The 239,306-nt window shown below is 37.8% G+C and overlaps 5 protein-coding genes across 8 annotated transcripts; 3 read left to right on the top strand and 2 right to left on the bottom strand.

The window, feature by feature from the left end:
* Window positions 1-16,812: 16,812 nt before the first annotated feature.
* On the top strand, window positions 16,813-24,361 carry UCP1 (uncoupling protein 1). The gene is given in 10 exon segments (XM_036853167.1): window positions 16,813-17,216; window positions 17,880-18,078; window positions 19,952-20,137; window positions 20,238-20,293; window positions 20,295-20,335; window positions 21,454-21,512; window positions 21,515-21,604; window positions 21,607-21,637; window positions 23,878-23,922; window positions 23,924-24,361. Coding segments are annotated over 10 exon segments (900 nt in total). The 5' UTR covers window positions 16,813-17,090; the 3' UTR covers window positions 23,991-24,361.
* Window positions 24,362-27,529: 3,168 nt separating this feature from the next.
* Window positions 27,530-55,861, bottom strand: ELMOD2 (ELMO domain containing 2). Of its 3 annotated transcripts, XM_036853724.1 has the most exons (10): window positions 55,635-55,856; window positions 54,766-54,848; window positions 54,358-54,505; window positions 52,400-52,428; window positions 43,697-43,794; window positions 41,971-42,100; window positions 39,407-39,540; window positions 36,118-36,186; window positions 35,237-35,370; window positions 27,531-31,097 (listed from the first exon to the last, which is right to left on the bottom strand). In XM_036853724.1, exons 3-10 carry the CDS (start codon window positions 54,497-54,499, stop codon window positions 30,952-30,954), a joined length of 882 nt encoding a protein of 293 aa, XP_036709619.1. In that variant the 5' UTR covers window positions 54,500-54,505; window positions 54,766-54,848; window positions 55,635-55,856; the 3' UTR covers window positions 27,531-30,951. The 3 variants fall into 3 exon arrangements, with proteins under 3 accessions (XP_036709620.1, XP_036709619.1, XP_036709618.1); XM_036853725.1 differs by lacking the exon at window positions 54,766-54,848 and having other exon boundaries at window positions 27,530-29,124; window positions 55,635-55,861; XM_036853723.1 differs by lacking the exon at window positions 54,766-54,848 and having other exon boundaries at window positions 55,635-55,852.
* Window positions 55,862-77,285: 21,424 nt separating this feature from the next.
* On the top strand, window positions 77,286-127,311 carry MGAT4D (MGAT4 family member D). Its single transcript, XM_036852563.1, has 11 exons — window positions 77,286-77,397; window positions 91,921-92,079; window positions 94,274-94,411; window positions 99,000-99,133; window positions 101,597-101,643; window positions 108,177-108,290; window positions 109,795-109,870; window positions 111,178-111,292; window positions 113,844-113,974; window positions 117,358-117,465; window positions 126,619-127,311. The coding sequence occupies exons 1-11, from the start codon at window positions 77,304-77,306 to the stop codon at window positions 126,625-126,627; spliced, it is 1,125 nt and encodes a 374-aa protein (XP_036708458.1). The 5' UTR covers window positions 77,286-77,303; the 3' UTR covers window positions 126,628-127,311.
* A 4,152-nt stretch (window positions 127,312-131,463) lies between these two features.
* CLGN (calmegin) lies at window positions 131,464-175,652 on the top strand. Its single transcript, XM_036852560.1, has 15 exons — window positions 131,464-131,639; window positions 144,483-144,635; window positions 147,163-147,236; window positions 147,910-147,968; window positions 151,158-151,299; window positions 154,830-154,911; window positions 156,321-156,513; window positions 159,783-159,972; window positions 167,701-167,814; window positions 167,939-168,089; window positions 169,666-169,881; window positions 171,034-171,159; window positions 171,374-171,533; window positions 172,571-172,671; window positions 174,488-175,652. Exons 2-15 carry the CDS (start codon window positions 144,492-144,494, stop codon window positions 174,566-174,568), a joined length of 1,833 nt encoding a protein of 610 aa, XP_036708455.1. The 5' UTR covers window positions 131,464-131,639; window positions 144,483-144,491; the 3' UTR covers window positions 174,569-175,652.
* A 5,655-nt stretch (window positions 175,653-181,307) lies between these two features.
* SCOC (short coiled-coil protein) lies at window positions 181,308-223,684 on the bottom strand. Of its 2 annotated transcripts, none has more exons than XM_036852561.1 (4): window positions 223,592-223,684; window positions 184,811-184,882; window positions 184,357-184,440; window positions 181,308-182,909 (listed from the first exon to the last, which is right to left on the bottom strand). In XM_036852561.1, the coding sequence occupies exons 1-4, from the start codon at window positions 223,659-223,661 to the stop codon at window positions 182,767-182,769; spliced, it is 369 nt and encodes a 122-aa protein (XP_036708456.1). In that variant the 5' UTR covers window positions 223,662-223,684; the 3' UTR covers window positions 181,308-182,766. The 2 variants fall into 2 exon arrangements, with proteins under 2 accessions (XP_036708456.1, XP_036708457.1); XM_036852562.1 differs by lacking the exon at window positions 223,592-223,684 and adding an exon at window positions 190,899-191,027.
* Window positions 223,685-239,306: the final 15,622 nt, after the last annotated feature.

Raw genomic sequence — 239,306 nt, 5'->3', positions numbered from 1 at the left:
CTAGATTTTCAGCTTCTTGTTACTATTTGCAAATGAAGCAAAAAGTAAAAGAATAAACTTTACCATTTCCATACTCTCCATAGGTTCAAGAAATTATACCATGTATCACATAGGACCATCTTTCCAGTTAAATCCATGTAAAGTAGAGATAATGTAAATTGAAAAAACAACCTGCAAGATAACGTAACTGAACGTTTAAAGCGGAACTTGTCACTTTATATAAAAGAATAGTATGCTCTATTTCCTGAATGGACTTGGAAATGAAAACTATCGCACCTGCACTTTGTATTGTTGCTTCTTTTTTATTCCTATTATAGTTTTGTCTTTTACAGATGTTGGAGTTTTTTTCTCTTATTGTTGAATTCATAATCATGGTCACGTTTTCTTTGCTTATGCAGAATATTCCTTCCAATGCATTCCTTTATTTTAGTATCCATTGTGTCTTTATTATAGCTGTTGCTGCTCTTTTTTATTTTGTTTACAGAATGATTTTTTAAACTGTCCAATGAAGTAGTGTTAACCTCAAGTAGGATAAATGTGAACAAATAAAATACATCCAATACTCAGATGTGGCTTTTATCTCAGTGCTTGAGTTCCTGTCTAAGGTGATGATAACATTATTCTTTTGACAATTTTGCAGGGGAAATTATGTTAGGCAACCATTTTGACTTAGGTAACAAATTTTTGTAGGCAAATATTTTGAGATAAGAAATACAGTATGGGGAATTCCCCGGGCGGTCCAGTGGTTAGGATTCGGCGCTCTCACTGCTGGGGGCCCAGGTTCAATCCCTGGTCAGGGAACTAAGATCCCGAAAGCCTGCAGCATAGCCAAAAAAGAAAAAAGAAAAGAAAAGAAAAGAAATACAGAAATACACTACATAGTGATGTGCATATGAATGTAAAATAAGGAAGAGAATCATTGTCAGTCATCTAATTATTTCACTTATCCTACATAAGTGATAAAGGGTGAAAATCCCTCTGTTTAACCCTGATTAGTACACTGTAACACCATGTGGTATGTATTTAATTGAGTAGTTATTCATCTGATTCGACTCTTAGATGGTTATACATTATTCCGTTATTCTATCACTTAAAGATGCCTCAAGAAATAACTCTATACAGTCTGATACTCTCTCTCACCTCCAGAATTAAAGATGGGTTTGGGAGGGGAATGAGCATGTATTTAAATGTGTAGCCCTAGATAAATGAGAGGAGCCAGAATTTTCCATTATCACTGAGAACGGTATTATAACTGAACAGTGCATCACCCTGAAAGTGTATGTTCCTATTGACACTCTGTCATAATACTGTCCTTATTTGTTCAAGCACCTCCTAGTGTTTTTATCACGTGTCAGTATACTATATAACAGCAGGTGCTAGTCTGTTTGCTTCTAAAGGCTACCTATGGAGGAGCCGTGAGCCTTTGAGTTCATTCTTTCCAGCTCAATCTCTGAGACCGTCTTGTCAGTGCCTTCCTCCTCAGCCTCCAGAGGCAGACAGGGCATTTCAAAGAGCATTAAACTTCCTGTCTAGTTTTTAATGGTTGTGTGTATGTCTTTTTAGTATCTTCATGGATTATTCTCTTTGATTTCAGTGTATTGTGATTGACCATCTTCTCTGAATGGCCACTTTCCATCTAGTTCTGTGATGCTAATAATCATTACACCAGCACAGATGATGGGCTCAATGTCTATATCCTAATAGACTTGATCTGGCATCCCAGGGAGCTTCTAGCTCCAGAGCCCTGGGCACTGGCCTCAGTGGAGCTTTCATATATGAAAACTCAAAAGAGAAAGCTACTGCTGGGGGAAAAGGGAGAAACCATTTGGAGCCTGGATGCTTGGGAAGTGAGTACTCCAGAGAAAACACAGATCTAGCCACATCATCCATCCTGCGTTACTTCAAGTCTGATTCTGGGTAGGAGGGGGATAAGCTTTGTGCAAGTGTCACCAAGGGAGCCACGGACAATGAGAAGGTTCACTGCCAACAGCGTCTTCATCCCCCACCAAGGATGCAGGCTGGGAACCTTGGCGGCCAGGCAGAGGGGAGCCCTTTCCTGTCCCCAGAGATAGAGTAGCTTTCCAGTCCTGGTAGAGTGACCTTGACCTGGTCTCCGATGGAAGCTTTGTAGAGGGGACCTCGACTCAGCTACTTAGTTCATGAATCTAACAGTGAAACTCATGAGGTGTCCTGGCCGATGCCTCATTCTCCTGTACATCCGGTTACGGGCTCCTCTGCGTATTCTTCACGACTCGTCCTGTAAGGCGGCTCTTTTGTTACAGCATCAGCTTCTAACCTGAAAAGAACAGCAACTGATGTGGTGAGTACAACATTTCACGCTGTTTTCTGTTTTAAAATAACTCTTTTACTTAATGTTTAGGGCCCTGTGCCTTTTAACATATTCGTGACAGTCTAATTCTTTAAAAAGAAATCTTAGGCAGCCAGACAAAGGAATTTATAGAGAGACACAGAGTGAGGAGAAAAGGCAGGGCCTGGGATGCCCTCCCTGTGGGCTTTGGTAATAGGACTGTCTGCCGGGAGACGGGTCTGCACATGGGCTCGGAGTAGACGGCTGAGGGCCAAGCTGTGGATTATTTGGGCTTCCTGGATTCACAACTACTTCCCCTCACCCTCACGGAGAGGCCAGGACTCTGCAGACGTAAATCCTGTAGCTGTTCTTAGAATACCTCAAGGGCAAAATATCAGCTAGACGGATGCCACATCCTAAGGACTAGGTTGGAGATAATCTATTGTCTAGTGAATTCCCTTATTTCATGACTATCCACCACCTACCGTGTTTCAGATACTGTCATGCACTTCAAAAACTGAATGATTTTGTCCCCATAACCTGTTTCAGTTTGTTATTCCTTAACTTGATTAACAATACCAATATCCATCCAGTACCTGACGCCAGAAATGTGAGAGTCACCCTTGATTCCTCCTGCTTGCCTATGTCCCACCTCCAGTTACTGAGACCAATCCATTATTTCTTGTGTGCCTCTTAATCTCCGTTCCTCTGTCTATTCTCAATTATACTGTCTTACTCCAGCCTTGTATTTGTCTGTATGTCCAAGAGGGTTTTATTAGACTCATATATTAATATTTGTTCTATCCACTGCAGACTGTACTTAAATTAAAAAAAATAGATTATCCTTAAACAAAAGTAGCAATCTCAACTACCTGCCACATAACAGGAGATCAATTGCCTTTTACTTAAAAGAACAAAGCATGCCTCAACCTTGGGTGGATCAAGCAGGTTCTCAGCAGTTAGTCTCTTCTTGACACCTCTGCGTAATATCTGATGGTCCAACCCTTATGCCCCAAAGTGTGACCCAAAATGAGACTCATAAGTTTATGCTCTGATGGAAGATTATATGTAGATTTATAGTCCCTGACTCTGGCGACTCCAAGGCAACTTTCCTTAATTGGGTCTGTTTTTTAACAATAGGAAGGCACTCATTCAGAATAGCCCTCTGGCTATCGGTTAGTCTGAGTGGGATATAGTTACTCTTCCATCCACTGGCAAGCAAGAAAGAAATGGTCAATTTTGCCACTGCATGATGCCACGCTTTCCTATGTGTGTATAAATGTTTGCGGCAAGTGTTTGAAAAGAACAAAGATTTGATTACAACAAAGATTGCTGGATTGTAGCCACTTTGTCTGCCCCTAGGCAACACCCTTACACCCTCCAGTTACTCTCTTAAGCTGCTGCTTACAGGATCTTTCTAAAACTTCAGTGTAATCATGTTTTCCTCTGCTTCAAACCTCTTCAGTTTCCTACAGGATAATAAACAAGCATATAAGAATGTTTATAATCAGTTACTGCTTGTTTCTCCATAGAAATTTATCTTCACTTATTGGTATTCTAAGGGCCAAGGAACCTAAAATGTATGAGGTTTTACAGTTTATTTATTTTTCCCACTTGCTGGTTTTGGTACATAATTTACAGCATCCTTTGTCATACTGTCAAAATCTATGAACCACGTGCAATATTTCAATCCCTCCAACAACTCCTGTCCCAAATTTAGACGTAAGAGTGAGAAATAGAGGACAGTGTTGACATTTGAAGTTTTGGAAGTGAACGAAATCTTGGTATGAAATGATATATGATCAATATGACATTTCATCAAAAGCCAAAAAGGAGGGTTTAGCATCACATATTTGGACAATATTCCTCTGTAATTTGTATTGAAATATCAGCTATTTCCAGTGTAATGCAACACAATATCTCTTCTCACTGTGAGAAAGAACTGTATGTCAGAATAAGGAAAAAAATAAGGGAGTAACATTTGAATTCACTGGGTCCTTCTTGGAGAAATCAATCAAAGAGATGCTCATATAAGCTGAGAAGACCTTTGAGAGAGTCCATGAAAAAAATAAAAGCACAAAATATTTTGGGGTGAGGCCCTGGGTTATTTCTTCAAGAGCTGCTCTCATAAAGAAGAAGATGCAGCATGCAATAAGGGAATTTGTGAATGCCTGCTGAGGTGAAGTTAACCCGGGCATACTGACTTCCTAAAAGACTTCAGCAACATATGAAACGCCTTTGAAAATGAAATGTAAGATGGAGTAGCTTTAATAATACACACAAGTTGACATGGAGTTTTCAGAATCTCCTTTGGAATTCCATTTTCTTTCTAAATGGGAGGGGGAAAGGACAATTTTAGAGCAAATTGTCTCCTCAGTGGCTTGACCAGGTTCAGGGGTGTTTGCTGGGAAGAGACGTGATGGTTGGAGTCTCCAAGGTGGCCCTCATCACTCCCCCAGCTCTGCTGCCACCTCGTCCATCCTAGCCCACTCCAGAGCCCCAAGTAAACAGCGCTGACTCGGGCAGTGATGAAGCCAGGAAAAGATTCGGACTATCTGGAAGATTACAGATCCACTCATTTCTCCAGCAAAATGTTTACCCAGTGTGCTGGGATTTCTTGAAAAATGACACTTGGTAGAAAGACGTCACTGGGTTTAGCCTTGCTACTATGCTAAATTTATACTTTCTACACCCCACAGTAGTGAAGTCTCCAATCAACATCAGTATATCCACAAAAACACCACATAATTATATCTAATTATTTTTGTTTACTTTTTACGCACAAGAAATACACAGATGCAACAATCAAAAAAGAATACCCATATCGAACACTAGAAAATTATCTAGAAAGTCTTCCTTTATTAACGAACTCCTATTTCCCTCATGGTAATGTTATCGAGAGATTGAAGCTCATTGGTTCCACAAATTTATATACACATCTATGTACATACACACATAGGTGTTTTTTTCTCTTTCAAATTCTTTTCCCACTTAAGTTATTACAGACTATTGAGCAGAGTTCCTTGTGCTTGCTATACGGTAGGTCTTGGTTGATTATCTATTACATACACACATTTTAAAAAATAGATCAAACTAAAAGTATTCTCTGATTTCATTTTTTCACCTAAGTGTCAGAGAGATCGTTCCATGTCAGTATAGATAGATCCACCTCATTTGTTTTAATGGCAGCACAGTTTGCCGTAGAAAGGGAATGTTCCATGTTTTATTTAACCACACACCAATCCCCCCTCCCAGGTGATGGACTTTCGCTATGGTAGACTCTTCTAATTATAAACCTTGTGGCACTGAATATCACTGTAAAGAGATTTGGGTCATATGTAAGAATATTTCTCTGGGACAAAATTGAAGGAGTAAAATTATGGGATCAATGCATACACCCGTTAACACGGTCGCGCACCCCGCCTAATGGGCTTTCAAAATAATTCACTTTGTTCACGTTCCCAACAACAGCCATATGCATTCACCGACATTTGAAGTTAACCATCTTTCGATATAAACTAATCTGATAGGTGAAAGATGATATTTCATCTCAGTTTGAATTTCTCTCATAGTAGGGAGGTTGAATATTCTTTGAAATGTTTACTGGTCCTTCCAGCTTCTTTTGGATTTGTCTTCTACCATTGGATGTCACGTGTTCTACAGTAGTGTGTAAATTTTCATAAGAGCCAATCTGTTACCCGTTTTAAATCTGGCTTCTGGTTTTTGTTTCTCTAGTTCTAAATGCCATACACTGTGGCAACAAAGAGAGAATAAAATGAAAGAAAATAAGGAGGTTATTAAGCATGATGAATTGCTCCACCCTCACCAAAGGCTAGTGACTTTCCAAACGTGAGATGTATTTTTAAATTTTCTTCTTTCTCGTCTGCTTCTTTCTTTAGTCTTAATAGCCACTTGTATTTGTCACAGAGCCGACCTGACACAAAATCTCCAGTTATACCTGTTCAGCTGCATCCTACAACCTAATTAATATCCATTCTATTGTATCCCACTAGAGGGTAATGTTGGGCTAAAGACCATTCTCTGTGACTAAATTTGAGGCCCACATTCAATATATTCCGGTTACAGTTTTACATCTCTGGTAAAAAATAAAAGGACATGTTGCCCCTTAATGCTCAATACAAATCGGGCAGAAAAGGAGGGCAGAGCTGTGAATTCAAGTGTAACTCAAAGGATATCAGGAAGAACTTGACAGATGCATCTGCTTCAGGTCACACAGAGCAGAGACAGTGCACTTTATTCTATTTTGAACACAGGAAGCCAAAGGATCAAAGGACAAAAAGATTACAAGGAGGAGAGATGATGTCCTACATGATGCAAACATTACCTAATGTGCAATATTTCCACAGGATCTTCTTTCTGTTTAAAATGTAATTTCCTCTTGGGTTCATGGCCTTAAACTGGCAACATTTCCTTATAGGCCATGCCAGGGCCAAGCGGTCCCCAGAGGCACAGAGCCCTCAGCTGGCACCTCCCATCAGGTGCCTGGATCACAGATGACTTCTGGTGGCCTCCCCTGACAGTCATAAGTTCAAGAAAAGCATGTACAAAAATCACGTCCAAAAGCACGGGTCTAGGTCAGACCCCTTCATCCTCCGAAAGGTCCTCCTCCTCTCCAAAGGCACTTCAATCTACTGCACTTAGTATTTTCTCCGCAAAAGAGGCAACCTCAGTTGCTCTTTCAAAAGCTCCTTTTAAAACATGAGAGGTCTGAATGAAGAAACAAAGGTCACAATGATCCACATTCAATGAGACAACCATCTAAAAATTCAAGGGTGCTACTTTTAAAATAATAAAGCCTTAACTTTGACAGAGGGCTCAATGTTGAGTGGACCTTCCACCAGGAAATCTCCCAGACAGCAGCACCAGCAGACAAAGCTGGGTAATGTTCTTTCTCAGTTTGGCAAAGGGGAAACAGGGTGGCAGGTGAGGGGGCCCGGGGGAGAGAAAGAACACAGGAGAGAAGGACATATGGGCTCACTGTGTGAAACAGCTAGACCAAGATTCAAAATCGTTCGGTCTAGTCCCCTTGAAATGTCCACGTCCTATTTCTGATTGGCACCTCTGGCTGTGATGGGCAGGGATGGGGCAGCGCTGAGTCAGGACCAGCAGGTGAGACAGCCACGTGCTTACCCTCCCTCATAGGTTTTCTACGGCTTTCCCTCCCCCATCTACAGATCGAGCCTTTGAAACGGGAAGGGATACCCTACACCAGTTTAAAGTCTCTAACCTGAGAACTTAGAGGAAAAAAGAGTCAACAAAGCAGAAGGCAGATCACTGGAGCCACCTCTTATGGGAAGAAGCATCCTTCCTGCACACAAACTTCTGCCCTTTCCAACTGACTCCTGACTGAAGAAAACAAACCTGGAGAGTTTAGTGACCCCCCTCCTCCTAAGACGAGGAAAGGAGGAAATTCAGTAAAACTGCTCCATGAAGCTAAGCTTGTGGGCAGACTTGACCCCAGATATCTGTCCTTCCCTTTGCCTGTATTTTAAAATATGTATTACATATTTAATATAATACAACCCGAAATGCCATGAATCAGCGAGCCACTTGGGTTCAGTCCTGTCCTCAGACATGAGCACTTGGTATCCTGTCTTGGGCCCCATCCTTTAGTGGGCCCTGCCTTGTCCACCCAGTTGGGTCATACAGCTCGCTACACACCACACCGGAAGGACCACGGAGACTGTGGTGTGGGGAGCTGCGTCATCCTTACCATCTAGACCACACTCCAGACCCTGGACCCCATTATTCCCCACCGAGTCCTCTTCCCATCCTGCTGAGATGTGGGCACCCTAGGGCACAAAGGTGCCTGCGAGCTGCCTGTTGGGAAGACTGTTTACAGAGCTACGATGTAGGAGCTGGGGTGTTGCACCATAGACACAAGGCCCCTCCCAGGGAGATATGGAGGGGGTGATAAGAGAAGGGGGCGGGCCTAAGGTCGCCATGTGTGCTCTTCCCCCACCCAAAAATGCTTTGGACTGGGCCTGCTTGGGTTAACGATCTTTCTTCAAAAGAAGACCACAGTTACGCATTAGTACGAAATCAGTTTATATTGGATAAAGAAGATGTGGCACATATATACAATGGAATATTACTCAGCCATAAAAAGAAACGAAATTGCATTATTTGTAGTGAGGTGGATGGACCTAGAGTCTGTCATACAGAGTGAAGGAAGTCAGAAAGAGAAAAACGAATACTGTATGCTAACACATATATATGGAATCTAAAAAAAAAAATGTTTCTGAAGAGCCTAGGGGCAGGACAGGAATCAAGATGCAGACACAGAGAATGGACTTGAGGACACGGGGAGGGGGAAGGGTAAGCTGGGACGAAGTGAGAGAGTGGCATGGACATATATACACTACCAAATGTAAAACAGATAGCTAGTGGGAAGCAGCCGCATAGCACAGGGAGATCAGCTCGGTGCTTTGTGACCACCTAGAGGGGATGGGATAGGGAGGGTGGGAGGGAAATGCAAGAGGGAGGAGATATGGGGATATATGTATACGTGCAGCTGATTCACTTTGTTATACAGCAGCAACTAACACAATATTGTAAAGCAATTATACTCCAATAAAGATGTTAAAAAAAATCAGTTTATAAAGGATTCGTTAGACCATAACACTATGCATAAGTAGGGTCAGGGCAAGGATGGAGGGCAATCCAGCTGTAAGACTGGATCCTGCACTAATGCTGTTTACCATCCAATGTCTAATGATTCTAACCTCTGGGGTGAAACCCTTCTGGGTATTATTCACCTTGTGGAAAGTGGTGACCGGATTTCAAGCCTAATGCCTAAGATGGGCATGGTTGACAGGTTTTATCCTGTAAGCCAGGTCCTGGCTTGTGTATTACATGTGTAAGGATTCTGAGACATTCTCTAGACTCACGAAAAAGAGTGCCATGATCAGTTCACTAGCTCCACCATCGGTGCAGGATGGCGAAATAGCAGCACACGTGCCAAGTATTTGCTACCACTAGTCAAAGAGGAAACATTTTAAAACTTGCTGAGGATGTGCTCTTTAGACTTAATCCTATTTTAGACTGGAAACAGCCTAAGGAGCCTAGAATAGTTGAAGACTGGACTCCCATCCAGAGCATTTGGGTTTTATTTTCTGGAAACCAGAGACACTTCCCTTCTACTAACCCAAAGTTGAGCAGATTTTGGTCATGCATTCATTGTCTTATCCTGAACCCCTCCTTATACTAGTAGAAGCCTGCCTCCCTGTCCTCATCGTGTGCCATTCACATGGCACCTCTTGCTGCCACAATCATGCCATTTTTCCTGTATGAGTGGCCTCAGGCTCTTGAGAAATACAGGCGGATGACAAAGCGTTCTCCAAATTCCAGACTATCCTACTTCAGCCCAAATGGCTGGAATAAGATCAAAACGGCCAGGGTGCCAAGCTGTCAATGGTTTATGTAGTAACAGTGGCAAAAGTTTCTTCTACCCACAGTCCAGCAAAATCCATAGGGATGGAATAATATTTTAATATTTAAAAGGATCGCAAAGATTAACCAGTTCAAACTCCCCAATTCCCTTTACTCAGTTTGATGTTGTAAAAACGGATCTGGCCATCTTCAGTTTCAAGCTTGTCTGATTTCCAGACAAGAAACTCTGAGAGTTTTGGACCTTTTGTGATATGTCAAAACATGTGTTTGGCATAAATATTAATAGTCAAGTTTTCCCTTTGAGAATTGCTAGTATTTCACAGTGCTTTTCTCTACATCCCCCAGGCAGCCTTCCCCCCGAGCTGCTTATGTCCTGAGTATTTTTCCTTAGTACACACTCGACAGATGGGAGGGGAGTATCCTCCTATTATCTTCTCTGTGACCACAGGCCACTTCACCCCCAAGAAACATCAGAGTTCATTTAAAAATGGAAATGTATTTTTTTTTAATTTATTTTATTGAAGTATAGTTGATTTACAATGTTGTGTTAGCTTCTGGTGTACAGCAAAGTGATTCAGTTATACATATATATATATACATATTCTTTTTCATATTCTTTTCCATTATGGTTTATTGCAGGCTATTGAATATAGTTCCCTGTGCTATACAGTAGGACTTTGTTGCATCAGCTAATCCCAAACTCCCAATCCATCCCTCCCCCCACCCCCCAATCTGGAGATTATCATACTAAACCTATGAAAATTTTTAAAACATAAAATTAATAAGTAGCAAAAAACTAATGGAAAAGTGGATGTTAAGTAGAATAAGAATGTGAAACCATTAAAAACCATAAACTTGAATATAATATTTTAAAACAATGCTAATACCCAGAAAGTTAAACATTTAAAAGTAAAATAAATATGCCCTTACTAACAAAATCCAAAAACAAAATACAAATAAAAATGAAATTTTATAAAGCAAGCAATTAATCCTTAAAGATGAGGGGAAAATATCAATAACATAATCAAAAACACTAAAGTTTCTCAATGATCAAATTGTAAAATATTAATAGCAATATAAACCTTTACCCTCTTACACTCATTAAAGCTGCTCAAAATAGAGACAAATTTTAAAAATGGAAATTTAAACTTCTCTGCTGCTTCTCACTATTTACAGTAAGAAGAATCCCTTTTGTTTTTAACTGGCAGTAAAAATGGCTCAATTTGTACCAATGGCATTGAAATATAAGCTTATGGCTGCAGAGTACAGTGCAGACTAATTGGTTTCATATAGATTTTGATTTAGAATGCCTCATATATGCAAACCAAAAACTCAGAGAATGTATGTAAAGGAGATGCTTTACTTGTTTCAGATCATTTGGTATTCTTAAGGATTTCTAGTACAAATCAATTTTCATAATCCAGATAAACTAATTTATGTTTAAAGGTATGAGTCTATTTTAATTTTTCTAGTTAAATAATAACTTCTAATACCATAAAGATCAAGCATCTGCTCACCTTTATTAACCTCCTTAAAAAATATGTTGCTGAGTACTTCGGCTTCTAGGTACAATAGACTACCTGTGTCAGACTGACTCTACTACAAGAACAACTAGAAAAGCTGCATAAAATACCAAAAACAAAAATAAAAACAAAACAAAACAAAGAATCTATTTGAAATAAGACATAAAGAAGCTATCGAGGCAGCTAAGACTTCAGGGACTAAGGTCCTGGAAAGAAGAAATATGCGTGGAGGTGATCCCAATATGCATGGAGCTGCTTAGCTTTTCTCCTTAGAATTTGTCAACTATTTATCAGTGCAGGGTCAAGAGGCTGAGAAGCTGAGCAAAAACTGGTGGTAAAGAGGCAAAGTGCTGAGCAGAGCTTTTAGTAACCTCTCAGGCTGGAGAGACAAAAATTGGAGTGCAGGAATGACACGGCAGCAAGGCCTTGAGGAGCCCAGATCCTGGAGAGGATATCAGCAAAGAGAAGTAAACTCTACCCTGGGTGCTCCTTTCCCTTCAAGGCTTCTTCTGATTCCCAAGCAGCAAGTGGGTAAGGTAATTCAGACAGAGAGATAAATATCATATGATATCACTTATATGTTGAATCTAAAAAAAATGATAAAAATGAACTTATTTACAAAACAGAAATAGACTCACAGACATACAAAACAAACCTATGGTTACCAAAGGTGAAAGGTGGGGGGGAGAGGGAAGGATAAATTAGGAGTTTGGGATGAACAGATACACGCTACTACATATGAAATGGTTAAACAAAGACCTACTATATAGTGCAGGGAACTATAGTCAATATCTTGTAATAACCTATAATGGAAAGGAATCTGAAAAAGATTTTGTATATATATACTTGAGTCACTTTGCTGTACACCTGAAACATTGTAAATCAACTATACTTCAGTTAAAAAAGAAAAAAAGAAATGCTGAACAAGAGAGTTTAGGGAAGGATTTAAACAAAGAGGGCACATCTCAAAAGGGCAAAGAACCAGAAACATGGAGTAGAGCATACAAAGGACAGCTTCTGAGTAAACTAACCTCCACGTGAGCTATTTCATTATGAAATCAAGCAGGGCAAAGAAAGCTCCCCTGGAAAGCCATCAAAAGGTCATTCTAGAAACCACTGGAAAACAATGGAAAGGAAGCTTTAGTCTCTTGTCTGTGAGATTTGGGCATCTTAAAATTAGTCACATATGTGTTTCCAAATAATCATTTTAACCACACAGATAAAATGTAAAAGAGAGTGCTTTTATGGAATTTTGAGCGCACAAATATATGTGCACATTATAAACAGTGCATGTACCCTGTCTTTTCCCTTCAGACACAGCACCTTCAGAGGAAAGAGATACTGAATTCCCCTGGGGAGTTTCCTCATTACCTGCCCCCTTAGCATTTTACGTTCCACACTTACACAACAAGGTGAGAATACTTAGAGGCAGTACTTTATTTTGCCCTTCTGCATCAAGCTGTGGATGAAATAAAATCCACCTTTTTCTTAGTGTCTTTCCCAGATACTCGGGATCAGCAACTCGTCACAGCTTGTCACACAGGCCTGCAGTGGCTCTGTTCACAGGCAGCGCAAGGCTGAGGGGCTTCCTGGCCCGTGTCTGATACCCGAGCCACTGCCATGCTGGAAACTGGCAAACTGTGTTTGAAGCAACGGCCTCAGACATCACAAAGAATGCTTCCAGCATGGATGCAGCTAGAGATGATCATATATCATGTATGTAAAGGAGGTGCTTTACTTGTTTCCTTTCCTATCCTCTCCCTACTGTCTCCCTGTTCCTAAGGGCAGATTCTTTCCCCACTCACATATCAGTGCACACCAGTAGACACTTACAGACACTAACATACACGGCCCTTTAGACAAAGCCAGACATGCAGACCTGGATCCCAACTGAGGCTGGTACTGCCACTAATTTGCTGTGATAAATATTAGACTGAAATAATCATCCTACGTATGACTTTTTCATATTTTGTCTAATGATTTTAGGGTAGATACCCAGAAGCAGAATTATTGGAGCAAAGGATATGGACATTTTCTTGGCTCAATGCATACTGTCAAGTTGTTTTCCAAAAGAATCATGCAAATTTATAATGCCATCATTTATATCATGTGATATTATAATTACCATATTTTAAATATTCATAATTTATAATTCATAATTTATATTTATAAAAGTAAATAAAAAATGTACATGTAAATGTTAAAATAATAATTTTGGTAGAGATGAGGTATTAATTTACTAGGTGAAAGAAGTACATTTTTTATTAGTGATAGTAAATATATCGCCCATTTTAAAGGTTGTATTTCTTCTTTTATAAATTGTCTCTTCTGTCATTTGCATGTTTATCTATATAACTACAACACGATATTTCCTACTGGTAGTTAATGAGAAAATTACGGAAACTGTAGAATATTTTTCAAATGCACAGCATTGTTATCCTTATTTTTTTTTAACACAAAGACGTTTTGTTCAGAGATTCCTGGTTGACCACAGTTTGTTGTTCTAAATTTTAAAAGAGGGAAATAGGAATTTAGTACAGTAGGAACCTGCTGCCACCCCTTAGCTACATCATAAAATGTCTGCTGCCCTTACTCACACTGACCTATTCTTTACCTCTTTACTTCTTTATTCCGGAAGAGCAGACGTCTGACCCTTTGGGGACACCACCCTCTCCCCTACTGTTCTCTCCAACCTGAGGCAAACTTTCTCCTACTTCCCAGAGCCTCCCAGAAGGGGTGAGGTAGCTGGTCCTTGGAATCCAGAACCATTTTCTGAATCTTGAACTCCCGTGACCTGTTCAAGGGTCCCCTGCTTCTTCTGGACCCTTAGTACTGGCATCGTGCCTAGCCCACCTCAGATGCTCAGCTGCGATTGAATAAACCATACTACCTCCTGGAGAAGTCTCTTAACTGACCACGCCTACCCAGCCAGATGTTAATATCCCAGAGCTCATGCTGTCATTGAGCTCACAGCCTCAGATCAATCAGCCTCTTTATCCTGTCACAAGCCCCCTCTCACTACCTGTCTTTACCTCATTGGGACTACAACATTTCCTGTTTTCTAACAGATCCTTTTCTCACATTCCCTTCCCTTCTAATAGCTTTCATTTCACCCTCTCCTCTAGCTGTCATACTCTGCCCTTTTAAAACATGTCCCTTGGACTTCCCTTGGTCCAATGGTTAAGACTCCGTGCTTCCACTGCAGGGGGGGCACAGGTTCGATCCCTGGTCAGGGAAGGTCTGCATGCATCAAGGTGCGGCCAAAAAAAAAAAAAAAAAACAAAAGGACATCATCAGTTATGGGACAAAAAAATAAAATAAAACATGTGCCTAAAGGAAACAAAACATCTTTTAGTTTACCCTGCTTCTCCTTCAAAAAGTTACTGTGACTTCTTTTTATAGTCCAAATCCAAAAATTCTACACCCACCCACTGCATCCAACTCCTCATCATGAAGCTAGTGTTGGAGGAAAGGGCAAAGAGTCTATGTCACTCCCAATTTCTCAAAAAAGAAAAGGCGGTTCCAGCTTAAAATCACAACCAATGCATTGTATCTCACAATTTCATGGGTCGGGAATTTGGGCAGGGCTCAGCTGGATGATTCTTCTGTCCTACTGCATTGATGGAGATCACTTGGTGTATTTACCTGACAGGTGGGTTTATCTGAAGAGTCCAAGACGGCTGCATTCTCACGTCCGGTGCCTGGTGGGGAGGGCGAGAAGCGCCTGCCTGGGGCCTCTCCAGCATAACAGCCTCAGAGAAGTTGAATTTCTTACATAATGACCCAGGACTCCAAATGTGCCAGTGAATAAGACGGGAGCTGAAAAGACTTTACGATCCAGCCTCAGAAACCACAGAGCACCAGTTATGTCTTATTCTACTGGTAAAGCATGCACAAGCCTGCCCAGATGCAAGGGGAAGGGACATGGACTATCTATCGCCTTTTGATGGGAGGAATTTGCAATTATGCTTTAAGACCACTACCGACGGAACCACTGCGAAGGACAGTGGGTAGGGTTGGTAGAGTTGGGTTGTGGGTTGGGGATTGACCAGTTGATAGCAGTTCACTAGAGTTAGTAAGGAGTAATGCCCCCTCTTATACATTTAGTCACATTATACCGAACGTTCTCCATCTGCTTAGCCATCAGTCTCTCAACCTAATAACTCCACCGCAGTTGCACCCCCTAAGATGACCAGTTATGTTAGAGCCAAATCCAATAATCTTTTCTTTGTTTTTATTCTCTTTTGACATTTTTTTCTAAACATTACACTAGTCGAGACCCAACACTTTGTTAATTATATTCTCAAATGCCATAGTTCTGTGACTGGGTTCACTATTTCTTTCCTAACTTTACCTTTGACAAGGCCATTCTTCCTCGGTCGTAACTCTGGGGACCCCTATGACTTGGCCCTTGACCCCTTTCCCTAGTCCCATTATACTTACCCCCATGTAAAGTGTGGACCCTCCTTTATCACACTCATATTGCTGACTCTCAAATACCTCCCAGCTCTGATCTCTCACTCTCTTTGTATGTTGTATACAGTTTCCTGCCGTAGCTCTCAACTATGAGAAACACCCTTCTCTTCAAATAATTCCACAACTTTTAAAAGCTGATCTTGTTTCCTTTCCCCTAAGTTCACCTCCCCTTACCAACTGCCTCATGACAATCCGCTGGCACCATCACTGAGCCTACTACCCATGTTCTTAATCATCTCCAAAAAACCTTTGACTTCATACCCAGTCATTCATAAAGCTGTATTGTCTACCAGATGACATGTGACATTTACGTGAGGACACGTTACAATCTGTAAAATAGTACACAGGCATGAGGTGATAACATGCGTTCACGTTCAGATGACTTGACCAGGGTCACAGAGAAGGTAAGAGCTGCACGTCGAGCCAAGCGACCTGCCATTGCCCTTTCCACTGCACTCCACTAAGCATGAAAGTAAAAGGAGCCAGTGATATCTCACTTTATATAGTGCTTTAGCAATTTACTACCGATTTGCTTTCTAGTATGTCTGTTATCTCATTTGACATCCTCCTTCAAAAAGTGTTCAAATGAAACACTTTAAAAGTTCAGAGTCTTCTTGGTTTCTGCCTGGGATTTTTTCGAGGCTGCATTTGGTGGTTGGAAAGGAGTCAAGAGGATGAGAAATTAAAAAGAGAGGAAAGGGAAGCCGAGCAAAGAAGGTACCTGCAAGGCTCCTGGGGAGTCGGAGGAATAAGGGGAGCCTCACTCTTGCCTTGGAGAGCTCCGGCTGGGCGGGACTTTCTACCAGGATCACTGAGATGGCACTTGTTTCGGGATCCGCCCCCCGCCCCCCAAGCCCGCCCAAGGCGCGCACCTGAAGACGCCAGAGGCCTGGGGAGATGCGCGCCAGCTGAGCGCGGGTGGGGCGCGGTTGCGCGCCCTTCCCTACGCGTCGAGGGCAGGGCTCAGACGGCCAGGTGCGCGGCCAGGACTTTTGGGGCGGAGGGCGGCTCCCCAGGGGCCGAGCCAGGATGGGGCGGTGGGAGGGACCTGGCTCCCCAGGGCACACCCCTGCCAGTGCCAGGAGACCTGGAGCGGCTCAGCCCCCGATCGCCGGCGACGTCAAGTCACCCGCGGAGGGCAGAGGGCACCGCGTGGCCGGCCCAGGCGCGGGGGGAGGGCAGGCACACGCCGCCGATTGGATTCCGCCCCCCCCCCCGCCCGCGGCAGCCCACTGCCCCCACGGCCCGGACGTCGGAGAGGGCGGGTTTGCTGCCCGGGCGGCGCAGGAGCGAGGAGCCAGGGAGAGCTTCCAGCTTCGGGGCCGGAGCCCTGCTCCCCTTGCAAGCGCCTGGCTCCGCGCTGAGTCAGGATGCTGGGACTCACAGCCTCAGACGCGCCCCCGACCATGGCGGTCACGATCCTCTCGGCTGGAGTGGCGGCCGGCGTGGCGGATGTGATCACCTTCCCGCTGGACACGGCCAAAGTCCGGCTACAGGTAGGGAGCGCGATGGGGAAGGGGAGGTGTCTGGGGCAGAGAAGGGACCCCTACTGGGTGCGCCCCTTTGATTCCGGCTTTGGTTTAACTATTCTTTCTCACTTTAGGTAGAGCAGGTGGCCACGTTAGAAAAGTTTGACCTGTCACAGGACGGATGCTTTAGGGTAGGAAACTGGAACTTCTCCGGGATTAACTAAAGAAGCAGGGGGGTCATGGAGGCTGGATTGACCAGGACTATTGCCAAACCCTGCCGTAGTTAGGGAGCACTCGGTGTTCTAAGAGCTAAGAATATCAGCTTCTCCCGAGTTTCCAAGCCGGGCTCTTTCTCCTTGCTCCTCTGCTTAGACAGGCGCCTCTTCCCGTCCTACTGCCTTAGGGGTTCTGAAGAGTTCATGAGGGTGGGACAGTGGGGTGGGGATGCAGGGAAATGTTCAAAGTAGGCATAGCAGCCAGATTCTCTCCCCTCCCCCTTTCTGTACATAGATAGATAAGGAGGGATGTTGCTGAGAAGGGAAAAGGAATTGAAAATAGAACACGATGCAAAAAAAATCTTGGCTTAAGATTTCTCCATAGCCTGATGCCAATCCTTGTTTTTTCCTCACTAGGTAGGACTCCCCTACTCAATTTTTACTTCCCTCTGACCTGTACCTTTCTCATTTCCAGATCCAATGCGAATGCCAGACCTCCAGTGCTGTTAGGTATAAAAGTGTCCTGGGAACCATCACCACTCTGGCAAAAACAAGAGGGCCAATGAAACTCTACAGTGGGCTGCCAGCTGGCTTCCAGAGACAAATAAGCTCTGCCTCTCTTAGGATCAGCCTCTATGAAAGCATCCAGGAGTTCTTCACCACAGGGAAAGAAAGTAAGTAGGGAGCGTTCCCGGGAGGGGAAAAAGCCAGAGAGAGACATGTCCTGGGCCCAGCTCTGGCCAAAAAAAGGTTACACACAGGGTGGTGGTCTTCGTAACACATTGGCAAGCAAACATCAAGGTGTGAACACACGGGGCAGAGAGGGAAGACGTGTTGGTGAGGAGGAAGCGGTGAAGCCAGAAAGGCAGGAAAGGGCCAGGTCACAAGAGACCTTGCAGGCCACGCTAAGGAGCTTGGGTTTTGCCTTTAAAGTGATGGGAAGTCATGGAAAAATGATAAGCAAGGGAGTAACACACACAATTTATGTTTTCAAAAGATCACTTTGGCAGCAGTATAAAAGATATATAGGAAAAGGGGAAGAAAGGGGTAAATTAGAAAGTAAGACATAATAGGGGTATGATAAAGCAACCGTCAATCAGAAGAGAGGTCAATCAGAAAGAGTTTGGAAGTGTAATTGACAACTTGGTGGAAAACTGGAAGTAAGGTGCAAAGGAAAGGAGGGAATGTAAGATGACTTCCAAGTTTCCAGCTGAAGATACCATTCATTGAAGGAGGGAATATAGAAACCGCCTTAAGGGGGAAGGTAAGAAATTCAGGTTAGGATGTGTCGACAGGTAATGGCCAGTCTGCACAAGAGCTTAGGAGAAACACCTGGGTTACATTTCACAGAGTCACGGGAGAAAGTATCAGTAGGGCCAAACAGAGCAGAGAGATCTAGTGTGGGAAGGAGTGATCAATGTACCTAACAATAGAAGCTCATGGGTTTCCTTGGCAAAACCATCATGAGCAGAGTAGTGGAGGTGGTAGCTAGATTGCAGAGGACTGAGAAGATGGGCCGTAAGCGAAGACAAAGAATATGGCCTCGCTCCCAAGGAGCTTGATGGGGAAATGAAAAAGGGTTAGGAGCATAGGATGAGTGCATTAAAATAAGATTATAAATGTGGGCCAAAAGTGAAGGGAATTGTAATCATATGATCTTGCCACTTAAAAGATGGTTATTAGTAAATGCTCAGCTCCTAGCCAAGCATAATGAAAAAGGAGTACAACCATACAGTAATGAAAAGAATTGCTGTATTTTCCATATGCAAGACACTGGGTTAAGTGCTGTATTGATATTATTTTAACTCACACAATGACTCTTTGAGGTAGATACTATTACCTCTATACAGATTAGGAAACAGAATTAGAGACTGAGAAAGTCCTTGATGAATAAATGTGATTGATGCATACTTTATATTTAATTATAGGAATAGGCATGAGGCTCTAAGACTATTTGTAGTTTTATTAAATGATATCTGTCTTGAGTAACCTAATTTTTCAAAATTTCCAATTAAAAATCACTTTATCAGCTACTTTCTTCTTATCTTTGTCCCTTTTGTAGTCTGTTGTAGTCTGACACCACTTGATGTCCCAAACTGGGGCAGTTTGTCCACTGGGCTTTTCCTAAGATCCCTAAGTCCAATAATTAACATTCTCATTGATGGAAGGAAGACTAAGCATCACTGGTGACTGGTCCCCCCATCCAGTTGGGAAATACTGAAAAATAGAACTAAATATAGGAAAGAACTAAGCAAAATACAGGAAGGAACTAAGCTACTGTTTAAATAGGCATTGTGTTCTTTTTCCTTGAAATTTTAAAAAAATTTCAGTCAACTTTGAAGTCCTCTAGCCCTACTATGATTTAGTACATACTTAGTACATGATCAACACATGCACAAGCATTAGGGAAGTACAAAAGATATAATGACACAATAGTATTAACCATTAAAAATTAAAAAGACATATAGATGCATTCTGGGTCTTGATTTTTTTTCTTTCTTTCTTGACACATCTTTTTTTTCCTCTGGATAACAACGGCTAGTTTAGGAAGCAGGGTCTCAGCGGGCCTAACGAATGGCAGCGTGGCCATGTTCATTGGGCAACCCACAGAGGTAGTGAAGGTCAGACTTCAAGCGCCAAGTGGTCTACATGGTCCCAAACCTCGCTACACTGGGGCTTACAATGCTTACAGAATTATAGCAACAACAGAAGGCTTGACGGGGCTTTGGAAAGGTAACTCACTTCAAGGTGGATTTTGTCATCATTAAAACATATATATCCAATTAGCACCTTATCATATAATGGAGCTATTCAATACTTTCTTCTCCTCCAGGTTCTACTCCGAATCTGACAAGAATTGTCATCATCAGCTGTACAGAGCTAGTAACTAACGTATGACCTAATGAAGGAGGCCCTTGTGAAAAACAATTAACAGGTAACTTTCTTTTTTACATGTCAGGTCTGCACATTTATAATTTCATCTTGGAGTTTCTCCAGCCATATTATACTGAATCCCTTAATTGTAATAATTTTCTCTCTAAAAAAAATAAGCACTTTTGAACAATAGATATACTATAACCAAAACCCTAAGTTTTAGAAGTTTTGTTGCAACATTTTTTTTTTTTTGCAACAAAACTAAGATGCAACTGTCTTCTTACATCGGCATTATTCTTATTTAATACTAATATATGGACTTCTGTTAGCATCTTATTCTTATAAAGCAGAATTCAGGAAGTGAGGCATCCTCCACTATATCCAGATGAGCTAGTGAAATAAGGAGCTTCTTGGTGGTTTCATCCAAAAAGTAGAACCATTGGATAGGTTCCTAAAAATTTTATTCTAACAGGTTCTGGAGACATTGAAATCCTCCTTGGACAATGACTTTAATTCAATAAAAAAGTACTAGATGCCTATATATCAGGCATTATGCCATACCTTAAGGACACAGAGAAAGGTGGCAGGTTATTTTCCTAAAGCACTTACAATCCACTATGCCATGTACTATTTGCCAACTTTTTCTAATGTGAGTATAACCTTCCTTACTGTATTTTATTTATTTATTTATTTATTTATTTATTTATTTATTTATTTATTTATTTTTAATGCTCTCTCTTTTTAAAAAATTAATTAATTAATTTATTTATTTATTTATTTTTGGCTGTGTTGGGTCTTCATTGCTGTGCGTGGGCTTTCTCTAGTTGCAGCGATCGGGGGCTATTCTTCATTGCGATGTGCGGGCTTCTCACTGCGGTGGCTTCTCTTGTTGCGGAGCACGGGCTCTAGGCACGCAGGCTTCAGTAGTCGTGGCATGTGGGCTCAGTTGTTGTGGCTCGTGGGCTTAGTTGCTCCGTGGCATGTGGGATCTTCCTGGACCAGGGCTTGAACCTGTGTCCCCTGCCTTGGCAGGCGGATCTTAATCACTGCACCACCAGGGAAGTCCACTGTTTTTTATTTATTTATAAGAAATCCACATTGACCTCCTGCTATCAACAGGTTTACAAGGATCTGATAGATAACTAAAAGCCTGGGGTTGACCTGTCTCACTGACCCATTTCAGATGATGTGCCCTGTCACTTTGTGTCCGCTGTTATCACTGGATTTTGCACAACGGTCTGTCCTCTCTAGTGGATGTGGTGAAAACCAGATTTGTTAACTGTCTACCAGGACAGTACACAAGTGTGTCCGACTGCGCAATGTTGGTGCTAAGGAAGGACCATCGGCTTTTTTCAAAGGGTAGGATGTGGTCTTCTGTACCTGTAATGTTGTGTTCAGGGTATCTGTGTGCTATGGAACGCTATCTCATCTAAACGACTGATAGCTGACCAGCCTTAGAATGTGCAGTATACTTCGTGTCTACTTTTCTTTGCCATAAATGTCTCCAATCCACCAATTCCACTGTGCCAGAAAATTTAAATCTGTGATAGTAAAATTTTCTCAAGCTTGATCAGAGGCTCATTCAAAACCAGCAACCTCTCCCTTGGTCTCGATCTATTGGAAATGTAGACAGTATTTTGCCTTCTCTGGGCAGAAGAACTATAAAATGGAGGGAAAGCATAATAGAGGGCTATGAGAAAGTAAGATTTGATTTTTACTATTTTAATTTAGTGGACTCCGTTTTTTAGATTGTATTAAAGCAAAACTAGAGAAAAATCATTCTCATTGATCGAGAAAAGTGATATAGAAAATGATGTAGTTTAATGATTACACTCACCTAGAAACTAGCATTGTTTCTAGTGAATCATATTTTCCCATAAAGCTATCTTTTGTATTATATTATATTGTATTATAAATTACCTTCTTAAGAAAATATAGTATGAACTAATTTATGGATATACTCAATAAGGATTATACTAGTGGTAAAATAACAAGATTCCACAACCTTTAAAAGTTGTAAAGCAATGCCTCAAACCTTATGAAATAAGCATAAATGCACCATACACGTTATACAAAAGGTTCTAATTCACCATAATCTGTATTTATGACATATTAATACAAATGGAATATATTGTAAAATTAATTTAACATAGATATATCAGTTATCAACCAGTAAATATTTAACAATTTTACTTTTTTCAAATTTAAAACCTTTTGGGGGGATACATGCTACAACAAGGATGAACCCTGAAAACATTATGCTAAATAAAATGAGCCAGCTACAGAAGGACAAATATTGTATGACTCTACTTATATGAGGTACCTATAGTAGTCAGAATCATAGAAACAGAAAGTGTAATGGTGGTTACCAAGGGCTGAGGGGAGGGGGGAGTGGGGAGTTATTTTTTAATAGGTACAGAGATTCAGTTTGGGATGACCAAAGCTTCTGGAGATGGAGGGTGGTGATGATTGCTCACAATGAGAATATATTTAATGCTACTGAATTATACTATTTAAACAAATATATAAACATATACATATATATGGCTAAAATGATAAATTGATGTATATTTTACCACAATAAAAACACACAACACACACATATCCAGGAGTCAGGAGAAATATGTTAAGAGACCCCACAAAATATTTGAGGGTGACTTTTATAGGCCAGATCTCTAAAATATCTATCCAAGGCAGATTTAACTATGACATCTTTTTCTCTGGGAACATTTCATTGCTGCAGATAGGCATTCAAAAATCAATTATTTGGGGGCTTCCCTGGTGGCTCAGTGGTTGAGAGTCTGCCTGCCAATGCAGGGCACACGGGTTCGAGCCCTGGTCTGGGAAGATCCCACATGCCGCGGAGCAACTAGGCCCGTGAGCCACAACTGCTGAGCCTGCGCGTCTGGAGCCTGTGCTCCACAACAAGAGAGGCCGCGATAGTGAGAGGCCCACCCACCGCCATGAAGAGTGGCCCCCGCATGCCGCAACTAGAGAAAGCCCTCGCACAGAAACAAAGACCCAACACAGCTATAAATAAATTAATTAATTTAAAAAAAATCAGTTATTTGGTCTGCACAGTTTGGCAGAATTCTTAAAAAATAACAAGAGCAACAGCAACAGCAAAATGCAATTAGATCCTTGACAATCCCTCTTAGGACAAGAATTGCCAAGATCTAGACAGCACTCATTTCTTGACCCTGGAAAATGGTCTAATTACTCATCACTTTGCTTTCTCCACTTACTTCCTCTTTTAAACTATTAGTTTTAACTATTAGTTTCCTACTTCCCATTCAGAAAGCAAAGCAAAACAAAAGTTCCTCTCCCTTCAAAAAAGAAAAGATGATAAGGAGGAGACAAGCTTCGGTTTGGTTTGGTGGGATCATATTTGTATAGGTGTGATCATTTGGGTTTTGTTGTTTTGAAGGATAGGGCACCTGGATGAAACTTTAGGCAGAGGAGGGAAAGATGAAGACTAGGTACTTTCAAGCATCTGCATTTGAGGAGAGTGGCACCATGAGAAGCATAAACTTGCCTGTGCTATAATAGCTTTAAGAATTTCGAGCAAACTAACAGAATGGTGACATGCATTTTTCTAGATTTGTACCTTCCTTCTTGTGACTGGGATCCTGGAACATCATCGTGTGTGTGCTTTGAACAGCTGCAGCGAGAATTGATGAAGTCGAGGCAGACCATGCACTGTGCTACCTAATCATCTTCAGGGAAAGGATGGAACAGACCAGTGGGAATCTTTGCTAACTGGATAATTTTAAAAAAGCAAACAAACCTATTCACTTTATTTCACACTAAAAAGATAAGAAACTCCGGACTATTTTTTTCAAAGGAAAACTAATACCTATTTCTTGTGACTTTTATTCTCAGTGTTTTAAGGAAGGGAAAGCAAAACATTCAGTATACACCCTGGCAAATGTAATGTCCAGATAAGTTACTACATTTGATTGACCATTTAATGGGAGAGGGAGTTGTTTATGATTGAGTATGAAGATCTTTAACAGGTTTTAATTATTAATTCAAACTGATGGAAAACTGAGTGAAATGCACTTTATAAATACTTAAAAATGAAGTTATCAAAGAAAATACTACTGTTTCCTTTTTATTTATTAACCCAGTTGTCAGTTAATACATTCAGTAAAGAATTGCTAATAGCTTTTAAAGTTTGCCTTTTTGGATCTATATCTAATGTAAGAGTTGAAGTTCGCCTAGATTACAACATTGCCCAAATAGCAAGGGGAGGTCTTTAGAATCAATAAACTCACTTTAAATAGTATTAGTAGAGATTTTTAATTTTTAGAGTCCATATTTTATGGCATCTATAACAACTTCTAAGATACAATATTCATTTGGGCATTGTTAGAATCGTAGTATCTATTCTAGAATCACAGAATTTTAGAGCTAGAAGGTACCTCTGATAAGACAGAGGAACAAACTGAGATGAAAATTAATCTTCACAGCATCTTTCTAGCAAAGCCAGATTCATCATTCACATCCGTAGTAACTTTTGTCATGTCTACAAACTGAGTGCAGAAGAAATAGGGAAAGAATAAACAAGGACTTAAAAGAAGTGTCAAGACAAGGCTCAGCCTTGTCTTAAGCCAAAAACAAGGAGAGGCTGCAAAAGGGCCAACAAGCCCACAGGCATCAAAATCAGCTCCACATTACATTTACTGTTGTGTTTCTCCCCCCGTTGACTTCTGAGGTTTCCCTCCTGCTTATTTCCCCCCAGTTGTTAACTGTAAAGTGTCTTGTAGCAGATGCCCTAATCTCCAGCACGGCTCACTCGGCTCTGACCACTTTAGTGATGCTGGCCTGACTTCCTATCGTCATGTCAGCACCTGTACTTCTTAGGGTCTTCTTCTGGCCACCAGAGACATATCTGCCCACCTGTGCATGGCACACTAGAAGAACAGGGAAAATAACACACCCCCGAGAGCAGCCCTGGACCAATAACTGATGGGAGTTGGCAGTGAATATCTCAGGTCCCTCATCGTCAGGTGGAATACCTCTGAGCGGTCAAAATCCAGTTACACACAGAGCTATTTTGCTTACCTCTAAAACCATTTATGGGATGACTTCAAGTCCCTCTCTCTGTTCCCCACTCTCTGACCCATATTTCCTGGGATCACTTCCTGAATGAATTACAAATCTTTGTCTCAAGGCCTGACTCTGGGAGAATCCAAACTAAGTCAAAGCACGACCTTAGAGTAGCATGTTTCTTTCAAGAAACATAAAACCTCACTTACTGGGATCCTGGTCGGGCAATGGGCAGTAGTGACAAGTCGCTACCAAACTTTAGTCAGGCTCCTCTGAGTTTTTTCTACTAGGTCCTGTTCTTGGGCATTTCCTCAAGAGCCCAGTTTTAGCCAGAATCCTGCTAAATTGGTTTAGCCAGAATCCCTCACCCTCAACATGTGACCACTATTGACACCAAATTCCTCATACCTGCCCTTAATACCCAACCACCAATTCTTTCAGATGTTCTATGTACACTCATATCATTTATAGGCAATAACTTTTCTTTCCATCCACTTGTTTTCCTGCAGTAGGTGGGACCTCTAGCACAGTTCTGAATTTATTTGCTGTAACAACTTGAATGATTTGCTCCTTATCCCTTCTTAATAGAGTACATTTCCCCGCTCTATTGATGTTGGACTTGACCATGTGACCTGCCACAACTAAGGGAATGCTAGTATACATGATGTGAGCAAAGGCTTGAATGTGTTTGAGCAATTGGGTTTATTCTTGTGTTTCTGCCACACCATGAAAAGAGCATGCCTCACGTAGCCCACTGACCTCAGATGAATTAGTCACACGGAGCTGACCGGAACTGAAACCATGGCCCCAATTTAAGGCCAGCTGAATCCAGCTGAGATTAGCAAAACTGCTTGGCTAGCCTACCCATGTGTGAGGAGGAAATGTTTTTTTGTATGCCACTGAGATTTTTTTTGTGGCTAGCTGTTGTACGTTGTTATTGTGGTAATAATTAACCGATACAAGTGGTGACAGAGGACATCCCTTCTTAATTCTGATCCCAATGTTTTACAATTAAGTATACTTGCTATAGTTTATTTTATAAAGATGCATTTTATAAAATTAAGGTAATCCCTTTCTATTTCTCATTTGGTAAACGTTTTTAACATGAATGGATGTTGAATTTTTATCAAATGCTTTTTCTACATCTATTAAGATCATCACATGATAGTCTGATGAATTGCAGAGTGTACACTTTAAATTATCTGGATGAGTTTGTGAAAACTAACATTATTTTATTTTTAATGTGTTAACTCACTGGTGAAAGCCATATAAAACTGCAGGTTTTTTAGTGGAAAGGTTTTTAGCTGCTGAATCCATTTAATAGCTCTAGGATTTTTGCTTCCCTATTTCTTCTTGGATAGTTTTGTTTTGGTAAGTTGTATATTTCTAGAAATTGTTATATTTCATCTAATTTTCATAATTTTGACAAGGTTACTCAATATATTTTCTTTTCAGTATCTGTAGGATCTGTAGTGATGTTTCATATTTCATTCTTGACAGCATTTATTATTTGCTTTCTTTTTTATTGTTTATTTGCCTCACCAAGGTTTATCAATATTGTTCTTTTCAAACATTTTATTTTTGTTGATCCTATCGTATGCATGTTTTCTTTTCTATGCATCTAAGCTCTTGTCTTTAATATTTCCTTCTCTATTTTCTTTAGGTTTGTTTTGTACTTCTTCATCAAACTCCTTGAGATGATTGTCTTGTCTTTAATTTTTAAGCACTTCTTTTCTAATATATACATTTAAAGCTATAATTAGTACTAACTTTAATGAGCACGCACACACACACACACACACACACACACAAACACACACAGAGGAATGATTTGCAGCTGTAAAAAAAATACGGAAGCTATGTATTAATATAAAAATAGATCTATGATACATTGTGAAGTTAAGAAAAACATATTACAGTACAGTATGAATTATTCCTATCCTTTCTAAGAACGGAGGTGGGGTGGGGATGGTAGCTTCTTTTCTGGCCTCATAATCAATTGTTCTTAGCCAATAACATCTTAAATAGGTAATTAGTGGATGAGTTAAAGTCACAAAAACAAAAAAAATTTCTGTATATTCTGATTTACTCTATAGGAACATGATTAAATAAGAAAAGTATTATTTCATGAACATAAATGACTTAAATAAGGGATAAGGAAGATGGGAAGCGAGCAGAAGTATTAACAGAAAAGCTTATAACAATTTCAACACATTTTTATTTGCTCACAACATTCCAAACAAAATGACATCACATTTCAACTATTGCTTTTACGTAAGAAGTTAATTGCTTTATCCAAAGTAGACAAAAATCTATTTCTTTAAGTTGCCAACCAGCACTCTTTCCCCCAGGGAAAGCTAGTGCTTAAATATTTTTTGAATACTTTGTTTAACAAAAACATAGACTCGCCCTATAACAGTAATGCAGTAGTTGGGTCTTACCTGCACTACATTTAACATTTTTCTTAACGAAAGCTGAAGCCAGGAAAAAAAAAACAAAAACAACTCTCATGATTTTTCTCAGATTTTTACCAATTCCCTTAATCTTCATCAAAAAAAAATTACTCTGTGGAGAGGTTCATAAATATGAAATGGAAATTAAGCCTCCCCAGAAGTTGGGTGGACCATTTATCCTGAGAAAATAGCTGCTGGTCCCCAATCATTAATTCAAGAAGGATAATAAACATTATTGCCCTCCAAGCCAAATTTCTTCTCTTCTGTGCCAAGATAACATGTAATCTCTTCTGCTCTGGCAATGAGCACTCCACTTTCACACTCATCTAATGCTTCTCTCCTTAGCAAATCTTTGACCAAGTTCTATTTCACTGAATGCAAAGGGGAGAAACAGCACATAAACAATTATGAACACTGGAATAAAAATGAAGAGTACATGTATTTCGCATAGAAAAATACATACAAATCCAAGTTGCTCTTAAAATAGAAAAAAATCAGGACGGGCATTTTTAAGAAAAAGATTCTACTTTCTAAATTGTAAATGGTGCCAGTAAGACACTGATTTTTATATCTAACTATATCACCATATTTATATATAAAAAGGGGTTGGTCTAGGTTCACTAATATCCCCTGATTTCTTTCTCTCAATTCTTTAAAGATTGTCTTTCAGAACATATTTAAACTGCAACCATTGTAATTATATTTTTAGACTATTCTTATCACTGGTTCACTCTTCAATCTGGCACATACAAAAATTCATTTCAGCACTGATTCACTTTTTTGACGCTAAAACAAACAATTTTCCTGCTACTTCAATTCTATCACTACTTTGGTATTTTATTATTATAGAAACAGGTAAGATTCTAAATATGGATTTTCAGACTACCAAAAATTCTAACATACATATGTTGAAAGCAAGGAAAAGTAGGAAGGCAGAAACAATTATCATATTTTTCTTTTCATGTATGTCATTATCACATGAAAGTCAGAAGGCTCATGTTACATTCTAATTTACAGCTGGTGACACTTAGCTTGGCTTTCAAACTATCAAACCTCAGAATCTGTTGGTGGCTTTTAGACCAATTTGCTATAGAATTATCTGAAATGGTTACAGATTATTTTAAGCAAAAACAGAACAACACATTATACAAACAGAGGTGGACTTAAATAATATATTATTGAACAAAATTTCTAATAACATTTTAAAAACATTATTAAAAAGTTTTTTTTTACTCCCTAGAAGGGGAAAAACTTAATTACTCGAAAAGTTTCCTCTTCCGTACTTGAATCATTCTTTTATTAAGCATACAGACAAAGGTTTCAATCAGTTCAAGACCTCATCTGTTAAAAGATTAAAATAGAAAGGTAAACATTTTCTAAAACTAAAAGACTAACAATTGCTTTCCATGTAATGGTAAACACCTTGATAAAATGAACTTTAATGGTTAATACCTGATCCTTATCTCATAGAACTCTGGCTGGATCATAAAGCATAGAAAACATTTAAAGAAGTTAAGATGGTCCCAAGGTTGAGAAGTCTCCTATAAGAAACCAGTTTTAAAATTCCTGTAATACTGAAAAGCGTTTCGCCACTATTATAATAAAATGAGCCCAATTTTTAAGTTTCATCTTGTTGAGAAAAGAATTTTAATGCATGCACTTTTAATGTATGTGCTAGACAACACTGCATCTGTTATTTTCCAATTGGATATTTTTTTTAACCACTCTTCTCTTTGGCAAGTTTAAAGAGAGAGGTTTGTCAATAGGCATAAACAAATACTCGAAAGTTTCAGGTCTTGCTATATCACATAAAAGCCAGTCCTTAAACACTTGATACATACCATTTTAAAGGTGTGCTAACTATCCTCATGTTTTAGATTAAATTATGTGTTTAATAGGCTGCATTCCGTAGGATTTAGGGAGAATTTGGTAATCAGATGAACCTATCTTTAAACTTTTAGTTTTGCCATGAGTACAAATGTCTAAAACAGACAAAGAAGAAATCGTTCCTGTTAGAATCTCATCACTATGTAATCCTTGACAGCACTTGCTGCTCTCCTGAGATTTTCGGAGAATAAAGCTATACAAAAAGCACAGTCATCATGCTTAGGCTACTTTAGAAGCCCACAGACTGTTAACTCAAAGAACACACACGAAGTCCATACATCGTTATCTAGAAACACAGTGGAGTCAAAGCAAAGGCAAGCAAGACTTAACAGCAAGTAAAATAAACCAACGATGTTTAACTGAGATGTTTAAAAGCTTTGTTTTCCTCTTGTTAAAACTCAAAGACAGCTTTATTGAAATAGCACCTGCTCTTTGAGTATAATCAAGATTTTCTTAGCAAATGCATCTCTTTTCATAAACATACATCCATAGAGAAGCTTCATGAAAGGCCCTCATACCAAGCACTAACTAAAAGTTCTTCTCTCTAACTGATAAAAAGCAAATACTGAAGATGAGAAAATGTCTTTAAGATTTAAAATTCCACTGTGATATTTCAGTGTGGTATTTAAAAACCAAAAAGCTAATCACTAATACTGTCATTCCCTCATTACCTATTACATGACATAATCAGAGAAACCGAAAAGAAGGCCATAATTCTTTGTCTTCTCTGACTTATCTATATGCTCCTTTTGCTCCTATGAGGCAACGGTATGACGTGTGATTGAAATGCAAACAAAGAAAACCATGAAGAACTAACCTCTCTGTTAATTAACCTACAAATAAAATAAGGCAAAGAAAATTAAAAAACAATCATTTCCAGACTAAAACACAAAAAATCTTAGGAGCTCTGAAAAGATACCAACTTGATAGCTACAATACATAAACATGAAAGCTGATTTTTACACATTTTAATCAATCAATTTAATAAAAATACCTGATTTGTACTTTTACACTAAATGGGTTAAGTCCCAAGTTCCAAACTGTAGTTCACGTGACTCTACAGAGGGGATCTTTGGAAGGATAAGGTACCTTTGGAGGACAGTGTATAAACAAGTGTAAACATACACTGATTGTCTACTAGCTTTCTTAAATAGAATTTCTGAAACATTTTTGTAGGAAATTATATATAAGGAGTGTAATTGATCAGATAATTTCTATTACAACTTATAAATTCTGCTGTGTGTGCAAAATGTGGTAGAAATAGAAGATACTACAGATGATTCATATTTGTAAAGTAAGTGATACATTACAATCCAGTAAGAGTCCCTTAATCTTTTCATGAAACTTCTCTCTGTACACGTTGAAATACATAATACTTTCTGGCTTTTCTTCAAACCAAAACTTGTCAAATTCATACACAAGATAACCTGCAGTTAAAAAGAAACCATAAATACAGTGCTCAATAGTGAAATCACATCCAACCGTCTCATTTTAAAAGTATATCCTAATCCATATTAGGATTCAATGATCAGAAACCATCTTAAACTACTAGAAACCTGAGGAACTTTATAAGAAATATTTTTGTATGTTCAAAATAAATATCAATTTCAATAAGATATTTAGAGTACATATACTCTGTCTCAAAAAAAATCAACAAAATGCCTCAAATTTAAGAGAGACTGTCAAAAGATACCTTGAGAATAGGAAAAAAAGGTTATCCCCAGAGACCCCTGAAACAGAAAAATGAAAGTACAAGAAAATGGATAAAGTATAGAAAAGCTGTTTTCTACTTGATTTATAAATCTAAGTTATTTCTGCTTTTTTCAATGAACTATCATATCAGCACCTTCCCTTTTAGAAAAGAATACATGAACTCGAAATAGGCTTAATATTTTTGTTTTTCAATATCCTTATTACAGTAGCCAAATTAACTCTCAAAATGTTAAAAGTATTTCAGATAAATATGTAAACAGACATATTTACAACAACAAAAAAATGCGAATTTAAAACCGCTCCTAAACCCTATTTGGATTCAACCAAATGTATCTATTTAATTATTTAACAAATGCTTCTATAGCCCTCGCCATGTGCTCATTCACTCTCATAGCAATCCTATGATGCAGTACTGTTATTCCCATTTTTCTGTAGAGGAAATAGAAGTGCAGAGAAGTTAAATGACTTGCCCAAATCACATAGTTTGCAGGTGGTCTCTATTATGTTGTAAATTAGACTTCGTTTCCACCAGAATCTCATTTCCCCTTCTGAAAAGCTATTCAAGAAGGGACAGAAGTGACTTATATCAGATAAATGGGGGGGATAAAGCCAGTGACTTTACATAAACGGGTGGCTAGGCTATCATAATTGCCTAGTGTGAAATAAACGTAAATTCAACTTTAAAACATTAGTCATAAAGCAAACATTAACAGGTAAGAACCATGACATTTCAACATTGAAACAGCACTTCGTAAGAAGGTCCACTGAAGAAAGATTTCAGATTAATCCCTTCATATATGATAAAACAGATTTTTGTCAACCAGGATATGTGACAAAATCAAAGAATAAGGCCTCTTTGAGCAGACAGACACCATCTGCTTCCTGTTCCCAAAAGACAAGCTGAGAATGGTAATCTTGTAACTATTTTTAACTAATATTTTGTCTTTCTTTCATTCAAAATTTATTTTGTGTATACATTAGCACAATAGTACATCTACAGAAATTACTCATCCATACATAAACTGAGTCTGTGTTCTCCAGCACCCTACCCCCAGTATCCTGATAGGGGTGTGCAATCAAAAACTTTGGAGATTAATGTTCTAGGTAGTACGAAAAGTCAGACATCCATCTAAATTTTATAGACTACAACTTGTTTTAGTATTTCTGGCTATCAGGTTTTAGCTGTTTATCATTCCTTTAAATTGCTTTCATTACCTATTCAAATGACTATATAGTCTAGAACAAACTGCTCAAGAGTAAAATACTAGAAATTTCTTGCTTCAGAGTGAGGTTGTTATAATGTAAACTGGTGTCAGAAAAAGACTGACTCAAAAAACTGAGACTGTAATGGCTAAGTTGATTTAATGAGACATGAGGAAACTGCAAGATACCAAAATTCTAGGATGCTGGCAGGGCCATACATGGCATAAGACTCCTAAAGCTTGCCATGAAGTGATGGAAAAGAGTTGTTTCCATAAAGCACCCCTATTGCCCTTTTGACTCTAGGAGTTTAAAACACCAGACTCAAGAGAAACACCATAAAAAATTTCTAAACTTACAATTCCCTGTATGCTTCTACCGCCCCTAACCAAAGCTGCAGGGACGCTTGAGGTTTTCCCACAGGGATTAAAAACAGGAGAACCACAGGAACAGGGATTGACTGTAAACTGGTATGAGGGATCTTACTGGGGTGACAAAAATGTTCTACAACTGGATTATGGTGATGGTTGTACAACTCAGTAAATTTACTAAAACTCATTGCATTGTACACTTAAAATAGGTGAATTTTATGGTATATAAATTATACCTCAATGAAGCTGTTACTAGTCATAACTTTTTGGTTGTAAATTTGAGGACTTATTTTTCTGGAACCACCAAACCAGTGGTCAGTGACTTCCCAGGATGACAGCGACTATGTGCTTACACGTTAGACGTACAAAAGGTGACAACGGAGCTAAGGAGCTCAATTACCACTCACTGCTTCCAGCCTTGCCCACGGAGAACAACAACAACAGAACAGCAGGAGAGACAAGGGGGAAAGGGGAGATGGACACAGATCACAGGGAAATAAAAAATGTGAAACCTAATCTCTTTATATAGTTCTTTCTCTTAGATAGAAACTACTATCTTGGAACTGATTCGTAAGAATGAATTGGGCTCAGTCCCTCAACCAAAAAAGGTAGATATGTTTAAAAGATAAGGTTTCACATTATTTTCTAGTCAGAATACGCCCCTTCCTAGAAAAGCAGAACCTTAATTAAGACATGAAACTTTATTGGTAAAGGGTATGAAAATCAATTTTGAGAGGGAAACTTCTGCGTAAAAGATGGACGTATGTACGTGTGTGTGTGTGTTTGCTTTAAATGTTTCAAGAAATTTGAAAAACATAAGCTTCATTGTTTTCCTGATAATCCACAGCTCTTATGGATATGACTGATAGAAACAAGGCAACTAAGAAGGTCCTATAACGACTTTTCCACCTCACATATTACTTTGATGCTCTTCCTGGTCAGGAGCCAATCAAGATGCTGGTGTTGAGGGCACTGGAAGCAACAGTATCCAAAGATGCTCCAGTTACCCCTCTGCAGGGGAAAACAATACTGCACAGAGGTCATTTCGTACTGCTTTCCTACCTGTCACTCTCCTGTTTTTATTTAAATATCGTAAAATGCTTGATTGGGGGGGAGGGAGTTTTTTGGTTGTTTCTTTTTATATTTGTTTTATGTTCAACAGGCAGCACTATACAAGCATCTATTTCATACAGAAAACAAATATCTGGAGGCAGTTAGCAAAGTCCCAGGAGTTTAGGCACTATGCTCAAAGTCAATGAGAGATTTAGGAGAGAAAATCAAATAAGATTGGTGGGGGGGAAAAAACAGTTCCCCAGCAACAAAATGAAAGAAAATGACTAGATTTTCATTTTAAATAATTATACCTTCAATGTGGAGATTTGGAAGAGGGTCACCACTGAAAAACTAGGGAAAAGGCTATTACAGTAACGTAGTAAAACAAAGGACTGATGTCATGCAGTTACAATGGGATAGGAAAAAGTAGACAAGTGCAAGAGAAATTTAAGAAGTAGACAAACCTGGAATTAGGGATTAAGTAAACACAGGGGAGGTTGTGGGAAAGAGAGACCTGGATGACTCCTTCAAGAATGGAGTTGAAGAAGTTATGATTTGGACACTTATTATCTAAGTAGTTTCCTATATGCTAGTTTCCTATGTCCTATCTAAAGACACAAAAAGATCAAGAAAAAATAGAGTATGAAGCCAAGCTAGAGTTGAATTCTTTGCTTCTGAGCAATATCTTCAGAAGATGGGTTCATTCAATTAAACCTTCAGGGTTCAACTACCATCACAATAAAAGTTAATGGAACAGCGGTGATATGACTGCTTTAGGAACAGTTATTAAATACCCCCAACCTAACACAAGAAAACCTGGCCTTGAAATAAAAGGGGTGTGTGTGAAAGGTTCCTTTAAATTTCCTTACAAGAGCAACCCAATGATCTGTCCTTGACTCAACAGCATTCATTAACCAGCATACAAGAAGAAAAATTCATTTTATAGTTGACTGGAAAACAAATGTCTACAGAAAAACTGTATAAATCCTACATTTGCATACATGTCAAAAATTGCCTCACTGAATTTTTTAAATCAGCAAATATATAAACTGAAGTACAAGATACTCTCGGATACCCATCTTCCATTATCTTCCTGTTTTTGAAAGATCCTAAATAGTAAAATGACAAGTATAAGTTATATATTTGATAAAGGTATTACATATAATACTTTCCTAAGGATTAAAAAATTCTCTTACAAATTTCTACTTTTAACTTATTTCAGTACTCACAATAAAACTGGTGAAAGTGTTCCATTGTTGGTATACCAGGAACAAAGTTGTAGAGGTGAAACTTCAAAGCTTCACTCTTCAGCAAGCTATAAGCCATCTCTGTAAGATTGATTCCAACTATTGCATAAGAATACCTATGTCAGAAACATTACCAGTTATCCCAGCTAGCCAAAATAGCTCATAAAGTAAATTTTAAATTATGCAAGGAATTAGTAAAAAGTAACTTTGATCCATTTCTAACACTGTATTGATTTTACAAAAATTTCTACATATTAATTTTTGTTCTTTAGAGGCTGTTGATTTTCTGGATATTATCTAAGATATGAAAACAAAGCTCTGGCCACATGAATATCTAAAACCAAAATCATTTAAAAAAAAATTAGAAAGAGTACTATATACACCCTCATTGATTTCTAAAATATACTGAGTAATCTGATATTTTCTCCTCCATTATCAGGGTATTTATTTTTATGATGTAATAGTGTTATAATGCTTTTTCAAAGATAGGTATCATTGGAATATAAAAATAATGATAAAGCTAATAATATGATGTCAATTTGCATTTCACTTCACAAGTTTCAAAGCTATTTCTCATTTTCTTATTCCCATTTCAAAGCCATTTCCTATTCCTATTTTCAAATCTATGTCTCAGAAAATTTTTATAAGGTCCTTATCTCCATTTTATAGATAAATTATACCTTGTGATAAAAATATATTAAATTACATACAAAATTGGTTTATGATCTCATTTAGCCATAAAATAATATATCATGCAATATTCTTTATGAAGTTCTTATTAACTAGAATAGTCTAATTTTTAAAAATACCTGGAAATACTTTCAATTCAAGAGCTTATGGTTTCTTTAACATATCCAGCTTACCCTAACTTTGGATGATTTGAACGGGAAAGAATCTGATGAGCTTCACTGGTATAATGTTCACTGAAATACCTGAAAAAGTTTAAGAAAAATAATGAAATTAACATGTCATTCAAATTGAAGATATCCAGAAGCAATTTTAAAAGCTACTGTCAAAGTGACAGTCTTACTGCCAAAAGCATCCCAATCTCCATCTCAAGTCACTTCAGTGACTCCGAGATGCTTCTGAATCAAAACTTAATTCTGAGCTATCAGGTCTATCTAGTACAGGACATGGGCCCTTCGCTAGACTTTGAAGTATTTTGACAAATAAATGATTTAACAAGAGACTTTTATCTATTTTAAAAGAAAATCTAGAGTTCTGTTTATTTGTTTGTTCTAAATTTTCTATAAAGTAGTAGTTGTGTACCTGTTAGGACACTTCCTTTCACCTGAGCTCATTCCTTCTGTTGCAACTTGAGTCTATATTGCTTAATGCCACTGTCAATGCAATCAGAAGAAAGTCAATAGCCTTCCTTTTGCACTAAAAAAACCCACTCCTTGATCAGTGGTGTAACTAAAATACTGGCCACAAAACAGAAGTATTAGCAGGTACAACAGAGAAATATATAAAGGTTCATACATACTGTTGGCTTATACTAATGCAACCTCTTCGAGTTCTTAAAGATAGGGACCAAATCTATTCAAACTTTGGATCACCCCATAATGCACTGATACTCATACACATATGATGACTGGCTGGATGTTTATGTAAGGATAAGAAGTAGAAGAAAAAATGGATTTCCATGGTTTATTTAAATTTTAGAAGGCACAGTCATTGACATTTTCATAAAGCATAGAAATTTCTAACTAAATGTCCCTCTATTTTTCCTTCTGTAAATTAATACTACAGACTTCCATTTTTCTTCATTGGCTCTAATTTTCAACCCATTTAAACAGGGATTGTTAACTTAGAAGTTCATGAATGAATGATCATTCATGAATGAAGGGGGATCCATGAATCACTTTAAATTATTCATACATTTTCTGTGTGTACATTTTCTGGGGAGAGAATATACAAAACTTTCATTTGATTCTCAAAGGGATCTGTAAATCCCCAAACAGAAAAAAGTCCTGTTTTAGTGCAATGCTTTCTTTACATGTTCTAATTTTCTACTTTATCTGGAGGCTGGCTCTAAAATGCCCTTAGTAGACTATTTATATTTCATTTTTTTTGCATGATACTCAATACAGTTCAGTATTATATTAGTATTTCAATAATCAAGCTACTTTTAAAATATTCAATCTGTAACACAGAGAAACTTTAAATTTCCTTGCTGAACTTACCTAGGAAACCCCTATGTAAACAGTATCTAAGGAAAATAAACATCTATGTAATAAGGAGACCTATTCCTTACAATAATCTGCACTAACTTCCCTTCTTTCCTTCCTTCCTTCTCCTTTCTTCCTTCCTGCCTCCTCTCCCTTCCTACATACATTTTTGGCCTTAGCTTGTATATTTTACCTTTCTGCTTCTATTTCCTCATTTATTCAGATTTTTTCAGTCTCTCTTCAATCATTTTCTGTAAAATATCCTTTTTATTTTATACCTGCCTGAGCATTCATTTACCTAAAACATCGTTATCTATCAAACTACCAGCTGTCCTTCAAAGCAACAAAATATTTCAAGAGATTTGATGACAAAGGCCAAGAAATTTTTAAAATTCATTACATAAAGGTATTTGAACAGCTTGCCTGCTTCTTGACTGTATCTTTATTTTGATCCTGAAGAGTTATAGCTCCATACACAGGACAACAAATATAATTATAGAGAAATTAGAGCTAATTTTATGTTTTCAAGCATCTCTAGTACATCAATGGCAATCAAATAATTAATATATCTGAATCTTGGTCATTTTTCAAATTAGTAGATACTAGCTCTAAATAGAGTAAAAATATCTGCAAATCATTTAAAGGTCTATCAGAACTCCTTACCACAGTCTTGAATCAAATTCTATTAAATTATTTAAATTTTAAGCTAAATTAAATTATCTTCTGGCAAATGCTGAAAAATCTTGATTTCTGAGGAAATGAACCAAAAGAAAGGTTACTCGGCAAAAGTTAAGAAAGGAAACATCAGAAGAACGTGTGTGTGTCTAACTGAGTTTCAATTATCTGTGTAGTTTACAAGTACCAAGAAAAAAGATGGTCTTTAAACGCTAAAAACAAAAGATCCATGCGTTCTGAACAATAATGAATTTTAAAATATTTCATAATTTTTCCAAGTGAAAACAAACTGCATTTATTCTAATTAAATTCCCCAAATGGACGTTTCTGTTTATCAAAGTGGAAAACTGACAATCTCATTTTCTGTAATTATTATTATTATTCAGACAACTGTGTTTTATCTTTGAAAAGTAGGTGCATGGAAAACTTTCATGCTCATACAATTTAGGTATTACAGAAAATGAAATACTTTTGTAACTGGAAAAAATTGTAGATATTGAAGCCCTACTGTTATCTTCTATTTTCCCCCCAAACGGCCTTATCCATATTGACCTAGATATCTTTTCTGAATATTAACATAAATTAGCTCAGTTTCAGGACTAATTTTTCACAGTAACAATTATCCAAACTTTGTTAATGGTTAGCGTTCCCATTCTAGGCATTTTATAGTCTATAAATCACAATTCAAGGACAGACCCAAACACTAGACTATCTTCATTTGCATATTCATATCCATATTAATCTTCCAGTTTACTTTCTAAAATAGTTTTGGCTATCAATTCTGATTTTAGTTACATATTTTGAGATTTCATACATGTGCCCAAGCATAAATATTAAAGAAGAAAAACAAGAGACAGTTCATATAGGCTCTGAAAAGTCAGGGATTTAAATTACTTGTCACAGATGGCAAAGAAGTGTGAAGAGGCTTTATTATTATCTTATCTGGTTATACCTCCTAAAATGAAGTCAGAGAGCCAAGAGAGAAGAGGCAAGAGGATAAAGAGAGTAAGAAAAGAGTACACACAATTCCTTAAAAGGTAGCAGAAAGGCAGTCAGGAAGAGAAAGAAAGAGGCAAAGTACTGGTAAGTAAAGAAATCACACACACGCACGCGTGCGCACACACACACACAGTATATGGCTTATGTATTCATATTGTTGCCAGCACATTAGTAAATACCTTTAGCACAGCAGTTATTAAAATTCAGAGATAGTATAAAACTAGATTGATTCTTACTAAAATTTAACAAGATTAGAGATTACATGTAATTTCATTTAGAGAATTAAAGAAAGTTTGTTTTCACTTACACAAGATTGATTAATCCAAGTATTCCCATGCCTCTGAAGTCTGTTTTGGGATCGTCACCCTGGAAACCAATGTCAGCCCACTGCTTGGAGATTCTAGCCTTCAGTTTTTTCGTGGGCATTAGAAGATTCCAAAGCTGTACAAACATGCTTCCATATTACAAATAACAGTGATGCTCTTAATTTACCAAGACATTTTCCTTCTCATAGCTGATATACTGGTAAGTCGAATGCTTTTAATTAAACAACTTTTGTATACAAATCATAGGCTCAACAAAGACTATATTTAGAGAACTTTTCAATTAGCCTAAAAAATGTAGCATACTTATTCCAATTTAAAAGACATACAAAGAACAGCAGACTTTGAAAAGGTAACAAATACACAGAAATCGAAAACAATGAGATGTCTTTACTTACTAAGTAATACATATATACCAGAATTAGTAAACTGCTTCCTTGAGAAGAACACAGTGCCAGGCACTTGGCCCTTGCCTCAAACACTATATACTTAAGTAGGCTCTATTCTAATGGCGGGTGATTATCCTTAATCAGAAGGAAAATAAGTCTGAGATAGGGAGGGGATCATGGAGAAATAACACTGATAGTATTAAAACCTGTATGATCATTATTTTACAAATTTTCATAGTTTTAAAAGAAAAAGAATATGACTTGGTTGTAAGTAAATATATTCCTTAAGACTGAGGATTTAAGAACAGCTATCAAATATTGGATAGCAACAAACCAATTAGTGCAAAATAAAGTTTAAAAAATGTAATCAGTCATTTTCTAAATTCAACACCACAAGTCATCAGACAAAAGAGACTTACAAAAGTTGATAAGAAAGTTTGTGAAAATTTGCAAAACAGAAATACTTGCATTTTTTTTTTTTTCCCATTTCACTACCATTTCAGGCACTGCTGAGTAAAGGACTCCTAATGAAAGGAGTATCCTGTCACCTCAAATGAAATGTGAAGACTTTGCGACCTTACTGTAAGACAGGGTCAGCACTCTGGCCCTGAAGCTAATCCAATCATCACACTGGGTTTTATCTGGTCCCTTCTCTCATTACTCACACATGCACCTGCTCACCTTAGCGTCTCTCCATGAGCTCAGCAAGGGTTTGATTATGCCAAGGATGAGGCCTCAGTGATGTGGTGAGAGACAAGGTAAGACCACTAAAACTCAAAATTCAGCATGCGTAAATGTCAAATTTCGGGGTTCCAGCCCTGAAGATTCTGATTTCATAGGCAAAGGTGGAACCTTGGATTCTGAATATTAAACACTGGTTAACTTTAGTGAAGGTGGCTCTTGGACTGTACTTAAAGAAACACAGCTCTCCTTAGCCCCTTACCCTGCTGAGCATGCATGAGGCTGGGTGATTCACTGCCAGCAACTGGCTCTTCACCTCTGAATGAGTTTCATGATGAATCACCGAGATGAAAATTCCCTTGACTCAAATGCTAGGACTTGGGTCTTACCCCTTCTCTAAAGGGAAGGTATTGTGTAGAGAGCGTCTGAAGTTAAGGGAATAATGATGAGGAGGAGGCTATAAAGAGGTCAAGCCTTAGTGAGTGCCAGGCACTATGCTAACACTTGAAACATAAAAATTCAATCCGCAGCAACAGTCCTTTGAGTAGTTTTATTATCCTCACGGACAAAATCAAGTTTTATTTTTAATTTTAAAATTAGGTGAAGTGTATATTTATCTCCTCCTGAAAACAAGTTCTGTTGTTTTTAAACTTGTCTCTTACTGTTACTTGAATACTCTCAATATCTGTTTCTTTCCACAGCACTTTTAGTTTATAACAAACTCCTAACACCAGGTGCCATGTGCTATTTTCCCTAACTATAACCATTTAAAAATATAATTAGAATAGGTGAAGTGGATGGGCAAGCTGATTCAGCTCTATTTCAGAACTGACCTTTCTAAAGCAAATGACTTCATCTCCTCTAGGCCTTAGAACTAACCTCATACCTACAATAAAGGTACTAGATCGGATGATCTGGAAAGCTTACTCCAGGCCTGATATTCTCGAATTTCAGCATCTCACTGGCCTCATGCATTTTTACTTCAGAAATAAGAAATAGGAAGGTTCTAAGTAAATTTCTTTACTCTCTTAATTTTTAAATCTATTGTGGCAATATTTGGCACATTTCATAAATCCCAAAAGATCTGACATAATAATCTGAAAAGGGACATCTATGTTCATAATTCAAGAGTAAGCTGAAAAAAGGCCTAATTTATGTGAGGATTTATATAAAAAGTAGGGGGAAAAAATCTGAAGCTTGTGGACTCATACTTCTCAGTTGAAAAGATCTCCCTTTATAAGTTTATAATTTATTTCAGAATTAAAAGCATTAAAATAAATTTGAATCTATCTCATTGATGCTTATCAGGAAATTATAAAAATAGTTAACTAAAAATCTTTCACCAATATAATAAAATTCTCTGAGAGGCAAAGAAATCAGATGGCTGTGTAAACCTCCAGATTCTCCACACAGGCCTTACTAGCTCAAGCCTGATTTATTTTCCAGTGTAACTCCAAATACAGAACACCAAAACTTACCTTGAGAAGCAGCTTTTCATGTTGCAGGTTATCAGAATCATATGGTTTTTTTCTCACACTTTCTACATCCAAATAGAGCTGTTTATAACCAGATATCTGTAGTAAGCATGCCTTCATACAGATTTTAAAACTGAAAATGATAAAAGTTATTATTTTAAAAAAATCGTACCTTCTTATTACAATAAAGTAATGCCTTCCATAGCTTGTGGTTCATATGTCTATTTAGAAAGCATTCCCTAGCTTTTGGTTTAATACAATAAGCATCAAGAGCCTCTGTAAACACAAAACATTATACAAAGTATCATGCAAGATGTGATAGAACAGGGCCTAAACAGAGGGCAAGACACGTAGGAAAGGCAAACTTCCAAAACTGCAAACTTTGTAAATCCTTGATTCGGTCACTTCTTTTCATGTTTTCTCTGGGCAATCTCATGTGTTCCCAAATCTTTATTGTGAGACACTACCAGCAGACCTAATTTTCCAAGGATATAGCAACACACAATGCCATGACAGGTTCTCCCAGTTCTTCCAAACACAACAGCTTATCTTCCCTGAAGAAGCATGCTCTTTCTCAACTCTAAATCCATTAATGGAATCACTAAGCACTAGTTCCCCAAGCTAGAACGCTCCGAGTTCTGACCTTCCTCTCCATCAACAATACATCAAAAGGTCCCTGAGCCCTTATCCTTTCTAGCTCTGAAAAGTCCCTCAAAGCCCTCATCATATATATCCATTTACCCTGGTGTATTTAGGGCTTCATCATCTCTTGCCTGAATGACTCAGTTTGCTGACTGTTCTGTCTTTATTCCTTCTACCAGCCTCCCACTTCTTCAAATTTACCCTTCATCTTCCTAAAATACATACCTTATAATGTAGCTTGTTTGCTTAAAAAAAAAAAAAAGAATCAGAGGACAACATCTAAATCTCTCAGTGTGGCATGCGAGCCTCCTTGCAATATATCTCTGATCTTGCACTCCACTCACTTCTCCAACCTCTGCTCTGTGCCTATTCAACGCTCCGGCTACAAAGGACTCCCTGTCATTCCCAGATACTCTAGGACTCTGTGTCTTGTTGGCACCTTCCTCTGCACGGAATGTCCTCCCCTACCCATTCAACAAGGTCCAGCTCAAACGTCACCTCTTTTGTGGAATTATCGTCACACTTCTCTCCTGTACCCTCCCCTGTTTCAGCCCAAATAAATTACTCCTTCCTCAATATTTACAAAGAAAATACCAAATGCAGAAAAGATTGCTAAATATTTACTATCTCAATATACTTGTGCTGGGAACACAGAAATGTAATAAGTCAAGTCCTCTTATGGAACTCAGAATTTATTTGGGGAAGAACAAGAGCGAATCAATGACTACAGTACAATGGGTTAAATGTATGATACAGGACCTTCCTGGAGGACAGAGGAACTGAATTTTGAAGAACAAGAAGGACACAGGAGTCATTATTTAAGCTTGGGAAAGTAATGGTAAGTTACCTTCGAGAAGGCAGATGATAAACTGGCAATAGTACTGGACTGGGAACCCAGAGATATAGGCTTTAGTCCTGCTTCCATCACTCACCTCTCTGGACCTCACTTCCTCATCTAGTGAAGTGAAAGGGCTGAATTAGATGATCTCCACAAACCCTTCAGCTCTAACGTTTCACAACTGTGTGAGATCTCCAGCCTCACAGGATGTAAGCATACGATAAATGAGAACACCGTCAGAACACATACCTGGCATCCTTCTCAGGGTTAATATTCTTTTCCTTCATTATATCTACTACACATCTGTCCACTTCACTCTGAACAACAAGTGTCGCTTTCTGTAAGACCTATTTGTGTGAAACAAAGCTGAATGAGAAAAATCCCCTATTGCTGAAAAAGAACAGTATGTTTTGAGGTATTTAGTCAACTTCATAACGCGTGTATTAAAATGCAAAACCAAATGAAACCGAATTTGTTTCAAATTTTCAGTAGGGCTAAAATCATACATACATAAAATAGAAGAGAAGCAGCATGATGTATTAGATGAAGTCTTCCTTAACTGAGAATCAAGAGGTTCTAAGCCAATGAGTTCTTAGCAAATAAGCTCCCACCATAGTATGCTTATGAAGCAAATACTTTTTATAAAATTCTAAAATTACATAATAAAAATATATGTACAAAAATTTTAATGCAGAAGGAAAAAAATTTAAATTTTAAATGCAGAAGAGCAAAAAGAAGAAAAGTCAAATAATCTTGTCAATCCTACCACCAGAGATAGCCACTGGTAACAGATGAGCAGATATCCTTCCAGTCTTTTTTTCTATGCATATAAAACAGATTTCTTAAATAATATGTTTTATAAATGTCCACTGGATCCTTCCTCTCAAGAAATAAGCAAGTTCAGGCCTTCTTTACCCTTAAAAGGTTTCTTTAACTATTATCCCTCTTTAAGCTACTATCAAAATTCCATCTGATATTCCCTATACTCCAGACAAAATAATCTAATCATACTTGGACTTATGCTTCTGCATATCCTGGGCCTTTCTTCTGGAATGACCCTTTTCCCAATCTCTAGACATATCAATTCTTCCCATTGCTAAGCTAGCTCACATACCAGATCCAGGAAGCTTTCCCTGATTCTATTCAAGTGGAAGTAACCTCTCCTCTCTTGGAATCTGCATAATAATGTACCTGTAACCTTTCTGTGACTCTTATCATTTTCTATAGTATAGTTATTTTTATATATTAAGTGGAAAATTCTCTGAGGACAGACTGTATCTAACTCATTTTTTCATATCCTGTATAGAAGAGATAACAGACATATAATTATCGAACGGAGATATTTGACAGATGAAAACCTTAAGAAAGGCAACTGTTTCAGTAAAAGTCATGTACAGCTATTCCATTACTTTTCTTTAAATTGAGGTTAATTTAAATACAATGAAAGGAATGGATGTTACATATTCAGTTTGACCAGTTTTGACAAATGCACATACCCAAATAATCCACATCCTTATCAAAATATAGAACATTTCCATTACTGCAGAAAGTTCCCTCATGCCCCTTCCCAATCAATCCCTCCCCCAACAAGCACCCACTGTTCTGCTTTCTATCACCATAACTTTGTGGTGTGCATATAAATGGAATCATAAAGTATGTACTCTTCTGTGTCTGCCTTCTTTTGCTCAACATAACGTTTCTAGAATTCATCCACATTCTTGCTTTCATCAGTAATTTGTTCCTTCCAATTGTTGAGTAGTATTCCGTTGTATGAATACACCTCAATTTGCTTACTCATTCTCCCGGTGATGGGTATTTGCATTGCTTCCAATTTTAGACTACTATGAATATTTTTTGTCTTTGTGAAGTGACTATCCGAGGCTCTTGTCCTTTTAAAAATTGTGTTGTCTTTTTATTACTGAGTTCTAAAAGTTCTTTGCACGATATAAGTCCCTAATCAGATATATGTGCCGCAAATATTTTGTCTTGCCAATTCATTTCTTAAAGGTGTCTCTGATAAGTAGTTTTTATTTTGATGCAGTCTAATTTTTCTATTTTTTATTTAAATGGTAACGCTGTGTCTTCTCTAAAAGACATTTTTGCTTAACCCATGGTAGATGTATATTCTCCTATGCTATCTTTGAGAAGCCTTAAAGTTTTGGTTTAAACATAGGTCTAAAGTCCATATCAAATTAATTTTCACGTGTAGAGGGAGATAGGAGCCTCCCCTCCCCCAATTTGGATATCCAGTTGTTCCAGCACTATTTATTGGTTTTCCAATACTTGCCTGTCCTCACTGAATTGCTTTAGCATCCTTGTTAAAAATTATATATGGTCTATTTCTGTTCTCTCATCTGTTATATTTATCTATTTGCCTAGAAAGTCTTGAAGTCAGTATAATCTTCTAACTTTGTTCTTTTAGAAGATTATTTGGGCTATACTAGTTTCCTTAAAATTCTGTATAAACTTTAAATGAGCTTGCCACTCCCTTCAAAAATAGCTTGCTGGGATTTTGACTGGAATTGCGCTGAATCCATAGGTCTCTGTGGGGATCAGCATCTTAAGAATACTGACTCTCCCAAGTGATGAACACAGCGTATCTTTCCATTTTAAGTTTTCTCAGGAAAAGGAGTTGTAATGCAGACGTCTCGCATAGCTTTCGTTACATTTATCCCTGAGTATTTTACTTTTCTGGATGCTACTGTAAGTGGCACTGTTCTTTTTTTGTTTTCCAAAAGTTTGCTCTTAACATACGGGGACATACTGTGTCCTACGACATTGCTAAATTCATTTATCAATAATGCTGGTAATTTTTATAGATTTCTTAGGATTTTCTATACTCACAAACTATGTCATCTGTTAACAAAGACAGTTTATTTCTTTCTTTTCAATCATTGTCTTAGATTTCTTTTCCTTCCCTTACTACACTGCCTAGGACCTCTAGCACAATGCCGAATAAAAGGAGAGTAAACACCCTCGCCTTGTTCCCAACTGAGTGTGGAGAGCGTTCAATATTTCAGTGTTGTATACCTATCATGCTAGCTACAGGGTTTTCATAGATGGCCTTTAATAGGAGGAGGAAGTTCCTTTTACTCCTAGTTAGTTGAGTGTTTTTGACCATGGGTATTGAGTTCTGCCAAAACAGTTTTTCAGTATCTACTCAAATGATCTTATTTTTCTAATTTACTTTGTTAATGTGGTAAGTTACACTCATTGATTTTGAAAATGTAGTCATGACATATTTTTTTTTTATATATTACTGGGATCAATTTGCTAATGAAGAATTTTTGTATCTATATTCAGGAAGGATATTGATTTGTAATTTTCATTTATTACAGTGTCCTTGTCTGGTTTTAATATCAGGATTATACTGGCCTCATAAAATATGTTTCTTTCTACTCGATTTTCTAGGAGCTTATGTAATAGCAGTATTATTTTTTCTTCTTAAATGTTTGATAAGAGTTTGCTAGTGAAGCTAATATTGGAAGATTTTTTTGTGCAAAATGTTTAAATTACAGATTCCATTTATTAGGTATATGGCTATTTCAATTGTTTTATTTCTTTGTGTTAGTTTTGCTAAACTGTGTTTTTCAAGCACTTTGTCTCTTTCATCTAAGCTATAGACTTCATTGGCATCAAGTTGTCCATAGCACCTCCTTATACTTTAGTGACTACAGGCTGTGGTGATGCCCCCTCTATCATTCCTGATATGGGCAATTTGGATTTTCTCTCTTTCTTGATCAGCGTTCTTAGAGGGCTATTAATATTACTAATTTTTTCAAAGAATCAACTTTTGAGCTTGGTGATATTTCCTATTTTTATCTGTTTGCTATTTTGCTAATTTTTTCTTATTTTCATTATATCCTTTCTTTTATTTACTTTGGGTTTAATTTTCTCTCTTCTAGTTTCTTAAGGTATAAGCATAGCTCACTGATTTCAGGCCTTTAAAAACTGCTTTGGGTGTACTCCACAAATTCTGATATGTTGTGTTTTCATTACCATTCACTTCAATTCTCTTTTTAAATTTCCCTTGCGAGTACTTCTGTGATCCATGGGTTACTCAGATTCTTAATTTCCAGATATTTGGGGATTTTCTAGATGTTATATTTTTCTTATTTCTTTTTTTAAAAATTAATTTATTTTATCTATTTATTTTTTTGGCTGCATTGGGTCTTCATTGCTGTGTGCGGGCTTTCTCTAGTTGCGGCAAGTGGGGGCTACTCTTCGTTGTGGTGCATGGGCTTCTCATTGCAGTGGCTTCTCTTGTTGCAGAGCACAGACTCTAGGCGCGTGGGATTCAGGAGTTGTGGCACGTGGGCTACAGGAGCTGTGGCACGTGGGATTCAGTAGTTGTGGCATGTGGGCTCCAGTAGCTGTGGCACGTGGGCTCAGTAGTTGTGGCTCGCGGGCTCTAGAGCGCAGGCTCAGTAGTTGTGGCACACGGGCTTAGCTGCTCCGTGGCATGTGAGATCTTCCCGGACCAGAGACCGAACCTGTGTCTCCTGCATTGGCGGGCGGATTCTTAACCACTGCACCACCAGGGAAGTCCTCTTATTTCTAACTTAATGCTGTTGGAGACAGAAAACAAACTCTGTATGCATTCAGTCCTCTGAAACTTACTGAGACTTAAAAGAAACCAGTATATGATATATCTATATGACTGTTCCATGTGTACTTGGGAATATGTATTTTGCATTTGTTGGGTGTAGCACTCTATAAATGTCAATTAGGTCAAGATGGTTAATCGTATTGTTCAAATTGTATAGAGCCTTCTGATTTTTTTTTTCTTGTTGTACTATCATTTATTGAGAGAATGCAGTAAAGTTTCCAGCTACAATTGTGGGTTCATATATTTCTCTGTCTAGCTGTGTCTATTTTGGCTTCAAGTATTTGGCAGCTTTGTTAATAAGTGTATACACATTTAATACTGTTATGTTTTCTTGATAAATTAGCCATTTTATCATTACCAAAAAAAAAAAAAAGATTTAGTCTCCAGTAACACTCCAGGTTTATATTTTCTACAAGAAAGCCACAAAAGCTTTGTTATGCTTATTGTTTGCACGGTATATGCTTTTACTTTCTATTTGTTTGTGACTTTATGTTTAGAGTATGCTTCTTGAAATAACATTCAGTTAGTTGGGTCTTGCTTTTTTATCCATCTGTCAATCTCTGGCTTATTCTCTAACCTTTTGGTAGATCTTTGGTTCCTAATCAAAAACAAAATAACAGCTGGATGGAGGAGAAATATAACCCATTACATTTTCTAAGTTCTCGTGTATCCCAACATTGTCTAAGTTCTCATGGAGCTCATGAAGGTATATTCAATACTGGAATATACAGGACTTAAAGAATTTCTTAGGTCAGCAATTCTAAAACTTTCTCTTTTAACCTAAAACTATGTAAGTATCCAAAGACCCTTTTCCCAATGATGTTTACTTTAGAGCTAAAGAAAAAGTAGGTGATAATAAACAAGAAAGCAACATATACAAATCACTTATCATATATTTTGTAAGAAAATAATATATGCTTATGCATATTTTATTACAGAATAACATTCAATAAACATAAAAGTAATCTAGTCTTTTTTATTACACCTACCTTGATGGTAAGTTACAAATTATATGACTAGCCAAATTATATTTATAGCCAACAAACATCAACAGTGAGTTTCACCATGCAAGCAAATCTGGGGAAATTATATATACATTTGTGTTAGTGTAACCACAGAGTGTGAATGTTTCATTTTTGAACCACAATGCCTATGTAGTTATATACTTAAAGGTTAGGTAGTTAAAGTCTAATTTTGGAAAATTAGAGACCAAAAAATATGCAAATGTGCATTACTATACCATCAATGCACAGACAAGTAAACTGATGCTATAAAACTAATTTATCATTCAATAGCTATAATGTTATCATTACTATTTAAGAGCTAAGACAGCAGCTCTAACCAAACAACAGCCAATCAAAAACACGACTGGACTGACAAAGTGTTCTTTCCCTAAATTTCAAATTTTTCAAATACTCATACATGCATAAGTACAGTGGAGCTCTGCAACATTACCATACATTGAATAGCAGCCAGACCTCTTAGCAGAATACTGAACTAGACTCAAGTTCTAAAAAGGTTTTCATTTTCATTTATAAATCCCAAAGTTTTAGTAATCCTTAATATATAATTGATAAGTGGTTGGTCCTAATGTAAAATACAAGCAAATGAGACTCAATTTTTAACAATCAAGGAAAGAATTTCCACTACAGAACAATTCACAACCCAATAGGACCACACTATCACTGCTTTAGGGAACTGGCCTTAATAGATTAAAATCACTTTTATTCACAGCAATCATTGGTAATGTTAAGTATTTAAATAACTAAGAGGTTTTCATGCATATTTTAAACTTCTAAAAATTTTGTAGTGTATGTTGGTTTAATCCCATCATCACTAACATAATATTAGTGATACCTATCAGGTACTGGGTATTCTCTTAGGCTGCTTTCATTATAACAATATTTCTAATCCTGAAACAACCATGTGGATATTAATACCTCCTTTGACAATGAGAAAATGAGTAACTTGCACAAACAACTAGAAAGTGATACAATCAGAATCTGAACTCAGATTTTTTTCATAGGAATATAAAAGTAGAGCGGGTTAATAGAAATATCACAAAATCAGAATTCAATTTCACTCTACAAAGTAAATGAAATATACAAATGAGACACAATACACACCATAAATTGTATATTTAAACTGATGAGACTTCCTCCATTAGCTTATTGACAAGTTTACCTTAGATTTAAAACCGCAAGAAAGCAAAGCTCCTGTGATTTAATTCAGTAAGTATTTAACTACCCATTTGTTGACTATTCCTTTTTAGTATGCCCTCCAAAACACAATTAGCAACTTATATTTTTAAATAATAAAATCATAAGAATACAATTTTAATGTTTACTTTTCAAGTGAACTTTGCCAGTAAATGAGATAAAAGAATGAACATTTTATTTTCTTTAACTTGTAACCACTACCTTAAAGCCTCCAAACACTTCAGCCCACATTTACCTCTTCCATCTCTAAATGCCTGTTTTTAATTACATTAGATTTCAGTCTTTTTTTTTTTTTTTTTATGTCCCAAAGACCCTGGTGGAATGTTGAACATATGGCAACCATTCAAATCTTCGGTCAAGGATTTGACCAAGGCACTAGAGTTCTTAAAAAGTATCATCTTGTGTGCAGTCCCACTTAAGTTTGGGGTAATTTTACCACATATAAAATCCCATTAGTAAATTTTACGACCAAAAATGTCATTACAATCCATTTTGGTAATGATGGTTACACAGATAGATGTGAAAGTGAGTTCCCAGTTCCAGAACCCCACCAGAGGTTCATCTACAATTTATGATATTGCTACTTTGTGAAACTGCATCCTAAGTTTCAATTAATGGAACTGTACGGGTGGATAGGTATAAACAAATTTTTAGAACAAGCAACTTGTTAACTTTCTAGATCCCTACAGTCTCATTTAAAAAAAAAGAAAATTAATCACTTTATAGTATTCTAAACAAAGGGGTAGGACTCTAGACTCTTCTCCCCTCCCCGGTATTCATTCACGTATATGAGTTATTCCCATTATGACCACTCATAACTAAATCAGTAAAGCACCTATTTTATAGGTCACTCTCCAAAACTTAACAGATATGCTTGCAATATTCAGCAGTGCCCATTTTCTTTCCAGCATGAATCAGTAACTCATATCAATATCACTAGACAGTAGCAAATCAACAATTTTTGACCCTATATTCTCGATCCACATCGTACATCATGACCAAATACAAACATATATACGGATATCTAAAACAGATATAGATGCACACACAGATAACTAAAAGTAAATTTTCATGAAACCATATTTAACCTTACTACGACCACTGTTTTCTAATTATTTTCTATTCCATTCCTTTTGTTGTTGTTGTTGTTTAATGTTGGCTGTGATCTACCACGGGATTTCAAACAATGGTCTACATGTTCCATACTCTAACTTTGCCACACCAAATAATCTATATATAGAGAAAAAAAATTGGGAAACACTATAGGGAAGCATATGGTAGACTATATTATTGGTCCCTGTTTTTCACTCCTGTGTAATTGAATTATATACCCACATGCCTAACATGGCCTCATGGTGGGCATAATGTATTTTTCCACCCCTTGACTTGGGCTTGGCCATGTAACTTACTTTAAGGATATTAATGGACACGACACAAAAAACTTAAAATACGCCTCTGTAACAGGACGTTCAACGATCAACTGTGAGAAGAATATTTCCCAGGTACCTTTTCAACCTAGGTCCCACAATGAGACAACTGCAACAGACCTGAACTTGGCACCAGCTTGAAGAAGAGCCTTTCCAGTTGGCCCACAGACACATGAGCAAGAAATAAATAATGCATTTATTTATAATGCATTTATATAATAAATCTATGCCCTGAGATTTTAAAAGTTTGTTACACAGCAGCAGCTGACTAATAAACAGTATGAGGTATGACTTATTTTGGATCAAAAGGTACATGACCCAGATTTTCTATAACTATCCAAACCTATCCTAAGGGCACAGTCTATGAGAAAGTTTTCCCCCTAAGACCCTGCTTTCCCAAAAGTTATCAAGTTTTGAGGTAAAATAAACAAGCAAAACCTCAGAACAGAAAAAATTATTCAAATACCTTCTTTGTGCACGAGTAGTGCACACAAACATACACACACACAGAGAAAAAAAGGTTTTAAAAAATAGAATATTCCTTCTAAGGTGGGAAAATTTCACTCAATACTCTTTACAGCAAAGACTCTGCTAGTAGGACATTAAAAATAATTCACTCTAAAATTGAGGCATTCTTTTAAAGAAAAAGTATCCCCTAGTTAAGTTGTCTAGAATTATCACCTTGATATGATCCTACCTTATTCTTGGAGTATGTCAAGGAATTTTCTAAAATGAAAAAAAAAAAAAAAGAATATTATTACTTAAATGCTGTTTGTGAATTACTCCGCACACAAATAGTATAAATATCAAGCCAGTAATAAATTACTTTAATAGTTCCAGAAGATATAATTTCTACATGAATAACACAGCAAACATTTAAAAATTTTATCCTTACAGTATGATTCCAAAATTCTCAACCCAACACACATACCAGAGCCAAAGAGGTTAAGACCAACCTAACTTCCCCAGAATCATCTGTTTCTGTGCGGATCTCCAAGTGTCTACTAACTGCTGCAAATTCATCCACGGCTGCCTCAGAATAGCTTGGGTTCCAGAAACTCATCTTAAGAATACAGTGAGACTCATCTTAAGAATACAGTGCGAGTGCTCTAAACTACCTTTTCATGTGTTAGCCTTATGAAGTAAGCGTTTAGATTTGAAGAGCTAGCAAACAAAACATACAACAAAGGGGCAAAAAGGAAGACTTTAGATTATCTGGACAACCATTCTCTAACCAGACGAAAAGCAAAACAGCTTTTTCGTTCTTGCTTTCTGCTTCAAGAATCACAAGAACGTTTTTTACTGGTCTATTTACAAATTTTTCTGGCAAATAGTGAACAGTCTCCTTTTCTCAGCAATTTGAAAACTTCAAGAAAAATGTTCTTGCTGCAAAATAAAGTCTTGAAATGTTCTTCCCCCATAATATAAAAAACCAATCAATACTACTAAGAGTTCTTATCAAGAGGTACTTTGCTCTTCTCAGAGCAGTCAAAAGGGCAAATCAAAAGAGCAGGCAATAATTTAAGTCAGCTACAAAGTTGTGAAAAATCTAGGGAAGTAATTAAACTTCCATCATCTAGCTGCCCTGAGGCTCACTCTCTCCTTACTCTGCCATTCTTCCCCTGTTGTCTTGGCTAACAACACCCACTCCTCAAATCTTACAGGGGTGGATTTCTTGGTTGAAGCACACTTGTTCAACACAAAAGACGTTGTGGTTAAGTCATGATTTTCCATCTGACACAGTGAACATGAACTGCAGCCCATCCCTGGTCTGCCTCACTCTGGCCAAAGAGAAATGACCTCGATCGTATTTCTCACTCATCTGTGTTCTAATTTAAAGCCATATTTTCAAGTAAGTATTGAAGGCTGATCAATTTTAGAAGGTACTAGAGCAGCACTGTTCAATAGAAATATAATGCAAGCCCAAATGCGAACCACATATGTACCTTAACATTTTCTAGTAGCCATATTAGAGTAAAAGAAACAGATAAAAGTAATGTTAATATATTTTAACCCAATAGATCCAAAATATTATCATTTCAACATACAATGAATATAAACAATTATTAATGAGACACCTTTACATTCATATAAAGCCTTTGAAATCCAGAGTATATTTTCTAGTTCTGCACATTCAATTCAGACTAATCATATTTCAAGTGTTCAATACCCACATGTGGCTATTGGCTACAGTATGGGACAGTGCAGATTTTTAATCTAATAATCTTTCCTAGGGATCACTAGATACCTGTTATTATTCTTTCATGAACTGCATAAGAGATTAAAAGATTGAAGGATGCTGAATATAAAAATGGATCTCCTTCACTGAAGTGAAAATTTCAAAGGGCTTATAGAATAGAGATTTTTCTCTAGAAAGTAGGCTGCAACCATAATCTAAGATAAAACTGATGAATTTCAGGAGCCAGAGAAGGTAATTCTTTGCACAGATGCAGAATTAAATAATAGTTTCTTTTTCTATAGAATCAGTTTTAGCGCTGGAAGGATTCAAAGTGAGATTTCAAAGATCATGAAACTGAGATTAAGTGACTTGATCGTGATACGCAAGCGCTATTGTCACTATCGGTACTGAGAAAAATATTCATGCAGAGTTAAATTTTTATTCGTTTTTAATTACCCTTTTTCGAAAAACATTACCTATCCTGTGTGTCCTTTGTGCACCTACATAGGTATCAAAAATTCGCTGCAATTCACATTTTCCAGTCATCTGTCGTAAGAGCCATTTCATCCAAAATCGAAAGAAGTGCCCATAGAAGAACTCCCACAAAGAAATAAACATTTTTTCCTGGAGAAGGAAATATATGACAGGTTTAACGGCCTTAAATTGGATTTAGAAAAAGAGAAAAAATTAGTTTATCCAACTCATCAAATCCCAAATTATATTAATAGATATGTTGTTCCATTGTGTCTATTTTGTAGTAGTGTTTAGGCATCTAAGAAAACAATGCCAGGTGTAATATATACCACTTAGATTAACTAAATGATGCTGGCCAAATGGTTAATTTATCATTTTAAACAATTAACTGTAAAAATCAAACTACTTACTTAGATTCAAGCTCTCACTTCACTATTTAATTTCTTACTCTTTGAGAACAGGGCTCAACAGTTCAAGAACAAAAGGACCCCACCTAAAGCAACAATTAAATCAAATATACCATATATCAGAATTGTTTGTATAAGGAATGTCTTCTTAACCCCTGTGGATAATCTCAGTTACAGCTGTCCCCCAGTCAGGTGATGGCAGCAAATAAAAACACTACATATGGCTTACAAATGAAGTACACAAACTGAACACGGAGTAGATCACACCCTGGCTAATTGCTGATTTTCCATTCAACAGGTGAAGGGCAGAAATACTAAGAAGAGTAATAGACTACACCCTCGATAAAACTGAATCTTTATGCCATAAGAAAAATCTTCGGCTCCTAAATGAAGCGGGGTCGGGGAAATGAAAGTCAGGAGGAGTTACTTAAAAACAAAAATGCTCATCTCTTTCCTGCCTTAAACATTCCCACAGATAGATCATCTCCCGAGGGACTGTCAAATTCGAGATCCCCGCAGGTCAGTGCAGAATCAGTGCACAGAGACGGGCTGAACTGTGATTTTAAAATGAATCCATCTGGTCCGCGCTCATCAGGACAAAAGAAGCCGAACTGCCAAGCGGAGGGACCGCCAGCCTCACGGCGCCTGAGCTCCCCAGCCCTCGGGGAGCCGCTGCGCCGCCGAGCCCCCCTCCCGGAGCCTGGCTGAGCCCAGCTCGCGCCCTGCCCGCGAGTGGGAGGGAACCGCTCGCACAAAGCCCCGCCGGCCCGGCAGCCCCGCGGGACTTTCCGTAGGACACCGCGGGGCTCGCGCGCCTTCAGCGCAGCCGCACCCAAGCTGCACCAGGCGAGAGGAAAAGAAACAGCAGCCACCTCACGGGAACGGCAAGAACTAGGAGGAGCAGGAGCTGCCTCGGTTTCCCCGACTGCAAACTGCCGGCAACGGAAACGACGCTACTCGCGGTACGCTCCCTGCAAACACCGCGACCCGGAAGTCAGGGAGCGAAGCGGCGGGAACGCCTTCCCCGGCACACTGCCCGGCCCCGCCCCGCCGCCTTCTCCGATTGGCCCGAGCTCCACCAATCGCTATCTCTGAAAGGATGTCAAGCTGGGCTGCCCCGCCGCGCGTGCTCGGATTCTAGGGACGCCCGACGGTTTCCCTGGCAACCACTACCTTGAGGCACGCCCCGCGCCAAAGATCGGTCTTTGGCGGAGCGGCTCCGTAGATTTTTCTCGCCTTAAATTTCAGGTCTTTTGCGCAAGCTGAAACGGTGTACTACTCCTAGATTCTAAGCACGGGAGAAGCGATGTGCTTTGTGTAACTATCATACCGCCAAGGTTACAAAAGCGCTTTCGCCTGCATTTAATCTTAATTCTGTGAAGTAATTAGTAACAGTCCCACTTTATGGATGAGGAAACAGAATTTACGTTGAATGACTTGCCCATGGCTACTACGTGGCAGATACGGAGAGCCCTCTGTACGTTGAGTAAAGAAGTTTAGACTTTGTCCAGTAATGATAAACATCTAATAGTACATGGAACATTTATTCCTTAGTTGGTTTTTTCTTGAAAAAGTAACTTATGCACATGATTTTTTAAAAAAATCCAACCTCAAACAGTACATTCATTAATTCAAGTATCTGTTGATTGGCCGTTGATGCACCAGGCAGTGTTCTAAGAGGGAGTCATACATTAAATAAATGCAAATATTTAGTATGTCAAGTGGTACTAAAGGGGTATTAGGGAAGGGAGGGAGAGTTTCTACATACAGTGTAGACAGGGGAGTCTCCGTGTTAAGGTGACATTTGACCAGCGTTCGGAATGAAGTAAGGGAGTGAGAGTATCTGGAGGAAGAGTATTCCAGACACTAGAAAGGCAAGTGCAAAGACATACTTCATAAGGTGGAGGAATAGCAAGAAGGGCAGTATGCCTGGAGGAGAAAGAACAAGGGGAGAGTAAAATACAAGTACAAAGGACAATTTACACTAAAAAATAACTTCCACCCACTCATGCACAACTCCTGGTCCCTCAGCCCCGTTTCTCGAAAGCAACTAGTATTAGTTGCTTGTTTGTACCTTCAGGGACATTCTATGCAAATATATATATATATACCCCCTCCATCCCCTTGTTAGCACAAACTGAAGAAGCAGTACACACGTTTCCACACCTCAACCAACATTTTTTTAAAAGGTGCTAATTGTAAAACGCTAGACACGTGAAGGGTTCATAAGCCATCATCCCTGCCCCATAGAAGCAACTAACTTGGTAATGAAATCTGGACATATACTATAATAATAAAACAGACTCGTATCTTGAAAGGAACTTAAAGATCATCTCAATGAATATTTTTTGTTGTACATGAAAAGATTCAGAAAGGCAAATTACACAGCCAAATTGGCAAATTAAGAACTAGAAACAAACCTATATTTCAGGTGTCTATTACTACACAAAACCTTCATAGAATAGAAAGTGAGATGATTCTGTAGTACAATTATAAAATCCTTTTACCTTTTCAATGTGCTACACTGACAGCTGGGGGTGGTGGTGCAGAGAGGAACCCTTCTGCTGGTCTCCATGCTGCCTGTTGGCCCACTTCTATCCATGTTTTTCTCCAAGAGAGGAGAATGCTCACCTGTTTGGTCAGAACCTGAGAAGTTGGTTGAACTGCATTTACTGGAAGCAGGATCACTGTCTATTAAAATGCCATGTGCATATGATTTCCTCTCCTCTCTTCCACGAATTCATTTGCATATAACTAGCAGATACAATAAACCAGTCCTGTGCCTCAGGGAAGATTGGCCTTCTATCTTTCTCATTTTATTGGCTTTCTTCTTTGTGGCTGGCTAAATGGTGGTTAGATCCTAAGATTAGAATTCTGGCTTCAAGGAAAAAGTGGGACCTACTTAGGTCTCTGAACTAAATTGTGTGCTTCTACCAGGCCTTATCAGTTACACCTACATGGAAGAAAGAGGCTATGGTGTAATGGAGTTTGGTTATATTTTTATGTAGTACTGAGGAATCTCTGCTTTTCTTGGATTCTCAGACTAAACAACAAAGGCTCTGTTGATTTTAGAAACTGCTTAATGGAAAGAGTTGTTTGGTATGACTGTTAATCAACAATTTGTTACAGTGTTTGGGGTTTGATCCATGGAGGACCCAAGTAAAATATCAAGCCCTCTTTTGGAGTGTGTGAAGTCTGGAATGCAGCGAGTTTATACTGAGAAGGAAAACTGTATACTCCTTTCACTAACAGTGAAATGGATTACTTCTGCGGAAGCATTAAAAATGTTATGGGCAGTGGCAACCCTGACTGGTATTATGATGATTTGTGTTGCACTTTCCTGAAACTAAGTTAGACACTGTGCTTAGGGGGAACCCCTCGTGTATGGATTCCCCATATAATTTTTTTTAATGGAAGGACAAGGAAATACACAGAATGCCAAGGCAAATTTGTTCTCACAGCTACTAGTAACGGGGTTTACCAATGAAAAGAAAATTTAAGCTATGCAAAATTAAGCTAATGGGTTGGTGGGAAGATATTAACCAGAACAAAGGAAATAACCATTGAATCAGGTAGAACTATTTATATGATTGTTTTTAAAAAACAAAGGGTGAGGGGGAGTAAGGAAGCAAGAATTTTGACAGATTCCCTACAGAGGGTTTGGTGGCACATAAACAATAGTTGGGAGCAGGGAAAACTATTCAGGCTCCTGTGTCGGCCTCACCTAAGTTAATCTATCAGATCTGTTCCAATTATCCCAGCCTGGATGAGTTTAGGGCTAAGGATGCTGAAATAGGGTAATAAGGTGGATTTAGCACAGGGGAGTTATTTAAATTCATCATTAGGGTTGTGGTAGAAAAGGACAACTAACTTGAGGGTCAAGAAATCGTCAATTGACCCGTTAGGAGGTCCAAGATTGTATGATATAGTTTATGTTGAGCGGCAGAGGACAGTGGAAAACCTCTGGGGGATTATCTAACGATGATGCAAAATGTACCATAATATCATCAGGGGGATGGAAGGGCAATATTAAGGTATGAAAATTGAAGTTTGGAGCAAATGAAAATGTTATGGTAGGCAGCACCAGAATCATGAAGAAGCTGAAGCTGGAGAAATAAGAAAGTAGGAATTACCCAGTGCCTCCTTCTATCTGAATCTGTAATTACAGTGGATGTGATGAAGTTCCTTGTCACTACCAGCTTAAAGCCAAATGTCTTTTAAGAGACAGAGAAGTCTGCCCTTTATGGATTTTTAATTAGACACGCAAAATGGGAGCCCTGAAAATTGCTCAGACCTTCCTTTGGAGTAAATATCAGGCAGTGTCAGATTGGGGAAGGACACAGGAAATCTCACCTCGCATTAGGAAACAATCGGAGCAGAATCTCCACTAATGCTTTCTATTAATCCTCTGTGGCCCAGGAGAAAAGACCCATGGGAGTAACTGTTAGCCATCATGATTTGAACAAGGTAGTTACCATGACTTAAATTAGTGTCTGTTCTGCCAAGCACTGTAGAAACTGCCTAAGACGTTCAACAAGCTAACGTTCAACAAGCTAAACAAGCTGCTTTTGTGATAGATTCACCTATGCTACCTCCTTCTTTTTTTTAAATTTACTTAACTATAGTTGATTTACAATATGGTGTTAGTTTCAGGTGTACAGCTTCAGAGTCTTTTCCATTATAGGTTATTATTCAATATGGTTCCATGGGCTATACAGTAAATCCTTGTTGCTTATCTATTTTATATATAGTGGTATGTATCTATTAATCCCAGACTCCTCATTTATTCCCCCTCCCCTTTTCCCTTTGGTAAACATAAATTTGTCTTCTATGTCTGTGAGTCTGTTTCTGTTTTGCAACTAAGTTGATTTGTATTTTTTTTTTAGATTCCACATATAAGTGATATCATATGATATTTGTCTTTCTCTGTCTGATTTACTTCACTTAGTGTGATCATCTCTAGGTCCATCCATGTTGCTGCAGATGGCATTAGTTCATTCTTTTTTATGGCTGAGTCATATTCCATTGTCTATATGTGCCATATCTTCTTTATCCATTCATCTGTCGTTGGACATTAGGTTACTTCCATGTCTTGATAATTGTAAATAGTGCTGCTATGAACATTGGGGTGCATGTAACTTTTTTTTCCTGACTTTGCTGGATATATGTCCAGGAGTGGAATTGCTGGATCATATGGTACTATATTTAGTTTTTTAAGGTACTTCCAGACTGTTTTGCATAGTGGCTGCACCAATTAACATTTCCACCAACAGTGTGGGAGGGTTCCTTTTTCAGCTATGCTATCTTCTTGATCTCACTCTCAGAGTGAGATCGGTTTGCTTGTGCATGAGAAGGAATGTGTAATATATTTATGGTCCTTCTCCAAGGACATCTGACCTCTCCAGCTCACTGCTACAATTTGGTGAGAGTGGACTTAGACATGATCACCATCAAAATTAATTCATTATACTGATTACATTATGATCATTCCCCACCTTGGAAGGAGAAACTCAGGAGATTTGAGAGCTGTCATGGCACGTATGACTAGCTGAATCAATCTAGTTAAGATTTAAAGCTTATTTTTTAGACCTCCTTCCCATTTAGGTCACCACAGAGCATTGAGTAGAGTTCCCTGTGCTATAGAGTAGGTTCCCATTAGTTACCTATTTTATACATAGTAGTGTATATATGAAGGGATATCTGTATACGTATAACTGATTCACTATGCTGTACAGCACGAACTAACACAACATTGTAAAGCAATTATACTCCAATAAAAATTAATAAAAAAATAGGACACACACACATTGGTAAGCAAAACAATGCTTGGAAAATAAAGAAGATGGTAGATTAAATAAAAAAGATTTAGAGCTTAGTGAAATCAGTGAAATTTCTAAAAATAACTTTGGGCCACCAGAGGTGTTTTATAAATGGTAAACAATAAATTACTCTCCCTCCAGGACTCTGTCAATAAAAAGGAGACACAACACCTTACAGGAATATTTGTCAAGCTATGAAAAATATGTAATGGGTAGTGGCCCAAGGATGCTGCTGAGACCCTACGATTCTCACACATTCATACATAATTTTACAAGTTTCTGACACCACAATACATGCAAATTGGAGGCTTTGAATGAAATATAACACTGCCACCTCGTGGCGACCACTGGGATTTTGGGACTCAAAAGGTTCCTGATGAGAGGCGAAGTCAAGATGGCTGTGTGGAAAGACACGGAGTTAGCATCTCCCCACAACTAGGGTGCCTGATGGCCGCTGGTGGGAGACTCTGAAGCCCAAGGAGAGGGGAGGAACCCCAAAGTGAATCGGCGGCTTGCGGGACCTTGGTTCACGAACCCAGGGTCGGGCCGAAGATCCTGCGGTGGGAGCTCTGAGTCCAAACCACTGGATTAACAGAGAACCTCAGACCCCAGGGAATATTCATTGGAGTGAGGTCTCACAGAGTTCCTCATCTCAGCACCAAAACCCAGCTCTACCCAACAGCCTACAAACCCCAGTGTTGGAAGCCTCAGGCCAAACAACTGGTAAGACAGGAACACAATCCCACTCATTAAAAGAAAAAAAAAATGAGACGGCAAAAAAATATGTCACAGATGAAGGAGAAAGGTAAAAACCTACAAGACCAAATAAATGAAGAGGAAATAGGCAATCTACCTGAAAAAGAATTCAGAGTAACAATAGTAAAGATGATCCAGAATCTCGGAAATAAAGTGGAGGCATGGATTGAGAAAATACAAGAAATGTTTAACAAAGATCTAGAAGAACAAAAGAAGAAACAGATGAACAACACAATAAATGAAATAAAAAATACACTAGAAGGAATCAATAGCAGAATAACTGAGGCAGAAGAACAAATAAGTGAGCTGGAAGACAAAATGGTGGAAATAACTGCGGAGGAGCAGAATAAAGTGAAAAGAATTGAAGACAATCTCAGAGACCACTGGGACAACACTAAATGCACCAACATTCGAATTATAGGGGTCCCAGAAAAAGAAGACAAAAAGAAAGGGTCTGAGAAAATATTTGAAGAGATTATAGTTGAAAACTTCCTTAAAATGGGAACGGAAATAGTCACCCAAGTCCAGGAAGCACAGAGAGTCCCATACAGGATAAACCCTAGGAAAAACACAGCAAGACACATATTAATCAAACTAACAAAAATTAAATTCAAAGAAAAAATATTAAAATCAGGAAGGGAAAAAAAAAAATAACATACAAAGGATTACCCATAAGGTTATCAGCTGATTTTGTAGCGGAAACTCTGCAGGCCAGAAGGGAGTGGCAGGATATACTTAAAGTGATGAAAGAGATAAACCTACAACCAAGATTACTCTACCCAGCAAAGATCTCATTCAATGGAGAAGTCAAAAGCTTTTCAGACAAGCAAAAGCTAAGAGAATTCAGCACCACCAAACCAGCTTTACAACAAATGCTAAAGAAACTTCTCTAAGTGGGAAACACAAGAGAAGAAAAAGACCCACAAAACAAATCCAAAACAATTAAGAAAATGGTAATAGGAACATACATATCAATAATAACCTTGAATGTAAATGGATTAAATGCCCCAACCAAAACACACAGACTGGCTGAATAGACAAAGAAACAAGACCCATATATATGCTGTCTACAAGAGACCCACTTCAGGCCTAGGGACACATACAGACTGAAAGTGAGGGGATGGAAAAAGATATTCCATGCAAATGGAAATCAAAAGAAAGCTGGAGTAGCAATACTCATATCAGATAAAATAGACTTTAAAATAAAGAATGTTACAAGAGACAAGGAAGGACACTACATAATGATCAACGGATCAATCCAAGAAGAAGATGTAACAGTTATAAACATATGCATCCAACATAGGAGCACCTCAATACACAAGGCAACTGCTAACAGCTATAAAAGAGGAAATCGACAGTAACACAATCATAGTGGGGGACTTTAACACCTCACTTACACCAATGGACAGATCATCCAAACAGAAAATTACTAAGGAAACACAAGCTTTAAATGACACAATAGACCAGATAGATTTAATTGATATTTATAGGACATTCCATCCAAAACCAGCAGATTACACTTTCTTCTCAAGTGCACACAGAACATTCTCCAGGATAGATCACATCTTGGGTCACAAATCAAGCCTCAGTAAATTTAAGAAAATTGAAATCATATCAAGCATCTTTTCTGACCACAGTGCTATGAGATTAGAAATCAATTACAGGGAAAAAAACATAAAAAACACAAACACATGGAGGCTAGACAATACGTTACTAAATAACCAAGAGATCACTAAGGAAATCAAAGAGGAAATAAAAAAATACCTAGAGACAAATGACAATGAAAACACGACTATCCAAAACCTATGGGATGCAGCAAAAGCAGTTCTAAGAGGGAAGTTTATAGCTATACAAGCCTACCTCAAGAAACAACAAACATGTCAAATAAACAATCTAACCTTACACCTAAAGGAACTAGAGAAAGAAGAATAAACAAAACCTAAAGTTAGTAGAAGGAAAGAAATCATAAAAATCAGAGCAGAAATAAACAGAAACAAAGAAAACAATAGCAAAGATCAATAAAACTAAAAGCTGGTTCTTTGAGAAGATAAACAAAATTGATAAACCATTAGCCAGACTCATCAAGAGGGAGAGGACTCAAATCAATAAAATTAGAAATGAAAAAGGAGAAGTTACAACAGACACTGCAGAAATACAAAGCATCCTAAGAGACTACTACAAGCAACTCTATGCCAATAAAATGGACAACCTGGAAGAAATGGACAAATTCTTAGAAAGGTATAACTGAGACCGAACCAGGAAGAAATAGAAAGTATGAACAGACCAATCACAAGTAATGAAATTGAAACTGTGATTAAAAATCTTCCAACAAACAAAAGTCCAGGACCAGATGGCTTCACAGGTGAATTCTATCAAACATTTAGAGAAGAGCTAACACCCATCCTTCTCAAACTCTTCCAAAAAATTGCAGAGGAAGGAACACTCCCAAACTCATTCTATGAGGCCACCATCACCCTGATACCAAAACCAGACAAAGATACTACAAAAAAAGAAAATTACAGACCAATATCACTCATGAATATAGGGGGGAAAATCCTCAACAAAATACTAGCAAACAGAATCCAACAACACATTAAATGGATCATACACTATGATCAAGTTGGATTTACTCCAGGGATGCAAGGATTCTTCAATATACGCAAATCAATCAATGTGATACACCATATTAACAAATTGAAGAATAAAAACCATATGATCATCTCAATAGATGCAGAAAAAGCTTTTGACAAAATTCAACACCCATTTATGATAAAAACTCTCCAGAAACTGGGCCATATATGACATAATAATAAAGGCCATATACGACAAACCCACAGCAAACATCATTCTCAATGGTGAAAAACTGAAAGCATTTCCTCTAAGATCAGGAACAAGACAAGGATGTCCACTCTCACCACTATTATTCAACATAGTTTTGGAAGTCCTAGCCATGGCAATCAGAGAAGAAAAAGAAATAAAAGGAATCCAAATTGGAAAAGAAGAAGTAAAACTGTCACTGTTTGCAGATGACATGATACTATACATAGAGAATCCTAAAGATGCCACCAGAAAACTACTAGAGCTAATCAATGAATTTGGTAAAGTTGCGGGATACAAAATTAATGCACAGAAATCTCTTGCATTCCTATACACTAATGATGAAAAATCTGAAAGAGAAATTAAGGAAACACTCCCATTTACCATTGCAACAAAAGAATAAAATACCTAGGAATAAACCTACCTAGGGAGACAAAAGACCTGTATGCAGGAAACTATAAGACACTGATGAAAGAAATTAAAGATGATATCAACAGATGGAGAGATATACCATGTTCTTGGATTGGAAGAATCAACACTGTGAAAATGACTATACTACCCAAAGCAATCTACAGATTCAATGTAATCCCTATCAAATTAACAAAGGCATTTTTTACAGAACTAGAACAAAAAAATCTTAAAATTTGTATGGAGACACAAAAGACCCCAAATAGACAAAGCAGTCTTGAAGGAAAAAAATGGAGCTGGAGGAATCAGACTCCCTGACTTCAGACTATACTACAAAGCTACAGTAATCAAGACAATATGGTACTGGCACAAAAACAGAAATATAGATCAATGGAACAGGATAGAAAGTCCAGAGATAAACCCAGGCACCTATGGTCAGCTAATCTATGACAAAGGAGGCAAGGATATACAAAGGAGAAAAGACAGTCTCTTCAATAAGTGGTGCTGGGAAAACTGGACAGCTACATGTAAAAGAATGAAATTAGAACACTCCTTAACACCATACACAAAAATAAACTCAAAATGGATTCGAGACCTAAATGTAAGACTGGACACTATAAAACTCTTAGAGGAAAACATAGGAAGAACACTCTTTGACATAAATCACAGCAAGATCTTTTTTGATCCACCTCCTAGAGTAATGGAAATAAAAACAAAAATAAACAAATGGGACCTAATGAAACTTCAAAGCTTTTGCACAGCAAAGGAAACTACAAACAAGACGAAAAGACAACCCTCCGAATGGGAGAAAATATTTGCAGACGAATCAACGGACAAAGGATTAATATCCAAAATATATAAACAGCTCATGCAGCTCAATATTAAAAAAACAAACAAGCCAATCCAAAAATGGGCAGAAGACCTAAATAGACATTTCTCCAAAGAAGACATACAGATGGCCAAGAAGCACATGAAAAGCTGCTCAACATCACTAATTATTAGAGAAATGCAAATGAAAACTACAATGAGGTATCACTTCACACCAGTTAGAATGGGCATCATCAGAAAATCTACAAACAACAAATGCTGGAGAGGGTGTGGAGAAAAGGGAACCCTCTTGCACTGTTGGTGGGAATGTAAATTGATACAGCCACTATGGAGAACAGTATGGAGGTTCCTTAAAAAAGTAAAAATAGAACTACCATATGACCCAGCAATCCCACTACTGGGCATATACCCAGAGAAAGCCATAATTCAGAAAGACACATGCACCCCAATGTTCATTGCAGCACTATTTACAATAGCCAGGTCATGGAAGCAACCTAAATGCCCATCGACAGACGAATGGATAAATAAGATGTGGTACATATATATATACAATGGAATATTACTCAGCCATAAAAAGGAAAGAAATTGGGTCATTTGTAGAGACGTGGATGGACCTAGAGACTGTCATACAGAGTGAAGTAAGTCAGAAAGAGAGAAACAAACATCATATATTAACGCATATATGTGGAACCTAGAAAAATGGTACAGATGAATCGGTTTGCAGAGCAGAAATAGAGACACAGATGTAGAGAACAAACGTATGGACACCAAGGGGGGAAAGTGGCGGGGGGGTGGGAGTGGGGGTGTGCCAAATTGGGAGATTGGGATTGACATGTACACACTGATGTGTATAAAATAGATAGCTAATAAGAACCTGCTGTATAAAAAAATAAATTAAATTAAATTTAAAAAAAAAATGGCATTCGGGAAAATCTCCTGGGAACAGGGATCCAAGCATATAAGCCAGTGAGCTGTGTAGGATTACTATTCACAGCCCCTAGGGGATTGAGTTTGACATTTATTCTCTCTTGGGCTAAAGCCCAAACACTGTCAAAGGCTATTTGGTTCCCTATCATATAACTTTTTGGACCAAAGAATGCATTCTACATTCCAGTGTGCAAAAATGGCCCCTCACATCCTAACATAATATGGATATATCATATTCCTCACCATCTATAAAGTAGTTGTTAAAGTGACACCAGAACTGGTAATTGAAACATTATTGAAAGTACAGTGTAAAGATGTGGAGGGCTGGCTGGATCAGTTAGGTGAATGGGTGCTTTGTCCAAATAGGAGGAACTGTAAAGGGGAAACAGTTAAAAAGGGTTTTGGGTGCTGGAGATGTGTACGGTTCTGGCCATCAGTTCCACCAAGCAATTCTCAGACACAGCTGGGTGACCTCTAATTCAACTCAGTTCTGACACTGTCCACCTGGAGGTAGCATCAGATCCTAAAAGACTGACACCCTCCCACCACACACACACACTTCACAAGTCCCAGTCACAAGTCCAGGTTGTCACCTGTGCTTCTTACCCACCAGCATTGATCGGAGGTTCTAACGACCCCCTCCCTGGGTTTGATTAATTTGCTAGAGCGGCTCACAGAATTCAGAGAAAAATTTTACTTTCTAGATTACCAGTTTGTAATAAAAGGATATAACTCAGGAACAGCCGGATGGGAGAGATGCATAGGTCAAGGCATGGGGAAAGGGCTGGGAGCTTCCACGCCCCTCCCTGGGCACACCACTCTCCTAGAATCTCTACCTGTTCACCAGCCTGGAGGCTCTGCCTACCCTGTCCTTGTTGGGTTTTATGGAGGTTTCATTGCATAGGCACAGTTGAGTAAGTAATTGTCCATTGGTGACTGAACTCAGTCTTCAGCCCCTCTCCCATCCCTGGAGGTTGAGGGGCGGGACTGAAAGTTCCAACCCTCTAATCACATGGTTGGGTCCTCTGACAACCTGCCAATAATTGGAACATTACCCAATTCCTTTGCTTCCAAAAGCGGATTCCTTTCCCACCCCATCTTGCTGATTTTACTACTCCCCTGAATTATGTGCTTATTGTTCCTTTGCTTTTTAGGATACAGTTTTTTATCAATTTATATACGTCCCTTACAATATGCTGTTTCGTTTGCCTTGTTCCTGGACTTTCTAAAATTCCTATCTGCTGACACTCAGTCTTTATATGCCCTTCTGAACTCTCTTTGGTGTGATCAAAGCCAGAAGTCTGTTACTTGTCCCAGACACCCTGGCCAGCTGTGTTCTCATTACATTTTGCCAGTGGGAGGCAGCTGTGCCAGATTAGAGGGCGCGGAAAGGATCCGGTGCTGACTCCAGGTACCTAGGTTAATTTTTCTGCTTCTTTTCTAGGTACCCTCTGTGGTCACCTACGTTGCTTCCTAGTTTTCAATGGGACTTGTCCTGGTCCCACTGCTTCCAGGGCTGGTGAGACTCAGCCAGCCTACATGATGCTTTTGTCTGATTTAGTATAAGATGGCTTCCTTGCTCTGAACAGACACAGTCCTGCACCAGAGTGCACCTGGGGCAAGTGCTGATTTCAGCCCTCACCTCGGCAGGGCCTCTCTTATAGGACACAGCCGGCACGCCCATACTCAGCGATCCTGGGGCCTGGAATCTGATTTCAGAATACCAGCCTTGCTGGTAGTTATTTTCTGGAGCTGACTGCACCTGTCTGAACCTTCAGGTTGTCTATTTCTAGACCCCCTATTACCGTTCTCTACTCGTCTGCTAGCATCCCTGTATTAGTTAAAACTCTTTCAGTTACAAGTGATAGGAACCCCAGCACAAACTAACTTAATGAAAGAAATGAATTGGCTCATGCAACTAAAATGACCAGAGATAAACATAGATCTAGGCATGACTGGATCAGACAGAAAATCAGATGAAATCCTCTTAGCTCTGCTCTCATTTGCATTGGCTTTATTCTCAGGCAGTTGCCTTCCTAATGGCAAGATGGCCCTAGAAGCTCTAGACCTATATTAGAAAGTCTCATAATTGAGTCTCATTGACCATCTTGAGCCAAGTGCTGAACTAAACTCTGTGTGCAGAGTCACAAAATATGATGATTGGGGCACATGTTGTCAATGGCTGGAACACAAGCCATTCCTAATTTTGTGGCTTAAAACAATAATTTTTTATATCTTATGATTCTGGGTGTCGGCTCCCTTCAGCTGGTAAGTTCTGCTGGTTTCCTGTGGGGTCCCCCAACCAGATGCATTCTGTTGGAGCGTGGCCAGCCCTCTCATCCTCAAGCTCCTCTCCACAGAGCCTCTAAGCATTCAGTAATCTGGCTTGGGCTTCCTTACAGCATGGCAGTTGGGCTCCAAGAGGGAGAAGACAAAAGTCACCAGTCCTCATAAAGCCTGGCTCATGTGCCCCAGAACATCCCTTGTGCTAATTTCTATTGATGAGAAGGAGTTATAAGGTGGGCCCAGAAGCTCCACTCTGCATGAGAGGAGCTGCAAGCATAGATGAATGTTCCCCTAAGGAAAATCAAAGCACTGTTACCATGGGAGGGGCAGTTTTTAAAAAAAAGACCACCTCAGTCCTTGTTGGCCCATGTTGGGCCATCTGATGCTTACTACTTCTCTGTACCATATACCTGATTGTGTTCATCTTGTTGGATCACGAGCTTTGCTTGCTGGAAGTGACAAACCCCATTTGCCTGCAGCTGGGCCTCTCAATTTAGGGAACAATCCTAGAAGCTTGATAGCTCTTTTTCCCCTAATCAGGCTAGTCTTGGTATATTCAGGGATATAAGAGACAAACTTTTGTAAATACTGTTAACTTCTAGAATATAATGGCCAAGGGACATAATGGAATCCCCCTCACGGGTGGCAGAGGATGTGGTGTCTTTATTAAATAGGGGTCTTGGGATGGTTTAAGCAAAGAGGATAAACTAGGTCATCTATATGTTTTTCTAAGTCTAACCCATGATTCTGTGGAATGCTATCACATAGTGATTCCCAAAGTATAGGTCCTTGCAGCAGCAGCGGGAGTATCACCTGGGACTTGTTAGAAACGCAAATTTTGGGATCCTACCCTTAACCTACTGAATCAGAAACTCTGAAAGTGGGCCCAGCAATCTGTATTTACAGGGTTTCCAGGTGATTCTTGTGCATGCTACTGTTTCAGAAGAACGTCTGTCATAGATGATGCATTAAAGTCCCTTACTGCAGCAGTCCCCAACCTTTTGGGCACCAGGGACCTGTTTCGTGGAAGACAGTTTTTCCACAGACGGGGTCGGGGTCGGGGCGGGGATGGTTCAGGTGGTAATGTGAGCGGTGGGGAGCGATGGGGAGCGGTGGGGGGTGGCAGATGAAGCTTCGCTCACTTGCCCGCCGCTCACCTCCTGCCATGCGGCCTGGTTCCTAACAGGCCACAGACCGGTAGTGGTCCGCGGCCCAGGGGTTGCGGACCCCTGCCTTACAGTACTGTCATTTTCCCGAATTGTGCTGAACAGATGACACTCACCCTGGGTTCATATGACTTATTCCTAAGTAACCTGAAACAGAAAATAGGGGCCAGGACAACCGGCATTTTACCGACAGCCATTATCTGTCAGATTGTTTCCACCTTCAGAATCTTACACAGATATGAGACTAGAAACATCTGTCCCTACTAAGTTTACTTTACTGTGCTAATAGCAGTCGTGAGACCACCATTTAGACTGAGGTTAACTAAAGAGGCCTTGATGGCTGGAATGCTGGCAGTACCCCTAGAGGATACTCTTCCCACTCCTATTATTGTAGCACATATTCCTCTTTAGCCTGGCAATTCTCTACTTCCCATGGCCTGAGTGTGACACTAATTTTAGAAAACAAACCATAAAAGGGAAGTCTGAATGCTCCTGCATTCTTTATCTACTGGATTTCCTGGAGTGGTGTGTATTGTTGGCTTAAATGGTAGCAGGTAGTGGTTAGTTGTGATTATAGCTCAGTTGTACCACAGGGTTGTGTTTCAATCAATACCTTTGATCTGTAAACCACCCTGAAATGCACAGTGGGGAAAATGATATGAAAATGTGTAAGACATGATCATTAAAGTCCACAAACAAGAATTGCTAGACAGGGTGTGGAGAAAAGGGAACCCTCCTACACTTTTGGTGGGAATGTAAATTGGTGCAGCTGCTATGGAAAACAGCATGGAGGTTCCTCAAAAAACTAAAAATTGAGCTACGATATGATCCAGCAATCCCACTTCTGGGCATATATCCAGAGAAAACTCTAATTCGAAAAGGTATATGCACCCCAATGTTCACAGCAGCACTATTTTCAACAGCCAAGACATGGAAGCAACCTAAATGTCCATCAACAGATGAATAGATAAAGAAGATGTGGTATATATATATATATATATATATATATATATATGAAATGGAATATTACTCAGCCATAAAAAAGAATGAAGTAATGCCATTTGCAGCAACATGGATGGACATAGAGATTATCATACTAAGTGAAGTAAGTCAAAGAGAGAAAGACAAATATCATATGATATCACTTATAATGTGGAATCTAAAACATGATACAAATGAACTTATTTACAAAAAAGAAACAGACTCACAGACATAGAAAACAAACTTATGGTTACCAAAGAGGATGGGGGAGGGGGAAGGGATAAATTAGGAATTTGGGATTAGCAGATACAAACTACTATATATAAAATAGATAAACAACAAGGACCTACTCTATAGCATAGGGAACTATATTCAATATCTTATAATAACCTATAGTGAAAAAGAATATGAAAAAAATATGTATACATATAACTGAATCACTTTGCTGTACACCAGAAACTAACACAACATTGTAAATCAACTGTATTTCAAGAAAAAGTTTTTAATAAAAAGTAAGTGGCAGTCACATTTAAAATAAAATGCAGCTGACCCTCAAACAACATGGGTTTGAACTGCACAGATCCACTTACATGTGGATTTTTTTCAATAAATATGTACTACAGTAGTACATCATCCAAGATTTGTTGAACCCACAAATGTGGGACTGAGGCTACAGAGGAATGGAGGCTACACAGGGCCAACTGTGAAGTTATCTCCAACTGCCCAAACGGTTGATGCCCCTAACCCCCATGTTGTTCAGGGATCAACTGTATGTGCATAACAATTAAACAGAATGCAGACTGGGTCCTGAGAGAAGACCCAAGTGCTGCAAGAGTTCAAAGATGATAGAGATTCCTTTATACAGGTAATCAATGAAGGCTTCATGGAGGAAGTGGCATTTCAGCTGAGTCTTGAATACTTTTGATGGGTAGGAGTATGAATGTGTGTGGGGGGTGTAGCCCATGTTTGCTCATGAAGAAGGTGGAGCCAAGAACCTTCTGGTGACTACTTGTATCTCCAGCACCTGGATCAGTGACTGGCACAGAGTAGGTGCCCAACAAATATCCCATGTTCTGACTCACTGACAAACCATCGAGTGACCAGTAGGTTTTCGTTTTTTCTTTTCTTTGGAAAAGGACAAAAGAAGACATAACTATACAAGATGTAAAGATCGACTGGAGAGCACATGCTGATTTCAAAAACATTAAGATGGGAGAGCAAAGTGCTTTTTTGAATCTTGAAAACATGGTATTTGGTGAATTTGAGTGGAGTGACCTTTTGAGTACGATATCAGAGGCATATACGTGGCTGGAATAGGTAGATGGACCCAGACTGCATAAGGCCCTGGATTCCAGGCTAACACTCTTGACTTTTAACAGGGAGTCGCTGAAGGATTCTTGAGCATAGTCTGCTGTGGAAAAAGTAATAATTGGAGTCAGTGAGAAAATTAGCACTGCTTCTGGTGAATGCCAATAGAGAACTAAAATGCAGTAAGCACTTACATTATGACAGGAAATACGCAAACTGCTTTTGAATGCTATTCTATTTAACTCAGCAATCTTGTACAGATACTATTCATCCCATCTTCCTATAGAGGAACCCAAGCTTAGAGAGGATTAAAAAACTATCCCAACATGATATTGCTGGTGAATGGGCATTGTTTACCTGCCAACACTGTAAAAAGTTCCATATTTAACATGGATAGTCTATTTTCCTTTCTAATAATACCATACTCCTTCTTAGTTATACTGATTTCTTGAACCCAGAAACTAGTACTTGACTTATTTGGGGGGTTTCAATGTTTTGAGAAACATTTAATTTTGATTTTGGGGAAACTGATGTGGCAGAGATGGATAGCGGGCCACTGAAGACTTGTAATCTCTTTGCAGGCAAAAGTGTTGATGGGAAGCAGCTGCCCAGCCAGCGACTACCTTACCCAGTTCTTTTGTATCTAGTTCTCACCAATAAAATTTGAGCAAAATTTAAAAAATACAACAAACTAGTGAATATAACAAAAAAGAAGCAGACTCTGAGATATAGAGACCAAACAAGTGGTTACCAGTGGGGAGAGGGGCAAAATAGGCGTAGGAGATTAAGAGGTACAAACTATTAGGTATAAAATAAGCTAGAAAGATAATATTGTACATGGGGAATATAGTCAATATTTTATAATAGCTATAAATAGAGTGTAACCTTTAAAAATTGTGACTCACTATATTGTACAACTGTAAGTTATATAATACTGTACATCAACTGTACTTCAATTTAAAAAAAATAAGGGGGGGTGAATTATGGTCTGAGTCTCTTCTCCATATACTTTCCCTCGACCCCCCAGTGGAACGGAAAGGGTTCCAAAACCCGAGAGGAGAGGGGAGCCACACAATGGAAGGGCCTGGGACTCTGAGGGATCACGTGGAAAGTTGTTGGTCAATCGGACGTGACTTGAGCAAGAACAAAATCTCTCTTGTATTAAGCCCTGGGGGTTAGGAGTTCATTTGTTCCTGGAGCTGGTCATATTTTAATTAATCAGTTGTTAATATGTTTAAATCATCAGTATGAAGTAAATAAATAGTGAATATGAAGAAAATGTGTTTCTTTGGATTTGTGACTTGGATTATATAAAGATTTGACTTATAATGGCATACAGTTTATAGCAAAATGTATAGAAATAAGAAAAGCAGTAAGCTTGCCTTTTCACCATTTGGATCTAAGACTCTTGATGCAATTACAAAGTGTTTCTATGACCAAGGAGTTTGTCACACAAAGCCTGGGTGTTTTGAATAAATTAATCATTCTTCTGTGCTTAGCATCATGGCCTCCTTGGGTTTTCCAACAGAGATCAACTATGTGGATAAACTAAAGCACTAGCTGTTCTTCCATTAGACCTCCTGGTTTTCTCCCTCTGATACCAATGAAAATCTAGTGATATTCAGAAGCAGTTAGAGACAAATTTAGAAAGATTTAACAATTGGAAACTCTTGGTCATTAAATTACTTTCCTTCACTTTAGCAGTATGGAAAATCATCCCAGGACTTTTTTCTGGGCAAATATATTTGTTCAATTAGACCTGTTTACACTGAGGTTTTTCTTTATATATACAGAGTTGGCCTTGTAAATTATCAACGTAACGAAGCCTACCAAAATTTTGTTTGGCTCTCATTGCACTGACCCTTACGCACAAGGTTTATGTATACAGACTTGTTTCAATGAATTTATTGTTTATTTGGGGGGGGGGGTAGTTAGGCTCTTAAGCAGTTTTTCCTCCTCTGTTTCCCATGATCCCTGTGGAAACAGGCCTCCAGCTTCTGCCCACAGCCAGCTCTTTTTTCCCCAGAGCTTGTCTACATGGCATGGCAAAGTAAGGAGACTTTTTTTTCCCCAGGCATCCATGCACAAATCTCTTCTCTAGACCGTTAACCTCCTTAACCATTGACACAAATTCTGGAATTAACATTTCTTAGGACAATCACCAATTACTCAATCTGCTTTGAACATATTTCTCTCTCAACTGTGGATGTAACTTAAGCTCATCTTGGGGACCTCCACCCCTAAGCACATAAGGATATAGAGCCAAATGAAAGGTAGATACCTGACATACTAAAGGAATTCAGAGAAGTGGTCTGCTGTGGTCAGGTTTTGATTCATGAAACAGATAAAATGTGAGTGAGACCTTGAGAGGCAGAAAAGAATTGAATGGTCAGGGAGGAGGCTGGGCATCCTGGGCAGAGGGTAAACATCAAGAGAAAAGGCACGGAAAGAGAAGAGTGAACATGACATGTTCAGGGTAGAATAAAGAAGAGCCTGGCAGGTCCTTAAGGCATATAAGGGAATATTGGGAAATAATCTTGAGAAACCAGAGAGCAGCCTGAGGGACTGAACTTTACCACCAAGGAAGAGTGGAGCTACTTAAACAAGAGCAACAGCTGACACTAGTGAACTGGGAAGATTACCCGGTCATCTACTGGAGTAAAGAGTGGACTGCAGAGAGCAGATACTATAGACAGTGCGGCCAGTTTGAGTATCATTGTAAGACTGTGGGTATTGGGGTGGTAGATAGCAATAGAAACGCAAGTCTGGAAAATGAGACATTTCAGAGGAGGGCTCTAAAGATTTATCAATGATGGGATATAATGAAAAAAAGTAAATTGCTCAGAAGAACTATGGCACCATTGATAAAAGCCGAAGGACTCTGGGAAGATAGCTAGCTTGGTGAGGAAGTCTGAACATCTTCTTGTGGGACATCCAAGAAGTGCTGAGAAGGCAGCTGAAAATGAGAAACTGGAGTTCAAGTAAGAGAACAATGAAATACTGATTTGGAGATACCTTTGTGCTGGATATCTTCCTTCTCTCACTTCAATCTACTCTACATCTTTCTCCACCCTGCTTCAAATGGCCAGGAGGAAGGTTCGTATAATTTAGCATTTAGTACATCAAGCTGAAATTCCTTTTCTTCTGGCTTCCGGTAGAGCTTAGCCAATGGGAAGCACTGGCAAGAGGCTGAAGGGATGGAGGAGAATAAAGTGTCATCCTCCTTTGGGATCTGGCTGAATCACTGCTTAACTGAAGGCCACAACTCTTAGCCATTCACTCATGAGAAAACACAGCTTATTATAACTGCATCCTCAGGCTGGCATGTGTCAAATCTTTCTGCTCTCATGGGGCCAGAAACTAGCCCAGCCAGTGGCGCAGTGCTGCTGTGAAGTAGAATGCTTGCTACCAGACACTGCCAGGGAATCCCAAATAAGAAGAATGATCATTTCTTTTTATGGCTGAGTAATATTCCATTGTATATATGTGCCACATCTTCTTTATCCATTCATCCGATGATGGACACTTAGGTTGCTTCCATGTCCTGGCTATTGTAAATAGAGCTGCAATGAACATTTTGGTACATGACTCTTTTTGAATTATGGTTTTCTCAGGGTATATGCCCAGTAGTGGGATGGACTTGAGGATATGGGGAGGGGGAGGGGTGAGATGTGACAGGGTGAGAGAGTGGCATGGACATATATACACTACCAAATGTAAAATAGATAGCTAGTGGGAAGCAGCCGCATAGCACAGGGAGATCAGCTCGGTGCTATGTGACCACCTAGAGGGGTGGGATAGGGAGGGTGGGAGGAAGATGCAAGAGGGAGCAGATATGGGGATATATGTTTATGTATAGCTGATTCACTTTGTTATACAGCAGAAACTAACACACCATTGTAAAGCAATTATACTCCAATAAAGATGTTAAAAAAAAAAAAAAAAAAAAAAAGAAGAGTGATCAGAGCGGAGAACCCAAATAGCAAACCATGTTCAAGCTGCCCAGAGAGTATCGCCCTACTGACGTTCTCCTAGTGTTTCCCAGTCGCGGGTAAAGGTCTGATAAATTGACACCTTGAACTTGGCAGAGCCCAGCCAATCTCCCTTGAGCTGCTGCTCTCTATATTTACAAGTTTTTTCTTTCACAAAAGTTCACTCCTTGCTTCTTTCTTGAGGGAGGGGGTACAAAAATTAGAAAATAAAGGTAAGGAGATTAAGCTGAAGGTCTGGGCTTGGTCACTCCCCACACAAGCATCTAAGCCTCCTAAGTCATTTGGGCACTTGATAGCTACTATTTAAGGCTAGTAAACTCTAAGTAAAGACACATATTTTCAGTCGGAACTTCTTATCCATGTACAAGGTTTGTACAGGAAACACGTCCAGCTGTGCAACCTGCAGCAAGTTGCTCAATGTTACTGTGGCTCCATTTTTTTTTAAGTATAAAATGAAGATAATCATAGCATATTAGGTAGATGTTATTGGTATCTTCATTTTATACCTTTAAAAAAAGACTGAGGGCTTCCCTGGTGTTGCAGTGGTTGAGAATCCGCCTGCCAATGCAGGGGACACGGGTTCGAGTCCTGGTCTGGGAAAATCCCACATGCCGCGGAGCAACTAGGCCCGTGAGCCACAACTCCTGAGCCTGCGCGTCTGGAGCCTGTGTGCCGCAACAAGAGAGGCCGCGATAGTGAGAGGCCCGCGCACCGCGATGAAGAGTGGCCCCCGCTTGCCGCAACTAGAGAAAGCCCTCGCACAGAAACGAAGACCCAACACAACCATAAATAAATAAATAAATAATAATAATAAATTAATTTAAAAAAAAAGACTGAGATGTTGTGAGGACTTAACGAGATCATATATGCAAACTGTTTAGCCCAGAGTCTGGCACAAATGTCACTTCCTACTACAGGACAATAAAGTTATTGAGCACTCACCTCGAGCCCGGCAGTGGGGAGCTTTCCCATAGTTTCTCTCTTCTAATAACCAGCAGCCCTGGCAAGCGGTTCAGGACTCGGAAGGGCCGAGCCGTAGGGTAGGAGGCAAAAGGTGCGGTTCGGTGAAGCGAGCTCCCAGAGGGCGGGTGTGCAGAGTGGCGGGGAGGGAGGGGGGAGGGAGGGGGTCCTCCCCCGCGACGCCGGGGAGCGGGGCGCAGGCGCCGTGCGTGTCCATCCTCGGCGGGCAGCGTGGGCGCAGCCGCTCTGCTCTTCGCGTCGCGCTGTCGGTTGCCGCCCGTCGAGTCAGCTCCATGAGGACCAGGCATGTGAACTTGCTGGTCGCGCTCGTCGCCGTCTTGCTCTTCAGTTTCTCCTGCTTCTGCATCTCGAGGATGACTCACACCGGTAAGCGGCGGCGGGCTTCTCTCGCTTCCTTCTCGCCTCCCGGGCTTCGGGGCTCCGGGATGACTGGGGAGGCCGGGTCGGAGAGAAGGGGAGAGACGTACTAGGAGCTTTCAGATGTAGGGCGCCCCCCCACACACACCACGCCCTAGTCCGCCGGCGGTTAAACTGTAACGGGCGTCCCTGGTCTACCGGGTGGCCGTGACCCGCGCCGGGCGCGCGCGCTAACGGTTGGTGTGCGCGGCTGCCCGGTCCTCTCTTGCCTCTGCGGGGTTCAGGGGCCCCTTCTGTGCCCAGCTTTCCCCACACTTCGTCGTTTTCTTCCCCATCGTTTTCAGGGAAATGTGAATGCCTGACTTCAGGAACTCCTCTTACACAGCCAGCAAATCTCTCCTCTTTCGCGTCCTACGTTATAGTTTTGAGCCACACCTGGAAGGCTACCTAAAGTATTTGTTTTGCGAAGCTGAAAAGGGATGAGATGACGGAGACGTGATCAACAATTTAGAGCGCTGGTTTAGCCCCTGAACTTTCTCCAATGGACCGTGCGCGTTACCACTTTGAAACGCACCGAGGTTTTTAGTTTATTGCTGTCTGTAGGGTTGCCAATTTAGCCAATAAAAAGAGAGGTTGACCAGTTAAGTTTGAATTTCAGATGAACAGTGCATAAGTTTGAAGTATAAAAACTGCATGGGATATATTTATACTGAAAACATTATTGTTTCTCTGAAATTCAAAGTTAACTAGGTTTCCTGTATTTTCTCTTTCAACTCTAGTCCGTAGTGCACATTTTAGCGTTCATATGGTTGAATTTTGAATTTAAGACGTAGGAACCCTGCAAATATATTAACTCAGCCTTCCAAGATTATTCTTAGGTTGTTTTCGGTTAAATTTTCATTCTTCTTGTTCAACACGTTTATGTATGACTCGGTGCACACAGAGTAATCTTGGTAGTAGCGTGGACGGTCAAGTTTAGAAGTGGCTTTAATCCTCTAATGTTTATGTCGTCCCTCTTATTAATGTTAAAATTGTTTTAGTCCCCTACTACTAAATTTTGTCATGTACACACAATATCAACATTTTACCCCATTTGTTTGGAAGATCAGAAATGTATATTAATTTATCTGATTTATACTACTAATCTTCAATCATTTATACACTTTTATTCTTCTTCATTTTCTGTAAAGAATATTATCCAAATGTGTTTTTATTTATTTTAGAACAATTAACAACGTGCACTCTTATAACAAAAAATAAACCGTTACTCGTATTTAGAAAGCAAAAATGGAAACTTTTTCTTACAGTAATTTTGGAAGGCAATTTAGATTGGTAACCTCAGAAGGCATTTTAACAGTTTGTATTCTTATAATGAAAGGGTAGACTTTGCGATACATACAGTCATTTTGATGTGTTTTTCAGTTATGACCAGGATAAAGAAGTTTGGTTCTTCCCAGTGTTTATATTCCCATTATTTGTATGTTCAAGTTCAGAAAATGAGATATTGTTCCTTAAAATACACTACTCTTAAAAGAGCAGATAAAACAGGTTTTTCATTTTCTATGTATGTGTTTCTGTGGAAACTAGTTCTAAAATAATTAGGAAATCAATTTTAGTACTGTAATGAGATGTTCTTAAATCAACAAAACACAGATTTCATTGAGTTTCTGAAGTAGTGATTTTTTTTATTCTTTAACATCTTTATTGGAGTATAATTACTTTACAATGGTGTGTTAGTTTCTGCTGTATAACAAAGTGAATCAGCTATACATATACATACATCCCCATATCTCCTCCCTCTTGCATTTCCCTCCCACCCTCCCTATCCCACCCCTCTAGGTGGTCACAAAGCACCGAGCTGATCTCCCTGTGCTATGCAGCTGCTTCCCACTAACTATCTATTTTACATTTGGTAGTGTATATATGTCCATGCCACTCTCACTTCATCCCAGCTTACCCTTCCCCCTTCCCGTGTCCTCAAGTCCATTCTCTACGTCTGCGTCTTTATTCCTGTCCTGCCCCTACGTTCTTCAGAACCATTTTTTTGTTTTAGATTCCATATATATGTATTAGCCTGCGGTATTTCTTTTTCTCTTTCTGACTTATGAAGTAGTGATTTTTATAAAACACCAAAATAATCCCAATGTTTTAAAAATTTGATCTCTAGTTATAATTCTTATCAATGAAAATTTGGGAATGTTTATTAGAAAGATAGCCACCACCTAGTGCTTTATTCTTTTCCTACTTTAAAATTAATTTTTACGTGTAGATAAATAATTTTTAATCTTTTAATTTCTTTTTGTAAGCTCAATAGTATTAATAATTTGTTCAACAAATATGTAAGCTTCATGAGGTGAGGAATTTTTTTTCCTGTTTGATTCACTACTGTGTCCTCAGAATCTTGAAAAATGTCTGACATATAATACGTATGCTAAATATTTGTTGAGTGAATGAATTTAAAAAGTACCTATTCATGTTGTAGGAACTATGCAAATAAATTTTTTTTAAACCCTTGCTTTCATGGGGCTTACATTCTGGTTAGGGGAAATAAACAACAAACATGAGTGATGTAATTGCTGTATGATGTCAGGTGTTGGCAGGGGCAGGAGAGAGAAAGTGCTATTTTTGATAGGGTTGTCAGAGAAGGATTCTCTGAGAAAAGCATGTTCGAGTAGATTCCTGAATGAAGTGAGGAAGCATTTTATGTGGATAGCTGCGGGAAGAGTTTTCCAGGCAACAAGAAAAGCAAGTGCAAAGGCCCTGTGGTGGGATCATCTTGATATGTTTGAGAAAAAGCCAGGAGGACAACACGAACAGGAAGGGAGTTGTAGGAGGATGAGATCATGGAGACCATAGTAAGAGTTATGACTTTTATTCTGAGTAAGATAGGAAGCCATCTAAACAAGTGCTGGTGAGGATGTGGAGAAAAGGCAACCCTTGTGCACTATTGGTGGGAACGTAAGTTGGTGCAGCCGCTATGGAAAACAGTATGGAAGGTCTTCAAAATATTGAAAATAGAACTACCATGTGATGCAGTAATTCCACTTCTGGGTACCTATCTGAAGGAAAGAAAAACTAGAACGTTACTCAATGCCTTTGCTTCCAACAGTGGATTCCTTTCCTACCCTATCTCATTGATGTTACTGCTCTCCTGAATTATGTGCTTATTAGAATACAGTTTTTATCAATTTATATATGTCCCTTATAATACGCTGCTTAGTTTGCCTTGTTCCTGGACTTTCTAAAACGCTGCTGACAGTCTTTATATGCCCTTCTAAATTCTCTTTGTCGTGATCAAAACCAGAAGTCTGTTACTTGTCCCAGATGCCCTGGCCAGCTGTGCTCTCATTACGTTTTGCCAGTGGGAGGCAATTGTGCCAGATGAGAGGGTGCAAAAAGGTAGTAGTTATTCTGCTTTCGGTGGTTCTTCCACCAAACTACTAGCCCTCACTGGAGTGTCAGGTGTTCAGGCAGCAGCAGCAGGTCCGGTATTGTCAGTGGTGGCAGGTGTGGGAGGTAGCTAGCAGATGGCTAGGAGCCCCTGGGGTGGCTGCATCACCCAGGAAACATTCTCGGGGAAGAGAATCTGGAATTGCTTATTTGCCCTACTTGCGGTTAAACACAGTGATAACCTACCACACTGCCGGTGGGATACCTTCTCGGTGGTGGGTGGGTGGGGGGAATACTGGAAGTCTCCAGCTGATAGGCATTGGCAGAAGTTCTCTCAGTTATCACCTGTTGTTGACTGGGATGAAGTACCTACTGGAATCAAGGCCCTGGAGATCAAGCGGCTGCTGCTTTCACCAATACTGTGTGATGACTTTAAGGATTATGGGTGCGATGGCTTTTTATTACTACGCTGAAGAGCTTTATCTATCTGCTTTTTCTGTCACTGTCACACTCTCCTTCTTGAAATATGTTCTTAGCTTAGCTCTCTCGGTTTCCTAGTTTCTCCTTGAGTTTGAAATATTGGAATTCCCCAGGGCTCACTCCTTGGAACTTTTCACTGTCTACACCCACTCCCAACGTGATCCCATCCAATCACATGGCTTTAAATACTAAGTTCTGACAGCTCTCAAATTTATATATCTAGTCCTGACCCAGAATGATATATTCAACCGCCTAGTCAACACTTTCACTGGGATGTCAGTAATACTCTTAACAGAAACACTGATTCCCCACCCCCTAATCTGCTCCTCTCCTCTTCACCATTCCAGGACGTGGCAACTCCATTTCTCCATTGTATGCATTTCACATTATGCTGCAGAGCTTACCTATGTACTACATGTTTTTCTTTTGTATGTATAACATTTTTAAAAATTGAAAGAATTTGTACCGTGGGAATACAAAAGTAAGAAAACTGAAATGGTAGGAAGCATACAGTACTCAGTTCAGTTGAGAATATAGAAACGATCAATTCCTTTTTCAAAAAAGTTTTAAAGACGAATACTTTTTTATACACACGTGTAACTGATTTACTGAAGCAGTTCAACTTGCTGGGATGTAAATATGAACAACTTTTTATTTTTCCAATTATTGCCTATACGTGTTCTATCGGAACCCTTTTCTGATAACCACAGAGGTTCATAGTAATATTGAAGACTTACTCTAAGTATCTTTTGGTCACTTTTGGTTATTCAACAAGTCTTATTCCTGTTTTTAAATACCTATTCTGTTCTTCTAAAAAAATTTAATCTCATAGTGAATTAAAAGCTTTCTCATCATTTCCCTACTGGACAGGGACAGACTAGACTTGTGGTTCTAGGAAATGCAAAGGCAGGAGAAGAAAATGATCTGTTTTCAGACATTTTTCCCCTTGTTTGGTGTAAAACTTCCTCAACCTTAGTGGCTTAAAAAATCACTTTGTTTAACTGTCAGTTTAGTAATCAAATTCAGAAAGGGCTCTGCTGGGCAGTTTGTGATCTGCGTGGTGTCAGCTGGGGTGCTCGGGGCTGGAGGAGCTCCCGAGAGGTCCTCCTTACCCTGGCGTCTCTCTCATCTCCCACGTGGTGGCTCATCCTCCGAGGCCTCCCCAGGTGGTTTGGGCTTCTCACAGCATCGTGAACTTAGCAAAGGTGTGCTTTTTTACAAGGCAACTACCTTTCAAAAGGCAGAAAGTGGAAGCTGCCAGGCCACTTAAGACGCCAGCCCAAACTGCTACTGCATTACTTCTGCTGTAGCCTACTGGTCACAGCAGTCACAGGGCTCACCCAGACACCGGGGAGTTGAGAAATTGACTTTCCCGGTTGACGAGTGACTGACAGGGTCGTGTTGTAGAAGAGCATTTGCTATGGGAGATGCTGTTGAAGTCATCTTTGGAAAATCTGCTGCACCCCTCCTCGGTCCTTGGTCTATACCCCTATGGTACTGGGATGAGAAGGAGTTGGAGAGGCAGAGGTTTCCTTGTGTGATGGCAGCATGATGGTTTCAGTTTCTCTGGAAGATGCTTCTGTGTGGCAGACATCCAAGGCTGGGTCTTTCATGGCTGCTTCTGAGGGTCTATTGGGATCTCCCTACTTCCCATTCCCTGCTACCTGAGCCTCTCCCCCACCCCGCCTCTGCCCTCGACACAGCCTCTAGTTGCTAGGATTCTCTTGCCTTGCAGGTGACCCTCTTCAGGTGACCTTCAGTATTCACTCTAGCCACAGCAGGCTCAGGTGTCTTTGCCACTTCTAGCTGTGTGCCTTCAGGCTACTTCACAGATGTTCCCTCTTCGCTTAGCAATTTCTCTCTCTCTCTCTCCTGCCCCTTTTCATCTGGCAGGGTATTTTTTTTTAGCTGCATAAGTTATTTTAATTGTAAGTTCATAAAAGTCTACATTAAATGTATCATCTTACAAAATAATAACCTATGATATAAAAAATGACTGAGCCAACATTATTTGGTACTTTTGATACTTCCATTAACTTCAACTTAACTATTCCCTTTCCAAATATGAAATTTAAAATTGGCAAGCTATTTACAAAAAGATGTGTAATTTATTTCCAAAAAAGATGTGTAATCTTTTACAGACATTTTGTTGGTCCAGCACTTCAGCAATTTTCAGGTAGAGATGCTCCCCAGCCATTGACTTAGTGGAGAGAGGGATCATTGTGGAGCACCCAGATTTTATGAGTGAATTTCTTGGGGTCTCTCTTTCTAATCTTGTTGGAAGGAAAGCACCCTTATCCCCAACCAAGTGAGAGAGTGTATGTGTGCATATATGCATAGAAAGCCTTGTGGGAGTATGCCTGCAAAAGAGCATGGCGCCTCTAAGTCAGCAGAGTCCAGGATCCAAGTGTGGGCTGTTCAAGACAATAATTGAAATGTCTTGTGGAATTTAAAATATGTAGAACAAAATGCATGACAACAATTACAAGATAAGGTAGGAGAGGGGGTAAATGGAGTTAAGTGGTACTCAACTTGTAGCACTATTGAGAAGTGAGGATGTAAGAATTTGTATTAAGCTGTAATAAGCCAAGGATTCATGTTGAAATCTCTAACTACTAAAATAATAGTCAAATAATGCATAATGATATCACTAATTATAGTAAATGCTCCAAAAAGGAAATTAAAATATTTCCTGACTGGATATAAAAACAAAACCCTGTTTGATGATGTTTACAAGAGACACACTTAAAATTTTTTAAAGACATAGAAATGTTGGAAGGAAAAGGATGGAAAAATATATACCAGCAACCCAAACCAAAAGAAAGTTGGTGTAGCTATATAAATATCAGCAAAGTAGACTCTAAGACCAAACACAGCATAAGTGTTGAACAAGCATAGAAGAACTTCATGAGCAATCAAGGAAATGCAAATTAAAAACACAAGATACCGTTTCATACCATTCAGATATTTTAAATTAGGAAATCAGACATTTGGTGAGGATGTGGAGCTGTAGGAATTAACACACACTTCCCTTTGGGGGGATGTGAAGTATACATTCAATCACTTTCATGATGAAACCTATGCCTTTCCTACGTCCTAGCAACTCTCCTACTAGTCAGGGCTGAAACTGGTGTGCAGCCTTATCAACGGCTTATGGCCAGCTTCTCTTCTCACTGATGAATACCCATGCCTTAGAGCTTGTTAAATATTTAAAATAACATCCCTACCACCATCTATATCCTAGGGAAACGTTTGAACATGTTTACTAGGAAACATGTACCAGAATATATTCTTGATAGCATTTAAAAATAATTTTTCAGCAGTAGAAGAGGTAAAAATGTTGTATATTCAAAAGAGTGGGACATTTTACAGTAATAATAATGAATGAACTAGAGCTTGACTTACTGATATGGATGAATTTCAAAACATAAATTGAGCAAAAGAAGCAAGTACAGGAAAAGACATATTTTATTTATTAATGTCTAATAACCAAATGTGCATCAGCTTGCAAAAGTGGTAAAACCTTAAAGAAAAGCAACAATTAATACAAAATTCAAAACGGGAGGGAGGGGAATTTGATCTTGGAAGGAAACAGCATATCTAAGGCTAAGGTAGTAGCGGGTTCATGGATGTTCGTTTTTATTATTGTCTTTCAAACTTTTACATATTTTAAAAAAAATTTAATAAACAGAAACCTCAATCAAACAGAAGTGACCAGAAGGGGGAGCTCTCATGCCCTGAGATGCTGGCAGAGCCCAACAGGAAAAAGAAAGACTCCTCTTCTTTAATGTCAAGGACTCAGCCAATGAAAAGCCATGGACTCTTTGTTTACTGTAGCCCTCCCAACTTCCTTTTCCCCTCTGTAAAAGACAGCTCCTTCCTTTGCTGTGTAGTGACTTGCAGTGAGTTGCCATGGTATGGACTCCGAATTGCAGTTCTCTGCTGATACCAAATAAACTCATTTTTTTTTTTTTTGTGGAGATATAACTGACAGTCTATTTGTTTTAGGTCATCAATACTCTTTGTAATGTTAAAATATTTCACCATAAAACTAAGGAGTAGAGGAACCACTCATAGGGAGTTTAAAGGGCATGGTACATAGTGTAATTTGATTATTGCAAAGCATACATGGAGGGGTGTAATCTGAAATGTACTTACCTTTTTAGCTTCATCTCCTACCAACTGCTTCAAATATTCTTTCTTTGGAACCACACTGGGTATACAAATAAGTGAATAATACGTTTAAAGTGGGCCAGTACTTAAACACAATGCTTTTTCCCCTTCTTTCTACCCCCTGAGTGAATCACTTGCTTTCCCCTCACTACGCCATACCAGTTTATACTTATGCATTTATGCTGTAGTTTTCTTAGTCTGGAATACCCTTCCCTGCCCTCTGCTGTATGCAAAATTCTATACCTTCTTCAAGTTTTCAAATATTCCCTCTTCTCTGAAACCTTTCCTACTTCCCTCTCCCACACTTCAATCTTCCGTAAGAATTAATAATTCAAAAAAAAAAGAATCATTCCTGCCTCCCTTTGCCTGTGGCACTTAAGGATAATTCCAGTTTAACAATTATTTTATAATTAGTTGTTTTTTTAACTGATTTTTTTACATAAATTTATTTATTTTATTTATTTATTTTTGGCTGCGTTGGGTCTTTGTTGCTGCGCGCGGACTTTCTCTAGTTGCGGCGAGCGGGGGCTACTCTTCGTTGTGGTGCGCGGGCTTCCCATTGCAGTGGCTTCTCCTGTTGTGGAGCATGGGCTCTAGGCGTGTGGGCTCAATAGTTGTGGCATGTGGGCTTCAGTAGTTGTGACTCACGGGCTCTAGAGCACAGGCTCAATAGTTGTGGTGCACGGGCTTAGTTGCTCCGCAGCATGTGGGATCTTCCCAGACCAGGGCTGGAACCCATGTCCCCTGCATTGGCAGGCGGATTCTTAACCACTGCGCCACCAGGGAAGCCCCTAGTTGTTTAAATATATGCTCCTTTCCCCTATACCTTGCATCCCGATTGTCAGTTATTTAGAGCAGGGATCTGGCTTTATCTGTGTTTGTTTACCTATCACACAGCACAGTGAGTGACACATGGTAAGTATTAAATGTAAGAAAGTATGACTCTCTCAGCTTGCTTCTCATTACCAGAGGTGTTTAGTGAATGAAATAAGGTGGAAAAGTCAGGCCGCGGCCATATTGTATCGGATCTCCTATATTAAGGCAAGTGTTTAGACTTTATTCAGTGAGCATCCCGGGAATCATTTAAAGTCTCTGAGCAGTGTTTCCAGACAATTAAACATAGATTGGAGGTGAGGGACTATTTAAGAGACAATTATAACAGTGCATCTAGAGGCAATAAAGACTTGAACTATAGTAAAGTCAATGCTGAGAAAGATAAAACAATTAAAAGGGTCTATGATGGTGCTTCTCATATTTTAACATGCATACCAATCACCTGTGAATCTTATTAAAGTACAAATTCTGACTCAGTAGGTCTGGGGGAGTCCTGGGATCCTGCGTTTCTAATAAGCTCATAGCTGGTGCTGTAGACCCATGCTGTCCAATATGGTAGCCCTCAGCCAGGTGGCTGTCAAGCACTTGAAATGTAGTTAGTGCAACTGAGGAACTGAATATTTTATTTTATTTTAAGTAATTTAAATTTAAATTTAAAAATGGAAACAGTGCAAAATATTTCTCCATTAAGCAAAATTTTGTTGTTTTGGTGAGACTGCACTTTACTGTAACTTATCAAAAGTTAGCATCTGAGTTAAGATGTACTGTAAAAGTATAAAATATACACAGGGTTTAGAATACTTAGCACAAAAAAATGCAAACTATTCCATTAATTATTTTCATGTTGATTACATGCTGAAAAGTATTTTAGATATATTGGATTACATCATCTATACTGTTTACAATTACTTTTACTTGTTTCTTTTTATTTGTTTTTAATGTGGCTATTAGAAAATTTTAAATTACAAATGTGACTTGCATTTTACTTATACTGGGGAGCAGTGCGTTGAACCTCTGCTGTGAGAAAGCAAAGTCAGTTTTACTTAGGATCTTACCTGGACCCTTTTTTATGGGTGGAAGTCACATTGTACACAGGGACTGGTGTTTGTTTTCACAATTTCACCTCAGTTGACTCAAAACATCAAATTATTCAAACTTTTGCAAAATAATTTTGTAACATTTCATCCTCTAAAATACCTGAGTGAAAAGGCAAGTAATATAAATATTTTAAATAGAACATTGATGAACTGAATTATCAGGTAAAAATATACAAGAAGCAGATCCAAGAGTAGAGATTATGTCCTTTAATATTTCTGTATGATTGTTTCTGAAAATATTACTTCCTCTAGAGAAAATTCTTTTCATGTTTACCAAATTGATCCCTCAAGGACTGACTTACATTGTGGAAGTCCAGAAATGTTGCATCGTCCATGATATATGGACTCCAAACACATGATCCATTTTGCAAAGAGAATATTACCCTGGAAACCCCATTAACAGGGTTATACTGGTTAAACCACACCCACTGTAAATATTTTAAGCATCCTCAAATAGTACCCGCTGTATGAATACTCAAGATTCATCTGGATAGTTGCAGTTCTCTTGATGAAAGCATGATTCAGTCTTGGAATCACTCACATCAGTTCCTACGCTGACAAAGCCATTTATCCATTAATTTGTGTATTCGTTCATTCAGCGTATATTTGTGTAGGAGCTGTATGGCAGTCACTGTTTCAGGCGTAGGGAATTTAATACTAAACAAACCAAAGTTCTTGCTATTCTCAAGCTTACATTCTAGAGAGCTCTGGAGAGAGACATAAAAACAGTGAATAACAACAGTAATAGGAATAATAAACAGTAATAGGAGGTTGGGTAGTGATAAGGGATTTGAAAAAAAAAAGGATGGGGGAGAGAGGGGGTGTGCTATTTCATAAAGGATGGTAAGATAAGCTTCTCTGAGGAGGTAATGTTTTAGCAGAAAACCAAATGAAACTAGGGAGCTCTGGCCACATCAGTATCTGGGGGATGAGCTGAGAAAATTTCAAGAGCCAAAGTGCTAAGGTGGGAGAGTGGCTGGCGTGAGGAATAGCACAGAGGCAAGTGTGTCTGGAGCTGCTCCCCAGAGTGAGGGAAGAGGGGCGGGAATGAGGCCAGAGAGGGACCCGAGGCCCGGTCAGGTAGGGCTCTGTCCTGGTGAGGGCTTTGGCCCCTTTTCTGAGTGGGATGAGGAATCTCTGAAGGGTTAGAGCAGGGGAATGGCATTATCCAGTGTTCGCCACAGGCTACACATACGTGTGCTCGTGTTCATAAAAGGCAGAGGAGTGAAAAGATATTAGATGTTTCAACCCAGAAGGATCACCATTATTTTTACATTTTTGTATTTTACCTTAATTAAAAAAAATCCATCTGGAATGTATTGTCTTAAAGGTGGTGAATTTATCTTTTATTCCATCCCAAATTGACAGCAAATCTCTATGCTTTCCTTGCTAATTGAAATATATTTTTCCATATTCTCATGGCGCTAATAGTTTTCTCTGTGTATTTTGATATTTAGCTATATAACATATAAAGAATTAATTTGTTTTCATCGATAGAGTATGCCTTTTTCAGTGTAAAATGAACCACTTTATCTAACTTAATGCATTTTTCCCCCGCATGATTGTATTTGACATTTATATACTGAAGCGAGGGGAAAAAAGTAAGCACGGGTCTAGAACTATGTAAAGCTAAACAGTAATAGTGGTTCTCTTTAAGCAGTGGGATTACAATGGATTTTGTTCTTTTCTGTGCCTTTTTCTAAAATTTTAGCTTGTGTATTGCTTCTCTAATCAGATGTTTCCATATTTTAACAAAGCAACCAAGGTCGGAAGCTGCTTTGCGCCCTCATTTTCTCTGGGCCGTGTGTTTTGCCACGCATTTGGATGCCTCATAAGCATTATGACTACCTCTGGCCCTGCTCCTTTTCCTGTTTCCCAGTCCAGAATGAATACCAGGTTAGAAATCTAGAGTCATGTTGGAAACCTAAGAGGGATTCTTTTCTCTCTCTCAATCAGTTAAGTCTTCCCAATAAAAGGTCTCAGATATTTCTCATATTCATCTCCTACTTCCTAACCCTTTCTGCCCTGGTTTGTTCCTTATCATCTCTTCACTTGAAACTAATACCACTGTAGATTCCTAACTGGTGTTTTCTCCGGCTTTAGTTTTGCCTTCCTGAAAAAATCTTCTATGTGGTCACCAGAATGATCTTTCTAGAACATGTGTTCTACCTAATAGTCTTCAGCTATGCTTCTCAGTTGAGATAGTTGTTCCCATGATAGTCTGTAGTGGTGTCCCAAGATGTATAAAGTCACCTGCAAAAAATGAGTGACTCCATTATCTTTATACTAAAACAAATATGTACTGTGGAAAAGGCTACAAAATTTGTCCACATTTTATAGAAACTTTACAGAAATTCCATGAATGTGGTGGGCTACTTCAAGTTATGCCTCTGCCCGTGTCCCTTTTATTCAGATTCACTGCCATTAGAGGTTTTTATAAGAATTGTTTGAGAAACACTGGTTTATAAGAAAAAGTTCAAGCTCCTCATCATAGCCTATCAAAAAGATCAGCATAACCAGATGCCTCTTTTAACCTCACACTGAATTTTTCCCACGTTGCCCTGAAATAATGAACAGCTTCTGGGTCTTTAGAGACCATGTTTTTGAATGCCTCTTTGCCTTTCCACACTGCATTCCAAGAGAATACCTTTCTCATTTCCCTCGACTAATAACTCGAGCTCCTTCAAGAGTCCGTGCAGGCCTCACATCCTCTAGAATCCTTCTCCAGCTTTCTCTCCCCTCCCCTCCCAAACCGTCTCAATTCTGCCCTCTGTGAGTACTGTTACCACTACTCGCCAGGGGTTGAAACCTTGTTCTGCGGTGCCCATATTTCCTTCAAGGGGATATCTTTCATTTCACCCTCCTAGAGAGGACATTTCAAAGTGAACACTTGGAACTTCTCCCAGTAGCTCATTACCTTTCTCACAAGACCGAGGGATTCATCTGAATGGTGAGATTGGTCAGACTTGACTTCTATGGTCCAAATTAACAAGGCGGCAGAATTGCTTCCTTAAAAAGGCAACTTAGGCCATCTCTGGCTTTTCCTCGTATAATAACTGTCTTATGTACTCTCTGAAAGAAGGGCTGGGCTCCCTCTCTACTTTTTCCTCCTAAGTAGTAAGCATAGGCGGCAAGTCACCTCCTTTGTGGGTGGCCCTGCTGTTGTCCAGCTCCTCTTTCAATAATGGGGTGGGAGTAGGGGTAAATTAACTTGGGTAGAGAAGTAGGACATCCCAGTACACTCTGCAATATGCCCACTGTCAGAGAGCCCTAAATAAGGTCGATAGTCCCTATTTGGGGCTGGTGTTATCAATGTGTGTGCTTAATTAGTTAAAACCCGAGGAGAAGGGAATCTATAACATCAGAAATATCACACTGATTTCCGTCATCCATTTAGTTCTACCAGTTAGCCAGTAAACTTCCTGAAGGCAAGAACTGAGCATATCTTTTTTATTTTTGTATTTCCATTGACACAGAGTACTTGGCAAATAAAAGATGTTTAATTTTTTATTTATTAATTTTTTTCTGATTACAGAAGCAATGCAACATGATTTTAGGAACAAAAGAATTTTGTGAAAATATATAGGAAATAAAAAGTGATTCAACAAACCAAAGATTATATATCAACAAAATATAAACTTGTACACTTACTCTTTTTTCCTATATTAATGTACTTTCTTTGCAAAAAAGGAAATTATATGGTTTTGTTTTTGTGTTTTTACAACATTAAATATTCTTCTAAAAGGTGATTTTCATAGCTACATAGTATTTAATTGATAAATGAAGAAAGTAGCCCATTGATAAATAATATTTATTAGACATTTGTCAAAGCATTTTTTTTGTGTATGCTTTGCTACATGGTTTACATGCATAATAGCATTACGACTTCTCAACAGCTCTGCAGCAGGGATTTTTATATATCCATTTACACCTAAAGGAACAGAGGCTAACAGAAATTAAGTAGCTTGCCCAAGGTCACACAAATATTAAGCGGCAAAACTGGGAGTCAGTTCTATGTGATTTGACATGAGAGCCACCAGAACTCTTAAAAGGATATACTGTAATTTATTTAGGATAGTTACATCCCACATCCCTGGGCATTATGGTTGTTTTCAACTTCCTTACAATGATAAATAATGCTGCCTGTGTTGAACATCCTTAGAGCCAAATCTGTGTACATATTTCTAGTCATTTTCTTCAGAAAAATTCTTAGAAGTGAATTTTTTGGCTCAACTGGTTTTTCCCTCTAATTACAAATCTAATACATGCACAAAATGGAAAATTTGGAAAACATAGAAAAGCACAAAATAATGAAGCAAAAACCATTGATAATCTCACCTTCCAAATATTACTATTTTTAACATTTCATTCTTTTTTCAGTCTTTTATGTATATACATATTATATGTATATAGCACTATATATACATATAAGTGTAGTGTTTTATATAGCTATATTGAAGCATATACTTTATATCTTGTTATATATTATGAAAAATTGTATGATACCATTGCTACCTGTATATATATATACACATATACACATATGTTTTCTTTGTAGGTAATCAATTAACTAATTGTAGAAACCAAATTTCGGAGTTTAAGGAAACTATACTACGTTTAAAAAACAAAACGGAAATAAATCGCCAAGAGCTGATTAAAGCCTTCAATCAAATGAAGTATAAACTTGCAGAGAGAGAAGATGCATTGCTAAACTCAGGTTTGGGTGGTTTTTGTTTTTGTGTATGGTGGTTTGTTTTTTAATGTTTTGTGTTTAGAAATTTAAATTTTATGCTTTCTGACTTTAGGGCATTTCTTCCCAATAAATATAACTAAATCAGTATTCATTCTTTTATTGTGAGACATCCAAAAATCAGGTAAGAGACATCACTGATAGACTTCCTCTCATCTCTACCTCGAAAATGGTCTTCCTCTGTTTTCTGTCTCTGTGAATTGCACCACCATCCGTGATCCACCTGAGAGAAGCAGCCAGTATCCTGAACATCCTCTCTGAATCCTTTCTCTCCCTCTAGCATACTTCTTCCATGGCAGTTAGTAAGCAGTCCTGTTGATTCATAATCCTATATAGCTCACAAATCTGTTCTATCACCATCTCTACTACCCTAGTCAGGCCACCTTCATGCTTCATCTGAAGGACTGCTAACATACTTCTTTTTTTTTCTCTCTCTCTCCAGTCTTGCCCCACCTATTTATTCTCACTTTAGCCAAAGTGAAGGCTACACTGTCCTGTATATCAACCTTCAGTGGCTCCCCACTTCTCCAGGGTAAAAAGTCCTGCCTCCTGCTTCCCCCTCTGTATTCAGATACCCCCTCGGAACTCTTAACCCCTGGCAACCACTAATCAGTTCTCTGTTCCTATAGTTATCCATTTTCCAGTATGCCATACAAATGGAAGCACACAGTGTGTGTAACCCTTTGAGGCTGGCTTCTCTCACTTAGTATAGATTCATCCAGGTTGTCATGTGACCAATTGTTTGTTGCCGAATAGCGTTCCATTGTGTAGATGTGCAATGGAGAGTTTGTTTCACTAATTGAGAGACATTTGGATTGTTTTCAGGTTTGTGTGTTTTTTGGTGATTACAAATACCTGTTGCCATAAGCATTCGTGTACAGATTTTTTTTACATGAAGGGAATTTTAATTTCTTTAGGATAAATATCTAGGATTGATGAGCATATGGTAGGTGTATGTTTAACATTATAAGAAACTGCCAAGATGTTTTCCAGAGTGGCTGTACCGCTTGCAGCAATGTATGAGAGTTACAGTCACTCCGTTTAATTATAGCCATTCCAATGCCATGGTCTCTCCTAGTTTTAAGTTGTATTTCTCTGGTGACTAATGATGTTGAACATTTTTTAATGTGCTTATGTGCCCTCCATATATCTTCTTTGGTGAGATGCCTGTTCAAATATTTTACACATTTTTTAATTGGGTGGGTTTTTTTCTTGTTGTTAAGTTTTGAGAGTTCTGTATATATCCTGGATACATATCAGATGGATGTGTGATTTGGAAATATGTTCTCCAAGTCTGTGGCTTTTCTTCTCATTCTCCTTATGGTGTCCTTCAAAAAGCAGACGTTTTAAATTTTGATGAGGTTCAGTTTACCAGTTTTCCTTTTTATGTATTATGCTTTTGACATTGTACCTAAGAACACTTTACCTAGCTCAGGGTCATAAAGATTTTCTTTTAATTTTATAGTTTTAGGTTTTACATTTAAGTCTATGAAACTTTTGAGTTTATTTTTATAAATGGCATGAAGTATAGGTCAAGTTTCAGTCTTTTTCATGTGGATGCCCAAGTGTTTTAGCACCATTTGTCAAAAAGGTCATCCTTTCTGCACTGAATTACCTTTGCACCTTTTTCAAAAATCAATTGACCCCACTGTCTTGATTACTATATTATGTATTATGAGTTAAATTGGGTAGTGGGAGTCCTCCAACTTTGTTCTTCTTTTTCAAAACTATGGGGGCAAATTCAGATGAATGGTACAGATGGAGTCATTAAACGCTGAGAGCCTAGAAAACAAAGTTATAAAGATACAAGCTTTAATGATGTGATATTAATCAAAGTTGCAGAGCAGGCCAATTAGAGCATGTTTTAGTTCTGCTTCCTGCATTTGGAACTGTCAGTTCTGTTAGCCTCTGGTTGTGTCACTCATAGTGTTAGACTTAAATTAAATACTACCTTTAAAATAAACATGAATCAGTAGTCTTTGAGCTATATTTTATAGCCTTATGATTTGATAATTCACATTTAATAGTATGTATCATATATACTGAATACTAAATTAATCTGTGAATTAACTTATTAAGGCTCATTTAAAAAAATTGTACTGGAAGGAGAAGAATCCCTGTAAGTCATGAACTCAGAAACCCTATCTTTTCTCTCTTTCAGTTAAGAAGAAAGTGAATGCATTGAATAAGAATGAAACAGTATCTAATGCATTTGAAGTCTTAAGGTTCTTTTTCCCCCATCTAAGGAAAGTAGACAGAATTTATCCTGATGTAATCATTGGCAAAGAGAAAACAGGCGGTAAGAAAACTTAGAATTGGAAAATCAAATACATTTTGCTCGTTGGGGACATCCTTTTAAGTTTTAAAATGTAATCCATTAATATGATACTCAGATTGATATATAGACCACCAGCCTATCTGGCATTCATTTGGATTACCGGAAATCAGTGTATTGTCTGACAGAAAAAATTGTTCAACAAATATTTGGAGACTTGAATTCAAATTCAATTTCAATACAGATGCTTTGAAAATAAGTCAATATAAGCCAAACATCATTAAGCATATGCTAAGTGCTTGGCAACTCTTTTCTCCCTTGGGTTTTTTTTTTTTTTTTTTTTTTATAAATTTATTTATTTATTTATATTTATTTTTGGCTGTGTTGGGTCTTCGTTTCTGTGCGGGGACTTCCTCCAGTTGCGGAGAGCGGGGGCCACTCTTCATCGCGGTGCGCGGGCCTCTCACCGTCGCGGCCTCTCTTGTTGCGGAGCACAGGCTCCAGACGCGCAGGCTCAGTTATTGTGGCTCACGGGCTTAGTCGCTCCGCGGCATGTGGGATCTTCCCAGACCAGAGCTCGAACCCGTGTCCCCTGCATTGGCAGGCAGATTCTTAACCACTGCGCCACCAGGGAAGCCCTTCTCCCTTGGTTTTGATAAATCTGTTTCTTGTCTGGTTATCTTCCTATTTCCCCATCTTTCTGGGGACCAAAGTCAACAAAAGCTTTACAGAAGAGACAATGTTTGAGCTAAGCCTTGAAGAATGAGTTCAAGTTCACCAGGTATAGGAGAAAAGGAAAAGCATTTGCATTAGAAGCAGGGATACTAGGCTAAGTCTCAAAACATCTGCCATTGCCACCAACCTCGTTCATTCCAATGGGTGAGTCACCCTAGGCCAGAGGTCAGCAAACCAGAGCCTGCAGGCCAAATCTGCCTGTTTTTAAATAGTTTTATTGGACCATAGCCATACTCGTTGTTGTCTGTGGCTGCTTTCATGCTACATCAGGAGAGATGAGTCGTTGCAACAGAGATGATATGGCCCAAGCACTGAAAATGTTTACTATCTGGCCCTTCATCGAAAAAGTGTGCTGACCTCTGCTCTAGGCAGTTCCTTGGGAATAAGTAGTGTTGGTCTAGGTCACATGCCTCTGACAAGCCTATTGTGTTGAGATGGGGGTGCCAGATGACATTGTTTACCATCTACTGAATTCTCACTGTGTTTCATATACTAAGTTAGATGTTTTCTTTCATTATCTCATTTAATAATTCTCACAACCCAATGCAGTAGGCCTGTGATTACCTCTATTTTAAACCTGAGAAAATGAGGCTTGGAGAGGTGATGGAACTCTTTGAGATCACGCTTGTAAAAGTTTTTACCTGCATCAGATTCCTTCTTAGGAGTATTTTGATTGTGTCATGTAAATATGTACATATACATGCATACACACGCGTGTGAATGTGTGAGAGAGTGCATGCCAGACAAAGCTACAGCGTACAGAAGAGGTGGAGTCGAAAGACACAGGAACAACAAAGTCAGTACATGGAAACTCTAAGCTGCTAGACGCCAGGGAGAAGCACAGGCTTGGATAAGCATCAGCAAAGATAAGCAGAAGCCCATGATACAGAGTGAAAGGAAGGAGAGACAGAGGGATGGGTAATCGGGAAGAGCAATGGAATTCCTTGTGTGGGAGCTTGGGGTGTTGAAATAACCCAGTTATGAGCGCTGTGTTGGGAGGACAGGCTTCCATATAAACCTTCATCGGCAGAGGTAATTTAAAGGGAGATTTTAGTTACTTTAAAGGTGACATAAAACATTTGCAAAAGTATTGAAGCCTGGAGCATGGCCTACTGGGGAACCTGTCATCAGTCTTGTATGTTCTACTTTCTGATACATCTCAGATAATTTCTACTCTCTATAGCCCCTCTATAACTATTTTTTGTTGAGCCCTCATTTCTTGTCTGGTCTATTGAAATAGACTTGTAATTTTTCTCATGGCTTTAGTTTTGTCGAAGTCAATTCACTCTGTGCACTTTCCTCAGAGATACATACTCAAATACATGCTCAGCTCTTCCTTAAGATCCTTCAGTGGATCCTCAGTGCATGAAGGGTGAAGTTAGCTCCTTGACATGGTATATGCACAACAAGCTGTATTTTTCAAATCTCAGTTTCCACCGCTTCCTTTTTTTTCCAGCAACCCCAAACCACTTAACGTCCCCCCAGAATAGGCCAAGCGGTCAGTGTGCACTGACCGCTGCCTGTAAGGAGCACACCGCCTCCCACAACCCACAGCTAACTTGCCACATGAGTCTCTGATCCACTGTGACTTTTCAGCTTGACTGACAGCTTCCGTGTGAAGTCTTCCACGTCCCCTCACTTAACAGACTTCCACCCAGTACCAGCTGCTTGCTAGGCTCTGGGGAACTAGTGGTGAACAGATGCGGACCTCATCCTCGTAGAGACAAATGGGCAAACAATTAAAGTAGAAAGTAATCAGTGCTCCGATAAGGCAAGTACAAGGGTGGAGCGAGTACTCTGTACTCAGGGAAGTAGGGAATGCTTTCTGGAGGAAGTGACATCTAAACTGAGACATGGAGGGTGAAAAGAATCGGAATAGGGTAAGCAGGGAAAAGGCAGATGGTGGAGAGTGGAAAGGGAGCGGAAAGAAGTGTGAAAGGTCTAACGGCAAGAGGGCCTGGAAAAAAAGATGGGGCTTGTGTGCACAATTGGGGCTGGAGCCTATCGACAGTAAAACATGGGGCAGAGGCCACATGGTAAAGGAGTTTGGCCATTTGTTTATCCACTCCAGAGTTTTGGACATTATTATGTGGCAGTCATTATATTAGTGCCGGGTTCACAGTAATGGTGAGCAAGAGAAGCAGAGTCTCCCCTCACTCGGCTTGCATTCTCACCTGGAAGACAAATGGGTAACAGCAAAAAGGGCGATAAGTCTCATGAGAGATGAGGTAAGAATACAGAGCTGGTGCTCCCAGCCTAATTTACAGAGCGTGAGGAGAACTGGCCCAAGGAGCCGGAGAAGAGTGTTCTCGGCACCAAGGAACGCACGCGCAGACTCCTGCAGAGGGGCGGGGCCTGTCTGGTCAGTTTGAGAAGCTGAAAGACACGAAGGAAGACTGGTTTGGAGGGAGGGTAGTTGAAACAGAAGAGGTAGGTCAGACCGGGTCACTAAGGGAAGGGCCCTGGAAACTTTTGTCAATGTATGCCTTATCCTAAGTCATGGGAAGCAATTCCAGGAATTACATTTGAAAGTGGATCCCCAAGCTTGCAACTTAACTCCTGCTTACCTTAACTCCATTTGTAAAAATGGAGTTTAAAAACTTAATTCCATTTGTAAAAATCAATTCCAGGTGGAGTGTAGCTCTAAATATAACAGGCAAACAATAAATGATCTAGAAGATAATCAGGAAAGCATCCTTATGACTTGAAGATAAGCAAAGACTTCTCAACAGGAATCAAAAAGCACTGACTATAAAGGAGATGATCGATAAATTGCACAATATTAAAATTAAGAATGTCTCTTCTTAATTTTAAGAGGTAAAACATTGAAAAGCGAACCCATGGTGGGATATGGTATTTGTAATATATATATATAACTGACAAAGGGTTCATATTCAGAAGGTATAAAGAGCATCAGTAAATCAGTAAGAAAACTAGAGACAACTTAATAGAGAAATGGACGAGATCTTAAACAGGATTCCACAAAAGAATATCCAAAGGTCAGCATACATATGAAAGTATGTTCAAACACAATAGTAATCAGGGAAATACTGATTCTTACTGCTCTCACTGAAGTTCAGTAATTTTTCTTAAATAAATGCCTCTCATTTTTTTGTATACCAGGGCTCCAATGGTTTCAACAAGTTTTTTTTCCAGTTTTATTATTGCTTTTTTAGGGAGAGGATTTTTCTGAGTTCCTCACTTAGCCATTCTGGAAGTACTTATCCCCATCTTAAAGTGGGGAAATTAAGACTGGAGAGGCTGTATATCTGACCAAACTCAAACAGCCAAGCACTGGTACAGCCAAGATTGAGTCTGGGTAGACTTCACTGATAGAAGCTTAATAGCTACTGGAATAACTTGGGGTCTGTTCTCCCAGTGCTTCAGTCATTAATACGCAGTAAAAGTTACTTAGAGGCGTGGATTCATTCCATCAATCATTTGGAAATTACTTCATACAGTTTTTTCACAGGTGAAAATATTTCACAGTATTTTTCCTATTTTAAGTTCTAGCATCTCCTTAGGAAGAAGAGTAGAAAGTCAGCCAATGTGTGATGTTTTGTACCCAGTTAGATGAAAGCTATAGTAAATGGAGAGTGGCTAGTTTTATTTTTCAGTACATTGAAACTCTCCAAAATGAGAACATCTTGGAGTCTAATGCATTTACTAACAATCCACGGCAAATTGGAATTTCCTCAAACAGAAAATGAAATATGTGATAAAAGTTAACAGCAGTTTGGATTATTTTTGCAGTAGAGTTTCAAACACTTTTTTGATGACCACACAACCCAAACATAGAAAGAAGCATAGATATTAATGCTAAATTATGTTTTTCTCTGTGCTTTGAAATGATGATGCCATACTCCTGTGTCTGCAGTTTCTTTTGCACTGGGTATCTCCACTGTTAACGGAGGGAATCATAGTTACCTGAAGCGAACGCTGACCTCTGTCATCTCCAGGATGACTCTTTCAGAAGAGAAGGACTCTGTCGTGATTGTCTCTGTTGCAGATGTACGTATGAAAAATAAGTAGCTCCCCTCACTCCCAACCTGTAGTCTCTAAACACCCTTCCTCCATGGTAATCACTGTATCATTCTGAATTTTTTCTTAAATTTAAAACAGCAATTCCTAGATGCCTTTTTTGAGTAACAGTGTATTTAATACTTGTTTGATACCACCAAGAAGGAATTAAATATGTCAATCTGAAAAGAAAATGAAATAGTTCCATGTGGAGAAATGTGGTTGTATTGTTAAATATGTTACCAGGAGCCCTGTATACTCTATGGTACAGAAATTATATTTACAAACAGGACATTAAAATTGATGCTGTAGTAATAAAGCCCGCCCAGCCCAATAAAAGGTTGGTATATGAATCAAGAGATAATTTATATTAAGTCACAATAGCCATCATTAATTGAGGGACTCCTTTGTATATCTGAAGGACTGTGGACAATTTTTATATACGTTATTTATAACCTGCATTACATCCCTGTAAAGTAGGTATCCATATGAAGAACCTGTAGCTTAAAGAAAGTAAATAGTTTGCCCAGCAATTCATAGAGCAGATTCAAATCTGTGTCTCTCTAATGGTCCCAAAGTTTTCTGTCTTGCCTCTAATGCCACATAAAATTATAAAGTATGGTATAAATATTAACAGCATAAGACCTTTCAGAGGGGAATTTGGCAAAATGTGTCAGATTTTAAATGCGTATATCCTTTGAATCAGAAATGTCAATTCTTGGGAGTTATCCTAAAGAGATAATCAGGTCAGAATTTAAAAATAATAAAAATATGACAGTATAGTACAGTAGTTGAGAACACAGACTGGATCTAGACTGCCAAGGTTCAAAGGCCAGCTCTTCCACTTCCTGGCTTGTAAGCTTGAGCAAGTTCCTTAACTTCTCTATGCTTCACTTTCCTTATTTGTAAAATAATGATGATATTGCCTATAGTATAGGGTTGTTTGGGCCATTAAATTAGCTGATAGAGTATTTACAGTGACACATACTAAGTGTTCAGTATGGTGCATGACACATACTAAGTGTTCAATAAGTGATAAGTTCAAAGCTGTTCAGTGCACTATTGTTTTATAATAGCGTAATATTAGAAACAACCAAAATATCTACCAATAAGAGACTAAGTACTTATGTCTACATTGCAATAATCTGTAACCACTGAAAGGAGAATGAATATCCACATTCACTGATATAGAACGATGTCCATATCATACTGTTGACTGAAAAAAGTTGTGAAGTATCATGTTTAACATTATGTTGTCTATGGAAAATGTGATAGAAAAAAGGAAGGAAGGAAAGAAAGAGGAAAAAATAGACAGATGATAGAATATGTAAAGAAAAAAAGAGAGTGGGCAAACCTTAGAATGATGGTCTCCAAAATATAAATAATGGTTGTCTCTTGATATTGGGAGTTAAAGGGATCTTTGCTGTCCTATAAAATTTTTTTCTCTGTTGTTTGAATTTTCTAGAAAAAACATGTCTTAGAATGCAGAAAAACTCTAAACAAAGCAAGCAATAGAAGAATTAATAGGAAAATAGAAATAAGAGGTTAAACATTCTCTCCAAGTTTATTTTCTTAATATTGGAAGCATATACATAATCTCCAAAATGTTTTATGACACCACCATGTGTTGCATATTACAGTACTATGTTTAAAATATGTTTCAGTGTGCTTCGTGTTTAGTGCTTCTAAAATATGTTTCAGAAATAGCTGGTGATTCAATTTTTGGCTATCTTAAGAAACTTAAGTACTGTAATAGAGTTGCCTGCATCATGGCTGATATTTTTAAACAAGCAGTCTAACTATATACATTCAAAATTGCCTTTCAGACTACTCAGATTTGACAGTAGAACTATAAGTATTCAAAATATTTTCAGAATTTTGTACTGGGAATTCTTGTGGGCCCTGAGGCTGCATCTTGTAAATGCCATAGATTATGTAAAAAAAAATTACCTGAAAGTATAAACCACCGAAAGCTACTTACAAATGAGTCTGTCATCTAATCTAGCAGAGTAAATACACAAAGTTTGTTGATGGAAGAAAATTGGGGAATCAAGCCGAGAAATACTGCCTGGAAAAATGTGGTATAATTGTGAAGTAAGCTTGCTGTTATATAATACTCATAAAATGAAGACACTTTCAAAGAAGAGCAGTTCTTTGAAATAAGCCATCCTATTTTTAGGACAAAACTGTTCTAGATACATAAGCTTTATATACTAATTTTTAAGTGTAAATAATGTGTAGTGATATTTCATATTGTGACAAAGAGAAAATAAAGTATTTTCAGTATTCCAGTCAGATCTTTTAGACGCATGGATATTTTAAATCCTTTCATAGAAAGTAAAAATGCTAGAAATTATTAAGACATAATAACATTTCACAATAAACTAGATTAGCATGTATTAGTAGAACTATAGGTCATGCTTAGTTTCAGTAAAATATTTCTCTCATTTTTAGAGTAACGAAGATTATTTAAAATCTGTGGTTGACATGATTACAAAAAAGTAAGTACTTTGTGATAAATTTAAAAATAACTGTTCTTTCATTTTTCTATCCTGTTTTTTTCTGTCCAATTACATGATTTTATTAGTGATCATATTCTTTTTAATAAGTGTAGCTGTACAGAAAAAAACCTGCAGTTCTATCAATGCTGTGATGAAGTGTAGCTTATAATTTCCCCCTAATTTTGTACCTATTAAAATCCATATTTGTCATGTTATTATTGTTATAATAGCTATTCCCCATGAAATCCATGGCCTCTGAGAGAAACCTACTAGATTATTTTTAAAATATTCTTGCGTTTCTTACTGTATGAGGTTAGTTTCACTGCTTCTGCTTACAACCTCCTGCTGTATGCAGCCCGGGAGATGCAAGCACATGCTGATGAATCAATATGAAGTTATTTATCAAGCAAGGTGCTGTGGAATGGACCCAGCCTCCCAAATCCTTATGTTTAAGCGGGCGATACAACTGGTAAAAAGCAAATCACAGCCAGGAAGCTAGTGTTATAGTGGCATGGGGAAGGCATTGTGAGAACATATAGAGGAGGAAGTATTTCACTTTACCTGCAGATACCAAGGACTTTCCTGAGAAGATAATAACTGAACTGAGTCCACGTGTAAGTAGACATGCTTCGGGCAGATAGAAGGAGGAGGGAATGCCTGGCAAATAGAATTGCTTGAGAAGGCAGAAGGGCCAGAAAGGAGCATGCTACTTTATGGGAAATATAAGTATATCCTGAATGTAGTAGGTGTTTGGAATTGAGGAAAGATTGGTGGGAGATAAGGCAGGTCATGATGAGATCATGAAAGGCCTTACGTATGACGCTAAAGATATGTGCTTTTTTTTTTTAATAAATTTATTTTATTTATTTAGTTTTGGCTGCATTGGGTCTTCGTTGTTGCGCGTGGGCTTTCTGTAGTTGTGGTGAGCGGGGGCTACTCTTCGTTATGGTGCGTGGGCTTCTCCTTGCAGTGGCTTCTCTTGTTGCAGAGCATGGGCTCTAGGCACACGGGCTCAGTAGTTGTGGCGCACAGGCTCAGTAGTTGTGGCTCGTGGGCTCTAGAGCGCAGGCTCAGTAGTTGTGGCGCACGGGCTTAGTTGCTCCGCGGCATGTGGGATCCTCCCGGACCAGGGCTCGAACTCGTGTCTCCTGCATTGGCAGGCGGATTCTTTTTGTGTTTTTGGCAGGCGGATTCTTAACCACTGCGCCACCAGGGAAGCCCAGGATGTGTGCTATTTGTGCTACAGGCTAGGGTTGCACACACGGCCTTCAAGCTGAATCTGGCTAACAGGCTTGTTTGCTTCAGCCAGCAGTGTTTTGCTTTGTTTGTTTTTCCTCACCAAATAGCTCTAGCAGATGAAGCAAAGTTATTCTAGTCAAAAGAATTCCAGCCAGTGACTGTAGAATAAATAGAATTAGAAGATCACCATTTTGAAAAGTAACTGATTCAGGCATATCATGAAGTGACAGGTGGATGAGGAGCTTTGCAAGGAAGGTGTACCAGTCAGCATCCAAGCAGGAAACTCTTGGTAGTTGAGAGGGAATAGAGAAAATTTAATACAAAAAATTGGCCAAAAAAGTTTACAAGAGCTGAGAGAAGAAAAAGGAGAAGAAAGGAAACAGGAGAAGCATAAAGGGAGATGAGATCGTACCCTGAGGTCTGAGGTTGGGCGCACGGTCTGCTGCACCGTGGTCAGTGCCGGGACAGAAGGTCCTAGCCGGGCAGCCTCCATCAGAGCTGGTGCCCCCATGGACCGTGTCGCTCCTGCAGTGCTGTCACCGTGCTCCGTGCCGCCGTGGGAGACTTCACCAGAAACCGACCTTAGGGAGAACGTCCGCCTTTTCTACTGCTTTCCAGTCTCTTGTTACTTACTGCCAGGAGGGCCTACCTGAAGGAGCTAGCAAGGGGCCTGCAGACCCCTGCCCTGTAATACACGGCACAGCAGAAGTGCAAGACTGTGGGCTGAGAGCAGACGGGTAATTAGCAAAAAGGGATTGAGTTCCCCCACCTGAACCTCTGACGAGTCTCAGTATCACTGCACCGTAGAGAGTCAGGGGGTTTGACTCCTGTTGTGACGCACATGAAATACACCAAGAAGTACCTGTAGGGAGTTATTGCCTACCACCCTCCAAAAATAAAACAAAACGACCTTGAATCTGTCAACGAAAATTCAGTTAACAATCGAGTTAAGAAAAAAAGGAATTTGAGTCAAGCCAAATTGAGGATTAAAACCCTGGAGACAGACTCTCAGAAGCTCTGAGGACTGTTCCCCCTGGTAGAAGTCAAAGGCACAGTCAGGTACATGCTTGAGACAAAGGATCGTATATCAAAATGATGTACTGATATTCTACATAAAATTCACCAAAGATACCTAGTCCAGGTAAGCACATACAAAGTGAGCAGTAAGTCACTACAGCCCCTTACAGAGTTGAGAAAGAATGCTAATCTTTTAAGAAGTTACATCAGGAGAAAGGGGAAAAAAATTGACCTTTACGGACTAGCTGGCATTCCCATCTTTGAGGAGGTTAATGTGTGATGCAAATGCACATTGTACACTGCGGGGGAGTGTTGGGACAAAGGCAATTTTATGCTTAAATTTGTCCTTGTCCTGCCTTAAAATATAAATTTTATCTCACCAAATTGAACCAAGCCTTTAAAGCTAAACTGCAGTTTAAAGTACATACAGTGAATAGAGGAAGCAATCTGGAGCGAATCCCCAAGATGTGGGACATTCTTTAGGACAACTGACCCACTTCTTTCAAAAAGACAGTTGCATAGGGAAAAAGAAAGAAAAACTAAAGTGACTGGTCTAGATAATAAGCTTAAAAAAAATATATCAGATGACCTATTACAATGAGAGGATCTTAAGTGGATACTCATTTTGAACATCCTACCCCCGGCCCCCGCCATTAGATCCTGTAGTTAGACTACTAGGGACGTGTGAATATCAACTGAGTATTATGTGATGTTAAGTAATTATTCTTAATTTTGTGAGATGTGATACTGTCAGGTCGTTATGTAAATAAATGTCCTATTTAAATTTTCACACTGAAGAATTTAAGGGTGAAATACAACATCCAGAATTTGTTTTAAAACATTACTTCAGCAAAAAATATGGGCTGCATAGATGAACAAGTAAAAAATTAATGGTTGTTGAAATCAGGCGAGTTGGGACTTGTTGTATTTCTACTTTCGTGTATTTTGGGTAATTTCATAATAAAAATGGAAGGAATTAGACTATTCTCAATGAGCTTAACTGATGGGGAGAAAAGTTAAAACACACTAGCTCGAAGAGAGACATGTTTGGGGATTTTTGAGATGGGAGCATCTTGAGTGTTTTTCTGTGTGTTCAGGTGAAGAGGGAGGAAGCTGATAAAGCCAGGGCTATGGGGGATTGGATGCAAGGTGCACATGGAAGGAGATTCAGGCAGGACTAAGACTGAAGAAAAAAAGGGATGAGAATGGGTGAAAGAGTAGAAAAAAAGTAGTTTGGGGAAGGAAGGTGAGATGAAAGAATTCCCTCCTTAAAGGTCTCTCTTTTCTCTGTGAAGGAGATAAAGATCATTCGTTGAGAATGAGGGATTGATTGGCAGTATATGAACTTGAGAACAGTATTGAAGGCTTGAAATAGCTGATGTGTATAAAGGAGATGGAGTTGAACAAGATTAAGTAAAACACCATGGATGTCTAGTTCTCCCCAAAGAAGATTCCCCAGGAGAAAAGTTGCCTTATGCTTGAATCCTTGAAGTGTTCTCGTATTCCATGCTATCATCTCAGTTGCTTTATTCTGAATAATAACCCACTGTTTGGAGAAGACACATTAGCCTGAAGTGACTTCAATCTATGCTAGTTTGGTATCCTTATAAGGGATTCTTGAATCAGTTAAAAGGAAGGCAGAGGTTTACAAACAATTCCTGTGGATATGACTACATAATTGCAAGCAGTTGTTTCATGACCTTTAAACATTCGTCAAAACATTTACTACTCTCTGTCAACTATAAATGTATGGAAAAATGAAAAATATAGTAAAGCTAATATTCATTTAGTACACTGTAATGTAAAACATGGAGGCACATGAAAAAATGCTAAAAACTTCTAATCATCAGAGATAATGCAAATCAGAACCACAATGAGATATCACCTCATACCTGTCAAAATGGCTATCATCAAAAAGTCTACAAATAATAAATGTTAGTGAGGGTGTGGAGAAAAGGGAACCCTTGTGCACTATTGGTGGGACTGTAAGTTGGTGCAGCCACTATGGAAAACAGTATGGAGGTTCCTCAAAAAACTAAAAATAGAACTACTGTATGATCCAGCAATTCCATTGCTGGGTATATATCTAAAGAAAATGAAAACACTAATTCGAAGAGATACATGCACCCCAGTGTTCATTATTTACAATCGCCAAGATATGGAAGCAACCTAAGTGCCCATTAACAGATGAATGGATGAAGAAGATGTGAGATATATGTACATAATGGAATATTACTCAGCTGTAAAAAAGAATGAAATTCTGCCATTTGCAACAACATGGATGGATTAGAGCAGGGGTTCCCAACCCTGGGGCCGAGGACCGGTGCTGGTCTGCAGCCTGTTAGGAGCCGGGCCGCACAGCAGGAGGTGAGTGGTGAGAAAGCGAAGCTTCATCTGCTGCTCCTCATCGCTCCCCATCACTCCCAACACCGCCTGAACCATCACCCCATGTCCATGGAAAAATTGTCTTTCACGAAACCGGTCCATGGTGCCAAAAAGGTTGGGGACTGCTGGATTAGAGAGTATTACGCTCAGTGAAGTAAGTCAGAGAAAGACAAATGCTCTATGTTATCACTTATATGTGGAATCTAAAAAAACAAACATGCAGATAACAAAACAGAAACAGACTCACAGATACAGTGGGAAGAGGAAGAGGGGGAGGGGCGAGATAGAGACACAGACAACTGTGTATAAAATAAATAAGCAACAAGGATATATTGTACAGCACAGGGAAATATAGCCATTATTTTGTAATAACTTTAAATGGAGTATAATCTATAAAAATATTGAATCACTACGTTGTATACTTGAAACTAGTATAATATTGTAAACCAACTGCAATTAAAAAAAAAATAAGTAAAACATGGAAATCATTGAGAATAAAGTATTTTATTTCTTTTAGAAAATTTATCAAGAGTAGTTTAAGCAGTATTTGCCTTCTTCTTGTCATATAACTTAAAATTCAGAGGGAACGTTTTTTTTATGCTTTGGCAAATTGTCATACTCCTTTCTGAGTTTAGATCAGGCTCCTACATTTTATCATTTGCATTTTCAATGTCATGAAACATCTCTGAGAGTTCCTTTAATGCGAAGTTCTTTGCCAGCATCACATCCTATGGGACATCCTTTTCCTTACAGCCATTTTCCTCATTTATGTCAGGTAAGTTCACCCTCACTAAGCGCCTGTGGCCGCACGTCAAGAGTCTCTGGAGAGGGAGGTGGCAACGTTCCCAGGGTCAGCGGTCTTCGAGTCACATCCAGAGTCAGTTCCAGCATTATCACCTACTGCACTTTCATCTATTGGCCAATTCCCTCTTTTGATTATTTTTGTTCAGTGTCACGTGGGACTGTTTATCACTGGCAGACAAGGAGGCAACACAATTGCATGTTTTGCTGCCTGTCAGTGAACTGAATAATAGATGCACATAATTGAAATCATGCATATAAACTCTGTCTTGTTTCCATATAAATAAATAATATAAAGCCTAAATTTAAATCTCATTTAAAGTCATTTATCTCTAAAGGAAAACCATTTAAAATGCTGTACCTGGTCTCTCATTCTTTACCTTGATGGTACGAGATTTATATTACAGCTTTTGTGAGCAATACTTTATGCATTTAAATGATGTCCTTGTTGGTCTATAAATATTAACTTTTAAAACTTTTAAAATATTAACTCTTTAAAATAAAGAGTCTAAAAAATATACATACTCCTTGGGAATAGTGGTTGGGACTCCGTACTTTCACTGCAGAGGGTCCGGGTTCGGTCCCTGGTTGGGGAACTAGGATCCCACAAGCTTTGAGGTGTGGCCAAAAAAAATTTATATATATATATATATATATATATATATATATATATTTGTGTGTGTGTGTGTATACACACACACACACACTCCTCCAAAGAGTTATGGACAAGAGTCACACTTAAATATTCTAATGTTCTTGCTCTTTTACAGTTACTGTATTATGCTAACTAGTCCATTAACTTCAATCTGTCAGAGTGCATATCTGACTGAAAACTTGAAAAAGTCAAAGTACCTATAATTTTTATGAGGAAATTAATTTTATATTGTACATTTTTATTTTTTATAAGGGTCACTAACTTATGAAAGAAATATTTTGGCTAAAAAGTATTAGCTTTATGATGTTGATATCAGGTATATCATGAAGTCATTCAAATCAAAATATGTGGACATACATAAGGAAATTCTTTTTAAGTATTTATGTTATTTTGGTAAGTCAAATATTCAATTATAAGCTTCCACTTCTATTTATAGATTCAAAAGGCAACTGATGTCTGGGTCCTTAGAAGTCATTTCAATACCTGCTTATTTTTATCCAAACATATCACATGCCAAGCAATCAACTGATGACTCAGAAAAATTAGAGAGGTATGATATATTAGAAAATAGTATCCTTAAATAACTAACTTCATCTGATGAAATGTTGGAATCAGCATCTAGTAGTTAGTATTTCAAGCACAATGGTGTCCTGGAGCCAGTTCCTGTTGGCTGGCACCTAGATTCTACTCCCAGCTTTTCTGTTTGCTGATCACCCTAGGCAGGTAATTTAGCCTTTTTTTTTTTTTTTTTTTTTTTTTTTAGCTTCCTCAACTTTGTAGTGTGTATAATAAAATCCACATTACATATATGGAGAAGTCATTGTGAAAATAAAATATGGTAGTATTTATGAAAGAATTCTGAAAAATTCAAAGCTCTATACATATATAAAGGATTGCTATTGTTCAGTTATAAATGTGGTATGTATTACAAGTATAATAATTTGGTTCCTCAAAACTCAGTAGGGCAAAAGATGTCAAGTTTCAGAAAAAGGTCTTATCCCAATAAGTTTATTGGCACTGGCTTTTTAAAAAAAAATAATAAATGGTACGTCAGAATCTAGAAATCTTTGAAGATTTTGTTTTGCTTTTAATTAATGACCTACATTTTACCCAATTTTTAGAGTCATAAAGCTGGGAGACATTCTAGATCCTCATTTTTCCTTCTGCCCTTTATGTCTCCGTCATCATTTCATTTTTAGAATCTCTCTCTACATCATCCCTCTCACCCCCAGTCCTCTGCCTTGGACTTAGTTCAGACCATTAGAGGTCTATTGGCTTTCCTTAATCCTAACCTAGCCTCTCCTCCAGTTCATTCTCCATACTGTAGCCAGAAGAATCCTTTTTCATATGAGATCAAGTCCACAGTTTCCTGCAAGTCATCAAAGGCCCTTCATGACCTGGTTTCTGCCAACCTTACCGTCCTCAGCTTCCTTTCCATCAGCTCTCGGTGCGCTAACTCTGAGGTGACGCGCTCCTTCCCACGTTTGTGCCTTTGCAATACTGCTCTTCTACACTGAATGCCCTACTTCCTTCTGCTCTGCCCTCCCCATCTTATTATAAGTCATCATTGTCCATATCTTTATATAGCACTTGTCTAATTGCTCTAATTTTATGGTTTTTCTATCTTTCATGCTAGATTATGAGACCCAGAAGGACACGAACTGCACTGTGTGTTGCTCTCTGAATCTTCAGGACCTGGCCTAGCATCTAGCTTAGTATTAAATTAGAATGACAGTTCTTTATACTTTTATTTGAACAAGACCTAAGATCAGGAAGAATATTAACTTTATTATATAGATGATAATTTGACTAACCAAAACATAAAATAAATAGGCTATGCTTACCCTAGTTTAGCAATGGCAGACACTGTCCCCTGAATACAACTGGGAAACCTTTTAGTATAACTTATAAGGTATTCAGTTTCGCTTAATGTAGATAGTACTTTCTGTGAGTAAAGTGTAAAAAGAAGTTTGTTTTTAATTACTAAAATGTGCTTATAAATAAAAACTAAACAATATTGAAAAATATTAACAGATTTTATTACTTATCTCTAGTTGGCGAATCAAACAAGTATTAGATTTTTGTTTTTTGATGCTGTATGCCCAACCCAAAGCTATGTATTACTTACAGGTAAGTCCTTGTTATAAATATATAATTTAAAGTGGAAGTATTATATTCTTCTTCTTTCCTTCGATTCCTTCCTTCCTCACTGTATCCCTCCACTTTACTCTGTACTTAGAAAGTAGAAAATGTCCATTATATTAAAATGCCAAAAGGAAGCTTAAAATTGGTTCTATATTAGTCTTCTTGCTGGGTCACTATTAACAGAGGAAATTATAGTTACCTGAAGCAAACTGAAAAGAAATTCTCAAATTAGAAAAAAACAGAAATTGTACTGCTTACATGTTTCTGCCCACAGGTACATTAGATTAAACAAACATATTTTGAGCACTTATGTTAGACAGTGTATATGCTCAGCATTGCTACCCTACATTGCCACATTTTATGAGTAACACAGTTCTACAGTGCCTTACTGTGTTTGTGAAATAAATCAATTATATATAATTTGTACCTCCTAAGTTCCCACATATCGTTAAATAATAATACCACATTTCCCAACAGTTAGTATATACCTCACTATATGAGACAGTGTTCAGTTGTGAGAGGAGTTTACAGAATGTCATTGGAGAATAGAGAGAGGGAATTAGAAAAAGGCCTGAAGCCAGTTCTTCTCTTTTACTGGAAAAACCAAAATCCCTTTCGATCCCTAGTCAGTGGTAATATAATAGAAATATGAGATCCAGCCAATGTACTCGTCCCATTTTGGAACAACACAATTCTGTTTTGTGCCCTGGTATTGTGCCTGAGGACTTGCACATCTTCCGAACCATTTAGGAGGTTCTCTTCATCTATAGATTCCACATAATATGTATTAAACTTAAAAAGAAAATTCTAGTTTCCTTTCGACCCCTTCCCCCCTCTTACGGAGAACTATTTCTAGGCTTACTGGCACCATCCTTCTAACCAGCTAGTTGGGGATGGGAGGGCCAGCTCCCTTTTGTTATCTCTTTGCCAAACACAATTATCTGGCGCTAGAACATGAGACCTATCACCTAAACAAAAAGCCAGTTAGTCTTAACCTAGAAACTGAAGTAGTTGTCAGAGTGAAAATGGATTCAGATAAGTAGATGCTTCCAAAGAGGATTTAGATTGAATGTTCCTTTTAGTATTTAGGAAAGAAACTGATAATATCTGGTCTCAGAATCAGAAAATGAAAATTGACTAACAGGAAATACCCTCAATGAATTGAACTAAAAATCAATCTACTACCTCATAAAAACATTTTTTCAGTGTATTATAAGTATTTTCAGTTTTCAAGCTAATATAATTTGTTCCATGGAAGCATCAAAGGTACTAATGCCTTTTTTTTTTTTTAGCTAGAAGATGATATCTTAGCTAACAAGATGTACCTTACAAAAATCACAGATTTTATACATAACATCACTTCAAATAATTGGTTTTATATTGAGTTTTCCGTACTTGGATTTATAGGTAAGCAATGGATCTGTTTTGTGGGATCAAGATTTTTAGTACACAATAATCTGAAAAGTTTTTAAGAACTTATCAGAGTCTGTTACTAAATGGAAAGGAATGGTATGATTTCTATAAAGATACTATGAGTTTAATAGTAAAATCAGATTCAAGGATCTGAATTTCAGAAAATGTATTTTTAAACCAAATTTTTTTGTAGATGACAGTATAAAGAAACAGATTTACGTATTCACATTTTATAAAAACATAAGGCAGCTACCACTTAATTAATGCTAGCTACTGTGAGTCTGGCACACTTGTTAGCACAGTAACTAAGATGTACTTCTCTCTATTTTACGTAGAAAAATACTGAACTTCAAAGAATTAAAGTTGTAGAGGAAGAAATTTTAACAGAACTATTGTACTCTGAAGTCCTTTCAATTTCCAGTATGCCGAAGCTGACATGCTTAAAAAATATAAAAACATACGAATTATACCCACCACAGAAAAGTTCCTAAAATTGTGCCCATGATGTGATTGTTTTTACAGTTCTTCTGTAGACTTCCCTTTTGCTTCCTTCCCTTCGTTCCTCTCTTTCTTCTAGCCCTTTTTCTTTGATTTGACCCTCATGGCAGCAAGCCAAGTTACCTAATTCATTTCATATCACATGTCATCGTTGTTTCAAGCAGGATCCCTGTCTTATTTTATTCTTTTGTTTAATGCCCAACCCCTACCTCCACTTCTTCCCACGCCCATGATAGGTTTTGCACTCAGTATATTTCATTCAGAATATATATATATCACATACCATGTAAAATATTTGGTGTTTATCATGTTTGTACCTGTTTGAAAGTTACATAAATGGTGATGTGATAAGCCTATTCCTGTACCTTACATTTTTGTCCTCAAAACTAGATTTTATAACTGTCAATATATTGCTTTTATGTTCAGTTCATTTTTCTTACTGCTGCCTAAGTGCTACATAATAATCCGTTTGACTTACCCATTCCCAGATTAGTGGACCTTGGCTGCTTCCAACTGTCTGCTACCACAGAGAAATGGAGTGACATATATGTCCCCTGGGATGGGATCACTGAGGGCAAACATAGCTGGGTCTCTTAAGTACTGCCAGATTGCTTTGCAGGTTGGCTGTACAGTTTATACTCCCATAAGCAGTGCATCTGAGTTCCTGCTTCCCAGTATGCTTGATAACATTTGATTTTATCCATTAAAATTTTTATTTGCCAACGGGAGGAGTATAAAGCATTTCTCTGATTGCTAGTAAAATCCATCTGTTCTTCATACACTTACTTGACCACTTTTTTCCCAAACTTTCTGTAAAGTGGTGTGGAATCCAATTTTAAGGCCCCGAAGGTTTTTTTCTCAGCTTTGGTTACAATAAGAAGAAAAACTGTAGGTAACAGTAATACCTGCTGAAAAGCTTGGAGAGGTAATAATTTTGTTGGTTTATTACTTTGAGAATTTTAAATTCTTTTTTGTCTTTCTCAGTAAAGTCAGGTACCAGAAGGATAGAGAATATTCACATTCTGATCATCACAAGAGCACACTGAACAAGGAACACTGTATATGTGATACTGAATTCTTATTTAAGCTTAAATCTACAAAGGCTTTATTTTTTTGTTACCATAATAACAGTTCCATTATTAGTAGTTTCCAAAAACATGAGCTTGCTAAATAGAATTTTCAGAATGCTGACAGCAGATAAGGAAAACAAAAATATTAAATCAACCGTTTCTATCATTAAATCACTTGTTTTGGCTACTGTATAAATAGGTGCCAAAAAATTCAGATACAACCATATACTTAATCAGGTGACCCATATAGACGCAAGTCTTAGTGAAAAACTGAAACATTCCTACATCCTACTATCATGTTTATTAAATGGCTAAATGTGTCTTACACTGTTTAAAGTGAACATTTACCTGACTCTTATACCTTCAACTTTATTTTAAAATTAAAGATGCAGTGTATTAGAAATAATTGGATGTAATGAAATCATACTTTAAAATATAGTAAATCTTTGAGTCATAAATACAAAAGAAAAATAACATTCTTATAAAATAATGCTCAAATATTGAAATAATACTGTATTTTAATCAAAATTAAGTATTAAAAGTAAAAACTGTGGTAGATTGATAAAGTTCTACATAAGTCAGTTTACAAATCACAGTTTCTGAAAAATTAAGTGAAATTAAGAGTACAAGTCCTATACTTTCCATTTAATTTATATGTCTTACACGTGATTTAGACAGTTGATCCTCATGAGTTATCAATTTCCTAAGAGTATTCACTATTCTAAGCTTGTTTCATACTTTTCCCCCCAGAAGTGGTAGTTCTTAACACTGAAGCAGATATATTATTTTACTTCATTATCCTCCAACTTCATTAATGCTTTATACTTTATTTGTAAGGAATAGGATATATTTAATTTTTACTAATTTGTGCTCTTTTCCCATGTTAATGGAATGAACAACTCTATATAAGGGTTATGTTATGATACATAGTATAAACACTCAAGGGTTATTGGGATTTGTTTACTTTTCCTCCATAGGGAAGCTATTTAAATCTGAGGACTTAATTGACTTCGTACATTTCTTTTTAATGTTCTACAAAGATAAACCCATAGACTTGCTCTTGGGGGACATTTTTCAGGTAAAGATGTGTAACCCAGGAGAAACTCTTGTGAGTATTTCTTTACTTTGTATTTTTAGGAAAATACTATCTGTCTAATGTAGTTACATAAATTTTGTTTGCAAATTTAGTGCATCAATTTTTTAACTTCCCGTATCCTAAATTTTTACGGACACACCTACTAAATGAAGTAATGAGAGGTCAAAAATGCAGTGAAAAGTGGAAACAAAGGGACAAATAGTGAACAAATAGAAAAAATGATAGACATAAATCCAAACAAGTCAATATTTACATCAAATATAAATGGCCAAAATACACCAATTAAGAGACAGTTCATCAGAATGGATTGAATAACACTGTGCAATTAATTGCTGGCTATACTCAGTTCAAATATAATACTATAGATAGGTTAAAAGTAAAATATCGAAAAAGATATACCATGCAGACACTAATCAAAGGTAGCTTGATTATTATATTGCTTGTGGTAGCTACATTAATATCATAGTAGACTTCAGAGGAAAAAAATTGACAAGGGATCAAGAAAGATACTATATACTGATAAGAGAGTCAAATCACCAAGAAACATATAACAGTCCTGAAAGTACATGCATGTAGCAACAGAGCCTCACAATACATGAAACAAAATATGACAGAACTGAAAGGAGAAATAGATGAGTCCACAATGATAGTTGGAGACTTCAGCACTCCTCTCTCAGTAAGCCACAGAACTAGTAGGCAGAAAACAACAAGGTGATAAAAGAACTGAACAACACCATCTACCATCTGGATTTAACTGATATTTGAAAAAACACTACAGTACATCCAACAACAGTAGAAAAGACATTCTTTTCAAATACACTTAGAAGAGTAACCAAAATAGACATGTATCATAAAACAAAGCTTAACAAATTTAAATTGAAATTGTGAAAATTATATTCTCTGACAACAGTGGAATCAAGATAGAAATTAATATCAGAAAGATAACTGAAACATCTACAAATACTTGGAAATTAAACAACACGTTGTTTTTAAACAACACATTTTTAAATAAACCATGGTGAAAGAGGGAGTCTCAAGGGAAATTAGAAAATACTTTGAACTGAATGAAAATGAAAATACAAGGTATCAAAATTTGTGGGATGCAGCTAAAGCACCGCTTAAAGAGAAATTTGTAACATGAAATCTTTATCTTAGAAGAGAAGAAAGATCTCACGTTAATAATCTCAGCTTCCACCTTAAGAAACTAGAAAAAGAAGAGCAGAATAAACCCAAATCAAACAGAGAGAGAAAATAATAACTATAAGAGCAGAAAGCAACAAATCGAAAATGTGAAAGTGGTAGAGAAAAATCAATGAAACCAAACGCTGGTTCTTTCAAAAGAGCGATAAAACTGACAAATCTCTAACAAGACAACAAGGAAAACCCAAAGACATAAATTACCAATATTAAAATGAAAGAATATCATGATATACAATGTATTGATAAATTAGACTTCATCAAAATTAAAACCTTTCATGCTGCAAAATTTACTGTTAAGAGCGTGAGATGCCACAAACTAGGAAAAAATATTTCTAAATTCCATATATATGTTTGTATGTACATAATTCTAATAAAATATGTACTTTATATGTTAAAAACTTCAAAATGCTGATGAAAGAAATAGACATATCATGATCATGGATTGGGAGACCCAACATAGTAAATATGCGAATGCCCCCCCAGTTGATCGATGGATTTAACATAATTCCAATCAAAATCCCAGCAGGATTTTCTTTGATGGATACAGACAAGCTGATTTTAACATTTAACCTTTTTAAGAAAAAGCAAAGGCAAAGATTAGCTAAAATGATTTTGAGAAAGAAGAATGAAATTGGAGGCATCATCACACTACTTGATTTTAAGTCTTACTATAAAGCTACAGTAATCATGATGAGTCTTCAGAGGCAAAGGGATAAACATATAGACCCATGGAACAGAATAGTCCAGAAATAGGTCCACAAAAATATGGCCAATTGATATTTGACAAAGGAGCATACCCAATTCAATGGAGAAAGACTTTTCAACAAATGTGTATTGGATCTGTTAGATATCTGTCTATCTATCAATCTATTTAAAAAAAGAATCTCAACCTAAACATCACACCTGATACAAACATTATTTCAAAATAGATCATCTATCTAAATATAAAACATAAAACTATAAAACATTTAGAAGAAAATATAGGAAAAATATCTTCAGGACCCAGGACTAGGTGAAGAACTGTTAGACACTAAACACTTGATCCATTTTTTAAAAGTTGGTAAGTTGGACTTCATCAAAATTAAAACCTTTTGTGTTGCAAAAGTTACTGTTAAGAAGACGCCACAGACTAAGAAAAGATATTTGTAAATCCCATATACAACAAGGATTTGTGTCCAGAATATATAGAAAATTTTCAAAACTCAACAGCAGGGTAACAACCCAATTGAAAAATAGGCACGAGACTTGAACAGACTCTATCTAGGTGGTTTCTCCCTTATTACCATAAGCAATGAACTCAGCTTTGCCTTGTCAACAGGTTATTTGGTGGGTATTTTGGGGGAGCCAGCATTTGATAATACCCTCCCACTGGAACTTCTATTAAAAGATCTGAAAATATTACCATATTTGCTAAATTTTAACTCCTCAACTAATCTTATCTGACCTTAATTTAGTTTCACATTAACTCTAGATTCTTTAATTACTTTACAGTTATAAACACAATTCTTTAATATTTCCTACATTAATATTGAGTAGAAATGAATTTAAATAAACTTGCTATTTAAAAATTATTGTGTACATAAATTTGAGATGTATTTTTATGAATTTTCTATGTATACATTACCTAAAATAATTCTCAGATAGCAATCATAATCATTTCAAATGTTTGTTTTTAACAGGAGTGATTTCACAGGTCACTTTCTTATTTTTATTTTTAAGGAGATTATCCAAGCCTTTTCCATGCAGTATAATATTGGCTCTTTGTTTTAGTCATACACTTTTTAAGAAGAAATTGAGGAGGGTTAGGAATTAATCAATGATTAGGGAGAGAATAATGTAGTCTGAGAGAAATGGATAGACAGGAAAATACCAAAAACTTTATGTTATTGGAATAAAGAGAAAGGAGAGGAAAATTATAGTTGGTACAACAGTAGCCTGATTTCCTAATGAACTAACAGAGTTCATGAAAATACATGTATTTATATCTTAACTTTTTTGTTCCATAATTCTTATGAAGAAAAAGCTTAGGATTAAATGTTTTGTTTAAATTTTAAAATAGCAATATAGAACTACTTAGGCCAAAAAAAAACTAGGCAAAAACTAATATAATAAAAAGTTCTGCCATCAGTAAATGCAATAAAAAGGAGTATTTGGGTTTTTACATAAGATGGTTGTTTCTCTTACTTTTCCTCCAGGAGAAATGTACAGAACGAAATAAGCATATTCGCATTCGATATAAACCTTCTCTTTTCCAGCATGTGGGTATACAGTCATCATTCCCTGGAAGAGAACAATATTTCAAAGTAAGTAATTTGAAATGTAGTTGAGTAATGTACAATGTTTCATGAACTTATAAAATATTTAGAAAAGGAGTGATGAGAATATGAGAGAAAATTGTTTGAACACAATTCATCTCATGCAGAAGTATTTGTTATGAAGAGCAATCATCTTTACAAGACCCAAGTTACCTGACATGGTTAGAAAAATCCAGCCTATGTAAACTTCTATGACTTATTGTTCCCAGCTGTACAATTCAAATAATGAGACTAAAAAAAGAGTTTTGAAAATTATAATAAAATTCACTATTTTAGTCTAATATTCAAAATTATAAAAGAATATTTCAAAAATAAAATGCCTCTATTATTGAATTTAAATGTATCAACATTCTTATTTCAGACCGCTGTTTACCAAATGAACAAAAATTCAGCATTATTTGGTTTTTAATCTTTTCTAAGTTTTTCATCATTTTTGAAAACAATGTTATTTATAATTGATCTAGCATCTTGGTGGGGTAGAAAAAGCAAGGACTTCAGAGTCAAAACACCTAGTTTTTAGTTGTGGTGACCTATGTACATGATACTGGGCAAGCCCTACCACACTCTTCAGAGCTTTCTTCATCTATAAAATGAGGAGTTTAAGTTAAATGAGCCTTAAGATATTGACCTCTCTATCCTTCTTAGTTTCCTCACACAACAAAGCAAATGACTCTTTAATCCTCTGTCAGTTGAAATGAGAGAAATGCACATAAACATCCTCCCATTATTTCATCCATTGTGTATCACCTGCCCTCTTTCCACCTTTTCTACTCTATCTCTGTGTATTTATTGTATTTCACTCTTTGGGACAGTGCCTCAGAGTGTGAACTCAGTAAACATTAGCTGTTAGCTATCAGGCAAGGTGGAATTCAAGATTAAAAGTGGTTGTCGAACAAGACAAAGAAGTGTCTGGAATAATGAAAACTTAACTGTTATGAATCTTTATGCAAAAAGTAATACCATCAAAATACATAAAATATAGCCACAGGTGATGCAGAAAGAAATTGGTCTATACCATTCTACTAGGGATTCTTTTTTTCCATTATATTTTTTTGCCAGATAAGATATTTTAACCTCATCATTGTAAATTTGAGACAGATTAAGGAGAATGTACATCTAATCACTCATACTTTGATGTTATAATCTTAGCATTTTTTTTTATTCTTCATACAACATAAAACAGAAAGAAATAGCAATCTAATGATGTGTCAAATGTGATTATATTAAATTATTTTTAAAATTTCTAACAGGATATCTATTATTAGGAATTTCATAATTTTAACACCTTCTTTAAAAATGATCAGAATCATTCTTTGGAAAAAATGGCATATCAAGGGCTTCCCTGGTGGCGCAGTGGTTGAGAATCTGCCTGCCAATGCAGGGGACACGGGTTCGAGCCCTGGTCTGGGAAGATCCCACATGCTGCGGAGCAACTAGGCCCGTAAGCCACAACTACTGAGCCTGCGCGTCTGGAGCCTGTGCTCCACAACGAGAGAGGCCGCGACAGTGAGAGGCCCACGCACCGCGATGAAGAGTGGCCCCTGCTCGCCGCAACTAGAGAAAGCCCTCGCACAGAAACGAAGACCCAACACAGCCAAAAATAAATAAATAAATAAATAAATTTATTAAAAAAAAAAAAAAAGATCACTGATCACAGACCACCATAACAAATATACTAATAATTTTTTTAAAAATGGCATATCAAGGATTAGACTATTTCTCAACTTTCTTCAGAGTGGATAAGAGATTATATCATATTAAACAAAGTTAAACTTCAATAATAAAGCGGTAAGTGTAAAAATTGATATAAATATATAGAAAATTATCAGATATTTATTAATATTATGTTATTTTATATTCTTATTTGTGTATTTTTAAAATTTTATGCATGTAACTTTCTGATACATTCGCTAATACTGTTTCAGAAGGACCAATTTCCTTTTCCCTTTTTATCATATACTGTGGATGTACAATGAATTTGGAGACAACAGATCTGAGTTTGAAGCCTCATTCTTATCAATAGATGCAACAATATGGATAAATTGCTAAAACACTATGCTAAATGAAAAAAGCCAGGTGCAGAAGACTACGTACTGTACAATTTTATTTATATAAAATTCTAAAATAGGCAGATTCTGATATCTCATTATGATTTTAATTTACATTTCTTTAATGACCAGTGATGTTGAGCATCTTTTCATGTGCTTTATGTGTTTTTTATATATTTGTATACATATATACATGTATAATGAAATATATTTTTAGGGTATATATTTTTTATGAAATATGTATATTTTTATGAAAAGTCTATTCAAATATTTGCCCATTTAAAAAATTGGGTTGTTTGCCTTTTTATTTTTGAATTGTAATAATTCTCTATGTAGTCTGACCACAGGTCTCAGCTATGCCTTGCCCTTTCATTTTCTTAACAGTGTCTTTCAGTGAACAAAATTTCAAGGAACAATTTTAATTTTGATAGAGTTCACTCCACTCAAACCTTTACTCCCTCAATATAGTTATATCATTGGTTAGCTCAGTATTCAATGATTTTATAATTATGAGACTATGAATATTATTTACACTAAAACTACATAGTGTAATCTTTCTACTCATCCTTTATACACAACTTCTTTTCTTTCGAGTTTTCAGTTTGCTTTATTTCAATGTACTTATCACTAATTCAGCCTCAGATTCTCAGTGAATTACCTAAATCTTTTCTTGATATATTCGAACATTAAAAAAATCATGAACGAATATTGAATATTATCAAATGCTTTTCTGCATTTATGTCACTTTCTAATCTTGACAGATCTGTCTCCTGAAGCCTTCTGACCAGTTCTGGCAGATATCTCAGGAACCTCCTGGGGCTTCCTTTGTCTCTTGAGTTGATTCCCCTATTTTCTGGATCCTGATCTAAATACATCATTTACATCATTCATTTCCTTGTTTGCTTTTGTGAAGTGCACCCACCAGTAATTTCTTGAGAAAGATGGTGTGAGATGTAAAGTCTTGGAGAAATAAAACATCTTAAAATGACTTCAGTCTATTACACTTAACTGTTAAATTGGCTGAGCAAACAACTCTGAATTGGAAATGATTCCCCCCATTTTTGAAGGTATTCAAGAGTGCAGCTGTTGAAAAGTAGTTAAAGCCATTCTAATTCCTGTTTCTTTGTATAAGACCAATTTTCCCATCTCTAAACCTTTAAAAATGTTCTTGTGACTGGGTTCTACAGTGTCATGATGATGGTATGGATCTATTTTTATCTATGGTGCTTGATATTTGGTGGGGCTTTTTAATCTTTAAACTCATGCTTCGATTCTGGAAAATATTCAAAAATTACTTTGTTGATGAATTTTTCCCCTTTCTATGCTCTTTTTAAGGAACCCTTTCTCAAATGCTAGATTTCTTGGATTGATGTTCTCTCTTGCTCTCTCCTTCCTATTATCTATCTATTTGCATTACTTTCTGGGAATTTTTCTAAATTTTGTCTTACATTCTTTGTATTAGTGCTTCTTCTTTGTTTTTTTGTTTTGCAGGGGAGGGCAGTTTTCATTGTCTGGTTGATTTGGTTGTTTTTTTTGTTTGTTTTGCTTAGTTTTAATTTCTAAGAACCCTTTCTGTTCTCCTAATGTCACTGCCTCTTTTTATAACATTTGGTTGTTATTTTATGATTGAAATAATTCCACTTACCCTCTGATGATTTTAATAGTTTTTAAAAAGATTTCTTCTTCCTGCATAGTTTCTCTTTCCTCTAAGTTTTTTTTTTTTTAATTGGTCCCTGTTTTTCACGTTAGAGGGTTTCCTCATATACGTAGTGATGGTAGGTTGTCTGTTCAAATGGAGAGAAAGCTGATTAGAGGATGCTGCACATGGCTGGATCTGTCCCTTTCACTGTATGGGGAGGAGTGGCTAGGTTCCTCCCTTGGGGAGTCCCCTATGTTAGTATCTTTAAGTCTTGCTTAAATTGCTAGAGAATCTGGGAGCCGAGTGGGCAAAGATAGATGGAGCTTTCAGTGTTCACTTTGTCAATATTCACTTATTTGTCCTGTTTTTCATTATTATCCCTACCCTGGTTTGAGTCTAGATACCCTCTGTTTTCCTTTTCAGAGAATTATCCTTCCGGAGTGGAGAAAAGATAGTCACCTGGATTCATGGGGCCGGAAAGGGTCTCTAGAGCTTTAAGACAGACTTACAAGCCATCCTCATAGCTTTGCCCCACCTTCTCCTCCATTTCTAGCAGTACTGGGGTGTTTTTGCCCTGCAGATTGCTTCTGCGTTCCTCACTGGCAGCTTGAGATACAGCTGTCTCAGACATCCTTCATTTTGTTACCTTTGTCTTCTTTCCCATTCTGTTTGTAAGATCATGTGTTTTTAAATGGCCCTCAATGTTATGTTCAGTGTGAGTTCAAGAAACAGTGAAGGTAGATACTTGCATCTCATTCACTATCTTATTAGGCAGACTACTAGTTCATTCTTGAACTTTTACTTTTCAGTCTACTTGTTTTTAAACTTCAGAAAGCAAAATTTTAATTTCCAGGACTTCTAGTTGATTCTTTTTATGTATACAGTATCCTCTCTCTGTGATAAAATTAATTACACTTAAACATTAGTACCTTAGTATAAGTGTAATTCGTTATTTGAACTGCTTCCTATGCGTACTGTCTGTTGTAAATTCTGCATCATTGCCATCCTCCTCTCCATTCTCCTCTGCTTCTCAGGGGAAAAACAGGGAAGTACAGCTCATAGAATGTCTTTACCGAAAAAGTTACACTTTAGATTCTGTGAGCGTGAGATACTCTCATAGACACAGAGGAAGGCTGAGAAGGACAGGAATTGAGGTCACACTAGCTGCCAGGCAGCTGAGATTACTGGTGGCCTCTGGCCTCCAGAGTTCTTCCCCAAATGGCCTACCGTTCTGCTGAGACAGCTGAGATCATCTGCTGTGGCTTCTTTGTGACCCTTGTACTTCCAGATTTCCTGAAAGTGGCTTCCTGTCCCTTGCTCCCCGATCTTTCTGAGAGTTGAGATCACCTCTACTTTATTCTTTCTGCAGTAAATCTATTTCTTTATTCAAATTACCTCAAGTGGCTTCTGTTTCCTTGACTCACCTCAGTTTGATTTGCTTCTTGTGTTTCAAGCTCCCCAAAGTGAAAACTTGTTTCTTACTTGTCTTTGAGACTGTCTGCTATTTAGTCTGTGATTGCTGAATCTGTTTTTTGTAGCCTTCCTGCAGAAGAAGGAAGGGAGAGGGCAAGGGATGGGGCATTCTACTGCTCAGTGTATGGTAGCTCTTCTTCGGCATAGGGAAGACCACATTCTTCTTGGGTATTGCTTTTCTTCTCCACATTGCACCCACACTCACTACTTCTGCCGGGAAACAGTCATTTCTGATGTCTGCTGCTTGGCACAAGCATGGATATTCCAACTGCGGCTCTGCAGTCAACCCCAAAGCCCCTGCCTGTTCCCACTCATTGAGCTTAGGTCATCCTTAGAGCTGCTCCCATCTGCTTAGTAGCTGGCTCCTGTGTGTTTTGAAATGTGAATTTCTTCCCTTCTAATCCAGTCTCATTCACTTTCCACCTAATACTGCCTTCCGTATGATATCTGTGGGTGGAACTGTGTTCATACAAAATTACCTTTTCACATTTTAACAGTAAAAAAGGCACATAATATACAACCAAAAGTATGCTTTATTTATACACATACCACTTCACCATGGAAAAGGTGCATTTCCATGAAGGTAACCCTGCACTCTGAGCTTCAGTTAGACTTGCATCATGATGAAGGGTTTTTCAGTTCTTTTAGTGGAACTGAGATCAGCAAAAGCTTGAAGCAAAGAGGAGACATGGCAAAGCATGTGTTGAGTTTTCAAGATTGTAATGTTCAAAGATATCCAAACATACTATAGCTCAAAATATGATCGATGCCCAGCTGCTCTGTGGAAATAAAGTAGCTCAGGTATCAAATTGCCCAGGCACCTTCATCCATTATCCTGTCAGTCAAGTGTCTCTTTCCACAGCTCTTTTCGTAATGTTTCCCTTCTTTCGTACAAGGACAAAAAGCAGACCACTACTACCCCTTTTTCCCTCCCAACTTAGGAATTTGAAGTACTTTCAGCATCCTTTAATGAAACCACATTTCCCTATCAAAAACAACTTCAGGGAAATAATGAACTGTCCATTTGCTAAGACTTTAAATATTTAAAATTAGATGTTTCCAAACTGATAAAAGGGTTGCAGAATGGATTATCCCTTCCATTTTCCAAACAGGGCATTTCAAAATGGAATAAAATTCAGTTATATAAGATTCTTAGCTTTGTTTATATTTATCAAGTAATACACACACACATATAGTTAAAAGTTAAGAAAAAGAAGAACTCATAATAAAAGGCATCAACCCCCTGCATTTCTCCCGCGCTATCTGACTCACCAGAGGCAACAACATTTAATCATTCCTGGTTTAAATTCTTCTAGTAGTTACCTTTATACCGCTAAATAATATGCCTATGGTGCTAATTTTTATTTCTCCACATTATTATTTTTCCTGCAGGATAGATGAATATTTAGCTCAGACTCTTATTCATTTTTATTGTCTTAGTCTTTTGGGGCTGCTATAACAAAAATACCACAGACTGAGTGACTTAAACAACAGCAATTTCTCACCATTGTGGAAGCTGGGAAGTCCAGGATCAGGGTGCCAGCATAGAAAATTATGGTGAGGGCCCTCTTCCTGGTTTGCAGGCAGCCGTCTTCTGGTTATATTGTCACATGGCCAAGAGCGGAGAAAGCTCTGGTCTCATTATCCCCTTAAAAAGGCGCTAATCCCATTCATGAGCATTCCACCCTCATGACCTAATTATCTCCTAAAGGCCCCACTTCCAAATACATTGGGGATTTAAACTTCAAACATACGAATTTGAGTCAGGGTGACACAAATATTTAGTCCAAGGCATATTATCACTTTGATTGTTTTGCCCCTCTTTTTTCTAAGTTTCTTTTCTGAAAGTCTTAATAATCAGGCATTAAACTTACTGAGCCAATCCTTAATATGTCATAGCTTCTACTTACTATTTTATGTCCCTTGTTTTCCTATGTACTAGGTGGGTTCCTTGACTAACTTTTCTATTGAATTTTTAAAAAAATTTGTTCCTTTTTTCCTAGCACCTACTTGTTTTGAGGATACAATTTTTCTCAAATCTCTGAGTTTATTAGTTAGATCTTTTCAGTACACATTTTTAAGGTTCTCTTCTGCATTCTAAATGAGCTGTTTTTTTTCTGTGATCAGATCAATCTGTCTGCTTATTTTGATCTTTTTCTATTATGCTGCATGCTTTCTCAAATATTTGGTGATTCCTGGCTGTCTGGTGGCGATATGGGTAAATTTTATTTCCTCTCCCTCACCCCCACCCTGGCCCTGCATTTTTCTTCATCTTCCTTTGTAAAATTGAAAGGGATGATGCTTCCTGGGAGTTTTTGGTACATGGGAAGAATTTGTTGGTTTGCAAACTATGTTTTAGAGTATATGAAAGGCTAGATTGTGATTGTTTTCTGTTGGAGGTTTGGTTGTGTGTGTGTGTGTGTGTGTGTGTGTGTGTGTGTGTTTTCCTAGTGGTTGGAGAGAAGGGCGCCAATTTGCCAGAATATAGTGAGCTTTGTTCTGGGGCACCGGTACACACACTGCCTATGCTAGTTATATCCAGATGGTGCATTCAGCTTTTGTTAAGAAGACTGTGTGTGCACGTTGCCAACGTTGCCTGGGACATAAGTCCTGGCTGCTCAGGTGTGCACTGTGGGTGCTCCTGACACACACTCTTACTTCAATCTCCAGGTTTCGCCCCCGTTCAGCTCCCATCTTCCATCAAATCGTCCATCTCCGTTGTAGCCCTGGTCCTGTGTGTCTGGGTCACAGATTCCTCACCTCCGCTCTGGCAGTCCCCACTCCCCCATCAGATTTCTATGTCTCATGTCATTAATGTCTCCTAGGCTGAAAGCCCCCCTCCATTCTTATATTGTTTGGAGTTACTGCCTTTTCTGTTCATTTACTCTCATTTCAGTAGGGTCTAGCCGTCCACCACCTTAAACCGAGACTTTGGATATTTTATGTCAATTCTTTTCAACTTTTAATTTTATTAAGTAAAATGAGATTTATGTATGTGGCCCCAGAGAGATAAATGTCACCCTCTTTTCTTTAATCAGGACCAACATAGCAACACTTTTCATTGCTGTGTTTTCCTTAATAGTCACTCCTTTAAGTCCTTTAAAATACCTTTATGTAAAATTTGTTCCTTAACCAGTTAAATAATTTCTTACACTTCTCATAAAACTTTCTTTTTTTATAAGATAAATTATCTATAGTTTATTAAGCAGAAAAATAATTTAGCTTATCTCTATTCATCTAGCTTATAGTTCAAAAATAATAATTTAATAAAATAAAAAATTCATCTTAGTGATGAATTGGCTTAGTTTTACAAATTTTACAATTTTACCTATGTCTTCAATTTAAATGTTCTTTATCATTTCATGTTCTAAATCTATAATAAAGATGAAGAATTTCAATTAAAACATTAATAACTTCTGAAAACTCAAATAAAATACTTAAAGATTTTCTGTTAGTTGATAAGCCAGAGAATAGTGTGTTTTATAATTTGCTAGTGCTTAATCCTACATGAAAAGTCATCTTCCTTTTACTGCAGTGCACTGGGCATAGGGCAAAGTGTCTCAATGTGTTGGAGGGAGGGTTGCCAGATAAACGACAGGACACAGGACGTCCAATTAACTTTGAATTTCAGTTAAACAGTGACTTTGTGTGTGTGACCCATTTGTTTTGTTGTTTTTGCTAAATCTGGTAAGCCTGGTTGGAGGTGATGGAAGAATACTTCGCATCAAAATGCATTAACTGAATTATTTTATTAAATACTTTTATTAAAGAATGATACACAGCATGTTTGTATTTTCTTCAAAATTATTACATAAAGTTTTATGTGTCTCTTTTATGTAAAGAGACCTCAGAGGGAGGTGGTATCAAAAGGACAGAATAAGGAAAGAGTATTGTCAAGAAGTTGTCATGAAAATAATTACATCCTTATGAATTAATAATATGTAACTTCTAGATGTTACAGATTTCTTATTTTTATTACAGGAAATATGAAGAAATAAAGCATAACAATAGAAGAAAACCTTGGAAAGAAAACCTCTGTAAACCTTGGAACCTTAAATCACCATGATTTCTAATGGCATCTTTCAGAAATTGTAATAATAAAAACACAGTTATATAGACGAGGAGAAAACAGTGAACAAACTAGTAAACTTGAAAGTATTAAACTACCTCTTATGTCAAGGAAAATTAGAACATTTATTTATGATGCTTGTACTTTTACTATTACAATTTATTATAAAAGTAAAGACAGGGAAGTTTTTAAAAATTAAGAACTGTATTTTGTTGACTTAGTGATGTTATCAAATTCTCTCAATAAATAGCTAAAAGTTCAGAAACTTGCTATTGTCATGGACAGGTTCTGTGTGAACTGGTATATATGCTCTTATTCATTTTGTTAAGACATCTAAAGTAGAAGGCACAAGTTTAAGCAACTCTGGGGGTGGCAGTGCCGCAGTATCTTCTTGTCTTTTTAATATATGCATTTAAAACTCTAAACTTACTCGTAAGTGCCATTTGAGCTGATTACCAAACCTCTTGATGTGTATATATTCTGATAGTCATTCGGTTCTAAAGATTTCATATTTTCTCTTAGTATTGCCTTCTTAACTCTTGGGTTATTTGGGAGTATGTATTTTTTTGATATATTGGTTTTGCTATCTTTTATTGTTGATTTATAATTTAATTACATTGTTGTTAGAGAACTTTGTGTGATGGAATTTGAGAATTGTTGTGAATTCTTATGTTTCATATGAATTTGAGAAGAATGTATAGTTTTTGTATGCTTCCTTTAAAATATGAGTCATTCATTTGCTTTTTTTAATTGAAGTATATAGTTGATTTACTTTTTTTCATTTGTTTTAAAATGAAAAAGGAATACTTAAAGAAGACATTAAAAATGTCTTCTTTAAATATTCCTTTTTCATTGGGTGCAGGGTTCTCTTATATCAGGCTTTTTATTTGTTAAACTCTTTTAAATCTTTACTAATTCATCAGTTTCTTATAGGAATCTATTAAAATCTACAATTCTTCCTCTTGTTATTCTATTGAGTTTTACTTTATTTATTTTGAGAAATAATAAGAGATATTCTTTCTTTCTTATCTTTCATAAAATATGAAAATCTTAATTCATACTGCTGTATTATCCTTGACTGCCAAACTCTGCCCATTTACCTCAATATGAACTGTATCACATACCAAAGTATAAAGAGAATATGATAGATGACCTGTTCATATGTGTCCATTTCACTTTTTCCTTTTAGAGAAAGAAACTCTATGTCAACTATATCTCAATAAAGCTGGGGAGAAAAATAAGAAACACATGTATGTTACAAAAATTTTTAATTTGATGTCAGTTTTGAGCTTTTAAAATTAAATCTGCCAGATCATATTCCAGGCTAATATGAAAAATTAAAACTAATTCCAGGTAGAGCATTCCTCAAAAATAAGGCAAGATTCCTTGAAAAGGTACTTACTAGGACTTCTTAGCCCACCATCCAAGACTGGAACAAAATACCTGAAGGGTTGGAACCGTAAACTGGAATAATGCTAAAGGAGGCTGTCCAACATACGACTGACAGTTGTTGAGAAGCTCAGATGATTCCAGAAGATTCCAAGGGAACCCTGCGGTGGCACTCAGAAAGAGGCATTTGAACACTGACTGAAATACCCTGGGAGTGGCAGATGCTAGAAGGATAAAGAGAAGGAAGTTGAAAGACAGCCTTAACGATTCAACCCAATGACTGCTGTCCTTAATGAAATGATCGTAGAACAAGAGTGTTTCGGTGGTCAGCACAAAGCATTTCTAGAAAATGTTTCTAATGTAGCCAGGAGAGATGCCCCCAGCTTCCATTCCCATCCCCACTGCTCCCAAATGGTAGATGTTTGGAGGGTCTCACTTACCACGCATGGCCTCTGGTCTGAGATGTATGAGGAAGGGGAGATTTGGAGAACCCCAGACACCTATCTGAGGTACAGCAGAGCAAATAGGGCTCATTGGTTGGTTTGGGCATTTATTTTATAGCATTCATACTGATTGTGCTTTTTAAAAATCACTTTTCTTTAAACATATGTATGAAGGCAAACGATGTATTTAAGTGCCTGACACAATGTATCAGATAAGTTTGTAGAAAACACATGCAGACCAGACTCTTTTTTTCTTAAACATTACTTTTAAAGTGAATAGCTCTGTAAACACTGAAGGTGAAATTCTCTGTTGCCAAAGTGTCTCTCAAGTATTGACATTAGCCACCATCATCCGTACCATTTACTGTTGAAGTAAGTGGTAAGATGGTAATACTACTAATAGTAGTAGTAACAGTAAATGTGGCTATACTCCTGGTAAAAGGGAAAGAGAGAACCTCTTCTAACATAGGTGTGTAAAAGTATCTGGGGATTTGTTGTGTACTATATGGATCTTCCACCCTGTGGCAGAATTGCAACAATTATGAACAAATAATGGGAGCTATATCTGGGCAGGCATTTTCCCATGGAGACCATCATCTTACTTTTTTTCCTTACTTACCTTAGCATGTATTTTTAGATGCTGTGTTGATATTAATAGCCACTGATAGGCAATGAATCATGAGCTGAAAGGTTTCTTTTTTACTGATATTAATTTTCTTTTTGAAACCTTAGATATAATGAGTGATTTCTTAGGAAAATACAGTTTACCAAAATTGATGCAAGTAGAGACAAAGCTTAAACCATGAAACCAAGAATGCCCATAGGATGGAGCTAATAGTATTAAATACTTCTTTGATGAAGATTTCTTTCATTTAGGAGGAATGACTGGCAAAATAGTCTGTCACAGCATTTTGTCCATTCTATTATGTAACATATATTAATGGATATTTGATTTGATGACAAATTACAATTATAAGAGAGTAATCATGGTTCAGGCATACAAAAATGGAGTTGGGCGGCCATTGAGGACCTGGTCTCAGACAAGTCTCTGCACCACTGAGAACCTGAACTTTCTTTGAGCTGTACCAGACCCAAGAACACCACCAGCTGTATTCAAAATGACACCTGCCAGCTGCAACCTTATGGTCTCAAGTTCTCCCCTTGTCACTATGCAACCATTTGGGATCCCAACCAATCCTTACTTAACAAGCACCCTCACTTCTTGCCAGGTCCAATTATAATTCTTGATAACAACTCATGTAACTAATTATAACCTTTCGGTCTTTGCCTTTATAAGCCTCCCTCATTCTGTAGTCCAGCAAAACACAATTCAAATGTTTAGTTTGTTAGGAGTCCTAACAAACCCCAAATAAACACCTTTTTATTTCAGTCAGGTCTCTTTCTAAAATGTTGGTTAGCAGATTATATGTCTATTTTTCTAACTATATTATTAGCTATTTGAAAGCAGGGCTCATGTAGTTGTCATCTTTGCATTCCCAATATTTTCACACACAGCATACAGAAGATAAATTGCTCAATAAATGTTTCATAAGACTCACAGTAAGAAATACATGAAAACACTTGAGCTTTCCATTCTGAATTCCTGTGAAAATATCAAAATAGATAAATAGGTAGTCCCTCAAACAACATTCTAAGCTGAGAATAAGAATTAAGCATGTATCAGAATCTTGGAGTTTTAACAAATCTTCACATCAATGGGTCAGGTTAATGGCCCATTTAGCTTAGAGTCTCTGTTCCCAAATTTTTGGCTTTCAGCTTCCTCATTGCAAACTTTGAGTGGATCCTTCAGAAGTTTTTTTCTAACAAGTCAAATGTGTTTTGAGCCACAGAATTATGTTGAATAACAGAAGTTGGAAAGCCTAAAAAAGGAAATTAAGAGGATAATACTGTTACAAAGTACCTCAAATAACTTTGTCCTTTTTAACCCATAAATTAAATGCTATCCAAACACGCTCCAGAAGATGACAGCGTCAAAAGTCTAGAAATGGTGGCCTTATCACGGATGCAATGTGAAAAATGTTCAATGATCTTGACACCTAGCCAACAATCACATCTTATGCATGAAGCACCATCAATTCCCTTAAACTGAGGCTCTTTAACGGAGGTATCACAAGTCAAATATTTTATTTTACCAATAAAATTGAAAGCGTGATAATGCCAAAATCAAAGTCAAGATTTACTATCAAATATAAGTAGTAAGAGCTGCATGACCGAGACCTGTGGGGCAAAGAAACGTGATTCAATACTACGTTTATGCTGTTATTTTTATTTTTAGTGTGAATTAAAATGACAGGCTCTGAGAGAGACAGACCTGGATTTGAACTCTATTTCCACCATTTACTAGTCAAAGGCAAGTAATTACCTTCGGTTTCTTCACCTGGGTTGTTGGGACAGTTCGATGAGATAAGGAATGTAAAGCCCTTAGAGCAGAGTGAGCACAGTAGAAGATGAACAATTCTTACCAGTAGCATTTCGAAAAGAAATCATATAGTACATTTATTACGTTAACATTTAACATATCTATATCATACACTGTCACGAAATAGTAAGCCTCCCTGCCCGTCACAATGACGTCTCATCAGAACATCCAGAACTCTACGAAAGGCCTGGGGTACTAACTGGACGCTGCTCAAATGTGATTTACTCAAAATTCAGGACCTAATTATGTGCATTAGGAAGCAGAACCTCACAGTTTGCAGAGGGCAGGCGCTCTGCGGGAGGGAAAAGTCTTCGGAGGGGTAACGGTAAGGATAAGGAGGAATTCCAGGACAGCTCCGGAGCCGGATCCACGGAATGATTGGCCGGCTGCGGCGGCGCGGAGCGTGGTCGGGAGGGTGCGTCCGACCGCGCCTGCCTCGCCCAGCGGCGCCCCTCTGCGGCCGTTGAGCCCCTCGGTGCAGGTGCGCGCGGCACTCGCCTCGGGCCGCCGCCTTCTCTCCGCCCACGGCCGCACGCGCATGCGCAGTTAGCAGTCGCTACTGGGCGGCCGCCGGCGGGATTGCTCTAGGGAGACGCGGGGACCAAGTGGCAGCGACTCGGACATCTGAGCTGCCACTGCCGAAAACGGGCCCGCAAGACAGGTGCGTGGGCAGTAAGCCACTTTCCCGCGTCCCTTTGCCCACGGGCTGGGGTGAGGAATCCGCGTCCTGGCTTCTTCCCTCGGGGCGGGGGTTCCTGGGCCGCACCCCTTTCTCTGGCGAGCCGCCAGAAGGAACCGGTAGGGGCCGGTGAGGGGGTGGGTGTTGAGTTCGGGGATGGGGATGCAGCCAGCGAGGTTCTTGGGCGGGCTCTCCCGGCCTCGGGAGTGGGAAGGCCGGCCCGGGCGGCGGGCGCTGAGGCCACCTCCGCGTCCGTTGGGTCCTCCGGAACTGCTGTGTCCACCGCCTCGCTGGGGCTGGCGCGGGGAAGGCCAGGTGTCCCCCTCAGCCCGGCCTGTCCCCGACGGTTAAGGGGCCCCAGGGAGCCGAGTCCGTTATTCCAGCGGTTGCCATTTCAGCCCCGTTCCACGCTCGGTCCCCGGTGCGCGCTCCCGAGGGATGGAGAGGGGGCCCGGTAGCCTCTCGGCGCTGCTCCCTCCGCCGGCTACTTCTCACAGAAACGCGAACCAAACCAAAACAGGCTCAGCTTACGCCCTCCCCGCCGCTGTAAAGGCGAAGGGACCTAACCCTCACAGCGGCGTGTCCGGTGACTCCCGGCCGCTCCCTCGAGGCGCTGCCTGGAGCCCGGTGCGCGCGGATGGGGAGGGACCTAGAGGGTTGTGTTGAATCCCACGAAGCCCTAATGACTCGAGACTCATTATCGCCGAAAGCCTGTTTACAATGATCAGATACTTGAGCTGATTTTATTTATAGCATCTGCCTGAGAGACAAAGAGGATGGAATCTAAAAAAAAAAAAAAAAAAAGGTCGTGAAGAACCTAGGGGCAAGACGGGAATAAAGACGCAGACCTACTAGAGAATGGACTTGAGGACACGGGGAGGGGAGGGGGAAGGGTAAGCTGGGACAAAGTGAGAGAGTGGTAGTGTATATATGGACATATATACACTACCAAGTGTAAAATAGATAGTGGGAAGCAGCCGCATAGCACAGGGAGATCAGCTCGGTGCTTTGTGACCACCTAGAGGGGTGGGATGGGGGGGGAGACGCAAGAGATATGGGGATATATGTATATGTATAACTGATTCACTTTGTTATAAAGCAGAAACTAACACCATTGTAAAGCAATTATACTCCAATAAAAATGTTTTTTAAAAAATCACTGTAGAATTAAAAAAAAAAAAAAGCAAATGACAACAAAGCTCAGAAGGGAGAAAGTAAGTCGAGTGGCCATGGGAAGACCTCTAATTAGAAGAGAGTTATTTTATACTGAAAATTTTTGATGCATAAAAGTCATCAAAGCCCTGATCTAGCCTTCTGAATTTGCTTGCTTTAAAATTTTTACGTCACTCTAGGTCTTTTAATCACTCTTGGTAGCCCTCCTTTTGGTAATTGTTTGACTTCTTTTCAGTTTACAGTTTTGTCTTTATATCTAATTGGTTTGATCTTCCAGTCACCTTTAGACCTTATCTCTAAATCCTTCGAAGATAGTCTTTATCTAGTTAATAAAGTTAATTATTGTGTGTGAATGATGTATGTTAATGGATCCGTAGAAGCTGAACAGTGCTATAAATTAACCTTATTGCTTGTTTTCAGTACCTAATAAGTTTTAGTGCTCTTAACTACAAAGCTAGAATTGCTAACTTTAATGGACCTTTAGATCATCCAGATTAACCCTTAAACTTGACAAATGAAAAAAAAGGTTTAGAACAGTTTGAAGCCCTTCCCTTTTTAATAACAGAACAGTAAACTTGGTGCCATGTTGCAAAGCTCAGTGTACTTTCTATTATGTTATTTTGTAGTTGAGCTCCTGAAGCTGCATGACAATTAAAACTTTAAATAGTGATTTTTCAAACACTACTTTTGAGGCATAGTGGTGTTGGTGAGTACTCAGTCAGCCATTAAAACTGAATAGCAGAAAGGCATTTCAGTTATAAGAAATAGTATATAGAAAGCGTGAATGTGTTAGTAGGTGAGTGTTAAGAGTAAGAAATGAGTCTTAAAAGGGCAGAATTTATACTGAGAACTACAGACAACTATTGAACATTTTAATAAATAGGTAGTAAAGTAAGACTTGTTCTTTTTTAGAAAATTCATGCTGGAGAGAAGGTGGCAGATAGATTGATTGGGAAGGGTGGAAGTGAAAAAGCAAAGTGGAAGTTTACTGATCCTTTTCTGAAACCATGGATTTCCACATTAGGCTGTGGCATGGATATAGAAAGATGCATTCAAGAAATATCCAAATGCACTTAGTTACCAATGATGCAGGATATCAGTGAGAAAGAATAGTCTTAAGACAGTGGCAAAGCAACTTGGCTGATTTGGTTGACTGGAGGTGAAGTTAATGGGAGAAGGGAATTGAGATAGAGAACAGGTTTGGGAGGAAAGACCAGCCTCAAATTAATGGAGGCTTTGGTACATCCTTGAAGATGGATAGTGATTTGAAACTAAAGAGTGGCCTCTGTGCTGTGGAGATAACATTTGGGAGTTTTTAGCTAGCTTTTATAAGTAGAAGTCAAGAGTATATGAAATGTAAGGAGAAAGCCTGGGGACAGAACCCTAACGAACAGCAACATTTACAGGAGATTAGAGAAGGAGCCCGTGAAGGTGGCAGAGCAAATGAAGAGAATCAAGAATCAGGAATGGCATCATAGAAACCATGGGAGGAGAGGGCTTCAAGGAAGCAGTAGCAAGGTCAAAAGAGAGCAGTAGGCAATAGGACTGAAAAATGCTATCGCATTTACCAGCTGAGACGTGGTTGGTAGAACTGTTTCAAAGAAGCTAGAATCAAGTACAAGAATGATAAAAGTATTAGTTTTTCATTGTTGCCATACCAAACTTAGCAGCTAAATGCAGCACAAATTTATTTTCTCACAGTTCTATAGGTCAGAAGTCTGACACAGGTCTCACCGAGCTAACATCAAGGTGTTGGCAAGGCATCATTCCTTACTAGAAGCTCTGGGGAGATTCTGCTTCCTTACTCATTCAGGTTGGTTGCAGAATTCAGTTCCTTTTGGTTGTAGGACTGAGGTTCCTGTTTCCTTGTTGACTGTCAGCTGAGAGTTGTTTTCAGCTTCTAGAGACCACCTACATTCCTTGGCTCATGCCCCCCCTTCCTCCATCTTCAAGATCTCTATGGTGGGCAGAGTCCCTCTCACTCTCCATATCTCTTCTGCCCTCTCTCACTGACTTCCTCTTCCACTTTTAAGGGCCCATGTGATTATGTTGGGCCCACTTGCATAATCCAGAATACTGTCCCTATTTTAGAGTCAGCTAATTAACAACCTTAATTCCACTAAAAAGCCCCCTTTGCTCTGTGAGGTCATGCTTACAGGACCCAATGAATAGGGTGTGGACATCTTTGGGGGGTCATTGTTGTAGCTACCATAGGAAGTTAAAAGTACTAACAGTTCATGGGTACATTCTTTCTAGATGCTTTTGTTGAGGAAAGGTGATACCTAGAAACATTTACATTACCTAGCATGTGATAATTATGGTCAATAGTAAGCCTTACTGTTTATCCTTGAGTTTTGTAACTAAGAAATGCAAGTATCTTCTTAAATACCCTGAAATTTGTGTGAACACTATAAAATTTTAGAGTCTCATAGGAATATAAGGTAATACTATGAAGTTGTTAGTTTTTATATTTTTATGTAGCCTTAAGCTGCTTTAAAATCTTTGCTGGAAAGATTTTAAAGGCCATTTAACCAGCTAACTAGATATATGTGCATAAAATATAATTTGGATACACATCAAAATATGGCTTTTAAAATATAAAGCCCACAGAAACTGGAATGGATGTCTGAAGGATGGAACATACTAACAAAATATTTAACCTTGTATTTTATAGGCCTAGAACCTCACTGCCATTTAGTGAGTTAAATTGTTAAACCTTCTAACCTTAGAGCCTTAATGAAAGGAATGTAGAGTTTGAATAGACCTAACTTTGAGTCTTGCCTTTGTTGTCTAGTAGCATTCTGTATTCTTGAGTAAGTTACTTAACCTCCCTGAGCCTTGCTTTCCTTATGTATAATGGGGTACTAATACCTTCACTGCAGAGTAGCTGTAAGGATTGGAATTAACATGTCTGAAACACAGTAAATACTTGAAACAGCACTTCCTGTTCTCCTTGTTCCATTCCTCCCTTTTCAGTTCCTTTCTCAAGTGCAGCTTCCTTTGCCCTTGGCCTAGGGGAATCAGTCCTTTGTATCCTTTACACCTCATTTTGAATGTAACTTTCTCAAGGAGGCTTTCTCTGCCCCTTCCCCTACCGTGTAAATTCAGTTCCCCAATTACCAACTCTTACAACTTCCTTACTAGTCTGTCACTTGTTACAGTTTACGTGATATACCTGGGTTATTTGTTTAATGTCTGCTTTCCATCCCAGACTATAAGCTCTTTGGGATCAGGGGCCATGTGTGTTTTGCTAATTACTGTAAATTCAGTGTCTAACATCATGCCTGGCACATAATTGACAACCATAGGTATTTGTCAAATGAATTTGTGAATGATGAATTTTATTATCTACTGGCTAACCTCTCTTGAATTTCTGGAAACATTAGCCACCACAAAATTAATAAATCCCTGGTGCAGCTTATTCTGAAGGATGCTCGTTTCTTCTGTGAGAAAGTACCTGCATTTCGAACGGAGTCTTGCAGCTTCTTTGGAAGAAGGCTGCCTCTTTAAGATGCCACTATTACCTACCTCTCCACCTTATTTCTGATCCTTCAAAGTGAACTTTCTATGTGCTGCATAGCCTACATAGCCAGATAATTCCAAGAATACGCTTTAATTTTGGTGAAAATTTGTCCAGTTTTATTTTTCTGATGTGGTAACCCAAAATTTTTTCATCTAATTTTTTTGTTTACTGTCTTTTCTAGTAAATTATGAATTGAGTTGTTAAAATGCAGCATGTCTACAGCAAGATTCTGAAGTAACTCACAATGAGATGTTTCTTCATAGATGTAGAGTAAAAATGAAAAATGTGTTTAATTCCCCCATATTAAATTAGAACATAAAACTGCAAACTTTCTAGATTATTATCTCCTTATCTATAGGAAAGCTTTAACTATGTTAAGTTTTAACAATGTTCTAAAAAACTTTAGAGGGCCATTGTTGGAAGCATTGACATACCCATTTCTCTGTCATAAAACCATAGTTAAAGACATCTATTATATAAGGATTCAGTCCATGAATTTTTCTAGGAGTTAAATTCTAAAAAAGGATTTTTTCCTCCAAGGATCTTGTAGACTTTTATAGACAGTGAAAACTCCTTCATTTTATTTCTGACCTTCCCCTAATTGCCTGGAAACCCTTTTGCCAAATTTATTGTTGCAGTGCTGCCACAACAATAAAGTCATTCTAGTTTGTTGCTTAGTAACATCTATTTCTGTCCACCCATAACCTTTTATTCTTGTCATTTATGCATTCATTCATTCTGTGAACATATATCTTTCTCTATTTATCATGTATGAGCACTCTTTGGCTAGCACTGTGAATACCGAATCCTTATCTCTGGCTCTCAGTGGGCTTATATTTTTGTCTGTTTTCTGCTGCAAGTTTCCTCAAGCAATTCTTTTGGAACTATGTAGAAGTAGTATAAATCCTAAATAAATAAATGTATCATTATAATGTTTATATAACCATTATTTTGAAAATGATGCTATTTAGTCCATTTTAACTTTAGTGTGTAGCTATGTTTTTAAAACCCAGTGCAGAGTTAGTTTATTCTTTCTGTAATTACTATGACCAAATACTATCCCCATATCCTGGATTTCAGCTCTGATCACTTCACTAATCTCAGACCTTCAGTAGTTTCTGAATTTTATAGGATCAGATCCAGAATCTTTGCAACACTTTGTAGGTCTTTGCCTAAATCACCAGAAAGTTGTATTTTCAACTATTATTTCTGCTGTTATGGTTCTTTCCCCACTTTTTACTGTATTTCTTGAGATATTTTCATTGTTTCTAAGTCCTTCTGATTTAGGAAAAAAATACCCAGTTTTAGTTAACAGTATATATTAGATAAGATAATGCTCACATAGAAAATTTAAAAATCCCAGATGCCTAACATAATTTCTGGTTGCTGGTGTCCTGAGGAGTAGATAGCTGTGATGGTTAATTGTATCTGTCTACCTGATGGAACCACAGGGTGCCCAGATATTTGGTCAGACATTATCTTGGGTGTGTCTGTGAGGGTGTTTTTGGATGAGATTAACATTTGAATGGTAGGCTGAGTAAAGCAGATTGTCCTCCCCTAGGTGGGTGGCCTTCATCCAAACAGTTGGAGGCCTGAATAGAACAATAAAGCTGATACTCCAGTGAGGAAGAGGGAACTCTTCCTGCCTGACTGTCTGAGCTGGGACTTCAGTTTTTTTCCTGCCCTTGGATTTGAACTGAAACATTGGCTCTTCTTGGTTCTTGAGCCTGCTGGCTTTCAGACTGGAGCTTATAGCATTGGCTCTCCTGGCTTCCAGGCCTTTAAACTGAGACTAGCACTACATCATTGGCTTTCCTGGGTCTCATTTAACTCCATTCACCTGAGTCATGCTTAACTCCAAGAAAAATATAGTCTAGTCATGTCTCCTGACAAAAGAGAAAATAGCTTGGTGATCAGCCAGCAATCTCTCCCAAGTGTCTCATACTTGGCCAGAGTTACTTATATTTCACTTTGTTATTGAACCAGCCCAGAGGCAGTGCAGAGAACATACATGAGATCAAAGATATATGCAAATGGATGTGCTTCTCCAGTGCCTCCTTTCTTCTTCATGAAGGCACAAATATTTTGTGCTTTCAGCAACCTGTATCGAGTGAGGAATACACAGGACGCTTAGAGCCATGGGCTTGCTATCTTTTATACATTTGTAAGGAGCCAAGGAGGTGGTGTCAGCACTAAAAGTTCTGTATTATACCATATAAACAAATTCTTGCTGCACTAAAACTGTATAACTTAGGACAACCATATAGCTCAATAAGGAATTAGAGGACTTGAACAACACTATAAAGCAATTGGACTTAATACACATACACAGAACACTTCACCTAACAATAGCGGAAAGAAAAATTAATGCCAGTCTTCCTCAAACTCTTCTAACAAGTTGAAGAGGAGGGAATACTTACAAACTCAGTCTATGAGGGCAGCATTACCCTGATACGAAAGCCAGACAAAGACACTGTAAGAAAACTACAGACCAATATCCCTGATGAATATTGATGAAAATACATATTTTTCTTAAGTGCACATGGAATATTCTCTAGGATAGACCATATGTTAGGCCACAAAACAAGTCTTAACAAATTTTTAAAAGTTGAAGTCATTCAGAGTATCTTTTCCAGTTACAGTGTAATGAAACTAGAAATCAGTAGCAGAAGGAAAGCAGGAAAATCCACAAATATGTGAAAATTAAAAAACACACTTTTAAACAACCAAATGGGTCAAAAAAGAAATCACAAGGAAATTAGAAAATATCTTGAGATAAATGAAAAAAAAAAATCCCACAAGAGACCAAAACTTATGGTATAGAGTGAAAGCACTGCTAAGAGGGAAATTTATGGCTGTAAACACTTACAGTAAAAAAGACAGATCTTAAATTAACAACCTAACTTTACAACTTAAGGAACTAGAAAAACCCAAAGCTAGAAGAAGGAAGGAAATAATAAAGATTAGATAAGAGATAAATGAAATAGAGAATAGATAAACAACAGAAAATGTCAGTGAAACCAAGAGTTGGTTCTTTGAAAAGATCAACAAAATTGATAAACCTTTAACTAGATTGAATTAAAAAAAGAAGACTCAAATAATTAAAATCAGAGACGAATGAGGGGACATTACAACTGATTCTATAGATATAAAAATATAAGGGAATGCTATCAACAATCATATGCCAACAAAATGGATAACCTAGATGAAATGGACAAATTCCTAGAAACATACAACCTATTAAGACTAAATCATGATGTTGTAGGAAATCTGAACAGACCTGTAACTAGTAAGGGAATTGAATCAGTAATCAAAAACCTCTCAACAAATAAAAGCCCAGGAGTAGATGGCTTAACTGGTGAGTTCTACCAAACACTGAAAGAAAAATACCAGCTCTCCTCAAGCTCATCCAAAGCACTGAAGAGAAGGGAACCCTTCCAAACTCATTCTGTGAGGGCAGTATTACCCTGATACCAAAACCAGACAAAGAAATGACAAGAAAACTACAAACCAATATCCCTGATGAATTGTTGCAAAAATCCTTACCAAAATATTAGCAAACAAAAATCAAAAGCACATTAGAAGATTGGGACTTCCCTGACAGTCCGGTGGTTAAGACTCTGCGCTCCTACTGCAGAGGGCGCAAGTTTGATCCCTGGTTGGGGAAGTAAGATCCCACATGCCATGTGGTGCGGCCAAAAAATTAAAAAACTTAAAAAAAATACAAAATACATGACTATAGGCTTTAAAAAAAAAAAAGATTTATACACCATGACCAAGTGGGATTTATTCCTGGAATGCAAAGATGGTTCAACGTATGAAAACCAATTGGTGTAATGCATCACATTGTCAATGGAGGGGAAAGAAACCATATGATCATCTCAACTGATGCATAAACAGCATCTGACGAGTTCCAACACCCTTTTATGATAAACACTCAACAAAATATGAATAGAAAGAAATTACCTCAATGTAATAAAGGCCATATCTGAAAAATCAACAGCTAACACCATACTCAACGGTGAAAGACTGAAAGCTTTTCCTCTAAGATCTGGAACAAGACAAGGATGCCTGCTTTTGTCACTTCTATTCAACATAGTACTGGAAGCCCTAGGCAGAGCAGTTAGGCAAGAAGAAGACATCCAAATTGAAAAGGAAGAAGTAAAATTATCTCTGTTCACAGACAACATTATCTTATATGTAGAAAACCTAAAAATTCCACCAAAAAAATTGTTAGAACTAACAGAAGAATGGTGGTTGCCTGGGGCTTGGGAGAAGGGGATATGGAGGAGTTGTTGTTTAAGGGGTATAGGATTTTAGTGTTGTAAGATGGAAAAAGAGATGTGGAGATAAGATGTACAGCAGTGTGAATGTTCTTAACACTCCTGAACTGAACAGTTAAAATTCGTTCAAATGATAACTTTTATGTGTATTCTACCACAATTAAAAAATTTTAAACTGCACAAGTTAGTTACTTCAGTGTTTTGTAAATTACCCCATTTGTCAGGCCTCTCAAAGCTCCAGTGCAGGCCTAGCAGTATCTTACCTCTCTTCTTAAGAAATGATGTGTGACAAACCTCACAGTTTTGTTTGGAGCTTGATTACATGTTGGCACCATAGCGTGGTAGACCTCCAAGTAATACTGAAAACTTCATGATGTAATTCTCAATTGTCAGTTGGTGCATCACTGAATAATGATAGAATACTGCAGAATTAAGCAGAAACTGTTAGGTCTATATTTCTGATTTTTTAAGAAAGGAATAAATAGCAAAAACAACCTTGGACTATATCATTTTCTTAATGGAGACTATTATCCTGTAGAACTGCATTGTCTGCAGAATGGTTAATGACCACTTACAATTTATTTTTAAGTATTCCACTTGTATAGTAAGGTTGATATGACCATTTCTGGATGAATATCTTCATAGCTTAATACTAATAGTCATCTAAATTTTGGACATTTCCAGGAGGTTTGAAATGTGTTATGTTACGATTTTTGCAATTTCTTTCCATTGCTTTATCAATAAACATATAATCAGTGGGGTAATATTAAAATAAGAAGTAGCATGGTATATTGATGTAAAGTTTTGGATTCTCATCTTGTCTCACATTTCCAATCATGAGAATTTGATCAGGTTTTTGAATCCTTCTGCTTTCAGTTTGTAGATTGGGAGTAATAATCGCTATCCTGGGTTGCAAAGATTAAAGTAGCTAGTTCCTTTATGCAAATGAATGATTATAGTCATAGAACTTTAGAGAAGAAACAAACTTTCCAGATAAAGGGTTTTCTAAACTTTTTTCTGAAGCTTTGGCAACTGTTTCTGAAAGAAAGTTAGGAAGAACCTAATATAGAAAACAAATAATATACATTGCTGTATTTAAAGTAGATAACCAACAAGAACCTACTGTATAACACAGGATACTCTGCTCAATACTCTGTAATAACCTAAGTGGGAAAAGAATTTTTAAAAGAATAGATACATGTATATGTATAACTGAATAACTTTGCTGTACACCTGAAACTAACACAACATTGTTAATAAACTGTACTCCAATATGAAATAAAAAATTTTAAAAATAAAAAAATAAAAAATTATATAAAGCAAAAAATAAAAAAAAAAGAAAGAAAGAAAACAAATAAAATTGGCTGAAGTAAGAGTAGGGTTCCAGAGAGGACACTGCCTGCTTGGTTTCCCCTTAGTTCTTCTCTGGCAGCCCAATCCACCAGAGCTCAAAGCACTTAGAACATGTTTTTTCAACAAGTTTAATTATTAAGAAACTAAACTGTGCGTTCATTTTGAAGGAGAAGATATGGGGCTAAAGTGATATTAATGTTCATTATTACTGCTATTATTATTTTATGCATTTCTATTTTACTCAAATGTTATTGATAGCAAGTCAAGAAAAACACCTTTTGCATTGTTATATGTCATGGAAGGCTCTTAAACTTTTAGAATTAATGAAGCTTTTAGGGTCATTAACAGTTAATAAGCAATGTGTAAATGTACTCATATCTGTGCCAATAAGTGAAAATTTTAAAAACGCCTACCTTACTGTTATTAAGTCAAAGTGATCCCTTTATATTTACTTTCTATCCCAGTTAACCTCTTTTTCATGACTCGAGAGATTAAACTCTTCTAATTAAATTATGATTAGTATGCATCATTTTTTGTGTTGTCTTTGTGTAAAAATGGTGGTATTAACACACCTTTTAATATAGAATGTTCATATTATGGTAGAATAGTGTTGATTTTTTTAAACCTGCATTTTCAAAGTAAACTTTAAAGTTGTACCCAGTGGCCTTTAGAAGAAATTAAAGCTAACTGGCCCATACATTCATGTAGAGTTTTGATCTCATTAAAAAGGGTTAGTTGAGCTAACCAAATGGAAAAATGCTTTTTATAGTCTGATGCTTCTTTTTTGAAAATAGCTTAATTGATATATTTTTTGCATACCTACAAGTTGACCTGTTTAATGAGGGTAGTTCAGTGGGTTTTAACATATTTAACATATTTACAGTTATGCAGCCATTACCATATTCCCATTTTAGAATATTTTCATTACTCTCAAAAGAAACCCTGTGCACATTAACCCTTTCTTCCCACTTCTTTCCTTTCCTTTCCTTAGGCAATCACTTATCTATTTTCCGATTCTGTGGATTTGCCTATTTAAATGGGGTCATACAATATGTGGTCTTTTTATGACTGCCTTCTTTCACTCAGCATAATGTTTTTGAGATTCATCTGTCTTGTAACACATCAGTACTCCGTTCTATTTTATTGCTAAACAATATTCCAGTGTATGAATATTCCACATTTTGTTTATCCATTCATCAGTTGATGAACATTTGGGTTGTTCACACTTTTTTGGCTATTATTAACAATTTTTTTTAAACATTTACATTCCAAGTTTTTGTTTGGACATCTGTTTTCATTTCTCTTGGGTAGATACTTAGGAGTGGAATTGCTGAATCATAAGGTAATTCTATTTTTAACATTTTGAAAAACTGCCACACTGTTTTCCAAAGCTCATTTTGTATTCCTGCCAGCAATGTATGAGGATTCCAGTTTCTCCACAGCCTCCCAAAACTTGTTATTATTATCTCTCTTTGATTATAGCCATTCTGGTGAGTGTAGAGTGCTATCTCATAAATTCAGTGTTTCTTAGGCAGACCCATATAGGTCTGTAGATATGTTCTGCAGAATCTAAGAGTTCTAAGAATATACTTTTTTAAAAAAAATTTTCATGTTGATGGTAACATAGCTATACTCTGGATCATCTGAATGACTGACCACCTAATAACCAAGACTGCCACACTATTTCAGTATTCATATTTACTTGTTTAAAAGTCCACTGGCACCAAGAAATAAAACTTTCATTTTTAACATGCTAATGGGAATAGAGGGGGCTGTAATTATATAAATTATGTATTTCTGCCAAGAGGCAGCCAAATAATATTGGCTTCTACTCATCTCAATTAATGCTATAAGGAACAGAGGTTTTGCAGTATTTGAATAGAGAAATGGTTATACAATTGACTCATCATAGTATTATGGGGATGATAAATGCAAAAGAACTTTATTCATAGCACTCAACCTGGTTGCAATAAATCCTGTATTTGTTTGAATTTCCAGCTGTGATTTGATTTCAGTAAAATACTATCACATTCAATTGTGATAAAATTATTTTTCTTTTTTTGGTGTTTACATATAAATATATTTTGTTTTTATAATTGTAAAATTTCCACTTGTATGGTTATATACACTTAAGCAACATTATAATAAAAAAGTAACTCGAGCGAACATTTAGGAATCACGATCCTCTTTTCTTTTTTTTTAGAGGGGCCCACATATTATGAGTTCATTGGTCACTGTTATCTATATCTTTAGGTTTGTGCCTTTGGCTCTTTGCTTTTAGAGGCAGGTCTTCAGCTGTAGACTCCTGTGAGATTTTGAAGTTTGTGTTATCACTTGTTCAAAGCATAATTTAAGTAAGTTTGGTAATGATTTGTTTTAAAAGCCATCCGAGAAAAAAAGAGGTATTAAGGAGAAATTCTTTCTTTGTAAATATACTTACACATATTTTTCACAACTTTGTTTTGTTTTTACTGATTACTGTCAATTTCACAGATAATCAATATGCGTTTCCAAGGCTTTTGGCTATGTTTGGGTCTTCTTTTCATCTCAATTAACGCAGAATTTATGGATGATAGTGTTGAGATGGAAGACTTTGATGAAAATTCAGAAGAGATTGATGCTAATGAAAATGAATTCTCCTCAGAGGTAAGGTTATTGAGAAACAAGCTATAAATTATTCTTTTGGGGACTTCCCTGGCGGTCCAGTGGTTAAGACTTCACCTTCCAGTGGAGGGGGTGCGGGTTCCATCCCTGGCTGGCGGGGCGCTGCTAAGATCCCACATGCCTCGCAGCCAAAAAACCAAAACATAAAACAGCAGCAATATTGTAACAAATTCAATAAAGACTTAAAAATTAGGTCCACATCAAAAAAAATCTTTAAAAAAAGTAATAAAATATTCTTTTACATGATACATAGGGGTGACTAATTTCTTAAGATTCATTTCTATTCAAATTGTCTTTAGTTTCAATATAAATAGAAAAAACATTGCCTTTTTCCAACTATTTGTTGCTGTGTTTTTAATTTGTGCATGGCTCCTAGCACAGTTTTATTACCAAATAAATATGGGGAAGATCTTTACTATCAAACTAGGAGTTCATCACTGGCTAAAGAGGACTAAATACTTTAGCTAAGGGAAAGGTTTTTAGTCTTATTTCTGACACTGCCAGCCCTTTTCAGATAAAAGAAAAGGTAGTATAATTTTCTCCTAGAAGTAAGGAAAGTAGTGTTTATTTCTCTGAGGAAAGAAAATGCTAAATAAGATGAATTAGAAAGGGGAGTGAAGATGAGGTAGGCATTTAGTAAGGCTCACAGTGTTTCTGTCTCAGCATTAAGATGTGTGTCTTGAGGTAGTGACTGATAGGAGTCTGGAAAACAGGAGTCTGGAGGTTTTTGTACACTTTGACAATCCATAAGAGCTTTCACATTGAGAATATTCATATCTAATATTGAGACAATCAGAAAATTTTTTCAGAAATATTTTTGGTGAGGAAATATCAATTATATTGTGCTAGCCACTGTTTAAAGGGCCAAGGAGGATAATATATAGTTGTTACAGACTTCCTTTTAGAGTTTTTTATTTGCAAATGCAAGTGTTGTTTAGCTGCTTAAGGTGAATATTCTTTCTCCTGTTAAGTTTTAAGCTCCACAAGGACATTTCTTTTAAAACCTGGTTCTGTGATCCACAGAAACTAAGTAGTAATCAAAGTGTTTATGGCTGACTTAGATACAGCTACTACGAGGGTTTTGGAGGTTAATACTTCAAAGAAATTTCAGATATCTACGACTCTTAACTATATTTGATGATAACTTGAGAAGATGATTAGAAATGGGAGGAACAATTTTTGATGCTTCTAATTTTATAGCATGAGTAATCTAGGTATGGTAAAGTACAAGTAAAGTATAATTAAAGCGCAAAATAAATTGCTGGTGATTTAAAGGGTCGTCTAACAGAAGGAAGCCTCTTGTAACACCATTGCCCATTTTTGCCAATCCATAAAAATATAGAGAACAGTAAAGTTGTAAGTTGTAATTCTGAAAACTTCATAGGAGATTGGCAATTTGGGTAGCAGAATATTGACCTGTTAGTAAGTGTGTGGGATTTTGTTTAATTACTGATTTTCCTCCCTTAGACAGGAAATGTACTATTAGGGAAGGGTAGGGACAGTGAAAATAGTAAAAGTACTTCTGCATCCTTTTCTCTTAAGGCTGAGAGAAGAAATCTCATAATTAATCATATAGGTAAAATCATAAAGGCTGATTAAGAAAGGACCAAGATTTATCTATTACTGTAAGCAAAATTTTATTTATTCATCAGCAGTTCAAATTATCTTTTGACAATTTGTCGATAAATTTAATTTAAATTATTTTATTGGTGCATTTGGTATAGTGTAGTGGTTAAGTGTATAACCTTTAGAACCTAGGCTCATATCTTTTAAGTCCTGCAAGTGTCTAACTGTATGAGAGTGGGCAAATTATTTTGCCTGTCTCCCACAGTTTCATCATACGTAAAATGGGAACAATAAAGTACTTCCTGCGTAGAAATATTATGAGGATTAAAAGAGCCATCAAATCACACCCCCGCCCCCACCATCATTATCATCGTAGCAGCTAACACTTACATGGCACTTGAAACAATGCTTTGAGCTAATTGCTTTTCAGTCCTTTCTCTTTTGAATCTTATTTTTCCTCTGGGTTTCTAGTTTCTCAGAATGTTGTCATCATCCTCTAGTCACATAACAGTGAAATTTAAGAGTCAATTTTAAACTAACCTATGTGCTTACTAAGTTTTTCATCTTATATGTTTTTCATCTTACATCTTTTGCTTCTAATGATTTTTTATCCTCAAATATTGTCACCTGTTAGAATCCTTTCAAAGCCACATCCACTGCATCATGAGACCTTTGCTAATTACTTCCTCCCATCCCTCCTGTGTTAGAAGGAGTCAGTGTATTCTGTGTGCACATAGAGTTTTTTTCCATCATGTATCTCTTATTTTCTTCTGTATTTTCTTATCAGTAGAATACAAAGTTTTGAGGCCAGAGACCATGTCACCTACCATCTATCTATATTACCTATATGTGCATTCCATACTAGGTTCTTAATTAGTGAGATTATTTAATTAAAATATTTGTGAAGGTGAATAACTTTAGATTTTTAAAATCTGTTTTCTAGATTAAATATAAGACACCTCAACCTATAGGAGAAGTATATTTTACGGAAACTTTTGATAGTGAAAGGTTGGCTGGGTGAGTATTCATTCAGGAGAATTTCTTCCTTGATTTGATTAGCTTTTTGGGAGTTATTGGTTGTTAGCCTATGAAAATTGCCTCTACCACAGTACCTTAAAAAAGGGTTAAAATACTTTATTTCACGGTGTAAACCAATACCTTAACACATTTTTATTATTGATAGAAGTGTTTAATTTGAATTGTTATAATTTATACAAAGAAAATATACAAATGAATCATGAATGTACAGTGAAAACTTACAACATTTCTTCATTCCTTAGGACAGATATTAATAATGTAATTTCAGATGACAAATTCAAGTTAATGTTTTATCCTAAATAATGGTAAAAAAACAATAAAAGTTATTATTTATTGATCATTATATGCCAAATACTGTCCTAAGTAGGTGGGTAAGAACTATCTTTATCTGCCTTTTACCAGTGAGGAAACTGAGGCTTAGTGTACCTTAGCTATGATCATACAGCTAGTAAATTGCAGATTCTAAATTTAATTTAACTCTAGCTTTACAGGATTATGTGTAGATATCCTTCTTTAGCCTCTAAGTATTCATTTATCTTAGAAGGAAAAGCGACTATTGGGTAATCTTATGTTGTATTTCTGATATGCATTGTATCTATAAATTGTTAGTTTTATTTTTAATGATATACATTTCTTTCAACTTTATTTATAGGTGGGTCTTATCAAAAGCAAAAAAAGATGATACAGATGCGGAGATTTCTATATATGATGGTAAAATATTTATTTAAATATTCAACATAACCAGTATGACCCAGAGTTCACTAGCTTTTGAGATTATATTTTTATTAAATATACCTGAGGCCCCATCCTGCTTCACAACAGAATCTTGTCAAAAGACGAATAGAGTCTTTTGTCTCCTTTCCAATATTTCTGGAAGTCTAGGTAATCCATACTTAAGCCACCATCCAGTTTTCTAACTCTGAACAGTTAAATTTTCACTCCACTGCAGTTAGTCTCTTGCAGGATTTCCCAGGCTACTGCTGTTCTCTACCGTTTTATCTCAAGCATGGGCCGCCTAGATCGAGTTATAACTTTCGGCAGGGTCCTCCTAGAGGACATTTATGAGAGCTATGGGAAATGTGGCTGCTCCTGGAGCTCACACCTCCAAGCCCACAACCATTATCACCGGGTCTCTGATAGGTTATCTTCAGGCTTCACCGTGAAGGAAAAGTCCTGTATGCAAGGGTCATCTTTTCTTCCCCAACAGGACTCTCCTGGAGTGTGACGGAAGAATTTCTTCCTCTTCTTAGTCTAAAACCAGCCTCCTCAGTTGTTACATCCTAAAGCAGGATCAGCCTCAGTCAAGGTGACAGATAGTGGGAATTTCCTCTCTCTCAGAGGACCTCAGACCCATAAGGATGTGACCTCACACTGAGACTCCAACAGGCGTTACATGAGAATAACAACAGAACAACTAACAGCATGTATAGGATGGCAGCTGTCTACTTCCGTTTCATAGTGTCTGTTTTAGTGTGAGATAAAGATCATGCCTGCATGTCTTCCTTTGTAGTGTTCTCCATCCCAGTGTATATGCTTATGTACTCCAAAAAGAACTCTACCATATGCCCAGAACAAGCAATACTGCATTCAGTCTAAATCCGTTTAGAGAAAAGAATAATTTCCCTCGAAGAAGCAGCAAGTCTGCAGAGATAGAATGCTACCTAAAATAATACCCACGGAAATACCCACCATTGAACAGAATGCTTGACTTAAAACATCTATGTTTAGCTTACTTTACAGTTTTTTTAGAACAGTATTGGGTAGATCTTTGCTTTATGTTTGTGTTTTAGAAGTATCTGTTGATGGAGTTTTCCTAAAATTAGGATATGGTCTATTTTAGGAGTGAGTTTGTCTCTATTTCTTGCTGGACAAAAGTGACTTAGTGTTTAAATGAGTTTTTTTCCCCCCAGCTTAAAATTAGAACTCAAGCAAGCAGAAAACAAGCTTCTTAACACCTAAGTTTGGTCTATAGTCTTATTAAAGAAAATTATCCACGAAAATAATTTTTTAGCATATTAGATTTGGTATGTTTGGTTGACTTTTTTCAATTTCTTGAAAGCAACTTTGAAAAATACAGAATCTCTTAAAGTTCCAGGTCCTGAAAATGGCATTTTGTATATAAATATTTGCAATGTTGTTTATATAGTGGTTAGTTGAGACCAATATCAGTTTCTTTGCAGGAATATTTAGTATTTCTAGTCGTTAATCACAGCTTCTGTCAAGTGCCACTTGAGTAAAACTAATTCCTATATTTTCAGGAGTAAGCAAATCTGTGTGAAACATTATGTGCTGGGTAACAGGGTTTGCATTTGGAGAAGACTTATTTAAATTTTTCAGATTAAGTTATTAATAAAAGTATAGCTGTTTAAAAAATCACCAATTCCTTAAGTGACCAAGTTTCAGGATATCTTATAAAATTTTGTGAATTCTTTTTGAAATTATAGTTACATCAGAGTTCATATTACCTGGCACTGTATAGAATTTGAATAAATGATTGGTTAATGAAAAGTTATTGTTGATTTGAAGTTGGGAAAAACCTCTTGTCCTTGAAAAATAATCACCTTGTCACAGTTTTTCTAAAATTAAAGTAGTACTTTTAGATAGTACCTTTTCATAGCGGATAAATGTATGCATGTAATTACAAAAGAAGGCAACATAGTTTAAAAAATCCTTTACTATCAGTATCCTAAAATCCCTAAGATAAAGTTGTTACTTCTTAAAAGAAGACCTTTATGATTTGGTCAAGCCACAGGTTAGTAGTGATAATACAGTTGCTCATCAGTGTGAGAGAAGAAAAACCAAATGAATTCACTTTTTTTAGAAAAGTATACTATAGCCAAATTAGGGGACAAAAAGGAAAAGAAACTTGAAAACTTTAAAAAATGAATTCTTAAAAACCCAATAGTGTGTGCACAATGATAGACCAAAATATACCCCTCTCTGGTTCATGAGACTGTCAGGTTCTTGCACTGTTGTTTTTTTAGAAAGAAAAGAACGTATATAAAGTACATTAGTAATTCAAAAGTGCCCATTAATATTTCAAGTTGGCACAATACTAGAAAATAGCCAGTTTTCACTAAATTGAGTTTTCTTGGAATAGGCGATACCTCTAATTTTCAAAACTAGAACATTTTATACAAATTAATATAAATTAGTTATTTTCTGTTTTAAAAAGAGTAAAGGAGGAAAGTCCAATCCATAACTTTGGGGCTGCAGCTGACCCGTCTAGCTTTGCATTATATGCTGCCTGTGATCTAATTGCAGGAGCTTCCTGATCTTAAACATGGGAAATTCCAGCCCAGAGAGGACCTAACTCAGCTTTGCTGTGCTACAGCCTAGCGCTTATCTAGTATGTATGACTTCCTTGGCCAAAAGTTCTGAGAACTGATTGGCTTAGCTTAGGAAGTGTTAACTTTAGTTTGTGTTCTTTGGGCATAACAATTTTCAAATTAAAATTTAAATCCCTACAATAACTTCTGCAAAGTAAGCAAAGTAGCTGATGATACCATAAATTTCAAAAAAATAGACTGAGGCAAACTCATTTTGTGTTAAGGATGTACTTTGTCTCCTGTGTAATTTAAAAATACAATGTTGATAGACCGTATGAGACAAACCACATTTTGTAATTTCATTGATTACAGTCTTTCAGAGAAATCCGAACTAAGCCAGCTTTAGAGGTGCTTTAATTAAATAATGTAGGGTCTGTTATTTATTAGTTTCCACAATTTTAAGAGAACATACATACATACAGGTGCACATATTATTTTCTGATTTAAAATGTGATTTTATTTTTCCCAAAGTAGCCTTCATGGAAGAATCTTATTGGTCACCACTTCTGATAAATAATTCTTAAGTCAGTGTTTTTGGTTTTAGTTTAACTTGCTTTGTTTTGTATTTTAGGAAGATGGGAAATAGAAGAATTGAAAGAAAATCCAGTACCTGGTGACCGAGGACTGGTGTTGAAATCTAGAGCAAAGCATCATGCAATATCTGCTGTATTAGCAAAACCTTTCATCTTTGCTGATAAACCTCTGATAGTACAGTAAGTTTTATTATGTTTTTAATACTTTTTCTGACATTTATATTCGTTTTGTATTATTTGGCTTCTGAATATAGGTATAATGGGTATAAAATCGGCATAAAAAACCAGATTTTCCTTTTCCATTTCATTTGCTTAAATACACAATGCATGTATACACACAGACACCCTGAGGTTTCGAGTGAAAAGCAGGTTAGTTGAAAAATTATATAATATATGCTGTAATATGCAACATTCCACCACCATAAACTATATAGTGCATACTAAAATCACCATTTTTATTTTAACTCTTTACTTAAAATGACTTGCTATTAAGATATATTAACCTCAGTATATTCAGAATGGAACCATAAATATTGCTGGTAAACCAGTGATAAGATTCAAAGGCAGCAAATTCATTTTAAAGAGGAAGTGCCCTTTTAAAGGGCACATGTTCTCACAGACAGTCACCCCTTCCCTCCCCTGCAATATGACATAAACTAGTTTTATTGTCATGTTGTTTGCATGTGTAACTGTCGTAAAATCAAGTGTAAATTCCTCAAGCTTGTTTCACCTATACTGGTATAAAACCAGAATAGATGTGTACAAATACAATTACAAAACCAATGAAATTCATATTAAAAACAAAGAAAAGGAAATGTAGAAATGTTACTTTCTACCTTATATCAGAAGATTGGGCTGTCCGAAGTTAATTACAGTGTAAGGAAATACCATTAACTGTAAACTTAACACTCCAGAACCCCTTCAGTTTTTTGTTAACGCGTTAAATATATTCCTATGTGGTGTAACTAAAATGCCATTTTGTATTTAAGAAATTTAAAACAATATGGCATTTGGTATAATTGGCCTAATTTTTCAGCTGTGATGCTTTGGCTTAGTTGCACTGTTATTTCAATAAATTTAAAATATCAAATAATGTCAAAGAGTATACAACCATTTAAACAAATGAAAAATATTGTTATAAGTACTTATTGGGATTAATATTTGAGCTTGATATATGTCATTATTCAGAGTTTGGGGTTTCTTTTTTCTTGAAAATTTGAAAGTAATCTTATTCTGTTGAAGTTAGGTGAGTATAATATCATTTTCTATTTTAATCCTTTGTGGCTTAAATGAAAGGGTAACGGAAAATAATATAAAGTTTAACTTCTCCAGAGTAAAATGAATCAAATTTGGTATTTTCAGAAAGTATAAATCACTGCTAGGCAAGTAAGTGAAAGATAGCTTGCAAGATTAGAAGCAAAGATAATGAGTCTAAAAAAATTATTAAAGTAGTTGTGAAATTATTATTCTGAAAAAAGAAAAGGAGAATCAAGAAGAATGGAATAGCAGTGTTTGATATGCTTGAAAACAGTTCAAAGAAGGATAGTGAATATTTGTTATTCTTAATTTTGATGAAATGAGATAAATAAAAAGAAATTTTATATTAACTACTATAAATACTATAGATTTATGACATAACTTTACTCTAAAGCTGCTTTTTCCAAATTGTGTACATATTAATATGCATTACGTGGTCATATAAGTTTTAGAAACTAAGAATATCTGAACCTTAAAGATAAGGAAGCATATTTGCCCATTAAAGACTTTGAGAAGTTCTCTGTATGAAAACCTGTTTTTAACTTGAATATTGTGTTTCCCAAACATAATTGACCACAGAAGTTTTTTTCCCCCCTAGCAATAATTACTATTTCATGGGACAGTTTAGAAAATGCTACTCTAAAGAAAATAGGGTTAACATATATTCTGCATTTGTCCTCATTTTTCCTATGATTTAAGATTAGCAGCAGTGAAGCTCTATGACATACATTTCACTGATCCTCGAATCCATTGTGAACTGTTTATACTAGGCACAAGTTAATGATTTGAAAAAGCTGGAAGTTTGCAGCGTATGAAATAGACATAGTGATCGAGTCCAGGCATATTAAGACAGCAGAGCTGTCTTACATTTATAGAGACAATTTACACAGTTGTTCTCTCTAGTTCTTTTCACAGAACCCTTTCTCCTTGGATCACCTATACTAAAATTATATCTCATTTTATTTTACTTAGAGTAGCAAATATTTACCTTTAGTTCACATTATGCACCATTTCTTTTACTTTGTACTCTTCAAAGACATGTCCCATGAAAAAAAAGTTTATCAGCTACTGCTTAAAAGTATTGATAAGGCTTTGAGGAAAAACTATTTAAAAAATGAAAAAGAACAAAACAGAACTTTTCTTCTGATCATAACAGAAGCTAACATTTTTGAGCATTTATTGGCCCATCACTGTGCATGACAACTTCTAATCATCATAACAGTCCTTTGAGGTGTAGGTATGGGCAATATTCCCACGTTACAGATGAGCAAATAGAGACTAGAGCTTCAGTAATGTGCCTTTAGCCGAGGTATTACCGGAATCCAGAAAAAATCTCAGGTCTTCCTGACTCAAAAGTACTTGCTTGTAACCACTGTTGCAGATATCTTGAGAAATAAAGCAGAATAGAAAGTAGGGAGGGGAAATCACCATAATCTCCAGCAACTCAGAGATGGTCACTTAAAAGTTTACTGTATTTTCTCTATTTCTTTTCTATACAAAATACATATACTAATTGGGTTCAAACTGTCAAAGTTTTGTATACTTTTTTTTTTTTACCTTGTCTCTAAACTTTCTTCAGAAACATTTTAAACTATAGTCTTTCATTAAAATTATCACTGTGTCCTGTTGCTCCTCTAGTTTTCATCTCTTTTTGCTTTAATTCATTAAACCAAATCATAACTTTTTTGGTTTTCACTGTTTTTCAGTTTGATAACCGGTTTGTCACATGTAATTCATCAATTTACTGAAAATCTCTTTCAGTCTGTCATTGCCTGAACAAGACAAAACAACAACAGAACTTTTGCTGAGAATTAGAGTGTTGTAAATCTATGAAGAGACTGCCATGTCAGTTCACTCTTTTAGCTGTTACACTGTGTTTCCCCTATCTCCTGGCTGTTAAGATCTGAAATATTCCAGGTTATTGACTGAGATTATGAAATCTCTTTGCTGGTGGTATTTAATTAAATGTACAACTTATTTAACATGGTTTCAGTGTAGCTGAACTAAAAGACAGATTAGTAGCAGACTGGATATCTAGGATCATTAGCAATTTCTTAGAAATTTATGCTGTAGCCATGACCCCCATAGTCTTTGTTTTTAGTTTATAAAGACTATGTATAGTACGTACCTTATTTTAATTTGAAGTTTCCTGTTAAAAGTTTTAGTCAAAGTATTTTATTCTTAATTCAACAGTTTTGATGAAAAAAATTATTTTGACAAATTGGTTGGCTTTTGTATAGTTGATTATAATCATTCTATTTTTAATATTTTAAGGATGTGCACAGAAAAGTCATTTCTGCTTGTTCCCTATAGGTTGTGGATATGCTTTGTATGAGCTTTCTGGTAATGTAAAATGTTTGTGTTTAAATGAATTGAGAGTAATACATTAGATTTTGAAGAACAGTTAGTAATTTTTATTTATCAGCAGTATGATTCTTTTTCCCTTCATTTAGATATGAAGTAAATTTTCAAGATGGTATTGATTGTGGAGGTGCATACATTAAACTCCTAGCAGACACTGATGGTTTGAATCTGGTATGATATTTTAATGTTTAAGAAAACCTTATTAAAGTTAATAAGTATTTTTAAGGAGCAATTGACACAACTGAAATTTTCATTTTCAACTGAAATCAAAAATAACTTTGAAAATTTTTATCCACTGTGAGTTTATATAGCTTTTACAGTGCGCCTTCAAGTTTCATACGCAGCTGTGTTACTTGATGGCATCAGTTTTGTAATCATTAGCCACATAAAAAAGTTTGCTATGTCTATAAATAAAAAATAACCTGGTGCTTATAAATGTCACTAAAAGATCAGCTTACAGTTATTTTCTTTACAAAATAATAATCACAGGAGAAGTAAGATAACGGAGCAAAGCAGTAAAACAAAATGGCCAAAGAACCAAATTAAAAAGGCGGGCCAGTTCAGGAATTGGCAGTCTGCAAAAATTTGCGAAGTGAAAAATGTTTTCATAGTGAAGCAAGTTACATTAGGACCATTTGAGGTTTGGAGACATTTCTTATAGCATCCTCCTACAGGAGGCTATGTCAGGATTTCTGCATAAAACAAAAATAACATAAATGAGACATGAATGAGATATTTGTCAGAATGCGTGGCTGTGAAACAGATTAAAGGATTCATTTACTATTATTAGGATCGGGTAAAGGGGAAGCCATTTGTAGTAGATGGTGAAACACTTAGGTATTGTGAGGTGTTGATCACCTGAAGGTACAATGGCAATAATAAAGTCAAATACCAAGTATTTTTCTAAGCACTTTATCTAATTAATTCAGTTAATCCTCAGAGAAACCTTATAAGGTACGTACTATTATTATCTTCATCAGAGGTAATGAAATAGAACCACAGGGAGGTTAAGAAATTTGCTCAGGGCCACACACAGCTGGTTTAAAGGCAACGGTAGGATTTGAACTCCAGATCCCATGCTCTTAACCAGCGTCCATGCCAAATGAAGAGAAATGACCAGTAATAAAACGGGGAGCATGTTGCTGTGTCTGTTTTTGAGTCTGAATCTCTTCTTCACATTGTGCTAAGGGGCGCCATTTTCTGGTATCTTACTGAATAGTAGTAATGGCTAAGTAAGCACTGTAGTCTTAAGTCACAGAATGCTTTTCTCTGTGCTTAATTTTCTTAATAAAATATTAATAATACAGATCTATATAGAGTAACTAAAACATTATGTTGCTAGGGTGGTTCCAGCTTCTCTCCTACATCTTGAGGATGGAAGTAGTGTGTGCACTTAAAAAACTATTTTGAAATAAAATTTGTTGTGTTTTCCCCATCCTTTGTTGTCAATTGTGTCAACTAATTCTTTGGTGAATTAGCATTTGATACATTTCTGTGAACTCTACCCAATGGGGTAGAATAGAGAAATCCATTAAATACTCTAATTCTGGACTAATCCCAATACTCATCTCTCTTTGAAGGAAAACTTTTATGATAAAACATCCTATACCATTATGTTTGGACCAGATAAATGTGGAGAAGATTATAAACTTCATTTTATCTTCAGACATAAACATCCCCAAACTGGAGTTTTTGAAGAGAAGCATGCCAAACCTCCAGATGTAGACCTTAAACAGTTCTTTACAGACAGGAAGACTCATCTTTATACCCTTGGTATGTCCTTTTAATTCATTCATTAATTCAAAGATATTTGCTGACTACCAATGTTTTCGTGGCAAGTGCTTTGGGAGAAATACAGGTCCTTCTGTTAAGGGCTTATCTTTTTAGGAGAATAAGACACACATACTTATAGCACAGGTAGAAAGAAAGTGAAGTGTCATATGAGGTACAGTTAAGAGCTCAAAAACAATATTACTTTCAGTTTGGAAACTTGGAGAAAACCTAGTGAAGGCGGTTATATTTGACCTAGTCTTGAAGTGTAGATACAATGTGGAAGATAGGAGAGGAAAGGGATATTTTAGGCACCCTGACATTAGTGATGCTGAAAGAATAGAAAACTGGAGAAAAAGGTTAAAGAGGAGGAAGCCCTTAATATTAGACTTCATTCTATAGGCAGTTGTCATTGTTGGGTCCTGCCTTGTGGTAGTTGTGGGAAAACTTTGAAAGGGAAAGCATTGAGCAACCATCTATTAACATACTTAGCTTTACTTTTGTAACTAGGAGTTTGCGTATATGTTGACTAGGAGGAACACTACATGGGATTGTTTCTCCTCTTCCCAAGATCATACAATTATAGAGGTTTGTTCTGCCCATGATTACTTAAAATCACAGCATGTCAGAACCTAACAGGACAACTCCATCCAAGACTAAGATATTTCAGTTTTCTTTCCAAAAACTGCAGTTACAGAAACATTCATTTTGTCTGCCAACACAGGGACCAATTTTATTTTTAATATCAGTATTGATATCAAAGACCTTTTTCTGAAATTGGAAAATAGTACTAGACATTTTGGGGAGCATAAAGTAAACTGCAGAAATGTAGGGATAATGAGAAATTATAACTAGAAAAAATGAATTTTAATTAGACTTTGTATAAACCTGGTCAAAAGCACTTTGGTAGTGTAATCAAAGGCTACAATTCCACTTTCAGGAATTTATCCAAAGAAAATAATCCAGAAGAAAGAAAATGACCTATGTGTAAAAATATACTGTAAATTGGAAGCAACCCAAATGTTACAGTAGTGGTTTTCTTTCTATACAATACAAAATGATAACTATGAAAATGGCAACAAGGAAGAGACGTTTATAATATTAAAATTGGGAAAGAAAACGAGATTCAAATTGGAGGCACATCCTGATGGCCACTAGACATATTATGCAAACAAAAAGAAAAAGACTAGAAAAAACTAATTTTTAGTAATCACCTGATAGGTACCATGCTCTATGCTAGACACTTTGTTTACAACCGTCCTGTGAGGTGAGCAGTTTCTCTCTTATTTTGCCTTAATTTAGGTTAAGTAACTTGCCCTAGGAAACAAAAGTAATTGGTAAGACTGGAATTAAAACTCAAGTCTGGGGCTTCCCTGGTGGCGCAGTGGTTGAGAATCTGCCTGCTAATGCAGGGGACACGGGTTCGATCCCTGGTCTGGGAAGATCCCGCATGCCGCGGAGCAACTGGGCCCGTGAGCCACAACAGCTGAGCCTGCGCATCTGGAGCCTGTGCTCCGCAACAAGAGAGGCCGCAATAGTGAGAGGCCCGCGCACCGCGATGAAGAGTGGCCCCTGCTCGCCGCAACTGGAGGAAGCCCTCGCACAGAAACGAAGACCCAACACAGCCAAAATAATAATAAATAAATAAATAATTATTAAAAAAAAAAAAAAAAAAACTCAAGTCTGACTCTTAAACATTTGCTTTTCTTACTACTATACACAAAAACTTTGTTGTGCTAGGATTATCGAGTGGCTATTTTCTTTTTTAAAAAACTTTCTGTAATACTACTATATTTTTATAACATTATCCTGTAGTTGTTCTAAGAACCTTACAGGGTCCCTTAAAAGACTTTATAATCCAATGCCTTTTGTTGTAGATTCATTTAGAACATTGAATACAGTTTTCTAAACGGAAAGGTTTTTTGGCTAAAGATTTTGGGCAAAGATGTCTTTTCACATATGTGTAATTGTCCTGTGCTTTTTTGATTTACTATAATTTTAAAACATTTCAGATGCAAAATTTATTCAGAAAATAGTCTTTTCAGGATTTTTCTTGAGAAATGTCTTTTTTTTAATTAGAAAGGGTCTAGCACATTTTTGCATTTAAGATCTTATTCTCAGTTCTGCTTCAATCTTGACTTTTTTCCTTTGTGTAGTAATATAGTTTTATAATCTCAGCTGTAATAGAAGAGGAAATAGTGGAGAAAAAAGAGAAGGGAGAAAATACTGAGTGTTCGTTTACATTATTTGAGTTTGTATATAAATTGCAGTATTTGATTTTGATATAAATAATTTGGCATTGTTGTGATTGAAACCTTTGGAGATTGTTATTACTTCAGAATTGCTTTTACAGGAAGTGGTAGCCCATTTACCTAGTTAAGTCAGGATCATCCTGACATTTATTGACAGCTCCTACTTCCTTAACTTACTAAAAGCAAATGTTAGGCAGCTACTTTCATCTACCATTCTTTACAAAGATATAAATTATACTCAGTGACTCCCCACCCCATGTTTACAAAAGGGAGAAAGAGCTTTTATTTTGTCATTACAATGATAAGGGAGTCCTTTATGAAACTTTTGGCTTAGGGACTTTTAAAGAGCTAGAATTTACCTCAAAACAAACGTACTAAAGTGTGAGCTTGAATATTTTCAATCATCCTTAAGACATTTTTCACTACAGTGTATGAATCAATAAATTTGAAATGCCAATGAGCTTTATAGATTTCTAGGAAATCATAAGAATGTATCAGTGTTAAATTCCTGATTTTGGTGCCTAGATTTGGGTTATATAGGAGAATGTCCTTGTTTATAGGAAATATACATTAAAACATTCAGGGATGATACGGATGAGGTCAGTAATTTACTCTCAAGTAATTCAAGAAACAATAAAATTCTTTATAGCATACTTGCAACTTTTAAAGTTTGAGGTCGTTTCAAAAAATTATTTTAAAATAGTGAAGATTGGGTTGTATTCTGTAACTATGAAAGAGTGAAGCTGACTGGTCATGTGAGTCCTAAGCTGAGTTAGCTATTGGGTATTTTTTATTTGAGAAGTAATGGAGCGTTTTATTAAATTATTATTATTACTTAAAATTTTATCTTTGGTTTTAGAAAGCATTATATCTAGTGATTTCAGTGTATTTTGATTTAATACATCGGTAATTCCTCTATTCTGGTTGAGAGAAAATTTTACCCATGAAGTTTAGGGTAGAAGATTATCTTTAACATGTCTGTCAATATGATAAGTGTACTATGTTTAAATCGGTCTTTAGTGATGAATCCAGATGACACATTTGAAGTATTAATTGATCAGATAGTTGTAAACAAAGGAAACCTACTAGAAGATGTGGTTCCTCCTATCAACCCTCCCAAAGAAATTGAAGATCCCCGTGATAAAAAACCTGATGATTGGGATGAAAGAGCAAAAATCCCTGATCCTTCTGCTGTCAAACCAGAAGACTGGTAAGCAAAGAATTCAGTAGCAAAGCGTTCTTTGGCATAAAGTAACGTGTAAGTGAAGTTTACAACCAATGAAGCTTATTCTTTTAAACATCAGTACTACTTATTTTGACTATTTGGGGTGAAATACTTCTCTAAGACGGATTTTGCACTCCCCTGCCTCTTAATTATCTTAATTTTCATTTTAATTAATATTTTAATTTTGTTGCCCTTTTCAATATCGTATTTGTATTTTGTATGTTTTCAATGCTGTGGGGGGAAAAATTCCATGAATCTAAAACACCAACACTTTAATTTCAGTTCCCAGTTTGATCTTTATCATGTATGTGTGCGCGTACTTTACATAGTTGCGGTGTTTTCAGTTAATGATTAGTTGGCTTAAAAAGCCATATTCTCAGCATCTTATATAGGATTTACTCATACCAGTTTGCTTACCCATAAAATGTTCACTAGCTGAGTATTTGTGTGGTTTCCATTCTACAGGATTATGAATATTTTCCTTGAAAGAAATGTATTCAGTTCCAGATTACCTATAGCTTGAATTCAGATGGTGAGGGATACTTTTATATCTCTCCATTTAACTGAGATATTCTTTGTCCTTCAAATATGTTTTGTAATTTCTCCCTAAAATCTTGTTAGCTTTATTCCTATGAAGGTTTTTTTTTTTTTCCTGCTGACACTTAACTCTTAATTATGGTTTTGCTAAGTAGATTATCTGTCTTTATGTATTTAACCCACCCTATTGGTTATCTATTGCTGTGTAACAAATTACCAAAAAACTTAGCAATTGAAGACAACAAACGTGAACTCACCCAGTTCCTGAGAGGCAGGAATCTGGGAGTGGCTAGCTCCCCAGTTCTGGCTCAGACTCTCCTGAGGTTGCAGTCGAGCTGCCAGTAAGAGCTGCCTGCATCTGAAGGCTTGACTTGGGCAGCTGGAGGACCCACTTCCCACTGGCTTCTGTAGCCTTTGTCAGGAAGTTTCAGTTCCCTGCCACCTAGGCCTCTCCTTAGGTCAGCTCATGACACAGCAGGTGGCTCCCCTAGAGGGAGTGATCCAAGAGGGAGAGAGCACAACCACAGAAATTGCAGTGCCTTTTATAACCTAATCTCAAAAGTGACATGCCATCACTTCAGCTGTATTCTGTTTGTCATCAGACCAACCCTAGTACAGTTGGGAGGGGACTACATAAAGGTAGATGTACTAAGTATGAGTAAAAAAAGTTTTATTCTTAGTTTACTGAGAGTTTTTTTTCCCCATGATTGGGTGTTGTATTTTATAAAACACTTTTTGTGCATCTATTGAGATGACGATGTGGTTTTTCTCCTTTATTTTCTTAGTGTGGTGAATTATATTGATTGATTTTCTAATGTTGACTAACCTTGCAATCTCCTTGGTCAACAAGTATTGTCCTTTTGATGTTTGCTGGATTCTGATTGCATGGTTTTTTTCTGTCAGATTTATTGAAGTATAATTTTCATACAGTTAAATCCGTTTATTTTAGATATACAGTCTATGAGTTTGGAAAAATATATACAGTGATCTAACCACTACCGCAGTCGTGATGTAGAATATTTCCATCATTCCCCAAAGGCCTTTATATCCTTGTGTAATGAATTCCCTCCTTCCACCTTTAACCTCTGGAAACTACTGATGTGATTTCTGTCCATTATAGCTTTGCCTTTTCCAGAATATCATATAAGATGGAATTATACAGTATATAACTTTTGTTTCTGATTTCTTTCACTCAGAATGATGGTTTCTGAGATTTACCTGTATTTTTTGCTTGTATCAGTAATTAGTTTTGTTTTATTGCTGAGTAGTGTACCATTGTAGGGATGTATCATAATTTGTTTATCCATTCACATATTGATGGAAGTTTTGGTTGTTTCCAGTTTGGGGCAATTATGAATAGAGCTGTTACAAACATTTGTGGTCAGGGCTTTGTATAGACATAATTTTTCCTCTTTCTTCGGTAAATACCTAGGAGTGTGATTGTGCAATAAGTGTATGTTTAAATTTATAAGAAACTGCCAAACTTTTGCAAAGGGCTATACCATTTTGCATTCCCACCATTATGTAATAGTTCCAGATGTTATACATTAACAGCATTTGGTATTATCTGTTTTTTTAACTGAGATATAATTGACATATAATGTAATAGTTTACATGTACAACATAATGATTTGATATATGTATATATTGCAAAATGATCACTACAGTAAGTTCAGTTAACATCCATCACTTCACATAGTTAACAGCTTTTTTTCTTGTTCTGAGAACTTTTAAGATTCACTCTTCTTAACTTTCAAATATATGATATAGTGTGGTGAACTGTAGTCACCATGCTGTACCTTACATCCCCAGGACTTATTTGTCTTATAACTGGAAGTTTGTACCTTTTGACCTTTTGGTATTATCTGTTTTTGTTTTTCTGTTTTTCTTTGGATATTCTAAAAGGTTTGTAGTGATACCTAATTGTAGTTTTGATTTACATTTCCCTAATGACTAATCCTTAATTTCCCCAATTTTCATTTACTTGCCGTTCATATCAGTTTCTTCGGAGAAGTATCTTTTCAATTTTTTCCCCTGCTTTATTTGGGTTATTTTTTTATATTCAGTTATGAGAGTTCTTTATATTCTGGATACAGGTGTTGTGTCAGTTATCTAGTTCTGTATAACAAATTACCCCAAAATTTAGTGGCTTAAAACAACATTTGTTTCTCAGTTTCTTGTGATTCAGGATTCTGACTGCAGCTTAGTGGGTCCTTTGGCCCTGGGTCTTTCAGCTGCAATTAAGATGTCAGCTGGGGCTGTAGTCATCTAAAGGCTCAACAAGGAGCGGATCCAGTTTCAGTTTCACTCAAGTGGGCATTGGCAGGATTCAGTCTCTCAAGGGACTGAATTGTTGTTGGACTGAGGGCCTCAGTTCCTGGCTGGGTGTTGGCCAGAGTCATCCCTTGGTTCCTTGCAATCTAGGCCTCACCACAGAGTATCTCACAACATGGTAGCTATCTTCAACGGAAGCAAGGGAGAGGGGAAGGGAGGGGAGAAGAGAGTGCGAAGAAGATGGAGGTTACAGTCTGTACTGGGTTAACACTGTCCTCCAAAATGCCGTGTCTACCCAGAGCCTGTAAGTGTGACTTTATTTGGAATTAGGACCTTTGCATCTGTAATCCAGTTAAGATGAAGTAATACTGGATTAAGGTGGGCCCTAAATCTAGTACTACCGGTGTCCTTGTAAGAAGAGGGAAATTTGGACACAGACATACAGGGAGAACACGATGTGACAACTGAGGCAGAAATTGCAGTGATGCATCTACAAGCCAGGGAATGCCAAGGGTCGTCTGTGGCCACCAGAAGCAAGGAAGAAACAAGGGAATATCCTGTCCTGGAGCCTCCAGAGGGAGCATGGTCCTGCCCAAAACTTTGATTCCAAATTTCTAGTCTCCAGAATTGTGAGATAATAAATTTCTGTCATTTTAAGCCACCCAGATTGGGGTGTTTTGTCACAGCAGCCTAGGGAAACTAATATACAGTCTTTTATAACTTAATCTTGGAAGTAACATACCATTACTAACTTCTTTTCATTAACAGCACATTATTAGGTCCCACCCACACTCAAGGAGAGGGGACTTCACATGGACATGAATACCAGGAGGCAGGATCATTGGAAACCATTTCAGAAGCTGCCTACCTCAGTCTGAGATTGCCAGTGCCAGAGTCCCTGAGGCAAGAACCCTGTTAGGTGGCACCCAGATTTCGCTGTACAGACACTGCAGTAATAAATGTTACTTTAAGCCCCTAAGTTTTGGGGTAATTTGTTATGCAGCAATAGTCAATTAATATAGATATGCAGTATGCAATATTTCTTTTCACTCTGGGACTTGTCTTAATTTTCGTAACAGAGAGCAGAAGTTTTAAATTTTTATGAAGTCTGGTTTGTCAATATTTGTCTTTGATGATTCATGCTTTTTGCATCTTACTAAGATAAGATGTCTTTGCCTAAATGTGACAAAGATTTTCTTTTGTTTTCTAGACAAATAGTTTTGACTAAAACTCTGTTCTGAGTTAATTGTTGTATGTACTGTGAGGTATAAATCAAGATTAATTTTCAAAAATATGGGTGTCTAATTGTTCCATCATCTCTTATCATCCATTTAATGTCTGTAATGATCTGTACTGATGTCCCCTCTTTCTTTTCTGATATGGCAATTAGTGTTTTTTCTTGATGTGTCTAGCTGAGGGTTTATCAATTTTATTGAGCTTTTTGGAGGACCAGCTTTTGTTTTAGTTTTTCCCTTCCATTGGCCTTTTTTGTATTTCGTTATTTCCTTCCTCTTCTTACTTTGGACTTAATTTGCTTCTCTTTTCTACCTTATTAAGGTAGAAAATAATTTCCGATAGAAGCAGCTGTAAAATTTCTCTCTTTTAACTGTTTTAAAGCACTGTTTTAACTAAGTTCCACAAATATATATTATTTATGAGAACATTCAGTTCATACTGTTTTATAATTTCCCTAGTGATTTCTTCTTTGATTCATGTATTTTTAAATGTGTTGCTTTGTTGTCAATTATTTATGGATTTTCCAGGTATGATTTTCATTTTAACTCCCAAGTTAATTCTGTTGTGGTCAGAAAACATTCACAAATATCAATTACATCAGGTTGGTTGATAGCATTGTTCAAAAGCTTTTATATTCTTAATGGTTTTCAGTCTGTTCTCTTACTGAGAGAAGAGAACTAAAATCTTCAGCTATGATTGTGGATTTGTCTTTATCTCCTTTGAGTTCTATTAGTTTTTGCTTCAAGTATTTTGAAGATCTGTTACTAGATCAATTCACAGTATTTCATGACCTCTTGAGGAACTGACCTTTTTATTATTATAAAATGTCCTTCTTTATAAACTCTTATAATACTGTCTTGAAGTCTACTTGGTCTGATATTAAATCAGCACTCCAATTTTCTTTTAAATCATGTTTCCATTGAATATTATTTTCCATTATTTACCTGTAACCTGTATATGCCTTTATTTTTCAGGTGATTTTCTTGTAGGCAGCTACATTTGGGTCTTGCCTTTTAATTTGAGTGTTTTAAACCATCTACATTTAATGCACTTAATTGCTATGGTTGGGTGTAAACCTACCATCTCACTACTTGTTTTTTCTTTGTCCCATATATTCTGTGGCTTTTTATAAAATGTTTTTCCTGGCTTTTTACGGATTGAGTTATATTTTATTTGAGTCTTCTTTTTCTTCTCTATTGGCTTTTTGGCTTTTCATCTGTAGTGTATTGTTTTGCTGGTTGCTCTAGGGTTTGCAATATGCATCTTAAACCTATTTCAGTCTACTCTCAAATAGTGTTATACCACTTCATGTCTAAGTTAATCATATAAGAGTCTTACATTTTCTCCTGTACATCGTTCATGGTATTGTCATACATTTCCTTCTTTATATACTGTGAAGGCCATGCATATTTATTCTTCAGTCAGTCTCTTTTTATTGGACAGTTATGAGGGGAAAAGTTCTTTTATTTACCCACATACTTACCATTTCTGGTACTCTCCTTCTGTTGTGTAGATAGAAATTCCCATCTGTTATTGTTTTCCTTCTGCTTGATAAACTTGTCTTAATACGTTGTAGTACATACCTGTTGTCATTGCATTCTCAAATTATTTGTCTGAAAATCTCTTTATTCTCCCTTCATTTTTGAAGGATTTTTCACTATGGGATTATAGGTTGATAGTTATTTTGCAACAGCCGTTCCTTATCATTGAGGCTCACACTGATTCTGATGAGAAGTCAGTTGTTATTCTCATTCTTGTTCTCCTTTACCTAATATGTCATTTTTTTCTGTTTGGTTTTAAGATTTATTTTCACTGTTACTGGTTTTCAGTAGTTTGATTTTTGTTGTGCCTTGATGTCATTTTTGTGTGTGTGTATATTTGCCTTGCTTTGGATTCTTTGAGTTTTTTGAAATGTGGGTTTATAGTTTGTATCAAATTTGGGTAACATTTGGCCATTATTTCCTTAAATATTTATATATGCCTCCCCATCTCTTTTTTGGGATGCCACTTAAATGTGTGTTAGACTGCTTTACATTTGTTACACAAGTCACTGAGGATCTATTCATTTTTTAAAACCAGTTTTTCTCTGTGTACTTCATTTTGGAAAGTGTCTATTACTATTTCTTCAAGTTCTTGTTTGTAAACATTGGGACTTACCACCTATTCAGAACATAGAATGTTGCTCCTGGAAAACCAAAAGTGTTAACTTGTTAACTCTCTTTTAGGTAAATAGGGGTACTGGTTAGCAGTGAAAATGTCTTTGCCTTAAGGGAAATAGTATAATAGGGAAGTAACTTGTGCAAGGTAGGAAGAATAGTACTTTTAAAAAAAATTAATAAGTCACTTATTAGTGTATCACTTCCATGAATTCATGCTATCAGAAAAGGTAGGACTGCATCCCTCCATGTGGGCTTTCTAACATTGCTTCATATTTGTTTGCCCATAAAGAGTAGGGCTGGGACATACGTTTGCCCTTAAATGAGAGAAACTGTATATACGAACCTCATTCTGATTGGTGAAATGTGTGAGAATTTTTTTTATAAAGTGCTAAAAGAGATGCACCCTTAAATTTTAAACCCCGGTTACTCTGAGCCCTCAGAGACCCTAAGATAACATTGATAACAGGCAAGTACAAGTCTTTACATACATAGATTTGATTATTTCAGTTTGTTACTCAGTCTTTACATATATATTGTTGATTATTTCAGTTTGTTATTCAAGTTTTGTTTGGAAAATCATAATGTAGCTTCTTATTTAAAATTGTTACTTTTCTGTAAAGACGAAAATTATGTTAGTAATTCTATTCACTACTTACTATGTTTATATACTTTAGAATTTACTTTCTAAGTGTTATTTTTTAAGGAAAATATAAAAATTACTAGAATTAAATACGGAGAGTTTTTAAAAAATAATATTGGAGTAGGGAAGACCTTTCCAAATATGACACAAAATTGAAGAATCATAAAGGAATATGTTAATAAATTTCAACTACATGAAAATAAATGAGTTTTACATGGCAAAAAAAAAAAAACAGCCTCACCGTGAGCTACATTAAAAAATGCATGAGAAACTAGAAAAAAATTTTACTTCATATAGCTGACAACTAATTTCTTATTAATTTCTAATATATTCCAGGATATTAATTATAGCATTATTCATCATAGTAAGTTTTTGAAAACACTATTCTCAACAATAGATAGATTAAATAAATTATGATATAGTCACAAAGTAGAAAACTATGCAACTGTTAAGAAGAATGAAGCAGATATATATTTATATACAACAGAGCTCCTAGAAGTCTTGACATGTAGTAGTCATCCCGTATATGTTTGTTGATGAATGAGTTTTTAAGTGAACAAAAGCAGGGTCTAACATACTCTGTATAGAATGCTATCATTTGTGTAAAAAAAGTATGTGTGTATATATATATATATATATATATATATATACACACACACACATACATATGTGCGTGTGTGTATAGAACATAACAAGTAATATATATAAAAAAGTGTATAGCAGAAGATTTAGGTGGATGAGAGAGAGGGGAGGTAGTAGGTACAAAGACAGGGTAGGAAATGCCTTTTGGTACCTTATGAATTTTGTAACGTGCATTTTTAAACTGCTTGAATAATTAATAATTAGCGTAAAATACTGTATTTACAGGGATGAAAGTGAACCTGCCCAAATAGAAGATTCAAGTGTTGTTAAACCTGATGGCTGGCTTGATAATGAACCGAAATTTATTCCAGATCCTAATGCTGAAAAACCCATTGACTGGTAAGCATTCTTCATCTTCAAATGTCAATTTCATATGTTTCTTACTTGCTTTTTTGTTACTAGTTTATATGACTGATAGGAGAGACTTGAGGTTACTCCATTTGCTTTGTTCTAATATCCTAAGGAATGAAGACATGGATGGAGAATGGGAGGCACCTCAGATTTCTAATCCAGAATGTCGGATTGGGTGTGGTGAGTGGAGCCCTCCCATGATAGATAACCCAAAATACAAAGGAGTATGGAGACCTCCAATGATAGATAACCCTAACTACCAGGTAATAACCACTTGTTCCAGTCCCATAGTAAACTTTAAAATGTTGTGCTATTTATCTAGTTATTGATAATGTTATGTTAACTTCAGGAAATTTGATTTGTATAATAGTGTGCCTCAGCTATCTTAAGAAGTCAAAGAACATAGACTCCAACTAATTTACGTTTAAAAAGTGAAACATTCCTTATTTAATTTTCTGGGGGAATAAAATTAAGAACTAAAGATAAGTTACTTTATACTATATTTTTCCTTAGTAATCAACTGATGATCACTTTGGAATAAAATTTTATTTTAGAATTAAATATAAGAAGTGAGTTCTGATCAAGAAGACTCAGGTTGTACATTTTAGTAATTAAAGTCTGTGCTTAATTAACGTGCTCCTTACTCTCTGGTATTATTAAAATTGAATTTTTTTCCCTAATATGAATCAGATATTTTTTGAGTATACCTAGTTTTGGGGGTGGAAGTCCTTACGTTATCCATTTAACCCTCTAGTTTCATCTAATTATTCATTGACATTTTCTAACATTTATTTTATATATACAGTTATATATTCTTTTTGCTCACTGTAGTTTTTCTTTATAGTATTTATCACAAAATGTCTGTTTTGGTAACTTTTTTGTATAATGTCTATCTCCTTCATTAGACTTTAAACACCATAATGCAGGGACCATGTCTGCCTTGATTACCACTGTATCCTAGCATCTGGCATAGTGCCTGGCACAGAATAGACATATGTGATGGTGGAATAAGTCAGTGAGTGATCATATTGTCCGATTTATTTGATTTGGTTGAGTTTAATCATTCAAGATCTAATGGAACTTCTGTGTTGAATAATTGTTCTGAGATTCAACCATGGTTGATTATTGATGCCTATCACGAGTATTATGTTGAAAGGTGCGGTTCCGTTTTTGCCATACAGTGATCTCTCTGATTTGAACAATTTTAATGATATCTTGTCTTGAATATCTTTATTAAATGTAAAAAAAAAAAAACTTGTCTAATATAGTGTCAGTTGTGAAATTACTCAAGTTTCTGTATTGGATTTTCACTCTGCCTCTTTTTTTTTTTTTTTTTTTTGCAGTTTACTTATTTATTTATGTATTTATTTATTTATTTTACTTATTTTGGCTGTGCTGGGTCTTCGTTGTGGCGCTCAGGCTTCTCTAGTTGCAGCGCGCCGGCTCTAGAGCGCACGGGCTCAGTAGTTGCAGCGTGTGGGCTTAGTTGTGGTATGTGGGATCTTAGTTCCCCAACCAGGGATTGAACCCAGGGCCCCTGCATTGGGAGCACAGAGTCTTAATCACTGGACAACCAGGGAAGTCCCCTTTTGCAGAGTTTAAAGTCATTGTTCATAGGGAACATCGTGTACAGGATATATTTCATAGGGAACATCGTGTTCCGGATAAGAAGAAACAAGATTTTATTTCTAGTGAATTACTAATGAATTAATTATCAGTTAAAGTTTTCTTTTTTCCAGTTAGTATTGCTAATTTCATTCAACAGCAACTACTTCTTGAGTAACATTTATAATGAAATTATTTTATTTGAAAATGTCTTTAAATTATTTTTTCTCGCAGGGTATCTGGAGTCCTCGAAAAATTCCTAATCCAGATTATTTTGAAGACAATCACCCATTTCTTCTGACTTCCTTCCGTGCTCTTGGTTTAGAGCTTTGGTCCATGACCTCTGATATCTACTTTGATAATTTTATTATTTGTTCAGAAAAGGAAGTAGCAGATCGCTGGGCTGCAGATGGCTGGGGAGTGAAAATAATGACAGAAAATGATAATGAGGTACAGTATTTACCATATGGTAATAATAGGATGTGGTCCTGGTTATAGGTTGTACAAATGGCCTTTAAAAAGGTAAATAAATGTGCAATAATTACTAAATGCTAAAGAAACATATTTAAATAAATTTATGTAGACAGAATATTTAGCTTTACCAAATTATGATACAGCTTCATTATAAACTAATAATGAATTATATATATGTAAGTCTTCATTTCATTTATTAAATTATGATAGCATAATGGGATTGAGTGCCTTTTGATGGTTATAGAAATGAGACCACTACTACTACTAGAAATGAGACTTAATATCTTTGTCACCTATCAATTTAAGGCCTAAGTGGGAACAGTAATCTAAATATTCTTTATTCATTTTAACTACTTTTCACTTAGAGGAGTATAGAAACTTTTAAAATTTAATATTATTATGTTCCAGTTTTTTTTCCCCAAATCTTAACACTACTTAGAAAAGAGTAAGCTAAATATTTCAACACAATGCATCTTGGAGAATCTATCTTTAAAACCAATTACTGTAAAGAAAAATGTGTACGTCACATTAGGTCTTTTTGGATATTAGCAAAAACCATCAGAAGAGTAAGTATAGGTAAAGGGATTCTCATTTGGAAACTCTTTTAACTAAAACATTTGATAATTTTAGATTTTATTTTAGTAAGAGAAACAATTTCCTTCCTGAAGGTTGTGTGTAAAATTTGTTAATAAACAAGCAAAAGAAAACACAATGATTATCAGGTTGATTTTTTTTTTTTTTTAGTAAGTTTTTTAAAAGTACAGGATGAGTTATCAGAGAGTTGTGTACTTCTAAATGAAGCAGATAATACATCCATAAAGAGTAGTTCTATCCTAAAACTTACCAAAAAAGAAAACTGTCCTAATTCTTGCTGGTAGGTTAGCAATATTCACCTATATAGTATAATGTACCTTCTACTACAAAGTGTCAAACAGCAATGCATGCGAATAATTGTTTAAACTTTACGAAGTATAAAATGAGAAAATAAAATATTTTTTATCTTGCAAATTCATGATTCCTTAATATAAAACCACCTAGGTGAAATAAGTTTTTTGTTTTTGTAGGCTGTATTTCTGAATGAAGGTTTATAAAATCTTAATTGCCTTTTTATGCTTATTTCTTCTCTAGCCTAGTATATTCAAACAGTTGATGGCAGCTACTGAAGAGCGCCCATGGCTTTGGTTCATTTATCTTGTGACAGCAGTGCTTCCAATAGCATTAATTACTTCATTTTGTTGGCCAAGAAAAGTAAAGGTAAAGAAAATGAATTTTCGTCAACAGTAAAAAAAAAAAAAAATCTCTTAGTGTTTAGGAGTTCTGTATTGGAGCAAGTGGCTCTTAAAAGTAATAAACTAAATTGCCTATAAGTTTTTACTGATAGTTCACTATGATATCACTTATTGCAAAAAATCTTTTTGTAAATAGTGCTTTGCTTTTAGTAAAAATAGCTTGTGTTAAACTGCGACAGAAAAGATATGAAGATGCAGAGTTCAAAAAACCGGACATATGTAAACCACAAACAAAGGGAGCACTAGAGCAAGAAGTGAAGGGAGAGAAAGCAGCCCTGGAGAAACCAGTGGACTTGGAAGAGGAAAAACAGCAAAGTGATGGTGAAATTCTTGAAAAAGGTAAGACGATGATGGTGATTTATAATGGGGACAAAGCTGGGCAAAGCTCACTTAAAATAGTAGATTAAGTGGTAAACACTAGCTGTTGCACTTGTTTATTGTCAGATTTATACCATTTGAATCCCCAAGAAGGCGTGACTGGCGAAGAGGAGTAACATCCTTGCCTGGGTTGTACCTGAGCAGACATCCAATGTATGACTTTTGTTTTCTAGGAAGAAAGAGTTGTAAAAAGTGTTCAGTTGCTTCAGAACCTAGCAGCTATGAATCCCATATGCCATAGCTTTTTGCAAAGATTTTTCTCCCCTCCAAGGATGACATGGGAGGTACAGACCATGGCTTCTGTAGAAGAGTAATCGGTTTAAGGCAGGTGATTGCAGCAACAAAATCCACACCAAGTCTCCCAAGGGCTGTTGTTTATCGGATAATTTATCATGTGGAACCAATAGTTTAATCTCTTGAAAGGATTGCTAAATCATACGTCCCCTTCCCACCCTCTTCTAAACTCCAGAAGATGTTAGAACTGAAGACAGCTGAGGCTTTTTGGTGCCTCTCCAGTGAGACTTCCTTATGCACATCTAGGTAGCAATAAAACTATTGATAGTTGTCAGGCGTCCCAAGCCAGGCTCCAGAATGAGTGCTTTATAACCTAAATTATATCTTGAGCACTGTTTTTAACTTAATAGTTGATGAAACAGTTGACTTAAAAAACATTCTCAAAACACACATGCACACACATATATTTACATATATGTGTGTACACACATACACACACACATTCTTTGGTTTTCATTTTACATACAGACTGAGTGCTTTAAAATTCTTTAAACCTGCCCCTTTCCTCAAATATGATGATTTATTTATAAAATGTGGTAAAATAAATATTTCTATTTAAATTTAAAAAAATGTCTAATGGAAGAAATTGCTTTTAAATATTGGAATTTAAATACATCCTTCCACTTTTATTTAATACTTTTAAATAGCAAAATTCTAATTCGAGTTTTTGCCTTTAATAAAATCTGTTTAATAAAAAATTCTAGAAGAGGAAGGTGAACCTGAGGAAAAGAGTGAAGAAGAAATTGAAATCATAGAAGGACAAGAAGAAGGTAATAAATCAAATAAGTCTGGATCAGAGGATGAGGTAAGCAACTCTTTAACAGAAAATAAACTAGTTTCTATGTATGACTGTTAATCCATAAAAAAATATTTAATAAAAGCAGTATGGTTTTTGAAGAATTTTTTGCCATATTTCTCCCAGCTTTCTTAAGAGCATATATATTGCTTTAAAATGTATCCATAAGGAAAGCATGAAAATACTGTAATTTATGTCGTCTTAATGCCTAGTGAAACAGTATAAAGTAAGCCTTTGGTTTACAAAATATAAAGAGAGAGCTACGTCTGTAAAAAATGACTTCATTAAAGTGTTTTGTTGAAAGGTGTAATAAGCAGACCATCTGAATATTTAAAAAGTAGTTCTGTTTATTACAAGACAATTTTCTTTTAGCCATTGTGAAAACATTCTGTCACAGTTATTTACTGTAACATTTTGAAAGATTTCATTCATTGGGTAGTTGAGTACTATGCCTGGTAATGGTGTTTTTCTCAAATCTTTAATAAACTAGTTTTTCATTAGCTTGATATGTCTGCCCCCTTTTCCATCCTGATGTATGATAGAACTTTCCACAGTGCCTTTTTTTATAGTCAGTTATTATGGAATCAGAAAACATCCAGGTATAATTCAGAACCCGAGCTTTCTTCTTTCACCTAGTATATACCCCCCAAGCCTGTTTTCTCTGCTTCTCTAGCCCTCTAAGAGCTGCATAGCCCCACCTGCCAGTCACCGTCCCCAGCACTCTCAGAGCTTAGAGTTAGGTAGGGTAAAGGTCCGTTATGCCTGGACTGTTGCATGTGATGAGATAAACTTGCTATTTTGTTTATTTGAAGAAATCTCCCAGATAAACTTCTGTTGTTATTGTTTTAGTTGTTTTCTAAAGCTTATTCAGTACATATACCTGGTTACTGGTCTTAACTGCCTAGTGAGGTTTTTTTAAAATGGGTTTTGGGGCTCATTATCTAGTATGAACATATTTATTTAGAGGGAGTTGGGTGAAGATAATTTCTTCCAGAACAGAGTTTTAAACAGTCCTTGTTTCCCGCCGTCACTCTTTTAATAATAATACTTGGAATCATTCACTGAATGTGTATTCTAGTTATATTTTGCTTTGTAAAATATTTTGTGTACCTTTAAAAATATCTAAATTCCATCTTTTCAGTCTTTTAATCTTCTTATATGTTTGTCAGTGAGCTAAAATAAATCAATTTTTATATAATATAACCTTTAGAAATAATTATAACTGTTTTGTATAATACCTGCATTATTTTATTGTTATACAAGGTTAATTTATATATAAACGATTATTCTGGAAGGATAAGAATTAAAGGAGAGAAAAAGCCCAAATCATAAGTTTGATGTTTCCCTTTCCTCTCTGTTAATTTTTCTCAAAGTATTAGGTACCAGAAGTTCTGAAAAAGTCCCTGTAAAACCAGCTCAGCAATTCATTACTCACAGAAACATTGTGATGTATAGTTAATGCTTAATATCCCACAATGAAAATATCATATAACCTTTAATTAACCAACATTAGATTAAGTTGTAAATCATGAAATAAAATCATGAATTGAGGTATTAGCATTATTCCTTGTCAGATGCATATTTGACAAACAGTTATTCTAAAAATGTAATCATGGCAAAAGATGAACAAATTGAAACACATCAATTTATATACATGTTTTTGATCAGTTATTAAGTAAAGGAACAAAGATAAAGATATATATATATAAACATAAAGATGTTTTGTTAGAAACATGTATTTTAGAGAATAAGAAATACATTATGTACTACTCTCTACTAGTTGCCCACTGTATGAAAATAAACGTTTTCATATTTTTTTCCCTAGATGAGAGAAGCAGATGAGAGCACAGGATCTGGAGATGGGCCAGTAAAGTCAGTACGCAAAAGAAGAGTACGAAAGGAGTAACCTGTATTCAAGTATTTTTAATTCCTAAGAGAGAGAGTTGGCATTCTCAAGTCGGTGTGCCAGAACTGGACTTGAGTCAATCTGCACATCCTGTTTCTACTATCTAGCAATGTTATTCTTTCAGACGTTTATTTTAATCTTATTTTTCAGAAGTAAAAAACTTTGAAGTTAACCTGGTCTTTGAATTTAGAATAAAAGAAAAGTGGCACATTCCATGTCAAATTTTAAGAGATTAATAGCATTAGAAGTTACACAGTTTTAATAGTTTGGAGAAAGTTTTGGTTTCTACAGAGCAAAATAATATGCAGCAACTTCACTGCTATTGGAAGAATCAGTTATTGGAATTTCCCCTTAAACGGCTATACTACAGTATAACTGGTAGTTCCATAGTATAAATAAGAGTGAGTTCTGTTGTACAGAGCTAAATGCAGTAAAGTTTCTGTGTGGTTGTTTGTTTCTGTCAACAACTGGAAGTGTTGCATGTGACCCACATTTACCTACTTTGTGTCAAATTATAGTTACGGTCCATTGTTCACGTAAATTATAGAGTCCTTTCAAGAGGTGCTTTGTTGACAGACAAATCAACAAAACTGAAATGTCTATGTGTCATTCATAGAATCACTGGTCAGTAGTGCAGCATACTTGCATTTGAATACAGAGATAAGAGGTTTATCAAAACGAAATGGTGTACAGATTTTTTTGAAGCTGTTACAGTTGTTTTATGCCAGAATGGCTTACTGTATTTACAAGATTGCTTATGCCTACATTGCTCTTGAAAATAAAATTTAAATATTTTTTCTTCTTTAAATGATACCCTCTTTAATAGGTAAATTATGATTGGGGAGTCTTTCTTTTATCTGATCATTAAGAGACTGCAATGGCTAATCTCAATCATCATGCTTTGTATTTTTATCTTTTTTCCGACAAATTCAAATCTATTGTCTCATCTAGCTTCAAAGCTGCCTCTATGGTAGACTATTGCTCCTCTTTTTAAAACACAGTTGACCCTTGAACAACAGAGGTTTGAACTGCGTGGGTCCACTTACACACAGATTTTGTTTTCAATTAATTCTACAGTACTACACGGTATGTTGAATCCTCTGATGCAGAATCTGCAGATAAGGATGGTCAACTATGGGACTTGAGCATCTGTGGATTTTGGTATCTGCCAGGCGTCCTGGAACCAATCCCCCATGGATACCAAGGAACGACTGTAGGTACCAGAAGTCACAGAAGTACATTATAGTAGAGCTGTATTATTCCATTTAACATATTTAAGAATTTTTCATGTTTGGGTGACAGACCCTTTGGAAGGTGATCTAAATCTTTGAGACCATGAAACTACTTTAATACCAACTATCTAGAGAACTCTATACTAGTTGGGTAATATTTTGGATTCCTTCATGGACATATACATCCCATCCTTGGGTAAGCCCGCCTCCCGCGTACATCCCCCTCCCCAGTAGTACATTTAAAGCTTATGTATAAGGAAAAGGAGCCTCTAGCTTCTCCTCTGACATAAAGGAAGCCAAACACAGCCAGTATAGCCACTATTCACTCCTTATTTCAGGGAGTGAACTGAAAATGAAAATAAGTGCTTTATTCCATTGCTGTGTTCTGAACTTTCCATAAATTGGTGGTGGACAATCTTAATATGTAGTTAACCATACTTTGTATTTATTTAATGCTGACTAAACTTAACACATCTTGCAGGGACTCCCTTTCTTGCTTTGTATTGGGAATGTCCAAGTGAACTAGACATATTGAATGATTCTAGATGAGAATGTTTCTGAAAGTAAACTACTACTTCATGAGATAAATCCTTTCTTAACTTTATGGAAAACTTCTTGCCGACAAGTGTCTTATATATGCTCATTTTTTTCTAAAGATTATTAAAGCTTTTTTTACTTTCGTGGTTGCAGATTAATTTTAACTTTCACATTTGGTTAAACTCCATGAGCTTGTAGTGGTAAAATCTGAGCAACCAGTTTTTGCCAGTTCACAGCTCCTTCCTGTGGATGTACCCTTTGTGGATGTACCATGCCTGATAGGTTTAAATTTGTGTATTAGATCCATGCAGTAGACAAAGCATAGTCTTCTTCAATAACGAAATGGCTTTTTCCTTTTACCACCGTAATGTGACTTTATTGTTTAAAACGATTTAAGTTTTATCCTTTCCTCTAATAAAGGAGAAAAATAAATGGATTTTGCTCTTTATTTCAGTTGGCCTTTTTAGAGGCTTTTTAACGTGACCAGGCTAAAGTAACTTCCTTTTTCTTGCACATTTTTTTAAGGTAACCTTGCTTCCACTGGTCATTCCTCTAGGAAGATACATACTACTAGAACTAGGAGCTTTTTTCAAGCGTCAGTCTACATTTGCAGGACACACAGGATGAACCTGCTTACGTGTGAAAATTAACCACTAGCAGTGAATGTAATGTACCTTAGAAATTTACAATACTAATTTAGAAAACTAATAGTTTTCAGTGGAAACTATTCAGAATAGTTAAAACATAAATATATTACACTCTAGGTAGCTATGGAGCTTTTTTGTTCTCTTTTCAATTGTGGTTCTGTTTTTAACTTCAGCAGGATTTAGAGATGAAATATCATATGGTTAATATTGGATAACTACTTAAATCTCATGTAAAGGATTTATTTAAACATAATAGTAGCATTTTCTACATAAATTCTAATAATCTCTTCCGAAATTATAGCTCCCATTTCCATAGCATGACAGCTGTGAGGAGTTAAGGAAATAAAATTATCCCTCATCTGACAGGTCAGATGAAGCAGGTTGATGGGAGAGAAAATGTATTTTTGAATGCATTTGAAGTTTGTAGAGATCCAAATACATGGAAAAGCAATGATAATTTTAGAGAAAATGGGCAACAGGATAATTTTTTTAAAATGATCTTTTAACACCTAACAAACACAGTATCTTACCACATATTTTGTGTTTCTTAAATGAATAGAGTTTTACGTCTTTTGTAAAATTTTGGAGTAATTTCAAGTTTTAATTACTTAGACTAAACATTTGATAAGCCATCTATAGATAATAATAGAAAATTTAAAACAAGGCAAATACATTATACAATCAATTACAATATGTTACTTTAGCTTCTGTCATCACTCCTCAATACCCCTTCCATTATATGGTAAATTAGGTCCTAAAGCCAACATAAAGTCCTTGTTATAGTAAATATCTTCAAATACCATTAATCTCTATGATTTAAGTGAAATAGACTGTAGCTTGTTTTTAGGATAGAGTAGCTAAGAGGCAATTAAGGCATTCTTCCAATTGTTAAGCTTTCATTTATTCACATTCTCTATTCTTTCATGATATACAAGTGGTCTCACCAACTAAAGTAATATCTGGTGTTTGCTGGCAATTTTGATTATATCAGCATTGAAGAAATATCTGATGACAACCACTAGAGGGTGTTAAGATAGGGAAAAACAAAATTATTGCGGAAAGTAAAGAAAGACTGCATTCTAAAGAATTAAGATCAATTTTGCTTTGTTTTGGACCATGAAAGTAATTCTAGAATATATAATTCACCTTTCACTTCTCGTTTGGAGAAAGGACTTGATCAGGAATATAAATGTGACATCATAAACTGGTTGGAACTGCATGCTTGGATGATTTTGGTTATTTCTCCACCAATGGTTTTATTGTTACACATACAATTCCAAATTACAAAAATCTCTGTAAATCTGAAGTTTTTCATGTTTGACATCAAAACAAATTTGGCAGCCAAACCTGACCTCCCTGACAGGCTACATGTAGTCTTTACTTACGTAACTTAGTATTAAATTCATATATTTCGCTACAAAAATGTTAATGTATTTGATTCCAAGTGCTGCCCCAAGCTGTACTGGTGTATGAGTCATAATACTTTATGAAATGAAAAATTCCAAATTCTGAAATATCTGGTCCCAAGAGTTCCAGATAAGGGATTGTGAGCTGTATTAACTTGCTATAAGTAAAGTCCAAAGTGAATATAAAGAGGACAAATTTTGGATGGAATACTAGTGTTAGTATTGAGGGAAGTTCTACTGGGAGACCCTGAGGAAAAGCGGTCCCTGCCAGTCATCATTCCACCAGCATTTAGAGCGAGGAAGTATCACTATTAAAAATGTATTCTGACACTGGTTAAAACAGTAAGGAAGACTTTATTCAGGACTATTGCAATAGGGCCAACACTATCGCCAGAGGGGAGAGAGAATGGGCTTAACTCCAGATACAGTGAAGACAGCTGGGGATTTATAGTCATTGAGCAGAGTGGGTCAGGGGAGGGTTGGTGGATGGAAAATTCCTAAGAGGAGACATCAAGGGTAGAAGGGTGCTTGCCATGCTGATTTAACAGGATTCTTGCTGAAGGCAGGCAGGGTGATCAGATTCACCTAGCAGGATTTTTACTAAAGCTGGACTAGGCAGGCTGAAGACAGGGCCTAAGATGAGGCCTAGACAAAGAGGGCTCAGAAGAACCTGGGTAAAGTTTGGTCAAGGAGAGTCTTGATCAGAAGCTAGGCACAGTCCCTGCGCACACTGTTTACCACCTGTATTTCTAACACGGAAATGACATCCTGAAGATATTGCCATAATGAAAACAAAATATATAGCACTGGTTTACCGTTCATATGACGAGCAGGCGGGGCATGTATTTCAGGTAACATTTTGTCACCTTCTGAGTTAACAGCTGTAGGACAGCAGTTGGAAAAGCCAAAATGTGAAATGAATTGGCTGTTCCTTGATGCTTTTAGCAAGGTATCACAAGAAGGAACTTACTTACCAGTGTCCAAGCAGAGATGGAAGGGAATAGAGAAGGATCACGCATATTAGGTACGTCACAAGATTAGAAAAGCTAATTGTTTCTGGACCCTGAATAGCAGAAAAAGTTCAAAATATAGTTTTATTTTTGAGGTGTGGGAGGTAGAAGGGGAAGGCCAGTTAAGACTTCTCTTCCAAGCGTTAAGGCAGTCAAAGGGACCCAGCCCTGCAGTGATACCTGGGTGTCGCAGTCCCAGCGCAGTCTTATTTTCAGTTGGTTTCAAAGTAGCCTCCATGAAAGAGAGGCAGGGTCCTGTGAGGATGGAAAGCAAGCAAACTTTGAGAATTTGGTCTAGGGAAGAGCTTGATTGTGATTCCTAGCCTATGGAACTGAAGCATATCGACAACAAGGTTGTTCTTGAGGGAACTGTACAGCCCAAGAAACGTGAGCTAGGCCTACAGACGATGGGCAGCAGACTCACACCAGCGCGAAGTGGACTGCTTTCACAACTCCCATGAGGGGAATACTCCAAACTCTACTTCAGAGTCCTGGGTGGGGGCGGGGGAATGGACAAGGAGTAACTTTCCAGTTGGGGGAAGCCATGGAGAGCAATGGGAAAGGGCAGTCCCTGGCCGGAGATTACAGTCAGGGTCTAATCAAGGAACTTCGTCCACTATCAGAGACAGGATCTTCACGGGGTCTCTCTCCCAGGAGTATTCCACAACTGCTTTGATGTGTTTCCCTTTATTCTGTTGTCCAAATTTAGAGTTTTTATTTAGGTATCCTATCCCCACTAGACCATTATAAATGGGCAGAGCAAATAATCTGTCGTCAGCTTAGAGGTGGTCAGACTATTAAGAGTCACATCTACAGCTGACAGAGCTTGATAGAGATCCTGGATTTTGAGCTGAGTCAGTAACTGGATGAGGAGAGGCTGAGTACGTTCTGTGTATGGGAAGAAGGCTGGGCACAGATACTTACTAGCAAGAAAAGAGGGCTGTGGCTGAAGCTGCTGCCACCCTCATCCTCCGTCAGCTTCCATAATAAAGTCGTAGCGGGAATACGGCTTCCAGCCAGCGACTACATTTCTCAGCCACTCTTGCATCTAAACCCCACGCCCTTGGGAATGTGAGAGGACATGAGCCATTTCCAGCAGGCCCAACCCATAAACCCTGCATGTGTACCCCATGCATTTTTCTGCAAATCAGAATGGTGGTAACTAGTGTGACTTGGAAGCCACGGTTGAAAATGGCAGAGAAATCCCCAGCTCACAAAGCCTGTTTGTTAGTTTACAATGCTCACCTCAGAACCATTAGTTGGAAGAGAAACTTCTGTGTTTTTTTTACCATTGCATCTCGTTACAAGAGCTTAGCCTAACCTAAAAAATACAACCACCTTTCCCCTGGCAATCTTGGATCCTTTTCTTTGAATTCTTTGCTTTTATTTTTTAAATTAAGGTATAATATCCTATATTTGTTTTAATAAGAATAGTATTCCCGGATTTCCCTGGTGGCGCAGTGGTTGAGAATCCACCTGCCAATGCAGGGGACATGGGTTCGAGCCCTGGTCCGGGAAGATCCCACATGCTGAGGAGCAACTAAGCCCATGCGCCACAACTACTGAGCCTGCACTCTAGAGCCCGCGAGCCACAACTACTGAAGCCTGCGCGCCTAGAGCCCATGCTCCGCAACAAGAGAAGCCACTGCAATAAGCCCGCACACCGCAATGAAGACTAGCCCCCACTCGCCGCAACTAGAGAAAGCCCACATGCAGCAACAAAGACCCAATGCAGCCAAAAATAATACAAATAAATTAAGTTTTAAAAAAATAGTATTCCCTTAAACATCCAGTAACTGGTACTTAAATAAGATATGCTACTTATCCTGTGGCTTTGAACAACCCTGATACACCACTGCACCACTGTATATATCCCAGTTACTTACGCAACAATATCAAAACACATGCAATTTTTGAAACAGCTTTTTATTAAACAGCAAAGCATAATAGCAACACAGTTTTAAATGTTTAAAAATTAGGTCACAAAGGGATGCAAAATGTTTGCAGTATGACTATTATATATTCATACAGCTAAAGTCATCAAATCTTAACACCAATACAAACATTAAGATTCTTCCATGATTAGCCTAAATTTAATAACCATAAACTATATTAGTGGATCTCTTTTCCTATTTAATATTTTAACATTACTTGTGATACTGATTTCTTTACCAAATGGAATGTACAAACTAAATTTTAAAAAACTGTTAAATGACTAAAACTCTGCAAACCAGTAGTTGGGTTTACAGAAAATTCTGGGAGAAGTAGTGAGATAAAATACTAAGAAAGCATCAGTTAGTATACATGTAAAACTCTCCCATTTTATTCATGATTCTGATACTAATACACTTTTTAAGGGACTTTGCAAAGTTGATCATCTGGGTACTGCAAATAAACCTGAGACCAAACTTTATTCCCTTCTAGGTGTGGTTTACATAAGGTTAGCCAAACTTAATCCATTTTCTTATATATTCCCCCCTCAAATCTAATCTGTGCCAGAGATAACACAAATCTGGAGTAAAAACATTTGGAGTTGGTTACAAGTACTTACCAAGTATTGAATACTTCTCCTACCCTATTTCTATTTTTCCTCAAAATTTTCTGTTTCAAACACACACACAACCAGAGCTCATCTTTTCAGGTATCAAGTGGATTATTCTGTGCAAAGGAAGTTTTTAACAACAAATCTTCCCAATATGATAATTCAGTTTCAAAGAAAAATCTTCATCTTTATAGCCCCCGTTTTCAATTGATTAAACAGAAACCAACTATCCTATCTTATTACTAAATATAACAAATAAGCCCTAAGCTGAGAAAGTATCTTATTTTGGTTAAGTTTCAACAGAGTTCGGGCTACTCTCTTAGATGATTAACTACTGAAATTACTTTTTACAAATGTGAAACCAATTTTTTCCTTAGGGGAAAGAAAATGGGAAGAAAGCAAATGGAGAAGAGGCACACGATGGTGGACAGGGTATATAAAGCTGTGCATTCAGTACGTGATTTTGGTCACTTTTTCACAACACGGTGGTTATTTTCTTGTATCTCTAACTATGCCTATAATAAAAGACAATGCTAAACCTATAAAAGCAAATTTGATATAACATTCATTTTCAAGTTTCATAAATATATGCATTTCTAATTATAAAGTCTCTACAATACCTTTGCACATTTTCATAGACTAACATAATACACAAACTCATGGAAGTCTTCTGTTATGCTCTTAATTTTGCTTAGATCTGACACTATCTTCATAAATACTCAGTGAAGCCACAAACAAAAGTACTATAACTTTTGGAATCTATCCAAGTTTTAAAGAAAAAAAGATCAGCAGCAATTCCATAAGACATAAGGGATATCAATCCCTTATTTTCTTTTGCTTTTTGTGTCAGTTGTTTGAAAAACACTAGAAGCTGACATGAGGTTTTCTATATATTGTCCAAGAACTTGGTTTTCTGATTTTAGCTTCAGATTTTCTTCCTTAACTGCATCTACTCTTGCAGAGAGATCTATATGAAAAATAAAAAAGCGCATTGTCAACAAAATGATGGCAATGACTCCATGTTATAAAATGCTTATTAAGATTCATTCGTAAAAGAAATACCACAATCCTTAAATTTTGTTTTTAAACTCAGACTACTTTAGAAGTTAAGGTAAAGAAAGTAAACTGAGTACAAATCAATAGCCAAAATTCCTAAAAAGAGATTTCACATTAGACTAAATGTTATTCTTTGTAAACAGCATTTTTGTTAAGTAGTTAACTCTTAAAATGGTTATTTAAAAAAATACTGTTTTTAAAATGTGAATTTTGGTTCATATCATCATAAAACCATAATGTCTTTACTAGTAATATTTAAGACAGTGTAGTAGGTGAACATAACTGAATTCACATACTGCATATATGCAGTCAGTTTCCAAGCAATTGATCGTTTTATATTTTTACATTAGCAAGAAATTCAAAAGAACAGGTCTTCATGATTAAAAAAAGAAGATACCACACCTCAGTCATTTAGCAACTAAGTTACTGGGGTGCCTTCTAAGAGACAGGCACTGTTCTAGAGGCAACAGTAACAAAAAAGGTCCCTGCCCTTAACAAGCTGACATTCTAATGGGGCTTAGGGTGGGTGGGGGTCAGGAGAAAAAGCAAGAAGGGTAAGGGTCACAGAAAGCAAAGGGCAGTTGTCCTGTGTGATACAGTATAGTCAGGGATAGCTATTTTGATTAAGGAAATTTCACTAGAGACCTAAAGGAAGTAACAGAATGAGCCACACAGATATGCAAATGACTAAGGGAAAAGATTCAAGCACAGGGGAACAGCAACTGCTAAGACCCTGAGGAGAAACTTGCTGAAAGAACAGCAAGGAGGTTAAAGTGTCCCAGTCAGGGAGTGTGACAGGACTCTGAAAGGTAAAAGGGAAGTGAGAGACTTCCAGAGAGGAACCTGGCTTCCATTAACTGTGAGATGGGAAGCCACTGGAATGACATGATCTGCTCAATCTGATTTCAAAAAAAAACACCACCACCTCTTAATTTCGTTGAAAACCAAAAGATGTTTCACTGGTGGAATTAATTTTATGCAAGACATTTAGAAAATGAAAAAACTCAGATCAGTTCCCTTATAATCCCTGAGGCTAATACACTGATTTTACTCTCATATAAGCTTTATTAAAGTGGACTTAGTAACACAGTGTAGGGACTTAAACGGAGCTCATTATGTTAGACCTTAAAGAGGGAAGCATAAGAACACTATTTGACTTCCTTATTGAAACGTATCTGTTCTTTGAAATCACCAGCCAAAGCTACAGGCCAGGAGAGGAGAAAAACTACTGAAGTAGACTTTGAAATTTATACTTTTAAAAACTGTGCACAGTAACAAACAAAATTTAGCAATCTGCTTACAATTACAATTTCAATTACCTGGATGTTAGTCAAGAAAAATACAAAACGCAAGCTAACCTTCAAGGGTGTGTTGGAGTTCCAACACTTGATTAATAAGTCGTGTTTTCTCCTCCAGTTCCACCTGATTTTCAGCATCAACTGCTGTAATGAAAAGGTTCAGATTTACTATTAATATTAGCTACCATTTGTGTAGTATAGCACTTAAAAGATCTGCAAAATAGTTTATATTCATTCTTACTTGACTTATACAAGAGCCCTGTAAAATAAAAGGTTAAATCCCACATGGCAGATGAGGACACCAAGGTGAAGGTAAAATGTTTTGCCAACATCTCGTAGTTAAAGAATGAAAATTGCCTTAAATCTTTTCTAGAACTAGATGGGATTATAAATAAGTACACTGGCCAAGATCAAAGCCTTCTAAGTATTGATTCTCTGCTCTTTCTATTGCTTAATAAAGCAATGTATGCGCCACAAAACCAGGAACATACAAAAAGGAAAATGAAGAACATACCATCCATGTCAGCATTCATCATCTTCGGTAACAAACTTTTGGGCCTTGGATGCAAAATTCTTGATGAATGGTCTGCAATAAGAAAAAGTTAGAAACGTAGACACATAGAGTGATGAAATATAAGCTTGTTTTTCAAAAGAAAATTAAGTGACCCAGTAGGACCCTTTTCACATGCTTTACTAAGAATAAATACCCAGTGTGGAAATAAGCAAAGAATATTTACAGTTTACAAAGAGAAGTATTAAGTAAATAAGAGAAAATGTTGAGTTTCTTGGTAGTCAAAGAAATGCATAATAAAATACCACTGTATATTTCATAAAATATTTTTCTAAAAGAAGATAATGATCAATGCTAGCAAAGTTATGGAAAAACAAACACAAAATATTGGACACAAATTTTAAACGTAATATTTTTGGAAAGCAGTACAGTAATAAACAAGATTCATAAAAACATTTAAATATTTTTTACAAAGTAATTTTACTCTTGGAAATTTAGCCTAAGGAAAATTAAGAAGGAAAAAAATTACATCCATAAAAATTTTTACTTCAACCTTATTTATAACCCAGTAAATTGGAAACGACATAAACTGTCCATTCAGAGTCTGGTTGATTATAGTTGCCATTTCTAATGGAGTGGCTACTAAAAATAATTATGACTATAATAACATGAAAGAATGTTTATGCCATTGTATATTCACTGATGTAAATTATGTGAAAAATCTTTAGTATGGATAAAGAAAACACAGCAAATTGAAAAAGCTCTTACATTAAGGATAATGGCAGCAAGGAAGACAAATCTAAAAATATTCTTCATTATTAAAACATTGTTTCATATATACCAATTAACACTTTTTAAACATAAAATTCAAAAGAAAAATACTAGTTATCTGAAACACTAATAAGGGTTAAATGAAAAATATGTACTTGTCACCTCCTGGTTATAGTTAAAATAGTTTAATTAGGATGTAAATGAGTAATATTAATATTTTCTTCTGTCCATAAAAGGCTCCAAAATATTAAAGCACCAAATCCTTGTGAAACATGTTCTGCTCTATTGCTAACATTCATTTCACATGCAATGGGCTCAAAATTTATTAAATAATGTACCAATTACTGAAAACAGATTTGTTAACCAATCTAATTTACTCACTGAAACAACTTAGATCTTAGTCAATGTTGTTACTCTTTCAACAAGTATTTATTGAGCACCTACTATACCCAAGGCATTGCTATGCCTCCATATGCTAAACAGTAGAACCCAAACCTATTGAACAAGGATGTCTACATACCAGAACTAGAATCACAATCAAAACAGTGAACAGTGTATTGTATATCCCCTCATGACACTTCAGATGCTGGCATGAACATGGCAATAGAATGCTCAGTGTACACATGTATAAACTACCTCTCAAGTAAGATATCACTCAGTCTAAAAAAGAAAGATATTAAACCTCCTTTACACGTAGCATTATTAAAGAAGTAACACTAAAAATAATGCTTAATAAATCTACCCCAAGTCTTCTCACTTATCCAGCATTAGCGCTACTCTCCCTCACTGGTTTTAACTCTCAGGTTCTTTGTACTTCAGAAAAAGTTTTAGATAGATAGGTAGATATAGTTGCACACACACACACTGACCCTTGAACAAGGGTTTGAACTATGCGGGTCCACTTACACTCAAATTTTTTTCAATAACTACTACTACAGAACTACACGACCTACAGTTGGTTCAATCTGCAGATGTGGAATTGCGTATATGGCAGGCCGACCGTAAAGTTGTATGTGGATTTTCAATCGTGCAGAGGGTCGGCACCCCTAACCCTCATTGTTCAAGGGTCAACTGTTTAAATATGTGTGTATATGTGTATATATATCTATACACACACACACATAAATCCAAATAGACTGATTATGATATTTTTTTCCAAAAATTCTTTAAGTCATTAAATGCTTTGTATAATAGTATTCGAAGACCACACTTCAAAAATTATTCTTCTCCATTCAATCAATGTGTCTTTATAATTGAAGAGGAAGAGTGCTAGCAGTGAAAACTTTATTTGGCCCTTCCCCAAGAGAAGAGCACTTTCATACCACTTCAACTATTGATACTTGTCTGGGAGGGATGACAGAGGTAACAGCCAAAAGCAAAAGTAAATGATCTTGGGAATACTCAGCAACAGCAGACTTCAACTTGGCTATCTTCCCTGCTACATGAGAGAAGTATTCCCCATTTTTTAAAAGTTTGCTTTACGCCACTTCACTTGTATAAAAGACCTACATTAGTACCTGTTTTGCTAAACAAAAGAAATCTGACGAGGATTTTCACTTTCGTGAAAAAAGGCTAAAAACAAAAATAGCATTCAGCGTTTGTTTTGCAGCGAGGTGTCAGAGGCAGCACTCACTCTGAGCAGTGACACCAAGCTCCTTCCCTGAGAACTACACTCAGCATCTCAGCCGCAAGCCGCCACAGCTCTGACCTGTGTCTGTGAGCATCCGTGTTTTATTTATTTTGTGCATCTGTTAGCAAGATGTGTCCTAAGATAATTGCTTCATCACTTTACGCCATTTCAGCTTACAAAAGGTAGGAATGCTCTACTTTAAGGTAGTAGGGGGAAACCTGTATATTAAATGCTCCAGATTTCTAATATCCAGTCTTTTTAAGAATACACCTGAAACAGAATTTTCACGACAGCTGAGAAGAGTGATACGATACACAAGTCAAAGCAACAGATAGGGCTTCCCTGGTGGCGCAGTGGTTGAGAATCTGCCTGCCAATGCAGGGGACATGGGTTCGAGCCCTGGTCTGGGAGGATCCCACTAGGCCCGTGAGCCACAATTACTGAGCCTGCGCGTCTGGAGCCTGTGCTCCGCGATAATGAGAGGCCTGCGCACCGCGATGAAGAGTGGCCCCCGCTTGCCGCAACTAGAGAAAGCCCTCGCACAGAAACGAAGACCCAACATAGCCATAAATAAATAAATAAATAAATAAATAAATAAATAAACCCAAAGTTAAAAAAAGAAAATTACCTAAAAAAAAAAAAAGCAACAGATAATCACAAAATCAATGCACTCAACTTTGAAATCAGATCTAGTATAGGGATGGGTTATACTTCTTTTGCCCGTATTTTAGTCTAATACTAAAATTAAACCCAGAAGTCTTCCATAAATGCAAAGTGTTCCAGGCTGACCAATGTAGTAGGTAAGGAAAAAGAAGCCAGTTTCTGAAATTTTGGCCACATATAACCCAAACAATAGAAAATTACTCTTAGAAAAACACGTCCAGATTGGGGTGGAAGCAAGAGCACAAAAGCAGGGCGCAAGGACAGTGCTATACGATATACCACATAACGCAAGGCAGCACTACTCACATCATAGCCCATGTAAGACTGCCCTGAGGGCTGAACAGTGCAAAACCTGCCCAACTCTATGTGGCAGCCGTGTGCAACACCAGAGTATCACCGGCTGCCTCTGCATGACAACAACAAAAAAACACAAGTAGCCATTTTTTCTTACTGTGATGTGATCAAATAGACCAGTCTCAAAACGCTACTCCTGTATATATTCTACGTTTGTCAGGACATCCAGAGTCATAAACAGATTTATTTTATATATGGGATCAAAACGTTTGTTGAGCTCTTTAAGTCAAAGTATTTTAGCCATGGATTTTACTTCCTTCAAAATAGGGTCAATCCTCAAACTTTGCAATGCCTACATTAGCACAGTACTACATCATAATATGCACTCGACACAAGATTAAATTTTTCAACTATAAAATTCTTTTTCTCAATCTATAGTTGCTATCATATCAATCCAATTGTGTCAGATGTGCTCTTAGGAGTTCATTTTCAACTCCTTCTGCCCCTACACATAAATCCAAACCTGACATTAAAAGAGAAAGAATCCAGACCAAAGTATCTCAAGTGTGGGAACACTGAAATAAATGTGGGGTGCTAACGCTGATCTGTTTATCCAAAATCTGCCTTAGCGTATCCAAAATCTGCCTTAGCTCTCCGCAATGGATATGACTGTCTGGGATTCCTCAACTCTGACCTAAGCCGAGGTCAGATCTCATAAAACTTTTCTCAAAAATCACAGTAAATTTTAGTGCCTATCTTCATCTAGCCTTGGTCAGTGGAAGAGAATCTAGAGTTATTTTGATAATTTAAGTCCAGGGAGCAAAGGTATGGAAAGAACAAGGATCCAGAAATGTGGCAAGCATTAGTATAGACCCATTTTCCACGCCCTCACAGTCAACTGTGACCAAAGGCTATCATCTTACCAAGTACACCTCTACCTTCTTTTCTAGTATGCCCAACAGTACCATGACATGCTCTTCATAAGAGGCAGTTTAGCACAGTGATTAAGAACATGGATTTAGATTACCTGGATTCAAATGCTAGCTCTCCTATTTATAAGCTCTGGACCTTAGGTAAGATTAACATCTCAGCCTCAGTTTCCTCATCTGTAAAATGACATTAATAACAGTATGTACCTCATAGTTTTGTTGTGAGAATATTATGAGTTGATATATATAATGTGATTGCAACAATACACAGTAGTTATTCAATAATGTTAGCTATTATCTTTTCTACCTTTTAGCTCTACTTCAGGCCACAAGAAGAATTTTTAAAAATTACCTGGTCCACTTGCCTCATTTTTACAACTAAGCCAAGGCCAAGATGATAATGGCCTACCTAAGATCACAGTAATACTTACATAGACAGAGCCAAGACTACATACAGTCAATGTCTCAGTCTAGTTTTATCCACCACTCCACCACAGGTATGCTCACATCGGAGACCTGAGATTTTGAGACTTTTCCGATATCCACCCAACCTAAACCACTCAACTTTTCTGCATCTAAAACTGATTTTCATCATCCGTCATCAACTTACTAATGGAACTAGCAAGACTACTAAACGTCACTGTGCATTAATATACTAAATTCTTTACATATATTAGCTCATCAAATCAACAGGACATGGTACTTTACAAACGTGGACCCTGTATCTCAGAAAGGCTACGTATCTTGCCTTAGAGTTCATAGCCGAAGTCTGTACCAAGAATCTGAACTCAGATCTAACTAAAAAGTCCCTGCTTTTTCCATTATGCAATGGAAGACACTTTAATATGACCCTAATCTAAATTTGCAAAACATTTTGCAACCCTTGATGTCAAATTTCTTTGCTATTTCTACTACCTAAAAAACTGAAGGTAAATTTCATCCACTGCAAGCTGCAACGACTTTCAACACGGCTTGTTCAAGTCCCTTCAAATTCTGACTTGTTCTGGTTAAGTCCAATTTTAAATTCCACAAAATTAAGGGACTGTTTGGCCAAATATTTGATCAGAAACGAGATCCCCAGAGTGGCTAGCTATATTGAGTTTAATCAATGAATGAGTACAGGCACGGAATATATAGGCACAGCTTTGGATTCTCAGGTACGGAGTGCTGGGAACAGAGCACACCATCTGTCCTTAATATTATTACGTCATAGCACTGGAATCGATACACAACGAAAATCCTGTCTTTCAGGAATGTCTCCTGTTTCTCCTTTCCAACAATCCTAAGTCCCTACACTTGTCCAGCAGGACCCTTGAAAGATGTCCATTGAGAAACTAACTCGGGAGCTACTTTCAGAGCCTGAAAAGATGTCGCCAGCCCTGGCTTCACCGCTCACTCGGCTCCCTCCCCGCCCCCGCGTCCTCTCCCCCGCCCCCGTCTCCGAGTTCTCGGCCGAGAAGCCGCGGGCTAGTCCAGGCATGCCAGGTCCCAACCCAACCGAACGCCCCTCCCGCAGTCCCACTTCAGGGCGGGGGGAGGGGGGGCCGGGCCGACAGAGGCCTTAGACTCAGGATCCGCGGGGAGAAGGCGGCAGGAGGTCCGCGCCACAGACCGCGGGGGCCCCTCCACAAAGGAACCTCTGCGCCCAACAACGAGAGGATGAGAAAAAGAGGCTGCGCAGGGGTTCTGCAGGGAGCCAGGCCTCGGCCGCCCACCTAACGCCCAGGCCGTAGGACGCTCTTCCCGGGTCCCCGTGCGCCGGGCCGCGTACATCCCGCCCCGCCTTCCAGGCTCTCGTCAGTACCGAGGCCGCAACTCCAGTCGCTCGGGGCCAAGCCCTCCGCGGCCCACGACGGCCCTCACCTGCCGTTTGAGGCGCCGGCAGGGGGAGGGATCGGGAGGATACCTCAGGCCTGGACACTCGGACCAACTGGCACCGGCAACCCCCCCCCCTCTCCGCCCACAGAGCGTGCGCCGAGGCTGGAGTCCCTCCCCGTCCCGGCCCGTCGCCAGCCAATCCCCACTCAAGAAGGCACGCTTGCGCATTAGCTACACGACGCCCCAATCATCCTACCTCAAACCCTCGGGATCCACCTTTTGCCGTAACAAAAGGGCACTGTCATCCAATCAGGGTTGAGGTCGTTGTGGGCGGGTCCGGGAAGAGCAACAGCCAATGACAGTACAGAAGCTAAGCTGAGCGTGCGAAAGGCAGTCCGAGCGAGGCAGCTCCTCAGTCTCAGCCGGTCCGTGAAAATGGGGTCAAGAAATCCAGCGTGGAAAATTCTGACAGCTGTCAGGAAGGAGGTTGGTAAAACCTAACACTGGACGAGAGAGAAATAATTCAAATTCAAGAAAAGGACGTGTGTGGACATAATAGAGAAAGTACCCTGGTTCTTCAGTTCTAAAAGCAGACTTTTCCATATTTTTAATTTCCCAAATCGGAAATCTCTTAAGTGTACGTCTAACGGACTGTTCCTCTCCGCATCTTCCCCAAACTATCATAAAATGCATAGTGCGCCGGACCATTTAATAATATTTTAGAATTGAGAAAATACCTTAATACTACTTTGGTGTATAGCACTTTTGCTCACTTTATCCCATTTGATTCTCACAGCAGCCCACATAAAGAAGCTTCAGAGTAAATAAATTTCCTGCTCAAGGTCATAGACGCAGTGTGAAATGCTGTGTTTCAGGCTTTGGGATGTAATGTAATCAGGCTGGGTACCATTCACAGGTACCTAGCACTTGACACAAAGCAGCATCCTGCTGGCTTTGAATATTTGTTATTGTTTTGGCTTTGGCACATTCTCCTGAGTTGTAGAGGTGAGTCATATCTCTACCTGTTTCTTGACTTTTTATTTCTAGCACAGTTTGCTGACATACAGCCTTACTTTTTTTAAGGAATATATAAAAAAATTTTTCCGTTCAGTGTTTGAGAACTATACATTTGACTAGAACTAAGATACACACTATGAGGAAAATTTACTAGAATGCAATGCAGGAGCTAAATACATGAGAAATAAGAAAGATTGAACAGAAATCTAACAGGAGTGTCAAAAAGAGAGACTAGAGAGAATGGGTGTGGTCAGTATTTAAAGAGTAATAACTAAGAATTTTTCAGGGTTGTGGAATATTTGAATTAGATTCAAGAAGCACTTATTCTTGAGCAGGATTAAAATAAGGAATTCTGTACCTGGACACATCGTGGTGAAACTGCAGAACACCAAAGACTAAGAGAACTATTAAATGCAGATTTTTTTTTTTTTCTAGAAGAACAGGTTTTTTGGGGGTTGCTTTTTCCTTTTAGTTTTATTTATTTATTATTTTTATTTTTGGCTGTGTTGGGTCTTCGTTTCTGTGCGAGGGCTTTCTCTAGTTGTGGCAAGCGGGGGCCACTCTTCATCGCGGTGCGCGGGCCTCTCACTATCGCGGCCTCTCTTGTTGCGGAGCACAGGCTCCAGACGCGCAGGCTCAGTAGTTGTGGCTCACGGGCCCAGTTGCTCCGTGGCATGTGGGATCTTCCCAGACCAGGGCTCGAACCCGTGTCCCCTGCATTGGCAGGCAGATTCTCAACCACTGCGCCACCAGGGAAGCCCCCTTTTAGTTTTAAATAGGGTAAAATATACATAAAAGACTTACCATTTAAATAACCATTTTAAAGTGTGCAGTTCAGTAGTGTTAGGTATATTCTCATTGTTGTGCAGCCAATCCCCAGAACTCTTTTCATCTTGCAGAACTGAAATTTTATACCCATTAAACAACTCCTCATTCACCTCTACTGCCAGCCCCTGGCAACCACAACTTTTTCTGCTCTATCAATTTGACTATTTGAGGCACCTCATGTAAGTGGAATCATACAGTATTTGTCTTTTGTGACTAACTTAGCATAACATCCTCAAGGTTCATCCGTGTTGTAGCATGTGTTAGAATTTCTTCTTATTTAAGGCTGAATATTATTCCATTGTAAGTATATACCACATTTGGTTTATCTATTCATCCTTCAGTGGACACTTGAGTTGTGTTTAGCTATTATGAATGCAGCTATGAACGTGGTATGTGCAGATATCTCTGTGAGACTGCTTTCAGTTCTTTTGGGTATATATCCAGAATTGGAATTGCTAGATCATATGGTAATTCTATTTTAAAAGCAACTTCTATTTTAAAAGCAACTAAAAATGTGATATTAACACAAGAATAGACAAAAAGAAAGTTAGAAAGGCAAGTACCTGTACCTGGAAGTTGGTATAAAATAAAGGTGTCTGGTAAGGAAGAAATGTTGGTAAGGTTGTGGGAAAAACTATTACTCATTATTCTTGGTAGTAAAATTGGCACAGAAACTTTGTTAATTGGCTATATAAAAGACAAATTATGGTGGTTTTAGTGAAATTGGCTATTCATATAAAAATATGAAATTAGATCCTGATCTCACACCAAAAATAAAATTAAATTCCAAATGAAGTAAATGTGAAATGTGAAAAACAAAACTCTGAACTTTTAGGAAAACACAGATGTCTTTATGACACCACCGTAGAGAAGGATTTGTTAAACCAGACAAAACAGTGCCATTCATTAGGAAAAGATTTTAAATTTTGATTGTTTTATACACAGATGAGAAGACATTTTAAATCAAGTTAAAAGCAAGCCACAGACTGAAATAATATAGTAAAGCTCTGAAAATATAAAGAATTCTGACAAAGATAAAAAAAAATATTCAAATAACATAAACAGGCAACTCACAAAAGAGGAAAACTGAGTGGTCAGAAAGATTTTTTTTTAATGTTTACCTTCACTAGTAATCAGGGGGATTGATATTAAAACAAGATAAAGGCGTCAGTTCATTAAGAAGATGCAAAATCCTAACAGTGCTACAAAGTGGCACTGAAGCAAAAACCGATAGAACTGAAATAAGAAACTAGCCTACAACAATAGTCGGAAAGTTCATCACTCCCCTCTCTGTAATTTGTAAAACAAGTATACAGAAAATCTGTAAGGATAAAGAACCCAGGACCCAAGCTTGCCTTCACATTCGAATCACCTAGGAATCTCCTAATAACTCCAAAGAACAGCCTACATCCCAGACTTATTAAATTATGGTCTCTAGGGTGGGATACTGACATGAATATTTTTGGAATTTACAAAGGTGGTTTCAACAGTGTGCAGGCAAATTTGGGAACTGTTGATATAGAAGACCAGAATAAAAACTTCTATCAACATATTTGACCTATTTGACATTTATAGAACATTCCACCCAATAACTAGAGAACTTGTCTTCTTTTCAAATGCACATGGAATATTCACCAAAATGGACCATATTCTATCATAAAACAACCTCAACAAATTTTAAATGATTGTAGTCATAACAAAATATTTTCTCTGCCCACAAAGGAATTAAACTAGAAATCAATAACAAAAAGATATTTGTAGAAAACCAAGTAGTTGGAAATTAAACTACATGCTTCTAAAGACACTATGGGTCGCAAGAGAAGTCACAAGAGAAATTAGAAAATATTTTCAATAAATGTAAACATGTCAAAATTTGTGGGATGTAATGAAGCAGTGCTTAGAGAAATTTCTTTACCATTAAATGCTTATATGAGAAAACCACCTATGAAATAGTCTTGCAAAGAAAGTTTTTTTTTTAATGCAGCCTGACCCAATCAAGTCCATAAACTAGAAATTTAACAGGAAATACAGAGGAGAGAGAAATATGTTAAGTCTACCATCTGGATAAACTTAGCAAAATCTGACAATGGAAAAAAACAACAGGACAAGAACAAATAACAAGAAACAAAGCCCTTTTCTTTAACAAATAAATCGCACTGGAAGAAAAAAGAATGGAAGGAAGACTTGTAGATAAAAAGACACTTAAAATACATTTTAAAAAACAGACCCAAAAAACCTATGGTTTATTTTGAATGCACCCTTGGATGATAAAACTATTTTTAAAATGCAAGAAAATGATTACTATAAGTAGGATACGGTAATTCTAGAGCATTCAACTTTTTAAAATTTCAGAAACAAACATATATCTTGCTAGAGAATTTAAACTTAAAGGAAGTCTTTAGACAAGCTATCTGAAGAAAATAACACACAAAAAGGTAACCATAATATTAGAAGAAGCATATCATTCACAAAATGTTGCAAATTGGATAAAACAGTGTTGCTGATAGTTATGTCCTTCAATGAATAGAAAAAAATTCTTGAAATGGCAAAAAGGTGACAAAAAAGAACAATACACCCAAGTGAATATAAAAAGGGAGTAGAAACCTTGGCAAACTAGCCATGAAGTGAACATTCATTAAATTATTTATTTACATGGTGTTTCATATTTGCATTACATTTTTCAACAAAAAATTGTTTAAAAATAGCCACAAAATTCCCTTCTGAATAAGGAAAACATTCAAGTACAAATAGGAACCACTGAAATTGCGTAGAAATATTTGATTATAAGATGGGCATTCATGTGATCTGGAAGGTGCATATATTATAAACCCTCTAAATAAAAGCACAAATTAAAATATTCTTCATAGAGAATGGGGAACTCCAAATGGAAAACTACTGTTACAAGACAAAGTATTATGTGAGGAAGAAATAATAAATAATAAAATAGAGAACCTCCAAGGTTGTTTTGATGTTCTAGTCTGACATACTCTCATCAAGCACATAAAAACTTTGAACTTGTTTTCAGTAATTAGAGGGATCTAAACATACTGTGGATATTGTAAAGTGAAATATGCTAAATGGAGGCACTTTGATAACTTTCAAGTGTAACCAGGTGTGTTCCCGCCTACTTTACACTCATTAATTTGCAAAATGTGTTTTATCTCATTCCTAAAAAAGAACTCACATTTTCCTTTTTACTTATTTTTTTTTCCCTTGAAAGGTTATTGAATTCATTGGAGAATGAGTGTTGTCCTGAATTTGGTGAGTAAAGAATATTTTCTGCTTGTGGAAACTTGATTTCAAGACTAGACTTAATAGTATGCTCTACTGCTATTTGGAAATTAAGTTGTTTTTGTTTACTTTTCTGAAGATTATAATTCCCTGATAATAACCAATAGTTGGCTAATTTGAACAGAATCATTTTCATTCATCTGTTCAATAGAGAAAATGTAGGAAGTTACCAGTGTAGTTTTAGTGTTTCTCAGATGAAAATTCAGAAGGATTTCAGGGTCTCCATGGAATCAAGCTTTGAACTTGTTGACAAAAATGAAAATAGTAAGGAATGATTCTGTGCAGTCTTGATGCTTATTTTTCTCTAGACGAAGTATTGTCTAATCAGTGTTTCCCAAAGATTGATGCTTATAGCTCTGGTTGAACATGACGAATAGTTACATATTTTATCAATAATAGAAAAATATGAATAATACAACTAACCCTCAGTTTGCAGATGTTGTTGTTTAGAACAAAGCTAAGTTCAAAAGTGATGTTAATTAAATTGTTAATTTAATATGGCAAAAATTACAACGTTGGTATGCAAATGTCTGGTTTGGAAAACCCTGGTCTGTCAACAGTGCAGTAAACATTGGTTTGAAGAAGAGGAAACCTGGGTTCCAGTTCTGACTCAACCTGTATGTGTTCATTCAATTCTTCATATATTTACTAGTTTAAAAGTTTACTTTAGAGTTCCTTAGAGCTAGATGCCATAGCATATTCAGATATTTGAAATTGACAGTAAGGTTATGGTGGATGAATCACTTTACCATAGACCCCTGTTTCCTCAAATGAGGGATTGGGATAAAGTTAATTCTGCTTCTCTAATATTGTATAAATTAACTGAGGAATTTATCAAGTAACACTACCAGTGAGTTACAGCAGTTGGTTCCCCATATTTAAGAGTCAACCTTTGATGCTTTGGTTGTGTCTGACAGTCCAGCCCTTAGCACCGTACCTGCCATAAGATCTGAGAGCTTTCCTGAGTTAAGTTATCTTTGAGCCGCTCCATTTTAGCTTTTATGATTTGGGGTTTCTGTGATTCTGTACACATGAATCTACCACTATCAATCATTTCAGCTGAGTACCTGTTCCACTAAATTTTTATAAAATAATCTGCTTTAAAAGCAAGACTAATCATTGGGCTCTTGGAGCATAAAGGGGATTCTGGTTTTCTTTTGGTTTTTTTTTTTGGATTCTGTTTTAATAAGACAAAGTGATTCTTTGAAGGGCCTAGGAGTCAGGGTTGCAAGAAAATAACATTTCACAAAAAGAATGCACATGAGTTGCTAGCAAGTCTCTAAAATGCTCGGCTGCGGATGGATTTTCTTACTTTCGATACACAAACGTAATCCTCATAGTTTTCTGTTTCCCTGGTAACTGTTTACACTAAATAATCAACTTGGGAGAGTTCCTCTGTCAGGCTGTGTCAGGATCTGGGATTTTACACAACTCGCAAGCTTACAAGTTAGCCTGCTATGAGTTCGTGAATGCTGGGAGAGGACATTGGATGCCTGCGTCAGAGTCCAAGGCCTCTGTTCCTCACAGCTCACAGCAGCGTGAGCTTCGTGCTGGTTTGCTTCTGTTTCCCATTTCTCCCAAGCCCCCCATAGGTGCCTGCACACGCAGAGGGTTATTGTACAGGGAGGGACGCTGAGCTCAGGGAAGCTATTGCTTTTACGGCAAGTGGAAGCATGCTCGCTCTTCAACCAGGGGAAGGCATTACCTCATCCCTTAGAGTTGCTCTCAGCAAACACACCCTCAGAAACGGCCTGAATAAAGGCCGGGCAGGTCCTTGTGCTCTTGGCAAACCAGCAAGAACATGCAGTGACGCTCAGGGCCCCTGGCCGACTGCCCCTCCCCCAAACCTCTAACCTCTTTAGTTTGTGACAAATTCCTATTTTCCTTCCTCCTTCCTTATACAATTATCTCAAGGGAAATAGGACAAAGTGTCTCATAAAGTGTTGGTGGGATGCCTGTCAGTCAAAAAGGATGAAAACTATACTAGGTGGCATTGAAGAAACATTAGTATTGATAGAAGTCAATGGCATAATCATAGTAAATAAATTTTTAAATAAATCAAGTCATATTTTGTAACATTCCCCCTACACTATTTTCACCATTTCAGCAGACTTTGCAACAATCAGAAGGAAGGACAAACCTGTCTGTAGTTTCTTTGAAAACAAACGGTTAAAATTAATAATTGCCAGGATAATTAGTAACACTCATTACAGCAAAAGCAGATCAAGGCTTCCCCAACTTGAAGCAGAGATCCGGCCAGGCTCCCTTTCTTCTTCTTTGCTAATGAGGGCAGAAAACGAGAGAGAACACCTTGCTGCTAAGGAGTAGGGGCTTTGCCCATCCTGCTCAGATACGGCCTCTGTGTCTGGTCTAAATGCTGATGACAACTAATTTAAACAGTTCAAGTCCCCTTAAAGCTGTAGAAGAAATAACTCCTCAAGTTATGGAAAGAGCCCAGGACTCCTTGCTACTCATCCTTGATGGTAGAATTGTGAGTTCTGGAGTTTGAAGTAGGTTTCCTTTATGCACAACATGAAGCTAGTTATAAGTAAATAGGATGTAATTTTCATTTGGGGAGAAAATTGATATGCCCTTCAGAGGCATCCTGGAGTCCATCCTTCTCACAGAAGTTTCTTCAGAGGTGATCTCTATAGAGCTTTATGTTTCAGGGCATTAATTTCACTTAGAGCATTGTTTCTCCCACTTAAAAAAGTTTTATGTCAGAATACGTTTTAGTATATTTTCTAATAAGCATCATTGGCCACAACCCAACTCAGCATTTTAACATTTTCTGGTACGTATCTCTGTGGTTTAGTTTTGGATTTGATGTCAAAGGTGTATAGTGTACTCTTAATGTCACCTCAGAAAAGTATCATCAGCTTAAAAAAGCCACTGGTTTTGCCATGCTGCAAGTGACCACCTGCAGACATGGGAATTAGAGTGCTTGGTGGTCTGTGAGTACTAAGAATATCGGAATAGAAACCCTCCTATACCCGATTCCTTAAATCCCTTGAAGAAGAACCAGCTGATCTTCATGAATGCAGCCCAATTGCCAGTACAGTGTCTACATATGTGTCTGTAAATACTGGTTGAATGAGTGAATGAATGAATTTTCTGCTTTGGGTCCTTCCTTTTTCTGTCTCATGAAAAGCAGACATGTCTGTGCTGCGTTAGAGGATGACACAGTATTTCCACAGTGTCTTTTCACTTCAGAGCTCACATGACTTTCTATTAAATTATCTCACTGCCCCTTAACACACCCCAGTGAGAGGGCAGCAAAGCCAAAGAAGTCATTTTCCTTATGGTCCAAGTGGTGGTTCTTCACACTTACAGAACATGAGACACACATGAACCATCACCTAGAGTGACAACTGATGTCACCTCATCATAACTTACGTCTCTGACGGCTGTCAGGAGATACTCAGAATACACTAAAAGACACCATGAACAACATTTAGGGGCCAGAAAGAGGGAACGGCTAGTGACTTGATGGCATGTATTCTCTTTGAGATGGTACGCTAGTGACCTCTAGTGGCAAAATTGATTCAAGATCAGTTTCTGTTGATAATTCACCACAAAAGATTTTTCTTATATCAATCCTGTGTTTTCCATTCATGTAGTAACATTTTCTACTTGTAGAATGACCTTAGTCATGCACAATGACTTACTTGTAGCTGTTCATATCCAAACATTATTTTCTCATTTCATAGAATCAACTTTTGAGCTGAAAGAGCTCTCGAAAGGATTTGTTGGTTTTATTTCATTATGTGTGGAAAATGAGACCCAGAGAAATAAAACGACTTGCCTGGAGTATCACTTCAGGGGTGGAACTAAAAGTCTAATAAGTCTAAGGCTCTTTTCAAACTTCAGATGACTGCAGCCCAGCTGACATCTCACTGCAACGGCATCAGGGATTCCCAAGGGAAAACTGCCCAGCTAAACCCCCTGAATCTCTGAGCCACAGGACAGTGAGCAAACAAAATGATTGTTGCCTTACAACACTAAGTTTTGGGGTATGTTATACAGCAAGAATAATCAAAACAAAGAATTTATTCAGGAAATTTCTCTGAGTCTATACATAATAATGAAAAATACAAAATAATATGCACCTCTCAGGTACTAGTTAATCTTCTATTAATAGTCAAAAACATCAGCTATAATAAATCAAAGAGCTCTCAGCCCAAGTGAATACATATTCTAACTGATAGAAATATAAGTTCTCCTTCTTCCACTAAACTATACATTTTAAAGATATTTACATTTTGAAACTGTGGACCCAGAAGAGGATATATGTGTTCTGCACCCTATAAAAATCAATGAGTCAGTCTCAGTCAAAAAGTATCATTGGAACTCCTAATGTGTTGCTCACTTAAGAGAATACAGAAATCTCTCAAAGAATTTATAATCTAGTTGGTAAGACATATCGAACCCACATTAGCTAGAACAACTGTAAAGCAGGGTGGTGCTAAGTATGACAGAACTTTGCAGAGAAGAGAGAGAGTGGGGCTGGATTAGGAACACATCTGGGGGTAGGGACATGATGGAGGGACCTTCTGACTAGTAGACTTGATATTTTCCCAACTGCAATTATTATGAGAGTTGGCAGTGCTTCTCCCTTAATTTCTTTCTGTATCTCTAATACCTGGCCCATAATGGGGATGCAATATAAACATAGTGAATGAATGGCTGAATGATACGTGTTTGGAAGTAGTAGGAAGTAAGTTGGAAAAAATTAATAAATGAAAGAGTGAATGAATGAATCAGCTGAGGAGGACATGGAAAGCCAAGCAGGAATTTGATCCAATGGATTCCCAAGGTGGTGAGTGACATGTTTTCTAGAAAGATATATGGAGAGCTAAGTATCCAGAGTGAATCGGTAGGAAGAAACTACAGGAGGAGGAGTATATAATAACAACAGTAATAGCTAACATTACTGAGTTCTAACTATCTGTAAGGTGCTGTACTGAGCACTGAACATAAAATAATTCATTCAGTCCTTACCATAATCCTATAAGGTAGGTACTATGATTATCTTTACTTTGCACATGAGAAAACTGATATTCCTAGAGGCTAGGTTATACGACTCTATGACTGTTATAAAATTCAGTCGTGAGTGGTAGAGGCAGTGAAAAAGGAGACGAAGGGATATTACCATAAACATTTTAAAGAAAGTAGAAGCAGGATGTGTTAACAGATTAATCAACTATGGAAGATAAAAGTGAAGGAAGGGTCCAAGATGACCATGATTTTTAGTCTCAAGTTCTAGGAAAATGATAGTACCATGTTGCAACTCTGCCACCTGGGTGGGTTACCCTATCAGACTCCAGCCCTTTTTCACCCAAGGTTCTGAGAGAGAACTAAGCCCACCTAAGGTATTCATTGCATGAAATAAAATCAATTCTCCCCTTGCATCTAGAAAGGTACTTCTTATGTGTCATCCCTGGGAGAATTGAGAAAGTAGTCACTCAGATCCTTTTCCACGTTCCAAGGTTCTTTTGAGGAATCCTGGTTGAGAAAGGCTATCATTGTTTAGCAGAAGACTTACTTTTGAAAACTGTATTATTTAGCCTATTCACCCTTGTCCTTCCCTCAAAAAACAACCTCAAACTGTATAACTTTGACTAAGGAAGTCCTGGTTCCAAAGTTCTAACTTTGAGCAAATTCCTAGCTCTGAACTGCAGCCCATTTGATGGCCAAATCCACTGAATTTAATTCTTCTTGAACTCAGTAGCTTGAACTGTTAGTTGTTTTGTTTGTTTTGCCTTGGTTTTTCTGTATGTTTTCCTTACAAAGAATTTTCTTGGAAAGATTTTCCCCTTCCATCAGTAACTTTGCCTTCTTAAAATGGTGACTCCAGGACCTAGACTTTGTAGGTTGGTGACACTATACCTCTGTGTAGAGAGCCCAGAATCTCCCAGACTCTATAGGTCTTTCCTGAAGCACTAAGGGCTTCTCTCACCACTTGGGTTTGATGTGGTTTCCCTGCCTTGTAATCCACTGAGGTTGGGAAGGGCTTACCTCATGGTGACATTTCACTGGAAGAGTCCTATGTGTTGACCAGAACACCTGTAAACCCCTTTAGGTCAGTCACCAAGCTGATGGAAAAAGGTTTCTAAAGCCTCCTAACCATAAGTCCTTCACCTTTTATATCTTTAAATACATAAAGCTTATGGAATTTTTGGGAAGGGATTATTAGGACTGAGGTGGTGACTGAAAAAGAAAATGAATTGCTATTTCAGGTGGAACAATAAAGAACTGTGGTGGATTTTAGCTAACTACAACCCAAAGTTCATATTTTGAGCTTAGTTTTTGCATATTAGCAGTGACAATTTTACAAACTTCAAAAATCATTTGTTTAGTCAAGGGTATTAGTTGTAGAGAATTTTCCCTTGTACATCACAAGTATTTTTACTATATTTATAATATATGTAACATTTATTCCCCACTTACCAGGTGCCCCACAGTTTTACAAGAACTATTTTATTTAATTCTTACAAAATGTTTAGAAGGTAGGTACTTGGTATCCCCATGCTATGGAAGAGGAAACTAAAGCTTAGAGAGGTTAAATAACTTGCCCAGTGTTACCACAGTTTGCTGAGCCAGGACTTGATTTCAGGGACTTCAGCTGCAGAGCTTGGAAACTTAATTATTACTCACTGTTGCCTAAGGAAAAGGCATCCTCCATAAATGAATAATAAGGGAAATAACTAGCCTGTGAAGCAATATTTACGTGTGAATAGTTAATAGACTTAGAAGCAATAATTGTAATGTGCAAATTATATGTGCTTAAACCTAAATTTATCTGAGCTAAAGACTTCCTCTCCATGTACTAAAATTATAAAACTAAAACTTTTCCCCAAAATCATTCAATTCAGACTAGTGAAGTATTGTTTCATCTCCTGGACTAGAGGAGCAAAAAGTGCAAAGGTCAGGCCATGAGATTAGGAAGAAGGAAATAGGAAGAGGACCTTGGACAGCATAGATGTGAGGACAGCATAGATGGGAAGGAGGGAAGGTGGAAAAGAGGGAGGTAGAACAAGGCAGGGAAGGGAGAAACAAGACCAGAGATGTCAGTTGAGAGGGAGTAAAGTCAAGGTAAATACAAAGAACAGAGTGGATTTTAAAATTTGTGGAGGGAATAAGGAAGATGTGAGAAAAAAGAGAAGGCATGAGGTACAACAAATTAAAGATGCTACGATGAATCGACCTCTATTAGAATGTTGAAAATGAGACCGAATGTGATGGTGTTTTCCTTAAAACAAACGTAGGAGGAAGAGTTACAATAAGTAGTCTAGTGAAATGACAAAGACAGCTCTGCTCTGTATCTTGACCATTTTGTCAACATGGCCCATCTGGTATGTGGAAGTTAAGATCATAACCCTAACATGAATCCTGAATTTGAGGTCCATGTGGAAATACCAGTGTTTGGCTTATAAACATCCCATCTTCTGAGAGGAATTAAGGTTAACAACTTTGGGGAGCCCAGACACATGGTAATAGGAACACGTGCTGTCTACACCCACCATCCACGCGGTGGCCATTCATTGCAGGGGAAGCACCGCTTGAGGCTCAAACCAGACACACTGAAGTGACAGCCTGAACTGAGAGCCTGGTACATAGTAGTCTCTCATTAAATATTTGTTGAGTGGATGAATGGACAAAAGAATGTGCAGCTTTTCCTTGTTGGTCATTCTTCCCTGTCTCTCTTTTGGAGACTAATTTATAAGAGAAGAAGAAATCAAGTAAGTGTAAGTGAGAATTTTAATAACTCAAGGAAGTAGGAAGAGAATCCATATACGCTTGATTAAAATACTACATATAAAAGATTTCAAGAGAGTAGGTAGCTCTTCCTCTTCTCCTTCTTTAAGGACACGCTCAGGATTTTTAACCTACTCAATAAATTAGGAAACCATGAGTCTATTCTGATTTACATACATGCATACATAATAGTCTGATGTGAAATGGAATATTTACATAGTTTCAAAATATCTCCCACCCCCCAAATACTTGCTTATTATTAAAAGAAAAAGGAGTAAGTCACCACCATAACCAAGGAGGCAAAGTGAACCTCACTAGTAAAGGGATAAATAGAAATTATGTACCACCTGATAGGGTGCAATGAGAAGAACACAGCATCACTTCCGACATTCTTGCCAAGTGTATCAATATTGAGGACCCTTTTATAAACTAACTGCTCTATAATCTTTAAAAGTATCAAGGTTACAAAAGTAAAGATTGAGAAATTGTTCCAGATTGAAAGAGGCTAAATCGACATGACAACTAAATGCAATGTATGATTCTAGCTGGATGCTTTTGCTGTCACGGATATTATCAAGACAACTGGTGAGACTTAAATGCACTTTGAAGATGAGGTGACAGTAATGTATGAATGTCAGTTTCCTGACTTTGTTGATTGTATCATGATTATGAAGGAGATAGTCCTTGTTTGTAGGAAATGTGCACTAAAGTGTCCAGGGGTGATGGGGCATTGAGTTGGCAACTTACTCTCAAATAATTCAGGAAAAAAAGATCCTTCTTCACGTGCTTGCAAGTTTTTGGCACTTGAGATTGTTTCAAAATAAAAATAAAACTTAAACAAATAAGATACGACTATGCTGAAGGGTGGCATTTACAATTTAATGTCTTATCTCCCCTGCTCCCCACCTTCTGTGCCTGGTGTGTCCTATAGCCAAATCTACCACTTTCTACATTTTATTTTTCTAATACAACTTTTTGCATGCATCACTAAAAATGCAAAAGGCAGTAGTGATGTTTTGATAGATGTCCTTAATCCTAGCACTGGTATTTTCACATGCTTCTCAAAATCAGCACTCATGTTAGGATTAATATCTTTCTTCTATATACCAGAAAAACCTCTGTTAATCTTATCTTTAAGAAAAAAATTATTGTATAAATAGAACATGAAAATGTGATAACATAATCCCTACACATTAGTAAATACATTTTCCCAAGTTCTCGTCCCATCCTAGTCCATATACATAAATTACTTTTACATGGTTGTAATCACAGCATAGGTACAATTTTATATTCTACCTTTCTTGTCTGAGCATACTCCAATATTGTTAGAGAGCCTCTGGGGATCTTCTTGCCCTCTGAATCTATGATTACATTTCTGAAACAGTGACCTCATAACATAACTAAGGGACCATATTTCATTGTTCAGTGCCTGCAAAGTGGGCACCTTATTGCTTCCACCTTGTCAGTATAATGCAGTTATGCAATCTGGTAATTGCTGTCCTGATGCACTGTCATTTGATGAAGGCTTTGAAGTCACTCAGACCTGGGCTGCTATCCCAGCTCTGCTTCATACAAGTTCCTAAACCTTTCTGAGCCCCAGTCTTCAATCTCAAAAACAGGGATAATAATGTCTGTCACATGCTATTTGTGAGGATTAAATGAGATAATGAATGTGAAGTTCTGAGCACAGCACCTGGGACGTATTAAGTTATCAATAAATGTTATTAAAATTCATCTAAGAGATACATGACTAGTTAACAGAATGTGGGCTTACTCCAAATACTTAATTTTGTGACTCTCTTAGTTTTACTTGTGATGAATGTGGGTTATTTTTTAGATGGTATCAAATATCCAAAGAGTTCACCAGGATTTCTAAAGAAACCAACTGATTTTCCTAATTGTCTCCAGAATTGAGAACCTATAGGAAAATTAGAGTGACAGCTGACTAATCATCTTTCTCCAATGTCTGCTTTAGATTATCTGTCTCCCACACCCCAAAACAAAAGGTTGAAAAAAAAGAACCCCTTAAAAATGTAATCATTAGAACATGACAGAAATATTAAACATACAGTTTGCTTTTTAAAAATGACCAGTTAGCTGTGAATTTGCCTAATTCCTTTTACAGTCAAATGATTACATACTATGGAAAACGGATAATGTCCCAACTTACAAAATGGACCAATAAAGGAGTTACTGTTTGTGTTAGCAGGAAATATTCTACAAGTACTATTCTTTGAGAAATTCCTTGAAACATAGGCTCTCCCTGAGCAATTGTGTGTTTGATGATCACTGAGTATTTCACAGAGAGGCACTGGCTGAAAATTTTAGTGTTTAGGGGCCAACCATCATTGCCAACTGTGACTTGCTCAAATTATATATCAACTATTTTTTTGGGTTTTTTTTTTAACATCTTTGTTGGAGTATAACTGCTTTACAATGGTGTGTTAGTTTCTGCTTTATGACAAAGTGAATCAGCTATATATATACATATATCCCCATATCTCCTCCCTCTTGCGTCTCCCTCCCACCCTCCCTATCCCACTCCTGTAGGTGGTCACAAAGCACCGAGCTGATCTCCCTGTGCTATGCGGCTGCTTTCCACTAGCTATCTATTTTACATTTGGTAGTGTATATATGTCCATGCCACTCTCTCACTTCGTCCCAGCTTACCCTTCCCCCTCCCCATGTCCTCAAGTCCATTCTCAACTAGGTTGTATTTACAGAAATTCTGTTTTTACACTATTTTAAAGCAGAAGGGACAGGAATCTACTGTACATTGAGGAACACTGTCATAGCACAAAGAAGCTCAAGCCATTTAAAATTCTAAAATTAAAAAGGATAAGAAAGTGTTGAAAAAAAATCTTCTAAATACTTTTATAAACAAAGCTTTCTAAATAGTTATCATGACCTTAGAAAAACCCACTAACCTTTCCACCAAGAATGCAAATGAAAGCAAAATATTCACATAGATGAAGGAATAATAGTTGTCTTTTGTCTGCTTGGAATAGGTAGTGAAGATTCTCAGGAGGGATAAGAAAGGACGAATGTATTTTAAAATGCAAGCTTTTTCCACTTCTACTAGTGTCATGCTACCAGCGAGGAGAGAACCAAGCATGTGCACAGCCAAGTAGTCTGAGCCAAAGTCATTAAGCTGACAATGAAACGTGTGTGTGGAGAAACAAGGGAGCAATGATTAAATGGGGAAGAAAGCCAGTAAGGGCTGAAAAGAGGTGACTGTTGGCTGTGTGCATCCCAGGGAGGCTGGTGGAGGGAAGACCCAGGTCGCTCTAACATAAAGTTGGCAAGGAACAAACACATGAAAAGATGCTCAACATCACTAATCATTAGAGAAATGCAAATCAAAACTACAATGAGGTATCACCTCACACCAGTCAGAATGGCCATCATCAAAAAATCTACAAACAATAAATGCGGGAGAGAGTGTGGAGAAAAGGGAACCCTCTTGCACCGTTGGTGGGAATGTAAATTGATACAGCCACTATGGAGAACAATATAGAGTTTCCTTAAAAAACTAAAAAGAGAACTACCATACGACCAAGCAGTCCCAGTGCTGGGCATATACCCTGAGAAAACCATAATTCAAAAAGAGTCATGTACCACAATGTTCACTGCAGCGCTATTTACAATAGCCAGGACATGGAAGCAACCTAAGTGTCCATCGACAGATGAATGGATAAAGAAGATGTGGCACATACATACAATGGAATATTACTCAGCCATAAAAAGGAATGAATTGAGTTATTTGTAATGAGGTGGATGGACCTAGAGTCTGTCATACAGAGTGAAGTAAGTCAGAAAGAGAAAAACAAATACTGTATGCTAACACATATATATGGAATCTAAAAAAAATGGTATTGATGAACCTAGTGGCAGGGCAGGAATAAAGACGCAGATGTAGAGAACGGACTTGAGGACACAGTGGGGGAAGAGGAAGTTGGGATGAAGTGAGAGAGTAGTATTGACATATATACACTACCAAATGTAAAATAGATAGCTAGGGCTTCCCTGGTGGTGCAGTGGTTGAGAGTCTGCCTGCTAATGCAGGGGACACGGGTTCGAGCCCTGGTCTGGGAGGATCCCACATGCCGCGGAGCAGCTGGGCCCGTGAGCCACAACTACTGAGCCTGCGCGTCTGGAGCCTGTGCCCCGCAACGGGAGGGGCCGCGATAGTGAAAGGCCCGCGCACCGCGATGAAGAGCGGTCCCCGCACCGCGATGAAGAGTGGCCCCCACTTGCCGCAACTAGAGAAAGCCCTCGCACGGACCAAAGACCCAACACAGCCAAAAAATAAAATAAATAAATAAATAAAGTAGCTATTAAAAAAAAAAAAAAAAAAAACCCTCACACCGACGGTTGGTCATGCTAGACCAATACAATCATTAAAAAAAAAAAAAAAAAAAAAAGATAGCTAGTGGGAAGATACTGCATAGCACAGGGAGATCAGCTCGGTGCTTTGTGATGACCTAGAGGGGTGGGAGGAGGCTCAAGAGTGAGGGGATATGGGGATATATGTGTACATATAGCTGATTCACTTGGTTGTGCAGCAGAAACTAACACAACGTTGTAAAGCAGTTTTACTCCAATAAAGATGTAAAAAAAAGCTGGCAAGCTATTCTCCTGGACCATTCATGGGGGCTGCCACTGAGTCCCTTCCATTTCCAATGTCAAATTCAAGGATTGAAAATGAAGGTTAAAGCCTATCCGTGAAAGCAAAACATGTCTTTCTGAAACAGCTTTTACAACAACTCTGATTCTGTGATTGGAGTACATATTGTTTCCTGTAGGGTCACTGAGAGCTTTTTTTTTTTTTTTAATTTTTATTTATTTATTGATTGATTGATTTATGGCTGTGTTGGGTCTTCATTTCTGTGCGAGGGCTTTCTCTAGTTGTGGCAAGCGGGGTCCACTCTTCATCGCGGTGCGCGGGCCTCTCACTGTCGCGGCCTCTCTTGTTGCGGAGCACAGGCTCCAGACGCGCAGGCTCAGTAATTGTGGCTCACGGGCCCAGCCGCTCTGCGGCATGTGGGATCTTCCCAGACCAGGGCTCGAACCCGCGTCCCCTGCATTGGCAGGCAGACTCTCAACCACTGCGCCACCAGGGAAGCCCTCACTGAGAGCTTTTGAATCACTTAAAAATTATTCCTAGGGTTGAGGAGCACAGCTGAAGCTGGTTCCTCCAGTCTGCCCTGCTCTTTTAGCATCATCCTCCTTCTCTCTACGCTCCAGATTCTCTTTGAAGGCTCAGAGAGAACCTTCAAAGGGTCTCTCAGGGGAACCCCAAGAGTCTCTAAGGAAACCAGGCTCTGACCCTCAAATTCGGAACAAGTCAGGCAGGCTGGAGGCCTGTGAGGGGAAATGTGTCCAAAGTGGATCCAACCCAATTGGGGCCTTTTTGAAATGAAGGTCCCCATGATGGAAAATAGCCCTCTGGCTCCCTTCTTGACAGGAAAAAGACGTGGGGAAGGTCAGCATCTCATTAGCTCATGAGCTCAGGTAAATCAAGTTCACCCTTGATCTTTTGAATCTCCTCTGGATTTTTCTCTAGGAAAAAAAAATTAGCACAATTATGAAGACTTTCATATAAATTTAACATAAAACATTCTTACTCCCTTTTTTGTTGTTGTTAATCTAATAAAGAAAAAACACATTGCTGATACAAGGCGATTGATGGATGGTTTTGTCTTTTAAAGGAAGAGTCAAAATATTAATACTTATGTTTTTTTTTTTTTTAATTAATTTATTTTTATTTTTGGCTGTGTTGGGTCTTCGTTTCTGTGCGAGGGCTTTCTCTAGTTGTGGCAAGCGGGGTCCACTCTTCATCGCGGTGCGCGGGCCTCTCACTATCGCGGCCTCTCTTGTTGCGGAGCACAGGCTCCAGACGCGCAGGCTCAGTAATTGTGGCTCACGGGCCCAGTTGCTCCGCGGCATGTGGGATCTTCCCAGACCAGGGCTCGAACCCGTGTCCCCTGCATTGGCAGGCAGATTCTCAACCACTGCGCCACCAGGGAAGCCCAATACTTATGTTTTGATGAGAAAATTAGAGAACAATCTAGATTACTGAAAATATTTAGATGCTGCCCTAACATTCTGTTTCTTAAGCTTGTTTATTAAAACTAGTTTTTGCATTATGCTAGATTGTTTTATTTCAGTTAAGTGGATACCTTCTGATGGAAGATTTTTTTTCGCAGAAAGAGCACTTACAATTTCTAGCGATACATTAGTGACCCCAGAGTCATAGCACTCTCAGAAGCTACTGAGAAGCAAAGTTAATCTCCTTTTTCTTATTGAATCTCTTCTGCTAAGTCTCAAAGGCATTTTGCTGGGCCAGGGGAGGTATTCCTAATGCCACTGTCCATATTATCTTCAGCTTACAGGAAGAGATATTTCACTCGGCCAATGTCATTATGTATACTTATATGGATCCCAAATGCCAATTAAGATTTGCTGAAACTTTCTGCCATTGCTGGTGCAATGAACACCCTTGTTCAAGCCACTAAAAACAAAAACACTTGTACCATTCTAGAGGTGATCTCTTTTGGCATTTCTAAGTATGTCTGAATGATCTTTTAAATTAATATTCATGGCCAAATTCACTGGAGGGTGTAAACTGAGGTGATGCAGGGAGCGCTTCACTGTTCCTGACCAGCACATGCGATCAACCCTCGCCTCATCCTTGTGTACTTATTGAAGGATGCCTCCACTCCAGGAGTCATCAGCACTGTATCCTCCCATGAGGTCCAGGGTAACGCGGTCAAGCCATTACCAGCAGTGCAGGGGACGCTGGAGCGTGGTGCTGGCTGCAAACACTGGCTCCATTCACCATCAGAAAAGAAAAGCCTGCTCCCTTTTCTCGGACAAGACTCCCGCTATGACTCAGTGTGTCTCCCAGCTGGGTAGCCACGAGTATGTTTCCTTCTTTAGCCCGTATTATAATGGAGGGTGAGATGAAAAGGAATACAGGCCCTTGATACCTTCTACTTGGAGTGCTAACTAATGCAGGGCGTCGTGTCTGATCTGCTGCTTGGCTGAGGGGATGGCAGATGGCCTTCTGAAAGCTTTTCAAACCCAGACTGCTTTCAGCGGGGCACGAGGGGGGTATTGTTACATTTTCCGAACGGTGGTAGGAAGAGGTACCAAATAAAAGCACACGACAATTGTGCCACTTCTCCAGGAAGCTTATTACCACCTTACAATGAGGGCTAATTGGGATGCCAAAAACAGACGCAGAAGCAGCTTTGACTATTATTCAGGAGAGATTTTAGAGAGCAGAGTCAGGAAGGAGGCTGAGGCATAAAGGAGGACAGTGGTGGGAAGAATATTGGCAGGGAAGAGGTGAGGGCCAGGATGAAGAGGAAAAAGAGGAGCTGTCTCATTTGTATCAGAAAAGAATCATGCTCTTGTTTAAAGGGTTTGTTCGTATCCACCCGCCGCCCCCTTCTACCACAAGCCTCTTTATGAGGAAGACGTCAACAGTCCGGCTTACAGAGCAGCATCCACAGGGCGCTGCCGTTACCATGACAACCAACGTGGACAAATCTTGGAGCCTTTTAAGAAACTTGTGTGTGATCTCCTTGAAGTGGGCAAAGGAGGAACTAAAACGTACTGGATACTTACTGTAGGCCAGGCTGGTTCAGGAAGCTTCCTTTATTATTTCATTTAATCTTCAAAACAATTCAGAGACATACTCTTATAATCATTTCACGACCGAGGAAACGGAGGCTCAGGGATGTTACATAACTCACTAAAAGTCCAACAGACTCAAGTCCAGGCATTTCTGACTCCAAAGTTCAAGCCCTTTCTGCCACACTACTCTGAGCCAATTCTCCAAATAGCCAGGTCCTGTCCACTACCTGGCAAGTGATAGTAGGTGCTCAATAAATGTTTTCTGAAAGCAGAACTAAATGACCCAGAAGTGGAGATAGGAAAGAAACTCTTAAAACTAGAAATGATTTAGGAAAGCTGACCCTAGGAGTCTATTCTCAGCTAGGGGCCCTCATCCCAGAGTACACACAAACTCAATCAGAATTATTTGGCCAAAATGTTTTGAGTGTCTATTAGGTGCCAGACATTGGGTTAGGTGCCAGAAGTACAGACATTTTAAAACCCAGTTTCCATCTTCCAGCAGCTCACAGTCTGTTGGTGGAGGGGACCCATATACATACAAGTATAATATGCTGTGAAAAAATATAGGTAGAGATAAGCTTGGCATTCTCAGGAAGGAGAAAGGAAACCTTACTCAGCCTGGGAAAGTCAAGGAAGGCTTCCTGGAGGAGGTGATGCCTGGGTGGGTTCTTAAAGGATGAATAGGAATTAGCCAGGCAAGAAAGGGTGAGTTGTGTTATTCCAGACAAACAGAGCAGTACGAGCAAAGTCCAGAGGCATGAAATAGACAGCATGTGCATAGAACGTTAAGTGTTTCCTACTGAGCCCAGACTGTGTGGCAGGAAATGACACTGAAGAGATAGGTAGAGCCAGGAAGAGGGAGACTTTAAATGCCACGTTAAGTGTCTTGGACTTCAGCCAGCAGGGGATGCAAGGCATTGATCGGTCTCTGCAGGGAGAGGGAGTGATATAGGCAGTGTGGAGGAAAGATGTGAAGGGCTAGAAATTGAAATAGGAAGAACAGTTGGGCAGTTGATGCTGTGGTTTATGTGGGAGATGATGAGGGCCTGATCAGGGAAGTGGTGATAGGGTTGGAGAAGGCCAGATTAATTTGAGAAACATTTTCAAGGTCAAGTCAGCAGGAATCAGTGATTTGATTGGGTTGTGAGAAATGATAATGGGACAACGACATGTGAATTTCTCGCTTAAGGAACTGGATAGATGATGCAGCCATTCATTAAAATTATGAATCATACGTGGGAGCAGATTATGGGGTGCCCAAGGGGTAAGATGAGTTCATTTGACACCTGGGACATATCTAGGTTCTAGCAAGCAGTTGGATTATGAATCAGAAACTAAGAAGAGAGATAAAGACAAACGATAAAGATTTGAGAACAGAAGTCTGAAAATAGATTCTTCTGCAGTCATATCTGGCCTGCAGATGTGTTTTGTTTGGACTTCCATGATACTGTTTTTAAAATTAGGATTAGGTGGAAAACAGGGAAGAATCAGGAGGTTGCACCAAAAAACCCCCTGTATTTTTGGTGTCTCTTGAAAACTCTGCTTTTTTGCATTTCCATTCTCTCATGACAGCAGTCAGCTAGAAGTGGGAAGCAGCTTGGCTCTCTGAGCAGGGTACATGGTCTTCGGGAGCCTCAGTCCTCACCTGGCTGGGCCCCTGGCCCAGAGGCTCAACGTTGGTTGCTATCTCATCATCACAATTGCTCTTGCCTTGCTTACAGTAGAGTTAAGAGAAAAGTAAACTTTTCTTGTTCTCTTAATCAAAAGTAGCAAAAGAAATCTAGTCCAAGAGGGCTGTGTGTTTCAAAGAAAATGATGTTGTGAAATTAATAATGTTCCCATATATTTGATTTGCAAACAAACCATGTCCTTGTTGAAAGAATTAAACTTGAAACATCACTGTGAAATAAACCATATTAAGAGTAATATCTGCTATATTTAAAAGATACATGATGACTTTCCATTTGTTTGTATCTTCTTTAATTTCTTTCATCATTGTTTTGTAATTTTCAGGGTACAAGTCTTTACTATTGTTAAATTGTCCATACCACCCAAAGCAATCTACACACTCAGCGCAGTTCCTATCAAAATCCCAATGGCATTTTTTTACAGAAATAGAAAAAACAATTCTAAAAGTAATATGAAACCACAAAAGCCCCCAAATAACCAAAAAAACTTGAGAGAAAAAAAGAACAAAGGTAGAGGCATCACACTTCCTGATTTCAGAGTAACAAAAATATATTACAGAGGTGGACCTTCAAGATGGCAGAGGAGTAAGATATGGAGATCACCTTCCTCCCCACAAATACATCAGAAATACATCTACATGTGGAACAACTCCTACAGAACACCTACTGAACGCTGGCAGAAGAACTCAGACTTCCCAAAAGGCAAGAAATGCCCCACGTACCTGGGTAGGGCAAAAGAAAGAAGAAAAAACAGAGACAAAAGAATAGGGATGGGACCTGCACCAGTTGCAGGGAGCTGTGAAGGAGGAAAGGTTTCCACACACTAGGAAGCCCCTTCGCGGGTGGAGACTGCGGGTGGCGGAGGGGGGAAGCTTCGGAGCCACGGAGGAGAGCGCAGCCACAGGGGTGCGGAGGGCAAAGCGGAGAGATTCCCACACAGAGGATCGGTGCTGACCAGCACTCACCAGCCCGAGAGGCTTGTCTGCTCACCCGCCGGGGTGGGCGGGGGCTGGGAGCTGAGGCTTGGACTTCGGAGGTTGGATCCCAGGGAGAGGACTGGGGTTGGCGGTGTGAACACAGCCTGAAGGGGCTAGTGCACCACAGCTAGTGGGAGGGAGTCCAGAAAAAAGTCTGGACTTGCCTAAGAGGCAAGAGTCCATTGTTTTGGGGTGTGCGAGGAGAGGGGATTCAGAGCACCACCTAAACGAGCTCCAGAGATGGGCACGAGCCACGGCTATCACTGAGGACACCAGAGACGGGCATGAGATGCTAAGGCTGCTGCTGCCGCCACCAAGAATCCTGTGTGTGAGCACAGGTCACTCTCCACACCGCCCCTCCCGGGAGCCTGTGCAGCCCGCCATGGCCAGGCTCCCGTGATCCCGGGACAACTTCCCCGGGAGAATGCATGGCGCGCCTCAGGCTGCTGCAATGTCACGCCGGCCTCTGCCACCACAGGCTCGCCGCACATTCATATTATAACTACTGTACCCCTCCCTGCCCCCGGCATGAGTGAGCCAGAGCCCCCTAATCAGCCGCTGCTTTAAACCCATCCTATCTGGGTAGGAACAGAAGCGTGAGGGCGGTGTACATGCAGAGGTGGGGCCAACTCCAAAGCTGAACCCCAGGAGCTGTGGGAACAAAGAAGAGAAAGGGAAATCTCTCCCAGCAGCCTCAGGAGCAGTGAATTAAATCCCCACAATCAACTTGAGGTACCCTGCATCTGTGGAATACCTGAATAGACAACGAATCAACCCAAAATTGAGGCAGTGGATTTTGGGAGCAACTGTAGACTTGGGGTTTGCTGTCTGCGACTGACTTGTTTCTGACTTTTATGTTTATCTTAGTATAGTTTTTACTGCTTGTTATCATTGGTGGATTTGTTTATTGGTTTGGTTGCTCTCTTCTTTTTTTTTATTACTTTTTTATTTTAATAATTTTTAAATTTTAATTATTTTATTTTATTTCATTTATTTATTTATTTATTAAAATTTTTTCTTTCTTTCTTTCTTTTCTCCCTTTTCTTCTAAGCTGTGTGGCTGACAGGGTTTGGTGCTCTGGCCTGGTGTCAGGCCTGAGCCTCTGAGGTGGGAGGGCCGAGTTCAGGACATTGGACCACCAGAGACCTCCCAGCCCCACGTAATATCAATCGGCAAACCTCTCCCAGAGATCTCAGTCTAAACGCTAAGACCCAGCTCCACCCAATGGCCAGCAAGCTCCAGTGCTAGATGCCCCATGCCAAACAACTAGCAAGACAGGAACACAACCCCACCCATTAGCAGAGAGGCTGCCTAAAATCATACTAAGTTCAAAGACACCCCAAAACACACCGCCAGATGTGGACCTGCCCACCAGAAAGACAAGATCCAGTCTCATCCACCAGAACACAGGCACCAGTGCCCTCCACCAGGAAGCCTACACAACCTATTGAACCAACCTTACCCACTGGGGACACACACCAAAAACAATGGGAACTACAAACCTGCAGCCTGTGGAAAGGAGACCCCAAACACAGCAAGTTAAGCAAAATGAGAAGACAGAGAAATACACAGAGATGAAGGAGCAAGGTAAAAACCAACCAATGCTATGAGACTAGATATCAATTACCAGAAAAAATCTGTAAAAAATACAAACACATGGAGGGTAAACAATACACTACTAAATAACCAAGAGATCACTGAAGAAATCAAAGAGGAAATCAAAAAATACCTAGAAACAAATGACAATGAAAACACAACGACCCAAAGCCTATGGGATGCAGACAAAGCAGTTCTAAGAGGGAAGTTTCTAGCAATACAATCCTACCTTAAGAAACAAGAAACATCTCAAATAAACAACCTAACCTTACACCTAAAGCAATTAGAGAAAGAAGAACAAAAAAAAAACCCCAAAGTTAGCAGAAGGAAAGAAATCATAAAGATCAGATCAGAAATAAATGAAGGAAATGATAGCAAAGATTAATAAAACTAAAAGCTGGTTCTTTGAGAAGATAAACAAAATTGATAAACCATTAGCCAGACTCATCAAGAAAAAAAGGGAGAAGACTCAAATCAATAGAATTAGAAATGAAAAAGGAGAAGTAACAACTGACACTGCAGAAATACAAAGGATCATGAGAGATTACTACAAGCTACTATATGCCAATAAAATGGACAACCTGGAAGAAATAGACAAATTCTTAGAAAAGCACAACTTTCAGAGACTGAACCAGGAAGAAATAGAAAATATGAACAGACCAATCACAAGCCCTGAAATTGAAACTGTGATTAAAAATCTTCCAACAAACAAAAGCCCAGGACCAGATGGCTTCACAGGTGAATTCTATCAAACATTTAGAGAAGAGCTAACACCTATCCTTCTCAAACTCTTCCAAAATATAGCAGAGGGAGACCACTCCCAAACTCATTCTATGAGGCCACCATCACCCTGATACCAAAACCAGACAAAGATGTCACATAAAAAGAACACTACAGGCCAATATCACTGATGAACATAGATGCAAAAATGCTCAACAAAATATTAGCAAACAGAATCCAACAGCACATTAAAAGGATCATACACCATGATCAAGTGTGGTTTATCCCAGGAATGCAAGGATTCTTCAATATATGCAAATCAATCAATGTGATACACCATATTAACGAATTGAAGGAGAAAAACCATATGATCATCTCAATAGATGCAGAAAAACCTTTCAACAAAATTCAACACCCATTTATGATAAAAACCCTCCAGAAAGTAGGCATAGAGGGAACTTACCTCAACATAATAAAGGCCATAAATGACAGACCCACAGCCAACATCGTTCTCAATGGTGAAAAACTGAAACCGTTTCCTCTAAGATCAGGAGCAAGACAAGGTTGCCCACTCTCACCACTGTTATTCAACGTAGTTTTGGAAGTTTTAGCCACAGCAATCAGAGAAGAAAAAGAAATAAAAGGAATCTGAATCAGAAAAGAAGAAGTAAAACTGTCACTGTTTGCAGATGACATGATACTCTCCATAGAGAATCCTAAAGAGGCTACAAGAAAACTACTAGATTTAATCAATGAATTTGCTAAAGTAGCAGCATACAAAATTAATGCACAGAAATCTCTTGCATAGTCCTATACACTAATGATGAAAAATCTGAAAGAGAAATTAAGGAAACACTCCCATTTACCATTGCAACCAAAAAGAATAAAATACCTAGGAATAAACCTACCTAAGGAGACAAAAGACCTGTATGCAGAAAACTGTAAGACACTGATGAAAGAAATTAAAGACGACACAAACGGACAGATATACCATGTTTTTGGATTGGAAGAATCAACACTGTGAAAATGACTATACTACCCAAAGCAATCTACAGATCCAATGCAATCCCTATCAAGCAACCAATGACATTTTTCATAGAACTAGAAAAAAAAATTTCACCATTTGTATGGAAACACAGATGAACCTGAATAATCAAAGCAATCTTGAGAACGAAAAACGGAGCTGGAGGAATCAGGCTCCCTGACTTCAGACTATACTACAAAGCTACAGTAATCAAGACAGTATGGTACTGGCACAAAAACAGAAATATAGATCAATGGAACAGGAGAGAAAGCCCAGAGATAAACCCATGCACATATGGTCTCCTTATCTTTGATAAGGGAGGCAAAAATATACAGTGGAGAAAAGACAGCCTCTTCAATAAATGGTGCTGGGAAAACTGGACAGCTACATGTAAAAGAATGAAATTAGAACACTCCCTGACACCATACACAAAAATAAACTCAAAATGGATTAAAGACCTAAATGTAAGGCCAGACACTATCAAACTCTTAGAGGAAAACATAGGCAGAACACTCTATGACATAAATCACAGCAAGATCCTTTTTGACCCACCTCCTAGAGAAATGGAACTAAAAACAAAAATAAACAAATGGGACCTAATGAAACTTAAAAGCTTTTGCACAGCAAAGGAAACCATAAACAAGATGAAAAGACAACCCTCAGAATGGGAGAAAATATTTGTAAACGAAGCAACTGACAAAGGATTAATATCCAAAATATACAAGCAGCTCATGTAGCTCAATATCAAAAAAACGAACAACCCAATCCAAAAATGGGCAGAAGACCTAAATAGACATTTCTCCAAAGAAGATAGACAGATTGCCAACAAACACATGAAAGGATGCTCAACATCACTAATCATTAGAGAAATGCCAATCAAAACTACAATGAGGTATCACCTCACACCGGTCAGAATGGCCATCATAAAAAATCTACAAACAATAAATGCTGGAGTGGGTGTGGAGAAAATGGAACCCTCTTGCACTGCTGGTGGGAATGTAAATTGATACAGCCACTATGGAGAACAGTATGGAGGTTCCTTAAAAAACTGAAAATAGAATTACCATATGACCCAGCAATCCCACTACTGGGCATGTACCCTGAGAATACCATAATTCAAAAAGAGTCATGTACCACAATGTTCATTGCAGCTCTATTTACAATAGCCAGGACATGGAAGCAACCTAGGTGTCCATAGACAGATGAATGGATAAAGATGTGGCACAAATATACAATGGAATATTACTCAGCTGTAAAAAGAAATGAAATTGAGTTATTTGTAGTGAGGTGGATGGACCTAGAGTCTGTCATACAGAGTGAAGTAAGTCAGAAAGAGAACAACGAATACCTTATGCTAACACATATATATGGAATCTAAAAAAAAAAATGGTTCTGAAGAACCTAGGGGCAGGACAGGAATAAAGACACAGACATAGAGAATGGACTTGAGGACATGGGGAGAGGGAAGTGTAAGCTGGGACAAAGTGAGAGAGTGGCATTGACATATATACACTACCAAATGTAAAGTAGATAGCTAGTGGGAAGCAGCCGCATAGCACAGGGAGATCAGCTCAGTGCTTTGTGACAACCTAGAGGGTTGGGATAAGGAGGGGGTGGGAGGGAGACACAAGAGGAAGGGGATATGGGGATATATGTGTACATATAGCTGATTCACTTCATTATGCAACAGAAACTAACACAACATTTTAAAGCAATTATACTCCAATAAAGATGTTAAAGAAATAGGTGATAATATTTTGAAATATATATATATATATATATATGTATATTACAAAGTCATAGTAATTAAAAGAGTATGGTAATGACATAAAGACATACAGACCACTGGAATAGCATATGGAGTCCAGAAATAAGTCCATATATATGTCAATTGATCTTCAGCAAGGGTGCCAAGAACACACAATGGAGAAAGGATAGTCTCTTTAATAAATGGTGTTGGGAAAACTGAATATCTGCATGCAAAAGAGTGAATTTGGACCTTTATCTAACACCATTCACAAAAACCCAAAATGGATTAAAGCCTTAAATGTAAGACCAAAGCTATAAAACTTCTAGAAGAAAATATAGAGGAAAATCTTTGTGACATTGGTCTTGGCAGTAATTTCATAGATATGACACCAAAAGCACAGGTAACAAATGCAAAAATAGGCAAGGAATACTACATCAATAAAAACACTTCTGCACAGTAAAGGAAACAATAGAATAGAAAGGAAACGTACAGAATGGGAGAAAATATTTGCAAATGATATATCTGATAAGGGGTTAATTTACAATTAAATATATAATGAACTCCTCAATAACAAAAAACATTAATAACCCAATTAAAAATGGGCAAAAGACTTCAATAGACATTTCATCAAAGAAGACGTACAAATCGCCAACAGGTAAGTGAAAAGATGCTCAATGTGACTGGTCATCAGGGAAATGCAAATCAAAATCACAATGAGATACCACCTAACACCTGTTAAGATGGCAATCAAAGAAAGAAACCCAAAGGACAACAAGTGTTGGTGAGGATGTGGAGAAAATGGAACCCTTTTACACTATAGAAGGGAATGTAAAATGGTGCAGCCACTACGGAAAATGCTTTTGAGGTTCCTCAAAAATTTATAAATGGAGCTACCATATGATCAATAATCCCACTTCTGGATATTTATCCCAAAGAACTGAAATCAGGATCCTGAGGGGATATTAGCACTCTCATATTCACTGCGGCACTATTCACAATAGCTAAGATGTGGAATCAAACGTCCATCAATGGATGAATGGCTAAACAAAAATGTGATATATACATACAATAGAATATTATTCAGCCTTAAAAAAGAAAGAAGTCCTGCAATATGCCACAACATGGAAGAACCCTGTGAACATTATACTAAGTAAAACAAGTCAGTCACAGAAGGACAAACACTGTATGAGTCCACTTATATGAGGTATCTAAAATAGTCAGACTCAGAAATTCCCTGGTGGTCCAGTGGTTAGGACTCCGTGCTTCCACTGCAGGGGGCGTAGGTTCAATCCCTGATCGGGGAACTAAGATCCTGCATGCTGTGTGGCCAAAAAAAATTAAATTAAATTAAAATTAAATTAAATTAAAAAGTAGACTCATGGAAGCAAAGAATAGAATGATGACTGCAGGGGCTGGGGTGAGGGGGAAAGGGGCAGTTGCTTATCAACGGGTTTAAAATTTCAGGAATGTAAGATGATTAAGTTCTAGAGATTTGATGTACAGCATTGTGCCTATGGTTAATGATAGTCTATTATACACTTAAAAATCTGTTGAGGAGGTAGATCTCATGTTAAGTGTTTTTACCACATGAAAATAAAATTTTTAAAAACAAAAAGAAAAGATACATGATGGACAAACCTAATAAACTGAAATGAGCATAGAAATTTCAATAGTTTGTTTTGGAAACTGAATGAAATAAACAGTGATATACAATTGTCTCTTTCCCACAAGTACACTGCTTGGCCCTAAATGTGTTTGAATTTACAAGCTGTTTTAGAGTCACTGGTATATAGCATGGAACCAGAGAGAGAAGGAAAGCAGGCCAAGGGCAGAATCTTGGGGAAAGACTTGTGGGAAAGGGTTCCCAAAGGAGCCTGAGAAGGATGAGGAGAGGTTAAAGGAGAACCTGAGAAGTGTGGTAGCGTCAAAGCAAGGGGATCAGAAACACAGGAAGGAAGGACAGATCAATACTATCAAATGTCTTTGTCCTGCGCTGTGTGTCTGTCACCCAGAAGGGAGGCCAGTGCAACAACTGTACAGCTTAGACCAGAGAGTCCCAGACTACCTTGGTTCACAGTGCCCTTCATTTTAAGTAATTTTTTTACAGTTCTCCAAGGCCAAGAGAAATACCAAACAGTTCCACAAATTAAGTATTCAGGTCCAAACATCTTAATAAGTATTTGTGGCCTTAAAACTTAGTAATCATTTGAAAAAAAAATACTACACCTAAGCTGAAAGAAATTTCAATTTCTTTAAAACTTCATTCTTAAGTTTTCCTTCTTAACAGCAGGAAACTCAGCATGAAAATAGATGTTATTGAAAGAAATGTAGTTCAATCTAATGTGAAATTGTGAACAAGCTGCCTTTGTTTCATAATAATTTGTCTACCTATTTTTATTTATCAAAGACCAAGAACCTCTTATTAACAAGAGCGAACCAGTACTGCCACATCAAATTGATACACTTATCTCCAAAAGCCAAAGAAAATGGGGTTTCAGTTCTTTCCTGCTACAAGTACATGAGCAATTTCCATTTGCCATCTTGGAAAGCTGAAGCAGCACGAATCAGAGTGCCTCAGTCCACTGCTGGTTACCACGCTGGACCATCACTAAAGGCCCCTGGTGCCCCAGGATTCTGTGACTCGTCTGACCAGGGATGAGGAGGTCTTGAGGGCGAGCAAGGAGCCTTCAAAGCCCTCCCTCGGCTGCGACAGCTCACCACCAGCCCGGGGATCCTGCTTACCCCGTCCCAGTTTATCACTTTATCCCGCGCCTACGCCTACTGCCGGCCTCAGACTCGGTTAGCTAACAACCTCGACGGTGTCCCTCTCCAAACCATTGCCAACCTTGGATTAGACACCTGAATTCAAATCCCCGCCTTCCTCTGCTTTTGTGGGCCCTGGAAGCGCGAGGGTGGCAGAGGATGAGACGCGGAGGGCAGAGTTGAGGCGGTGCTCAGGACTGGATGAAAGACATCTGTTTCACAAAGGCTCCTTCTCAGCCTCAGCGACCATCAGCTTTCAGACCCAGCCCACGTCACAAGGCAGAAAGAATCCTGGGCGGGGGCGTCTTCGGAGCAAGCCAGCGCCCCGTATGAACCGCACCCGCCCACGGCATATAGGACGCCCCACGCGCACGCTCAGAGCTCATCGTGCCTTCCACAAGCAGAGGAGGTTTCCCCGGGTCTTTGTTTCCTTTGCTGCTGTCTGCAGCTCTGTCGTTTTTCTAAAACGCCCTGATGGGAGCATGTGAAGGCCAGCGGTATCCCACTTCTTCAACAGCCCGGGGACCTTGTACTTTTCCTCGCGTCGTAAAGGCTGAAAATGCTCCTCTTTGATTTTCAAATCCCCCAGCATGTTTACGCGGTGCCAGGAGGCCAAGCTTAACTCTGGCTGGCTGGCAGTTCGGCTAATTGGCCACACTTTAGAAAGAGGCTTTTTGAATCTGAGCATTTAGGGAGAAAGTGGAGAAGCGTGGCTGTATGAAAGCAATTGATGTTAAATATTCATGCTCTGCTCTGTTAATCAGAATCAGTAACCCCCATTGCTTAGCTGCAGTCTTGCTGGCTTCTATGACTGTGCTAAGGGAACTTGGATACAAAACAATGCCACCAACCCCCCCACACCCACACACACACATACACACACACACACACACAAGACGTAGTTGCTTATAGGTTTGAAGTGTTTCCAGTTAACATTGTGCCACTCAGCAGTGTCTGTTTTCTTCCGGATGTTGAATGAGCCATAGTTATCCCTTCCTTCAGCGTTTTAGAACCACTGCTCCCCTCTTTTTCCTTCTCTCCTGTGGAACTCAGCAAACTTCGTCCTTGCTTAAAAACCGGACATTTTCTGCAATAATTTTTAAAGCGAATTGCAGCGTATTCTAGTTCATTTTTCAGAAATGATAAAATTATTTCACAAAATAGAGAAGTAGTGGACTATAATTGAACAAATTAGGGTAATAATATCCTAGGTTGTTTTAGGTCTTCTCTCGTCACTGACTTCATATTGGCAAACTGGTGCTAAGTAATATAAATGGGGCATCTGTACTTTATATATATAACATATACTTTACATATGTTGAGGTCATGTTTCCTGAGCTCTTAGGAAATAAACGTTTTATATTTTTATTTGTTGATTGAGTTTTTAAAGTATGTATAATTCAACCACAGGAACTTTTAAAATAATCACAATTTTAAAGGAAAAAGAAAAATAGCTCTTAATTAAACATTTTTTTGGTTTTATTTTTGTAGCTATATTTTTTCAAGTTTTCTACAATGACTATGTTTTACCATTATCATAAAAACAATAAAAACTATAGTTTTAAAAAACTGCTGAGCAGTTGCTGAATTTTATGTTTCAGAATTCATCAGGTTCTTCCTTACCTGTGTCATCTGCAAGAGAAATGTTGGTGAAAGTACGATCCTCCTCTTCCTCTTGGCTGGACCCGTCCATCTTGTTCACTTTTCAGGCCTGTTAGTGAGAAAAATGGGGGCAGGGGAAACGGCAGTTCTCTCATGTGATCGCCCTTGTTAAATAATTAATAAATGAACACCCACGTAGGTGCTATCTGATCCTTGCACAAGCCACCCTCTTCCTGCTTTCCACCTGAGGAGTTCTTACTGTGTGTTGTGGACCTAACCGGAAATGATTAGAGACCCAAGTTAAAGAGTTACAAGGGCTTCCCTGGTGGCGCAGTGTTTGGGGGTCTGCCTGCCGGTGCGGGGGACACGGGTTCGAGCCCTGGTCTGGGAGGGTCCCACATGCCGCGGAGCGGCTGGGCCCCGTGAGCCACAATTACTGAGCTTGCGCGTCTGGAGCCTGTGCTCCGCGGCGGGAGAGGCCGCGATAGTGAGAGGCCCGCGCACCGCGATGAGGAGTGGCCCCCGCTTGCCGCGACTGGAGAAGGCCCTAGCACAGAGGCGAAGACCCAACACAGCCATAAATAAATAAATAAATATTTAAAAAAAGAGTTACAAACCTTTACCTGAAGCTGTTGAGTTGGCACTCCTGCTGTACTCTGGCTAGATGTCAAACCTTGCCTTCAATCCAGTGTCAGTTTCCTTAGACTGAATTGTCCAAGAACATTGCCCCAAAAGCCCTGGAATGAGGTTGGGAGGACAAATTGAGTTTTATGTGATTAACATATCTTTTGGACACCTACAATAAAATTCTAAGGGATTTGGGTCAGTGACCTAGCAGCATGACTTGGTCACAGAGCCTCAATTTCCTATCCTGTATCACAATGTCTTCTGTAAGGATTAAACATGAATAAAATGCACTTGTTCAGTGTCAACTACAATAATGACTCCAAACAATCAGGCATATGTGAGGGAATAAGATTCTCTATGTATTAAGCTCATCAATGCCCTCTCATATTACTGGATGTTACTCCGTGAAAGCTCATTAAAATGACAGGATCTCCCTTCTCTATTTCTGGAGGAGCCAAAGAGGAGAGATGTTGGCCTTGCCAACCCTTAGGCCAAAGGCCCTTTGCTAGAGGAGGAAATTTTCTTGTACAGCTGTTTTTCTTTGTCCCCTAGTCCCCCTCGATATACATAAACAAACCCAAAACTTTTTAAAAATTTTACATCATCACTCTTTGGGGGAAAAAATCAGCCAAATTTGATGAAGAATTTTAAGCAGGTATTAAAATTGAGTTACTACATGCTATATTTTGCCCTAAGTGCTTTGATACATAGGATTTTTTTTATTCATCTGAGTTCATTGTTGCTATATCAAGCAAAATGGTTGTAAGCTGTTGGAAATCCTAATGTTAAAAATTAAATTTCACTAGAATTCCTCCTAATTTTCCAATTCCATCCTACACATATTATGTGCCTATTTGATACAAGCTGGGGACTTTGGAGGGCTCAAAGTAAGAAATAGCTATTGCTGTTAATAAGCTTATTAAAAAGTGCAAAGGCAAGAGTCATTGAGGTTTAGAGAAGGTGAAGAGTATACCTGGTTGGCAGATCTTGAAAGACTTAGAGAAAGTGACATCTGAGATGCGTGATCAGTGACAAGTGGCATCCAGTAGGCAAAAATGGCTGGGTGGTGAGTGCTTTCTCAGTGAAGGGACATGGGCAAAGGCTCAGAGATGAGTAAGCATTAGGCACATTTGGGAACCAAGAGTGGAAGGTACATGCAACTAAGAGATAGTAGATAAGGTGGCATATAGGTTAAGTTCATAGCTAAGAGAGTTTTGAATTCCAGACTGTGTTAGTCCTCTAAGAATCGGACACTAAAGTGGGATTAAAAGGGTGAGAGAATACAGGGAGGGAACCAGGAAAGGCTGGGAGAGCCATCAGAACATGATGCAGAGCTGACAAAGCAGGATGGAAAGTCTAGCTTGTCCTTCAGACTAGTGAAATTTCGACAAGGTTGTCAAAGAGTACTCAAGCCAAAGTTGACCATAAGAGGCGTCCTGTTCCTCCCAGGAATGGTCTCCCTTAGCACTCCTGCAGTGCTTAGTTACTGGATGGGAGCAGCTGGTGGGAAGTGAGACCTCTGTGCAAATATGGTGATGGATTTCAGAGCTCAGCAGCTGGGGCTCTTAGTCAGTTACACCAAAGTTGGAGGTCTACAAGGCATATGCTCATGGCTACCATATGAGCTGCTTTTCCTAGCAACTCTATATATAATCATGGAAGCATAGAAATACCTCTCTTGCCTGATCCATCCTCTGTCAGTCCTAGAAATAATAGCACACACTTAAGTAGTTACTAGTGCTAAGCAACAACCCCATGAAGTAGGCACTAATATTATTTCCATTTTAAAGATGAGGGAGCTGAGGCATGGAGAGAGATTAAATAAAAGACAAGCAGCTAAGTAAGGCTGGGATTGGAATCCAGGCCCTCTGGATCCAGGGTCTGTGCTCTTAATCACTATATTTATACCATTTTTCCTGGCAAAGAATTTAGAAACCAAAGTGTGCATTTGGTTTAACCTATGTATTTGGGTTTTATTTTTATTACTTATGGCCAATTGTACTTTTTGTTAGGATTAGCCTAGGCACTTGCTTTTTTTTGTTTGTTTTTTTGCCTTCTTTCTGATTACCTTCAAGGACATTTCTCATGAAGTATCTATGTTAATGGACAAGGGAGTGAAAAGAGATAAAACTCAAGTCAGTCAGCTTTGCCACTCTTCGCATAGTCTTTGGGCAAAGTTATAATGGAGATGTTCACTTTTAACTGTAGTGGAGAATTATCTGTGGATTTAAATTATCTATGTCAAATATTTACTCCTATGTTTTCTTCTACTAGTTTTACTGTTTTAGCTCTTAAAGTTAGGTTGTTGATCCATTCTGAGTTAATTTTTGTATATGGAGTGAGGTAGGGGTGCAGCTTCATTCTGTTGAATTTAGATATCCAGTTGTCCCAACACTATTGTTGAAGAGACTATTCTTTCCCCTATTGAATGGTCTTGGCATCCTTGTCAAAAATCAATTGACCATAGATTGTGGGGTTGGGGGGGAGGTTATTTCTGGAATCTCAGTTCTATTCCATTGGTACTTATGTCAGTACCACAATGTTTTGATTACTGTAGCTTTGTGGTTAGTTTTGTAGTCAGAAAGTGTGAGTACTTGAACATTTTCTTCTTTAAATAATGTTTTGACTATTTGGGGTCCCTTGCAGTTCCGTATGAATTTGAAGATTGCATGAATTTGGTAATGAATTCTTAGATTTGACACCAAAAACACAAGCAACAAAAGAATTAATAGATAAATTGGATTTCATGAAAATTAAAAACATTTGTGCATTTTGATAATGTCAAAGGACATTATCAAAAATGTGAAAAGGCAACCTACAGAATGGAAGAAAATATTTGCAGACCACATAGCTGATAAGGTTTTAATGTCCAGAATATATAAAGACCTCTTAACAACTCAACACAAAGAGACAGACAACCCAGTTTTAAAAATGGGCAGACAAGTGCCTGCGTGTGGTCACATCTACCGGAGACAAGCGCTGCCTGTCTGAGCCCCAACGTCTGAGGAGAGGCTCTGGGGCGCTTGTCCAGGATGTTTTTTTCCTAAATAGCACAGAGCCTTGCTTTTCTGGATGCTCCCCCGGTGGTTTACTCCCTACATTTAAGGCATCAGGGCTGTGCCTCTGAGGTGGGAGAGCCAAGTTCAGGACATTGGTGCACCAGAGACCTCCCAGCTCCACGTAATATCAAAGGGCGAAAATCTCCCAGAGATCTTCATCTCAATGCCAAGACCCAGCTCCACTCAACGACGAGCAAGCTACAGTGCTGGACACCCTATGCCAAACAACTAGCAAGACAGGAACACAACACCACCCATTAGCAGACAGACTGCCTAAAATCATAATAAGGTCACAGACACCCCAAAACACACAACCAGACGTGGACCTGCCCACCAGAAAGACAAGATCCAGCCTCATCTACCAGAACATAGGCACTAGTCCCCTCCACCAGGAAGCCTACACAACCCACTGAACCAACCTTAGCCACTGGGGGAAGACACCAAAAACAACGGGAACTACGAACCTGCAGCCTGCGAAAAGGAGACCCCAAACACAGTAAGTTAAGCAAAATGAGAAGACAGAGAAACAGGAGCAAGGTAAAAACCCACCAGACCTAACAAATGAAGAGGAAATAGGCAGTCTACCTGAAAAAGAATTCAGAATGATGATAGTAAAGATGATCCAAAATCTTGGAAATACAATGGAGAAAATACAAGAAATGTTTAACAAGGACCTAGAAGAACTAAAGAGCAAACAAACAATCATGAACAGCACAGTAAATGAAATTAAAAATTCTCTAGAAGGGATCAATAGCAGAATAACTGAGGCAGAAGAACGGATAAGTGACCTCGAAGATAAAATAGTAGAAATAACTACTGCAGAGCAGAATAAAGAAAAAAGAATGAAAAGAATTGAGGACAGTCTCAGAGACCTCTGGGACAACATTAAACGCACCAACATTCGAATTATAGGGGTCCCAGAAGAAGAGGAAAAGAAAGGGACTGAGAAAATATTTGAAGAGATTAGAGTTGAAAACTTCCCTAATATGGGAAAGGAAATAGTTAATCAAGTCCAGGAAGCACAGAGAATCCCATACAGCATAAATCCAAGGAGAAACACGCCAAGACACATATTAATCAAACTATCAAAAATTAAATACAAAGAAAAAATATTAAAAGCAGCAAGGGAAAAACAACAAATAACATACAAGGGAATCCGCATAAGGTTAACAGCTGATCTTTCAGCAGAAACTCTGCAAGCCAGAAGGGAGTGGCAGGACATATATAAAGTGATGAAAGGGAAGAACCTACAACCAAGATTACTCTATCCAGCAAGGATCTCACTCAGATTTGAGGGAGAAATTAAAACTTTTACAGACAAGCAAAAGCTAAGAGAATTCAGCACCACCAAACCAGCATTACAACAAATGCTATAGGAACTTCCCTAGGCAGGAAACACAAGAGAAAGAAAAGACCTACAATGAAAAACCCAAAACAATTAGGAAAATGGTAATAGGAGCATACATATCGATAATTACCTTAAATGTAAATGGATTAAATGCTCCAACCAAAAGACATAGACTGGCTGAATGGATACAAAAAGAAGACCTGTATATATGCTGTTTACAAGAGACCCACTTTAGACCTAGGGACACATACAGGCTGAAAGTGAGGGGATGGAAAAAGATATTCCATGCAAATGGAAATGAAAAGAAAGTTGGAGTAGCAACTCTCATATCAGACAAAACAGACTTTAAAACAAAGACTATTACAAGAGACAAAGAAGGACACTACATAATGATCAGGGGATCAATCCAAGAAGAAGATATAACAATTGTAAATATTTATGCACCCAACATAGGAGCACCTCAATACATAAGGCAAATACTAACAGCCATAAAAGGAGAAATCGACATTAACACAATCATAGTAGGGGACTTTAACACCCCACTTTCACCAATGGACAGATCATCCAAAATGAAAATAAATAAGGAAACACAAGCTTTAAATGATACATTAAACAAGATGGACTTAATTGATATTTATAGGGCATTCCATCCAAAAACAACAGAATACACTTTCTTCTCAAGTGCTCATGGAATGGTCTCCAGGATAGATCATATCTTGGGTCACAAATCAAGCCTCAGTAAGTTTAAGAAAATTGAAAACGTATCAAGTATCTTTTCGGACCACAGTGCTATGAGACTAGATATCAATTACAGGAAAAAATCTGTAAAAAATACAAACACATGGAGGATAAACAATACACTACTAAATAACCAAGAGATCACTGAAGAAATCAAAGAGGAAATCAACAAATACCTAGAAGCAAATGACAATGAAAACACGACGACCCAAAACCTATGGGATGCAGCAAAAGCAGTTCTAAGAGGGAAGTTTATAGCAATACAATCCTACCTTAAGAAACAAGAAACATCTCAAATAAATAACCAAACCTTACACCTAAAGCAATTAGAGAAAGGAGAACAAAAAAACCCCAAAGTTAGCAGAAGGAAAGAAATCATAAAGATCAGATCAGAAATAAATGAAAAAGAAATGAAGGAAACGATAGCAAAGATCAATAAAACTAAAAGCTGGTTCTTTGAGAAGACAAACAAAATTGATAAACCATCAACCAGACTCATCAAGAAAAAAAGGGAGAAGACTCAAATCAATAGAATTAGAAATGAAAAAGGAGAGGTAACAACTGACACTGCAGAAATACAAAGGATCGTGAGAGATTACTACAAGCTACTATATGCCAATAAAATGGACAACCTGGAAGAAATGGACAAATTCTTAGAAATGTACAACCTTCCGAGACTGAACCAGGAAGAAATAGAAAATATGAACAGACCAATCACAAGCCCTGAAATTGAAACTGTGATTAAAAATCTTCCAACAAACAAAAGCCCAGGACCAGATGGCTTCACTGGCGAATTCTATCAAACATTTAGAGAAGAGCTAACACCTATCCTTCTCAAACTCTTCCAAAATATAGCAGAGGGAGGAACACTCCCAAACTCATTCTACGAGGCCACCATCACCCTGATACCAAAACCAGACAAAGATGTCACAGAGAAAGAAAATTACAGACCAATATCACTGATGAACATAGATGCAAAAATCCTCAACAAAATACTAGCAAACAGAATCCAACAGCACATTAAAAGGATCATACACCATGATCAAGTGTGGTTTATCCCAGGAATGCAAGGATTCTTCAATATATGCAAATCAATCAATGTGATACACCATATTAACGAATTGAAGGAGAAAAACCATATGATCATCTCAATAGATGCAGAAAAACCTTTCGACAAAATTCAACACCCATTTATGATAAAAACCCTCCAGAAAGTAGGCATAGAGGGAACTTACCTCAACATAATAAAGGCCATAAATGACAAACCCACAGCCAACATCGTCCTCAATGGTGAAAAACTGAAACCATTTCCACTAAGATCAGGAACAAGACAACGTTGCCCAGTGTCACCACTATTATTCAACATAGTTTTGGAAGTTTTAGCCACAACAATCAGAGAAGAAAAAGAAATAAAAGGAATCCAAATCGGAAAAGAAGAAGTAAAGCTGTCACTGTTTACAGATGACATGATACTATACATAGAGAATCCTAAAGATGCTACCAGAAAACTGCTAGAGCTAATCAATCAATTTGGTGAAGTAGCAGGATACAAAATTAATGCACAGAAATCTCTAGCATTCCTATACACTAATGATGAAAAAATCTGAAAATGAAATTAAGAAAACACTCTCATTTACCATTGCAACAAAAAGAATAAAATATCTAGGAATAAACCTACCTAAGGAGACAAAAGACCTGTATGCAGAAAATTATAAGACACTGATGAAAGAAATTAAAGATAGTACAAATAGATGGAGAGAGATACCATGTTCTTGGATTGGAAGAATCAACATTGTGAAAATGACTCTACTACCCAAAGCAATCTACAGGTTCAATGCAATCCCTATCAAACTACCACTGGCATTTTTCACAGAACTAGAACAAAAAATTTCACAATTTGTATGGAAACACAAAAGACCCCGAATAGCCAAAGCAATCTTGAGAAAGAAAAACTGAGCTGGAGGAATCAGGCTCCCTGACTTCAGACTATACTACAAAGCTACAGTAATCAAGACAGTATGGTACTGGCACAAAAACAGAAATATAGATCAATGGAACAGGATAGAAAGCCCAGAGATAAACCCACGCACATATGGTCACCTTATCTTTGATAAAGGAGGCAAGAATATACAATGGAGAAAAGACAGCCTCTTCAATAAGTGGTGCTGGGAAAAATGGACAGCTACATGTAAAAGAATGAAATTAGAACACTCCCTAACACCATACACAAAAATAAACTCAAAATGGATTAAAGACCTAAATGTAAGGCCAGACACTATCAAACTCTTTGAGGAAAACATAGGCAGAACAGTCTATGACATAAGTCACAGCGAGATCCTTTTTGACACACCTCCTACAGAAATGGAAACAAAAACAAAAATAAACAAATGGGACCTAATGAAACTTAAAAGCTTTTGCACAGCAAAGGAAACCATAAACAAGATGAAAAGACAACCCTCAGAATGGGAGAAAATATTTGTAAATGAAGCAACTGACAAAGGATTGATCTCCAAAATTTATAAGTAGCTCATGCAGCTCAATATCAAAACAACAAACAACCCAATCCAAAAATGGGCAGAAGTCCTAAATAGACATTTCTCCAAAGAAGATAGACAGATTGCCAACAAACACATGAAAGAATGCTCAACATCATTAATCATTAGAGAAATGCAAATCAAAACTACAATGAGATATCACCTCACACCGGTCAGAATGGCCATCATCAAAAAACCTACAAACAATAAATGCTGGAGAGGGTATGGAGAAAAGGGAACCCTCTTGCACTGTTGGTGGGAATGTAAATTGATACAACCACTATGGAGAACAGTATGGAGGTTCCTTAAAAAACTAAAAATAGAACTACCATATGACCCAGCAATCCCACTACTGGGCCTATACCCTGAGAAAACCATAATTCAAAAAGAGTCATGTACCAAAATGTTCATTGCAGCTCTATTTACAATAGCCAGGACATGGAAGCAACCTAAGTGTCCATCATCGGATGAATGGATAAAGAAGATGTGGCACATATATACAATGGAATATTACTCAGCCATAAAAAGAAAGGAATTTGAGTTATTTGTAGTGAGGTGGATGGACCTAGATCCTGTCATACATAGTGAAGTAAGTCAGAAAGAGAAAAATAAATACCATATGCTAACACACATATATGGAAAATAAGAAGAAAAAAAAAAGTTCTGAAGAACCTAGGGGCAAGACAGGAATAAAGACACAGACCTACTAGAGAATGGACTTGAGGACATGGGGAGGGGGAAGGGTAAGCTGGGATAAGGTGAGAGAGTGGCATGGACATATACACACTACCAAATGTAAAATAAATAGTTAGTGGGAAGCAGCCGCATAGCACAGGGAGACCAGCTCGGTGCTTTGTGACCACCTAGAGGGGTGGTATAGGGAGGGTGTGAGGGAGGGAGACGCAAGAGGGAAGAGATATGGGGATATAAGTATATGTATAACTGATTCACTTTGTTATAAAGCAGAAACTAACACACCATTGTAAAGCAATTATACTCCAATAAAGATGTTAAAAAGAAAAATGTGTATGACTATGCCTTCTAACAGACAAACAGTCCTCAGAGCTTTCTGAGAGTCTGCTGCCTGTGTTATAATCCTCAGTTGGCTCAAATAAAATTCTTTCTTTTCTTCTCAAAATAAATAAATAAATAAATAAAATAAAAATGGGCAAAGACCATGAACAGACGTTTCTCCAAAGAAGATATACAAATGGTCAATAAGCACATGAAAAGATGTTCAATATCATTGGTCATTAGAAAATGCAAATCAAAACCACAATGAGATATTACTTCACACCCAGTAGTGTGGCTTTAATAAAAACAACAACAACAAAAATGGAAAATAAGTATTGGCAAGGATATGGAGAAATAAGTACCTTTGTATGTTGCCGGTGGGAATGTATAATGATGCAGCCACTGTGGAAAACATTTTGGCAGTTCCTCAAAAAGTCAAACATAGTGTTGCCATATGACCCAGCAATTCCACTCCACCCAAGAGAAATGAAAGCATATATCCACACAGAAGCTTGTATATGAATGTTTATAGCAGCATTATTCATAGAAGCCAAAAGGTGGAAACACCCAAATGCCCGTCAATGGATGAATGGAAAAAATAGATTGTGATATATAAATACAGTGGGATTTTGTTCAACAATAAACAGGAGCAAAGTACTGACACATGGTACAGTTAGGTGAACCTTAAAAACATTATGTTAAGTAAAAGAAGCCAGACACAAAATGTCACATATTGTATGATCCCTTTTATATGATATAACTAGACTAGGCAAGACCATAGAGTCATAAAACAGGGGATGAGGGAAGGACGGAATGTGGAGTGATTACTTAACGGGTATGGGGTATTATTCTGGGGTATTAAGAAAGTTTGAAACTAGAGAGAGGTGGTGGTTGACCAGATTAGGAATACACTAAATGCCCCTGAATAGTATACTTTATAATGGTTAATTGCTCGTTATGTCCGTTTCACCTCAATTTTTAAAAAAAGATTAAGAAAATCCAATCAGGAAAAAAATTATCCATGTTTTACCTGTCTATCCATAATATGAATAAATGAATGAAGTACCTTAAATCATAACATACCCAACGATTTCAAATTCAGCATAAGACTAGTCTACCATGTCTCATAGAATTAATAAGGCTAGGAAGGAGGTTAAGGTAAGGATAGAAATCTTTACTAAAATACAATCTTCCCTAAAACAGGATTCAAAAGCATAAACATTAAGGCAAATATACTTATATAACAAATCATTTTCGCTCATTTTTAAGTGTAGTGTGTGAGATGTAAGAGTGTGTGTGTGTGTGTGTGTGTGTGTGTGTGTGTGTGCGTGTGGTAATGGGTGTTGGGGGTAACAGAGCTGAAGAAAGTCTAAAATGAAGAGAATTAGTAAACTAATCAGGATTATCACACTCTGTCATGATCTCAAAATTCGGTTGCAATAATGAAGCACATTGGGGATTCCCTGGCGGTCCAGTGGTTAGGACTCTGCCCTTCCACTGCCGGGGGCCAGGGTTCGATCCCTGGTCGGGGAACTAAGATCCTGCAAGCCATGCAGCTCAGCCAAAAAAAAAAAAAAATGAAGCACATTGGAAGCTAGTGTTTACTATGGCTTTCTCAGAGGTTTTTCTAAGCAATAACCCAGGAAACATCTCTAAGGGCTCTGAGTACCAATTATGACATCTGAAGTGCATGTGATCAGGAGATTCCTGGAGAGAACCTGGCATCTCTAAAGAAGCTGCTAAGCATTCCTCTGCTGTATAAAAGATTCTTTCTTTAGGAGTAATTTCACGTGAGACTATTTGGATATTTTCGACAAATTAGTGCAAATTGGATTAATTCAGCACATTAGCTACAAAGGGGGAATGTGATGGCAGAACTTTATTTACATTATATGTAGCTAATAATAATAGCTAGTATTTGTTGAGTGATTACTCTATGCTTAACACTATTCTGAGTGTTTTACCTGTAACCATCTTATTATTCCTCACAACAACCTTAAAAGGAAACAGACACACTTGGATGAGATAGTTTGCCCAAGACTCACAGCCAGGAGTTGGCGGAACCAGATTCATATCCAGGCAATGAAAGTCCAAAGCCCATACACCAACCACCCTGGTGCATGGCCTCTATAATCACAGGCATTAAAATATACAATCTGATTAATATTGTATTTTTACTACTCTAGGTTGATCTTAAAGATAAAGATCAAACAGTAAAATATGTAAGAAAGGAAATAGGAAATTTTAGATTTGCACTCTTCTCTGATCTACTAGGAACTAGGTTAGCTATTAGTGTGGTATTTCAAGTAAAATTTTTTCCTTAGTTTTGCCCTGTTTTAAATAAATTTATCTTATGGTTTTCATAAGTATATTTAAATTATATGTCATTTGAATCAGGTATTGAATTTCAGTAAATATACTTTAATATGCTAACAGCTCACATCAAGAAATCTTTAACATACACAATTAGCTTTGGCAATAGGATGATAAATAGAACACAATTCCTGACTTCAGTGATGGATATTCCTTCATAAGGCATCATTCTGGATTCTTCAGCATTTGCAATAGCGAACCACAACATTCATAATATACTCATTTAGATGGGTATATAACACGTATTTAGTAATAAAATTTAATAGCATTGGTAAAAATGAAAAACATATAGTAAATTTAATGTTTTGTGATTCAGCACAAGGCCAACAAAGGGTTAAGTAATGTTAGTTAGTAGCTCTGTTCTGCCCAATGACCTTTAGGCAATCTACTCACAGAGCACAAAGATGGTGGATTTCAGTTCACTATTCATCAAACATTATATGGCTTCAATGTGCTTCAAGGGTAAATACTATATTTCTTTCAATGCCTTTCAAGATGTCCAGTTCTGGAAAATTTTAGGTAAATTTTAATACATTTTATTTTATATATTGTGTGTAAGTTTTAGTCAGTGTATAAACTAACTAGATTGATTCAACATTCATTCAACAAATATGTATTGAACACCTGCTACGTGCTAGGTACTGGAGCTGTAACAATGAATGAAACAAAATGCTTTCTATCATAGAGCTTACCTCATTCTTGGTGGTGAAGACAATGATCAAACACACACACACATATACATACACAAATATAGAGAGAAATATAAATATACTATAGGTACAATATATACAAATGTATATATCCAAACACATGCACATACAATGGAGAGAAGTACTGTGAAGTTCTATGAAGGAAAATAACGCAGGGTAAAGGGGACAGAGAGGGTTATAGGAGTGTGGTGTTATTTAATATAGTGTGTGAGGGAAGGCCTATCTGATAAGATGACACATGAGCAGAGACTCAAGGAGTTGAGAAAGCACGTGTGAGGACATCTGAAGGATGAAAGAACAGCAGGTACAAAGACCTGGAGGTGGAAGCAAGTCTGGCATGTTCAAAGAAGGTCCCAAAGGGCAATGAGGCTTGAGAGATACCCAGAAATACAGCAGAGGCCTACCCATATAGAGCCTTCCAGGCCCTTTCAAGCTCTTTGGGTTTCACTCTGGGAGGTGGGACACGTCATGCAGAGGAGAGACACAATCTCACTTAGGTTCACTTAGGATCATTCTGACTGTACTGAAGAAAATTGACTCTGGTTGGAGAGTGGGGAGGAGAGGAAGGGCAGAGGCAGGGAAGTGAAGACTGTTGCAATAATCCGGGCCAAGAGGTGATGCTGACTTCCACCTGAGTGGTATCTGGTGGTGCAAAGTAGTCCAATTCCAGACCTATTCAAATCTGGAGCCAGCTGATATTGCTGATGTGGGGAGTGAGAGGAGAAATGAGCCAAGGATGAGTCCAAGGTGTTCCATATGAGCAACTAAAAAAGGAGGTACCATTTGCCCCGGTGAAAAAGACTGTGGGAAGTGCCCCTGGGGGTGAGGGAGAAAATAAAGAGTTTGTTTTGGGGTATGCCAAGTTTGAGATGCCTTTAAACATCCAGATGGAGATGTTGAGGAAGCAGTTAAATGTGAGTCTGGAGTTAAGGGCAGAGGTCGAGGAAAATATAAACTTAGGAGTTGGCTGGGATAGATGGCGTGTAAAGCCACAGGCCAGGTGAGATCTCTGAGACAATGGTGTAGACAGAACAGAGGAGAGGATGGTTTGTGGATGTCAGTCAACACTTGGAAATCAGGAATATGAAGAGGAATCAGTGCAGGAGACTGAGAAGGAGCAACCAGCATGGAAGAAGGAGAATCCAAAGAGCTGTGTCCTAGAAGCCAAATGAAGAAACTGTTTCCAAAGGACAGAGTGATCAGCGGGGTTAAGAGCTGTTGTCAGGTCAGTTAAGGTACGAAGTGAGACACGATAGACTGTAAGATGTTTAAATGCATGCCTGGTTTCAGTTTCCCCCTACAAAAAATTTTAAGCCATGAGAAAAATCCATGGTTACAAAAATAAGGGGCTAGGGCGTGATCAGGAAATGGAAAGTATAAAGAAAAAGGCAACTTGGAAAATATCAACAAGACCTTTCCAGCAGGGTAGATTGAAAACAGAGAACAGGGTGGAAAATGTTTCATTTCCACAGTTTAGTAGTGGGTCCAGAATTTCTCTTTAGGAAGAACTTAAGGTCAGCGTTCTGATTGGAAGGGGGAAGGTGGGCAACTTGGAGCCACATTTTACATGAGATAAAAAGATTATTGTTCTTATCAAATAATTGCGGAGAGAGAGGATTAAAAACTGCCCTCAAGGGCTTCCCTGGTGGCGCAGTGGTTGAGAATCTGCCTGCCAATGCAGGGGACACGGGTTCGAGCCCTGGTCCGGGAAGATCCCACATGCCACGGAGCAACTAGGCCCGTGAGCCACAATAACTGAGCCTGTGCGTCTGGAGCCTGTTCTCCACAACAAGAGAGGCCGCGATAGTGAGAGGCCCGCGCACCGCGACGAAGAGTAGCCCCCACTTGCCGCAACTAGAGAAAGCCCTCGCACAGAAACAAAGACCCAACACAGCCAAAAATAAATAAATAAATATTAAAAAAAAAAAAAAAAAAACTGCCCTCAAGCATCCCCTTGGAGCCACCACTGCCCAGACTCTGGGGCTGCTGAAAATGTCGTGCAATTATTCCCGTGCAGAGCTGCCTGGCAGAGGAAGGTAGGGCTTGAAATCCATCCCTTATTCCTGTTCACCAAGCTGTGCCCCAGACTTCACACGTGTGCCTTTTTCTAATTTGCATATATGCTAGCAGTGGTCCTACACGGATGCAGTGGAAACTGTTCTTTCATCTCTAACAGGTACAAACTTTGTTTATAAATTAAACTCACGTATTAAGGAGAAAAATTGCCAGAACTCACTTCTCCACCTGAAAGCTCTTCCTAATCTATGTTTTTCAAAGGTGAACTATCCTTATTTTCGTATCCAAATCCTGCTTAGGCATTTATTAGTATTAATGCCATCAAGATCAGTTGCCTCTTATTATTAAAACATGTTTACTGTTGAGGAGAAAAAATAAACCCATGAATTAAATCTGACTTTAATAAAATTTCCCATGCCCTCCTAGGAACCAAGAAATTGATACTTGCTTGTGTGTGGAAACTGCAATCCTTGTCTGAAAAGCTTAATCGGTTGGCTTGCTAACGTCAGTATGTTCCTAGTATTTGGGCTGTGTTGGCTTCAGTGTTTTGAATCCTTGAGGACTATGCCTATTCATAGTGAGTGACAGGAGATTTCCCGTAATTGTATATGCCATGTATACACAGGATGCCTTTGGGAGGTATCAAGGAAAGGACTGTCAAGGTAGCAACGGTGATCTTGTAAACATGTGTCAGATGGAATTGCTATTGATAGGCAAAGGGCCTTTCAAGATTTTGTTTGGAGATATAACGTATGTAGTAAAGTGTGCAAATTGTAAGATTATAGATATGTAATATATAACCAACACCCAAATCACGATCATTTCCAGCACCTTAGGATAAGACTTCTTGAAAACTGGTTTGCTTATTAGCATTCAGGTCTATTTTGCAGCAGAGAAAACAAAACAACCTTTAGTTACAGAACCCCTTCCAGTAGTCTACCGAAAGGCACTGTGAGAAAAATTGTGTTAAATGCATTGAGATGAAGTTATGTTGGTACAGAGGTTGACTCTAAGGTAGCACACAGCCATTACTATCCTCCACTCCAAAGTGAAAATTACTCATTTCTCTCCCTTGCTTGGTTGCAATCTCTTTGCTTTCTCAAACAATTTTCCAGTTCTGTTCCCTCTCTTCAGTTCAAAACACCTTGATTGAGTGCTGTGTGCGTGGGGCCGTAGGTACAAAGGGGAAGGAGTTATGGTCCCTGCCCTCCCAGAACTCATAGACCAGTTAAGTTTAAAGCAAAGGGTGGAAATGGGTGATTCCAACCCAAAGTGTTAACTGTGACAATAATAACAGCTAACGTTTATAGAGTATGT

This window comes from Balaenoptera musculus, chromosome 5 (genome assembly GCF_009873245.2).
Source record: "Balaenoptera musculus isolate JJ_BM4_2016_0621 chromosome 5, mBalMus1.pri.v3, whole genome shotgun sequence".
NCBI classification, from domain to species: domain Eukaryota; kingdom Metazoa; phylum Chordata; class Mammalia; order Artiodactyla; family Balaenopteridae; genus Balaenoptera; species Balaenoptera musculus.
This window is presented reverse-complemented; position numbering and strand designations above follow the sequence as displayed.

What these genes read in the sequence shown, in the direction of transcription:
- MGAT4D (XM_036852563.1), top strand. Translation starts at nt 77,304, where the DNA reads ATGAGGACCAGGCATGTGAACTTGCTGGTCGCGCTCGTCGCCGTCTTG. An exon ending in AAGCTATGTATTACTTACAG is followed by an intron (nt 109,871 to 111,177) that starts GTAAGTCCTTGT and finishes TTTTTTTTTTAG; the next exon opens with CTAGAAGATGATATCTTAGC. An exon ending in GTAACCCAGGAGAAACTCTT is followed by an intron (nt 113,975 to 117,357) that starts GTGAGTATTTCT and finishes CTTTTCCTCCAG; the next exon opens with GAGAAATGTACAGAACGAAA.
- SCOC (XM_036852561.1), bottom strand. Translation starts at nt 223,661, where the DNA reads ATGGACGGGTCCAGCCAAGAGGAAGAGGAGGATCGTACTTTCACCAAC. An exon ending in TTCTCTTGCAGATGACACAG is followed by an intron (nt 184,883 to 223,591) that starts GTAAGGAAGAAC and finishes TTCTTATTGCAG; the next exon opens with ACCATTCATCAAGAATTTTG. An exon ending in GATGAATGCTGACATGGATG is followed by an intron (nt 184,441 to 184,810) that starts GTATGTTCTTCA and finishes TTTTCATTACAG; the next exon opens with CAGTTGATGCTGAAAATCAG.
- ELMOD2 (XM_036853724.1), bottom strand. Translation starts at nt 54,499, where the DNA reads ATGTTTATTTCTTTGTGGGAGTTCTTCTATGGGCACTTCTTTCGATTT. An exon ending in ATGAAAAGCTGCTTCTCAAG is followed by an intron (nt 39,541 to 41,970) that starts GTAAGTTTTGGT and finishes ATGTTTGTACAG; the next exon opens with CTTTGGAATCTTCTAATGCC. An exon ending in ACACTTTCACCAGTTTTATT is followed by an intron (nt 31,098 to 35,236) that starts GTGAGTACTGAA and finishes TTTTAACTGCAG; the next exon opens with GTTATCTTGTGTATGAATTT.
- CLGN (XM_036852560.1), top strand. Translation starts at nt 144,492, where the DNA reads ATGCGTTTCCAAGGCTTTTGGCTATGTTTGGGTCTTCTTTTCATCTCA. An exon ending in GCTGTCAAACCAGAAGACTG is followed by an intron (nt 159,973 to 167,700) that starts GTAAGCAAAGAA and finishes CTGTATTTACAG; the next exon opens with GGATGAAAGTGAACCTGCCC. An exon ending in GCTGAAAAACCCATTGACTG is followed by an intron (nt 167,815 to 167,938) that starts GTAAGCATTCTT and finishes TAATATCCTAAG; the next exon opens with GAATGAAGACATGGATGGAG.